This window comes from Chiloscyllium plagiosum, unplaced genomic scaffold (genome assembly GCF_037043375.1).
Source record: "Chiloscyllium plagiosum isolate Xiang-an unplaced genomic scaffold, Cpla_swu_hap1 HiC_scaffold_10, whole genome shotgun sequence".
NCBI classification, from domain to species: Eukaryota; Metazoa; Chordata; class Chondrichthyes; order Orectolobiformes; family Hemiscylliidae; genus Chiloscyllium; species Chiloscyllium plagiosum.
In genome coordinates this window covers 101,796,358-102,040,150 of record NW_028270148.1, presented here as the reverse complement: position 1 = coordinate 102,040,150, position 243,793 = coordinate 101,796,358, and the positions used below count along the sequence as shown (strand labels likewise).

At 42.6% G+C, this 243,793-nt stretch overlaps 2 protein-coding genes and 2 long non-coding RNA genes across 14 annotated transcripts in view; 2 read left to right on the top strand and 2 right to left on the bottom strand.

Moving 5' to 3' along the window:
* Nucleotides 1–409: 409 nt before the first annotated feature.
* rin2b (Ras and Rab interactor 2b) lies at nt 410–164,995 on the bottom strand. 10 transcript variants are annotated; one of them, XM_043696521.2, is made up of 15 exons: nt 164,885–164,995; nt 89,518–89,573; nt 78,867–78,989; nt 78,490–78,532; nt 71,053–71,139; nt 57,279–57,373; nt 46,570–46,762; nt 37,035–37,146; nt 23,398–23,470; nt 20,887–20,978; nt 19,462–20,478; nt 11,352–11,657; nt 8,139–8,270; nt 4,108–4,274; nt 410–3,164 (listed from the first exon to the last, which is right to left on the bottom strand). In XM_043696521.2, exons 5-15 carry the CDS (start codon nt 71,092–71,094, stop codon nt 2,829–2,831), a joined length of 2,565 nt encoding a protein of 854 aa, XP_043552456.2. In that variant the 5' UTR covers nt 71,095–71,139; nt 78,490–78,532; nt 78,867–78,989; nt 89,518–89,573; nt 164,885–164,995; the 3' UTR covers nt 410–2,828. The 10 variants fall into 10 exon arrangements, with proteins under 10 accessions (XP_043552456.2, XP_043552455.2, XP_087847735.1 ...); XM_043696520.2 differs by lacking the exon at nt 78,490–78,532; XM_087991609.1 differs by lacking the exon at nt 78,867–78,989.
* On the top strand, nt 30,579–57,269 carry LOC122553053 (uncharacterized). The gene is made up of 3 exons (XR_006312604.2): nt 30,579–30,767; nt 43,822–43,927; nt 57,027–57,269. It is a non-coding gene; the product is annotated as an uncharacterized LOC122553053 (long non-coding RNA).
* Nucleotides 103,307–128,953, top strand: LOC148149043 (uncharacterized). Of its 2 annotated transcripts, none has more exons than XR_015758516.1 (3): nt 103,307–103,398; nt 127,170–127,372; nt 128,022–128,953. It is a non-coding gene; the product is annotated as an uncharacterized LOC148149043 (long non-coding RNA). The 2 variants fall into 2 exon arrangements; XR_015758517.1 differs by lacking the exon at nt 103,307–103,398 and adding an exon at nt 106,083–106,165.
* Nucleotides 164,996–230,136: 65,141 nt separating the features above from the next.
* Nucleotides 230,137–243,793, bottom strand: part of LOC122553050 (sodium/potassium/calcium exchanger 3) — a 392,739-nt gene continuing 379,082 nt past the window's right edge. Inside the window, exons 15-17 of the mRNA XM_087991604.1 lie at nt 240,231–240,343; nt 235,522–235,587; nt 230,137–231,974 (exon numbers count right to left, since the gene is read on the bottom strand). Of these exons, the coding sequence (XP_087847730.1) occupies nt 231,825–231,974; nt 235,522–235,587; nt 240,231–240,343 (329 nt within the window). The 3' untranslated portion in view covers nt 230,137–231,824. The remainder of the gene's footprint in view (nt 231,975–235,521; nt 235,588–240,230; nt 240,344–243,793) is intronic.

The window sequence follows — 243,793 nt, the reverse complement described above, 5'->3', positions numbered from 1 at the left end:
AAGGGATAAGTCATCCTGACCCACATTTAATGGGTTTGGTGGGGGCACGGCTGACCCGCTGTCTCTCCAAGCAGAGGCTGTGCTTGCTGTGTGGGCCAACGTGCAGGGGCAATCGATCAGAAACGGGTGGCACTGAGGGATGATGGTTCTCAAAATCACAGTGGCAAAGGATCCTTTGGACTGCAAAGATCTCCAATGTGGGCCACTTTATTTTAAAGTACGTGTTTTGCTCACTTCCTCCCTGCACATAACCCACTCCACTCAAAGGATCTACACTTCAGGCAAGTCCTCCTACTCATTATTTGATAAAGTCCTGACATCTCAGTTGTTACAGACTTGCACCTGCTCCTGATTTTCCTGCTGCCACCACTGGTACTAGAATTTAGCCCTGGGCTTGTCTGGAACAGGCTGGACAATTTACTTCAGAGACTCTGCTCCTGTTGAATGCCCCAGCAGAGAGGACTTTGAAAACTGCTCTGCGTTCCGATTCAAGTGTCAGAACAGTGCCTGTGTCGCGCCAGTGTGAAGACTTTCAATTCCCATTCACCATCCTCAATGCTACTCCAGTGAGACCATCAGCGTAATTGCAATCTGTTCGCAGTTTTGTGCAATTGAGCCACTGCCTTAAAATCATGTAATTGTTGGAGCCGGAGTGCCCAGTGAGGGAGAGCAGCCCAATCCTGGACTGGATTCCAACACAAATCTCAGCGGGTTAAAAAGCACTGCTCCGACAACAAAGACCTGAAAAGCTGGAGTGCTTCCGTGGCATTTCAGAAAATATTCATGCAAAACCATCAAAGGACAGCTTGCCAAAGTGGGCCCTCAAAATTACAGATGCAAAATGCAAGGAGTGACAGAGATGCTATGTTCCACAGGGCATCAAGTGGATTAGTTACAAGGTAATCTCACTGTAATAAAAGCTAGCATGGAATGTTTAAGTGACAATTGAGTGCAGTGAAGATACAGTAATGTAAACACAACGTTGTAGCAACTAAACACAAACACAGTAAAAAAAAAATCAATATTTCTTTCCAAGCCTGCTCACCATCTGACAGCTCAATTGAGAATGGGTGGTTGGATTTAATTGATGATGAAATGGTGACTAAACCAAGAATTATACGGTCAGGTTTACCTTCAATACGACCAGGCCACTCCACATTCGCCCTTGCTATAATCCAATGTCTCTTCATTTCCCTTTACTACTGCTTGCTGTCTCTCCCTCTCTTTCAACTTTCCATTGCCCACTTTTAACTATAACACTAGAGCTCTTTCCTGCACTGGGAGGCCAGAACAATAACTTTTATTTGGTCCTCAATAAGGGGAGGGACAGATAATTCTCAGAAGTGCAAAACTCATTATGTTGAGTATTCAGCTTCATTGAACAAGTTCTCCCCACTCAGACACTGTGCACGCTGGATACAGAGCACAATTCTAGTTCAACAACATTCCTTAACTCCCACTATTTCACCATTTCCTACACCACTGGATCTCTTCAAACTATTTCACAAAATTGTAGAATTTCACAGGAGGGATGAGGTCATTCAGCCTGCACTAGCCCTTTTAAAGAGCTACCCAATTGGTCCCATTCCTCTCCTATTTGTCCTGTAAAATCTTTCCAGTTTCCTTGTCATCCAGTTTCTGTTGGATCTCTTTGCTTCACTCGATTAACCAGTTGATTCCAGATCAGAACAACTTGCTGAGTAATTTCTTGTGCCTTCATGTTGCCTCGGTGTCCTCTCACCAAGTTTAACTGTGGGGCCTGTTTACTAAACCGCTCTGCCTCTCGATGTGCTCTCTTCTCATCAGCCCTTTGCGTTCTCGAGCACCTCCCATCAATTTCCCCCTTTAACCTTTCCTGCTTGAAAAAGAATGATTGCAGTGTCTCTAGTCCCTTCACAAAGTTAAACTCCCACATCCCTTGTAACCTTCCAGCAAATGTCTTTCACGCTCTCTTGGAGGCCGGGCCATCCTTATTAATAGGTGGTGCCTAGAACTGGCCGCATTATTTGCGTATGAAAAGATTGTGTGGGTTTGGACACTGATGAATATGCCTACACAGTCCACATCACTGAATATTTGACTCGGAGGTGTTGCATCTCATTTGGAGCTGACTAAAAGGGCACAGATGGTGCTGCTGACCAGGAAACATTGCAGCAGTATATTACACAACAGTACAACGGCGGTGTTGTAAATGATTCGGACAAACAATTTCATTTATCAAGCAAATACCTGATGCTCAAAATAAAAAATAATTGATCAACATAGTGTGTGAATAATTAAAAAAAACCTAAAAAAAAAATCCAACACTTGTTTCAATTATATGCCCAGATGTTTACAAGAATAATCATTTCTGGCTTAAAAAAATAACTTTTAAAAAAAAATTTCAGTTAACCAGCAACTGCTACCAAATTAATGTCTCTGGGATCCACAGAAACACAGTCTTCCTATAAACATAAAACCATTTATGCAGCCTGCGCCCAAACTGATTTTATTCCCACTGTTTTAGTCTTTTAAGAGTAGGATGCAAATCATCCAGCTACTGTGACAGTTCTCACTGATGCATTGCATCTGACTGGACTTTGTCACGCACAGAGTGAATATCTGTTGCAATACAATGCAAAACCCCAATAACCAGCTGTGCCTTGGGCAAGGTGTTACACATACACACACATACCCAGCTCCAAGCGCATCAGCAATGGTTTACCTATGAAGGTTTACTGGGTTGTAAGAATACACATCCCTGGCATGCTATAAAAGTTAATTAAAATAAAGCTGAAACAACGTCCAAGATGCCCGACGATAGCAAAGGAGGGAATAGGCCTCATCATTTAAGATGTGACGCTGCATTCTTCCGAAGCCGCATTGCTGTGCTCAAGGGCATTGCTGGGAAGGTCATTGTGAAGGCGCTTGTAGACAAAGTAAAACATCTGGGACTGAGGCCTACTATGCAACTCTGCCTTGATTTTCTGCGGGAAGGTATCAGGAGCCAACTGCTGCCAGGTGTCATTAATAAGGAGGAAGAGGCTGTAGTTCTCAGTGTCCTGAACTTGGAATTTGGCAGCACAGAGGTCACACAGCTCCTCTGTTGTCGTAAATGGTCTTACCAGTAAGGTCTTGGCTGTGCAGCCACTTGTCGTGTTGTTGAAGGCCACGCGCAGGTAGTTCTGTACAGATCGGGATAAAAGGAGAAAAGAAAGGGAGTCGTTATTGAATGGCACTTTGTAGGTATAAGGTTGCAGCTTATCGAAAACTATATTTGATTGCTTATAAACCACTTTGGATTTGATTGTAGCTACAAACTTCACAAGTGAAACACTCTATTAGCAAATACCTTGAAGCATGAAAAGACTGCTGTACAGGTTACCTGGTAGTCATCCGTATTGAGAATTGTCCCACTTCCACATCCAAATCCTTTGTGTCCAGTTAAACTATTTGATAACAAGTAGGTGGACTATAGTAATCCAAGTTCCATTGGATCATTGAATCCACAAGGACTATTCCATAAGGTATATGTTTTCAGCTTCTTTAAATAGTATAGCTAGGAGATCTATTAACATGCTCAATCTATACCATAGCGTTCCATTTAACATTTATGAATTCACTAAATGTTAAAGGCTGCTCTTCCCAAATTTCAATACATGGAGTTGGGTGTGCAGTGTTGGAAAAGACTGGAGAACATCAATGTGTGATAAAACAATGTAAACTGGAATAAATCACATGAGACATACACATGGTAAGTCATCTCAGTAAAATGACAGGGTGTTATGGAGTACTTGGAGAAAGTGAGGACTGCAGATGCTGGATCAGAGTTGAGAGTGTGATACCGGAAAAGCACAGCCGGTCAGGCAGCATCCGAGGAGCAGGAAAATCGACATTTCAGGCATAAACCCTTGATCAGGAAGGGTTTCCAGATGAAGGGTTTTTATGCCTGAAATGTCGATTCTCCTGCTCCTCAGATGCTGCCTGACCGGCTGTGCCTTTCCAGCACCACTCTCTGTTCTGGAATACTTGTTTCTTTCAAAACTAAAAGAACTTTGTGCTATGGATTTAATTTGTAAAATGCACTCCAATCAATATCCATCATGCATTTTGCCCAAAGTGACGTACTTGGAAGTCTTCAACTGAAGGAGCTGTTCTGCTGTCTGCGGTCCTTCTCTTGTGCCACTGGTTTAGAGTATTCCTGGTTTGTGAGCTCAATAACTTGGCCGCCTGGTCCTCTTGGAAATTCTTTATTAGTGAGAGGGCTCCATAGACACTGGTCAGATAATAGCCACCTAGACAGAGCAAAGCAACAGGAGGATTTATATGAACAGGATCTAGGCGATGGCTAGGGTTTAGGTATGGCCAGCAGCCAATATACAACCAACAACTTGCACCCCAAAGAGCACTGTCAAACAAAGCTAGTCATTGAGTCAATTAATGCAATACTATAACAGATGACAGAGTTTGATCAAAGCTTTTAGATGCTAAGCATAAATATAAATTTCAAATCTTGTTGAATTTCCTTTTGAGTATAATGGCACATTTGGTGTACAGGAACCTCTGCTTAAAAATGACCAGCTATCATCATTTTCACCTCAGCCATGCTAAAGGTTTTGGGGATGGGGTGGGTGGGTCTGAGTAGAGATGAGGGGCAGTGGTGTGCACTGGAACAAAGGTTCGAAAGCAGCTTTCCTTCTTCAATAACTGTTACCTTACAATTGCAGACGATTTTTTTATCCCTGGGACGTGGGCACCACTGGCAAAGTGGATATTCCTTGCCCTTGGGATGATGGTGGAAAACTATCTTCTTGAACTAACACACTGCATGGGGTTGAGAGTGACTGGACAGTGCTGTTGGGATTTGGGTTTGACCCTGCAGTGTATAAGCACTGGTATAGTTCCAAGTCAGGATGCTACGTGAGTTGAAAGAGGACATACTGGCTGTGGGCAGTCAACCAACTGTTATCCCTGTTTTTCTAAGCAATGAATATCATGGGTGTGCAAGGTGCCTTTGAAAAATCCTGGCAAGCTGCTGCAGTGCATCATGTATGTCACGGTGCAACCGCTGTGGTATTGTACAGTAGCAGTGGAAGGAGTAGATGCTTAAGGTCATATGATAGGGTTTCAAAAAAAGCACGCTGCTTTTCCTTAGTTAGTGACAAACTTCTTGAGTGTTGACAGAGTTGCACAGAACCTGGTAAGCGGGGAGTACTTCGTCAAACTCCTAAATTGTGTCCTATAGATGGTGTGGTCTCCTCTACATCGGGGAGACAGGACATTGCTTGCAGATCGTTTCAGAGAACATCGCTGGGACACCCACACCCACCAACCTCACCGCCCTGTGGCTGAACACTTCAACTCCCCCTCCAGCTCTGTCAAGGCCATGCAGGTCCTGGGCCTCTTCCACTGCCAAATCGTTACCACCTGACGCCTGGAGGAGGAACACCTCATATTCTGCCGTGGGACCCTGCAACCACACGGGATAAATGTGGATTTTAACAGCTTCCTCATTTCCCCTCCCCCCACATTATCCCAGCCCAAGCCTCCAACTCGGCCCCGCCCTCCGGACCCATCCATCACTGCCTCCACTGACCTATCACCTTCTCCCTCACCTTCATCCACCTATCGCTTTCCCAGCTACCTCCCCCCAACCCCATCCATTTACCTCTCAGCACCCCCTTGGCCCACAAGCCTCATTCCTGATGAAGGGCTTATGACCGAAACGTTGATTCTCCTGCTCCTAGGATGCTGCCTGATCTGATGTGTTTTTCCAGCCCCACGCTCTCGACCCTTGTAGGTGATGGACAGATTGTGGGGAATCGAGAGGCAAATTACTCGCTACAGGATTCCCGACCTCCGAGCTGTCCTTGTCGCCTCAGTATTTAGCTGGCTAGTCCAGTTAAGCTTCAGGTCCATGGTGACCCCACAGGATATTGGTGGTGAGGGACTCAACGAGAGTAATGCTGGCAAATGTCAAGGGAAAGTTGTTAGATTATTTGACGCTGGGGTTTGTTAAGAAATGGTTCTTGGATTGATCAATTAAAACAAACTAATTAAAAACAGGCAAAGCTGGCAACTGACAACAAAACAGTCAGCATCCAAAAAGAGAAAAGCCAGGTTTTTTTGGGAAGAAACCAGTAAGACCGGAGACTCCTGATGTGACTTGTTAACTTGCATCCTCCCTCTTTTCAAAGGCTGCTACATTTGCTTGAATTTCTAGGGATCTGATTGGTCGTTCTGCGATTGGCTGCTTGAGACTTCTATTAATGTCAATGATCTAACAATCAATATTCAAACTGTTTCAAAGTGCAATGCATTGTTTCAACTACAATTTAGCCCGTTATATGCAGAGTCTCAGTCATTCCTCTGACCTACTTCATCCACTGATTGGATGTGCTGGCAATATCTTGACAGAGTTTAATGGTTCAGATCATTTCCCAGGTTTCATACATGGGGCTGGATTTAGACCTTACTTCTTTTTTTGGATTACCCATCAGATTTTCAAGTGGAATCCATTTACTGACAAGTTAGAACCATAGCTTGTAATCTGACAAACAGGCTTGGGCTTCTGTAGAGATAGGTAGCATTTTATAGGCAGGCTAACACCATCAGATCCAAATCACCTCACTTCTCAAGTCAGGAAGAGTCACGATTTTATACCTGCGAACTGCATGTACATGAACTTGTCCACAAATAATTTCAAAATTAATTAGTTTGTTTGGAACTTGGCACCAATTCTCATTTACGTGAATTTAACTGGGAAGTAAGATAAATGACAATGTACTGGCGTACAGACAAGAATGGGAAGGAAGGAGAACTCCCTGTATCTAAACAATAAAAATTCCAGTAACCAGACGTATTAAACACAGTGTTCCAATACAAAATCATTCCCAGCAAAATACCAGTTAAGAGCCAGGGATGTATACCAAATATTTCATTGTATTAATTTACTCATTTTGATGTTAATTGTGTTAGTCAATTCACGTGCAAAATAAAATTAGTTTTTCATTTCAACATTTATTCTCGTCAAACCTATTATTGTTTTCAAGTAAATAATAAAACAAGTTTAATGAGATATAAACTGATTTAGCTTGTTTTGGTTTATACAGGACAACGTATTCCTGACTCCACTAAAATATGTCTTCAATAATAACTTCTTCCTACTTTTGTAATTGTGTCCAATTCTGGTCTCCTTCCTATCGGAAAGATGTTGCGAAACTTGAAAGGGTTCAGAAAACATTGACAAGGATGTTGCCAGGGTTGGAGGGCTTGAGCTTTGGGGAGAGGCTGAATAGGTTGGGGCTGTTTTCCCTGGAACATCAAAGGCTGAGGGGTGACCTTATAGAGATTTATAAAATCATGAGGAGCATGATTTTTTTTTTGTAGACTTGTTTTTTTTTCCCCTGGGTGGGGGAGTCCAGAACTTGAGGACATAGGTTTAGGGGGAGAGGAGAAAAGTTTTACAAAGAACCTAAAGGGCAACTTTTTCACACAGAGGGTGGTGAATGTATGGAATAAACTGCCAGAGGAAGTGGTGGAGGCTGGTACAATTACAACATTTAAAAGGCACCTTTATGAGTACATGAATAGGAAAGGTTTAGAGGGAAAATGGGCCAAGTGCTGGCAAATAGGACTAGATTTGTTTAGGATATCGGGTCGGCATGCACAAGTTGGACCGAAGGGTCTGTTTGCGTGCTGTACATCTCTATGAGTCTAATAAACTTCCTTCTCTACACTTTCCATTCCTGATGACCCCCCTGTCATGGCCACCCCTGCTCTGCACAGTTTAAAAATGAAGACAGGAGGAAACCTGTAACGATGGCATCCACTTTTAATAAATGATTAAACAAAAAAGCTGACCTGCTTCAATTCCCCCATTCCCTCGAGAAAGCAGAACAGCTCATTCCAACAGCACCAGAATGGGTCATTCAGGTAACTGCGGAAGCAAACTCTGTCCTACTCCTGGCACAGTGTAGTTGTGCCAATCCACTGTGTGACCCGGGGAGTGGAATAATTCAACCAGTCACCATCAAAATAAACCTTTGTACAGGATTTGCTGCCACTTCATTGAAAGAGGTAGAGTCAAATGAATGAGTCATTGTGAACCATTCAGTTAGCAGTGTTCCAAAAACATGAATAATAACGCTGCTTTGTACCTTCTCCATGCAGTAGTGATGGGTCCAACAATTCCATCATGTATTCAATCTCAATCTCCAACTCTGGCATGTCACACTGGGCTACTATATAGGTCAGCATAGGCAGGAAGTCATCAGCCCCATATAACCTTCCTGTGGGTACAATTCAATAGATTCATTAGAGCCAAGATTTTCATCTACTTCTTGTGATAGCATGCACTGTACTTTCAGGATGAAATCATGATTTCCGCTTGTTATGGGAATATGTTTCTGTTTGTCACCTCAATCACATCGGGGGTGCTCAAAGGTGTGTCAGTGGCACACCAGAGTATTGCTTCAAACTGGGAAATGTTTCTTCACAAAAAGGGACAGCTGGTTAAGTTGGTCAAGCCTTAGTAACAGTTCCTTGTTTGATGTAAAAATGAATTCTCTCCTTTTATGAGCAACAGTGATTAAAAACAAAATGCTAGAGAAACCCAGCAGGCTTGGCAGCATCTGTGGAGAGAGAAACAGAGTTACTGTGAAGTCTAATATGACTTCTTCTTCCTCTTCATCGATGGGTTCCGAAGATGAATCACTGGAACTCTATGCTAACACTGTTTCTCCCTCCACAAATTCTCTCCACTGCTTGGTCTTTATTTCAGATCTCCAGCATCTGCGGTATTTTGATTTTACCTGACTGTAATTGATTCCTGTGCAAATATCAGCAAATGTCCCCACTTCAGACCTTGTGAAGGAATTCAAGGTCATGGTGAGGTAGCTGAAGAAGCAGTTAGGCTTGGGAAACAATGCTGAGGAATTCCTGCAGCAATGCCCTGGGGCTGAGATGTCTGACCTCCAACACCACAGTCATGTGCTAGGTAGGACCTGATCCAATGGAGATTTCCCCCCTCCCCCAATTCCCACTGACTTCAGGTTTGATTGTGCAAATGGAATACCCCAACTATAATAGTTTACATTTGGTGCTAACAGCCTTTACTCAAATCTCCATGTCCTACACGCCAGGAAAACCAGGGATAGAATTTTACATGGAACTATACAATTTGATTGCTAGAACTTAATTATATCAACACCAATAATTTATTGATATAGGAGGTGGTTTCTTACTGAGAGAACTATTCCATCCCATTGTATATATTACAGGTATTTGTCCAATTGCTTGATAGAACCATTTATGAAACCTTACTCTAGCAGCTTCTCAAACCTTAACAACCTGCCACACAGAAAATAAGTGCTCCCTGACTTCTCTTTTCATGCTTTGGATTAGGATCTATCATGGGATTGTGTTATATTTAACCATTATATTTAGTTTAGACTCTGGGTTTGTACTCAATGGACTTTAGAAGGATGAACAAGGGACCTGATTGAAACTGACAGAATACTGAGAGGCTTGGATAGAATGGTCATGGAACAGATGGTTTCACTAGTAGGAGAGACTAGGACGTGAGGACATAGTGAAAGGATGACCCTTTTGAGAAACATCAGCCATGATTGAATGGCAGAGCAGACTCGATGGGCTGAATGGCCTAATTCTGCTCTTCTGTCTTATGACCATAAACTTGAGGAGATTTGCAATGACATTGACAGATAGCAATCGTATGAGGATTTGACAAAAAAGATGTGCTGGAAACACTCAACAGGTCAGGGAGCACTGTATAGAGAAAGAGCATTAGCAGGTGCAATTTAACGTCTCCACCACTTTACCAGTGGAAGGGCCTTCCCGCCATTGTTCTGATTAAGTCCATGGTAGGGAATATGAATGGCCTTGCTGCCCGGTCTGCCAGTGGAAGCCTTTAAGCGTCCACTGCATCCAGGAGGTGGGCCCCTTGGTCCAAGGCCCTCAGTAAGAAGGTGCGCACTGAGATCCAAACCCTGTCCTTACATAAACCTCTGATCTGAGAGAAGGCATGCTGCTGCCCAGTTAAGTGCCTGTTTAGCTCCTGTTACCTCCTGTACAGGTGACCCAATATTTTAGGTCATGGTGGCCTCTGATGAAAGGACATTTCAATGTGAAACCTGAAACTTTGATTCAGTTTCCCTCTGCACAGCTGCTGCCAGGTCTGCTAAGCATTTCCAGCGTGTTTTTTCATGATCACTTCATATTTCCATCATTCATGATATTCTGCTTTTGTTTCGTTGCCACTGGAAACATAGGAAAGTCTGACTGCTGCTATAATAATGATCAATGCTCTAATCCCAGGCCCAACAGCCAGCATACAGTTTGTTAATTCTCCTTCAAATTTTCTGAGGGAAGCAAGAACCACTAATAAACGCGTGCTTTGCTTTGTGTCACTCAGCTCACTTACGGTTTGGGAAATAAAACAATTCTCCATTCACCTCACTAAAGAAAACATTGGAGCTGTGCACGCGAGGGAAATTGAGAGAAGCGCGATGTCCCATTATTAGGACACATCCCTAAATCAGACCCAATAAGATGGACTAGTAATGCTGTCACCCCCCGGAAATACAAAGCTGACCCTGAATTTGTAAGAACTTCATTATACTGCCCTTCTCATATTTGTCTACCTCAACTTGAAGGTCTCTTTACTCTTTGATTTACTTAGCATTTGACCAACATGCCCCCTTCTCATTCTCTCTTCCCAAATGGTATTATATCATTGCTGTCCCTGTCAACTTCTATCTGGCATCAAAATGTCCAAAATTGCCTGCAGCTCTTTGAATAGTAAGTGACATTCCCTATTTTTGTGCGACCTGGTGTTGCACTCCTATAACAAAGTCCTGTGCCTCCCTTGCGACAATTTACTTGGACACCACCCTTGGAAAGTCAACATGCAATATCATTTCCTTCAGAACTCTAAAGAAGTCCTGATAAAGCATCATACTGGGACTCGAAATGTTAATGCTGTTTCTCTCTCCGCAGATGCTGACAGACCTGCTGAGTTTCTAGAGCATTCTCTGAGTTTTCATCAAGCTTCCCAGCGTCCCTTGCAGTATCTCGAGTAAATGCCGAAAGAACTGTGGATGCTGGAAACCACAGACAGGTCTGGCAGCAACTGTGGAGAGGAATCAGAATTAACATATTGGGTTCAATGACCCTTCCTCAGAATCTGCAATATTTTCCCTTTATTGCAGAGTCAAGCTTATTCATTTGGTTAGGCATTACCTGTCTTTCACAATTCTATGCCACTTGTCCTTAATTGACCTTGGCCTAGCATGTTAAAGGCATACATTAACTGATGTTTTAATGCACAGCTTAGTAAAATAATACTGTACCTGAGTTGTTTTCCATAACACTGTAGATAACTTTGCAGACCCTTAGCAATAGACACACCTTCTTCTCAGGAGAGTACGCCTTGTGCATATTATGAAACTTGTGCCTTATTTTATCCAAGGTGACAGTATCGGGGACAGAGGCATCCACTCCTAGTTCCTGAGGCACTTTTTGTTTAACAGAGAGCAGATTCTCTTTCAGCTGCTTCCAGGAGCCGTCGGAGACATGGAATTGTTTCAAAGTTGCGTAAATGTAAGACTTCAGGGGCTTCAGAATGCATTTGTGCATTGCTTTCTCCAAAACAACATCTGGAAAAGATAATGAAAGGAAAGGTTTAAAAAAAAAGTTTCAAAATCAAATGAAGTTCAAGTTTGGGTTGGGAAATAATAGACCACAAAATGTTTCACAGCAAAGGAATCACGTTAACGCATGTCATACATCTGTCCACGTTTATAAACAAAAACAATATTATGAAGAGAAAAAGCAACTGCTATTGATTGTAAACTTTCTACTCTGCAAACTTTTAGGAAAACTTTTCTCCTTTGATAACATGGTGTGAGGACACGAATACTTCCCTTTCATTAACAACCAGGACGTGTGTGCAGAATATTGTCAGAGTTTGAAATTTTATAACATGAACACATAAACATTATTAAAGCCTTAGCTAGTGGATATGAAGTGATTCTAAATGGGGACCTCAGTTCAGTATCACAGTCAACTCGGTGGTTCTGAGTCACAAGGTCAGTTCAAGTCCAATATCCAGACTGACAGTTCAGTAAGTACTGAAGGAGCTCTGAGCTATCAGAGATAGTGACTTTAAGATCAGATGTTAAATGACCTGCCTCCTCAGTTACCTGTAAAAGATCCTATGCTACTGCTGACCTCCTGGTTTCACTGAATCATGGAATCACTGCAGTGTGGAAGCAGGTCATTCGGCCCACTGAGTCCACACAGCCCCTCTGAACAGCATCCAACCCAATCAATTCTATCCCTGTAACCCTGCATTTCCCATGGCTAACCCACCTAGCCTGCACACCCCTGGACACTAGGGGACACAATGTAGCATGGTCAATCCACCTAATCTGCATGCCTTTGGACTGCAGACACAGGGAGGAAACCCATGCAGACACAGGGAGAATGTGTAAACTCCACACAGACAGTTGCCCAAGGGTGGAAGCAAACCCTGACCCTTGGTGCTGTGAGGCAGCAGTGTTAACCACTGAGCCACCAGGCCAATGCTTATCCCTCAAACACTACTTAAATTAGATGGTCTGGTCATTTTCCTACTGCTGTTTGGAATTCCCAGTGTTTAGATTGCTTGTTATTTACAACAGTGATTACTATCATGAAGGATTCTTGGCTGAGGCATGGCAACACTCAATTTAAACTATCACCAGTCCTCTCTCTCTAATGATAGTCCTCAGAGTCTCATAGGATTATAGTGATTTTACCTTTCTTTTCCCTAGGCCACAAAGACTTCATTTGTTGCAGAGGAAGACAGCAGGCTGAGAAGATGTAGCATCACTTTTATTCATGCAAGAAATGTGGACATCACGGGCGAGGTCAATATTTATTGCGAGACCCTGGCCTCTGTTTTCTCTGAACCCCATTTGTTGAGAGGTGAGGTGGTGGTCAGGGCATGTGTTGGTGGTGGGCAGTTGGGCAGTATAGTCGAGTGTGTGTTGCTGGAAAAGCACAGCAGGTCAGGCAGCATCCAAGGAGCAGGAGAATCGACGTTTCATCCTGATGAAGGGCATTGATTCTCCTGCTCCTCGGATGCTGCCTGACCTGCTGTGCTTTTCCAGCAACACACTCTCAACTCTGATCTCCAGCATCTGCAGTCCTCACTTTCTCCTAGTTGGACAGCACAGCTCAACTCAGTCTCACCCCCATCCCCACCCTGCCACATCCCAGGACAGCTCAGGAGATGAGCCATTGAACCATGAGGGTCGAGCGTTGGATGTGGTGTATATGGACTTCAGCAAGGCATTTGATAAGGTTCCCCATGGTAGGCTCGTTCAGAAGGTCAGGAGGAACGGGATACAGGGAAATTTAGCTATCTGGATACAGAATTGGCTGGTTGACAGAAGACAGCGAGTGGTAATGGAAGGAAAGTATTCTGCCTGGAAGTCAGTGCTGAGTGGTGTTGCACAGTTTCTGTTCTTGGGCCTCTACTCTTTGTAATTTTTATTAATGACTTGGATGAGGGGATTGAAGGATGGATCAGCAAGTTTGTAGACGGCACAAAGGTTGGAGGTGTCGTTGACAGTATAGAGAACTGTTGTAGGCTGCAGTGTGACATTGACAGGATGCAGAGATGGGCTGAGAGGTAGCAGATGGAGTCCAATCTGGATAAATGCGAAGAGATGCATTTTGGAAGGTTGAACTTGAAAGTTGAGTACAGGATTAAAGACAGGATTCTTGGCAAAGTGGAGGAACAGCGGGATCTTGGTGTGCAGATACATAGATCCCTTAAAATTGCCACCCAAGTGGACAGGGTTGTTAAGAAAGCATATGGTGTTTTGGCTTTCATTAACAGGGGGATTGAATTTAAGAGCCGTGAGATCTTGTTGCAGCTCTATAAAACTTTGGTTAGACCGCACTTGGAATACTGTGTCCAGTTCTGGTCGCCCTACTATAGGAAAGATGTGGATGCTTTGGAGAGGGTTCGCAGGAGGTTTACCTCACATGAGGATCAATGGTCGGCATAACATCGTGGGCTGAAGGGCCTGTTCTGTGCTGTACTGTTCTATGTTCTATACCCACCTCCTGGGCCCACAGAAGGGCCACTGAGACAAGAAACAAATCCAGGGCAAACGCATCCAGAAAGGCACAGTTACAGGACGGCCTTGGAGAATCTGAGTTGGTTAGTCACTGAGCTAAACGACAGCTACCAAACGGAGAGTCTGAAAGATTTAAAAGGGGCCTGAGGGGTATCCTTTCCACGCAGAGAGTAGCACATGAATGGATGAATGGAACAAGCTGCCCGAGGAAGTGGTAGAGGCAAATACAATTACGACATTTCAAGGACATTTGAACAAGAAAGGTTTAAAGGGATATGGGCCAAGCAAAGGCAAGTGGAATTAATTCAGTTCAGGAAATCTGGTCAGCACGGATGAGTTGGGCCGAAGGATCTGTTTCTGTGCTGGATTACTCTACTGAGCCTGCATCCTTACAGCACTGAGAGACAGCAGTGAGACCTAGATGCCATACTAGCTGCCCAAAGGAAAAGACTGAACAGTTTCCACCTTTGCTATCCTCAGACACTTTGCTATCTGTGGCAGCGCAGCTTACTAACTCAAAGCAACTCTGAACAGTGCCAATTTTGTTGCCATACAGAGAGCTGACATTTCAGCTTTATTGAAGTAATGTTGCAGAGTCATGACTGGAATGCCACGCATGTGAACCATGATATAGAATTATTAATAAACACCAGCAGTTTAAACTAAACGATTGTGACTGCTTTATCAAATTATTGATAGACTATGTAGCTTAGACTGAAAATGAATAGCTTGAAAAGTCATCACACGTTCTTCACAACACAGACACAAATGTATTTAACTCAACTAAATCAATCTATAAAAACTTCAATTCGGAAGTTTTCCTACTCTGCGGTGACAAATAACTTTTAAAAAGGAGCCGGTGCTGTTTGGAACTGAGTGCCATGCATGCAACAACAACTTGCACTTTTATAGCACTTATAATGTAAAGTAACTGCAACCAAAGTGCTTCAGGGAAGAGTCAGACTAAAACCGACAGAGGCCAGAAGGGAGAAGTCAGCACCGATGGGTTCTAAAGAGCTGTCCTAAAGGAGAAGAGTAAGTGAAAAAGTTTAAGAGGGAATCTGGAACTTGGGGCCTAGACTGCTAAAGGTGCAGTCACAACACGGAGAGAAGACGGATGTGAGGGATGGGCAACAAGCCAGTGCTGAAGAAACACAGACTACCCACAGGACTGTTGAAATAACTTCACAGATGCCAGCATCCCTTCACCAAGTAACCCTTTGTTTAAATGTGTGTAGTACATGACACTGACCCAGCTAGCTCAGAGCCGGCTCCCAGAGTGAACAGGACCTCTGATGCTCCTGTTTATATCTGTCAGCCGGAGCTCCCAGATTGGACCAGCTAACAGCCCCAATCAGGGAATTCAATCTATGAGGTCTATCTGTCTGACCTCATTACAACCACTACAATTGTACAGCAAGAAGCAGTCACAGCGATAAAGAGGATGAGGCCATAAGTAGGATTTAAATACAAGAATAGGAGACTGACTGACAGGAAGGTGAGGAAATGTTCTTACATTCATCTGAGTCTCATGTTGGCAGTGATCAAGATTCATCTTTCTCCCTAGTAACTAAAACAGTTCTAACTAAGGCAAATGAAACTTTGCATTAAGACCCTTCTATGAATCTTCAGTGGACGACAAACAAATCTACCCTGACTAGCTGATGTCAGAATTATGGCTCCCTAACCCAAGACTTAGCAGAGCAGTAAAGTTGCGCAGCAGCTTAAAGGTTAACTAGCTTTATTTACTAGGCGAAAGTGAGGATTGCAGATGCTGGAGATTAGAGTCGAGAGCGTGGTGCTGTGCTTTTCCAGCACCACACTCTCGGCTCTAGCTTTATTTACTTGCTAGATCTGGCAGTTCTCGAAGATTATTGAGTAATTCAGTTTTTTAAGTTTCTGCAAAACATCAGAAGAGCCAAAACCAAATGACATCATCACTTGGCTGAAGATCATCTTTCCCTGGTTATTTTTAGAAAGTGAAAACTGCAGTTTGGAATTCATTTCCACTTTTGCTGACTCTTTGTTTAACTTTATCCATATTCTCTCTCGATTCTGCAATGACAACAGAAGGTGCTGAAAGTGCACGGCCAAGTCCAAACATCATTATGCTAAGTACGTTAATTAACAATAAATTTTAAAAGGCTAGAAAAGTTAAGAGCAAATGTTTTAGGCGTGGACCTTTCATCAGAATTAGTTCAGCCAGCTTTAGCTCAGTTGTGTTTATGAGTTGCTCCTTGAAACATTAAAGTGGTTTAACTCATGGGTCAGCTTTTTCTGTTTTCTTTTCAGACTCCTGATTCTTTTCTTCCCCCATGGAACTCTGGGATCTTTCAAAGTTACCTTAGCATCTTAAACGGCGCCATCCTGCAATTTGATACCCAAATGCGAAATAAATTACCGTTCTGATCAGACTGCTTAGTTTCCTGTTCGAAAGATGGCTAAATCTGTCCAGCATATGACAAACTTGCTCAGTCAGCCATTTAGTTTCGTCCAAATCCTTGTGGCTTATTCAAAGTTATTAAAGCAGAGTAGAGTCAAGAGCCAAGAGGTGGGCGTATAAAACAAAGCCTTAAAATGGGAGATTTTAGCAGTTGAACAAAATAAAACAAACTACAGTCAACGTCTGCCTTTCTCCAAACATAAAGAATGCAGATTACTGCTCGATAAGCAATATGAGCCAAGTCATAGATGTTGACAATTTTCCTTCCGCTCGGCCTTTAAACTTTAATTTCTACCTTTGACTGAGGCATTCATTAAGGCTACGATGATTTGTCATAAGGAGCAACTTAAATGCATAATTCTTGCAAACAATTCTTCTTTCAATCTTTCCTCCCTCTATGCAGATAGAGAGGTGGTTTGCCTTTGGCACTTGCCTGCAATATATTTGAAACAACTCACGAGCTGAGATCTGAATTTATGTCCAGTAACTGCAGACCACTCTGTGTTGACCATCCATCACACTGTTCCATTAACATTATCAGTGTGTCTGCACTGGAAGGACTTGGCTCAGTTTGGCAATTTATCGAAACAAAGTGTTATTTACACTTTTGACTGAATAACTTCCTGTTCAGATAGCTCATTGCATAAGATGTTGGTACTTCAAGGGTTGACTGACCATCTATTCATGGCTGATTTTTGTTTTTCAAAAATGAAATCCTATAAAAACACTTATTTCACTTGAACTAATCCTGACTGATGACAAATTATATGAATATTGACTATTTTCCCCACAATGGTGACTGATCTTTGGTTTAAACACAAAAGCGCCCTTTCATTCACATCCTAAGGACTAAAAAAAAACTCTGCATAACCGCACTCAAAGAAAAATGTTGTAATTGTACCAGCATCCACCACTTCCTCTGATAGGTCATTCTATACATGCACCATCCTCTGGGCGAAAAAGTTGTCCCTTACATCCCTTTTATATCTTTCCCCTCTCACCCTAAATCTATGCCTTCTTGTTCTGGACTCCCCAGCCGCAGGGGGCGGCATGGTGGCTCAGTGGTTAGCGCTGCTGCCTCACAGCACCAGGGACCTGGGTTCGATTCTGAACGTTCCTTTATAGTTTTAGAGGTTACTTACACAAAGCTTTCAAATGAGAACCAAATGAACATGAAATGAGAATAGAGGTGTGATACTAAAAAAACCTTTTAACTGTGAAACTTGAAAGGGTTCAGAAAAGATTTACAACGATGTTGCCAGGGTTGGAAGGTTTGAGCTGTAGGGAGAGGCTGGACAGGCTGGGGCTGTTTTCCCTGGAGCATCAGAAGCAGAGGGCTGACTTTATAGAGGTTGATAACATCTTGAGGGGCATGGATAGGATAAATAGAGATGGTTTTAGATGAGATTAGATTTGCTACATTGCGGAAACAGGCCCTTCGGCCCAACAAGTCCACACTGTCCTTCCGAAGAGTAACCCACCCAGACCCATTCCGCTGCTCCCTACTAATGCACCTAACACAATGGGCAATTTAGCATGGCCAATTCACCTGAACTGCACATCTTTGGACTGTGGGAGGAAACCGGAGCACCTAGAGGAAACCCACGCAGTCACAGGGAGAATGTCTGTGTGGAGTTTGCACAGTCACCCAAGGCTGGAATCGAACCTGGGTCCCTGGTGCTGCGAAGCAGCAGTGCTAACCACTGAGCCACCATGCCACCCCCTGGGGTTGGGGAGTCCAGAACTAGAGGGCATAGGTTTAGAGTGAGAGGATAAAGATATAAAAGAGACCTAAGGGACAACATTTTCACCCAGAGGATGGTGCATGTATGGAATGATCTATCAGAGGAAGTGGTGGATACTGGTACAATACAACATTTGAAAGGCATTTGGATGGGTATATAAAAAGGAAGGGTTTAGAGTGATATGGGACAAGTTCTGGCAAATGGGACTAGATGAAGTTACAATATCTGCTCGGCATGGACAAGCTGAACTGAGGGTTCTATTTCTGAGCTGTACATCTCTATGACTTTATGAACATAACTCAGAACATAAATATTGCAGAAACAAGAGTAGACTAACTAATTCTACATGTCTGCCTAATAAGTCTTGCTTTCAAGAATAAATATTTGAGAAATTTTGTTCACAAAGAGGGAAAGACCAGCAATAATTGCATGCTATTTTTGCAGTATTAGGGACACAGGAAATTGAAGTAGGCCATTCAGCCCATCAAGTCCTCTCCACTATTTATTGCAACCATGGCTGTTTGAACATTTCAATGCCACTTACCACAACCCTCTTCACCATCAGAAATCTAGCAGCCTCTACCTTAAATATACTCAAAAGACTGAGCTCCCACAGCCCTGTGGGTGAAAGATTCACCATCCTCTGATTGAAAATATTTCATCTCCCTAGTGTCACATATAAGTGGTTTATGTGAAAAGGTTTTACAACACTGTAGCTGTGAATTCACTATGCCATTGAGCTTGGCTTTCTGAAGCTGAGAGAACTGACTTCCCACTGAGCTGTGACAGGCTAAAGTTATGCAGAGCCATATTTTCCCCCTCAGCAAGTGCCTCTTAAAAACCGCCTGCAGCATTTCAAACTCTCCACACACCAACATTAATGCAGAACACACCTATCAATACCTTTCCCCCCACCTCCTTAAAAGCCAGACTCTGAGACATTCACAAGAGGCACAAAAGGGGAAACTAGCGTTGCCCCTTCACCAACTAAACCTCAGTTTTAAAAAAAAAATCACACAACACCAGGTCAATTCGTGAAACGAAACTCCCGAATGACCCCTCCAGAAGTCGAAGCAACGCGGGCACGGAGGGTGGGGGAAAGAGGGCAAATTTTCCGAGATCATAAGGGAGGGCAGCTCACCTATTTCGTCTTCTGGGATGAGGGATTCTATTGGCGGGTCCAGCTCCGAGCTCTGGAGCAGGTAGCTTTTAACCTGGGTCATGAACTGGCGGACGGTGAGGAGCATGTCGGTGCTGGAGACGTGGCAGTCTTTGTTCTCCTTGAAGAAGCTGATGTAGTCCTGGATCAGGCAGCCGAAGTAGGTGCGCTTGTCCTGGGACATCTCGGCGATCCTCTTGACCATTCTCTTCTCGGGGGTCATGAACGAGCTGAAGACGCCGCTCACTTTCTGGATGTGGGTCTTGACGATCCTGGGGAAGACGAAGGAAGGGTGCCTCTTCTTCCTGGGGGTGCATGGGGGCGGCAGCACCTCCTGGTCGCTGTCCGCCTCGGAGTCCTCTTCCTCCTCCTCCAGGCTGCTGTTGGTGTCCCCCTCCAGGCTGGAAGGGCAGTCCCGTTTCACCTCCATGCTGCTGGAGTCGGACTCGGTGGAGGTGGTGGACATGCTGAGGTCGCTGAGCCGCTGCCGGCCCTGGCCTGCCGCCTCCTCCGGCCCGGGAGCTGCTGGTTTCGGGGCTGCAGCCTTGTCCACCGCCTCAGCAGCGCCGGCTTGTTTCTTGATGCGGGGCGGCGGGATGGGAGCCGCTTTGGCCCCGGGCTGTTTGCAAGGGCCCCCCCTTCCCTCCCGGTCGGCGGCCGGACCCGGGCTCTGGTCCATACTCGCGGGCAGCCGAGGAGGGGGAGGCCGAGCCGGGGCGGAGTAGGGCCGGCCCGTCTCTCTGGATTTGGGAGCCTGCCCTTGGAGGCTGCCGTTAATGTCTTTGCTGTGCACCTCCAGGAACAGCGGGTTTATAAAGCACAGAGCACCATTGGTCTGGCTGCACTCCAGCTCTGAAGGCGTCCGTGTTTGAATGGAATGCACTCCATTTAAATGCGGGGTCTGCTTCGTTTCTGTGCTCGGGCTGCCTGCGTTGAGAGGACTCGTAGGAGGTGCAGAACTCTTGCCTGCTCTCTTGTACACAGGAGAACTCCAGAACTCTGAAACAAAAGAATGCCATAAAGTTGAAAACAGATGGACTTTAGTTTCCATCTCGCGTGCATCATAACAGAGCAGTTAACCCTGTAAAGGGCAGGCAGATCACTATTTCATTTAAAAGACTGTTTTAGGAATAGGAACTAAATTCCAGAGACAAACTATAAAATTGGATGAGAGTTGTGATGTGGAGGTGCTGGTGTCGTGTGATTTTTTGACTTGGATCAAAGAGTTTTACCTTATACAAATCACCAGCAGCGAATGCAAGCCAAGCTGATTTGATTCAGAGTAGGAAACGGGCAAAGTCCAAAAAGTGTGACAAAAGACAGTTTGATCACTAATGGGCGAGTATTTTAGATGAAAACACGGTCCTGTGCTTCAAGGTGAATCCAGTAGACCTGAAGTGTACTCACCTAGACCCAGGAATGCAATTGCTTCCAGCTCAGTCTCAGTCTTGGCAGCTGTGATTCCATGAGGCAACTTTAAAGGGAAAGGCAGCACATCCCTTTTGAGAGAGGGGGAAAAAAGACAGAATTTAATGAAACAATATTGAATCTATATGAGTAAGCCAGTCAAGGAGAAGGGAATATTTTGGGTGCAGAAAACTTGGAAAGTCCCCAAGAAAGATTTGTGATGTAATGATTAGGTAGAGCGACAAAAGAAATTCTCTCATAATAATACTTCTGCATTCCTTTATACTCCAACATAGAGTTACGAGGCAGAGTCCACCTCAACAAAGTCTAAAATATTGACTTGCCAACTTGAATTAAATTGGTGAATGAATGGGGGTTGAAAGAATTATTGCAATTGGCCATTCATACCACATACCACTAAATTAATAATGTTGCCATCCTGGATTTACCTAATGACCAGGCTGTTAGGAAGGGCAAGTCCCAAATGCCTGTGGCAGACTGGCCAGTGTGCCAACACACTACTCAGCTGCAAAATTAAGTTATTGACGAGTCACACTACACTTTGTAAACTGTGCAGGGAATGGAGACAGAGAACATAAGAAATAGGAGCACACGCAAGCCATGCAGCTTCTCAAGTCTGCCTTGCTCATTCAACAAGACCATGGCTCATTAACTCATGTGTGCCAGCTCAGCACTGCTGTCAAATCGCTGATATTTCCAAAGTCTATCAACCTACTCTAAGTACTTTCAGTGATCTAGCCTCCAGAACTCCCTGGGACACAGATTTAAGTGTTGATGTCATGCCATCAGTGATGCTCTTGATTGGCAGACCCAGTTCTCAGTAAGATCAGACTCTCATAGATCTAGTAAAATTCATATTTATTCACTTCACCTGACAGTACGTGACCTGGGTAATGGCATCCCACAGCTGACGAACAGTATGTCAACAGACACATATCTGTGTCAATATTTTCAAAACCCCTTTCTGCTGTGAAGATGTTGTAAGTAAAGTCACCAATTACCAATAAGCTAGAAGGTAATACAGTTCCTTCCCTTGCACGCTATGTGGCTTTATTCTTTTGTAGGCAGATATGTGGATGACCAGCCAAGTCTGAGCTGAAAGACAGTCCTTCATCTGGCTGAACAGTAGCATGTTTCAGTAAATGAATGGTTCAGTTGCCTTCTGTTCCTAAAGTTTCATTGCAATACAAGGGCCTCAGTATTAATACCCTGATGATACATGGGAAGGGGTTAAAACTCAAAACAGAGCAGGAAGCTGTCTCAATCCTCCTGTGTGTGCCTGCTGCAGTTTTTATAGTGGTGTGTTTCCAGAGGTCAAGAAGATTGCCCTGCCATGAAGGAGAGAGTCTCTTCATCAGTAGCTCCACGTTGGGCCCGCAATTGCAATTGGAAATAATGATTGCATTTCCCAGGGATTGGGAAACCTGACCGTGAAAGGGTGGTGTGGGCTGTCAAGTCCTCAAGGCAAGTATCTTTAGTACCCCTCCACTGAGGGGCAGGACTCCTCACCACCAAACTGTCCAAAGTTTTGACTGGCAATCCTCCCTCCTCACCTTGACTGCCAGGATGGACTCCAAATGCTCCTCACTACAGCCTCCCACTGCTGGTTTCCAACAGTTGACCCAGATGTTCACTTAGCCAGTTGCAAGGCAGGAAATAAGAGAGAAAAAAAGAAGTTCTGCCATTAAATTCAGCAGAACCTCGGTGTCTCTGATCTCACTGGGTTTCTTGGCAAAACAAAAAAAAATTGGTAAACCTAGGAGTTCAGAACTTAAGTTTGCTGTTGATAAAATGAATTGCAATTTTTACTTCAGTAAAGATATATTTCTGCCTATCTCCTCCTCAAAGACATTGGATTGAAAGTCTGCCCTTTCTGCATACCTTAGAGTATGAGTACCGTCTCCCACATTGATGCTTGACTGTAGCAAAACAGGATTTGCAACAACGAAAGTCTAACCTCTACTGAGCAATTGTCACCTGAAGTACAGGCCTAGCATTTCAGCACTGGCTAACCTGCTGTGGATTTAGTTTTTATTTTTTATTTTCATGTTTTGGATCAATAGCAACCTTGCTGAATAACAAGCAGCTTTTTGTGAGGCAGCAGCAAGGAAGTTGTTTCAAGTTGAGTCACGACCAGAATCATTAGCATAGCTGCAGGATCTAATTATACACCAGGTGTTCAGTGAAAAAGAAACAGCGTGCTTTATGAGAATTAGTATTCCCGACACCGTCCGCTCCTCCCTCCACAAACTCTAACTCACGCTGGGGAATGTGATTGAAAAATATTCTCTATGCAGAATCACCCAACTAGTTAATCAAGTGTTTCCTGTATTGACTCAACAGGAAATGGTCTAGGATAACAGAAAAAAGGTGCATGGGTGTGAGTCCTCAAGTGGATGTGGGAGCAAACACACTAAAAGAAACCTCTTCGAACCTCTAACAATAGGGCATGCCTGCAGATTGGCATTTAGATTTGTTCACTCCTCTCACCTGCTGATACAGTAGAAAGCGATGAGCCTGAACAAATCTGCGAAACTCAAGCAGGATCCTTCAAGCGAGAAAGCTGCGCAAGAAACAGAAAATTAGTAAGCAGGTAACTTATTACAAAGGAGAAACAGCATTATGAGAAAAGCCATCAAACAGCATATGGGATTCTGTTAAAGCTGTGCAGTAAATTAACCAAAGTATCATGACAGTCTCCCTATTAATAAAAAAAATGCAATATGTCTGTTCCGAGACAGCATACAGCAGACATGATTCCTCTCTCTAAACTGAAACAGCTGTGCTGATCCGCTAAGCATGCAAAAATGAACTTGGCCTATACTTGCTGCAACCAAGAGGGTTGTGAATCTATGGAATTCCCTACCCAGGGAAGTAGTTGATGCTACTTTAGTAAATGTTTTTAAAGCTAAGATAGTTTTTTTTTTGAACAATAAAGGAATTAAGGGATACGGTGAGAGGGCGGGTAAGCGGAGCTGAGGCCGTGGAAAGATCAGCCATGATTTTATTGAATGGCGGAGCAGGCTCGAATGGCTTACTCCTAAGTCCTTATGTTCTTGTAAGAGTTTGTGAGAATGTCTACCTTTCTGAATAGCATTAAACCAAGAAAACAAGTTATTTAAGGCAGTATTTACAGGCTTTATAGGAACACAAGCCATTTTCATTACTGTCCCTGGGTTTAATTGCTCAGCCATCTTGAAAATCTAACATGATTCCCTTCATCATGAGCAATTGAGCCACCCACTTGGTAAATATAAGGTTAGTCTGCTAACAGTCTTTTAACAAACCACACACGTTGCCAATATTGACATTCTTTTTTGGTGAGTGTCATTACTTGAAAGTTACACAAAGCTGTGTTCCAACATCAGCAAACAAACTGGGAACAGCCATAAATGCAGTGAAATTTAAGGTTTGTAGCCACCTCGCTTTGGAAAAGACTTTAGGGGAAACGGGAATTTTCCTGATCACTGTTGCGAACAATTCAGACAGACAATTCTTGTTTGCATTGTTTCTGCAAATACAACATTCCTGCTGATGCGCTGGCAACCAAGCCCTGCTGGCTCTCCTGTTCGTCAGGACGTGCTGCTTCCTTGTCACGTGTTAACGTTGTAGCTTCAGGGGCCAACAAAAATTGCCTAGAAATTCTTGGGTCATAGAACATAGAAAAATACAGCGCAGTACAGGCCCTTTGGCCCTCGATGTTGCGCCGATCCAAGCCCACCTAACCTACACTAGCCCACTATCCTCCATATGCCTATCCAATGCCCGTTTAAGTGCCCATAAAGAGGGAGAGTCCACCACTGCTACTGGCAGGGCATTCCATGAACTCACGACTCGCTGAGTAAAGAATCTACACCTAACATCTGTCCTATACCTACCACCCCTTAACTTAAAGCTATGCCCCCTCGTAATAGCTGACTCCATACGTGGAAAAAGGTTCTCATGGTCAACCCTATCTAAACCCCTAATCATCTTGTACACCTCTATCAAGTCACCCCTAAACCTTCTTTTCTCCAATGAAAACAGCCCCAAGTGCCTCAGCCTTTCCTCATACGATCTTCCTACCATACCAGGCAACATCCTGGTAAACCTCCTCTGCACCCGTTCCAGTACCTCCACATCCTTCCTATAGTATGGCGACCAAAACTGCACACAATACTCCAGATGCGGCCGCACCAGAGTCTTATACAACTGCAAGATGACCTCAGGGCTCCGGAACTCAATTCCTCTACCAATAAAAGCCAGTACACCATATGCCTTCATTACCGCACTATTTACCTGGGTGGCAACTTTCAGAGATCTGTGTACATGGACACCAAGATCCCTCTGCTCATCCACACTACCAAGTATCCGACCATTAGCCCAGTACCCCATCTTTTTGTTACTCTTACCAAAGTGAATCACCTCACACTTAGCTACATTGAACTCCATTTGCCACCTTTCTGCCCAGCTCTGCAACTTATCTATATCCCGCTGTAACCTGACACATCCTTCCTCACTGTCAACAACTCCACCGACTTTCGTATCATCCGCAAACTTGCTCACCCTAACTTCTAGCCCCTCCTCCAGGTCATTTATAAAAATGACAAACAGCAACGGTCCCAAAACACCGGAACACCGCTAGTAACTGCACTCTAAGATGAACCTTTACCATCAACTACTACCCTCTGTCTTCTTCCAGCCAGCCAATTCCTAATCCAAACCTCCAACTCACCCTCAATGCCATACCTCCATATTTTTTGCAGTAGCCTACCATGGGGAACCTTATCAAACGCCTTACTAAAATTCATATACACCACATCTACCGCTTTACCCTCGTCTACCTCCTTAGTCGCCTTCTCAAAGAATTCAATAAGGTTTGTGAGGCACGACCTGCCCTTCACAAAACTATGCTGACTATCCTTGATCACATTATTCCTATCCAGATGTTCATAAATCCTATCCCTTACAATTCTCTCTAAGACTTTGCCCACAACAGAAGTGAGACTCACCGGCCTATAGTTACTAGGGTTATCCCTACTCCCCTTTTTGAACAAGGGAACCACATTTGCTATGCTTCAGTCTTCTGGCACTATTCCTGTAGACAAAGAGGACATAAAAATCAAGGCCAATGGCTCTGCAATCTCCTGCCTTGCTTCCCAGAGAATCCTAGGATAAATGCTATCAGGCCCAGGGGACTTATCTATTTTCACCCTTTCCAGAATTTCCAACACCTCCTCCCTACATACCTCAAAGCCGTCCATTCTAATTAATTGTGACTCAATATTCACATCGGGTCCTCAGAGAGCAAGTCAGGAAAAGAAAGAGAAAAATACAAACTGATGGCGGCAGGAATGAAGGGAAGGCAATCCAAACTGAGGGAGGGAGAGAATCTCAAACTGGAGAGGGAACATCAGTGATAGACAGAAAATTACAAAATTGGGGGAATGACAGAATTAAAAAAACACAGATTGGAACAAAGAAGGGGTGAGCAAGCAAACTGCAAGGATGGAAGGAAACAAATTGCAGCGAGGGGTAGTTCCTGTAAGCCTGAGAAAGACCTGGAGATTAATTTCAGTACTTAATTCTTTGAGAATAGGCTCTCACCTCCATGAAGCTGACATGAGATGGTTTGACCTACTGGATATGCCACTATCAGACTGTGATAGTTCTAGTAGCTCCCATAGCAAGGGCAAGATGTAGGTCATGTAAGACTGAACAGTTCAATGAGCTTTAGATACAGCACCCAATATCTCCATATACGCATTATAATTTTGGACTTGTATAGGATCAAGCTAAGCAAGATATGATGAGCATAAGTCCCTCAGTATGTCATGCTGCAAGAGAATGAAGCTCAAAAGGTGGAGACAGAGTTATACAAACCCTTGAGGCACCTGTCACGTAGCCATGATGACATCATGAGCATGTCTCTTAATGGTATATCACACTTCTGCTGCGAGATATAACACAACAATCTCCTTTTTTCAAGGAGTATGGACTATCGACTGGTGAGTCTGACATCAATGGTGGGCAAGCTATTGGAGGGGATCCTGAGAGACAGGATTTTCGTGCATTTGAAGAAGCAAGGACTGATTAGGGATATATTTTTTTGAGGATGTAACCAAAAGAAATTGATGAAGGCAGAGCAGTAAACATTGTTGACATGGGCATTAGTAAAGCTTTTGACAAGGTTCCGCATGGTAGACTGATCAGTAAGGTTAGATCACATGGAATTCAAAGAGCTTGCTAATTAGATTAAAAATTGGCTTGATGGTAGGAGACAGACGGTGGTGACGGAGGGTTGTTTTTTGGACCAGAGGCCTGTGACCAGTGGTGTTCCGCAAGGATCGGTGCTGGGTCCATTGTTGTTTGCCTTTAAATAAATTATTTGGATGAGAATTTAGAAGGCATGTTACTAAGTTTGTGGATTACACAAAAGTTGACGGTATAGTGGACAGAGAAGGATACCTAAGATTACAAAGAGCTCTTGAACAATTGGGCCAATGGGCTGATGAGTGGCAATGGAGGTTAAACTGGATAAATGCAAGGTATTGCATTTTAGTAAAATGAACAAGGGTGGGATTTATACATTCAACATAGGGCTCTGGGTAGTCTTGTGGAACAGACACACCTAGGAGTTCAGGTATAAAGTTCTTTGAAATTTGTGTCACAGATAGACAGTGTGCTTAAGAGGTGTTTAGCACGCTTGGCGTCATTTCTTAGACCATTGAGTATAGGAGTTGAGACTTCATGTTGAAGCTGTATAGGACATTGGTGAGGCCACTTTTGGAGTACTGTGTACAGGTCTCCTTGCTATAGAAAGAATATTATTAAGTTGGAGAAGATTCAGAAAAGATTTACCAGATGTTCCTGTAACTGGAATTTATAAGGAGAAACTGTGACATTTATCACTGGAGCATAGGAGGTTGAGAGGCGACCTTACAGAAGTTTATAAAATCATGAGGGGCATGGATAAGGTGAATACAGAAGGTCTTTTCTGTTGAGTGGGGGAGTTCAAAACTTGGGCCATATTTTTAATGTGAAAGGAAAAAGATTTAAAATGGACCTGAGGGGCAACTTCTTCCACACAGAGGGTGGTTTGTACATGTAATAAACTATGAAAGGAAGGGTGCAGGTAGTGTTCAAGCATTTAAAAGCCATTTGAACTTGAAAGGTTTAGGGGGATATGGGGAAAATGCGGGCAAGTTGGACTAGCTGAGACTGGGGAACTTGGTCAGGGACGAGTCAGACTGAAGGGTCTTTTTCCGTGCTGTGACTCAATGACTCTACGTGAAATCCCAAAGAGCTATACATCACTGTGCATAGGCAACAAGTGCCAATTTAATCATTATTCGGACATATAAAAACAGATAACAAGATTAATTCATTCAAATTTCAATATTACATTTTGGAGGTTTGACGCCATATCTCAATCTAGTGAATATATGCCCAGATGGAGAAATGTGTATGTAGTTCTCAGTTATTCTTCCTGAAAATGTCTTGCTGTCATTCATAAAATCATCATTGTTGGGCTCTTAAAGAGGTTTTATTAAGTGCAAGACTGTTTCTTTAAAGGATGTAATGGCAGATTATGACCACTAGGGGTATGTTTTCACCAAATAAGGGATACTGGCATCACACTGCCTCTGGCACTGAATTAAAGGACACAAAATGGCAGAGCCAACCGACCACTGTACAAAGGTAAGGAGCTCTAGGTTGGAAAATCAATTTTTAGTTTGAACGGGAAGGCACTGTAGTTAAGCCAACAGTGACTGTCAATGTTAATTTTAAGATTGTAAGAAGCTGTTTAGCCAACAATTTTACTCCCAAACCCACAAAAAGCCTTTTGACGCAGCATCTTATCTTTTATGTTGCAGCAGGCTGAAACATTGTTTCTTTTTGCGAAAGCAATACGGGTTTTACAGATTGAAAGCTCTTGAACTTGAAGTTGACAGCGCAGGTCTGCCTTTTGCTTATTCGGGTGATGTTCCATAATCATGTAAATTTATTGTGGGTAGGCATCTTATGACCCAGGGATGTCTAACCTTCAAATGAGACTCTCTTCTAAGCATTTACTGGTGTTTTATATAGTGCTGTAGCCACGATGTGAGGTGGCATGAAATACTGATGGCGCAGCCACTGTCACACTATTCAGTAGCTCCTGTAACTTAAGGATGAGATGTGGGTCACATAGTACTGAACGGTTCAATTAGCTTTTGTTAGAGTGCCTGGTATCTACACATGTACATTACAATCACAGGCATCTGTGTGTCTGGGTTCAAGTCAAGCAACTTGCGTGTACTGGAGCACAATTCCTTTAGTAAGTCATGCAAGAGGACATAATTCAGTAAGATGGGGGCTGTAAGCTTAAAATCATTAGGTCAACTTCCATGAAATTAACCATAATATGGTTAAGATGCTTAAAGGCACATATCGGCTGTGAGTCTTAACACAACATTCTCCTTTTTCCGAAGAAATGAAATCCCAAACAGGTATACATCATTGTACATAGGCACACAATGTCAATTGAACTGTTTTTTCAGACGTGTAAAACACTAAAGCAGCTGAGCATCAGTATTGGGATGTTAGAACCAATGTATTAAATTAGGTATGATTTAAAATATTTTTACTTATTATTTTTATCACACATGCGCTGAATTGTCATCATAAAATGGTGCAAAGAGATGTACAGCATGGAAACAGTCCCTTTGGTTCAATTTGTCCATGCCGACCAGATATCCCAACCCAATCTTGTCCCGCCTGCTAGCACCCGGTCCATATCCCTCTAAATCTTTACTATTCTTATATCCAACCAGATGCCTTTTAAATGTTGCAATTGTACCAGCCTTCACCACTTCCTCTGGTGGCTCATTCCATACATGTAGCATCCTCTGCGTGAAAAAGGTGCCCCTTAGGTCTCTTTCATATCTTTCCCCTCTCACCCTAAACCTATGCCCTCTAGATCTGGACTCCTCCCCCCCACCCCCACCCCAGTGAAGAGACTTTGTCTATTTATCATATCCTTGCCCCTCATGACTTTATAATCCTCTATAAGGTCAGCCCTCAGCCTCCGATGCTCCAGGGAAAACAGCCCTTGCCTATTCAATCTCTCCCCATAACTCAAATCCTTCAACCCTGGCAACATCCTTTTAAATTTTTTCTGAATCCTTTCAAGTTTCACAACATCCTTCTGATAGGAAGGAGATCAGAATTGCACACAGTATTCCAAACGTGGCCTAATCAATGTCCTGTACAGCCGCAACATGACCTCCCAACTCCTGTACTCAATACTCTGGCCAATAAAGGGAAGCATGCCAAATGCCTTCTTCACTATCCTATCTACCAGTGACTCCACTTTCAAGGAGCTATGAAGCTGCACTCCAAGGTTCCTTTGTTCAGCAGCACTCCCTAGGACTTTACCATTAAGTGTATAAGTCCTGCTATGATTTGCTTTCCCAAAATGCAGCACCTCACATTTATCTAAATTAAACTACACCTGCCACTTCTTAGCCCATTGGCCCATCTGGTCAAGATCCCATTGTAATCTGAGGTAACCTTCTTCACTGTCAACGACACCTCCAATTTTGGTGTCATCTGCAAACTTATTAACTTACTAACTATACTTCTTATGCTCACATCCAAATCATTTACCGAATACCAATTATCCGAAAATTGGATTATCCAAAGGAGATCTAGAGGTCCCGACAGAAACATTAAATCATAGAAGTGTGTCCGACACTGATCGCATCTTTTGTTTACAGTGATTAAAAGTGCTGCCAAGAACAGTCCTGGACTGATGGGACAGCAGGCACCATCTATAAATGACTGACCTCCCACACTCTCTCCCTCTCTTTCCACACTTTGCTTGGAGTTCTACACAGGTGTGTATCCTAAACCCCCTCCTTCCCCAGAACGTTGTCCTGTACTGGGTAAAGGTGGAACCTGTCAAAAAGTTGCAGTAAAAAGTTGCGTGAGTGCGCTATTTGGAGACTCACCCCCTAAAAGGCAGTAGCAGCAGCAACAGTCTTGTTGTTGGTGTCGAGTCTGGCTGCCCCGGAGAGGGGGCGGGTCACACTGGGGGCCGCATGGGGGGTGGGGGGGTGGTGTTTGATGGGGTTAGGGTTGGTGGGGTGGATGGGGTGCAGGGGCTCGTGCGCGGTGATGCTGCCTTATCTCCTGAACAGGGAGCAGACTTTACAGAAAACTCCGAGCCCCAGAGGAAAGGCACTGAATCAATTAAAGGAATATTCAGTGATCTGAACAAAATAGTGCCCACCCATCTCGCTCAGATAATCGAGGCTCCTCTGTTTATAAATGACGAAAAGTAGTGGACCCTGCACTGATTCTTGTGGCACTCCACTGGTCACAGGCCTCCAGTCTGAAAAACAACCCTCCACCACAACCCTCTGTCTTCTACCTTTGAGCCAGTTCTGTATCCACACGGTTACTTCTCCCTGTATTCCATGAGATCTAACCTTGCTAACCAGTCTCCCATGGGGAACCTTGTCGAACGCCTTACTGAAGTCCATGTAGATCACATCTACTGCTCTGCCCTCATCAATCCTCTTTGTTACTTCTTCAAAGAACTCAATCAAGTTTGTGAGACATGATTTCCCATGCACAAAGCCATATTGACTATCCCTAATCAGTCCTTGCCTTTCCTGTACATCCTGTCCCTCAGGATTCCCTCCAACAACTTGCCAACCACCGACATCAGGCTCACTGGTCTATAGTTCCCTGGATTGTCCTTACCACCCTTCTTAAACAGTGGCACTACGTCAGCCAACCTCCAGTCTTCCAGCATCTCACCTGTGACTATCGATGATACAAATCTCTCAACAAGGGGCCCAGAAATCACTTCCCTAGCTTCCCACAGAGTTCTCAGGTACACCTGATCATTATCCACTTTTTTTGTGTTTCAAGACATTCAGCACTTCCTCCTCTGTAATATGGACAATTTTTCTAGATATCACTATTTCCCTACATTCTATATCTTCCATGTCCTTTTCCACAGTAAACACTGATGCAAAATACTCATTTAGAATCTCCCCCATCTGCTGCGGCTCCTCACGAAGGCCATCTTGCTGATCTTTGAGGGGCCCCATTCTCTTTCTCGTTACCCTTTTGTCCTCAATGTATTTGTAAAAACCCTTTGGATTCTCCTTAACTCTATTTTCCAATGCTATCTCATGTCTCCTTTTTGCCCTCCTGATTTCCCTCTTAAATATACTCCTACTGCCTTTATATTCTTCTAAGGAGTCATATGATCTATCTTGTCTATACCTGACATATACTTCCTTCTTTTTCTTAACCAAACCCTCCATTTCTTTAGTCATCCAGCATTCCCTATATCTACCAGCCTTTCCTTTCCCCCTAAGAGGAACATATTGTCTCTGGACCCTGGTTATCTCATTTTTGAAGGTTTCCCATTTTCCAGCCATCCCTTTACCTGCGAACATCTGCCCCCAATCAGCTTTTGAAAGTTCTTGCCTAATACCGTCAAAGTTAGCCTTCCTCCAATTTAGAACTTCAACTTTTAGATCTGGTCTATCCTTTTCCACCACGATTTTAAAACTAATAGAATTATAGTCGCTGGCCCAAAAATACTCCCCCACTGATGCTTCAGTCACCAGCCCTGCCTTATTTCCCAATAGTAGGTCAAGTTTTGCACCTTCTCTAGTAGGTACATCCACACACTGAATCAGAAAATTTTCCTGTACACACACACAACAAATTCCTCTCCACCTAAGCCCGTAACACTATGGCAGTCCTAGTCTATGTTTGGAAAGTTAAAATCCCCTACCATGACCACTCTATCATTCTTAAGGATAACTGAGATCTCCTTACAAACTTGTTCCTCAATTTCCATCTGACTATTATGGAGTCTATAATACAATCCCAATAAGGTGATCATCCCTTTCTTAGTTCTCAGTTCAAGCCAAGTAACTTCCCTGGATGTATTTCTGGGAATATCCTCCCACGATACAGCTGTAATGCTATCCCTTATCAAAAACGCAAGTCCCCCCTCCTCTCTTGCCTCCTTTTCTGCCCTTCCTGGAGCATTAAGCTGCCAATTCTGTCCATCCCTGAGCCACATTTCTGTAATTGTCATGATATCCCAGTCCCATGTTCCTAACCATGTCCTGAGTTCATCTGCCCTCCCTGTTAGGCCTCTTGCATTGAAATAAATGCAGTTTAATTCATCAATCCTATCTTGTTCGCTGCTTTGTCCCTGCCAGCCTGACTGTTTGACTTGCTTCTTTTCTCAACTGTCTCAGATCGATCTCTTTCCTCACTATCTCCCTGGATCCCACCCATCCACCTTAATAGTTTAAATCCTCACAAGCAGTTCTAGCAAATCTCCCTGCCAGTATATTAGTCCCCTTCCAATTCAGGTGCAATTCGTCCTTCTTGTACAGGTCACTTCTACCCCAGAAGAGATTCCAATGATCCAAAAATGTGAATTCTTCTCCCATACACCAGCTCCTCAACCATGCATTCATCTACTCTATCCTCCTATTCTTACCCTCACTAGCTCGTAGCACCGGGAGTAATCCAGATATGACTACTCTCAAGGATCTCTCTTTTTAATTCCTGCCTAACTCTATATTCTCTCTTCAGAATGACATCCTTTTCCCTTCCTATGTCATTGGTTCCAATGTGGACAATGACCTCCAGCTGGGCCCCCTCCCCTTGAGAACATTCTGCACCCTCTCTAAGACATCCTTGATCCTGGCACCAGGGAGGCAATACACTATTCTGATTTTTCATTGCTGGCCACAGAAATGTCTGTCTGTCCCTTGGACAAGAGAGTCTCCTAACACAATTGATGTTTTGGAACCCGGCGTACCCCTCATTGCATTAGAGCCAGTCTCAATACCAGAAACTTGGCTGTTCGTGCTATGTCCCCCTGAGAATCCATCACCCCTTACATTTTCCAGAACAGCATACTTGTTTGAAATGTGGATAGCCACAGAAGACTCCTGCCAACACTCTTACCTTTCCTGGAGCTAACACATCTACGTGACTGTATCTGCAACTTTTCTCCCTTCCTATAACTGCCATCCATCACATCCCCTTGCTCTTGTAAATTCCTCATTGCCTCTAATTGTCTCTCCAACCGATCCATTCGATCTGATAGGATTTGCAACCAATGGCATTTATTGCAGATATAATCCTCAGTAACCGGTAATCTTTTCCTAAACTCCCACATCCAACAAGAGCATATCACTCTACTAAAGGCCATTTTTGCTTCTTTCAATCTACAGACCCAGAAAATAGCACTGTCTTATTCCTCTGCAAAATACTGCTCCAGGCTGGCTTAATACTTATGGCTTATTTAAGTAATTTTAATCAAGAGACATATCTCAATAAAACATATAATCAAGAAAGAACCCACTCTACTCATTAGTGCAGGCTTACTGTAAGACCACACTTAAAAATACTCACTTATCTGTTTCTGTGCTGTGACAGTTGTAAATTACTGAAATTAATGATGGATTTATTTAATTGCTGCAGATTCCTTGCGATTGATAATGGGAGAAGCATCACAGATGTATTTTTTATTTACATTGCTTGTCCATACAGCTGTCTGTTCTACTAATTACGTCTGTTCATCATACTATTAAACAGACAAATGGTTTGTTCAGGTTGAGATATGGAAACACCCACATCTGGTAAGTGTAATAACATTTGCAAACAGTGGACAAATAAAATGCAAGCAATTGCCTGATAAACATGAGCAGTGATAGATGATTGGATGCCACATGACTAAGTTTCCTGGACGTTGTCAATAAACACAAATTACTCGATAAAATTCACTCTTGAGATGATGTGTAGCTTTTACTGATAAAGGCCGCATTTATGGATCGTCGCTGGTTGCCCTGAGTGGTGATTGTGGTGAGCTTTCTTCATGAGTTGCTGCAATCCCTGTGTGGAAAACACCCTTATAATCCTATCAGAAAGGGAGTTCTTGAATTCTGACCCAGCAATCAAGAAGGAACTGTGGTATGTTTCTATGTCAGCAGGGTATGTTACTTGGAAGATCACAAACTGAAAGATCATCTCCATATGTCACATGGCATTATCCTTTTGAACAATAGGAGGAGATACCATAAAAAAAACCTTAATATATGGCCAAATACCTTTCCGGCTTGTGTTACATTTCACTGGGATAGTGTGCTAGAAATAAGGCCCCACTGTTCCCAGAGTCAACCCAAAAGCTAAAGATTTTAAAAAGTACACAAAATTCCTCAATTTACATATATTTCAGAACCAGAAAGCATAGATCAGGTTTCTGAACTGAACAAGAATTACAATTAGCAAGAATTACTGTCTATTACAAGGAAACAATTGTGACCCATCGGCATTTAACTCTAATAACCAAAACTCTAATGCCCTTCTGCACTTCACATTAGATAAAACTCAGGCATGAAATGAAAAGGGTGTTAAGGGTGGAAGGAAAGCAGGGACAGCAATTCTTTTGTCTCTGTCCACAAGTTCAGCTGAGATGGATCCTGTGTTGATCATGTTCTTCCTTCTCCAGGGTCTGATTTTCAAGATGCATAGAGAGGCTGGTTCGCTTATAAAAAGGTCTCTGACTCAAAGTAAAAGTCACAGCTTACATCATTTACTGGAGGAAAGATAAACTGGTTTTCTTCAGGCTTAGAGATAATTTTACTGCAGAGAACACAGAGACAGACAGAGAGCTCCTGAGCTGGTGGTAGTCAATCTTGTACAAAGCCACAAGCTGTTAAACTGAGAACCAGATTGTTGTTGGTGAACAGAAGACCATTGCCATCAATAATTGTTCACTAGTCCATAGACCAATCTGCTAATTGTACCAACCAAAACTCCATTTGTACACAACACTTCAGTTCCAGTTTTCCTGCAACTACACTTTAACCAGCTTTCGAACAAGAAGCTGTGTAAATCCTTTTACAATGAGTGTCAGACGATGCAGCAATCCCCCAGCCACTCCTTGGTCATTAAAACAGCACTTTTCTCTTTCCAGTCCCCTGATAAAAGTATGGAAGAATGAAAAGGCACAGTCTTTACACTGGGAACATGTAGAGCTTAACCTGATTGAGCAAGCCACCAACTCATCCACAGTCAGGAAACTAAAATGGCATTCTCCAGATATCCTGATCTTTCTTCTCCTGTTGCTCTTAAATCTGTATTACAATATTAGACAGATCGATTGTGAAGCATCTGGTTGCTGGGGCAACATGGAGCCACTTCAGGGATGAGATAGTGTGGGATAGATAAGCCTCCATTTAGGAAACTGATAACAAAATGATGAGTTTACACCAAACAGGAGAGGACAGACAGGATGATTTCTTTCTTGCTTGAAGGGAGAAGGCTGAGCAATAATCTAATGGAAATCTTAAAAGTTATGAAAGGATTTGATAAAACAGACACAGAGTTCATCTACCTGTGAGAGCGAGCTGCATCAGAAGTCATAAACAGAATAGTCACCAAGAAAGCCAAAAGGGAATTGGACTCTTCAGTTCTATGTGACCGATGTCTCATCCTTTATGTTACAGGAGCAGATCCATCAGTATTTCATGCCACTTCACAGCACCATATAAAGCACCAGTAAATGTTGTCCCTGCTTTCCTTCCATTCTTAACACCCCTTTTTTGCCCCAATGCCTGTGTTTTATGTAAAGAGAAGTGTATAAGAGGACTGGGTTTTAATTAGTACAGTCATATGCTGATGGCTCATGATTGTAGCAATTTACCTGTAATAGATAGCAATTCTTGTTAATAAGACCACGGTGATAGAGTGGAATTCACTATATCAAGGACTAACTCAGAAAAATAGTAAAGGTACATTAAAGTGGGATCTAGATTAAACATATCAGGGACGCTGATTATGCTGATAGAATTAGATGAGGAAAGACTAAAAGAGGTTGGAGTGGAGCATTATAAGCCGATATCAATTGGTTGGAGTAATGTCCTGTTTCTGTGTTGCACATTCTTGATAGAAAATCAAATATTTTAACAATGAAAGATGATTACATTTCCAAAAAGCCACAATACAGAAAAAGAACATTTTCACAGTACTTCACGTGCATCTTTTGATGACAATATCTTACATTTTGACCATACTTTCAAAGATATTAGAATAAATTGGAGTGTACTTACTATACTGGCTCTCCTTTATTGGAAAATCTTGAACAAAGCGAGACCCTGACTCAGGCAAACGCATTGATATAATTTTCTTCTGTGTCCTGCATGATCTCCGGACGAGGAAGATCTGTTATTATAAAAAGGCACTGTGTGAGGTTGAACATAATACAATGTGAGGATCAGGAATAGACCATTCAGCCCTTCACACCTGCTCCTCCATTTACTTCTAGCTACCCCGACAAGAGTTTGTTGACCTTATCAAGCCCTTTCAAAGTTATTTATATTTCAATGTTTCACCCTTATTCTTCAAAATTCCAGATAATGTTGGCCCAATTAACACAGTCTCTCATCAGTACGTCAGCCTGGGAATCAATATGACAAACCATTATTCTACCTCCTTCATTGCAATTAAATAAGGCGAACAAACTGCATTCAGTACTCCAGTTGTGTGATCTCACCAACACTCTGTACAATTGTAGCAAGATTCATTTATTCTTGTTCTCCATTCCTTTGCAACAAAGGTTAGTATCCCTGTACTTTTATTATTGCCTGTTATACCTGAGTGCTATTTTCATGTTGCTTGATAAAAAAAAGTACAGTGAGGTACCTCTGCACATCAACAATTACACATTCACACCTCAAAAATAATCTCCTTCTCAAAAATAACAGAAGTGACCTAAAATTGTAAGTCCTGACCCAAAACATAGCTATTTCCTGGGGATGGGGGGTGAAGTCAGACTGTGGTTTATGCACGTGCCTTTTAAAGAGGCAGCTATCCATTCAAATACAGGTATCCCCCGCTTTTCAAAAGTTCACTTTAGGCCACAACTTTTATGAAAGACCTACATTAGTACCTGTTTTCACTAATGGAAAGAAATCCGAAGAGGATGTTCACTTTTATGAGAAAAGGTGAAATTTTTCCCATATAAATTAATGCTTCTTCGCTTTATGCCATTTCAGCTTATGAAAGGTTTCATCAGAACACTCTACTTTCAGATGGGGGTTGGGGAGGGGTATACCTGTAGTTAGCTTCCTCCAATGAAGTGTGATATACATTCTGGTACAGTGGAATCTACAGTGTGTACATTAGATGTGTTAAGAGCAGGTCTGAACTTTGTGGATTCATTTGGATAGACAAGGTAATCCTTTGAAAGAGGTAAGATGCCCCTGTGAGTGTGATCCTGGGAGACCACGTTTTGGGGGGGCAGAGGTGGGGGGGTATCACGTGTCCCTGGTGTGGTGGTCGGGAAGGTACCACTATGAAAAAGTGGTCAGATACCCTTGATGGGCATGAGAGAGGGGTATGTGTATGGGTGAGGAATTAGGAGGGAGACTGCATGGATGGGGAGGACGGGGGAGATGCCAGGTATCAGGCATCTTTTGGATTTGTGACTTGTGGAGAAGACTGGGCACAAAACCTTTGGAACTGTAAAGATGTCAGAGTCAAACTCACAAAGACCACAAGAAGTGTCAAACTTGTCAAGGAGTGTCAAACCATGTTTTATTTGAATGAATGAGTGCGCTTTTCTCAATGGAGAGAGAGTGTTGTTTCTAATACAGACCCTTATTTCCTTTGTGCTTAGGTGCTAAGTGAGTTGACATAATAGGCAAAGGAGGGGTAGGAAGGGTAAAGCTATGGATTTTTAATAGATGGGTTAAGAGAGGGTTTGTGGGGGTAAGGGATAAGAGCTGAGGAATGTTTTATATTTTATTCTTTTATGCCAGATTTTGGACACAGCACTAGGGACTGATGGTAGACTTCTCAGTGCACCTTGGCATTTGGTAGCTTGCTCCAATTGGTATTCCTGAGTGGCCTATCCCAACTCCAATCCATCCCACAACACCTGGATGAAAGTGAGCAATGCAGCTGGCCACTTTTAAAGGTCAAGTTCACAGAGCTGGGAATCCTCCTGCCTCTGCATGCACCCAAACTGGGAACAAAAGTCAGGACCTTTATTATTTCTTACTCCAAAAGTGAATTAGTTCATAGTTCCCATATTATACTACATTTATCATCATGTAGCCCAAGCAATTAACTTGTCCGTACAACCACGTTGCATTCTCCGCATTCCAAAGCTAGCTTTGCATTGTCAGCAAACATAGATTCAATATTGTCTATCACTGTGTTCAAGTCATGAGTATAGATTCCAAGTACCCAATATGCAAGCACTGATCATTGCAGTAATGCATCAGTCACAGCCTGTCAAGCAGAAAATGTCCCGTATATCCCTACTGTTTTCTTCCTGTTAAATATCCAATCATTATGAATATCAGTGTATTACCCTGAACTCAATGAGCACCCATTGTACATATTAACCTTTTGTGTGGCACCTTATCAAATGTCTTTCAGAAATAACAGTATACCACATCTCCTTTTATCTACTCAACAGTTGCATCCGCAAAAGCCCTAACAAAATTTGTCAAACATGATCTCTCGTTCATAGAACCACACTGTCTTTGTTCAGATTACGATTGTCTAAGTCTCTTGCTTTTCTTTAATAATAGATTCCAATATTTTCCCCAAAACTGTTGTCAGACTAATTGGCCTGTAATTGCTAGCTTCCTCACAATTCCTCTTCAGATTAGCACTATGACATTTCAGTCATATTCTAGTCTGCTGTGACCGTTCTAGAACTGAGGACACTTGGGGAAATCATAGCCAGCACAACCACTCTCTCTACAACCATCTCTTTTCGAACTGTAGGATGTTGGCCATCGGGTCCTGGAGATTTGTCAGAGTTCAGTTCCTTGTGTATTTGCAAAATTTTTTCTCTACAAATATCAATTACCTTGATTTCTTTACTATGATTAGCCCCTAGAGTTATCCTCTTATTTTTGGTATGTCGAACTGCTTTCATAGGTTCAAAAACAACTAAACAACTCACTTTAGATCTGTCAGCCTAACACTGGTAATAGCTAGGCTTCTGACAGCTGTAAAACACGATATAATTTAACCACCTACAAAAGCAAAGTTTAATTTTGGACAACCAGCAAAACTTTATAAAAGGCCAAAATTTGTACAATCTTAACAGTCCTCTGAGGGGATAACAAACTTTCTTCGTGACAGAGTTTAGAGCAGGTCACGTGTTTTGGATTTTTAAAAAGCACCAGGCAGGTTGGAGAACAAGGAGCCGGTTCATAACATTAAGGTGCATGATGTTGACAGGTATGTGACAGTGTGGATAGAAAACAGATGAGCGGGCAATGGATGCTTGGCAGCCCTATAAACAAGGCTAGCCTCAGGGGTCAATGTTCACATTACCTCTCTTCTCAGTATATAGGCATAAAAGTGACCTACACTCTGATATACAGGACACAGCATCACAACTGTTAAAATACAACAGGCAGTGAGATCATTCATTGAAGGGTCGGGCAAATAGTTATTGGACGAAATTTAATGCAGCTAGTTATAAGACAAACTAACAACAACAAATAGGAGAAAGTGAGAACTGCAGATGCTGGAGATCAGAGCTGAAAAATGTGTTGCTGGAAAAGCGCAGCCCTTCAGGAAGAAGGGCTTATGCCTGAAACGTCGATTCTCCTGCTCCTTGGATGCTGCCTGACCTGCTGCGCTTTTCCAGCAACACATTTTTCAGCTAAAAACAAGAAATGCTGGTGATCACAGTGGGTCAGACAGCATGCTAACGTTTGAAGTCTAGATGACTCTTCCTCAGAGATCCTACTGTGTACAAGATGTGGGGGGGGGGGGGGGGGAATCACCAAATTGCTAAAGTTTCAAAAGATCAGGCAGAATTAAGGATTCAGAAATTGATATATCCATTTGCCTTCTCATTTCTAAAAAGAGGCTGGATTAAAACCTATTTTTTTGGGGGGCAGGGATCTGAGAAACTAAGACTCTTCACTAGAACAGAGAGGTCATTTGCTCGAAACTACGAGTAGCTTTTATAAGATAAACATTAAGGAAAAAAACTTAGTGGTTGGTGACGTAGTACTTGGAAGGCAACAACTAAGATCAGCATCAAATGAACAAATAGAAAGAGTTTTAAGTAGACCATACTCGGGATATTTAAAGCCTGCTAGAAACAATAATCACTTTAAAAATGAAGTTTGAGGAAGGATTAGATAAGGCTGACTGGACAAAGGCTTGTGAAGGAATGGCAGAGTGGATTCGTCACTCAAGGGAACAAATGCACCACGTAGTGAACTAAATTGGGCCCATTAATGCTTTAAAATTTCATGATTCCATAAATCAAAAGATGTGACAATATTTATATTGCTATCCAAGTTCTGCCACTTAGAGTCTTCTCACCTTTTACTTGACTCCTAGAATAATGATCCCATGTTATATGCACTCCAAGTTAGCTGAGCAATAATGACTTATGACCTGATGTTGCCATGCATTGTATGGGGTGTTTGGATCCAGTTGATGTTTACCAACAAACATGAGCAGAAAAACACAAGTAACAAGATGATGGCAGTCCATGTTGACATATTCAGTTTGGTGGAAAGCTCCAGGTTAACTATTAATAGTGTTAAGTGTTGTAATTGGATCCATTTGATAAAGAATTTAGAAATGGCAAGACTATGAAGTATAATGTTTCCAATTTAAAAAATTGTATGTGCTGCCCGTAAGTTTTCCAAAACAAAGTCTCTCATTCATGTCCGCAACAAGCTATATTGACCCATGGTCTTCCATCCCCCTGCCATTGAAAATTCTTATTCTCTTCTTCAAATTTCTTAATGGTTTTTCCCTTCCTTATTTCTCTAACTTCTACCAGTTCCGAAACTCTTCTTGAACTCAAAGTTCCTCTGTCCTCCATTTCCAAGGCCACAAACACACCTTCCAGGTGAAACATCAATTTTCTTGTACACCCTTCAATTTAGTCTAGTGCACCTGCTGCTCACAATGCGGTCTCTTCTTCAGTGGCAAGATAGAATGCAGAGTGGGTGATCACTTAGTGGAACAATGTCAAAAATCACACAACATTGGGTTATAGTCCAACAAGTTTATTTGAAAGCACAAACTTTTGGAGCCCCTGCTACTTCCTCAGGCGCCCCCCTGCCTGTAAGAATGACCCTGATCTTACAGTCGCTTTCCATTCCAATACACCATCTTGCTCTCGTGCTAAATTTCTGTTTGAGGTTTGCTGAATGGCTCCAGTGAAACCCAATGAAAGCAGGAGGAAAAGCATGCAATTAGGTACTTTATAGCCTTCATGACTCAACATTGCATTCAAACAACTTCAGACCATAAACAAAGTCCTCGATTTTGGTTACCCCCAACTCAAGTGTCATGTTTTTTCTCAACAGAGGCCTACTTTCTGCTATTAACATCTATTCTGCATCTAGATTTCTCCTCAACTACCATTAGTACTCCTTTTCCCTTTTACTCTGGCACCCCTTGCTAGCTGTTCCATTTGCTCTTCCTCCCCCTTTGTCAACATAATTAAAAAACACCTTTCATAGCCCCCCTTCAATTTTGAAGAAGTGACGTTTTGAAATGAAATGTTGACTTTGTTTCTCATTTCACTGACACTGCCAGATGACTCGGTTTCTAAAGCACTTTATTTTTATTTCAGGTCTCCAGCATATCCAGAACTGTGTTTTTTTTTCCCAAGTTCTAAACTTCCTTGATTTATGAACTTTGTACTCACATTCTTTTTTAGATTAGATTACTTACAGTGTGGAAACAGACCCTTCGGCCCAAGTCCACACCGACCTGCCGAAGGGCAACACACCCAGACCCATTCCCCTACATTTATCCCTTCACCTAACACTACGGGCCATGGCCAATTCACCTAACCTGCACATTTTTGGACTGTGGGAGGAAACCGGAGCACCTGGAGGAAAGCCACGCAGACACGGGGAGAATGTGCAAACTCCACACAGAGAGTCACCTGAGGCGGGAATTGAACCCGGGTCTCTGGCACTGTGAGGCAGCAGTGCTAACCACTGTGCCACCGTGCCGCCCATGTCTTTCACTGAATGATTAATATAAACAGGTTGCACACCCTGCTTTACCTGTTTACCGTGGGTGGCATGGTGGCACAGCGGTTAGTACTGCTGCCTCACAGCGCCAGAGACCCAGGTTCAATTCCGACCCCAGGTGACTCTCTGTGTGGAGTTTGCACATTCTCCCCGTGTCTGCGTGGGTTTCCTCCGGGTGCTCCGGTTTCCTCCCACAAACCAAAAATGTGCAGGTTAGGTGAATTGGCCATGCTAAATTGCCCGTAGTGTTAGGTGAAGGGGTAAATGTAGGGGAATGGGTCTGGGTGGTTTCCGCTTTGGCGGGGCGGTGTGGACTTGTTGGGTCGAAGGGCCTGTTTCCACACTGTAAGTAATCTAATCTAATCTAATCTAAAGAATAGACCGGATTTATCACTCTCCAGTCATATTTCTTGAAGAAAACAATTAGATTGGACGACTTCCAATTGTATTGATTTTTGCCACCTTTCAGAGGGAAGAATATCCTACATTCATTTTCTTCAATTTCTTTCCAGATCATCATCACCTATTTATCTGTTGTCATCCTTTATTACTTCGTACTATCTTTAGTCATTGACTTGAACTCCTGTGGTTATCATCTGCTATGATTTTATTGATGCTCTTCATTATGGTTATATCACTGTCCCCTCTTTGTTTTGTTGACACCAAGTTTAAAGCAGTTAAAGTGAATACATTTTAAATTAACAAAAGAAAGTTTGGAAAAAACCTTACTTCTTAAAAAGTAACTTCATAAAGAAATCCAAGAACAAGTGACTTGCATATATTACACCATAGTTAAATACCAATTTGCCACAATGAAAAAGCAGACACAACTCTTTCTTTCTTTTAATTACAGATGTGAAATTTCAGATTAACCACAAGAACTTGATGACACATTTCTGCAACATTTGAACAAAGAGATTTGATATTCCACGGCCAGATTTTGCAAGGAAATACCAAAGGTAATTTCTATGAGCTAAACATGTAACAGCACTCTTGAGTATTTATCTGAAAAGTGATTCAGCAATTTATAAAAAATAATTTTACGAAGCGAGGTGGCTCATCTCCTGATCCTCATTCCCCTGCTATGCTCGCACCTCATCTCAAAACTGCAACAAAGTCAACTAACATATTTAACATGGTTTAAAAAAAACACAAGGCACTATACAAATGTAAAAGTGTACAGTGACCTCAGTAGAAATAGGTTAAAGGCTATGGTTATGAGAGGTACTCTTCAGATGCTTTCCAAAGCAGAGAGGAGGAGAGGGTCTTCAGGAAGACAATACAAGACAGCAACTGCAGGTGGACCAGGGAATACAGACGGTCAAAATTTAAGAAGAAATGTGAACGTGTCAATAAGGACAAGGATTACAATGGAATTATTTGAAGGATGGAGAGTTCATAAAAGCTGCCAAGGACAGAATGAATGATGACTAATTGTCACTTGTATTTTACAGTGAATAATACAGTAAAATACAGTGAAAAACTTCCCCTGTCGCCACAATCCTGTCCCATTTTGAATAGTTTAAAGGATGAAAAGATAGAACTGAAAGAGAGTCTATCTTCATTTCACCACCTCTGCCATGTACCTATGGCCTGAGCCAGCTCACAACAACAATAGGATGTAGATGCACTAAAGTCAGAAAGACAGGACACTATCAGGGATACAGTACTGCAATTATATTTGCCAAAGGGATGTCCACAACAGTTCTGACCAGGAATGTATTAGCACAGTGCATAGGCAGAAACCAGTGATTGGAGCGGTAAACACAAAGTTGTACAGCAATGGGAATATGAGGGGAAAGGGAGATTACAGGGTGGAGACTGTGGGAGCCAATGGAGTTTACAGTTGGGCACCACTGGGAAAGAACAGTAATATTTTTATTGGCTTCTAGGGAGAAGGTGGCCAATTTCGAATAGATGAACAAAACATGAGGAAAAGGTGGCCACTGGGAATGCCAACCTGCATTAGACTAAAGAGAATGCTTATCGGATATATAAGAGATTGGGTCTTGTTGAATGTTGATTTTTTTTTACTTAAAATGAATTTCTATTCACTACCACAGCTACAAGACAAAGGTTAAGCTTACAGAGATTAAGCACACAAATCAATTCTCAGCATCTTATTTTAACACTATGTTCCCAACTAAACTCAAAGTTGAAGGTCAGTCACACTTCTGAAATAACTCCACAGAGGTCAGTATCACATCACCTACTTTCCCTTTATTTACACATGGAGTGTTCTTGACACTGATCCAGCTCCCTCTGAGCCAGCTCTCAGAATGAACAGGATATCTGACACTCCTGTTCTTAATCTGTCAGCCAGGGCCCCCTGATTGAACCCGATTAACAGCCCCAATCAGGGAACTCATATTCTACGAGATCTCCGAGTTGACCACATTACAATCATAGGAGGACAGGCAAAATCCGAGGACAGGCAAAATCCGAGGACAGGCAAAATCGACGTTTCGGGCAAAAGCCCAGCACCTCTGATCCAGAATCTGGTTTCCAGCATCTGCAGTCATTGTTTTTACCACATTACAATCATTACAACTTCAAAGATCCTTAATTTTTTTTAACTAAATTTAAATTGAATTCTGTTTGAAAAGTAGCATACTGGTGACACATATTTTCGATTGGAAGTTGGATATTTGAGCAGCAGTACTTTTCCCCCCGAGGAAATCTTTGAACTAAACAAACATTCAGGTGTAGTAGGAACAAATTACTGCAGATATTGGAATCTGTACTGAAGACAACAAATGCTGGAGGAGGTCATAGTGGGTCAGACAGCATCTATGGAGAGTGAGGAAGCTAACATTTCGAGCCTAGATGACGTTTCATCAGAGCTGAAGTAAAGTGTGGAGGGGACAGCATTTATACTATGGTGTGGGGGTGTTGGGCGCAGTGGGTGTAGGGTGCTGGTGGAGAAAGGATATTGATAGTTCAGTTTAAGTGATCAGAATGTGAGAATGGCTGAACAATGGTGTGTCTCCTGCCGGACTTCAAAGGATAGTAAGTGGGATGGGGGGAGGGGAGGACATAATAACAAGCTGAAAGTAAGGGAAGAAGTGTTCATAATCTCAGCACAAACTGGAGGAACAACATCTCATCTTCGGACTAGGCACTTTACAGCCTTGTGGATATAATATGGAGTTCAACACCTTTAAACTGTGAACATGTTGCCCTTTCTTTCAGCTTGTTATCATTTCCTTTCTCCCCTCCTCCCCATCCCACTGACTGTCCTTTCAGAACTGGCAGGAGACACCTCATTATTCTGCCATTCTCACCATCCGATCACTTAAGCCGCACTATCAACATCTTTTCTCCACCGGCACCCAACACCCAGCGCCCCCCCCCCCACCCCCCACCCCCCCCCCCCAAACTATAGCATAAATGCTGTTCCCCACTCCTTAAACTTTACTTTAGCTCTGATGAAGAGTCACTTATACTGGAAAAGCTGGCCTGTTCCCTCTCCATGGATCTTACCCTCTGTGATCTCCAGCATTTGTCATCTTCAATCAGGTGTAGGATAATGCATGTCGTTTCACAATTGTAATAGATATGTAACCTATTGTTGAAAAAAAGAGTCAGGTTAACAACTTACCCCAGCATCCTCGGGCTGCAGAATACGCAGAGCATCCTCATCACTCAGACTGAGATGTAGCCAGACTGGATGGGTGTGTAGAAGCCGATCGAAGATGCTGAGGTTACATAAGAAGCTTTCATAGCCAGAATCCCTCATCCAGCACTTAGCAGCTTCTTCTTTCTGATAGTCATAATCCATATCCCCATGTGCTCTGCTCAACAAGATGCAAATAATGAGTAACCTTTAGGCAAGTAGAGCACTTTATCTTCACCATCATTTTATAAATATCTTCCATCAGCAGACCACCTTCAGAGGATGCAGCCACACAACCTGATTGTACATGGTGGAGGATGAGACAGCCTGAAACAGAAGAAGAGTTGTTTCTCCATAACCTTACAGATTGGCATAAAAGCCAATATCCCCAGTGAATTTCATAAATATTTATGTTCAAAATAACCCTCATACATTGTACTTGGTAGTAGTGAAACCTATACTTGATTTAACACAATGCAATTTTGGATCCAGTGAAACCAAGGCTAAACTCTAGGACATGGTGGGAGTTAAGGGTGAATAATTTTTAAATATCATAATTATTAATAATCTACTCATAAATGTTCAGCATATTTTTAGACTATGGGAAAATGAGGGAGGAGATTAGTGTATTAAATCTTGACCCACAGGATTGCCAGCAAGTCAACCTTTTGGATCAAGGTTGAATATTCAATTTTATTTAAATGAATTCCTGGTGAGTATTCTGTTCATAAGCAGCCAAAGGACTGAAAATTAGAAATAACCAGGTACCACAGTTTTGAGGGACAAGGAATCTGCTGACTGCTGTTTCTTGCACATTACTTTTAAAATGCAATTAGATTTTCTAATCTACCAGATCACAGGTTCCTGATGCAGGTCTGTATGCAGCACATAAGGAAAACATACTGAACATCTTGATCGGCAGGAGAATTGAGAACTATTCCGAGTTAAGTTAGCATGCAGCCTGCCATATACAATGAAGGAGCAACAAATTCCCATTGCTGTCAATTAACTGGTGTCTATACAGGATGGTGACGAAGATCCATAATTGAGTTCGTGTGTCCCTGAACTAAAGACAGGAAAAAAATCAATTAGAACTTATACTCCTAGATGCTGTTCTTTAAACAAAAATAACAAAAAGAAATTAAACCCATAACTATCAAGACTAGGTTTGAATGTGAAAGACCTGGAGGCCTAATAAATTCCCAAGTACCGTTTCCCTGGTGATTGTAATTTTCTTGAGTTCCACCTTACTTTCTCTTTCTGAGATGTAATTTGTATCCACTGTAGTTAAGAATGATGCAAAATATGAGTTTATTCATCTGCTACCTCCATTACGAATTGCCCAGACACATTTTCTACGTGATCAATGCTTACTTTGTTAATTCTCTAAGTATGAGTAGGAACTTTTCTTGTCTGTCTTTATAACTTTCACTTGTACTCTAATTTTTCTCCTTTTTAGAAGTCATTCTTTGCTGATTTTCAAATACTGTTCAATTTTAATGACATTTTCTATTCATTTGTGAGACTTGGGCATTACTGGCTGGCCATTTATAATTGCCCCTTGAGAAGGTGGTGGTGAGCTGCCTTCTGGAATCGCTGCAGCCCACTTGCTGTGGGTTGACCCACAATGCCGGTAGGGAGGGAATTCCAGGATTTTGACCCAACGACTGTGAAGGAACGGCGGAATACTTCCAACATCAGGATGGTGAGTGGCTTGGAGGGGAACTTGCAGGTGGTGGTGTTCCCAAGTACCTGCTGCTCTTGTCCTTCGAGGTGGAAGTGGTCGTGGGTTTGGAAAGTGCTGTCTAAGGATCTTTGGTGAATTTCTGCAGTGCATCTTGTAGATGTACACACTGCTGCCACTGAGTACCAGGGGTGGAGGGACTGAATGTTTATGGATGTGGTGCCAATCAAGTGGGCTGCTTTGTCCTGGATGTTGTCAAGCTTCTTGAGTGCTGTTGGAGCTGCACCCATCCAGGCAAGTGGGGAGTTTTCCACCACACTCCTGACTTGTGCCTTGTAGATGGCGGACAGGCTTTGGGGTATAAGGAAGTGAGTTACTCAGTGCAGTATCCCTAGTCTCTGACCTGCTATTGTAGCTGCTGTATTTTTGTGGTGAGTCCAGTTGAGTTTCTGGTCAATGGCAACACCAAGGATGTTGATAGTGGGGGATTCAGTGATGGTAACACCATTGAATGTCTAGGGGTGGTGGTTACAGTGCCTCTCATTGGTGATGGTCATTGTCTGGCATTTGTGTGGTGCAAATGTTACTTGCCACTTGTCAGCCCACGTCTAGATATTGTCCAGATTTTGTTGCATTTGAGCACGGACTGCTTCAGTATCTGAGGAGTCGCGAGTGATGCTGAACATTGTGCATTCATTGGCAAACGTCCCCACTTCTGACTTTATGACAGAGGGAAGGTCATTAATGAAGCAGCTGAAGATTGTTGGGCCTAGGACACTACTCTGAGGGACTCTTGCAGAGATGTCCTGGAGCTGAGAAGACTGACCCTCCACAACCACAACCATCTTCCTTTGTGCCAGGTATGACTCTAACCAGCGGAGTGTTTCCCCCTGATACCCATTGAATCCCGTTTTGCCAGGGCTCCTTGATGCCACACTCAGTCAAATGCGGCCTTGATGTCAAGGGCTGTCACTCTCCCCTCACATGGAATTCAGCTGTTTTGTCAATGTTTGAACCAAGGCTGTAATGAGGTCAGGAGCTGAGTTAACCTGGCAAAATCCAAACTGGGTGTCACTGAGCAGGTGCTGCTCGATAACACTGTTGATGACACCTTCCATCACTTTACTGATGGTCGGGAGTTGACTGATTGGGTGCTTAGTGGCTAGGTTGGATTTGTCCTGCTTTGTGTGTACAGGACATACCTGGGCAATTTTCCACATTGCTGGATAGATGCTTGGCAAGGGGAGCGATAAGTTCTGGAGCACAAGGTTTCAGTACTATTGCTGGAATGTTATCAAGGCTCATTACCTTTGCAGTATCCAGTGCCTCCAGCCGTTTCTTGATATCACTTGGACTGAATTGAATTGGATGGAGACTGGTATCTGTAATACCATTGGAAGAGCCCGAGACAAATCATCTACACGACACTTCTGACTGAAGATTGTTGCGAATGCATCAGCCTTATCTTTTACACTGATGTGCTGGGCTCCTCCATTATTGAAGATGGGGATACTTGCGGAGCTTCCTCCTCCAGTGAGTTGTTTAATTGTCTGCTAACATTCACGACCGCAGAGCTTAGATCCGATCCGTTAGTTGTGGGATTGCTTAGATCTGTCTATCACTTGCTGTTTATGCCATTTGGTACGCAAGTAGTCCTGTTTGGTAACTTCACCAGATTGGCACCTCATTTTTAGGTATGCTTGATGCTGCTCCTGGCATGCCCTCCTGTATTCTCCATTGAACCTGGGTTGATTCCTTGACTGGGTGGTAATGGTTGCATGGGGGATATGCTGGGCCATGAGGTTGCAGATTGTGCAGGAGTACAGTTTTGTTGCCACTGATGGCTGACAGCGCCTCACGGATGCCCAGTCTTGAGCTGCTGGATTAGTTCATTTAGCACGGTGATAGTGCCACTGAACAAGATGGAGGTTATTCCCAATGTGAAGGCAGAACTTAGTCTCCACAAAGACAGTGCGGTGGTCACATTTACCGATACGGTCGTGGACAGACGCTTCTGCAGCCGGCAGATTCGGAAGGATGAGTTAAAGTATGTTTTTTTCCTCTTGTTGGTTCCTTCATCACTTTCTGCAGACCCAGTCAAGCCGTTATCTCCTTTAGGACCCGTCCAGCTCAATCAGTAATGCTGTTGCTGAGTCACTCTTGGAGGTGAACATTGAAATACCCCACCCAGAGTACATTTTTCACCCTCAGTGCTTCCTCCAAGGTGGAGTACTGATTCATCATGGAGGAGTACTGATTCATCAGCTGAAGGAGGACAGTATGTGATAACCAGTAAGAGGTTTCCTTACCCATGTTTAACCTGAAGCCATGAGACTTCCTGGGGTCTGGAATCAATGTCAAGGACTCCCAGGGCAACTCCTTCCCGACCATATACCACTGTGCTGCCACCTCTGCTGGATTTGTCCTATCAGTGGGATGATAGTGGTGATGTCTGGGGTGTTATCTGTCAGGTACGATTCTGTAAGAATGACTATGTCAGGCTATTGTTTGACTAGTCTGTGAGACAGCTCTCTCAATTTCTGCACTAGCCCCCAGATGTTGGTAAGGAGGATTTTGCCTGGTCAACAGAGCAATTTCGTGTTTTTGCCATTGTCTTTTCTTGATCCAAGTTCGATGCCAGGTGGTCCGTACGAATTCATTTCTTTGTTGCGACTTTCTAGCGATTGATACAACTGAGTGGTCTGCTAGGCCATTTCAGAGGGCAGCTGAGAGGCAACCATATTACTGTGGGTCTGGACATACATGTAGGCCAGACCAGGTAAGGATTGCAGATTTCCTTCCTATAAGGACATTAGTGAACTAGATCGGTTTTTCTGACAATTGACAATGGTTTCATGGTCATCAATCGACTCTCAATTCCAGATTTTTTTTATTGAATTCAAATTCCACCATCTGCCATAACAGGATTCGAACCCGGTCCCCAGAACATTATTCTGGGTTTCTGGATTAATAGTCGAGTGATAATACCACCAGGCCACTGCCTCCCCACATCTTTACATAATTAAATTGTTTCTCTTAATACTATTTTTGTTAACTACAATAGTTCTCTTGGAAATGTTCTCTCTCATTGAAATGCATTTATTCCATGCAGTCTGAAATATCTCTTAAATCTCTACCACCGTGTCCCTATTGCCTTGTTCCTTACTCTAAATTATCAGTTTACTTTTGCTGGTTTTGCTTTCATACCAAAATATTTACCCTTATCTAGGTTAATGATATTGGTTTCAAACCCATTCTTTTCACACTCAAACTGTATATGAGATCAAGCAAATGATGATCACTGCTTCCCAGGGCGTCTTCACTATGTGGTCATTAATTAATCCTATCAAGACCATGTCTACAGTGGAACCTTGATGATCCGAATATCAAATATCAGAATTTCGGATTATCCAAATAAGGTCTCAAGGTCCTATAAAAACATTGCATCAAAGAGGTAAGTGGATTCGGATTACCTGTACTGAAGAACATGTGAAAACACTGCCTAAGACAAAGAAACCCAAACACCTCAAGCAACAGCAATTCTGGATATTTTTAATGTAAGGGTTAGTTACACAGCTCTTTGTAAAAGTGAGTGCTTTATTCCCGTCACTTTACCGGGCCATTCATGGAAAAAATGGCAAAGAAAGTAAACACATGCGCGAGGCAGTGCTTCTGTCTTTCTATCGCGACATTGAGTTAATTGGAAACTGACAAATGCTCTTGAGATTGTAAAGCGGTCCGTGACCTTGTTTTAATGCTGGGATTTCATATATTTATGTGATGGTAAGGGTTTAGTCCTTCTCAGTTTAACTTGCAGAGTGCAAAGATTAGTTTGTTTAAATAGCAGACTCATCAAAATTATAGATTTAAACAAACTCTCTGATAGAGCAGTGTTAGATCAGTATGGCTTCATTTATTTAAAGTCAAATTGATTATCCAAATAATCAATTATCCAAATGAAACACTGCCTGCCCATCTCATTCGGATAATCGAAGTTCTTCTGTATAGCTTGTTCTTTAGTTGTTGCTAAAACATATGTTCTAAGGAAATAAATCAGTCTATGTGATTAAAGTCCCACATGATAATCACCACAACCTTCTCTCTAGCTCCCATCATTTCTTCCTTTAAGCTCCACTGTACCTTATGGTTATTGTTAGGCAGCATGTACACCACTCCTGCAAGTTACTTCTTGCCTTTATCATTTGTAATCTCTAGTCAAACTGTTTCTACATCCTGCTCTCCTGAATTTAAACCATCCTTCTCTGTGTGATAATTTTAATCAACAGAGCCACTATTCCACATTTGCCTTGCTACCAGTCTTTCCTAATTGTCCTGTATCCATCAATATACAAATCTAGTCCATGTCATGCTGCAGCCACGACCCTCTAAGTTGGTGGTAGCTTGATGGTAACAAATACCAGGTGGTTTATGAACTTCCGTCGCAGGACAAGTTGTTTGTTTCTTTGGCGAGTGAAATTTTTCTTTCATCAATAAGGCTAGAATGAGTGCATATCCTGTATTACTGATCGTGCCAATTAATACAAAGCTATTTAGTCATACTGTTTTTACCGATGTTGTAAAAGGTCTAAATCAACAACTGGTTAAATGTGCCCAAGTAATGCCTTGTGGTGAGAGGCCACTCTACATGGCTGCATCACTTACACATTTCGATTTCATATGAAGAGAAGGTGAAGCATTCAGGTTCATTGTAACTAGGAATTTCCCTTGAACAGGAAAGAGATTTTGGGTGAAATTCACTGGGGTGAATATTTTCATACAAATGGTATAAAAATGTTCTTCCTTGTTTGTTTGCATTTCTGTTTAACAGTAGGGAAAACACTTGAACTTAATAGCTTCATTGCAATGGCTTTCCATTGGTTGTGAGCTGTCCACATGTTGCAACTGATAAAAGGTTTCAACTTCATGGAAGTAAAAGCCATTGAAATATAGCACCAAGGCTTTTACCATTTAAATCATTTAGTGCCTTATTTCAAGGCATTAAATATTCAATGACTGAATTTGTTATGCAAGTTTCTTCTATTACTCAATTACTTTTGAGGTGCACTGACTTGAAAGTGCAACAGCAATACTATGGCAGGAATGTCCCAGAAACAGCATTGAGATGAATAACTTGTTTTTTCTGGGGTTTGTTAAATGAAGAAGCAATGTTAGCTGACAGACCTTAGGAGATATTTATTTCAACACTCATCCAAAATTCGAGTACAATCAGGCAGAAGTGAAAATTACCATCTTTTCCAAGGAACTGCATTTTTTATAAAGCAATCCTCTGTATTGCATCATTTCAATTATGTCTGGCATTTTAATTGCTCTGAAAGCAGAGCAGAAAATAACTGGTTAAAAGAAAAAAAAATTGCATTTATATTTTACGGTGGGAGCCAGAGGCATAGTGGGTACGTTACTGGACTAGTAATCCAGAATCCCAGGTTAATTCTATGGGGATACTATGGCAGATGGTGAGATTGGAATTTTTTAAAAAATTGAAATTTAAAAGCTGGTTTAATGGCAAACATGTAATGATTGTCGATTGTTATAAAAACCCATCTGCTTCACTAATGTCCTTTGGAGAAGGAAATCCGGCATCCTTTCCCTTCTGGTCTACATTTGACTCCAGACTCTCAGTAATGTAGTTGACTCTGAACAGCTCTCTGAAATGGCCCTAACAAGCCAATCAGAGCAAGGGCCAATTAGGAATTAGCAATAAATGCCAATCCAGCCAGCAACACCCACATCCCACGATCAAATAATCCCCAGCAGAAACAGCAGAGATTTTGTTGACTTTTCAATATTTCAAAGCTGGCCTGTGCTGGGAGTGCTCACACCAAAAGGGACAAACACACAACCTTCTCATCACATTACAAAAGGCCGATGTGGCCTCCTCTATATTGGGGAGACAGGCCACCTACTTGCGAAACGTTTCAGAGAACACCTCTGGGACACCCGGACCAACCAACCCAACCAACCTGTGGCTCAACACTTCAACTCCCCCTCCCACTCCACCAAGGATATGCAGGTCTTTGGACTCCTCCATCGCCAGACCACAACACGACGGTTGGAGGAAGAGCGCCTCATCTTCCGCCTGGGAACCCTCCAACCACAAGGGATGAACTCAGATTTCTCCAGTTTCCTCATCTCCCCTCCCCCCACCTTGTCTCAGTCAAATCCCTCGAACTCAGCATCGCCTTCCTAACCTGCAATCTTCTTCCTGACCTCTCCATTCCTGAAGAAGGGTTTATGCCTGAAACGTCGATTCTCCTGCTCCTTGGATGCTGCCTGACCTGCTGCGCTTTTCCAGCAACACATTTTCAGCTCTGATCTTCAGCATCTGCAGTCCTCAGTTTCTCCTCTACTTTTGGACTCTTGACGAAAGACCTTGGCTATTCACCTTGTCCATGACCCTCATGATTTTATAAATTTCTATAAAGATACAGCTCAGCCTCTGCCTTTCCAGGGAAAATAGCCCCAGTCTGTTCAGCTTCTCCCTATAGCTCAAACCCTCCAACCCTGGCAACATCTTTGTAACTCTTTTCTGAAGCTTCCCAAGTTTCACAACATTCTTACTATAGCAGGGAGACCAGAATTGAATGCAATATTCCAAAAGTGGTCTAACCAATGTCCTGTACAGGTGCAACATGACCTGCCAACACCTATACTCAATGTACTAACCAATAAAGGCAAGCATACCAAATGCCTTCTTCACTAACCTGTCTACCTGCGACTTCACTTTCAAGGCGCTACGAACTTCCACTTCAACATTTCTTTGTTCAGCAACACTCCCCAGGATCTGTTAACTGTGTATAAGTACCGCCCTGATTTGCCCTACCAAAATGTAGTGCCCCATATTTATCTAGATTAAACTCCATCTCCACTCCTCAGCCAATCAGCCCATCTGATCAAGCTCCTGGTGTACTCTGAGGTAACCTTCTTTGCCATCCACTACACCACCAATTTTGGTGTCATCTGCAAGCTTACATATATGTCCTGTGTTCACATCCAAATCATTTATGTAAAGGGACAAAAAGCAATGGAAGCAGCACTAATCCTTGCAGCACATCACTGGTCACAGGCTTCCAGTCCAAAAAGCAACCCTCCACCACTACCTTCTACCTTCAAGCCAATGGCGATATTATACTACGTCATATTCCTACTGAATGGGATATCATTTTGATAAAACAATTGATCCATTCCTAGAGTTCTTGCAATTCAAATCCCTCTGTAGTCACTACTTTCAATCCATAGCTCTTTGGTCCATTTTGATCACTGAAAGCAACAATCTTTGATGAATTTTGAATCCAGCAAGTTACTGCTTAATTTGTCATTTTTAAATGAAGCTGCTCTCTGACTTCAAATGTTGTTCCTTTCGACGTTTTGTTTTAATACATGTAACAAGTTATGATCTGGGAGTAAGAGTAATTGGATTGCTTACTCTAGGCAGAATCTTCTATCTGTGTGCTGTGGGCTCGTGCCAGAACTATTTCTGGTCTCAGCCCTGCTCCAACTGTTGGGATTCCTGTCGGTGAGCTCTACCCCATGATGAGCAATTAAGAGGCTGCCTTTTGGGTTTGCAGGAGAAAGTGAGGTCTGCAGATGCTGGAGATCAGAGCTGAAAATGTGTTGCTGGAAAAGCGCAGCAGGTCAGGCAGCATCCAGGGAACAGGAGAATCGACGTTTCAGGCATAAGCCCGAATTCCTGAAGAAGGGCTTATGCCCGAAACGTCGATTCTCCTGTTCCCTGGATGCTGCCTGACCTGCTGCGCTTTTCCAGCAACACATTTTGGGTTTGCAGTCCACTGAAAGAGATTGCAGACCTTATCAGAACTCTCAAACACCAGGCACTGTCCCTGTTAGAGGCAGAGCAGGAGGGCAGCTTCATAGAAGCCAGAGGAAGTGATGGAGGCTGGTACCATTACATTTAAAAGGCATCTGGAATGGGTATATAAAATAGGAAGGGTTAGAGGGATATGAGCCAAGTGCTGGCAAATGGGACTAAATTAGGTTAGGATATCTGTTTGGCATGGACGAGTTGGATTGAAGGGTCTGTTTCGTGCTGTACATCTCTATGACTCTAAATACAACCTCCAAAAAAAAAAGCTTTCAATTGAATGTAATAAATGGTGAATCCCTCTTCCCGGCATAGTCGGCAGCAGCAGTCACTCATGGCTGCAGCTCCCCCTGGGTGGAGGTAGTGCAGGAGACCGAGCAAGTCCAAGGGTCTGTCTGCCATCAGCGCTTTTTCCAGTCAGTTCACTAACAGGCCTTTAATTATCCAGACTGTGTGGTTAGCCTCTGTCAGGGATGATTGCCCAGAGGTACAACTACATCAGCTCAGTGGCCTGATGTCAACTTCTGTGGAATCCTTCAAGTTTCTACCTTTAAGTGCGCCCCTGCAGGACTAGAAAAAGGCAGCCCTTAAACAGCCAGCATGGGAACAAAGGGCCTAATGGTCTCTTCTGTGCAATCATACCACTGAATGATCCTATGACTTATTAAAAAATAAGCCATCCTTAAATTGAGCGAGATGGCTGAGAAACGCAGACAAAAACAAGAGCCAACATGATACATACTTTATTATGAAGATATTGGTGTCAATTGGCCACTAAAACAGTACAATAAAGCAATCCAAAGCTTCTATGATTGAGAAATACCTGATAAAGATCCCAGTCAGAGATAATGACACATGCAACGTTAGTAATAGAAAAGAAAATTTAACATGCAGTTCATGACTTTTTTATTTTTCCAGAGAGCGAGAAACTTGACCAACTTGAACAGGATGCTATTCAAGAAAAACAAACTGAGAAGTTCTAACTGTGTAAGAACCCCCTTGAAAGGAGGAATGCCAGCACAGAAAGGCATCTGGAGACTCAGCAGAAAAAGGGTCTCTGAATATGCAGCCCACAATCCTACCTAACTTGAAAGGCTGAGTTGCCTACATCTGCAGAAAGAACCATGTGGTCACGAAGGAAAAGATTTACAGGAACAAAAAAAAACTTACCTCAACCACTGGGCATACTGAGAATCTTCATCCAAGTCAGGAATTGAATGACCCATCTTCAGTTCTCCAATCTCTAAGGCAAGTGTGTCAATTAACTGTGATGAGCAGACAAAGTGTAGTGTTAGACAGTGGAAAAGACAAGCTAACTAGGCTGCAAGAACTTGAAATCATTAAGAACACAAAGTATCTAAGTTATGTTTTATCCTATACTACTGCAGCCATGAATGCTCCCATTAAAGGCAAATACTTTGGGATATGCACTGTTCTTATTTCAAGCTGTAGAATGACAGATACCCACATCTGACGCGGCTTCTGAATAATATTTGACCGCAGTAAAAATCAAAGAACAAATAGAAAGTGCACAGCTTAACTTTGTACTCACTTTCAAACTTCACCTGTGTCTACATTAAAAACCAAGTATCCTGCCAATTCCTGCTACAATAAAAACATTCAGTATGTCCCTTTGAAGGCATTCCTATTTCATGAGTATTACTGCAGGTTTTGGTAAAAAGAACCAGTTGTATAAACAGTAAAGTTTCCACTCTTCAGGTGCAATTTTCTTCAGTTGGCAAAAATAGATTAAGCCACTAGAAACACAAATCCAACTCTACCCAAAAACAGGCAGGGCTTTAAGTTTTGGCATACCCACAATTACCCATTAAGTAATGGATTTGACTCGAGTTCTCTGGCCAAAGACAGGTCTGACTCACAGCACTACGATCTCCACAACGGGTAATGTAAGGAGACAATTCCCAAATCCAGCTCAGCCGGGATGGGGACAGAATGCTATCTTGTTAACACCAATCTGACCCACAACGGTCACCCAGGCAACTGGATTAAGCAACCTGGACAGATCCGGCACAGGTGCCAACAGTACGGTAGTATCACGTCAGAAAGCATCCTCAATGTGGACTCCACACTCCATAAAGTCTCATGGCATCAGCTCAAACAAGTAAACCTGCGAGTAATTCCCATACACTACATCGCTCCGCAACCCCTAATAAAAATCTTAGACAACAAACCTGTACTCCTCCAGGCTGAACACCACTTGGAGGTAGCACTGAGGCGACAAGGGGGCAGAATGCACTTTGGGTGAGGACCAGCTGCTAGACTGAATACGGGGCAGGTGATGGATGAGGGAATCAAGAGGGAAAAACATTGACCTTACCCATCACCTTACCAATGTACCTCTCTCAGAAGTATCTATCCAGGACAGTATCAGTAGGAGTGACCACACAGTGGAGATGGAATTCCCATCTTCTCTTTGAGGATACACCCCAAGATGCTGTGCGGCATTATCACTTTGCGAAATGGGATAGACTCAGAAAAGATCTAGCAACTCAAGACTGGGTATCCATGAGACACTGAGGGAGCATCGACAGCAGAAGTGGACTTCAACGCAAACAGTACCTTCATGGTCTACCATATCCCCGAATGCACCATTACTGTCAATCCAGGGGATGAGTGTCAATCCAATGGAGAGTGCAGAAGGGCATGCCAGGAGCAGCATCAGGCACACCTGAATATCAGGGTCAACCTGATAAAGCTTTAACACAGGATTTATTGTATTTTGTAAGGACTCCTTACTCCATACTATTTTTAGATATACTTCAGCAAGTTCGCCTCACGTCACCTTCTATCAAAGTTGAGAAGCTAAGTTTTCTCCAGAATATTCTCATTGCTAGTGTCAGTCCTTGCTCAGTTGGCAGGTTGTGGCTTCAAGTCTCACTTCAGGACCTGAGCACAAAATCTAGGCTGATACTTTGGTGTGGAATGAAGGGAGTGCAGAAATGTGAGAGGTGCCACTTTTCAAATGAAACATTAACCAGGAACCCAGTCTGCCCTCTAAGGCAGACGTAAAGATTAAATGGCAATATTTCAAAGAGGAGCAGTGGAGATATCCCAGTGTTCTGGCTTATATTTATCCTTCAAACTCTATCTGCTCATCGTCACATGTCTACTACAACATTGCACTAGCAACTAAACTTCAAATCCTCTGCATTGTCTCTAAAGTGCCTTGGGATATCCTCTGAGGTCATGGAAGTGTTAAATAAATGAAAATTTTTTGTTGCTAAAACTTACTTCAATATTAAACAGTCTTATGTGGACTACTGGATTAGATTATTCCCTCATGCTTTGATGAACATGGGATACAAACTGCAAGGTGCATTCTAAATCAGTACTCAATACTGTTTAACATAAGTTTTTTGACCCATGCTTACAGCTTGACTACAATGTTCAGCATTTGATTGCTTTATTGATTGTTGTTTCACAGCAATTTTGGTTGTCACCAGCTCACAAGGAGTTTACACGCATTGACCACGTGCAGACTAAAGATAAGCTCCACCTATACTATGACTGCAGTAATGGTGCTTTCTGTAAAAAAAGAATGTTCCACTTTGCTTTAGTATCAAGTCAGGTCCTGAACTCCAAACTTATATTTCAACTTTAGCATTGATTCAAAGCTGCTTTTCACGAGAAACAACATTTTTGTGATGGCCTAAAGACTTGAATCGTTTCTGTATTCACACATGGAAATTATTTTATAAATGGACCGCACTGTTGTTTGTGGGATAGTTCCCTTTTGTTCTGTGGTTCTATGCCCACAATCATGGGATGGGATTCAAAAGAAACTTGTTGAGAAGAAAAGTCAAGAATAATCTCGAGGCTTGGACTTCTTTATAGCATTTTTTTATTACACGCAGACCCAGATATTCCGATGGCCAGATAGACTTTGGAGCAGTGTTGACTGGACTTGCATATTAGGACCATGTAGAAGTCAAGATCGAGCAGAGTTTATAGAAATGGCATTGGAAATTGAAGATTTCAATGGCCAAGTCCCCTGTGTCAGCAACCCTCTGAAATAATTCTTTAAAAGGTGCAGAATTTGGAGGGTTTCTCTTCGGTTTATGGTGTAGTGACTAGAATGAGGGCCAGGTGGATCTCATTGACTATGAGATCTTTGATTGGCCCAGGTTAACCCAATCAGGGAGCCCTGGCTGACAGACATAAACAGGAGATTCAAGACAATCTCCTCATTCTCGGGAAGGACTCGAAACTGGCTGGTCAGAGCACGTGTACTAGGCACATGTAAATAAAGGGTGACTTAGTGACAGGATACTGGCCGCTGTGTAATTATTTCAGAGGCGACATGAGTGGGATGGATGCTGCCTCAACACCGACACCACCTAAACAAGAGGAGGGAAATCTCCCTAGATGCTCTGGGCAGATGGTATGGTCCAGTACATGCTGCCCGTGACTGTGGCAGAGCTGGAAGAACCAGGCCTGGGGTGAAAATGTCACAGGATAGGCTAGCAGAGAAAGAGCAGGCCTACATCCAGGGATATTGGGGGGTGGGGGGGGGGGAGGTTAGTGGGAGGAAGAGGACAAGGTTTGAGATGTAGCCATTGGAACAAGGGCCAGATGGATCTTATTGACTATGAGATCCTTGACTGGGGCTGTTAACCTGGGCCAATCAGGGAGCCCTGGCTGAAAGATATAAACAGGACATTTAGAGAGTCTCCTCACTCAAGTGACCAACTCTGAGCTAATTTGTCAGAGCCAATGTACTGGGCACATGTAAATAAAGAGTGACTTCGTGATGGGATTCACACCTCTGTGAAGTTTTTTCCATAGTTCCCCAGGAAACCTTAGACAATTAAAAACTTAGTCCAACTCCTGGATTAATATGTATTAAACTAACCCTATGGACTCAACAGACTCTCTCTCCCAAGTAGACTTCCCCTGAACCTTTATATCCCTTGGACCCTGACAACCACTCCATCTTCCCCATCCCAACCAGAACAACATTTCCCTGGTACCCTGGCCCTACAAGTAGCTTACTAACTTATCCTTTCACAGTAGCTGCACAGTTTAATGTCACAACACGGTGCACTGACTGTCAAAAAGACGACATGGTTCGACATCACCTTGTTATCCTGCACTATAAGAGAAATATTTGGGTTCAGGTACAATCTTCCTGCCTCAAGGAACCAGGATTGAAATTCCTGGCTATGAACATAGACATCAGCACTCGTGGGGAAATGAAATAGGAGCAAACTAGTAATCTGATTATGCCCGTCACTGCTTGCAAGACCTGGGCCATAAAGACTAAATACGGGATTCAATTCAGGAGAAAACTGCTTCTAAGCTCACAGTTACATTACTGAATATCTATCTCGTAAAATCTACCAGGTATTGCTAGTCAGTCTACTCCACGCGCTTCTCTGTATGTTTGCCTCTCTAACATTCACATGGTTAGACATCAACCAACAAAGCCACTCACCATCTTTCTCCCTCCAACCACACTGTGCTCTTGATAGCCATCCTGGAGCATCATAATGAGGTTGCTCCAGACACCTAAAAGCCTTTTCAGAACAGTTTCTAGCACAGAATAATAGTTCTTATTTGCCTTCGTACCCCAATGTATTTGTATCCAATTAAATCGCATTTGCAACATTTCCGTTGATAAGGTATCACATAAAAGCAATTTGTTTTGCTTTTTTATAATTGTTAATGGTACACAAAAAAAATCAAAATAATTGATAGGTAGTGGGAATAATGGCGAATACTCCTTACTGTTTTGAGCAGTAAATCAGATTGCAAGTTCCAGCATTGGCACCTGCACAGTTAAACACACAAATCTGTAATGTCTGGCAAACTCCACACCTCTAGAGTATAATAATTCTCTTAGTGTAATAATTCTTGCTGATAAGACATACATTGACATCCATGCAATGTGAAAAATGGAATCTTTGTCCACAAAATCCACTCTAAAGATGGCAGAGTTGGTACAATCAGCAGAGATTAATTTTTGTTTTAAAAGCAACAGCTTGTCATTAATTAGCACCTTTAATGGTGAGAAAAAACATCTTAGTGTGTATCGCATGTGCATTATGGAACAAAATTCAACTCTGAACCAAAGCCACCAGTCAATGAATATTGCAGGTAAGCAATTCATGCAATACTGAAGGTTCACAAATCACATTTTTCATAATTTAATTTGTGATACGTATATTAAAAAAAAGTTCAGCTTTTTTTGAAAAAAGATTTTATATTTTCTTTAACTGGTTCTCTTAACCTCATCTGTTTCTTTTCTCCCCAATATTTATTTTACTTTTCGCGCACAATTCCAATCTAATTTATACTTCCCGCTTTCTGTTTTCAAGATTAAACACAGCACTTGGATTTTTCCAGATACTTCCAGCATGAAAATGTTTTTGCTGTAGACAAGATGTGGTTCCTGATCTTCGGATGCTGCCTGAACTGCTGTGCTTTTCCAGCACCATTCTAATCTAGACTCTGGTTTCCAGCATCTGCAGTCATTGTTTTTACCTTTTATATAACAATGTCTATAACAGAAGAAACTATCTTAGCGAAGGAACTGAACTGTTTTCTAGGAACAGTTGCTGGAAAGTTGTGTAAGCATCTGATTTATAGGTAAATTGCCTGCTGCTGATTATTAAAGATGATACATGGTACTTAAATTGGTAGCACTTCAATAACACACTCTGCAGAGGTGAGTTTATGCCTGAAACATCAACTCTCCTGCTCCTTGGATGCTGCCTGACCTGCTGTGCGTTTCTAGTGCCACACTTTCAACTCTGCAAAGTTGGTACAAGCACTACTGGCTCAGAGCTAAGCAAGTGACAGTTTAAAATACGATGTTTGCGACCCTGAGCAAGGATTCAGCTTTCACTGTTGGCCAGGAGGTTTGAAGTGAATTCTTAAAAGGTGTTGGGAGATATTTTGGAACATTTTGACAACATTCCATGAACAGATATTCTGAAAATTCTCTGAGGGCATCATCTTACAAGACACATTATAGAAGACACCAGGAGAAATGGTGACCTTGGTCATGGGTGACCGGTCAGGGGGTCTGTCCACCTTTGGCCTTCGCAAGGAATGGGAGGAAGACGTGGAGCCGGGCAGAGCGGGAGCAACAGTTGCAGGAATGACTCCCTTAGAGGGTACCATACAGGAATCAGATGCCAGGTGAGAGCAAGTTTCTGATCAAAACACACAAATATTTGTGGGCAGAGGAAAGGACAGTGTTTACTAGTTCCATCCAGCACTGAATGCCTCTGAAACAGGTGAATCCCAATGTCCCAGTGAAATGTCACCCTGCTACTATTCAGAGACTTCCAACCTCTTGGTGTGACAGAACTCGGAAAGATACTTGGGGAGCGAATCAGATAACCACCAGTAACCTCTTGCACTGAATGATTAACAAAAAGTATTTTTAATACAAACTCTATCAACATTAAATTAAAACACACAGGACTGGATGAGAGTAAAATTACTTTATTCGGTCTGAATCACATAAGAACAGCAAATGATAAATCTGCCCTTTTCCTTCTGAGATTCATAATCACTTGGGAAATTTTATGAGCGAGGTTTCATGTTGAAAAGATCACAATTCCATATAAACCTATGGGGACAGATCCTTGATGGCTGCAGGACAGGTAGCTGAGATGGTTAAGGAGGCGATTGGGATACTTCGCTTGATTAGGCAAGGCACTGAATACAACAGTAAGGAGGTTGTGATGGAGCTGCATATAGTGTTAGTTAGCCCACACCTGGAGTACTGTCTGCAGTTCTGTGGTTAGACTATAGGAAAGGTAGTGACTGGACAAGGGAGGGTGCAGAGGAGATTCACCAGGGTGTTGACTTGCCTGGAGTGATTCAACTATGAAAAGAGACTAAATAGGCTGGCTCAAATATAGAGAATGCTGGAGAAACTCAGTCGTTCTGACAACAACTTTGGAGAGAGAGAGAGAGAGAGAGAGAAACAGAGCTACTGGTGCGAGTCCAGTATGATTTCTTCAGAATGGGATAGGCTGAGGTCGTTGCCCTTAGAGCAGAGTAGTATGACAGGGGAAGCTGTTGTAAGTGTAACAAAGTTCTGAAGGGCATCGACAGGATAGAAAGGGAAAATCTATCCCTCTAATAGAGGGCTCAACAACCAGGTATACAGTTTCAAGGCAAGGAGCAGGGGTTCAGAGGAATTTTGAGAAAGGATTGTTTTTCCAGATGGTTATGGGTATCTGGAACTCTCTACCTACAAAAACGGCAGGGGAGGCTTAAAAACCTCAACACATTGAAGAACTATACTGTATACAGTAACACTTGAAATGTCACAGCACACCAGGGTCTGGGCCACATTCAGGAAAATGGGGATTAGAATAGATGGATGTTTGATGACTAGTACAGACATGATGGGCCAAAGGGCTTCCTTCTGTGTTGCAAAAACTCTGACTCTCTCTGACACTATGAAATAACTTTACTTAAAAAAAAAACAGAGATATGTCAAATACAGGTCATTATTTTTAAACCTCGAGTCTCCTGTAAATAGAAAAAAACTACTCAGCAAGCCTGGCTTCTGTGACACTGCCCAGACTATAAACAGTACTCCTACAATCATTAAAGTAGCAACATGTTGTTCCACTGTAAGGAGATAAAGACAGATGTTCCAATTTGCATCGGCTAGACTTCCCACAGACTTCCTAAAACACTAAACTTCAGTAACCACAGAATGACATTCCACAGAATTTAGATACTGAAAATGTGCTCTTTTGCTGCATCAGCACTCTATTATCTTTGTTTATGTTCTATACAACAGAACAGATTTACCAAATACAATTTGGACTATGTGCTGCTTTTTAAACAAAAATCAGCGACAGCCCACACCAGGATCTCAAGCTTCTTTACCAGAACGTCTTATATATGGCATCATACATGACCTCAGGATGTACTGCAGTATGTACGTCAATGAAATGTCTGACTTCCCTTAGCAAATCCGGAGATGCTACATGTCCAGCACTTTAACTCTCAGAATGATAGTGATGCCCCCTGGGAACAAGGGGGAAAGTCTCCACTTAGATATGTTTTATATTTTTTTTATTTAGAAATAGTTTTTTACTGTATTGTTGTGGGTGTATTAAAGAGGGTTTATTTTTGTAAATCTTACATGTTCCATGCCCGGGATGCTCTGGATGGGGTTCCCCCTCCCGAGGGGTCTCGGATTGGCCCAGAGGATTATGGTTGATCAATCGGTTAAGTGGTGCACCTGGAATGTCAAAGGGAGTAATTCGCCACTTAAAAGGAAGAAAATATTATCAAATCTTAAGAAGGAAAGAGTTGATATAGCTCTCCTACAGGAGACGCATCTGTCAGATAAAGAACACTTGAAATTACGACAGGGCGGATTTGATCAGGCCTTTTTTTCTTCTTTTAGCTCAAAAAGCAGGGGAGTTGTTATTCTTGTTCGGAAGAATTTCCCTTTCAAAATCCTAAAGCAGATAAAAGACGAATCTGGACGATATATCTTGATTAAAGCTCTCATAAATGGAGAGGAATATGGGATTTTAAATTTGTACTGCCCCCCGGCACACCCCTTTAAATTTATAACGGAAGCCTTCTCAAAATTGATGGCTTTTGATGCCCGTCATATAATTATAGGGGGAGACTTTAATTGTATTATGGATCCGGAAATAGACAGGATTCCCAAGAGTACTGCAGGAGTATCTCCCAGATCTAGACAATTGATGGATCTGAACAAAGAATTAGGATTAGTAGATGTATGGAGATGTCTTCATCCACAGGGTAGAGATTTTTCTTTCTACTCTAATCCACATAAATGTCATACCAGAATTGATATGTTTTTTGCCCCCTCAATTTTTTTAAACTCCATATCATCCTGTAAAATAGGTAATATAGCAATTTCTGACCACGCTGCTGTATATATGGAAACTAAGGCGAAGAACAGTGGGACATCCCCTCGGCATTGGCGTATGGACCCCTTCTTAATGAAAGATAGTAAATTTGTAAAGTACTTCTCTCAAGAATTTAAAACTTTTTTAGAAATTAATTCAGGTACAGCTAGCAACCCGTCAATGATGTGGGAGACCATCAAAGCTTACACGCGAGGCTTGATCATCTCCTACTCAGCGACCCAGAAGAAATTAAAAGGAGAACAACAGCGTTTGCTTGAAACCCGCTTAAAAGCGGCTGAAACAGCATACATTGATAGACCCTCTATTATTAAATTGCAAAGGATTACAGCTCTTAGGACAGCTCTAAATACTACACTTACTCAAACGGCTAAGAGGGAAATATTATTTGCAAAGCAAAGATTATATGAATATGGCGACAAACCGGGTAGATACTTAGCATTTCTTGCAAAGAAAAAAAAGGCCCCTCAGACTATTATGTCTATCAAGGAAAGTACGGGTATTTTGACTCATGATCATAAAAAGATTAATGCGACCTTTAGAAAATTCTATTCTGAGTTATATAAATCACAGGATTGTGAAGATAGGGCGAAGAGGATGCAGTCATTTTTTAAAAATTTGACTTTTCCAGACCTAACTCCGGAACAAGTATCGGTCCTAAATGCTCCTCTTACACCCCAAGAAATAGTTGATGCAATTAGGCACCTTCAAAATGGTAAGACGCCGGGCCCAGATGGCTTTCAAGCTGAATTCTATAAAGAATTTACAGAAATACTGGTTGGTCCACTTATGGACATGTATAACTATGCATATAGTCAGGGCTGTCTCCCGCCTTCGCTGAAAGAGGCAAATATCTCTCTTATCCTCAAAAAAGGAAAGGACCCAGAAGATTGTACATCATACAGACCAATATCCTTGCTAAATGTAGATTTTAAAATCCTCTCTAAAACATTAGCACTGAGATTAGAAAGGATACTGCCACATATTATAAAGGAGGATCAGACGGGGTTTATTAAGGGCCGTAGATCATCCAATAATGTTAGAAGGGCTCTGAATATGATTCAAGCTTGTCATCAGGGAAAGATACCAGGAGTAGTGGTTTCATTAGACGCGGAAAAGGCATTTGATAGGGTCGAATGGTCATATTTGTTTTACACGTTGGAGAGGTTTGGTGTTGGACAGGTGTTTACCAAATGGATCTCAACATTGTATAGTGATCCCAAAGCAGTTGTGGTTACCAATGGATTAGGCTCGGATAGCTTCAGTGTGGGTAGGGGCTGCCGTCAGGGATGTCCCCTCTCACCATTGTTATTCACGCTAATAATCGAACCACTAGCAGAAGCTATACGAGCTGATCCTAATATAGTGGCCCCAAGGATTGGTACAGGTAAACATAAAATTACCCTTTATGCAGATGATGTTCTTCTATTCCTCAGTAACCCTTTGATGTCCATACCCCGCTTAATTCAAGTTATTAATACATTTAGTGCATTCTCAGGCTATAAAATTAATTTTTCAAAATCGGAGGCTATGCCAATGGGTGGCCTTGCTGTGATACCCCGCTTAGCGGACGGTTCCCTTTTTCCCTTTCGCTGGTCCCTGGAGGGTTTCTTATATTTAGGCATTTTTATTACTCCAGTATTTGGTCAGTTGTATAAGACTAATTTTGTGAATTTATTGGAAAGGATAAGGCAGGACCTCCAGCGATGGGGAGACCTGCCAATTTCCTGGCTGGGTAGAATAGCATTAATCAAAATGAATATCCTGCCCCGTCTCCTATATCCTATGAGAATGCTTCCGGTGATGCTGCCGAGGACAGCTTTATGTAAATTATACGGCTGGCTGAGTTCCTTTATCTGGAACCATAGGCGGCCCCTCATTAAGCTGAAGAAGCTACAGCTTCCACAGGCAAGGGGTGGATTGGACTTCCCAGATTTTAGGAAATATCAATTAAGTTCCCTATTAAGTTATATAGCTGATTGGGTCTTGTCTGATCCACAATCAATCTGGTTGGACATCGAGGCTTCTCAAGTAAAATACCCACTTATTAACCTTTTATTCTCAGACAAGAGGAAAATCATTACAGATCACTGTAAAAACCCTATAATACTGAATACAATCAAGGCTTGGAATATAATGCGGCAAAATGAGGGTAATTCACATAAAACATCCCCCTATGCACCGATAGTGGGAGCATGGGGATTCCAACCGGGGTTAACAGATGCCACTTTTAAACTCTGGAGAGCCAGGGGTATCTCATGTCTCGGGGATTTATTTAAAGATGGGGTCCTGATGTCTTTCGGACAGCTGCGTCAGAAATTCGGATTACCCAATGGAGACCTCTTTCGATACTTCCAAATTCGAGATTTTATACAGAAGAAGACTACGTTATTAGATAGTCTTTATAAATCCGATAGAGAATGTAGTGTCCTACGACCAGTGGGGGTATCTTCCGTCAGTAATATTTATCATTTGCTACATGATGAAGTATCGGGAGATATGGATAATCTGCTTAAAACATGGGATCAGGATCTGGGACTAGAAATCTCCACAGAAACGTGGAATGATATCTGGGAAAATGCTAGAAGAATTACTATTTGTAACAGAACCCAGGCTATCCAGCTGAAGATACTTCATAGGGCCCATATAGCACCGGTTCGATTGGCAAAATTTAAGGCAGGAGCATCTCCAATGTGTCCTAAATGCAAAATAGAGGTGGGCACTCTTGTACATTGCTTATGGACCTGTCATAAGATCCGTGGATATTGGACTAAAGTAGCAAGTACCCTGACAGAAATTTTAGGAACGGAAATAAAAGTGGACCCCGTATCTCTCCTATTGGGTTTTTCGAACTTTCCCTCCCTGGACACGTACGGGAAGAGACTATTTTCTATTCTTTCTTTCTGTGCAAGGAAAAATATTTTGATGAACTGGATGGCGGAGGGCCCCCCTGGACTTTCAAATTGGCACAGACTAATTATGGAATGTATTCCCCTTGACTTCCTTACAAACATGGTGCACCGAAAGACCGAATTATTTTATAAAATATGGCAGCCCTTTTTGAATTACATAAATACAGATATTTCGGCTATCCTAACAAGGGCTTTTATTTAATTGAGACTACAGACCTGGCTGGTCCGCGGCCCCTCGGGGGAGGAATCCCGCACGAATACGGGTTGTATCATATCTGATGTTAACACATCCCGAGCATGTAAGAGACTTAAATATACACCCTGGTTAGTTGTAGTTTAGATTAGTAGATAGTTGAGTTTTGTCTGTTTGTTCTTTTTTGTTGTTTTTTTTTCCGGGTTTTTTTTTGTTGTTTTGTTTTTTTTTGTCAAATTTTGGCTATTGTATATTTGAGCTAATTGTATATCAATGTTTATATCTGAGAGTTTTGTTTATTTTTGTAAACTTGTAAAAATGTTAAATTTCTAATAAAAATATCTATAAAAAAAAACTCTCAGAATGATAAACTCACCTGAAATGCAGTAGAACAACATTGAAGTTCTATCCCTTTCACCTCATTCAAAGTTAAATTTGACAAGGCAAGATTGACCTGTATCTTAACTCCATCCAACCACAATCCTTAATTCATTATCTAACAGAAATCTGCCAGTTTTTCCAAGTGACCCAGTCAGGAGCCATCTCTTTTAAGGGGATACGGCCACAGAGAATTCCAGATTTCTGCTATCCTTTGTGAACAGAAGTGCTTCCCGACATCAACGCTGAGTGACCAAGCTCTAATTTTAACTTTATGCCCTTTATTCTGGACTTTCCCACCACAGGAAATAGCTTCTCCCCATCTTTGATTCCACCCCTTTAATCATCTGAAACATCCCTTAAATCTTCTATACTGAAAAGGATATAACCCAGTCATGTAAGCTGCCCTTATAAGTTAACCATTCATCATTCTGATGAATATGCGTTACACCACCTCTAAGGCCAAGATATCCTGCCCGTGGCACAGTGTCCAGAAATAAATGCAATATTATGGGGGCTAATCATAGATCTGTACAACTGTAAAGTATCTTCAATCCCTTTGGATTGCAGGCTTCTTGAGATAAGAGCCAAATCTTCCATTGGCCTTTTTATTTCAAGAACACTCCACTAACTGCAGTAATTTCTGTACTTCGGGGTCCCAAAGTGCTTCAACTCATTCGCAGTCCTAGCTTCTCACAATTTACAAAATGATCTGCTCTCTCTTCCTCAGGGGTTTCCCCCACAACAGAGTCTATCTGTCACAGTGTCTCTCACTGAACTTAATCAATCGCTGTGCATTTCCAACTTCATAATCTCATCCGTGCTATTTGCTGTGCTGCCCGTGTCGGTTTCTTCATCCAAGTCAATTCTAAATGCTGTGAAAAGCCATGGAGCTCACAACAATCCCTAGTTACTAGGCACATCCTGCTAATTTGAGGAAGAACCAATTCCTTATCCATGTCAATAGGCGACTGCAAAGCTGCAAGTTCTCATTTTGGTTAAGCCACGTATAAGAGCCTTATAAAATATATTCTGTCAGTTTGCACGATTAACATCCTTCTGTGCTAAATTGGTTTCTTCCTCAAAAAAAAAATCACACTAGCTTTATGGTTGCTGACCTTTTACAAATTCATGCTGGCTTACCAGATCAGCTCATATTTGTATGCCAAGTCACTGTCATTAACAGCAGGTTACTTGAAACAAGACATCGAGATAGCTATAACAGAAGGCTGCTTGTTAATTGTTCAAATTTTTCTTATCCCAGAAACTTTTACATCGGAGTTTTTGACTGCCTCGACCGAGCTGTCCATAGGAAAAAGGAAACATACCCAGGGCGGGATCATTTCCTCATCTCTCAAGCATGTTTCCTGGCAAAGGACTAAAAAATACTGTAGAAGTGAAGTGTCTGAGTTCACCCATCCAAATAAAAAGGGGAGGGTTCAGAGTGGAGACAAGGGGTGCGGTAAAGAAAGAGAATGAGCTTAAAGCAACTAAATAAAAAAAGGATACTTTTAAAAACATTGCCTTTATGAAAAGTTGCTCCCTCAAAATTGCAATACCTTAAAAAAACTCCCTCGTTGCAGCTCAACTGGGCCTGACATTCTCAGTAGATATCTGGGATGGCTTCAGAGTTCAGCCAGACAGACCTAAAACCAAAAAAACATTTAATGGTTATTCCATGTGAAAGGAAATTCTGATGCTCACATACAAAAAAAAAGAAACCCACTAGGAACCGATATTTTGCCAACATCTATGACAGCAACAACACCTTCTTATTAATTCCATATCGGCAAAGTGATCCCAAAACAGAGTTGATCACGCAACACCGGAGTTCAGAAATACTTTACCTTCAAATATCGTCTTCACTTTCAACAAATAGAAGCAGTATAAAACTCATTAAAAAGACACAATTGTGCTGTAACTTAAGTTCTCCATGAGCACATTATGGGACTGAAGGTAATTTGAGGTCAAGAGAGACATGCAGCTGCTAGCGTTTAATTTTTGATTTGGAATACAAGCTTGTTAATTCTCTTTTCTTTCCAGTAGAGTCATAGAGATGTACAGCATGGAAACAGACCCTTCGGTCCAACCCGTCCATGCCAACCAGATATCCCAACCCAATCTAGTCCCATCTGCCAGCATCCGGCCCATATCCCTCCAAACCCTTCCTATTCATATACCCATCCAAATGCCTCTTAAATGTTGCAATTGTACCAGCCTCTACTACTTCCCCTGGCAGGTCATTCCATACCCATACCACGCCGTGTGAAAAAGCTGCCCCTTAGGTCGCTTTTATATCTTTCCCCTCTCACTCTAAACCTATGCCCTCTAGTTCTGCACTCCCCGACCCCAGGGAAAAGACTTTGCCTATTTACCCTATCCATGCCCCTCATAATTTTGTAAGCCTCTATAAGCCTATATATAAAGCCTCAGCCTCACAGCCTCAGCCTGTTCAGCCTCTCCCTATAGCTCAAATCCTCCAACCCTGACAACATCCTTGTAAATCTTTTCTGAATCCTTTCAAGTTTCACAACATCTTTCCGATAGGAAGGAGACCAGAATTGCACGCAATATTCCAACAGTGGCCTAACCAATGTCCTGTACAACCGCAACATGACCTCCCAACTCCTGTACTCAATACTCAAGTAACATATCCCCCTCCTTTTTTTTGCTCTAGCACAGAATCATGATGGTGCAAAAGCAAAGAAAGATGTCTTTAAGTTGCTAGCTGTTCTAACAAACTACAAACTGTTCAGCTGCAAATTGAACTTTACAACCCATTTCCCAGCTTTGAAAACCAAGCAACTTATTTGTAAGGGAAGCCATGACCAAAAGTTTCTAATGGAGGATGTTGTTTCAATAAAGTAACATCTTGAGAAAACAAAACTGCACTGGAAGCTACAAGTCGCTAAACCTTAATTTGCCACAAATTGAAGAATAGACAGACCACTAGCATCCACATGCACCTTTTTTTTTAAAAAAAAGTGAGTCAGAGATAGTTTCAGTTAACCATAAGCCCTTAATATGTAGGATCAAGTGTCGCCCATTCAGCTCATTGAATCTGCTCCACCATTCAATGAGATTATGGCTGATCTGATAAATGCAAACTCCACTTTCCTGCCTTTTCACCACAATCTTTGATTCCCTTCTGATTAAACACTTGTTGATCTCAGCTTTGAATAACATAAATGACCCAGCCCCTCTACACTTCTGCAGTAAAGAATTTGATAGATTCACAACTAGAGGGCATAGTTTTAGGGTGAAAGAGGAAAGATATAAGACAGACCTAAGGGGCAACTTTTTCACACAGAGGGTGGTACGTGTATGGAATGAACTGCCAGAGGAAGTGGTGGAAGCTGATACAACTGCAACATTTAAAAGGCATTTGGATGGGTATATGAATAGGAAGGGTTTGGAGGGATATGGGCCGGGTGCTGGCAGGTGGGACTAGATTGGGTTGGGATATCTGATCGGCATGGACAGGTTGGACCGAAGGGTCTGTTTCCGTGCTTTACATCTCTATGACTCTATGAGAGAAGAAATCCCTCCTCATTTCTGTCCCATTGATGTCTTTAAATGTTTGCAATTTACAAGAGTCCTGCTTTCAGAGGTGAGAAAATATAACTGTACTTTGAAATAACAAGGGCATTTCCACATATCAAAGAGAAGTCCATTCACCATCCGGAAAAGAGACAGTTTGAAATGCTCTCTGCAGTTCCCAGTATGCTGTCCAAGAGCATTTTTCATTTACAACTGACCACTGACGTGATTTGGTTTTTCTATATGGTATCCTATGCAACATATAGTAAAAAGAGTTGGGTTTATATTGATATAGATATCTGAAAGTTTATTAATACCTAACAATGTTCACTGGCATGACACCTCAGACTTATACATCTAACTTTGGTTATGAACTTGCTTAAATTAATATTAAATTATACACACAGTTGACTGACTAATTGCTAACTGAATGAATAAAGACCCCTTAAACTACAGCATATTATGATGCCATCTAGCTTTCTTAAAGCTATAGTGCATTTCTGAAATGTGTGCAATAATTTATCAGTCCCTTGATACCAAGGGCATCTTGCTTCCACTCTGATTTGATGGGTTCAGAGATGGCTCAGAAGTCCAATGCATTATCTTCAGATGCGGCTACGCATAGCATAGGTCCTGTTTGAAGGAGCAGGAAGATAAAGGAACTTGGAGATTTGTGACCCCTTTTCATTGCCTCAAATTCACCTCTGGATGATCGTGATCTGGTGTGCTTAGTGCCTTCCTGAATTAACATTCTCCATTTTGGTCAATCACGAATCAGGGACTCCCTCAAGCTGACAAAGATATATGATCACTTCAAGGATGCTTTGAGGACATATCAAAGTCATTTCTGCTGTCCCCTGGGGAACAGTTGAGCTGGGGCAGGGACCTCATCAAAGCAGTCAGTACTCATCGGAGACAACACACTTGTGAATTTCTTATCTAGGACTCTGACTTCAACTTGATATCCCTCAACTCTATTACCCAGATCAGTTTCACAATTAAGCCTCCAAGTCTGCAAAGTTGAAAAAGCCATTTGACAGTTATTCAAAAAAATAAACAAGATCTCTGGAGCAGGTGGAATCCCTGCTGGAATCTGAAAAATGGCAAAGATACACTCCTGACACAGCTGCACAACTTCATATCCCTCACCCAGGAAAAGGAGTGTCAGTGGGAGGTGTTGCTGATATTGTGATCACATCTACATTAAGAAGGGAGATAAACCTGATCACCGTCACTTCAGAAAAATCCCTGTTGTTTGCCAGAGGGAAGATCTTTGCAAGGAAACATCCACATTGACTCCGCCAAGTAGCTGCAGAGTGCCTTCTAGAGTTGCAGTGCGAATTTGCTTAATGAGACACACCTACAGACATGATCTTTTCTGTGTAGTTAATTCAAGAAAACTGAAAAGAATGGCATCAATGCCAGTATATGACATATACCAACTTCAGAAAAGCCTCCAATTCTATAGCACTACATTTTATATCACCATGCCCAGTATCTGTTCCAGATAAGCTCCAAGAGTATCTCACTTTGATGTATTATGCATCACATAGCCTCTCCAAAACAATTTCATGATCCATTTCTGCTACTGCAGAAGCGTCAGACAATGGCTGTCATTACATTAATAACTATGTCGCTCCTCTGCATATCTGCAGCTTGCACTAACATGCAGACTGGAAACATTTGCCACAAAGTCAGAAGAGGAATCAGACAGTGCATTTGCCACTGATTTAGATAGCTAATACTGACATATCTCTGCAAAGTATCATTCCAAGTACTCTTTCCAAGTATTGTTCCTACATTCATTAAGCTCAAACTGTCATCCAGTATCTCACACAATCAGTTATTTTTATATGAAGTGACAGGACTGTATTTAAGGACTCAGGATTACAAACAAAAACAAGCTAAATACGTATGGAATTTTACAAAACTTGAGTTGCCAATCATGGGCGTTTAAACAAATATACCCCCAATTAGTATATTCTATCAATCTTTGCAGATACAAAGATAAAAATCAGTGCTTACAGACATATGGCAATTCTTTTACGTTTTTTCTGTACATAATCACGCAGCTCCTACAAAAAGGAATCACTGGCTCAGTGGGCTGTTTTGGCCTCGTTGATTTGCTGTCAGTGCAGAAACTGACTGTCCTGAGAACTTGGCTGAAGCAGCTACCCTGCTGATGCGCGCAGAAATCTCAGCACTGCAGAAAGGTGTGACAGTTTTTAACATTTGGTCACTCACTTGGTATACAGCAACTGGCTTTCCTGAATGTTGTTTCGGCAGCACATGCAACAAGTTGATTACGGGTGTCAGGCTATGACAAAACACTGGAGAAATGTGGGCTTTCACACTGGGAAATGTGATGCCTGGGAAGTGATCTCGCTGACTGGTGGAGTAGACTCAATGGATCGAATAGTCGTCTTCTGCTGCTTCGTTCTTATGGTGGCTTCAGAGAGGTGTGAGATACAGTAAACGTCATGGGATATGTTATTCTGGAATACCCCTTTAAAATAATTAGTGGGAGTAGAACAAAGGGTAATAGGTTGAATCTTCAGGTATACCGCCATAAGATATAGGTACAGAAATAGACCATGTGGCCCAGTGAGATCACTCCACCATTAAATGAGATCATGGCTGATCTGATAATTCTCAACAGCAATTTCCCGTCTAATCCTGTAATCTTTGATTCTCTTCCTCATTAGAAATCTGTCCATGTCAGCATTGAACATACCTAACAGGCTTTATGTCTCGATAAATTCATGATGGATGATCTAAATTGGGATAAATGGCCTTCCTCATCCATTGCAAAATGGTATGATTATATACTTATGCTGTGACCATGTCTTTTCAATACTGAACAATGATTTTGCAAGATAATGTACTAACTAAATAATGACACTAGAACCATGAGGCAAAGATGATAAACATTACATCCCTTGGGGTTAACTAATTACTCCATAGAATTTTGGCAAAAGACCTTTGTTTACATCATACACATGGTAGGAAAAACATTTAATTTGCAAAACATTTAGGTCAGAGATCTTTACTAATAATGACGGTAATTGATACTGGAATATATAAACAGATATATCACAGCTGTTATGGCTCAGTAGGAATTTTACATTCCGCTAGTAATTCCATCAGTGATAGAAATAATTTGGAATTTTTAAACTTACAAAGTTTCCCAAGAAGTTTGAAACTTGGTCTGTGCTAGGAAATTAGTTTGACATCTGTCCTTTAAACCTAATTTTAGGCAAGTTCAGATTTGGAACAAAATAAATTGCCCAATGAAGTTACTTAAAGTACACGTAGTTCTTGCCAAGAGTTGGAGAGAAGAAATAAGGGGCTATATCAAGAGCAGACCAAACAGGCAAGCAATCCTGTGGAACAACCACCAGCAACATTCCTGCCGTTTTATCGCCCCATATGCCAACAGTCAACCAAACAAAGTAACAATTATGTATGAAACACAGATTTTCCTTCTTAGAACTCTGCAATGGAGCTAAAACTTGGATGCCTTTGCTAAACTCCGTCCAACTCGTTTTTTCTCATTAAGTGAGCAGTTAGGGTAGTCATGCTACCTGATATACCAAACCAAATGGAGACAAAGACTTAGAAATTAAACCTTCCTGTGCCTGTGTTATAGGTATTAAGTGTACATTTAAGGCTCCAATTTCTTGAGCACCAGGTACTCATTTTACACTGAACGTACACCGCCCACACTCTTGGGCATTTTGTAGGGCAGCCATGGCACATGCCTTAAGCATGTTTCAAGGTTCGTAATGCAAGTGGGTGTTCTAAGTGCATGTCAATGGAGTCCCTGTCCTGTGTGTTAACGTCACCCCGTTATTTCCCTTTCCGTTCACCTGCCAATGTTTGTTCATGGAGATGTGGGATCATTGTTTAGGTCACCATTTATTTTCCATCCATAACTGTTTAGATATCAACAATGAATTAACCACATATTACGATTCCAGCATCACGTGTAGACCAGGTAAGGATTGTGGATTTCATTCCCTAAAGGACATCAGTGAAGCAGTTGGGTTTTTACAAAGATCAACAGTGGCTACATGATTGTCATTAGGCTAGCACTTTATTCCAGATTTTTATTGAAGTAAAATTTCACCACCTACCACAGTGGGATTTGAACCCATGTTACAGATTGCTAGCCAGGGGTTCTGAATTACTGGTCCAGTGGCATTACCAGTACGACCACCATCTCCAATTCTTGGGAGTGGAAGATTCTTTTCACTGTATCAATAAACTTGCTTCAAAGCTGCTTTTTACATCCAAGATTCCTAGGTCTACGTAATCAGTGTGTGCACTAGAACTGATAGCATCTTGAAAACTGCCTCCCTGTGGGCAGGTTCAGGCTGCGGTTCTGTCTGGTATACATGGCCCTTCTGGGGGGACACGGGGTAGGGGGACAGCTACCTTCTCCAAAAGCTCGGGGATCCACTGTGGATCCAGCCAGGGCTTGTTCAGGATGTGGATCATGGACCCAGCTTGAAACCTGTGGAAACCCAGCTTTCACCTTCTGCCCGCGGCAGTTCTAATCCGGTCTCGGATTTGCAATCTCAAACACAGCTCATGCTGGATATGGTATTTCTCTGTACATGTCACACGCAGACCCTAGATCAGAATTAGTGGCGATACTTCCTTTTGGTTGAAAAGTCTACTGAGACCCATGGCATAGCTCCTCTGTGTTCCCTCTTCAAATCCCACTTGGAATCAGGATGATCAGAGCCCTTCAGGAGAGGAGGGATTTAAGCAACAGCCAAAAGACATCCAAATGCATCAGAAAAAGTGACTCATATTGAAAACTGTGTGGCTGCAATACACCTCAGAAATTCAAAATCCTAAAATAAATTATATAAGTGAAATTAAACAGACAAGTCCTTGTAGGATTCAATGTAGCTTGCATATTTACAGCAGGTTACTTTCTGAATGACCCATTGGACTATTCAAAACATGGAAACGGGTCATAGCTGGGCATGTTTCCAATATTGGTTTATTGAAGTTCAAAATGCTTGTGCTCAGATCAAGTTATTGCCAATCTAGCTGGTGTAAGAATCTCACCAACTTTATGCTCGGCGATTTTCAGAGAAACACATGACAAGAATTTGACAGTTTCCCACAGGAACATCCGGATACAAATGGGCGATGGTTTTCCTAATTTCAACATTTCACTGCATGTCAACAGGAAATGGAACCAAATGGCTGGCCAGGACACTGAAAAACTGGGCTTGTGCCCATTAAGACACCCAGAACAAATACCCATCAAAGGGCTGGACTAAATCGGCACACTTTTAAAAAAGGCATGACACACTCTGTACATTCCAATCTAAACAGCTTTGGATTGCAATTAAAAGCCTTAATTCACATCAAAATGCCAGTCTTCAGCAGACCAATCTTACTGGTTCTTATGAAGCTTAATCATGTTGCTCACTTGCCTGGTTCCACCCTAAAAAACTTGCATTTTCTTTGGCTTGATCTCTGCAAAGAAATGGCCGTCGTTATGCAGGACTCTGACAAAGTTTATAACAATGGATCAAACAAAATGCTTCTAATCTAACCAGGAAGGATAAAGAAACAAGGTGTGTCCAACCAATCTGGATCAGCAAAGAATAATTATGTCTAAGTAAATACCTTCAGAATGAACAATTGACCTTTCACTTAAGCAAATTTAAGGATACATTAATTTTTTTCTTTGCTGAAGGATTTTAAACGTCGGCATTGTAAATTAAACACATTCTATTTCAGACAGCTAAACCAATTACAAACCCCAATTTTAACTATAAAACAGAGAGCTAAGGATACTGTGCATTACCTGTGGAAAGAAAACAGTGTGAACATTGCGAGTCCAATGAGCCTTCCTCAGAATGGCATATCTGGTAGAGATGTAGCACTGAATTGAACGCTAAAATAAAACTAAACTGCGGATGCTGGAGATCTGAAACAAACAAAAACCAGGGGAAGGGTCAGTGAACTCGACATGCTAACTCTGTTTTATCTACCAAGATGCTGCTAGACCTGCTGAGTTTCTCCAGCAATTTCTGTTTTTGCCTGTTTCACAATTTTAACTTTTGCCTTACCAACACTGAAAGCACCTTGAATTATCCTTTGACTTCCACAGTACGCCGTTGTTTAATTATTCATGGGATGTGAGTGTTGCTGACTATGCCACCATTTATTACCAATCCCTAATCGTTCAGAGGGCAATTAAGAATCAAACCGCATTGCTTTGGGTTGAAACTCGCATGTAGCTCAGATTATCCTCGAAACAAGACATTCAGGAACAAGTTGGGTTTTACAACAATTGATAATGGTTTGGCGGTTATCATTAGAGTTTTAAAGGGAAATTTTTTTATTGGATTCAATTTTTACCATCTGCCATGTCCCCGGGACATTAGTGTGAGCTACTGGGTTACTAATCCAGTGATATTACCACTACACCACCACTTCCCCCAGTCTGCAACAATTTATCGGACTTAGGCTGTTCTTGAATAAAAACCCGAAAGAACTGCAGATGCTGTAAATCAGAACCAAAAACAGAAATTCCTGGAAAAGCTCAGGAGAGCTGGCAGCATCTGTGAAGAGAAATCAGAGTTAACAGGAAGGGTCACTCGACTTGAAACGTTGACTCTGATTTCTCTCCAGTGATGCTGCCAGATCTGCTGAGCTTTTCCAGCAATTTCTGTTCTGTTTCTGATTTACTGCACCCGCAGTTCTTTTGATTTTTGCTTAAATATCCATACCCGTTGCACTAGGATTAACTGCGAATTAGTGCACAGTTTACATTGAAGGTAGCCATTTTAGCTGTAAAGGTTTCTCACTTGTGCTTTCAAGCTCAAACACAGCTCTGACCTTGTCCTGTCTAAGTGTCTAGTACTTTACCACACAGATAACAATTCAAAGCTCAGCTATTGCTTCGCGTCTCAGCATGCAATTGCCATGACGTTTCTTCAGAGGGACGAATACTGTTATAAGAAACCATCTACGCAAAAATAAAAGGTACAACTGGTGCAGAAATATGCAACAATACAAAGATTGATGGTAAATACGTGCAAAGTACACAACAGTTATTTCCTGGAACTGCAAATCAACAAATCATCACTAAGCCCTGACAAGTATTGTTGGCGTAAGACACTGCTCACAGTCATTTCTGGGAACCCATTGTTTGCTCAAAAAGGTTACATGCTGAACAAAACATTTGCTAATTAATAAGCAGGGAAGCAGATTATATAGGTGAATCATAAAAAAAGTTGCCAGGTGAGTTGCACTTATAAAGAGAGATCAATTATCTCCACCTGATCCAAGTATTGCCGGCAAGCTCAAAGCAAATTATGAGCTTCACACGAACCCATGCCTTTTTGTGAAATATTAAGTAGAGAATTTGTCATGTTTCAATTACAACTGTTTCATTACAAAGTAAAGATCACCAATATCACTCTGTTGCTTTATGTACTGCACGTAAACAATAAAGGTTTTAGAGAAACAAAATCACAAACTTAGAAAATTATATATAGGGCGGCACGGTGGCACAGTGGTTAGCACTGCTGCCTCACAGTGCCAGAGACCCAGGTTCAATTCCCGCCTCAGGTGACTGACTGTGTGGAGTTTGCATATTCTCCCCGTGTCTGCGTGGGTTTTCTCCGGGTGCTCCGGTTTCCTCCCACAATCCAAAAAGTGTGCAGGTCAGGTGAATTGGCCATGCTAAATTGCCTGTAGTGTTAGGTGTAGGGGAATGGGTTGCGGGTCGGTGTGGACTTGTTGGGCCGAAGGGCCTGTTTCCACACTGTAAGTAATCTAATCTAATCAAAAAATGGTAGTCATGATTTGGAAGTGCTGGAGTTGGACTGGGACGTACAAAGTTAAAAATCACACAACGTCCATGTAATAGTCCAACAGGCTTACTTGGAAGCACTAGCTTTCAGAGCATTGCTGCTTCATCAGGTGGCGCAGCGCTCCAAAATTTAGTGCTTCCAAATAAACCTGTTGGACCATTACCTGGTGTTGTGAGATTTTTAAACTTAGAAAATGGCTTAATTCTACATTTGCCTCTGGAGTGCTGACTTAATTTATAAAAGTTTTCAGCAAATTAGTTCTGCTTTTTTCCCTAATGTTTTCTCTTTCATTCATGATCAGACTGCCATATTCATTATTTGAATTTTTATTTCAATCTCATATTTCATATTACATACTCCTTTTCTGTTAGGAAATACTAAATTCCATTACATTTCATGAAACGTTTGTGCAATAGGCTGGAATGGCACCCATTATAAGACAATAGACACTAGACAATAGGTGCAGGAGTAGGCCATTCAGCCCTTCGAGCCCGCACCGCCATTCAACATGATCATGGCTGATCATTCCTAATCAGTATCCTGTTCCTGCCTTATCTCCATAACCCTTGATTCCACTATCTTTGAGAGCTCTATCCAACTCTTTCTTAAATGAATCCAGAGACTGGGCCTCCACTGCCCTCTGGTGCAGAGCATTCCACACAGCCACCACTCTCTGGGTGAAGAAGTTTCTCCTCATCTCTGTCCTAAATGGTCTACCCCGTATTTTTAAGCTGTGTTCTCTTGTCCGGCACTCACCCATCAGCGGAAACATGTTTCCTGCCTCCAGAGTGTCCAATCCTTTCATAATCTTATATGTCTCAATCAGATCCCCTCTCAGTCTTCTAAACTCAAGGGTATACAAGCCCAGTCGCTTCAGTCTTTCAGTGTAACGTAATCCTGCCATTCCAGGAATTGACCTTGTGAACCTACGCTGCACTCCCTCAATAGCCAGAATGTCTTTCCTAAAATTTAGAGACCAGAACTGCACGCAGTACTCCAGGTATGGTCTCACCAGGGCCCTGTATAGCTGCAGAAGCACCTCTTTGCTTCTATACTCAATTCCTCTTGTTATGAAGGCCAGCATGCTATTAGCCTTCTTCACTACCTGCTGTACCTGCATGCTTGCCTTCATTGACTGGTGTACAAGAACACCCAGATCTCTCTGTACTGCCCCTTTACCTAAATTGATTCCATTGAGGTAGTAATCTGCCTTCCTGTTCTTGCCACCAAAGTGGATAACCATACATTTATCCACACTAAACTGCATCTGCCATACATCTGCCCACTCACCTAACTTGTCCAGGTCACCCTGTAATCTCCTAACATCCTCATCACATTTCACCCTGCCACCCAGCTTTGTATCATCAGCAAATTTGCTAATGTTATTGCTGATACCATCTTCTATATCATTAACATATATTGTAAAAAACTGCGGTCCCGGCACTGATCCCTGCGGTACCCCACTGGTCACTGCCTGCCATTCCAAAATGGAGCCGTTTATCACTACCCTTTGTTTCCTATCAGCCAACCAATTTTCAATCCAATCTAGTACTTTGCCCCCACTACCATGCGCCTTAATTTTACTCACTAACCTCCTGTGTGGGACTTTATCAAAAGCTTTCTGAAAGTCCAGGTACACTACATCTACTGGATCTCCCTCGTCCATCTTCAGAGTTACATCCTCAAAAAATTCAAGAAGATTAGTCAAGCATGATTTCCCCTTCATAAATCCATGCTGACCCTGTCCTATCTTGTTACTACTATCCAGATGTGCCGTAATTTCATCCTTTATAATAGACTCCAGCATCTTTCCCACCACTGAGGTCAGACTAACTGGTCTATAATTTCCTGCTTTCTCTCGCCCACCTTTCTTAAAAAGTGGTACAACATTAGCCAACCTCCAATCCTCAGGAACCAACCCCGAATCTATCGAACTCTGGAAAATAATCACCAACACATCCACGATTTCCCGAGCCACCTCCTTCAGTACCCTGGGATACAGACCAGCAGGCCCCAGAGATTTATCAAACTTCAGACCTAACAGTCTCTCCAACACCAAATCCTGGCAAATATAAATTCCCTTAAGTTCAGGTCCTTCAGCCACTGTTACCTCAGGGAGATTGCTTCGGTCTTCCCCAGTGAACACAGATTTGAAGTACCCATTTAATTCCTCTGCCATTTCTTTGTTCCCCGTAATATATTCCCCTGTTTCTGTTTTCAAGGGCCCAATTTTAGTCCTAACCATTTTTTTGCCTTGCACATACCTAAAAAAGCTTTTACTATCCTCCTTTATATTATTGGCCAATTTACCTTCGTACCTCATTTTTTCCTCTGCGTATTTCCTTCTTAGTAATCCTCTGTTGTTCTTTAAAAGCTTCCCAGTCCTCAGTTTTCCCACTTATCTTTGCTATGTTATACTTTTTCTCTTTTAACTTTATATGTTTCTTAACTTCCCTCGTCAGCCACGGCTGCCCATGCCTCCTCCTGGGATCTTTCTTCCTTTTAGGAATGAACTGATCCTGCAACTTCTGCATTATACACAGAAATATCTGCCATTGTTCCTTCACGGTCATCCCTGCTAAGGTATTAAAGTGGTCTCTGATCAGCTGCAAGCCAGGTTCAGCTTCATAATGGTGTGTTTTCAGTAAATGTCTAGAACTCCTAAAATTGACATTCTTAGCAGCAATATTTGACAATTTCCCAAGAACAAACGCCTTGCTGGATAGTCATCTATCCCCTTGCTGGAAACTGCTATGGTATACCATCAGTCAGGATCATCCTGTTTCAGCGTGAAATATTACAGGAGATTTGCAAATGAACTGAGATATTAGCAGTGTCTGAGAGGCTCAATCCTTTGGAAAGCACTATTAAGTACTAGCTGTACAAGAAGTCTTCTCAAAGTTACAGGAAAACACTCTAAAACAGCGCCCGAGAGCACTTCCAGACTGTGTTAGGGTAGACAGCTGGAAGTTCAAACAATAAATCAAAATCCCAACAAAAAGGATACAATTAATCATGGTGCGTAGAAAGCCAATTTTCACTCATTCTCAACTCTTTGGAGTAATAGGTTAGCAAAGCTATAAAAGTATTTCTCAAATCAAGGGAAATAAGCACATTTTAGATTGCTGCTACATAGTTGTTTTTACAATATGAAAGGCAGCCTGATCTAGAGACTGACAATGTAACCATTACTGGAATTTGTCCCAAGCTTCTCTTCAGTCTCAAGTTCATTAACTTTAAGACACATCGAATTATCAATGCTCATCTTTGTTTCGATTCTAATTTAACTAAAAGATTGATATTGCTTAATATTTCCAGGAACGTAACAGGACGTCATTAATTCTTTTAAGAAGTTTGAAGATCTTAAAGTTTGAATGAGCTTTTCGTACCCAACTCCTGGACCTTCGGGTGAAGAGCAATGAGAAGTAAGCTCAGTTAAATAAACCAGATTGTAAGGAGATCTGACAAAGTTGACACTGAGTGGAGGTTGCTCGCCCTGATTGGGAAATATAAAACATCAGGAGACAATCTTAATCATTTAGGCCAAGTACGAGGAGAAATTTCTTTACTCAAAATGTTGTGGAACTCCCTATTTTAGAAATTATGATGCTCCATTATTGAGTACCTTTAGAGATGGACACTTTTATTTTGATCTTTAGGGAATCAACGGAAGTGAAGCAATTAAGGCAGGCAGATGATCAGCTTTGTTCGATCTTCATGTGGTCTGCCGCAGCTTGCATTTCCTATTGTTTTTTTGTAATACCTTTTTCAGTTTCATCTTCAGAATCAGGTTCGAAGGTTCCTGTTTTGTCCGGTAGGAAGTAATTTAGGAACTTTATCCTGTTGAGCACATCATTCAGACTCTTACAATGACATCTGATGCCACACTGAAATCATTCCTACTAAGGCCACTTCAGAACAACTTAAATGGAGTGCTGGGCCAGTGGCTCCATGACATTCATTCATGTCACACAGGTAGGAAATATCAATATAATGGCTCTTTATCCATTTCTTTCTCTTCGTTCTCCTTGCATCTAGGAAATTAGGTAAAACAATCTATTAAACTACCTTGCTACCTAGTAAATAGCCACTGTAATACAAGCCGTTGATAAGGCCACCTTTGGGGTACTGCATACAATTCTGGTCACCCTACTACAGGAAGCATGTTATTAAACTGGAAAGGGTGCAAAAATGATTTACAAGAACGTTATTGAGACTGGAAGGTTTGAGTTTTAAGGAGAGGCTGGATAGGCTTTGACCTTTTTTCCCTGGAGCGGAGATGGTTGTGGGGTGACCTTATAGAGATTTATAAAATCACAAGGGGCACAGATAACGTGAATAGCCAAGGCCTTTATCCCAGGATAGGGTGGTCTAAAACTACCATGGATTTACAGTGAGTGGGGAAAACATTTAAAAGGGATCAGAGGGGCAACCTTTTCACATGAATGGTGCACATGTGAAATGAGCTGCCAGAGGAAGTGGTAGAGGCGGGTATAATTCCAACAGTTAAAAGACATTTGGACAGGTACATGGATAGGAAAGGCTTAGAGTCCAAATGCAGGCAAATGGGACTAGTTTAGTAAAACTGGTCGGCATGGATGAGTTGTTTTGGGAAGTTAGGGAGGAAATTGCAGGGACCCTAGCAGAAATATTTGCATCATTTATAAACCCAGGTGAAGTACCAGAGGAGTGGAGGGTGGCTAATGTTGTGCCATGGTTTAAGTAAGGCTGTAAGAAGCCTGGAAACTATAGACCTGTGAGTCTGACATTGGTGGTGGGTAGATTGTTGGAGATGATTTTATATGCATTTGGAGAGGCAAGGATAGTTTAGAGATAGTCAGCATAGTTCTGTGCAAATAAAATAGTGTCTCACATACTTGAATATTTTTAATGAAGTAAACAAAAAGATTGATGAGGGCAGAGCAGTTGATGTTGTTTACTTTGACTTTAGTAAAGCCTTTGACAAGGTTCCACATGGGAGAGTAATTAGTAAAAGTAGATCACACGGGATTCAGGGTGAACTTGCCAATTAGACACAAAATTGGCTTTATGGTAGGAGACAGAGGGTGGTGGTGGAGGGTTGTGTTTCAGACTGACCAGTGGTGTTCCACAGGGATTGGTGCTGTGTCCACTTTTCCATGTCCTTTATATAAGTGATTTGGGTGAGAATAAACGAGGCATGATTAATAAATTTGCGGATGACACCAATATTGGTGGTATAGTGGACAGTGAAGAAGGTTGTCGGAGATTAGAGTCATAGAGATGTACAGCATGGAAACAGACCCTTCGGTCCAACCTGTCCATGTCGACCAGATATCCCAACCTAATCTAGTCCCATCTGTCAGCATCCGGCCCATATCCCTCCAAACCCTTCTTATTCATATACCCATCCAAATGCTCTTAAATGTTGCAATTGTACCAGCCTCCACCACTTCCTCTGGCAGCTCATTCCATACACGTACCACACTCTGCATGATGAAGTTGCTCCTTAGGTCTCTTTCATATCTTTCCCTTCTCACCTAAACCTATGCCCTCGTGTTCTGGACTCCCCACCCTAGGGAAAAGACTTTGTCTATTTATCCTATCCATACCCCTCAATTTTGTAAACCTCTATAAAGTTTATAGATACCTCTTCAGCCTCCGACGCTCAAGGGAAAACAACTTGAAACTGACTTCGGCATTGCTTTATAATAGACAAAGCAAACTAAACTCATGAAAATATGTATTTTCATATGGTTTCATAAGATGAGGCTAGGCAATCCACAGAACTGCCCACTGCTGCAATGACACGGACTCCCACGCAACCCTCCCAACCTCCAACACAACCAGAATCACAAGACCATTACATTAGATCTTGATCAATTGGGTCAATGGGCTGAGGAGTGGCAGATCGAGTTTTAGATAAATGAGAGGCATTGCATTTTGAGAATACAAACAAGGACAGGACTCACAATTAGGTAATGTTGTAGAACAGAGACACCTAGGGGTTCAGGTACATAGTTCTTTGAAGGCAGCATGGTTAAGAAAGCATTACCTTTATTTCTCGGATCTTTGAATAAAAGAGTTGGAACATCATGCTGAGGTTGTACTGGATATTGATGAGGCCTGTTATGGAATACTGTGTCCAGTTCTAGTTGCACTGTTATAGGAAGGATATCACTGGATTCAGAAAAGATTTACCAGGATGTTGCCAAGAATAGAATTTGAGATATAAAAATAGACTGGAAAGACTGGGACTTTTTTCACTGGAATGGAGGAGGTTAAGGCATGACCTTATTATGGTTTATAAAATCATGAGGAGCATAGGTAGGGTGAATGACAAGGGTCTTTCCCCTAGGGTGGGGGAGCTCAAAACTAGGGGGCATATTTTTAAGGTGAAAGAAGAAGGATTTTAAAATGTCATAAAGGACTATTTTTTCTTTACAAAGTGATTCGTGAGTGGAATGAACTGCCAGAGAAAGTGGTGGGTGCAGGTACAGTTGCAAAGTTGAAAAGATATTTCGATAAGTTCATGAATAGGAAAGGTTTGGAGGGATATGACTGGCAGGTGGGTCTACTTTGGTTTGCAATTCTGGTTGGTGGGGACTGGTTGAATTGAAGTGTCTGTTTCCGCGCTGTATGACTCTATAATTGACCAAAGCAAACCTCTTCAGCTTGTTGCTACCATGGAGGAAAATAATATTGAACTAGATATTCATTTACTTCCTTTTTACTAATGAAATCAGTTGTTACAAATAGAGTCACATTCACCGTTGCATCTGATACAAATGTAGCAGCAAACATTCAAAATAACAAGCATTCAATAACTTTATTCCTTATTGAGAAAGTTAATCCTGTGCTCAATTAAAAAAAAACACATTGTGACATTGAAACAGTATACTATTCCCTGAGAAAGTTGGCAATAGTTTTTTTGCATCTTTATCATCCACTCTCTATTTTTACACGTACCAGAAGCCTTGCCTCGTTGCGGTTTGCCCTAACATTCATAAAGCTAAAGTTTTGTATAAGATGCCAAAAGGAACCATGACAAATTTCTAGGATAGTAATTTATACATATCTTATATCTTTTTGGTCGTACCTATCTGGTATTAAAGTCGAGAGATTGAGTTATTTGTTTATAACTAAGAAACTGGCATGGGAATAAAAGGAGACAAACTTGAGAAGATGTAATTTTCAACTCACATCCAATAGCTCAATTTAAGTGCACACCCATAACACTTGGAATGGTTTAAATGTGTCACGGATTTTGCAGACTCACGTACCAGGCCTACAGCATTTTTGATTTGAAGAACACAAAACAAAACAGTGGCAGTATCACACAGAATGTATGAACCAAATTCACTTATTACGAAATATGGCAATGTTTCCAGCTGACAGTAAAAACAGCTGGATATTGAGCCAGACATGATGGTTAACTTTTGCTATTTGCAACTACACCCATGTTTTTCAAAAGCCATGCACTAAACTGAGAAGAATTATGCAAGCTGTGTATTAACCTATAACGAAAAGCAACCAGTTCTCTGCACCACATTCGTTCTACCGAGAAAAATAATGTTTCAACTAGTCTCCTGCAAGGGTTCTCACATCAAGATCTATAGCTTAGAAATTACTTGGTACACCAAACACCAAAATACTTAATTTGCTCATGCCACAACTTTCTGATCACCGCTTTAATGAAGGCATTAACTTGTTTTAAAAAGGGTCAAGAAAAGTGTGGTGCTGGAAAAGCACAGCAGGTCAGGAAGCATCCGAGGAGCAGGAGGATCAACATTTTGGGCAGAGGCCCTTCATCAGCAATAAGCCCACATTCCTGATGAAGGGCTTATGCCCGAAACATCAACTCTCCTGCTCCTCAGATGATGCCTGACCGACTGTGCTTTTCCAGCGCCATACTTTTTGACCCTGATCTCCAGCATCTGCAATCCTCACTTTCTTCTAGTTGTTTAAAAAGGATCTTCTCATATTCTTAAATTAACCGTCAAGTGCCTCCTTTAACACTGTCAAATCTACGCTTATATCACTAAGTGCTGAAGCAGCAATATCATATCATAAACTAATAATGCTTTAATGCAAATGACTACATAATAAAGCTGATTTACCTGCAGGTGCTGTATTCATTGGCCAGTGCAGATGCACTACATAGGTCTGTGTGTTTCTCACACCTGATCAACATTTGTGCTATTCCAGTCCAATGGTGCCAATGGACAAAGTCAGAAGTCACATGACACCAGGTTATAGCCCAAAAGATTCATTTTAAATCATGAGGGAGCAAAGCTCCGAAAGCTTGTCAGGTCATCTGATGAGGGAGCAGTGCTCTGAAAGCTTGCGATTTCAATTAAACCTTTTGGACTATAACCTGGTGTCACATAACTTCTGAGCTAGTCCAGTTCTAATGCAAGTTAACAGCTCAATCTTTTTTTACATTTTATTTACAGCATTGAAACAGGCCATTTTATCTAATAGGTCTCTGCTGGTGTTTATGCTCTACATGAGCTTGCTTTCATCTTTCTCTGCATGTATTCAACAATTAGGAAGTTGTTATTTTAACATTGAGGGGCTCTGAATGTGCAGCAACTTGTGTGTTCGTGTTGTAGGACTTCAATAAGATGTAAACCAGCAGAAAATTGCACTTACCCGTATTTACGTTTCATCCACTGTGGACAGCTACACCATTAGGAGTCACGGTGTCACTAAGATTTAAAAAAATAAGAAAATGATTAGAAATGAACAAAAATTAAAAAGAAATCCTCAAGACAGATTAGCTAATAGTCAAAGCATTCACTATAACTCATTTTGACATTTTTCATAAGATATTAAATGTGGAGAAATTAAATTGTAGTTCATTGTTTGCCATATGAGAACAGACAGTCAAATTCAAAATGCAGATAGCATTTTACCTTTGGGTACCCATTATCCTGGGTGACACTAAAATGCTGGACAAAACTTAAAAAGTAGTCCCAATCAGCACTTTGAATATATCTAGCAAAATCTTATTCAATTAGTGCTTTACTAAGCTTGCAAAGTACTCCAATACTAAAATAACTTATTCCTTACATAATGTTGCATTCACTCTAACCTTTAACTCTATATCTCAATAAATTCCCAGTTGAATCTCAGCCTCAATCCATACAGTACAATAAGTATTGATGATACTGAAGGTATTCCTGATGAAGGGCTTTTGCCCGAAATGTCGATTTTACTGCTCCTCGGATGCTGCCTGAACTGCTGTGCTTTTCCAGCACCACTCTAATCTAAACTCTGGTTTCCAGCATCTGCAGTCATTGTTTTTACCTCGATACTGAAGCCGTTAATTACATCAATGGTTACTCCACCCTACAACCATTGGTGTGGCACTTTCGAAAACAATGTGAATGTGCCAGTTAAGTTCAGACATTACAAGGTTTATAATAATCAGAGGAATTAGAACAGGTAATAACAGCTTAAGTATCATCAGACTCTAGGAATAACTCTACAGTGAAAATACTAACTTCCATTTAGTGACTTTTATATCATAAAACATTACAAGACATATGACAAACCGTTAAAAGGGGTTCAACAGCCACAACTTACTTTGGTTTACATTATTACAATCATAGTTCCAGCAAGTTCAATGTAATCCTTCGGATACTTGTGTCTACTTGCAGTACCACATCATGATCAAGCCAAACTCAAAATTAATTTGTATAATAATATATAAAGTATTTCATTACTGACCATTATAGTAAATATGAAAGAATTTTTAAAAAGTTACTGCAACATTTCTGGTAAAGCCTGGCGAAAAAAGGAGGAAACCTTGCATATGCAATTAATAAACTGCTTTGAATGTTTAGTCAGCCTTCCGTTGATCAGAGTTAATGTAAATCAACCTCTTATGAATAACAGCGAAACAAAATACTAACAGTGGACTGATTAGCAGAGCCAACGGTCTAAACACACTTACCTAAAGAAGCCCTGGATAATGTTTTAAACACGATACAAGAAGTGCAACACAAACAGCATTCTGCACCATGCAGAGACTGTTGCAGAAACAGAGTAAAGGGCGTCCTTTTTCCTGTGGGCTGCTGTCCAGGTTCTCACAGCAAGCCTCTCAGCTGGGTCAGCCAATAGGACGAAAATTACTTCTGCAGGAATCACTCGTAATGAGGTAATTTAAAAGGAAAGTTGGGTCCCCTATCAAACAACTTTCCTTTGCCAATGCACTTCTGTTTGGGATCCAAGTGTTATTTATTTCCAGGCTACTAGTTAATAGCTCACTTGAGAATTCTAGCACTACAGAAATAGGTTCCACAACATGCTTATCCAGTCCCTTCCAGACATATATATTTAACCATGCTTACTATCCTATTTGACAAAATTGTCAAGGTGACCCAGTGCTCTAGGCTGTAATTGCCACAAAGCAGGTGAGCAGGTTCAAGTCGTCCATCTGATTTACTTTTACTCCTACTTTTACACCTGCTTTTACAATAGTCATGGTGGGATCAGAGGAATGTTGGTGCAGACTACTGAGCCACAGAGAAGATGATGGAACCTAAGCTTCATCCCAATGGTCGAACAGGTTCAGAATTTCAATAATGGCTCTTGGTTCAGTACAGGAAAGAAACCGAGATGTAAAAAGCAAAAGAAACATTTGGCCTTTTATTCTCACAGCGGTACCAAATGGCTGGCTCTTGGAAACTCGGTAAACCTCTGGGAACCAGACATTCTCATTTCTTGTCTAAAGCCACCAAGTGGTCATGGCAGAACATCAAAAAATTAATGCAAAAGCCCAAAAGGAACAATTTTCACTTTAGAGTCAATGCGCTTTCAAGTGGCAGATGCAGTTTAATTTAGATAAATGCGAGGTGCTGCATTTTGGGAAAGCAAATCTTAGCGCAATTTATACACTTAACGGTATGAACAAAGAGACCTTGGAGTGCAGGTTCATAGCTCTTGAAAGTAGAGTTTCAGATAGATAAAATAGTGAAGGTGGTGTTTGGTATGCTTTCCTTTATTGGTCAGAGTATCGAGTACAGGAATTGGGAGGTCATGTTGCAGATGTACAGGACATTGGGTAGGCCACTTTTGGAATGCTGCGTGCAATTCTGGTCTCCCTCCTATCAGAAGGATGTTGTGAAATTTGAAAGGGTTCAGAAAAGATTTACAAGGATGTTGCCAGGGTTGGAGGGTTTGAGCAAAAGAGAGAGGCTGAACAGGCTGGGGCTGTTTTCTCTAGAGCATCGGAGGCTGAGGGGTGCCTTTACAGAGGTTTATAAAATCATGAGGGGCATGGATGGGATAAATAGACAAAGTCTTTTCCCTGGGGTGGGGTAGTCCAAAACTAGAGGGCATAGGTTTAGGGTGAGAGGGGAAAGATATGAGAGACCTAAGGGGCAATGTTTTCATGCAGAGGGTGGTGCATGTGTGGAATAGGCCGCCAGAGGAAGTGGTGGAGGCTGGTACAATTTCAACATTTAAAAGGCGTTTGGATGGGTATATGTATAGGAAGACTTTGGAGGGATATGGGTTGGGTGCTGGCAGTGGGACTAGATTGGATTGGGATATCTGGTCGAGTTGGACTGAAGGGTCTATTTCCATGCTGTACATCTCTATGACTATGACTCTGAAGAGAGGTTCAACAATCTACTGAAATTAATGACATTACCTCACCCTAACTGGTGTTACCTTTGGACATAATATAAGACGAGATGAATGTCAAATACAAACGTCAAATGGACCTAGAATAACTCTCAAAAGGATGCGGATTTGACATTTATTTTCCCAAGTCACCTTTGAGTGACAATCCATTTTTAAAATGATAAAAACACCTTGTCTGAAGGAAACCTCCATTCCCACATATAGGATGCTGCCTGGATTACAATTATGAGCTACAATAAGTGGCTAGAAAAATTCGGGTTGTTTTCTCCAGTGGTGGAGGCTGAGGGGAAACCAAATAGATGTCTATAATAAATTATGAGATGCACAGGTTGGGTTGATGGTCAGAATCTTTTTCCCAGCCTTGAAACATCTAATAATAGGGGGCATGCATTTAAGGTGAGGGGGCAAAGTTCAAAGACGACATGAAGGACAAGTCTTTTTTTACGCAGAGTGTAATAGGAGTCTGGACTGCACTGCCAGGGGTGGTGGTGGAGGCAGATACAATAAGGGTGCTTAAGAGACTTTTAAATAAGCACATGAATATGCAAGCGATGGAGGGTTATGGACCTGGGGTGGTTAGAAGGGATTAGTTTAATTTTGCATCATGGTTGGCATGACATCGTGGGCCGAATGGCCTGTTCCTGTACTTTACTGTTCTATGTTCTATATGGTCCTGGGCAGACCAGTGGTTGAGAAAATTGCCCACTTATCATTACTCTCTCACCTCTGTATCAGAGGGTTATGGATTCAGGTACCACTCCAAGACTTGTACGCAATAGTCAAGGCTGACACTCTAGTCAGACTGTCATAGGCTTTTCAGGTAAGATATTCAAAGTGGCTGCCTGCTCATGGAGATGGAAGAGATGCTAAGACAACACTTCAAAGAGGGAATGAACCCCAGATGTCCTGAACAATATTTATCCCTCAAATCCACACCACACTTTACTGTTTGCAGGAACTTGTTGAGCTCTCACTGGTTGCTGCACTTCCTATACTGTAACAGTGACCACATTCAGAAAGTACTTACTTGGCTGTGTAATGCTCTGCGATGTCTGATGGTTGAGAAAAGCATAATATAAAAATGCAAATTTCTTAGATAGACTGAAAGTTCTCTCTCTTCCCAACTCTTTCATGCAGTAGGAAATCCAAACTGGAAATAATTTTCCCAGTACGTAGGAGTGGAAAGTTGGATGAACCGTGCAATCTGACACTTCTTCAGAAGCGTAGCAATTATACATGAAATTGGAAAGGGGAATGGCAAACTGAAAGAAAAAAGTCACGCAAACCAACGCGCAGCTTTGATGTTGAGTCTGTGTAAAGTGATTTCTGCAAACGCAGTGGTTAGGACACTGCGATTGGCCTCAGTGTCCCTATACAAGAGCAGGTTGTGTGGTGGGGGTGCGGCAGGTGTTGCACAATTCAAAAACACTCCAGATCAGGGCTTTGAATACATCCAGTGCGATCTAGTTAAAATACTTTACTCAGCTTGCAAACTACTCCAATATTAATTCATTACATACACAAAGTCATACTCACCCTAACTTCTAATATCACATCTCAATAAATGACCTGTTGGATCTCTGCTTCAGTTTATCATAGAATCCCTACAGTTTGCAAACTGGCCATTCAGCTTATCGAGTCCACACTGCTCCTCTAACAGCTTATGCCAGAAACATTGACTCTCCTGCTCCTCGGATGCTGCCTGACCTGCTGCGCTTTTCCAGCAACACACTTTTCGACTCTGATCTCCAGCGTCTGCAGTCCTCACTTTCCCCTCCAAATAGCCACCCATCCAGACCCAGCCCCCACCCTATCCTTGTAGCCCTTCATTTCCCATGGTTAATCCACCTAGTCTGGACATCCCTGGAGACTGTGGGTAATTTAGCATGGCCAATCCATGTAACCTGCATACCTTTGGACTGAGAGAGGAAGCCAGTGCACCCAGAGGAAACCTATGCAGGCATGGGGAGACTGCACGTAGTCGCTAGAGGCTGGAATCGAACCAGGGTCCCTAGTGCTGTGAGACAGCAGTGCTAATCACTAAGCCACCATACCGGCTCACAAAGAGGCCATTCAGCCCATTGAGTCTACATTGACTGAAACAACTGCACAGTGGCCACAGTCCTGTCACCAAGTCTCTCTTTATTAAATTATGCACTGTACACTGGCTGTGGCCAGCCGCTTAGAGTCAGTCCCCTGAATTGAGGGGATTCTAAATCCCCTGTTAATTTTTTTTGGTTTACACTTGTTTTTCTTTTTATTAAATCACCCCACACTACCTCCTGACAGCAGTAGTGCTTACTTTTCCCCAGCACCCATCCCCTGTTAATATTGGTCATCCAGGGGATCCTGATTGGCCCAGGTTAACAAACCTAATCAAGGATCTTGTAGTCAACAAGATCTACCTGGTTCTAATCACTACACCACCCTCCGAAGAAATCTTACCCAAACCCTATCCCTGTAACCCTGCATTTCCTAAGACTATGTCACTAGCCTGCATATCCCTGGACACTATGGGCAACATAGCATGGCCAATCCACCTAACTTGCACATCTTCGGACTGTGGGAGGGAACTAGAGCATCTGGAAGAAACAGATGCCGACAGGGGGAGAATATGCATACTCCATGCAGATAGTGACCTGAAGCTGGAATCAAACTCAGGTCCCTGGTACTGTGAGGTAGCAGTGCTAACCACTGAGTAACCGTGTCGCCAGATTATCCAAATACCAATTATTCGAAAATCGGATTATCCGAAGATCCAGAGGTCCCAACAGAAACATTACATCAAAGATGTGTTTTCAACAGTGATCGCGTCTTTTGTTTACAGTGATTAAACAGGCACCGTCTCCAAATAACTGACCACCTGCCCTCCCTCTCTCTTCTCACACTTTCCCTGGAGTTCTACAGAGGGGTGTACCCTAAAACCCTGTCCCTAGATAATCTCTCCAACATTTTCCTGTACAGGACATAGGTGGAACCTGTCAAAAAGTTGTAGTAAATAAGGTGTGTGTGTATTTGGACACTTACCACACAAAGGCAGCAGCAGCAATCTTGTTGTTTGTGTACAGGCAGGAGAGGGGGTGGGGACAGTGCTGGACGGGGATGGGGGAGCAGGCGGGGGAGCGGTGTTGAGGGGTCGGGGGGGGCGGTGTTGGATGGGGTTCTGGTGCAGGCGGGGGCTCGCGCGCTTTGTGCTGGGAGGCGGGGCACGGGTTTGTTGGGCAGAGGGCGGTGTCTCGCACGCTGCTGCTATTCTCCTGAACAGGGAGCAGACTTTTAAAAGCTCCGAGCCCCAGAGGAAAGGCATTTAATCGATTAACCAAATAATCAATTATCCGGACCAAATAATGCCCGCCCAGCTCGTTCGGATAATCGAGGTTTCCCTGTATAAACAATACTGATGATACTAAAGCTATTAATTATGTGAATGGTTCCTCCAACTTTCATTCATTGGTGTGGCACTTAACGAACACAATGAGTAGCATGCCAATTAATTTTAGGATTTAATGAGGTTTACAGTAATCGAAGGAATTAAAACAGGTAATACTAGTTTAATCAACAATGGTTCTGACTAACTCTATAACGAGAACACCAATTTGCATTTGTCTTTTGCATGGTAAAATGTCACAAGATATTTTAGAAGACGTGACAAGCCATTAGAGGGGATCAAAAGATACAACTTAAAATTGCTTTACATCATCGTAACCATAGTTCCAGCAAGTTCAACCTACTCCTCAGGATACTTGTATCTCCTTGCAGTACCAAATCTTATTCCAATCAAACTTCTGAACAAATAGTGAGCAGGGTTCTGATTCCCAACTACTATCCAGCATTCCCTGCTGGCAATGAAAGCTTGGGCATCACGTGGCACTTCCCTTGTGATGTTTCCAAATAAACCACCTACAGTATTCATTGTCATAGGTTACTATGAATGAATAATTATCATTTTCGTTAAAGGTACAAGCTGGCACCTAACATCCATAGAATCATAACATACTGAAAGAACTGACATTTTCAAACAAAGGAGAAGAGAAAGCTGACAACAAAAATAGTCATTTATACAGGACGTCTCTCTTTAATATTCCTTTCGCCAAATGTTAAAGCCATGCCTGGAAAAGCAATAATTGAGAACCACAAAAAAAGTCCAAGTCATCAAAAACACTCAGATTACACACTCTTCAATATTGTAGAGAGGCCCCTCGATTGTCCAGCATTTGATTATCCAAATATTGGATTATCCGCTAAGATCGCAAGGTCCTGATGCTCGGCTAAACTATGTTATCCGGCATTCGATTATCCGGAATTCGATTATTCGAACGAAATACTGCCTGCCCATGTCCTTTGGATAATCAAGGTTCCTCTGTATTAAAGTGGGTAATTTGAATACCTTTGTAATTCGTGAAAGGATATGCCCCCAAGTTATCCGAATAACAAATTACTTGATGTCTTAATAGTTCCACATTTCTTTGATTGAGATATTACTTGCTATTGAATAAATACTACCCATCTCAAACGTGTAGGATTAAAAAACACGTGTGTGCAAGGAGAAGCAGACAGTTCTGGATCTCTCTCCTTCGAGATCTTGGTGCTTTTTGCTTTAACTAATTTGTCTATTAATTACAGCTGTCTGAGATAAGTGAGTAGTAAGATCATGAATGCTGTAGTAACTTTTCAGATAGTACAGAATTATCATAAAAAGGGTAACAAACAAAGCCCAAAACTTAAAAGTGTAGTACATCAACTTTGAACATTCCTTCCCTTCACTTTTACTACGCTGGGAGATAACATATAGGCTGGCCTTAAGCTGGTTTTTGAACATCTGGGCATTTGTGTGCAAGGGAATCTCAAGTCAATCTTTTGAGCACTGAGTATTCCTTCCCGTATTCAGGGTAAGGAAATTCCTCCACGTAAATATTCACAGAAGCCTACTTCAACCTCAGAAACATTGCCCATCTTAGCTCATCTGCTACCGAAACCCTTATTCATGCCATTGTTACCTATGAGTTTGACTATTACCGTGCACTCCAGGAATGTTCCATACCCTATATAAACTAGTGATCTTTCAAAATTCTGCTCACAACTCACACCAAGTCCCAGTTACACAGAATCCTGTGCTCCTAGACCTACATTCACTCTCAGTTAAGCAACGCCTTAAAATTCTCATCTGTATTTGCAAATCCCACCATGGCCTTGCCTGTTCCCTTTTCTAGTGTCTTCTGTTGTACAAGGTCTGAAAGGGTTAATATTGAGGAGTGCCTTCAGCAGCTCCTACAATGATGTCATGTGGGGTACTGGGCAGAACAGCCTGGGGCTTTGAAAGAGTAAGGCCTAATATTCAGGTCCTTCAACAATGTCTATCATATCAATTCTCATCATCATGAATCATAACCCCAGATCACCTTTGGACATATTGAATATTTTAATGCCAACATGTTTTTTGAAAGGACGCATGGCCAAGGTGACTGTGGATGTAAATTCAGTGACTATCAGGACAGTCACATCCTGGAATGTCACACCTGATGAGGTGCTAAGAAATCTTCAAAGGCATGGGCTTAAAGGGAGAAAAGTACTAAAAAGTAAACAGTAATTTTCTGGGTGTTATCTCAGACTGGGGACATGATGAGAGAAAAAAAGACAGCAGTCTGAGTGAGAGACATTTTATGTCCTCCTCTTTCACGAGTACACTAGAACATGGATTAAAAGCTAGTTCAATTTTGTCTACGTTCCCTAGTGGAAGAAGGCACGCTAGTGAGCTAAGGGGCTCATGTGTGGCATTAGGTTGAAGTACTCATGCATAGCAAGTCTAGTTTTGTGAAAGTTACAGAGGACAAACTGGTTACCCCTGCATTGCAGTCAAAGAACTATCTTGCTCTGAGTCCTAGAAGGCAGCTAGCCAATCAAATGAAAATAGGACAAAAGCATTTCAAGTAACTGCAAAGCCAAGGATCTCAACACCAACTGTTTAACCAGCAACGTTCTTTTATCTACTCTTCAAGAATAACCCAGAGACTGACTCGGTTTTTACCCCATTTTTTTGGAATCACACCTCATTTCTAACCTGTGTGGATATGTTGCATCATTACTTTCTCTCATGTTTAGCAACTAATAAACTCACTCGAAATACAACTGAAGTCAGGTCCTTCACACCCGCCCTAACAAATCCATTGTAGAATTTTACTTTCCTCTTTCAGGTTTGTCTTGCTCCTTTTCAACAGAAAAGATCCCAGCCTGCTGAAGCTTTGCCAATTGTTGGTTCCTTTTAATACTGGCAACTGTGAATCTTTTCCACACTTTCTCTCAGCTTCCGCTGTACAATTTTTCCAGGGCTTTGGACAGTCTTTCACAAAAACTGGAGTGGTCGCGAGAGGAGCCACACAGCCTCTTCATTCGGCCTGTTCAGGAGTTAGTTAATGGCTTGGGACAAAATATGATTCCTGATGAAGGGCTTTTGTCCGAAATGTCGATTTTCTTGCTCCTCGGATGCTGCCTGTCCTGCTATGCTTTTCCAGCACCACTCTAATCTTGATTCTAATCTGTAGTACTCACTTCTGCCTACAAAACATGAGAAGTCTTTTCTTAGATCACTTTTAAAAGCTTCCAATAAAGACCCAGCGCACTCCTTACAACAAAGTCACCTTCACTGTTTTATAGAAGGGAAACTGCATTTGCCTAAAACTCAGTCCATTACGTACTGTCCTCAACTCAGATTGAAAGGAGAAGTTAATAACCAACTGCAGATAATTGATCTGGACTTCAAATACAGTAGTGCATAAAATGTACAGAAGCTGATTACCTAGAGAGGTAGTTAAAAATGTGAATAATCCAATCAAGGTATCCAAAGTTATGAGGAGCTTTAATAGGACAAATAGAAAGAGGTTTCCCCTTAGTAGAGGGATTGATAAGTAGATTTAAGGTAAAGGGGCAGGCATTTTAGAGGCAATTTAAGGAAGAACTTCTTTCACCCAGAGAGTGGTGAGTATCTGGAATTTACTGTCTGAAAGAAGGGCAGAGGTGGGAACCCTCAAGATATTTAAGAACTAGCGAGATGAACACTTGAAATGTCACAGCATAAAAGGTTATAGGTCAAGTGCAGGAAAATATGATTAGAATGATTGGGTGTTTGATGACTGGTGCAGACATGGTGGTCCAAAGACTGTAATTCTCTACAATTAATGTCTTTCAATTAAAACCAACCATCTTTTACACAAAATGAGCAGATACAGTAACTATTACGCAAGACAGACGTGTCGGCCTTTTCCAAGGACCTCTGCAAAGATGACGACAACACTCCATTATTCTGTAATTGAATGAAGAGAGACTGGGTGTGGTTCTCTGTTGCCTTTCAACTTCATCTTTGATGTCTCAGAGGTTTAAAAGGCTGTTGTGTTTCTTGATTATTTGAGTTGATGTTGCTATCATGGTTACTTCCTTTTTAATGACTTTAACTGAGCTCCATCTTTCCATTCATGTCACACAGAACAAAGAAAGAACAAAGAACATTACAGCACAGGAACAGGCCCTTCAGCCCTCCAAGCCTGTGCCGATCCATATCCTCTATCTAAACCTGCCGCCTATTTTCTAAGGATCTGTATCTTTTTGCTCCCCACCAATTCATGTATCTGTCTAGATACATCTTAAATGACGCTATTGTTCCTGCCCCTACCAGTTCTGCTGGCAACACGTTCTAGGCACCCACCACCCTCCGCGTGAAGAACTTTCCATGCATATCTCCCCTAAACCTTTCCCCTCTCACTTTAAATTTGTGACCCCTAGTAATCGAGTCCTCCACTCTGAGGAAAAAAAAAGTTTCTTGCTATCCACCCTGTCTATACCTCATGATTTTGTAGGCTTCAATCAGATCCCCCCTCTACCTCTCCTTTCCAATGAAAATAATGCTAAACTTCTCAATGTCTCCTCATAGCTAGCACCCTCCATACCAGGCAACAACCTGGTGTACCTCCTCTGCACCCTCTCCAAAGCATCCACATCTTTTTGGTAATGTAGCGACCAGAACTGTACGCAGTATTCCAAATGTGGCCGAACCAAAGTTTTATACAACTCTAACATGACTTGCCAACTCTTTCCCCATCCGATGAAGGAAAGCATGCCATACGCCTTCTTGACCACTCTACTGAGCTGCATTGCCAACTTCAGGGAACAATGGACCTGAACACCCAGATCTCTCTGTACATCAGTTTTCCCCAGGACTTTTCCATTTACTGTATAGTTCGCTCTTGAATTGCATCTTCCAAAATGCATCACCTCGCATTTGTTGGATTGAACTCCATCTGCCATTTCTCTGCCTAACTCACCATTCTGCTGTATTCTCTGGCAGTCCCCTTCACTATCTGCTACTCCACCAATCTTAGTGTTATCTGCAAACTTACTAATGTGGCAACCTACACCTTCGTCCAAATCATTTATGTATATCACAAACAACAGTGGTCCCGCGTGGATCCCTGTGGAACATCACTGGTCACAGGTCTCCATTTTGAGAAGCTCCCTTCCACTACTACACATTTATTGATTTGTAACAGCAACTCTACAGTAACATGTTTTTGTTGTTTTATGTGACTCTATTTCTCTCCCTTGTTGTGTAATTTAGATCCAAAATACCCTGCAAGAGAGGATGGTCCTAATTATAAATTTTACACTAAATGCAAAGTTCCTTTAAATTTTCTCTTCCTTTGAGAAATCTGAATGTTAACAGTTGCCCTACAAAATATTAATGCTGTACCACTCCCAGTATTGCTTGTGACATCTTTACTCACTTGCCATCAACTATTCCGAAACCCTTGACACCAGTATCCTGAATGCCCTCTGTGTTGCCTACTCACTTGCTTGGGCACCTTCTCACCGACATCAAGATCAGCATCTGTCCCACTTTCATCTCCCTTAGTACCTGCATCTCTTTCAATCCAGTAGCAAAGCAGCCTACAATTGAAAGAAAGACTAGGGAAGAGAGAGTCTTGACCATTGGAGGGTTTCATGACATTCAGATTCTCTTCCTTTATGTGGACTTCCACTGCTTTGGGCACCTGAGTGCCCATGCCCAATAGGTTGCTTTTGACTTACTGTGCCAGGACCCCTGAGAGAAGGCCAGCTCCCTTGACTGGACGCTGACAACCATGATGAACTTCCTAACTTTGTGTCTCTGCTAAACAGCAGGGAAAGACAGAAGTAATAGGAGACTGGTATCTCTGGCTGAGGGAGCAAAGTACACAAGAGGGAAGGCAGGAATGTTGAGAGATTCAAGGTGGACTCAGGGTGAGTGAGTGCTGCAGCAGTGAGCCAATAGCCTGCAGATGAAGCTCTGGTCCAGTCATGGTGTGTGTGTGTGTGTGTGTCCCTGAGCACACGGTATCCTTGCTGCAGTATTGCAATAAGAGTTGCCGGTGCGACCAGAGGTGCAGTACTGATGTGCGGAAGCATACTATAATCACAACAGGAATGTGCCACATTGGTTCAGAGAGGCTGACACGTGTTGGATGCCAGTGTCCAAGGAGGCTGAATGCCTAGGATGTTGCTGCTTGATCTCCACCATGGAGATCCTTTGGAGCAAGCAGCGAGCGGAGGTATCCAGATGGTTGAAGGAGCAGTGCTCTGAAAACTCGTCCTTCCAAATAAACCTGTTGGACTATAACCTGGTGTTGTGTGATTTTTAACTTTGTCTGCACCAGTCCAACACTAGCACCTCCACATCATGGTATCCAACATGGAGGTTCTTTGGAACAAGCAGCAAGTGGAGCTCACCAGGTACTCGCTCTGACTTCCACGTTGAGAATCCTTGACACCTAGATAGGTCAGTGCATTTGGAAAAATGAGAAGCTGAATATTAATGAACTGCCTTAATAAAGAATGCAACCAGCAATAATCTCCTTAATTTGCAACTCGCCACTGCTTAGCAAGAAACTTGCTTCACTGCTCAGCAAATGCATATTTTTTCTTTGGCCAGCTAGCTCAGAGTCAGTTCCCTGAACTGAGGAAATTCTAAATCCCCTTGTTATTTTATTTTCCCCCCACACTACCGCCCAACTCCAGTAGTGCTTATATTTTAGCCTATGCATAATAGATGCAGTGAGGTGCTCTGGGCATTGAGACAGGCCTCATTGGATTTCTCACCTGATTATGCCACAAATCTCACCACTGACCACATCACTCAGGTCCCTATTAACATTCTGCTGAGAATCTTCGATGAGTGAGCCAGTCCTCAATCCATTTTAATCCTCAATAACATTGGCCTTTCTAATATTGAATCGCCTTAAACCTTATCGAACACCATTTGGAAATCCAAATACATTTCATCCACTGGTTCCTCCTTATCTATCCTGCTTGTTATGGCCTCAAAGAATTCTAATAAATGTATCAGGGATGATTTCTCCTTCATGAAGCCATGCCGATCCAATTGGTTATACTATGTAGTTCCAACTGTTTTCTATTACATCCTTTATACGACACTCTAACATTTCAAAGGAAGATCAGAAATATAAATAGGCTGGCGGAATTTTTTTTAAAAAGATGCACTTTCTGAAAAAAGACAGTAGAGAATTTGTGGAACAGCAGTAAGTGAACGTCACGGAGCTGAGTGGGACAGTTAACCTCTAGCAGCTCATGACTCACTGTGCATCATTGAATGATTGATTCACCACAAGGAAGGAGATGAACAATAGCTGACCATTTCCTGAACTATTTATACAGCTGGCTCACTGCTCACAAAACCAAACATACCTTGAATTGAGGGGATGTGAACTTGTTGAAAAGCATTTGCACCTGAGAGAAAAAAAGACAACGACAGTGGAGCTTGCTGCATTGTTATTAATCACAAGCAGCAGTACATCAAGGATGTGAAATACATAACAGATCTCCAAAGCGCTGTTCATGGTGAGTGACAGAATATGTTCTAACATACAAAGTATATTATTGAGATATTGATGAACGTACGAGTTAGCACAATTGCATATTTTAGAGTATGTTTGGTTCAAATTACTTGCTTATGTCCACATAGATGGAAAAAAGTGCTCCAATGGTATCTCAGTTATATGGTTAACTATTTACTGAACTTGATGTGCTCTACAAACAATAATGAGCTGAATAATCAGATATCTAGATTCGAAAGTGCAGGTGGAGGAGAACAGGCCAAATTTGTACTCTTAGCTTGTATCATGGAATTACTAACACCCCGCTAAGCCACTGCAACAGGCCAACAGGTTTCTCTAAGATTTTCTCTGCAGGTGACATAGGTCCAAAAACAACAGTCCGTCAGCAGACCATCAAAGTGTCAAGCAATTTCAGGAGCTCGAGGTTCAGGGTAGGATTGCAAGATCAGAATAGTGGAGACCTCATGTTAGGGTGTAGGTGATACTGATATTGCATCATGCCTTGTCCATTCCTAAAGTCAATTATATAATATGGCACCAAAGTTTCAAGGTAATGTGGGGTTGAAGTCATGTAAGCCAGATTAGGGAGGGGTGGTAGGTTACTCTCTGAAGGGCACCGGTGAACCAGCTAATGATAAGTCGCAAACATGGTTAATTTTCAAATGCCAGTCTACAATCTGTCAGACTAATTGGATTCCATTTCCCAACATGCCATAGTACGTTCTCTGGGTCATCAGCCAAATGGAAGTGATAAGTATGATAAAGGTTGAGGTGAAAGCAAGATAGAGTCACAGAGATGTCACAGCATGGAAGCAGACTCTTCAGTCCAACCCGCCCATGCCGACCAGATAACCCAACCCAATCTAGTCCCACCTGCCAGCACCCAGCCCATATCCCTCCAAACCCATCCTATTCATATACCCATCCAAATGCCTTTTAAATATTGCACCACTTCCTCTGGCAACTCATTCCATACACATACCACCCTGTGTGAAAAAGTTGCCCCTTAGGTCCCTTTTATATCTTTCCCCTCTCACCCTAAACCTATGCCCTCTAGTTCTGGACTCTCCTGTCCCAGGGAAAACACTTTGTCTATTTATCCTATCCATGCCCCTCATAATTTTGTAAACCTCTATAAAGTCACCCCTCAGCCTCCAACACTCCAGGGAAAACAGCCCCAGCCTGTTCAGCTTCTCCCTATAGCTCAAACCTATAAGCCTGACAACATCCTTATAAATCTTTTCTGAACCCTTTCAAGTTTTACAACATCTTTCCAAGGAGACCAGAATTGCATGCAATATTCCAACATTGTCCGAACCAATGTCCTATACAGTCGCAACATGATCTCCCAACTCCTGTACTCAATACTCTGACCATTAAAGGAAAGCATACCAAACACCTTCTTCACTATCCTGTCTACCTGCGACTCCACTTACAAGGAGCTATGAACCGGCACTCCAAGGTCTCTTTGTTCAGCAAAATTCCCTAGGACCTGCTAAGATTTGCTTTCCAAAAATGCAGCACCTCACATTTATCTGAATTAAACTTCATCTGCCACTTCTCAGCCCATTGGACCATCTGATCAAGATCCTGTTGTAATCTGAGGTAACCTTCTTTGCTGGCCACTACACCTCCAATTTTGGTGTCATCTGCAAACTTACTAACTATACCTTTTACGCTCACATCCAAATCATTTATATAAATGAGAAAAAGTAGTGGACCCAGCACCGATCCCTGTGGCACTCCACTGGTCACAGGCCTCCAGTCTGAAAAACAACCCTCCACCACGACCCTCTGTCTTCTACCTTTGAGCCAGTTTTGTATCCAAATAGTTAATTCTCCCTGTATTCCATGAGATCTAACCTTGCTCACCAGTCTCCCATGGGGAACCTTGTCGAGCGCCTTACTGAAGTCCATATAGATCACATCTATTGCTCTGCCCTCATCAATCCTCTTTGTTACTTCTTCAAAAAACTCAATCAAGTTCGTGAAACATGATTTCCCACGCACAAAGATGGGAGAAATGGTTGCACCATGGGATAAGGCTGGAAAGCTCGGCACACCAGTGCGGATTGTCCTGGTCGGGCTGCATTGGTGAAGGACAGAGGCAGGCAAGTGGATGGTCTTAATTTTCAACACAGTCAAGTTAGACTTCAATATATTTACATCAAATTCACTTTTACCGGTAGTGGATGGAAATGTTTCTTTACATGGCAAATTTTCTAAAATTAAACACTGAAGTTTACGTGTGAAGCAATTTACCAATAAAATGCATCATGTACAAGCTTTGTATTTTTATGATCATACCTGACATTGAACCCCGGATTTAATCCAGTTTGTGTGTTAAAACTGATAAAGCATGAATCACACATTTCCACATTCTGCTCTTGTGCCGTAATCCACATACCACTTTCCTAGCGTGGCATTTCATTTCAACAGTGACAATGTTCCTCTATGTTGTGAAACTAATCAAACAGGAGTTGGTATTTATTTCTGATCTGAAGTTTATTTAGCAGGTAAAAAAATCCAAGTTTTCTGATATCCAATGTGTAGTTTTATTGCATGGACAGAGGAACATAATAGTTTGTGGACAGCTTCATTAATTTTTTAACCTAAAACCAAAACACAGCATTCAGAAAAGTGACCTTTAAAGTAGCATTGTGTATTGTTCACGTCTTCTTCATTAGTCTTTTCCAGGCTTAAACCTCGGGAAATAAACCAGTGTTCTGCTGGGAATTGTTCTCTATTCTACCATGTCCCACATTTCTCGTGTAAGTGTTTTTAATCAAATGATTTAGGCAGATTATTACATATAGGTAGGAGAGACTAAAACCTGAGGGCACACCCTTAGAGTAAAGGGGAGACCTTTTAGAAGGGAGGTAAGGAGAAATGTCTTCAGCCAGAGAGTGGTGAATCTATGGAATTCATTGTCACTGAAGGCTGTGGAGGCCAGGTCATTGAGGATATTTAAGACTGAGATGGATAGGTTCTTAAGTATCAAGGGTTACAGGGAGAAAGTGGGAGAATAGGTTTGAGAAACGTATCAGCCATGATTGAATGGTGCAGTAGACTTGCTAGGCTGAATGGCCTAATTTCAGCTTCTATATTTTATGGTCGAGGTTAAACTTGAACCTGGACCTTTCAGCCCAGAGATTGGTTCGCTAATACGGAGCCTTTAATAGGTTATGACACACTGACAGGACAGGTAGGACTTGAACCCTGATCTTCTGTAAAAAAGTAGGGACACTATCATTGTACCACAAGACCCTTCTCATCACCATTACTAGTATAGTTGAAACAACATCCTCTGTCATCTCTGCACAGCTCTTATTTTCGACCAGGTCTGCTACATCCAAACATCATGTAATTACCAATAAAAGGCAGACATTGATTCATCAGGTGAGACAAAACATGAGAACAGAAAGAAATAGGAGCTGGAGTGTACTGTACAAACTCTCGAGCCAGTCTCCTCTCTCCTCCTCCTCCTCCTCCTCCCCCACCCACTCCCTCCCCACCCCACATCAATAAAATCCTGGATAACCTGGTCTTGATTTCAACTCTACTATCCTGCCATTTCCCATAATCCTTCACAACAGTTCAGGTTTATAAAACCATGAGAGGTATCGATAAGGTGAATGGCAGGTGTCTTTTCCCTAGGGTTCGGAATTTCAAGACTACAGGGCATATTTTTAAGATGAGAGGAGAAAGCTTTAAAAAGGACGTGAGGGGCAACTTCTTTTTTTACACAGAGAATGGTTCGTGTGTGAAATGAACTTCCAAAGGAAGTGATGGATGCAGGTACAGTTACAATGTTTAAAAGACATTTGGATACATACATGAACAGGAAAGGTTCAGAGGGATTTGGCCAAGCAGAGGCAGGTGGGACTAGTTTACCCTGGGAACATGGTCGATATGGACTGGGTGGTCTGGAGAGTCTGTTTCCATGATGTATGACTCTCAGTGCCATTCTAGGACTCGAGTGTGTATCCTGGATTCTCCACATAGCTTTTGTTTTGTAGCCATGTTCAATATTCCTTTACCAATGCACACTGCTCTGCACTTTCTCATGTAGAAATTAATCTTCCAATCCTTAGCCAAATAACTTATTTCACTCAAGCTCTGTCTCGTGACCTCTCTGACTACAATCAATCAACATTAAATTATTTTGTTACTATTTTCTCAGGATTACGGTTTCTTTAATAGATGATGCTATCCCTTAATGTAGTCTTAACTCTGTCGTTTTCAGGGGCAGCAGTTTTGACTGAGCATTCCTTTCTCTCTCTCATACTCTCCCCTCAAGCCACCATCAACTCCCACCCCCATCCAAATCAAACAACTCACCGGCACAAACACACACAACATGGCAGAGGTAACGTGGTCTAGTAAGACATGGCAATAGGCTTTCTGTCCCATGAGAGAGAGAGAGAGAGCGAGAGACAGAGAGCGTGAGTGTGAGCGAGAGAGAGGGAGCAAAAGAGCGAGAGAGTGTAAGAGAGAGAGAGAGAGAGGCTACTAGTGGTGGTTTAACCTGAGGGACACTGTGCCTCAGGTAAGGTGAGAGGTTGAGAAGGAGAGTCCTTCATGATAACCTCAGCTGTACAGGAATTGAACCCATTCTGTTGGCACCACACTGCATCACAAACCAGCTATCCAACCAACTGAGCTAACTAACCCCTGCGCTGCATGTAAATAATGATTATTTACCCGAGAGAGAGATACCTATGGTCCTTTGTGGAGTATGATGAATTATCTGCTAGATCAAAGGAGGTTAAAGTTAAACATAAGCAGAAAAAATCTTCACTGTCCTCTCTGACCTAATGAAGGAGAGATGAGGCAGATATCCAGATATAACACTATCAGTTAACTCCTCCACTTTAAACTGTAGGGCTTATGGATAAATAACATTTCATCAAGCAAGGCAATGGAATATAATTATAGCAGCTAAGGCCTGCTATCTGCTTGGGTAGTGACTGAACTTTCCCAGCCAAGATCCCTCTTGATTGGCAGCTAGGAAAGAAATGAGTAGGGTTAGGAATTTATAAAACTTCAATTCAAGACTTCTTAAATTATAGAATGGACTGGGCCAAACAAAACACAGCAAATTGGACCGATTTCTTTCAGATTGAGAGCCCTAAAAAAGCATGAAAAGTTATCAACTTTGACAGAAATACTTGTTTTTGTTGGAACTGTTCATTTTTAACAAAAATGACACTCTTGAAAACCAGCAATCTAAAACTAAACAATGCATCCCGAATGACTCAGTTACCACGGTAACCAACATTCCCCAGCATTTGCACCGAGCTTGTTTATTTCAAGGCAGAATACCAGATTTCAATGAAATTCTCACAAAGAAGAAGTATCTTAGAAATATTTAAAACTTGTTGGACTTATTTTAGATTTAAACCAGCTCAGTGCATTTACACATTAGAATATATTTGTAAATGGCACCAAGGCATTAAGTAAGAAAAAAATCAACTTTTGGCAGAGATAAAAATGAGATAAAATCTCAACACATTCTCTTTTGATTTGAGAATTTGTAAATAAAAATGAACAAGACAGAGATAGGGCAGCAAACAGGAAGTACATTTGCTAGGTCAAGGCTCTTTATGGCATTATAATTCAATACAACTCTTGCCAGTAAAAGATCACTTTTCACATTGACTAAATATTCTTCGTTCCAGTCCCTTTATTCACACGGAAAGGAAAACTATTCTTTCCATTTGAAGACTGCAAGCCAGTGCAAGTTCATAAGTACTGTAGATGTAGACTCCTAAAGTATTAATTTCAGTGCTGTGGAAGTGATCTAAAATTAGCGCCATCCAGTGTACAACACAAGTAATGTGTGAGTTTTGTATACTATGACTTATACTCCCTACAATTAAATCTGACGCAATTGTCAAAGTTCAATATATTTCTGAATTACACCAGATCCTACAGGAAGAGAAACAGATTCTCTCACCTGGTGGCATTGACTAAGAGTTTAATACTGGCTCTTCAATCATTTCCTCCTGAAAGCTCACAGTTCTTTGAAAGTGGAGTTGCAGGTAGGCAGGATAGTGAGGAAGGCATCTAGTACACGTGCTGTCATTGGTCAGTACATTGAGTATAGGAGTTGGGAGAAAGTGAGGACTGCAGATGTTGGAGATCAGCGTGGAAGAGCGTGGCACTAGAAAAACACAGCCGATCAGGCGGCTTCGGAGGAGCAGGAGAATCGACGTTTTGAACGTAAGTACTTCATCAGTTGGGAGGTCATGCTGCAGCTGTACAGGTCATTGGTTAGACCACTTTTGGAACACTGCATTGAATTCTGTACACCCAGCTATTGGACAGATGCTATAAAAGGGTTGAGTAAAGATTTGCAAAGGAGATTGCTCAGGGTTGGAGGGTTTGAACTATAGGGAGAGGCTGAATATACTGGAGCTGTTTTCTCTGGAGCATCAGAGTATGAGGGGTGACCTTATAGAGATTTATAAAATCATGAGGGGCATACATAGGGTGAATAGCCAAGGTATTTGTCCCAGGTACGGGAGTCGAGAGCACAGATTTAAGGTGAGAGGGGAAAGATTTAAAAGGGACCTAAGGGGCAACTTTTTCAAACAGCGTGTGTGGAATGAGCTGCCAGAGGAAGTGGTGGAGGCTGGTACAATTACAACATTTAAAAGGCATCTGGATGGATACATGAATAGGAAGGGTTTAGAAGGGCAAATGCTGGCAAATAAGGTTAGATTAGTTTAGAATATCTGGTCAGCATGGACGAGTTGGACTGAAGGGGTCTGTTTCTGTGCTGTATGACTCTGACAGAAAGATGGCCCATCACTCTAATACTTTACCTGAAAGATAGGATTTCCGACAGTGCTGCATTCCCTCAGTACCGCACTCATGCTTCATCTAAGACTGAACTGGAGCCTCAATATATCACGAATGTGCTACTATTGGGACAAGTCACATTATGGAAAGAATACAGGAAAGATTTACCATAACGATGCAAGGATGAGAAGACAGTTATACAGAAAGGTGTGGAAATCTGGGCTATTTTTGCACTAGAACAAAAGAGATTAAGGCAGTGATTGAAAAGAGCTTTTCAAAGCTATGAAACTGTTTTGACTAGAAAAATACTGGAACATTATTTCCACTAATGATAAAAATCAATAAAAAAGGAAACATGGACAAATAATTATAAATGCAGGAGCAAAAGTTGAAACTTTAAAATTTTTTTCCTAATATCTAAAAACTTATATACCTTGGACATTAATTTCAGAAATCTACCACTTATTTACCTTGTTGTATTCTTGATAATATGATTTCTCCCACTACATATTAAGTTAAGAAAGGTAGCTCTCATTGTGTTTATAAGCGTAATATTTAAAAGCACACAAAATCACAGATGAATACTGCACTTGCTCACTGCATTTTGTTTTTCTGAGGTGGAGGTTCTGGTGTTGGACTGGGGTGGATATAGTTAAAAATCACACAACACCAGGTTATAGTCCAACAGGTTTATTTGGAAGCACTAGCTTTTGGACTATAACCTGGTGTTGTGTGATTTTTAACTTCTTTTTCCTGAAATGTTTAATGGCAAGATTAGATAAGTTAGTATTCATTTCTGCATAATTACAATTTCCCATGTTGGGCAGAGTTCCAGGGGGAAGAGTTACTTCGGCATTTCCACCGTTTCTAGACTGTCCACCATATGGCTTATGGAGAGATGGCAAGAGAATTGGCTTGAGAAATATGACAGCCACGATCGAATGGCAGAGCAGGCTCAAAGGGCCGAATGGTCCCATTCTGCTCTTGCATCTCACGGGCCAACTCAGAATTGGTTGCAATTGACAAAGCACATGATGGTCAGCAGTGCTGTTCTTGTGAACAAGGTCAAAAAGCATGGAGCTGGAACAGCAAAGCAGGTCAGGCCGCATATGAGCAGCAGGACAATTGACATTTTGGGTATAAGCCCTTGATCATTCTTGCAGTCCTCACTTTCTCTCTTGTTTTTGTGAACAAGTCTATTTGAGTAGAGGCTTCTCAATCTGTCTTTGGTTTGGGGAAGACACTATTCACATTTCCAGGCCCTTCACATCAGCATCTGGATTCAACAGTGGGTGGTAAATAAGACTGGTACAGAGCCCGAGAAGGATATAAATCATGAGCCACATCCCAATTCATGAAGATTTGAGAAACCCACCACCAAACCAGAGGGACATCCTGGGAAATGGCAGTCAGTGTCCCTGCAGCCAAGTGGTGTGCATGCAGCTGAAAGAACCAACACCCCATCACTAACTGAACTGCATAGGCACCTGCCAACCAACTCTCCCAGACACAGCAGACAAATGTTCAACCGAATTTACACAGGCCAGAGATTACACCTTCTCCATTAAGTGGAAGATGAGACACGACCCAAGGCAGCACTTGTGGCTGTGTATCCCAGTCCCTATCACATGAAACTGCCTGCTGATATTTACTGCTGGAAGTACCTCATGTCTACACTCAACATTGCAAGAGGCTTTGTAATGGATAACTAAACTACACACCTCATTATTTGCTGCTCCCTTTATACAAAAAAGTAGCATTTGTAGCTGTCCTAAGTTACTGGCAGGATACCTACTTAATAAATCCCTTGAACTATAACCTGTTGTCATGTGTTTTTTTTTAACCTTGTCCAAGTGTGTTCAATCCGTTTACATGAGTTGTATGACCCTATCATCTTTTCCTTATAAATTCTGTGTCAAAGATCTTCCTCTCTCACTAACACCTGATGAAGGAGCAGCGGTCCAAAAGCTAGTATTTTCAAATAAACCCGTTGGACTATAACCTGGTGATTTTTTTGACCTTGTCCAACATTGGCACCTGTACATTCAGGTAGGGGAATTCCAGGATTTAAATGCAAGTTTTAATGTATCGACAATGAATGAATGCCGACATACACCCAGTCAGGATGTACATGGAGGAGTCAAAAACACCCTTGATGGAGGAACTCAGCAGATCGGGCAGCATCTGTGGAGTGAAAACAAAATAATGTTTCGAGTCCAGTGACCCTTCTTCTGAACGGATAGTAGTAGTAAGGAGAAGGTGGTATATATGCTGAAGACATCGGGAGGAAGAGAGGAGCTAATGGTAAAGTGGAGATGAGAAAGAGAGACAACAGTTAGGCAGACAAAGGGATAGTTGATAGAATGCCAGGGAAGGAGAAAAGCTGATAACGGGGACAACGAGGAGGTGAAAATAGGTTGGCTTTGCTGAAAGCAGCCCAGTTCATGACAGGGCCTGAGGTGTAGGGGTAGGTAAAAGGACATAGAAGGTGTTTGGGTTTTCCTCTACGCAAAATGCAGACTGAGTGACCGCTCTGCAGAACACCTACATTCCGTCCACAGACTCTGAGCTTCCAGTTGCCTGCCATTTCAACACATCACCATGTTCCCTTGGCAACATCTCTGTCTCAGGCCCGCTGCAGTTCCTGATGAGGCCCTGTTCAAGCTGGGAGAACAGCATATCATTATTTTGCTTGGGGGCCCTTACAGTCTTCGGGACACTATATCGAGTTTGATAACTTTGGAATCCAAACACCCTCCACCTTCTGATTTCCAGCCTCTGCCATTCTTGGTAGTATTTTATGTAAAAGGAGGAGAACTTTGTGCTGATGCTGATCCCATCCACGTTTGTCATCTTCTAGATGGATGGGTGTTTCATAGTGACTCCTCAAGAAGCCACAGGGAATGGCCACAGTACATCCTGCAATGGACTGCTCCCTCCCACACAATGCACTGGGATTCCGTACTCAGTGTCACCACCAAATTAAGTCTACAATGCTCTCATCTCCTTCATCAGTCAGTAATATATTTGGAAAAAGGTTGAAACAGTTCACTAGCAAATAGAACTTGTCACAACCCGTTAATACCAGAACATTCTTTCTCCGCCGACCTTCCTGTTATCACAATTCTCCTACTTCCCAAACCATACAAGAAGGTTAATTCCAATCCCACGTGCTATTATTTCTGCTAATCTCTACAGGAAACCACTCTTACTAAACAGGAGCTCTCTTATTCACCATACTAGCTGAAAAGAAATTCAACTGGATGATGGACTGGCCTGCACGCAAATTGGGTTGGCTCACAGAGCTATTGGCAAAAACAATAAATGGCTGGTCTGGTCTGGTCTGGTCTGGGATTCCTTCAGGCAGCCTCGGTGGCTGTATTCATCGGCATCGGTCTGGCTCTCATTACAGCAGCCAAGATCAGACTGGTGCTGGAAAAGCACAGCAGGTCAGGCAGCATCCCAGGAGCAGGAAAATCGATGTTTCGGGCAAAAACCCTTCATCAGGACGAAATGTCGATTTTCCTACTCCTCGGATGCTGCCTGACCTGCTGTGCTTTTCCAGCACCACTCTAATCTAGACTCTGATTTCCAGCATCTGCAGTCCTCACTTTTACCTAGTTGATTTTCTCCTTACAGCAGCTTCAGTCGGTCTGTGACTCCATGCAGCACTTTCTTTGGCAATCGTGGTGGGTCCAGTATTCTAACCAGGAGGGGGGGGTCATGCTTTTGAGCCAGAGCCATGAAATGGACTAAGGGGACTTGTCTTAAATTCTCTAATTTTTTCCCCCCCTTTCAGTATATTATGGTGGAAGGACTGTTATTCTAAACTTTTTAATCTCTTTATTTTTCTAATTTATTTTCTATGATTTTGTACTTTTGAAGGTCTGTAATGCTGAACTTCTTAATTCTTTTTTTTTCTTAAAAATCTGTACTCCAGAATCTGGACCGAGGTACCTTTGTCCCTAAGATGGCGCCATAAGTGGTGACTTGTAAACTCTGAGTACATGTGACAATAAAGCTAATTCTAATTTCAATGACTACAGACCAGAAACAAGAGAATCTTTACTCCCCTCACACTTGGAATTAACAAACCTGATGGACATTTTGCAGCATAGGTTTGACTGCCTCATACTGAACAGTGCAAAATCAAAACCTTAGCTCTCTGTGGAGTAGCACCCCACTCTGCTTCAGAGTAAAGTCAGCATTGACACCAGTGGGTCAGTGCAGTGACAAGTCAGGATTAAACTCCGCACAAACTCACCTTAAAAAAGGTTATTATTAAAGATTTTTAAAAGCTACAACAAAGCTATGATATAAGTTAAACTGGACCAGCAGATAGTAACTAAGTAAGATCAGAAGAATTGGTCCATCTTAGTACTGTTGATCCTAAAAAAGGTGAAAGAACATTTCTGCAAAAGCAAAAATGATGACTGGAACACCACTGCAATACACGTCCATACCATCCAATCCATGTATTTATTACGAGGCATGGCAGTCATGCCAATCCACATTGCATAGTGTACAGAGGACTGTAGTTCAGCTGAGAAGTGTTCAAACTGCAAAACTGTGCAGATACATTACAATATAGTACTATATAATAATTTGCATTTACATGGCATCTTTAGCAAAGAAACAGTTTTCTCAAGGTCCTACACAGAGGTACTAAGCTTGTTGCTAAGCCAAAAACGACATCAAGAGGGCTAACTGACAGCTTGACTAAAGAGAAAGATCTGTCTTCAAGGAGAAACATGCAGATGCAGAGGAGTTAAAAGAAGGCACAGAAGGAAGGGAAGAACTCAAAACAGTTGTAATTATGAAAGAAAAAGTACTGGGAAATCTACAAGGAGAAAAAATTTGACAATTCTGTGAGACCCAGTGGCCTGCATCTTAGGGTCTTAAAAAGATTTACAACAAAGGTACAGGTTCAGTAAGCTTTGCACAGTCAGGAAGGAGAGATCACATCCAAAGTGAGACCCAGCCCGAGTGGGTGTGTAGCTCAAGGAATTTGGAGCCAGCGTGGGAATTCAGTGCAGAGGGGAAGAGCTGCTTTCTTTTGGCTCATAGTTTATGAAGTGTTTTTTAAAAAACAAGATTAAAGCCCAGGATCAGGGGCTCAGTGCAAAAGTGTTCCATCACAAGTATACAGTAAGTTCATTGGTTGGTGATACCTATGTTACAGGTTTCTTTCAGATTGAAGGTAAATAGGAGAAATATTTAGAAATTACAAACTAAAAGGCTGACAGGAATTTTTTAAAAATCAAATTAAGAATTAAGCTATTAAAAGAGAGATGCCAGGCCAGTAGGCATGTTGTAACAATGGGATGTGGGAGCTGGTGGACCCAATCATAGTTCAAAGTGACCACATCCATAGCAAGTGCTGGTTGTTGAGGAACTCTGACTCAGAGTTGATGAGCTGGACTCTGAGTTTTGAACACTGCGACACATCAGGGAGTGGGTGCTGTGTTTCAGGAGGCAGTTATACTCCTTACATTACCTCCAATTCGGTCAGTTGTCAGGGACAGGAAGGTGGGACTATGAGCGAGACAGGTAGAGCTGAAGGAGCCTCAGCCCTGGAGCTTGTCAAACAGGTTTGAGATTCTCACTCCCTGTGTGGATGAGCGCAGGGCTGTAGGGACGATGAGCAAACTGACCATAGGACCATGGTAAAAAGACCCATTCAAGGGGTGGAGGGGGAAAAAATGAGAAATGTAATTGTCATCAGGGATAGCATAGTCAGGGAATACACATGATCCTGGCCACAGAGAACAAAGAATCTCAAATACTGTGTTGCCTACCAGGTTCAGGAAATCTCATCTGGGCTGCAGAGGAACTTGGAATGGGAGAGGAAGATTCAGTTGCTGAGGTCCATGCAGGTATCAATGATATTGATACTAAATTGCCCGTAGTGTTAGGTAAGGGGTAAATGTAGGGGTATGGGTGTGTTGCGCTTCGGCGGGGCGGTGTGGACTTGTTGGGCCGAAGGGCCTGTTTCCACACTGTAAGTAATTTAATTTAATCATATAGATAGAAACAGGTTTTGCTGAAGGAATATGAGCTACTAGGGTTTAAATTAAAAAGCAGAATCAAATGGATTATCATGTGAACCAAGAGCAAATTGGCAAAGGGTCAACAAGATTAAGACCATGAGACCATAAGACATAGGAACAGAAATTAAGGCCATTCACCTCAACGAGTCTGTCCACCCTTCAGTCATGGCTAAGTTTCTCAACCCAATTCTCCTGCTGTCTCCTCATAGCCCTTGATATCAAGAACCTAAGTCTGTCTTAAGTGTACTCAGTGACCTGACCTCCACAGCCTTCTGTGGTAATGAATTCAAAAGGTTCACCACTCTCTTGCCAAAGATGAGGTAAACTTTGGCTCAAAGATTGGTTTGGGAGAAACAGGTTTGAAATCATACAACACTGGCATCAGTGCTGCAGACGGAGGGAGCTGTTCTGATGGGATGTGCTCCACCTGAATCACAAGAGTATGGTAAGTGTCAAGAATGTAACTGATAGAATTATTGTGTCAGATTTATACAGCATGGAAACAGACCCTTCTGTCGAACTCATGCTGACCAGATCTCCTGAACTAATCCAGAGCCATTTGCCAGCTTTTGGCCCCTATCCCTCTACATCCTTCCTATTCATATACCCACCTCCATCATTTCCAATGGCAACTCATCCATACATGGGTCACCCTCTACATGAAAAACGCTACCCCTCAGATCCCTTTTCAATCTTTCCCCTCTCACCTTAAACCAATGCCCTCTAGTTTTGGACTCCCCTACCCTGGGACAAAGACCTTGACTATTTACCCTATCCATGCCCTTCACGATTGTAGAAATCTCTAGAAGGTCACCTCTCAGCTTCTGATGCACAAGGGGGGGAAAAGAGCCCAGCCTATTCAGCCTCCCTGTAGCTCAAACCCTCCAATCCTGGCAACATCCTTGTAAATCTTTCTTACACCCTTTCAAATTTAACAACATCTTTTCTATAGTAGGGTGACCAGAATTTAACCTAGTATTCTAAAAGTGACCGAACCAATGTCCTGTACAGCCCCATCATGACCTCCCAACTCCTACACTCAATGCACTGACCAATAAAGGCAAGTGTGCCAAACACCTTCTTCACCACCCTGTCTACCTGCAACTCCACTTTCAACAAACTATGCACCTGCACCCCTAGGTCCCTTTGTTTGGCAACACTCCTCAGGGCCTACCACTAACTGTACAAGTCCTGCCCTGACTTACCTTATCAAAATGTAACAATCACATTTATCTATGGTAAACTCTATCTGTACTCCTCAGCCTATTTGCCCATGTGGTCAAGGTCTTGGTATACTCAGATAATCATCTTCATTGTCCATTATACCATCAATTTTGGTGTCACCTGCACACTTAGTAATCATACCTTCAGGTACAGATTGTACTAGAGTCATAGAGATGTACAGCACAAAACAGACCCCTCAGTCCAACTCATCCATGCCGACCAAATATCCCAACCCAATCTAGTCCTACCTGCCAGCACCTAGCCCATATCCCTCCAAACCCTTCCTATTCATATACCCATCCAGATGCCTTTTAAATGTTGCATTTGAACAAGCCTCCACCACTTCCTCTGACAGCTCATTCCACACACATACTACCATCTGCGTGAAAAAGTTGCCCCTTATCTATTTATTCGATCCATTCCCCTCATGATTTTATAAACCTCTATAAGGTCACCCCTCAACCTCCGACGCTCCAGGGAAAACAGCCCCAGCCTGTTCAACCTCTCCCAATAGCTCAAATCCTCCAACCCTGGCAATATCCTTGTAAATTTTTTCTGAAACCTTGCAAGTTTCACAATGTCTTTTCGATAGGAAGGAGACCAGAACTGCATGCAATATTCCAACTGTGGCCTAACTAATGTCCTGTACAGCCACAACATGATCTCCCAACTCCTGTACTCAATACTCTGACCAATAAAGGAAAGCATACCAAACACCTTCTTCACTGCAACTCCACTTTTAAGGAGCAATGAACCTGCACTCCTAGGTGTCTTTGTTCAGCAACACTCCCAAGGATCTTACCATTAGGTGTATAAGTCCTGCTAAGATTTGCTTTCCCAAAATGCAATTTGAAAGTACCTGATCTTTAAGACTAAGTAGGATCTTGTAGATCAGTGAAAATGTCATCAACTCTGGGCTGAATGGTCCGGGTTCAAGTCCTACCTTTCCTGGAGAGAGAGAGGGCAAGAACGAGCAAAAATATAAATGAGTATACTTTTGAATGCCATGTGTCAGACAATGATCATCTCCAACAAGAAAGGATCCTTTTACCTGTCAATGGCATTCAGCAGTATCCATGGTTTATAAGTTTTCAAATTAATAAACCACAACAAGCAGAGTCCCAAAGGGACTGGCGCTAAACATCAATTGTTTATGATCTATCTTCATGATTTGAAGAAAGATTTGCTTTTGTCAAACTTGATGATGACACAGAGATACGTAAAAATACTAATTGTGAGGACAATACAAAGACGGTTCTCTGGGCAAATTCCTAGGATGAAGGAGGTGTGTTAAGAAAGGAGAAGCAGTTTGGGGTCATGCTCATTGCCATTTAGAAAATAAAAAGGTTATCTCATTGACTTACATTTAAAATTGTGAGGGATCTCAAAAGGATATAAGCTTGAGAAGGTTTTTTCCCCATGTGGGGGAACCTCGAAACAGGAGGAAGAATACACCTCAAAATTATGGGTCTCCCTTTTAAGATAGAGATGATGCAAAGACTGCACCTTTATAATTTGCTGTATTTTTGATTGTGGACTGAAATGGTGGAAGGAATGTTTTAAAACCAAGGATGGAAGTGATTGCTGCACTTCTGAAAATTAAGTTACCTGACACTCACTGCGAGTGTGGTTTACACAGCTGTTGGTTCAAGCAGTGGGGAAAGTCTAGCTACTGACCAGCTAGAGCCTGGGGGTTATATACAATGGGAGATTTGGCCAGCAGCAAGTGGCTGATTGATCTGTAAAATGGTGACCAGTTATGCCTACCAAAGGCCTCCCCCCACTTGTTAACAACTGTAACCTGCTCCCACATGAACAGCTTGTGCATGTGAACGTTTGAGGTAGAAGTCATCAGACCTCTGGTAAGAAATGAGCTGTTGCTCCCCTGCAATAGAAAGTATCTCAAACTTTAAACAATTTATTTCCCCATATCAGTTTCGGTAAGCTGTAATGTTTAACTCATAAGCCAAAGACTTTTATAAGCGTGAACCAGTCACTCTGTGCCTCTTGCAAACAAATAAAAGTACTTGGAGAAGGAAGACTGAGAAGCAGTGTTCTCATCAGCAAAATGGTCATCTCATCAACAGAAAAGGCACATCAGAGGTGGTGTATCAAATACCTGCCAAGGGTTCAGCCAAAATACAAAAGCTCTTCAAGAACAGCCAACTTGGGGAATTCCCTTGATCCATCCTCGTTCATCTTTGTACAAATATGCTTTCTTTTGTCCACTGTGTTTCTGATGGGGCCTGTCCAGGCAGGTGTGATTCATCTCGTTTTGCCTTTGATTATACAAAGTAGCTGAATTTCATGCCCACAAACCACATATAAGCAATTATGTTTGAACAGCTGTGGCAGACAAAAGAGAAAAAAAACAAAAAGGTGTAAATCCCAAGGCAGCATAAATAGATAAGGGAAATCAGACAGACAGTCAGATGAGCCTCCCAGACCAACAGCACTCCACTGATCCACTGAAAAGTGGGAACACATCAAAATGTTGTGGTTCTGTTCGCCGAGCTGGAAGTTTTTGTTGCAAACGTTTCGTCCCCTGGCTAGGCGACATCATCAGTGCTTGGGAGCCTCCTGCGAAACGCTTCTTTGATGTTTCTTTGATGCCTCTAGGAAGCATGGCATTCATCCACAAACTCCATCAACAAACACATCGACCTGGACCCAATATACCAACCACTACAGCGGACAGCTGAAACTGACAACCGGAAGCGGCAGGGACAGACCACTATAAACACCGGAGGAAACATCAAAGAAGCGCTTCGCAGGAGGCTCCCAAGCACTGATGATGTCGCCTAGCCAGGGGACGAAACGTTTGCAACAAAAACTTCCAGCTCGGCGAACAGAACCACAGCAACGAGCACCCGAGCTACAAATCTTCTCACAAACTTTGAACACATCAAAATGTCAGCATGTGCACCTGCAGCCATTCCAAAGTGCGTATTCTTTTGTACATAAGATATGGGCACTCAGTGTTTACTGACCATCTCAAGAACCCCGACAGAAGGTTGCCTTCTTGAACTGCTGCAGTATCTGTGGTGAAAGAGCTCCCAGAAATAAGGAATTCCAGGATTTTGTCTCAGTGATGGAGGAGGAGGAGTGGCAGGGTATTTCCAAGTCAGGATGGTGTTTGAGTTGAAGGGAAACTTGCATGTGATGCTAAAGCCTTTGTCCTTGGTGAAAGGTGTTGTGAGATGGGAAGTACAGTCAAAGGGGCCTTGGAAAGCTGTTGCCTGTACATGTTATGCTAGTGGAGGAGTGAATAAACAGAGGTATAGTTGAAGCAAGATGCTTTGTGTTGGACAATGTCAAGCTCCCATCGTTTTCTTGGAGTTACACTCCTCCAGGCAAGAAGAAGGATTCCGTCACCTGACTGACATGTGCCTGGTCTCTAGGCAGTGAGCAGGCAAGTTACCTTCTGCACAATTCCCAGCTTCTGTAGCCACATTATTTCATCAGCAAGTTCAATGCAGTTACTGGTCAAAAATCCATTCAACAATGGATACAGCTGACTGCCATTGACCAGTTAAACAGATTCTTTCTTGTTGGCGACGATCATTGTCTGACACATGGCATTCAAAAGTATACCATTTAATGGTTTGATTTCCTTTTGTTGGAGATGCCCATTGCTTACCAGTTGTGTGGAGGGATCATGTTACTTGCTACTTATTATCCCATGCCTGAATGTTGCCCAGGTTTTGCAGGACATAGTGCATAGCTTGGTTCAATATCCAAGGGGTCTGCAGCAAACATCATCACTTCTGATGTTCTGATTAACAGAAGGTCACTGATGAGACAGCGAAGAGAGCTGGCTGCAGACCCTGATCTTTGACCTCCACCCCCAGCTGACAATTATCCTAAGAATGGGAATAGGAAGAAACAAAAACCGACCTCCTGCCTTAAATTGGAATAGGACCTCTGCATTGTTGGGCTTGACACAGTCTCCAGTGGTTTTCTCTCTCCCCTGTACCCTTTCTGCCCTTCCTGTAAATACTGGGGCATGGGTGGGCTTAATCATCATCAATGCCATGGATTATGCTATATTTTCATGCACAAGTTCGAACAAGACCTCTTTGCTGCACAGAACCTCCAACCTGCACTATACACCAGATATACTGACGACATTTTCTTCCTCTGGACCCATGACGAGGAGTCACTGAAACATCCACACAGTGATATCAATAAGTTTCATCCCACCATCAAGTTCACCACGGACTACTCTTTAGTATTGGTCTCATTCTTGGGCACATGCATCTCCATCAGGTTCAGGCACCTCAGTACTTCACTGTACCGTAAACCCAAGGAGAACCTTGCAATGCTACACTTCTCTAGCTTCCACCCTAAACATATTAAAACAGCCATCCCCTACGGACAACGCATACACTGGATCTGTTCAGATGAGGAGGAACACGACAGACACCTGAAGGTTCAGAAGAACACCCTCTTAAGAACAGGATATGATGCTCAACTCATCGATCGCCAGTTCTAACATGCCACAGTGAGAAACCGTAATGACCTCCTCAGGAGACAGACTACCAACAGGGATACTACTAATAGGGTACCCTTCGTTGACCAGTACTTCCCGGGAGCGGAGAAGCTGTGCCATGTTTTTCGTGGCCTATAACACATTGTCGATGAGGATGAGCATCTCGCCAAGACCTTCCCTATGCCTCCACTTCTCACCTTTAAACAACTGCCAAATCTTAAACAGACCATTGTTCGCAGCAAACAGCCCAGCCTTCAGGGCAACATCTACCACAACATCATACAACCCTGCCATAACAAACACAACAAATGTGTCAGAGCATCGACATGGATACCGCCATTACACATGGGGACACCTCCCACCATGTATACAGCAGGTATTCATGTGACTTGGCCAACAGTGTAGGTGTCTATCTCATACACTGCAGGCAAGGATGCCCCGGGGCATGGTACACTGGGGAAGCCAAGCAGACGCTACAACAAATGGATGAATGAAAAACGTGCAACAATCGCCAGACAGGGATGTTCCCTCTCAGTCAGGCAACACAGCAGCAGTCAGGGACATTCGGCCTCGGATCTTCGGGTGGCCGTCCTCTTAGGCGGACTTCGGGATACGCAACAATGCAGAGTGGCCGAGCAGAGGCTGATAGCCAAGTTTGATACCCAAAAGGATGGCGTCAACTGGGACCTGAGGTTCATGTCACACTACAGGTGACCCCACTACACTATACACTCTCACACACTCAAGCAGACCCTCTCTCATACACATACTCTCTCTCAGACACACACATACACTCCTCACACTCACACCCACGCAAACACCCTCCCACAGGCTTATATTCAGTCACACTCACATGCACATACACTCCCCCCCCCTCTCTCCCTCCCTCACATGCATGCACACACACATCAGTCCATGGGGTGAACTTGCATTTGCATATGCATTCTATTTTGCTCAAAACGCACACAATCTGCAGGCAGTCAATCCATGTGACATTTTATAAATTCCAACTTTGGAAATAAAATCAGTCTGACGCAAGGTTGGAATACATATAGACTCCCTCACACCTTTAATGCATTGTCTGAGCTGAGATGTCATTTTTTAAAATATAAAACCTTTAATTATCTCAGGAATGTGACTTGAAAGAAGTTCTGGTATTTTAATATAAATGAATCGAAACTTGCAACCCATTCTAAAAGATGGGAGACTTGATAGCAATTTAGGTTTGTTCAATATATCATGTCAGTTGTATGACACTATGATCTTGTGCTATAAATTCTGTGTCCTATGATCCTGCCCCACTAGCTACCTGATGAAGGAGCAGTGCTCCAAAAGATAGTGCTTCCAAATAAAACTGTTGGACTATAACCTGGTGTTGTGTGATTTTTAAACTTTGTCCACTCCAGTCCAACGCCGGCACCTCCTCATCATGGATTATACTGTACAGTGTCTGCAAACCCAAGTGCAAAAATATCATTCCAATTGGTAGCTCTTTCACTTCGGAGTCACACAATTCTGGGTTCAAGCTCCATTCTGCAATGCATGCCCAGAAAGCAAGGCTGATAGTTCAGCACAGTACTAAGGGAGTGCCACATTGCCAGGGGTTGCTGTTTTTCCCAAATGAGAGGACATGTACTGAGATCATGTCAAATGGATGTGAAAGTTCCCCTTTTTTGTGGAACAGCAAGAGAGTTATCTCAGTGTCCAGATCAATATCTATCATTACAGAATAGTAGCTAAAGGGCACATGCTTTGAGTAAATTGGCTGTAACTTTCTGGATATTACAACAGTGGCTGAAAAGTGCTTGAAGCGATTTTCTTTTAATTAAGCAATTCAGTCTTAACATGAAATTGTGGAAAAGTAAATATTTAAGTTATTAATGTTGATATCAAAAAATGTGCAGTTTGTATCGAGTGAAAAACCTGGTTTCTAAAATCAACCTCTGGCTCCAATACCTCAGATAGAACGACAATACAGTGGAACCTCTATTATCTGGTATTCAATTATCTGAATTTCAGATTATCAGGCACGATTGCAAGATCCCGATGTTGGGCTGAACTATGTTAACCAGCATTCGATTATCCGGCATTTGATTAACCGAACAAAATACTCCCTGCCTGTGAGCTTCACATAAATCGAGGTTCCTTTAAAGAACCTCAAAGATCTAGACAGAAGGCCATTTGGTCCACACCGGTCAACAAAGACCTGACCACACAAATCCCATTCTCCAGCTTCTGGCCTGGAATCTTGGAGACTACAGCAATACAAGTGAACATTTAATTACCGTTTAAATGTTACAAGAGTTTCTCACTCATCCACCCCTTTAAGCAGTCAGTTCCAGACTCTCGCCACTCTCCGAGTAAATAAATTCTCAACTCTCCTGCACCTCTTACCTGTACTGTCTGGTCATTGACCCTTCTATTAGTGGAAAAGATACCTCTGTATGCCACTCACCATCTTATGCATCTCTATTAGGTCCCTTTTCAACTCCTGCTGCTCCAAGGAAAGCAACCCCATCCTATCCAATCTTTCCTCATAGTGGAGACCCTTCAGCTGGAAAATGTCTTCCTCACCCCTCTCTCGTGCAGTCACTGATATCTGGTATCTTTTGCACCCAAGATGATGCCGCACTGTACTTTTCACTGTACTCCTGTACTTGAATGTACATGACAATAAATTCTAAATCTTAAGTCTTAGAATGTGGTGACCACAATTACATGCAGTACCCCAGCATAACAGGCCTAACCATCATGCTACACAGTTACAGCATAACCTCCCCACTCTTGTATTCTAACCCCTGCGTAATAATAACTATCCCATTTGTCTTCTCAACCACCTTATCCACCTCTCAGCTACCCTCAGGAATCTATGAATACGTACATCAGGCTCCCTCTGATCTTCAGTACTTTCCAGGATTAGGTCACACAGAGTGTAATCTCTTGGCTTGTTACCCCTCCCCAAGTTCCTTACCTTGCACCTTTCCGGATTGAATTCCATTTGCCGCTGCTTAGTCCACTTGATCCTCCTACAGTTTACAGTTACCGTCATCATTAATCACCCAATTGAGTTTTGTCACAAACCTCTTGATCACCTCCCCAACCTGATTTCATACAAATTGGTCATCCAGGTAGACAGAGATACAGTACATGCACTTGATTTATGAAAATATCTTTTATTCTTAGCAGAGGCCAGTCTTGATTCAGTGTCTTAACATCAAGTCAGAAGATCATGTGTTCAGATCTCTATTCTAAGACTTGCACATATAATCCACACTTTCATTTTAGTAGAGACTGAAGTAGGAACACAGTCTTTTGAATGATTTGTCAATTAGTTCAGGCCTCATTTGCCTTCCTAAGGTAGAATAAAAGATCCGATATCATTACTTGAAGAAGAACACTGGAGTTTTTAAAAACGGTATTCTGGTTAATATTTATCCTTCAACCTGGTGATGGTTGCTGTTTTATGGGACTTTACTGTGGACAAATCTGATGCTGCTTTCCCAAACGAGACTCAAGGTAGTACTTAATGGTCCTTCAGTCAGTCAGTCAGCATAAAAAAGGTCATTTATCAACACAGGTTGTTTCCTTATCCCTGACAAACTACAGACTGACACCCAAACACAGTATCACCAAGAGACGTTACAATACAATTCATGTTTGTAACATGTTGAAGTACAACATTATTACATGAACAATGTCAAGGGAGTAGGTCCAGTATGTTAATATGAGCTTTCTTGATTTAAAAAAAACCTCTCTTTCCATGAAAATAAAAAAGGGCTGAAGTTCTGTAAAATGCTGTTTTCAAATGTGCCTGTTGTAACCGTATATACACTTGCAAGAGTCAGTTAGTTTGGATGGCTGGTTTGCAATACAGAATGATGCCAACATTCAAGTCCCACACTCGTTAAGATCACCATTAAGGACTCTCCTTCTCAACCTCTCCCCTCACCTGAGGTGTGATGACTTCAGATTAAATCATCACCGGTTGTCTCCCTAATGAAGGGGCAGTCTGGTCTGGCAAGACTATGGCAATTTTATACTCTAAGCTTATACACTCATATTATTAAAAAACCAGTAAGTTTAAAAAAAGGTTTTTAGCTCATTTAAATTATAGAGACAGAGACTTACACAAACATGTTCTGCATTACTGCATATGAACTTTGCATTTATAACATGCATCTCATGATGGCAGGACATTGCAAAGAGATTTATAACCATCAAAGCTAATTTTGAAGTGTAGTCACTGTGTATTCTATGTAGCAATTGCAGCAGCCAATTAGCATAGATTTGATCCCACAAAGAGATAATGAGGTATAGATACTGGCCAAAACAAGGATTCCTCAGTTCTTCTTATGTGTGGTGCCATAGGATCTTTTACATGCACTGGAAAGGACAGATGGCTTAACTGATTATCTGAAAAATAACTCCTTCAACAATACAGCGCTCCCTCAAAGACTTGCACAACAGTCAGCCTGCAGATTGAGATCAGGTCTATTCTGCAAGACTTGAACTCAACCTTTTGATTCAGTGGTGAATGTAAAACAAGACATCTCGAAATAGCATTGAGTGATTCTTCCTTCTCAAGCTGGAAGGAAACTCAAATAGGTGGTGCACAGCAATGAAAGCTGGGCATATTCCTCTTAAACAAAAATGTAGCAGGTGAGGCAGGCAGGGGGACCCGGGGATAACTTTCAAGGAGTCTTGATTCCTGCAATTTAGGTTAGATTAGATTAGATGCCCTACAGTATGGAAACAGGCCCTTTGGCCCAACAAGTCCACACCGACTGTCTGAATAGTAACCCACCCCAGACCCATTCCCCTACCCCCTATATTTATTCCTGACTAACCCACCTAATGTTATGGCCAATTCACCTGACCAGCACATCTTTGGACTGTGGGAAGAAACCCATGCAGACACGGGGAGAATGTGCAAACTCCACACAGTCACCCAAGGTGGGAATTGAACCTGGGTCCCTGGTGCTAACCACTGAGCCACCGTGCTACCCAGTTATGAGGTTCTTGCAAGCTGTGTGGAGGAGAGTGGGGACTACAGAGCAGTTGAGTGGACTCACCACAGTACTGTGGTACAGGGGAGGAACTAAAAACATAGTTGTGACAGGGGACAATACAATTAGGGATTGGATGCTGTCCTCTGCAGCCGTGAGTGCAAGTTCTAAAGGCTGTGTTGTGTGCCTGGAGCAGGGCTTCAGGAAATCTCCTCAGGGCTGGAGAGGAAGCGGAGGGATCCAGTTGTCGTCATCCATCTTGGTGCCAATGACACTGATGAGCCTGGAAAGGGGGCCCTGCTGAAAGATGGTGAACAGTTGGAAGCTCAATTACAAATCAAGTCCTCCAAGACAATAACCGCAGAATTACTACCTGAGCCATCGGCAAACTGACTCAAGGTAAGGAAATATGTTAAACACATGGCTCAGAGATTGCTGAGGGTGGAATGGATTTCAGTTTGTGAGGCAATGGCAGCAGAACTTGGAGTAGCAGGGACCTGTTTCAGTGGGAGGGACTTTGTTTGTACTGTGCAGGGACCAGTGTCCTGGCAAATCAAATAACAAGGGCCAGGGGAAGGCTTCAGATTGGACTGAAAGATGGCAAGGTTTGGGAGAGGAGACACATACTCTGAAAAAGCAAAAACAGGATACGACAGCATTACGGGGCAGCTATTTGGTTAGGTACGCAGAGTGAGACAGCAAGTGAGAGAGGTCTCTCCAAATTGTCCACATGTAAAAGAAAAACAGTAACATTTAAGGCCAAAGGGGGTTAAATTGGTTTCAACAACATACAATTAACGGCTTTCAGTTCAACGCACACAATATTTGTAACAAAGTTAAATAAATGACCTCGGTCTGCTGCAAAATGCATTGTCGTAAGAAGTTGTACATTTCAAATCCACAATTTCAGAGTGGTAGAAGCATTTCTGCTATTTTCCAGATCTGTAATTTCAGATTTACAACATCTGCAAGAAGCATTTGGGTTCTTGGTTTTCTTCCTTATAATACAAATGTCATTCATTAAAGATGTTTTCTTTTTCTTTTTCAGCAAGAGGAGTTTCCCCTGCAGAAATATCAGTTGCCTCCAAACCGATCGCTGATTCGTGTAGTGTCCTGGCACGGGAGATTTGAAACCAGGCTGTTCAAAGAATAGAAGCCAGCCAAGAACTCCCCTGTGAGACACTAGCTCTATTTTAGCCTGAGAAAGTTTCATTTTCTGGAGAGGCTTTTGGACACCATACAAACTGTAATCCAAAACCAACACAGGCAACCGGGAACACTGCTGTAAGACGCGAAACAATGACCTCACAGAGGAATGCTGGCCACTGTTAAAAAGACTTACTAAACAAAAGGAGAGAAAACCAAAGTAACGACAAGAGTTTAATTTATGAGCGAGACTTCCTTGTATTTTGCCCTTGTTCTGCAGGTTACTTAACACTGCACGCTATCTCTGACTGAAAAGGGACAGATGGGTGGGTCATTGGAATGCAGCACCAGTATCTGATTGTGGCCTCTCAGTTCTGTGGAGGCATGTTCAAACAGCTATCAGTGGCATTGCCTGTATCAAAGATAGAACTCCCAGTCCCAAAATAAGAACTCCTCTCCCTAGTGCTGGCTTTTGCAACCCTTTGCATCAGCACTCTGAATTTCCTGTCACAGACCCATGAGAATCTTCAGGGGGAGAATAAAAAACTTAGCATGCGGCCCAAGTTTAGATAAAGATGCAACTTTGAAATTGCTCAGAACAAAGTACAGGCATTGTTACAAATAAAGCGCATTGCCGAACACCAAAGTGTTTACTGTTATTTTGACAAAGAAGATAATTAGACCCCAAACTTGATTATTTCAGATGCTTCACTGTTTTTGGAGATGTACCTCGGTAATGTCTTGCAGGTTGTTAGTGGAATTGGCCACGGTCAGGATCTGAAATTCTTTGGATTCACTGGAGTGGAGGCAGGGAGGAGGAGGAGGAGGGAATAAGACTGCAGGTTAGGGTGGATTAACTATGCTAAATTGCTCATAGTGACTAGGGATGTGCAGGTTAGGGTGGATTAACTATGCTAAATTGCTCATAGTGACTAGGGATGTGCAGGTTAGGGTGGATTGACTATGCTAAATTGCTCATAGTGACTAGGGATGTGCAGGTTAGGGTGGATTGACTATGCTAAATTGCTCATAGTGACTAGGGATGTGCAGGTTAGGGTGGATTGACTGTGCTAAATTGCTCATCGTGATGAGGGATGTGCAGGTTAGGGTGGATTGACTAAGCTAAATTGCTCATAGTGATTAGGGATGTGCAGGTTAGGGTGGATTAGCCATGGGAAATGCAGGGTTACAGGGATAGGGTAGGGGAGTGGATCTGGGTGGGATACTCTTCAGAGGGGTGGTGTGGTCTCAATGGGTCTAATGGCCTACTTTCCTAATGTAGAGAATCTACTATTCTATTCTTCTTGGGAGTGGGGATGGAGAGGAGGTTGGAGTATTGACTTGCATCAGTAATATCAGCAAATTCTGGGCAGAAGTCAGGTGAACCAGTGGAAAACAGGGAATTTCAAATAATCAGTGAGATACACCTAAAATTCATTTATACTGGTGTATTCCATCACCCTTTATGTTGCTTCAAGATTCAATGTGCCCAGGTCAAGCCTTGTGCAAAATGTGGCCATGCTCCCAGGCCAAAAGTCAGTCCAGGAACGGAACATTCAAGTGTATTTAACATTTTGAAAAGGTAAGAGGAAAAGCAAAAGAGGGGAAGTAACTAATAAAGACTGAGATCATTAAAGTAGTGAGAAAGGATCTGCACTCAGAAGATCAAAACGTAGAATTAGTTTGATTGAGGAGGTCGTGTTGCAGCTGTACAGGACATTGGTTAGGCCACTGTTGGAATATTGCGTGCAATTCTGGTCTCCTTCCTATCAGAAAGATGTTGTGCAACTTGAAAGGGCTCAGAAAAGATTTGCAAGGACGTTGCCCGAGTTGGAGGATTTGAGCTAGAGGGAGAGGTTGAATAAGCCTGAGCTGTTTTCCCTGGAGCATCGGAGGCTGAGGGGTGACCTCATAGAGGTTTATAAAATCATGCGGGGCATGGATAGAATAAATAGACAAAGTCTTTTCCCTGGGGTGGGGGAGTCCAAAACTAGAGGGCATAGGTTTACGGTGAGGGGGGAAAGATATAAGAGAGCAACTTTTTCACGCAGAGGGTGGTACATAACTCTATAAGAAACAGTGAGAGAAATAATTTGCTGGTGGGCATAGTTTATCAGCTGTCAAGCTGCCAGGCAGGGTATAAATCAAGAAATAACAGTAACTTGTATGTAAAATTACTGCAATTTTAAATCTTCATGGACAAATTGGAAAAAGCAATCTTGGGTTTTAAGTGCATACAGTGCACTTGGGGCTATTTCACAGAAAAATGCACTGTGGAACCAATGAGAGAACAGGCAATTCTGGATCTCCTAATGAGATGTGATTAATAAATGATCTCAGGGTGAAGGGTACTCTGAGGAAGATTGATCAGAACAGATTGAATTTTATACGCAATTTGTGAGCAAGAAAACTGTCACGTAAACATTCATAATAGGAATTACAAAAGGTACAAAGACAGAGTTGGCTAAAGTCAACTGAGAAATAGGTGTCTGTGCTCCCAAGTATCTGCTGCTTTTGTCCTGAGTGGGTAAACATCATGTGCTGTTGAAGAGACAGTTGCTCCGATATTTCTTTCATATGGTACACACTGTAGTGCATCAGTGGTGGAGGCAGTGATTACTTACAATTGGACTCTTTTGTCCTAGATGGTGTCTGGACTTGTCAAGGAAAAGAGTCAGTGCTCCATCATAGCTCTGACTTGTGCCTTGTAGATGTGGGGAGTCAGGACTGGTTTATTGATGTCTCACATTTGTGATAACATGAATGAAGTTTTAAAGGAAACTTGAATCGAAACCTAACCAGCTTAATTTCAAGTGTGTAATTTCCTGTCTATGGTCAGTGTCAAACCCCACAATTTATGGGCTCCACTATATGTTCGTTCTGAACTTTTACCATTTGCAGTTTCCTTTTGAGAAAGAAAATTGACAATATGTTGACAATGGGCTCATTGCAGCTCAGTCCACATTCAACAAAAGCAGAGTCTTAAACACACACCTTAATGCACATAACTCATTCCAAGAAGACATTCTGATCTACCCTTGACCTTTCATAAATTACGAAAAAACATATAATGCTGAATTACACAATCTTGAGGGTTAAAATTAATCTTTCAATAACGGAGGTCCTCTCTCATAAAAACGATACTCTGACGAATTGAAAATCCAACCAATGCCTTCACATCTTCAGGAGATGCTACTCATCTGACAGTTATGTTTGCTCACTTACAAAGTGACCTCTTGGGGAGGTTTTGTTGATTTGATTGAAGATTTCCTTAAATCAGGAGTGAGGAAAATAAACATACACCGTCAGCACAATCGTTCCTTATTCTGATTGTGCATCACTTTGACTCATTAAATGTTGCACAAAGTAAAAAGCCACCATTATCAGAATTTACTTTGCCTAAGGGAAGCTGTCAGCCACACACCCCACTTGCTGACTAAGCTCAGCTGTGCCTCTGGCAGAGGCCAACAGCACAGAACTCAAATAACAAACATTTGTTGTGCTCATGGTCCAAATGAAGAGGCAATGATCTTCTGAGCTGCAAACAGAGAGCCGGCAGCAAAATCTGAGGAAATTTCTGAGCAGCAGTCACTGGACCTGAAACGTTAACTCTGATTTCTTAGAGCTGAGCTTTTCAAGCCATTTCCGTTTTTGTCGCTTCCTTTATGGTAGGACTTCCTCAACTGCCGGTTGCAAGCCAGCCAAAAATTTGAGGGTCGCAACCTCGGAAGGTCAGATCCAAGACAGCTGTTTGGCCTCTTCAAAACGCTCACTTGGTTTGAATCGGGAGGATGTGGGACCAATCAACTGCCGACTGAGACCTGATTCCTGCCTTGTGTTTATCCTGCCCTTTCTTTAATCAGCTGCACCAAGAGGATAGTGGAGGAAGGAAGGAAGGAGATGAGGCTGATGGTGAACAGAGGGAGGGAGAGAGGAGGATGAGCGGAAGGGTGGCATATAAATAGGCTATTGGAGTTGAGATAGGACTAGTTGGTGAACAGAAGGGGAGGGGAGTTTATGCTCTTCTCTGCTGCTATGGCCTTCTCTCTCACACATATACAGATTGACACACACAAACACAAATTTCAATGGGACTCATTCTAAACCTGAGGCATGAAAAATGGGTCACAACAGAAGTGGTTTGGGAAACACTGCATTATCACATTCCGAACTATTCACCAAAGATCTGCAGACAGCACCTTCCAAACTCACGACCACTTCCAGCTAGAAGGATAAGGGCAACAGATACATGGGAACACCACCACCTTCAAGTTCCCCTCCAAGCCACTCACTATCTTGAGTTGGAAACATATCACGATTCCTTCACTGTTGCTGGGTCAAAATGGAGGAATTCCCTCCATAATGGCACTGTGCGTCAACCCACAGCAGGTGGACTGCAGCGGTTCAAGAAGACAGCTCACCACCACCGTCTCTAAGGATGGGCAATAAATGCTGGGCGGCCAGTGACACGCACATCTGACAAACGAATAATTTCTTATTAAAACTAAGAGGTTTTTCAGTCACACAGCAAGCTTTTGAGTTTGGAGATCATCCTCACTTAGCTGTGGTTCTGCCAGGAGTGGGAGAGGTTTGAAGATTCTGAGCACAAAACCATATATCCACAGGCTCGTTGTGACTAATGCCAAGGGAGTTCCATCTATTATGTCAATAATGAATTATTGAAACCACCTTGCTGAAAAATCAAGAGCATAATCCAATGCATTCAGCACGTGGATATGAAACACTTGCGCTTTGAACATGTGGAGATTTCCACAAGTAGATTAGTGATAATACTTTAACACAATACCATATACATTTTGCTGACACAGCATCTGCAGGGTGCCTGAAATAGTATCTGAAATTTTACAAAGTGAGTTGAAGGAGTGTAATCACTAGAAGAAAAATCTGTTCAAAGAGGTTTGTAAGACACCTTCTTTCTCTAACCACTGAAGAGTTGTTAATTATCTGTAAGACCATCATAGGCAATTGAATGGCGGAACAGGCTCAAAGGGCCAGATGGCCTACTCCTGCTCCTAGTTGTTGCATTCTAAAAGGGAAATACACAAAATAAAGTACAAAGGAAAAGCTATTAAAAATAACTATAACTGCAAGGGAACTAAAATGACTTGAAAACATGACTCTGCAGAAAAAGGAGAAGTTGAGAAGGAAAGACCAAATGTGAACGTAACGGAACTCCCGAAATAACAGGAGTGGAAATTATGATTGAAACAAAATTTTGCTGAGTCCAAATGCTTGTGTTCCTTGCATCCTTTTAAAATTAGGTTAGTAAAACGCTTGCGTATTTTAACACAATAAAGAAACAAAGTAGCACGGGCCCACCAGTCTGCTCCTTTCTTCATCATTCTTCATTATTAGAGTCCCTGCAGTGTGGAAGCAGGTCATTCAACCCATTGAGTCCAGTTAGAAGGGTCAGCATGAAGTTCTCCAAAGACTCCATTTTGCATGGTCAAAACTACACCCAATACTAGAAAAGAACCTTGACTAGTGTGGTATTTCAACTGACACTGGATACTCAAGGGATACATTAGGTAATTAACTTGTTCAAACAGCCACATATTGACTTAATCTGTGTTTGATTCCACTCCTGTCATTTTGCTTTTACAGATTTCCCAAAAGACATCAACAGTCAGATTAGAAATCTTTTTTTAAAAAACACACAGACAAATGAAAAGTATTCATTTTTCATGAAGGTTGTTGTTTTAAGCTTTAGGATTTTGGAAAGAATAGGTTTTGTATGTCAGTTGCTAAAAGTTTTGCATTCCACAAGTGTCCAAATTTGATCCCTGCCTTTAGCTGGTTTCAGTTGCCACAGTAGTGTGGTTGGGGCTGGGTTAAGATGGAGGATACAATGAGTCAAAGGCCCCGATCCAATCAGGAAACTCTTGGTCCCAATCCACTGCTCCGAACCTTACTCAGCAGCCCCTGTTCAAGATGAAACTATGTAGTGATCTGGTGAGGTGATTCAATATTGCTGGATCCAGCTCTTGAGACACTTGCGGAGAGAACAGCCGCAAGAGGAGTCCAGAAAGTAAACAGCATCTGCCATCCTTCCAGCTGATAAAGAGGATAGAAATGCAAACAATTCATTCCAGATGGGGCCACGTTCATGTGGGACACCTGCGCCAATAGCTGAAGAGGACAGTCTTTGAGAAGCTACAAGTGTCATTGTGGGTGCTGGTTTGTCAGCACTGACATTTGCTCCCAGCCAGTGTAGACACTAATCATTGGAGGTGATGGGTGACAGCTCATAGGAGGTGCTGCCATTTCTCTCTGTTGTTTGCTAGTGACTCCCTGCTGCAACAAAGTCTATGGCCTTTAAAGCACTCCTGTAAGCAAAGCTTTAGGCACCCTTCAAATTGTCTGGTTACACCTCCGTTATCACACAGCTATTCCATGGGCTTGTGATGGCCTTCCCTCTTGCAGATCAGAAAGTTTAATTCTCTATGACAAACTTCAGCCTTTCAGAGGGCAGCTGAGTCCCTGATTGACCTCCCAAGTTACATCCACAATGAGCCGCAGACAGTGAGAATGAAATTTTTGAGCTTCTTGATAGCAGTAAGTTGTCCATATTTCATAGCCATAGAAAGAATGCGAGAGCCTATATACCATCAGCGTGGTCCCAAGGATCAGTCCAATGCTGCCCCTCATGTTGATCGTGAGTTGGCCAAAAAGATGATCACTGCCTTCCCTGCAAGGGCATTACGTTCAGCAACAAGATACAAGCTTGTCACCTGAGGTAACAGAATTTTCTGAGTACTCATCCCGGTAGCAGGCTTACGACGTTCGAAGACCGAAAGAAAGGCTGGCAGGAAAAGGGAATGGGCTGTAAGAGGGGCAAGGAAGAGATTATAGTTGAGGCTGAAAAAGTTAAAAAAGAAACTACAGGAAATATGTTGCAATTACAATGTTCACTGATGTAAGGGTTTTGTCAGTTTTCTTTCCTCCCTTGCCCATTTCATCCGGATTGTTGAGAGGACAAGTCACCACAAACACTGTTCTATAGTCACCAACACCAACTTCTTTGTCTTCTTTGATCTTTATAGTTTACAAAAGGCACAGCTGAAGCTCCACTTTGAAAATCCCAATGCTACATTCTGAGTGATCAAACAGACTGCTAAATTTTAGCAGCCTGCAGTTCAATGAGAAACATCAAAAGAAAAAGCAATGAGTGCCGAGGAAAAAAGTAGAGCAGAAATCCAAGCTGTGCTCGACTGAACAGAATGCAAACTGTCCAAACACACATTTCATTTAGGACTTTTACTCCCAGCAAAGACTTTGATCCTATTTGTCAGAAAAGAAAGTAACTTGTGTCCTCCTGTTATAGTGGATGGACATGTGGAGGCAAGACAGGCAAGGCACTGTCATATCCAGAACTGATCTCCAGGTGAGGCCGTAGTCTACATTATGATAGTGGAACAGCTCAAATTGCGAGCCAGGGAAGACATGGTGAGCAAATAGACTGAGTGAAAATCTAACCTGCAAATTCAAGGGGCAAATGGACATTTGAGGTATAAAGCCATAGAGTATTAGAGGTGTATAGCATGGAAACAAACCCTTCGGTCCAATTCATCCATGCCTACCAGATAGCCTTAAATAATCTACTCCCACTTGCCAGCATTTGGCCCGTATCCCTCTAAACCCTTCCTATTCTTTATACCCATCCAGATACCTTTTAATTGTAATCGTAGCAGCCTCCACCACTTCCTCTGGCAGCTCATCCCACACACGCAGCACCCTCTATGCATTAATAAAACCAAAGAAAAACACACTACATGTGCACGAAGGCTTTAGAAAGGTTACAGCACTAACTCCTTGGACTACCATGAAACCTCCGGGGCATCTTTATTATTTTTGTTTGGTACAATTTGAGCTGGTCATCAAAACATATTGCATGATTTACAAGCCAGAGTATACCTTTTGAGCCAAAGTGCAGGGAATGATCAGAGGATATTGGTTTCCCAGACACCACGCTGTTTCCATTATTCATCTTCAGTCCTTTTTCTGGAATAGCTGCCTGTTTGAAATGTGACTCGTGATTACCTGTATTTTTTGTGTGTGTGGAGTCGTGGTTAGATTATGACACAATACACAGAAAATAAGTGGACGTGTAGGCCATTCAGCCCATCGTTTCTGCCATTCAACATAATCATAGATGACTCTCTATCTCAATGCCATGCTCCTCTCTCCTTATTCTCTTTGCCTCTCGGAATCTATTTCTTTCTTAAATATACTCAGGGACTCAGCCCCCCCATATCCGTCTGGGATAGATAATTCCAAATGTTCGCCACCCTCTGAATGGCAAAAACAAATTCTCTTCATCTCAGTCTGAAGTGACCTACTCTGTATCCAGAGACCGTCACTCCTTGGTTCAAAAATGTGGGTGGCAGAGTTGGGGGGGAATGGGGTACGTGTCCAGAGAAAACCTCACCCCTGAATCCGATCTGTCTGGCTCTGTCAGAATTTTTATACATTTCAAAGGGATCCCCTCATTCTTTGTAACTCTGATGAATACAGGTCCACTTGACCAACTCTCTCATCATACAGATAATCCTACCATCACAGAAATTAGTCTGGTGAATCTTAACAAATACATAAGACATAGCTGTTATTACATTAGCTATTCGAGGGAAGTAGGGGGGCTGGTGTGGGCCCACTCAAAGCAGAGAAAATTCATCGGAATTCATCATGAATGGCTTTGACAGAGGGAATAAGAAGAAACAGCTCAGTGTCAGAGTTGTCATTAGTCAGAAGAGACACATTTAAGTTGGTTGTTACAAGAACCAAAGGCAACACCAGGAATTTTCTTTTGCTACAAGCTCTGATGGTCTGGGATATATTCCCTGAGAAAGTAGAGGAAGTAAATTTCAAACAAAAACTTGAAAGGAAAATAATTACAAAATTACAGGAAAAGCGCAGAGGAGTGGGAATAATTGGAGTGTTCTACCAAAGAGCTGACACTGATGCATGATGGACCATCTGTGAGGTTTTAGTCTAGGACTCTTTGGGTAGAGATTTTTTTTAACCATTTTCTCAAAATACCAGAACACCACTCCGTAGAAACAACAACTTTTACTTTTACTTTGAGTGGAATGAAACACCTGAAGGCCCGAAATTAGGTAGGACCTTGAGCTATGCAATGAGATATTACAGATGAAGGGCTTATGCTCGAAACATCGATTCTCCTGCTCTTCGGATGCTGCCTGACCTGCTGTACTTTTCCAGCACCACACTCTCGACTCTGATCTCCAGCATCTGCAGTCCTCACATTCTCCCAATAAGATATTACGTCAAATGACCAAAGGTTTGGTCAAAGATGCAGGGTTTAAGGTTTTAAAGGTAGAGAGGCAGAGTGACATAGGGAGGGAATTCCAGAGCTTATGGGTCAAGTGGTGGAGCAATTATCCCTGGGAACACGCAAGACGCCAGGATTGCAGGAGTGCACATAAGCTGTGGGGCTGACCGAGATGAGAGACACAGGGATAGGCAAGGCAGTAGAGGAATTTGAAAACAACTCTTTAAAATAATTGGTCAACCAGAGGTAAAGCTGATTAGCAAGCAGAGGGCGAATGTGTGAATGGGTCTTGCTACAAGACGCAGGCAGCAGAGTTTTGGACGATCCCAGATTTCAAGGGGATAGATTGTGGGGTATCAGCTGTGAGTGTGTTGGAATAGCAGAGTCCAGAGGCAGCAAAGAAATGATTGAGGGATTTAGCACCCGACAAGTCGAAGCAGCATCAAAATTCAGGGCGATGTCGCGGAGATCAGCGACCTTAGTGATGCTCTGAATAGGAGACTGGAATGTCTTCTTGGGGTCAAGTGTGACATCAAACTTTCAATCAAACTGGCTTAACCTGACTGCTGCCAGAGCTACAGATAATAGGGAGTGGCTAGGATATTTTGCATTCATAACAGCTGTTTCTCAGACACCAACGCACGTTATATTCTAGTGGTCTGATAGCACCTGCGATATCAATGCTGAATTTTTGTCAATGACACTGCGCCGAATTCTATTGTGATTTGAGCTCAATAATACAAAAGCACAGTCATATGGTTCCTCTCTTTGGCTCAATAGGGTAATCAATATGGGCAACAAAAGCTCAAATTTAAAAGAAAGAATACAGAAAGAATACCCCAGTTTAGGAGAGACCTTGATGCTCCAGAGTGACATTCAGGGTGTATGCACCAAGGTGAAGGATGAATCACATTGAAAATTATATAGGTACTGCCAATCACTGACTGCTGGAAGTATGCAGAACAGTCAGACAGTGACTTTAATCAGGATATCTTGCTTTGGCAGTTGAGATTTGGAGCTCAGCTGACAAGGGAGTGAAAGAATGAGCACAAACAGGATAAGTGAAGATTGCAACCAGATCAGCCTCAACATTATGAAATGGGGAGGCAGAGTGAAATGGCTTGCTCCTAATTTATACATGTGCATGTACCTCTTAAGTGTAGGAAAGATCCTGAGCCAGCATGTATTTAAATTGATTATCAAGAACTTACAGGTTAATTGGTGATTGATTACCTTGCTGGTTGATTCTACAAGTGTTTGCTGCTTTTTGTAGTGTAGTTGCTTCAAGGGAAAGGGTGGTGCGGTCACTGCTGAAGGGTTTTTCTTTGCTGATTTCAAGATTTCAGAGAGTAGAAATGCTGTTCTCATTGAAATGTGCATGCTGCAGCTGTGATAGTAACCTCAGCATGGGACAAAGATAACCTGGCTCCTCTCAGACTGGGGCTGGCATGTTCACTGCAGCTCTCTATCCAAAGGACATTAACTGATTTACATTCTCTCGTGTCAGACCAGTAAACAGACATACTCACTATCGGTGTAACGCTCTAGTGAGGCTGCAACTACAGCATCCTGACCAGAATGATTCCATAAATGAATTAGTTTCACTGCAAGGTTTGGTTACAGATGTTGCAGTGATTCTTGTAGCAAATGAGCTCTGACAGAAGTATTAGATTAATGACAGGTTTAGTAAGATAGACAAAGAAACATTGATTTCATTAGCTGATGGAACAATGACTGCAGGACACAGACTTGAGGCTCTGGGAAAAAGTTAGAGGCGGTTGCAATGAAGAGGTTTCCTTACCTAGCAAGTGGGAGTGACCTGGAACTAGTTGCTTTGGAGGGAATTGGGACACAAAATAACAATTTCAAAAGAAAAAACGTGATGGCCACTTGGGGAAAATAAACTTGCAGGGCTACAGGGATAAAGCAGGGAAATGGATTGCTCTACAGAGAGCTGGCATGGAGTCAACGTGCCAAATGGCCTCCTATTGGGCTGGAATAAATCTATATTGGTGTATAGTGCTGTCAGTCATGATCCAATTCCTGCCACTCAGTAAGATCGAGGCTGATCTCATTTCAACCTTAACTCTATACTCCTTCAAATCCCCGATAATCTTCCATCCCTTTGGTAATCCAGAAAGTATTTCCACCTTAAAAATGTTTAAAGGTTCTGCATCCACTTCCTTTTGAAGAAGGAAATGCCAAAGACTCTCAACCTTCACAGAAAAAAGCTTCATCTCAGTTTAAAAACAAGGGTCTGCACATTTAAAACCATCACCACTAATTCTAGATTCCCCCAAAAGAAACTTCCTTTCAACATCCACTCGGTCAACTCCCCTCAGGAAATTAATTCACATTCGACTCTTCTAAGTTTTTGAGGATATATGCCTAGCCTTTCCTCATAAGACAATCTGCTCATTTAGGTTTTAGCTCAATAAACCTCTGAACTGCCTCGAAAGCATTAACATTTTCCTGTAATTATGGTGACCAGTGCTGTTCACAGTACTCCTGATATGATCTCAATGTCCTGTATAACCGAAGCATAACATTCCTACTTGCACACTTAATTCCCCTCACAATAAAAATATAACATTCTAATGGCTTTACTGATTACTTGCTGTACTTGCACATTTACCTTCTGAGATGCACGCACGAGAACAACGCAGATCTCTCTGCATCTCAGAGCTTTTGGTCGAAACTAGGTTCAGACAGGTTATAGAGGAACAAATTACTGCAAATGCTGGAGTCTGTACTGAAATCAAAAAAACGTCAGAGATCACAGCGGGTCAGGCAGCATCCGTGGAGAAAGAGCAAGCTAATGGTTCAAGTCCAGATGACTCTTCAGAGTTGACATCACTCCATGTCAGCTATGATGAAGAGTCATCTAGACTGGAAATGTTAGCTTGCTCTCTCCCCACGGATGCTGCCTGACCAGCGGTGATCTCCAGCAGTTTTCTTTTGGTTCAGACTGGCATTCTCTGTAGTTCTGTGACCAGCTGGCTCGAGCTTGGCACCATCTATATGGGTGCCTGCCACATTCTCATCGTCACCGGCTTCTCACCAGAAGCACCAGTCATCCAATTTCAAGGTCTGAGAAAGATTTCTAAAGATATGAGGTGAATGGAGGAAGGGGGATGTAGTAGAAACAGAGGAATTGTCAAGCATGCGCAGGCGCACGCAAAGGCTGTTTTATCTTTAGTGTTAAAGACAGTTGCGTATGAAAGATATTTGACTGCAGTTACTTAGGGAAGGGCAAGAAAGAAATTCACCCTATTTTTCTAGGTGTTGTTAGGTAAAAGTAGAATGATAAATGGGAAATCCTTCCCAAACCCAAATAGAGGGCAATGTTTGGGTTAGGGGCATGACTTCTGGAAGTGAGAGGCTAGGACTGTTAAAAAAAAAATGACATTTAAAGTTGAATCAAACTTTATCAGTGAAACAGCTTCAATATGAAAGTAGTGTCACAGGTAGACAGGATGGTGAAGAATACGTTTGATATGCTTTCCTTTATTGGTCAGAGCACGGAGTTCAGGAGTTGGAAGGTCATGTTGCGGCTGTACAGGACATTGATTAGGCCACTTTTGGAATACTGCATGCAATTCTGGTCTCCTCACTATCGGAAGGATGTTATGAAACTTGAAAGGGTTCAGAAAAGATTTATAATGATGTTGCCAGGGTTGGAGGATTTGAGCTATAGGGAGAGGCTGAATAGGCTGAGGCTGTTTTCCCTAGAGCGTCGGAAGCTGAGGGGTGACATTATAGAGGTTTATAAAATCATGAGGGGTATGTATAGGGTAAATAGACAAGGTCTTTTCCCTGGGGTCGGGGAGTCCAGAACTAGAGAGCACAGGTTTAGGGTGAGAGAGGAAAGATATAAAAGGGACCTAATGGGCAACTTTTTCACGCAGAGGGTGGTGCATGTATGGAATGAGCTGCCAGAGGAAGTGGTTGAGGCTAGCATTCAAAAGGCATCTGGAGGAGTGTATGAATAGGAAGGGTTGAGAAGGATGTGGGCCAAGTGCTGGCAAATGGGACTAGATTAGGTTAGTATATCTGGTTCACATGGACGAGTTGGACCAAAGGGTCTGTTTCCATGTCTGTCTACGACCCTATTTAATGGTGAGCACAATTCAAGAAAAAGAATCACACCACTCATGGCTGCCTGAAATCAATACTTATCACAAGTTAGAGTTTCAAATCCGACCTATTGATATTACTAGAGCTGAGTGAGGTCTCCATGTATACGAGACAGTTTCAAGTATTGGGGCTAGGTAGGCTGGGTCAAACTGCCCTGGAGCTCCCAGTTAAGGCAGCACATTCAGGTCAGTAACAATGATTATTGCTAAAAGGAAAGTTAACAATATCATGTGCAGGGAACTTCCCCGTAGCACAAATGAATTATTTCATTACTTCCTCCATGTACTAAAACATTAACTGTTTTCATACAGTTTTGATTTTTCTAGACCATAAGTATTAAAATGATTTGGAGAGGGGCAAGAGGGAAGGGAGACTTTTGGAGCATGATTGGCAAGGGAAAGGAGATGGACATCATATATCTGCGAGCCAGTAAACTGTGCCATTACAAACTGCACGCATGATAGCTCTTTTGTATCTTAGCAAGAAATTTCGATAGCAACTGCACTGTGAGGATTTGGGGTACACCATTTAGATAGAGATGAGGAGACATTTCGCGTGGTGAGCCTATGGAAATCATTACAACAGCAAGTAGTTGATGCCCAAATATTGGATGTATTCAAGAGGCGGCTACATATAGCATTTGGGGCATATGGAATCAAAGGTTATGGGGAGAAAGCAGGATTAGGCTATTAAGTTGGACAATCAGCCATGACAGTGATGAATGGCAGAGCTGGCTAAAAGGGCTGAACGGCCTCCTCCTGCTCCTATCTTCTACGTTTCTATGTCTGCTCTATTTTTTAAAAGTTACAAAATTCCTCACTATCAAACCAGCAGACAAGGGAGGCGCGGTAGTAGTTTGGCGCACCGACCTCTACACCGCTGAGGCCAAACGCCAGCTCGCAGATACCTCCTCCTACTGCCCCCTTGACCATGACCCCACCCCCAACCACCAAACCATCATCTCCCAGACCATCCATAACCTCATCACCTCGGGGGATCTCCCATCCACCGCATCCAACCTCATAGTCCCACAATCCCGCACCGCCCGTTTCTACCTCCTGCCCAACATCCACAAACCTGACTGCCCCGGCCGACCCATTGTCTCCGCCTGCTCCTGCCCCACCGAACTCATCTCCGCATACCTTGACACCGTCCTGTCCCCCTTAGTCCAAGAACTCCCCACCTACGTTCGGGACACCACCCATGCCCTCCACCTGCTCCATGATTTTCGCTTCCCCGGTCCCCAACGCCTTATTTTCACCATGGGCATCCAGTCCCTGTACACCTCCATCCCCCATCACGAAGGACTCAAAGCCCTCCGCTTCTTTCTTTCCCGCCGTACCGACCAGTACCCTTCCACAGACACCCTCCTTCGACTGACTGAACTGGTCCTCACCCTGAACAACTTCTCTTTCCAATCCTCCCACTTCCTCCAAACGAAAGGAGTAGCCATGGGCACCCGCATGGGCCCCAGCTATGTCTGCCTCTTCGTAGGATATGTGGAACAATCCATCTTCCGCAACTACACTGGCCCCACCCCCCACCTTTTCCTCCGCTACATCGATGACTGTATCGGCGCCGCCTCATGCTCCCACGAGGAGGTTGAACAGTTCATCCACTTCACCAACACCTTCCACCCCGACCTCAAATTCACCTGGACAGTCTCAGATTCCTCCCTCCCCTTCCTCGACCTTTCTATTTCTATCTCAGGCGACCGAATCAACACGGACATCTACTACAAACCAACCGACTCCCACAGCTACCTGGACTACACCTCCTCCCATCCTGCCCCCTGTAAAAACGCCATCCCATTCTCCCAATTCCTTCGACTCCGCCGCATCTGCTCCCAGGAGGACCAGTTCCAAAAACGCACATCCCAGATGGCCTCCTTCTTCAAGGACCGCAATTTCCCCCCCGACGTGGTCGACGATGCCCTCCACCGCATCTCTTCCACTTCCCGATCCTCCGCCCTTGAACCCCGCCCCTCCAACCGCCACCAGGACAGAACCCCACTGGTCCTCACCTATCACCCCACTAACCTCTATGTACAGCGCATCATCCGCCGCCATTTCCGCCACCTCCAAACGGACCCCACCACCAAGGATATATTTCCCTCCCCTCCCCTATCAGCATTCCGTAAAGACCACTCCCTCCGTGACTCCCTCGTCAGATCCACACCCCCCACCAACCCAACCTCCACTCCCGGCACCTTCCCCTGCAACCGCAGGAGGTGCAAGACTTGCGCCCACACCTCCCCCCTCACCTCCCTCCAAGGCCTCAAAGGAAACTTACATATCCGCCACAGATTCACCTGTACCTCCACACATATCATCTATTGCATCCTTTGCACCCGATGTGGCCTCCTCTATATTGGGGAGACAGGCCGCCTACTTGCGGAGCGTTTCAGAGAACACCTCTGGGACACCCGGACCAACCAACCCAACCACCCTGTAGCTCAACATTTCAATTCCCCCTCCCACTCCACCAAGGATATGCAGGTCTTTGGACTCCTCCATCGTCAGACCACAGCGAAACGACGGTTGGAGGAAGAACGCCTCATCTTCCGGCTAGGAACCCTCCAACCACAAGGGATGAACTCGGATTTCACCAGTTTCCTCATTTCCCCTCCCCCCAGCCTGTCTCAGTCAAATCCATCAAATTCAGCACCGCCTTCCTAACCTGCAATCTTCTTCCCGACCTCTCCACCCCCACCCCAGTCTGACCTATCACCCTCACCTTGACCTCTTTCCACCTATCACATTTCCGACGCCCCTCCCCCAAGTCCCTCCTCCCTATCTTTTATCTTAGCCTGCTGGACCAACTTTCCTCATTCCTGAAGAAGGGCTAATGCCCGAAACGTCGATTCTCCTGTTCCCTAGATGCTGCCTGACCTGCTGCGCTTTTCCAGCAACACATTTCCATCTCTGATCTCCAGCATCTGCAGACCTCACTTTCTGCTTAACTGGAGAACAGGTAAGATCAGGTAAGAATGCTGATCACTCAAGATGGCTAAACAGTGAAGCTAGCAATAGTTTGACAGAGATCTTTAATTGTGATAATGTTAATTCAAAATAAATATACTCTTGCAAGGTGCAAAGTGAACAAAGAATAGTCTGTGGATAGTTAAGTGATTAAAAGTAAACCGAAACTTGAAAGGAATGTGCAGGATTGTGAAATAAGTTGTGCGATTTTTAAGTTTGTCCACCCCAGTCCAACAGCGGCACCTCCAAATTGTGTAATAAAGTAACATTAAAGAGACTCTAAGAGTCCATAAATGAGGAGGAATTCAGAGAGTAGGAATGTGGAGACAGAGATTACATGGCCAAAAAAATTACAGATACTTAGAAACTAGAAGAATAATTAAAAGAATTACATTATTATGGGTGAAGAAAGAAGCCCAACAACGGAGCTGAATTAATCATAGAATCCCTGCAGTGTGGAAGCAGTCCATTTGGCCCATCGAGTCCACACCGACCCTCTGAAGAGCAGCCCACTCAGTGCCATGCCCTGTAACTCTACCTTTGCCATGGCTAATCCACCTAGCCTGCACATCTGTGAACACTTTGGGCAATTTGACATGGCCAATCCACCTCACCTGCACATCTTTAGACTCTGGGAGGAAACTGGAGCACCCAGAGGAAACCCAGGCAGACAAGAGGAGAACATGCAAACTCCACACAGACAGTTGCCAGAGGGTGGAATCAAACCCAGGTCCCTGGCACTTTGAGGCAGTAGTGCTAACCACTAAGCCACCATATCACCCTAAATGATTGTTATTTATATGAACGTACCAATGTGGAGCAGGAGTAGACCATTCAGCCCATCGAGCCTGTTCCAACATTTGATGAGATTGTGACCAATCCAATTGTGGCCTCAATTCTTATTTCTTGTCGATCCCCATTTCCTTGGGCTCCCTTTTCAATCAAGAATCCATCTAACCCAGTCCAATAAATATCCAACAACACTGCCTTCACTGCTCTCTGGGGAAGTCAATTCCATAGGCTAAAAACTCTGATAAAAAATACCTCATCTCTGTGATAAATGGAAAATGCCTATTAATGGACTGAGCCCCAATTTCAGTCACTCCCACAAGGGGCAAATTCCTCTCAGAATCCACTGTGTCAAGTCCCCTCAGAATCTAATATATTTCAATAAAATCACCATCTTCCTTCTAAACTTCAATAGAGAGAGGTCCAGTCTTTCCTCATAGAATAATACCTTCAAACCAAGTTGAGTGAACCTTATTTGAATTGCTTTTAATGCTATTCTATGCTTCTTAAATAAGGAGATCACAGTATTCCAAATGTGGCCTCACTCTCTATACTCTCTACTTTCATAATCCACCTTCCTTGCAACATCACATTTGCCTTATATGCTACGTTTTGTGATTCCTGTACCAAGAGACCCAGATCTACCTGTACCCCAGAGCTTTGCATTTTTGCTACATTTGAATAATATATCACTTTTCAATTCTTCCTGCCAAGGTGGAAAAGTTCACATTTTCCCACATTATGCTCTATTTTTGCCCAATCACTCAAAACCATTCATAAACTGTCAGTGTCACAACTTACTTTCCAGCCTCTCTGGGCATCTTTGGCATATTTCACAACCATACACTCAGTCCCTTCTTTCAAGTCATTTATACAGATTGTAATTAGTTATAGCTCCAGCACCAATCCCTACACAGTCCTCCACTGGTTATAGATTGCCAACACAAAAATGACCTATTTGTCTCTTCTCTCTGCTGGCCAATCTATTCCCTATCCATGCTAATATATTACCCCTACACCATCTGCTTTCACGAATGATGCTGTAAGTGAGAAGGAGAGTGTAATTTGAGAAACAGAAGAAACAATGTGGAAATGTAGTTGTAAAATTTAAAGAGAATAAATCACTGAAACTGGATGTTATACATCCAAGGGTGTTAAAATAAATCAGAGATCCCATCCAAAATGGGAAATGACACTGAAGGAAAGAAAGACAAATATGTTAAACATCAATCAAATGCAATGGGTTGATTTAAGATAGCCAGAACAGGTTTGTTAAAGGCAGATTTTGTTTGAAACATCCAAACTTTCTTTTTAAGAGGGATAACTGTGTAAACTGAATATTATAGATAAAAGATTTTCAGGAAATGTTACATACAAAAAGGTCGCTCCTGAAGACTTGCTAGAGCTATTGAGGCTATTGAGGTAATTAGCATGTGTGGAAAGTTTGGTAATTGGGGGTGTGGAAGGGAATTTGAGTTACATGTAACCAGGCATTAACAGTGAATTTATTTTTAGTTTTGGTATGTTTTATAAATGATTTGAATGTGAATATAGGAGGTATGGTTACCAAGTTTGCAGATGACACCAAAACAGGTGGTGTAGTTGACAGTGAAGAAAGTTCTCTCAGAGTACAACAGGACTTTGATCAGATGAATCAATGGGCCAAGGAATGACAGATGAAGTCTAACTTAGATAAATGTCACGTGTTGCATTTTGGGAAGGAAAACCAGGGCAAGACTTAAACACTTAACTAGGTCCTGGGGAGTGTTCATTCGAGAGTGTGGTGCTGGAAAAGCACAGCAGGTCAGGCAGCTTCCGAGAAGTAGGAGAATCGACATGTTGGGCAAAACCCCTTCGTCAGGAATTTTGGGAGTGTCTGGGGAGTGTTGCCAAACAGAGACATTGGGTGCAGGTGCACAGTTCCTTGCAGGTGGTGTCACAGCTAGACAGAGTGGTGAAGGCAGCGTTTAGCATGCTTGCCTTCATTGATCACAACATTTGGTATAGGAATTGGGATGTCATGATGCAACTATACAAGACATTGATAAGGCAACCTTTAGAATACTGCATACAATTCTGGTTGCCTTTCTGTAGAGAGATGTTGTTAAACTTGAGAGGATGCAGGAAAGTGTTACAAGGATGTTGCCAGGACTGGAGGTTTGAGCTGTAGGGAGAGGCTGAGTAGGCTGGGGCTTTTTGTCCCTGGAGTGTCAGAAACTGAGGGGTGATCTAATAGAGTTTTATAAAATCATAGGCATGGATAGACTGAATTACCAAGGTCTGTTTCCTAATCTGGAGGAGTCCAGGTTTAAGGTGAGAGAGGAAAGATGTAAAAAGGACCTGAGAAGTACATTTTTCAGGCAGAGAGTAGTGCATGTATGGAATGAGCTACCAAAGGAAATGGTACAATTATAACATTTTAAAAGGTATCTGGGTGGGTACATGAATAGAAAGGGCTTAAGAGTGATATGGGCCAAATGCTAGCAAATGGGACTAGGTCGGATTGGAATGTTTGGTCAGCGTGCATGAGTTGGACAGAGGGGTCGGTTTCTATGCTATATGATTCTATGATCTTCTATTAGGGGGTACAATCTCAAAATTTACTAATCACCCCAAAACAGGACATTTAATAAGCAGCTGGAAGCATTACAAAAGACCTCAAGATAACAGATAGATAGGAGAAGCAATGCAAGATGCTAGACAATGCGTTTTAGAAGACAAACAAGGAACTAGAGTGAACATTCAAATGGAAAGGCAAAAGGTATGGACAAACATATTTATATTCATATATATAGTTTGCTGAAAATGAAAGCAAAAAGATTAAACTATAAACGTTGCAAAATAAACAATGGACTATCTTTCATAAATGCAATTGAGTACAGTGTGCCAGTAGGTCAATGAATGAGTATAGAATGTGAATGAGTTGGAGAGAACTGGAACTATTGGGACTATTTCCACTGAAGAGGAGAAAGTTGGATGGAATTATATCGACGTTAACAAATTATCAAGACTTTGGAAAAAAGAGAGAAAGGGCACATTATTTCCAATGGTTAGGTACTCAGTGATGTGTGTGTGTCTGTGTGTGGTGCAATCAATGTCGAAAGTGTGGCGCTGGAAAAGCAAAGCAGGTCAGGCAGCATCTGAGGAGCAGGAGAATCGACGTTTCGCGCATAAGCCCTTCATCAGGTATGAAATCCCAATTCCTATACCAAAGGTTGTCACCAATGAAGGCAAGCATGCCAAACGCCGCCTTCACCACCTTGTATACCTGTGACTCCACTTGCAAGGAACTGTGCTGCTGGACCCCAGGTCTGTTTGGCAACACGCCCCAGACACTCCCAAAATTCCTGATGAAGGGCTTATGCCCAAAGCATTGATTCTCCTGCTCCTCGGATGCTGCCTGACCTGCTGTGCTTTTCCAGCACCACACTCACGACTCTGATCTCCAGCATCTGCAGTCCTCACTTTCTACTGTGGTGCAATCAATATCAAATTGCCAAAGATGAGAAGAGGGATTAGGTGAAACTTTTTTTGTGCAATTCGTTGTTGGGGAATATATTTTGTCTAGGGGAATGGTTGAGGGCAGAGACAGAGACAATCACATCTTGGGAAGACTAAATAAATATTTCAAGCAGTGAAAGTCTCAAGCCCACTGATAAGTGGTCTCAAGACAGTGAAATTAGCTTTGTTGCTTCCTATATCTCCGCCAGATTTTCTCCAATGAATTAAATTGTCATCTTTTTGCTTGAAACATCTCTTAAGCTTATGACAAACCCTTTGGGAATTATTGATCAGGAAATCCAATTTCAGCTTAACACTTGCAACAAGGGCATAATGACATCTCTAAAAGGCTACAAAGTGCAGCTGTCATTGTTTTACGTAATTAACAACGTATGAAATTGTAACGGATGGAAGAAATAAAACACTCTATACCTGTAAAAGTAACTAGCTGTAATTTGAGAAGTCCAAACTGCCTGCAAGTATTATTAATTAACTGACAGAAATTACAAAGTTCTTTAGTATCAGGGCAAAGTCCGAGGTAGTCTGTCGTACTTCACTCTTTTCTGTCACCAAATACACATATAATTGAAATACACATATAATTGCACCCTGCATCAGTATGTAGCACTCCCACTATCGAAATATGAGAAGCTCCAGAATCCGTGAGATTCAAACTCACTTAGGTTTTTTTGGATTAGATTAGATTCCCTACAGTGTGGAAACAGGTCTTTTGGCCCAACCAGTCCACACCGCCCCTCCGAAGAATAACCCACCCAGACCAATTTCCATCACACTGATGCACCTAACACTATGGGCAATTTAGCATGGCAAATTCACCTGACCCTCACATCTTTGGACTGTGGGAGGAAACCGGAGCACCCGGAGGAAACCCACGCAGACACCGGGAGAATGTGCAAACTCCACACAGACAGTTTCCCCAAGGCTGGAATCGAACCTGGGACCCTGGTGCTGTGAGGCAGTAGTACTAACCACTGAGCAACCGTGCCACCCTTCTCTCATAATTTCACCTATCTGACATTTCTGGATTACCTTGTAGTCAGCTACTTGAGAGATTCTGACTGCATATAAAACCTTGGGTCACTCGACCCAAAATGTTAACTCTGATCTTTCTCCACAGATGCCACCAGGTAGGCTGAACCTTTCCAGCAGTTTCTATTTTTGTTTCTAAAACCTAAACATCCCCAGGTATAACAGTTATTAACTGCTTCTAGGCAAACAAAGTGCCAGAATGGTTGGGAGTCGACCAGTGTTATGAATACACTTCTCTCGATTTAAAATTATTGTGATTAGAAAATAATACATTCTAACTCTATAAAAATGTTAATTCTATGAATTAATTGAAAGGCAGCAAATTGTTGTTAAACTTGGCATGCATTTTATGCTCAAAGTGAAGAGGAGTGGCAGGGAACAGAACACTTCATTTCAGGATTTAAGATGATGACTTGCAAATTATAGGATTAGCAAACAAAGTGTGGTTGTTAATAACAGAAAGTCTTAGCTCTGTACTTTGACTCAGATTTCATCTATAAGATTATAACTGATCGATCCATGGCCTCAAATCCACTTTGTTGCCAGTTCCTCATACTCCTCAATATTCCAAAATAAACTATCTACCTTCTCATAGAATCCCTATAATATGGAAACAGGTCCTTCAGCCCAACAAATCTCCACTGACCCTCCGAAGAGTATCCCACCCAAACGCTGACCCTATTACTCTACATTTACCCCTGACTAACACACCTAACCTACATATCCCTGAACACTATGGGCAATTTAGCCTGGCCAACTCACCTAACCTGCACATCTTTGGATTGTAGGGGGGAAACCGGAGCACCCAGAGGAAACCCACACAGACACGGGGAGGGTGTGCAAACTTCACACAGACAGTCGTCCAAGGGTGGGATCGAACCTGGGACCCTGGCACTGTGCAGCAGCAGTGCTAACCACTGAGCCACCGTGCCGCTCTTTAAGTACTTAAGGTCAGGTGAATTGGCCATGCTGAATTGTCCGTAGTGTTAGGTAAGGGGTAAATGTAGGGGTATGGGTGGGTTGCGCTTCGGCGGGTTGGTGTGGACTTGTTGGGCCGAAGGGCCTGTTTCCACACTGTAATCTAATCTAATCTACTTTCTGTGATCCAGCCACAACTCTCTGGTGTTGCAAATTCCAGATATGCACTGATCTCTGGGAAAAGAAGTTCCTTCACATCTCAGTTTTAAATGAGCATTCTCTCATTCTGTGAATATGTCCCCTATTTTGAGACGGCCAACTACTGCAAAGTTAAAAATCACACAACCCTTGGTTATAGTCCAACAGGTTTATTTGGAAGTACTAGCTTTCAGATCACGGCTCCTTCGTCAGGTAGCTGGTATCACGTGATTTTTAACTTTGTCCATCCCAGTCCAATACCAGCACCTCCATATCATAACTACAGCAAACATCTCCTCAACATCTAGCCTGTCAAGCCCCTCAGAACTTTGTACGTTTCATCAGATCACCACTCGTTCTTCTAAACTCGAACAAACCTATTTAGTAGTTTGTGATAAGACAATCCTTTCATCCCTGGGATCACCCTCTAATGCAATATACTTTTTCTAAAATACAGTGACTGAAACTATACACAGTTCTCCAGGTATGGCCTCACTAACACTCTGTACTGTTGTAACAAGACTTCTCTGTCTTTCAATTCCAATTTGAGGTGGCTCAGTGGTTAAGCACTGCTGCCTCACAGTACCAGGGTCCCAGATTCGATTCCAGCCTTGGGTGACTGTCTGTGTGGAGTTTGCACATTCTCCCCATATCTGCGTGGGTTTCCTCCGGGTGCTCTGGTTTCCTCCCACAGTCCAAAGATGTGCAGGTTAGGTGAATTAGCCATAGTAAATTGCCCATAGTGTTAGGTGCATTAGTCAGGGGTAAATGTAGGAGAATGGGTCTGAGTGGGTTGATCTTCAGAGGGCCGGTGTGGACTTGTTAGGCCGAAGGGCCTGTTTCCACACTGTAGGGAATCTAATCAATCCCCTGGCAATAAAAGCCAAGATTCTACTTGTTGGACCTGAGTACTAGAACAAAGACCAAAGAACAATACAGCACAGGATCAGGCCCTTCGGCCCTCCAAGCCTGCATTGCCACATTTTGCTCTTCCACGCTAAACCTTCACTTACAGGGTCTGTACCCCTCTATTCCCTTCCCATTCATGTATTCATCTCGGTGCTTCTGGAATGCTGCTATTGTGTCTACTTCCGCCACCTCCTCTGGCAGCGCATTTCAGACACTCACCACCTTTTGTGTGAAAGACCTGCCTTGCACATCTCCTTTAAAACTTGCCCCATGCACCTTGAACCTGTGTCCCCTAGTAATTGACCCCTCCAGTCTGGTAAAAAGGCTCATACTTCTACTCTATCCAGGTCATTCACAATCCTTATAAACCTCTATCAGGTCACCCCTCAACCTTCTGCGCTTCAGTTTAAACAAACCCAGTCTATCCAACCTTTCTTCATAGCTAATATCCCCCCATACCATGCAACATCCTGGTAAACCTTTTCTGTAAGCGCTCCAAAGTATCCACATCATCCTTCTGGTAGTGTGGTGACCAGAACTGTATTCCAAATGTGGTCTAACTAAAGTTCTATAAAGCTGCAGCATAACTTGTCTATTCTTATACTCAATGCCCCTTCCAATGAAGGTAAGCATTCCATAGGCCTTTTTTTACAAACTACCTTAGTACACCTGCACACCCAGATCCCTCTGCACATCAACATTCCTCAGGGTTCTGCCATTCACTGTATAATTTCCAGCTGTACCCGATCTTCCATTGAGCATCACCTCACATTTGTCCAGATTAAACTCCATCTGCCATTTTCCTCCCCATGTCTCCAACCGATCTACATCCGATCCTCCTCACTATATGCAACCCCACCAATCTTTGTATCACCCATAAATTTACTAATTAGGCCAGCTACATTTTCCTCCAAATCATTTATGCAGATCACGAACAGCAGAGGTCCCAGCATCAATCCCAGTGGAACACTACTAGTCAGAACCCTCCATTCTGAAAAACATCCCTCCACTGCTACCCTCTGTCTCCAGTAACTAAGCCAGTTCTGTATCCACCTTGTCAGCTCACCCCTGGTACTATGTGATGTCACTTTCTGTACCAGTCTGCCATAAGAGTTCACTGGAGTCCATGTAGACATCATCAAACGTTTCTCCCTCATTCATCTTTATTACCTTCTCAAAAATCTTGATCAAGTTAGTAAGACACTACCTCACCTGTACAAAACCATGCTGTCTATCACTAATAAGTCCATTTATGTCTAAATGCTAACTTTGTATTTTGTGCACAAGAACACCCGGATTGCTGAGTGCTGCACTTTTTATGAGTCTCTCTCCACTTAAGTAACAGTCTGCCTTTTGATTCTTCCTTCCAAAGTGCATGACCTCACACTTTCCTGTATTAAACTCCATCTGTGTAGGTCTTTTTGCCACTCACTCAAGCTGTGTCCCTTTGCAGACTCCTTATGTCCTCTTACAAGATGTGCTTCCATCTCTTTTTGTATCAGTAAATTTTGATACATTACATTCTTCACCAACAACCCACCCCCACCTCTAAGGCATGAATATCGTGGGTAAACAATAGGATTGATCCTTGTGATACTCTGTTAGTTATACCTTTCCAACTTGGAAAAGATTCATTAATCCCAACTGTTAACCAAGCCTCAATCCGTGCTGGCCCAATATTGCAAGCTCCTATCTTGTGCATTAAATCTTTGTTTTTTTAAAAAATGGAGCACCTTATTGAATGTGTTCTAGAAATTCAAATAGACACATCTACCAGTTTCCATTATCAATTCTACTTATTATATCCTCAAAAGGATTGTGAAAAAATTCGTTAAACAATGATTTCGCTTTCATCAAACCATGTTGATGCTTTTTGATTAGATTTATGCTTTCCTTTTTTAAATAATGGACCTGCGCATTTTTATCATCAGCAGATGTCAAGCTAACTGACCTACTGTATCTTGCTTTGAGTCTCCTTCCCTTCTTGACCAGGGGCATCACGTGAACATTTTTCTGATCCACTGGAACGCTCTCAGAATGTTCTGGAATTTGTTGGTCGAAGCTTCCGCTATCTCCGCAGCCTCTTCCTTTAAAACCCTGCGATGCAGGCCTTTAGATGCTGGCGGCCTACCTGCCTTCAGTTCCATTCGTTTGTCCCTTGTGATAGAGACTCTTATGAGACCTGTCCTCCCATTAGCACCTTGCTTATCTGATATCTTTGTGATGTTTACAGTTTCCTCCTATGTGAAATCCAATGCAAAATACTGGTTTAAATTATCTGCCATTACCTTGCTCCGCATTATCAAATGCCCAGACGCATCCTCCAATGGTCTCCACTCGCTTTAGCGATTCTCTTTCTTTTTATAGAGACTTGTAGAAGCTCCTGTGCTTGTTTTATATTTCTTACCAATTTACTTCCATCATCAACGTTCTCCCTTTTCAGACATAGCCTGCCAAATCCTAAAGGGTTCTTAAATATTGAATGCAAGACTTATTTTCTCATTGGTCTCAGTTAACACAGATAGACAATTATTTCTGCAGAATAGTGAAACAGAACAGGATGATGACATGGTTAGATTACTTAGTGTCGAAACAGGCCCTTCGGCCCAACAAGTCCACACCGACCCTCCGAAGAGCAACTCACCCAGACCCATTCCCCTACATTTACCCTTTCACCTAACACTACGGGCAATTTAGCATGGCCATTTCACCTAACCTGCACATTTTTTGGACTGTGGGAGGAAACCCGAGCACCCGGAGGAACCCCAAGCAGACACGGAGAGAATGTGCAAACTCCACACAGACAGTTGCCTGAGGCTGGAAGTGAACCAGGATCTCTGGCGCTGTGAGGCAGCAGTGCTAACCACTGTGCCACCCACAAGATTTTGCAAAAGTGTTAACTTCCATAAGGAAAACACAATCTAATCCATCAGATGGATGAAATAAAAATGCTTTGAAAATGGGTAACTGATTCAGAAGCCACAAAATTAGAAAATTATATACAATGAATTTTGATGGCACAGTTTCATGTGAACAAATATGACAAGTGTAATATCCAAAGCTCCAGGCTCAGGCCTTTGGCCATTTTCAGTGCGTCAGCCAAGGTTCGGGGGGTTTTTCCTTTGGCAGGTTATTTTACCCGAAGCAGGAATACTTATGCCATCCTAGGTGTGAAGCAGCAACAGGGTGTAGATAATGTGGTATTGAAGAGCCCAACGGATAGTTATTACAGCCGGCTATTGTATACAATTTTTGCATTCACAGACGCACATACCTGGGCTAGTATAAGGTTATTCAGTTCCAGCAAAAAAGCATGCTTGGGGTTGTTTATCTTGCTTCAAGTGATCTGGAGTCTGAGACCTTTATACCCTCAGATTACATGCTGTGATGGTGGTGATGTCATGAACTTGTTTCTTAAAAGGCATAACGAATACTGACTGAGGTACATAACCCAACAGGTAGCATTGTCAACTCACTCACAAAGCTTGGAGTTCAAATCCCACTTTGGAATCCAAAGCTGATATGCCAGTGAAGTACCAATGGAAATGCTGCACTTTTGGAGGTGCAGTCTTTAAAGGTGAGACGTTGAATCCCAGCTCCCTCAGCAGGTGAACGCCTAAGATCCCATATTACTATTTCTAAAAAACACAGCAAAGAGATATTCCCACGGTCCTGGCTAATGTTCATCCTTCATGCAGCATCACAAGACCACTTTTAAAAGTACTTATATCAGCTGTCAAAATGTCCATTGGTCTCAAAAGTGACGTACATCTGCATGTCTTTTTTCTTTATTAATTGATGGTCTTGCTGTGGGAGTAAAATAAAGCAGCTCAGATTACAGAGCAGGGTGACACTTTGGATCAAACACTGGCAAGTACCACTACAGTTTATGGCAGCAATGTCAAGTGTAATTGGTGTGGCTGGTTGTAAAGTAGCAGTTGGAGAAATTGATACTAATTCTGTCAGGAGGATTACAAACTGAGTTTTTCAATCAGCTTTCACAACATAACAGACTATTCAATAGATTTAATGACAGTAAGAAGATGTTTTAAACTCAGAGCAGTGAATCACGAACAACATGAATATGACTAAAATTATATAATCATGCATAGATTTTGCCCAAAATCAATAGTTGGAAGTCTTGATAAAGCAAACCTCCCACAACTTGTGTCTGTACCTACAATAATTTTATTTCAGATCAGTAGTAAATCAATCATGTCTAAATGTTTGCTACAGTCCTTTTAGGGAGGTGATAACGCATCTTAACATCACTAATATGTAATCAGAACGTCATAGCCATTATTCATTAGCGAATGAGACATTCTAATCTTGATGAACACAGGTTCTATAACTGAAAGTACTGATTATCAAAGTAAAACTAAAGGTCACTTCTGTGAAAGACAGTGACTTTAACAAACAGAGAGAAGGAAAGAAGAAATAGGGGAAAAAAGAAACAAGCTGGAAATGTGTTGCTGGAAAAGCGCAGCAGGTCAGGCAGCATCCAGGGAACAGGAGAATCGACGTTTCGGGCATAAGCCCTTCTTCAGGAATGAGGAAAGTTTGTCCAGCAGGCTAAGATAAAAGGTAGGGAGGAGGGACTTGGGGGGGGCGTCGGAAATGTGATAGGTGGAAAGAGGTCAAGGTGAGGATGATAGGTCAGACTGGGGTGGGGGCGGAGAGGTCGGGAAGAAGATTGCAGGTTAGGAAGGCGGTGCTGAATTTGATGGATTTGACTGAGACAGGGTGGGGGGAGGGGAAATGAGGAAACTGGTGAAATCCGAGTTCATCCCTTGTGGTTGGAGGGAAAAAGAAACAAACCAATCAGTCCAACCTACCCATGTAACGCAACCCATCCATTCCAGGTGTCAATCTAGTAAATGTGCTCTGACTGCGCCCAATGCCAATCCTTAAAAATACACACCAAAGCTGCCTAACGGATCAAAGTTAAATGAACATAGTTGGTGGTGGGATTTATAGATAGGATGAACAAGTCATTGGAAAGAAATGCAGATAATTGAACTTTTGAGGAGAGTTAGGTGGAAGACTGATAATGGAAGCTCGGAGTTTAGAGGTTAGAGTTGTTTGGTGCAATAATATCCATGGAACACAAGGCTACCTAAAAACAGGGAGAAGACAGAAACAGTATGACATTACAAGTCAGTTGCATTTAAAGCTTAAAGCATTTCTAATGTACAAATAATCATTTTCAAATGCTTTTGCTTGTAATGAATCCTTATAAATGAGTGAAAATGACAATATTTTCTTACCTTGTGTCGTGTGAAACTTTGCAAAGTAATTTCCGCAGGCAATCCTGTATTATTTTGTTGTGTGTTTTTTTCCTGCAACCACGTCCTTAAGAAATCCATTCCTCATCCTCTCTTTTACTCAGCCATTACAATCGTGTGATTATATTCTTTATCCCCAGGGGAATTACAGGAAAATTATAGCATGTGCAAGTATTATCTTTTATGCAATACGAAACAGTGCGTAGGCAGACATTAGCAATATTCAATAACGCTGACAAGAAGAGACTATGACAGGCTCAAAGTCCATGTACGCACCCTAGTTATCCATCTCTACCATCCACAATGCCAACAGCAACACTTCACAGCAGGTTCACACTGTAATCTCCTCCTGTGGAGCTTAAACATCAAAAGTCAATTCTCAAGGGCTGTGAGATGGTGTCTGTACGTAGTTCAAATTTCAGAGCCTTACAGAGGAGCATTTTTAAACTAGCATTTAATCCATTGAAAAGCTGAGTAAATTAGTGGACAGAAATCAAACTAAGCCCTTGCTCTCAATTTACCATATTAGAATACACACAGCTCACTGTGTTACCACACAAAATATTAAAATCAATCAAAGTTGCATATTGCTTAATTCATTACCAGTTTAAAAACCAAATTGTTTCAGGTTTTGTTCTTTGAGTGAACAAAAGGACAGAAGCCAATGAGAAAAAAAATTTGGGAACACTCTGGATCATTTTAGTGCTTGGCGCAAGATGTCTTGTTTAGCACCATGCATAAGCACACCATGATAACTAACACATCACACTATAAAAATGGAACCAAATAAACAAAGAATAAAAATAAGTTGGAGCAAACAAATGAAAAAAAAATGAACAGAAACACAGTATATGGAATTTTATGGTAAACAAAAGAAGCAGAAGAGATAAGAGCCTCAAAACGAGAAAAACACACATCATCGAAACTAGGCATTTCGAAATTGAAAATCTCCTTCTGGTATTCTAAAATAACTCCCAACAACGAAAAGTATCATTTTGCGCAGCCATATCTTCTGTCCCCAGAAGATGTTTATTTTGTGCCATAAGAATCAGATTGCACAATATCAAGCCTCTGATAGTGTGGGTGGTGAGAACTTTCGAAGGCAGGGATAAGACTGAGAGGTTTTCTTTAATATCAACTAACATATTTACAATATTATGGATGGAACATAATAGAGATCTCAAAGCTTCATGGCAAAGTCCCAAAGTTCACATGAACAAAACAGCCAGAATATTTGCAGCAGGAGGAGATTAAGATCAGATTGACATAAAGAGAGATGGAGCAAGAGATGAAAGTCTGCTGCCAGAATAACTAGAGATGGGTCACACAAGTGCTTGAAGCACTGCGTAATCAAACAAGACCTTAAAGATTTTGGAGTAAGGTCCTACTGTAGCTTTTCATCATTAAAAAGTGGTTGCAGTCCACAAAATGGCATAATATATCCTGTTATTCCTAGACTGATAAAGTAGTTTTGGGATAACGCATGTTTTGGCAGTGCGATTTGGATACGACGTCGCTGAAGAATTAGGGCACGGGATTTTGGAGAATATTTACCTCAGTCGGCAATAGTGTAATTCTAGTGGGGATCAGTTCATGCACTTTGTCTGCGCACACGCACGTCGAAATTTCCACGCTGTTCTGGGCATGTGTCGACGTTCTTGCCATTCTGCGCACACTCTAGTGTCAGCACATGCATAACGTTTGTTCCAGTTTTTGTACCATTCTGCGTACGCGCCAATGTCAGCTGCCAACACAGCAGCTTTCTGTGAGAGGTATTGCAGCAAACATCTTTTTACATCTTTATAAATGTACTGTGTTAAATTTACTTTTGTTTTGTTAATCAGTATGATTTCAACTTTCATTCAGGATGTGCGATACTTTGCATTAGACTTTTGGGTGATTTTTGAGCGATAATGAGTGATGTTTGTTGCTGGTCTGCCCCAGCCTCACTTTTCCCATAGACCCCATTATTTCTATTAAGCGATTTTTTTGCTGGAACGCAACTACGGCATTATTGGAGAACCACCTGTATTCCAGGAGCTTCCAATTTCCAACAGTGTTGGAAAGAGGCGTGTGGGAGGCTCTCTTGTTGCTTGTATTCAACAGGACATAAAATTCATAAAGGATCCCCCAACAACACGTTCTAAACTCATGATCACTGTCAACTAGATGGATAAAGTCTGCTCGTCGGATGCTGCCTGAATTGCTGTGCTCTTCCAGCACCACTGATCCAGAATCTGGTTTCCAGCATCTGCAGTCATTGTTTTTACCTACCAGATACATGGGAACACCAACCCCCTGTAAATTCCTCTCCAAGCTACTCATCATCCGGACTTTAGCAACATATCACCGTTCCTTCAGTCTCACTGGGTCAAAATTCTGAAACTCCCTTCCCTTACACTATTGTGGGCGTACCCATGACAAACAGACTGCAGCGATTCAAGAAGGCAGCTCACCACCACATTCTCTAGGGAAGTCAGGGATTGGCAGTAAATGCTGGCTCAGCCCACAGCCCTTCAATGAATTAAAACAAAACCATTGTAGTGCACTCTGAAGCAAGGGTAAAATGCATTGTGTTTTGGTCTTACTAACATTCTGCTCACAAGTTTTAATTCAGGAAAGGATTGGCAAGGAGATCTTCACTTTCTACATTAATCAAAAGGTCCAGCACTGCTTATGATTAGATTGTACTCATTGGATAAGTACAAAAATATTTTGTGGTCTCTTGCCACAGCCATGAATGTTAATTTTCGACAGTTTATTTTTGCTCTCTTGGATCAGGTAGTTAGAGTCCCGATGAAGGGCTTGTGCCCGAAATGTCAATTCTCCTGCTCCGCAAATACTGCCTGACCTGCTGTGCTTTTCCAGCACCCCACTCTTGACTCTGATCTCCAGCATCTGCAGTCCTCACCTGCTCCCAGTTAGAGATCTCACCCAAAAGTCATTTTCTTCATTGGGCCCACTCTCCTCATTAGTCTGAGTGGGTCACAGATATTAGGTTATTTTCTCACAACTGATAACTCTTTCTTGCACATTGGTCTTCTTCATCAGGTAATAAAGATCTCCAACCACCATGCAAGGTAGTTTTTAGTTTGCAAGTGTTGGTTCCCTTATAACAGGGTGTGTATTACAATCACCCTTGGCTCCTATCAAGCTCTGGTGGCTTCCCCTACCTTGATAAAAGGTACCATTTCTTAATCTTCCCCTACACGGTCTCAACCGTCTTGATGGTTCTTGAACACTTCCTTACTATTATTTCCTTTACCTTGTCTGTCAAATGTCGCCCATCTCTATTTTCAGTATGAAGCTAAAGCCGCACCTAATTGCTTGATCTCGATGTTAATCTATCCCATTGAATAAGATTTTAAACACTTCATAAATGTCATTTAGTGCTCCAAGCCTCAGAAACAACTGATCACTTAACTTTCTTTCAATGGCACTATCACACATAACCATTTGTTTCAGTTTCAAAAACCACTGAGTAACTTGTGGGTGAAGCAAGACCTACTCCAATACCTGCAGCTTCCACCAGATCTTTACTCCAGGACATTAAATAATCCTCAAAATTAGACTTTTCTCATGATATTTTGTGCTCATCAACGTGAGCAATTTTAATGCTGGGAACTCAGTAAAGGTACAACACTTCTGCACTGTTTTGGAGGCATCAAGGTGTACAGGACAGAAACAGACCCTTTGATCCAACTTGTCGAGGTCGACTAAGTATCCTAAATGAATATCCTCCCATTTGCCAGCATTTCGCCCATATCCCTCTAAAACCTTCCTATTCATGTGCCCATCCAGATGCCTTTTAAATGTTGCAATTCGACTAGCCTCCACCATTTCCATTGGCAGCTCATTCCATCCATGCACCACCTTCTGCGTGAAAGTTTTGCACCTTTGGTCAATTTTAAATCTTTCCCCTCTCACCCTAAATCCTCTATATTTGGAATCCCCTACCCTGGGGATAAAAGACCTTGCCTGTTCACCTCATCCATGCCCCTCATAATCTTATAAACCTCTATTAGGTCACCCCTCAACCTCTGACAATCCAGAGAAAATAGCCTCAGCCTATTCTGCGTCTCCCTATTGCTAAAACCCTCCAACCCCGGCAACATCCTGGTAAATCTATACTGCACGCTTTCAAGTTTAGCAAAATCTTTCCCATAACAAGGAGACCACAATTGAGCGGGTCTGGTTAATCAGAAATCCAGAAAGTTCTCCCCTCAAGTCAGCATCATGACACATTTGCAAGTCTGAAACCAACCAAACTGCAGCTCCACCGAGTGAGATGCTCAGTCCCCAGAAGAACTGGGTTGTTATTGTAGAAAGTCACTTCATGTGCAACCGTCCCAACTCACCTCAGGCAAACAGCTCAAGCCTCTAAATCAAAAGTGGAACAATGAATAAAGGCAATTCTGATACACTTAGATGGTAAGATGAATTCAGCACTGAGAACCTACAGTTGAAGGTTACCTCGACCTCGACAAATAATTTTTCAGTGCTCCTACAAGACAGCAGAGGGTATTTGTGGTATTATAGTTTTGGATGCCGGACTTGCATGTAATATTCTCTCAATTGTTCATTTGCATTGAGCCATGGTATACTTCACAGTCATTCCTAATATTAATAAAATAGTCGGCCTGGAGCCACAAAACGTCCCCTAGATTGAGGACTAGCAGGATATGTACTACCTGTAGTAAGAATGGATGAGTCATACATTTGATTGGCTTCCAACTATCCTTTTAAGGTGACCAAAGTTTTAAAGAATGGCTTAAGTCAGCAGGAAAGAGAGTCTTGCCCATGGGTATGCTTAAAATGCAGGAGGATGGATTGCCGTTCCTTCTCTGGATTTATTACAAAATGTGTACTCAGCCAGGATCAAACAAGAACCACACACACCTAAATAATCCATCTTTTAATGTTTGAGAAGTATATGGTTTTCCACAGCTGTGTTTCTACAATAGTCCAGCGACAATCAACACACAACTGTAAGGTATAGCAAAAGGTGGATGAACCTACCTGGCTCACTCTTGCACGCTTACTACCTGTTGCCTGACTTCAAGGTTCCTGCTTGCTGTAACAAGAGCCTATTTTATTGTACTGAGTAGCAGAGTAGGCTCAACAGGATGCCATGCTCTACTGCTGCTCCAGCCTTGTGTTCCTGCGTTGAAACCATTCAGACTGTATGCAACAGACACTGTTTGATATGAATTGTGAATATTTATTGTAATTGTAACTGTAGTGACTGTAAGCACTATATTGAAAGAAACTAAATGACGATGACAAATTTGAAATGTTACATAAATCTTAGAAATCTTAAGTATTTAAAAACAAGATTGGCAGTTTATATGCGATGTGGCAAGGGATGAAAAAAAACACTAGAAAAACCGCTAGAGATGGTGGCGTAGTGTTAACGTCACTGAACCAGAAGCACATTCTTCTGGGGATTTGAGTTCAAATGCCACCACGGCAGATTATGAAATTTACATTCAACAATAATATGAAGTAAAAGGTTAGCCTAATGGTAACAAAACATCAATCTTGCTCACCAATTCTCTTGAGGGAAGGAAATCTCCAGGCCTCCGGCAACGTGGTTAACTCTGGTCATTTAGGAATGGGCAATAAATGCTGGCCTAGCCAGTGACATTGTCATCCCATAAATGAATAAATAAAAACATTGGGAGGGGGTCCAGAGTCAACAGTACAAAAAAAATTGAAATGAACTACTACAGCACATCGAAAGGAATGAAGATTTTTAAAAGATGAATTTGAACATCCGGTACTGAAATAGATACTTAGAAATAGGGAAACTCTCCAAGGTGAAACCACCAAATTTTGAACAATGCTGGACCTCAGATGTAATGCCAAAATATTTAAGGGAAATATTTTTGCTAGAAACTACTACCTGCATTTCCATTCCATTGTCCAAAGATGTCGCATACTGTTAATTAGCAGGCAAATTCTCAGATTTCAGCCATAGCAATCACTATAATCTAAGGCTGAAAATTTAGACTATGAAGAAATGCAAAACATACAGCTGCAGACATTTATTACATAGTAACTCCTAACCTTTGCAATCCAGAAAGTCGTAGAACATTACACCACAGTACAGGCCATTCAGCCCTCCATGTTGCACCAACTTGTGAAACCAATCTAAAACCCATTTTACCTACACTATTCCATTATGACTCTTTATTATTTTAGGCTGCACGGTGGCACAGTGGTTAGCACTGCTGCCTCACAGCACCAGGACCCGGATTCAATTCCCGCTTCGGGTGACTGTCTGTGTGGAGTTTGCACATTCTCCCCATGTCTGCGTGGGTTTCCTCCAGGTGCTCTGGTTTCCTCCCACAGTCCAAAGATGTGCAGGTCAGGTGAATTGGCCATGCTAAATTGCCGAGTGTTAGGTGAAGGGGTAAATGTAGGCGTATGGGTCTGGGTGAGTTGCTCTTCGGAGGGTCGGTGTGGACTTGTTGGGCCGAAGGGCCTGTTTCCACATAGTAAATAATCTAATTATCAGCCATGTTTATCCACCATTTAAATGGGCATCATGATGTGAACAAGCTGAACACAATAGACTTCTCAGGAATCTGAGCTATTATATGTTAGTTCATTTGGTTTCATCCATTTCTCATTAAATTATCCCTGACAGTTATGCTTATTATTCCACAACAGAAGTGCAAAAGGCATTTTAAGAAGTCAGCAGTGGCACATTTAAGAGTTAATAAAGTGCCTTCGATTCCAGGAATTTACATAATAGATTTTACATAGGCTCTGTCTAGTTCCTGCTGTCTGAGAGCTGATAGCTCTCTGCCTTTGTCTGTATTGCCAGTTAAATCTAAGTCTTTGTGTCTTTATCAGAGACAAAGCTTTAACTCTTTCCGGGAAGTTTAATCTTTGTAAAACAGCACTGAAGAGCACAACAGAAACAAAGCAACAAATGCAGAAGGAACTAAAGATATATCAGCCTCAGTAACACAAGATAACAAAGGCACCACAGTGGCATTGAGAGCAGTCGTAATACATTGCACCCTGGCAGTTATAAACAAGTGGCCAAATATATGTAGGAAGAGGTACGCATGAAATGAGCTTAGAAGTGAGAAATGAATGAACAGCAACAAGCAGATTGCTGTTGGATTATTAGATAATATCAGCATTCTACACAGGTTAATCCAGGTTACTTTTTCACAAGAATTAATTTCAGCTGTACTGCACACACCAGAAGGCTTTAAAAAGGCATCCCATGAGAAATCAGTACTGTCAACACCACCATCCTTCGATCAAAGCCTTTCAAACAAACGCATATCTCTTCCCCCCCCCCCCCCAACACAGACTGAAGCAGTGAGCCTTCCCCACAGGACCACCCTCCCCCAGTACATTCAGAGTTCCTTGCCTGACAAGGTTACGTGGTTCTGACCATCCATGAAGGCTGGTCACCAGGGCAAACACGTTGAGGCAGAGAGAATAACACAAGAAAATGAAACACTTCTGTGAGAGAGTGGGGGCCGAAAGCAGACCAGAACTCGGTCAAACAGCTGCTCACTCACATCAGGGCATCAAAAACAAAAGACAGCCGCAGCAAGCCAAAACAACAACAAAAAAAAGAACCTTCTCCCTTTTCGACCAAATACACAGGCAGCTCTGCTTTCAGCTCCCCCCAGCACCTCGGTCAGTCAGCACTCACCTGCGTCCCCAGAGGGAGGGGGCTTCACTACTTCCCAGCTCCCAGCACAAAGTGACAGCTGCCCTGAGTGAGAGAGAGAGAGAGGGGGAAGAGACAGAGAGCAATGTGGTTCCAGCTTCGCTCACTCCGCTCTCTGACCAGCTCATCCCACTGCGCAAGCGCTCCGGCACCCACAACAACTCAAAGAGACAGAGAAAGCCAAACAAAAGTTGAAAGAAAAACAGAGGACTGCTGGAGAAACTCTTCAGACTCAGAGTGGACACGAAACTTTAACTCTCTCTCTCTCTCTCTCTCTTTGCACAGATCTGCTGATTTCTCTTTGCTTTTGTTTCAGGTTTCCAGCAGTACTTTACCTTCTTTAAGCAAAAAAAAAGTTAAACTTTTGCCCAAACTTTGGGAGACCACGTGGGCCCCTGTTTTGAGTGTGTGTGAGATGGGGTGGTGGGACGGAGAGATTATCCTGGCGCCGACTGTTTGTAAACATTGGGATTCCAAAGAAACTATGGGCAACATTTGTTTCTGACTCCCTGGTGAAATAATCAACTCTCTGCACAGCTTTTCTTTGCCTCAGCCTGGTGAATAAATTGTCCCCCCCATCATAAATAAAACAGCAGTATGTCCATTCAGAGAAAATCTGGGAAATGTTTCACTTGAAGAAAGGAAGTGTTTGAACAAAATTTGAATATTTGAGTCGATGGCGAAAAGCTGATAGAATTTTTGTTATTTAGCCCCTTTGTGATAGTTGACATTAGTTGGAGGAATGTATGACATTCTTGAGCTTCTTGGGTTTTAGTTTGGAGGAGAATGTGCCTTAGTAATAGTAAAATTGAAATCTACCTGAGAATAAGGTCATAGAGTCATAGAAATGTACAGCATGGAAACAGACCCTTCAGTCCAACTCGTGTGCACTGACCAGATTTTCTGAATTAATCTAGTCCCATTTGCCAGCATTTTGCTCATATCCCTCTATACCCTTCCTATTCATATACCCATCCAGATGCCTTTTAAATGTTTTAATTCTACCAGCCTTCAATACATCCTCTGGCAGTTCATTCCATGCACGCACCACCCTCTGCATGAAAAAGCTGCCCCTTACGTCCCTTTTAAATCTTTCCCCTCTCATTTTAAACCTATTCCCTCTAGTTCTGGACTCCCCCACCCCAGAGAAAGACCTTTTCTGTTTACCCTGTCCATGCCCCTCATGATTTTATAATTTGGAGTGGCAGGTGTTGGACTGGGGTGTACAAAGTTAAAAATCACACAACACCAGGTTATAGTCCAACAGGTTTAATTGGAAGCAGGAGCTTTCAGAGTGCTGCTCCTTCACAACCACTTGATGTTGTGTGATTTTTAACCATGATTTTATAAACCTCTATAAAGTCACCACTCAGCCTCTGAAGCTCCACAAATGCAGAACCAGGTACGTTAATTTTGCTTGTTCACACTTTGGTGTGCAGATCAGAGTGGGGAATTGTTTTTTTTAGAAAAGTCTTTCTGCTTATTTCTCATAGGTACTTTCCCTAAAAGTTGCTAAAAATGCATCACAGAATTCTAAGTTGACATTACGTGAGATGTGATACAGTTCTATTTTGGTGCATTATTTTATGTCAGAGGTTCAATATAATGGCAAGTCTTTTGTGTTCTAATGCACTAAAGCATCTTTAAGTGAGTACTATGTGCATGAGAGAAGTGTTTGGCAAACACTTTATGCTTGAAAAGAAGTTTGTTTTTGTTAAAGTTGACATCTCAGTATAATGAGGAGATACCCCGTGGATAAGTATACCATGTGGTGTAGTAATAGAGTTGTGCAGATTCCATTTTAACCCCTTACAGCCCTGCTAAGCATCACTCATCATCGGCATAACTCATTTAGAGAGGGAATGAAGGCATAATAAGCAGGTCATTTCCAATCCAATATGTCACTATCAAAATTGCACACAAGTTAATATACTGATCACAAGTGTTGAATATTTATTTTATTAAATTACAAGGAAAGTGGTGTAAATACTGATTGTCCCTTTCCGTAGGACACATCTGCAGCCTTACAGAATGATAAGCAAGCTCAGGCAGGAGAAAGTACACTGACAAATTACCAGACAGCCTCTGAGTTGATAGTACAGTTTGAATTACTGCGTTAGTAGAGGAGATTTTTTATATATAAAAGAGACATCTGGAGGGAACATTTGAGGAGAAAGGCCATAATTTTTGTCATTAATTAAATAAATATGAAACAGAATATCTTAGAAGTGAAAATGTAGTGTCAATGCAATTTGTATCATCATATTGTTGTTTATTAACGTCTGGCAAAAGGATGACCAAATACTCCTTAATATGGAGGCTGTACACCTTTAGCATTTTTCTTGGTCTTTAAGATGATTCATGTGGTTTTATTGCATGTGTGACTGAATGCTTTCCCGGATATGCCCACACATCTGGGCAGTCACAGGAACACAGACATTGAAAGCATGTACACCCACTCAATCCACAGAAATGAACTGGGAATTTACCTGCATGCCTTTGCGTTTCATAAACACCACAAAATAATTGATCTAAATGGTCTTTTGGAGGATGTGCTTGATCATAATGTGGAGTAATTACTTCCACGATTTTCCCTGTGCTTTAACGTTAAACAATTTCTTATCTAACAAAGAATGGAAACGTGAATATTCCTGGAAAGAAGGGCATGTTGTCATAGTTTTTCACGTGTACTCATCAGGACCAATGCAAGAATGCCAGATTTCAAATGATGCAACTGATATCACTGGAGAAAAGGGTGCTGATTGGTTGGCAAGTCAACTCTTATTGGCCAAGGCTTTCCCATGGAGAAAGTAGCAGGGAATTAAAGGCTCCCCAGGCTTCTGGGTAATTCAAAAAAACATTCAAAGCTTGAACACCTTTTAGGTTGTAGAGAACAGAGCTATGCAAGAGAAGGTAAATGTACCACAAAAGTCATTAGACAACTATAATTTCACTTAACTGAGAAGAATTGTGGAGATTGAATAACCAATTAAAAAACACTGTGAAATGGAGTGGAAGGTCACATGTTTATGTCCACAGTTGCTCAAAACCACATTCTTGCCATAATTTTTTACTTTATTCTTTCGCAGGATTACTCATAGCTCGTAAGTTACTAATTCAATGCCTCTGTATGTGTAAACCATAAGTTAAGGGGTCAAACAATATAATTTGAAAGATCTGGAAGTTGTCACACTTGACCTGAGCTGTATTTCCCAAACACAATAAGCATGCTACTGCAGAAGATCTTATGTTTTGCATGTAAAAGTTAAATGAAAGCCCACAGCTGTAAATCACTGTTGCTAGTCCCAAGCTGTGCAGCTAGCAAATAAATACTGAATTAAATATTTACACTTGGTTATTGACTGTTTCAGTAAGTTTGCACACTTTCATTTCTGGGATCTTTCATCTGAGCATACAAAAATGTCAGCTAGGGAAAAGAAAACAAACAAGTTCATCTGTAATACTCCAGTCACAATGAACAGCCATTACTATATAAACACGAAAGAACTGCCGATGCTGTAAATGAGAAACAAAAACAGCACAGTGGCTCAGTGGCTAGCACTGCTGCCTCACAGTACCAGTGTTTTATTCCAGCCTTAGGCCAGTGTCTATGTGGAGTTTGCACATTCTCCCTGTGTCTGCGTGGGTTTCCTCCGGGTGCTCCGGTTTCCTCCCACAGTCCAAAGATGTGTAGGTCAGGTGAATTGGCCATGCTAAATTGACCATAGTGTTTAGGGATGTGTAGGTTAGGTGCATTAGTCAGGAGAAATGTAAAGTAATAGGGGAGGGGATTGGGTCTTAGAGGGTTACTCTTCGGAGGGGCGGTGTGGACTTGCTGGGCCTAATGGCCTGTTTCCACACTGTAGTGATTTTAATGAATTGCTGGAAAAGCTCAGCAGGTCTGTCAACATCTATAAAGAGAAATCAGAGTTAGCATTTTGGATCGGGTCACTCTTCCTCAGACTCATCAACTCTGATTTCTCTTCACAGATGCTGCTAAACCTGCTGAGCTTTTCTAGAAATTTCTGTTTTTGCTACTATATAGACACTCTCTGTCCACTCAGAACCATGTAGTCTGTTAGGAGAGGAGAGAAAATAAATTAAAATCCAGGGTAATTAAGGGGGAAACGTTAATTCCTTGAAACAATTTAAACTAGTCCAGAAAACCACATTAACTTATGCCACAAGATGCCAGCTTCTTAAATTAATTAATCATTCCACAGCCAATTCTCCAATGAAGGAATTCTGTAATTTAGCAATTTGTTCCACGAGCAGAACAATCTCATGGAAAAGAAGAGCCTTCTACATTCAGCCATTATCAATCTGCCCCTAACTCATAACCCCTGACAACGTTTCTTTCTTCTGTCAGTATCCAATGATACTTTTAGAAATGGGTTTTAATTAAATGTGATGTTACAGCAAAAGAAAAACTGTAACATTTCAGCTTTGGTACTCTGTGTTTGGAGAAATGCAATTGTACCCTGCATGTACTGGCTGGCTTGCTGGAGTTATCCAATCTCCCCCATTGCCATATGTGTTTGTGTGTGTCATAAGCATAGAGCCATAGAGTCATGCAGCACAGAAACAGACCCTTCGGCCCAACTAGTCCATGCCGAACATAATCCCAAACTAAACTAGTGCCACCTGCCTGCCCCTGGCCCATATCCCTGCAAACCTTTGCTATGCACGTACTGAAGAAGGGCTTATGCCCAAAATGTCAATTCTCCTGCTTCTCGAATGCTGCCTGGCCTGCTGTGTTTTTCCAACACCACATTTTTCAACTATGCACGTACTTATCCAAATGTCTTTTAAATGTTGTAATTGTACCACATCCACCACTTCCTCAGGAAGTTCATTCCGCATGAAGACCATCCTCTGTGTAAAAGAATTGCCCCTCATGTCTTTTTTAAATCTCTCTCTGTCATCTTAAAAATGTGTCCGCTCCCCCCCCCCCCCAACCAAGTCTTCAAGTCCCACATCCTATGGAAAAGACACCTATCATTAACCCTATCTCTACCCCTCATGATTTTATAAACCTCCATAAGGTCACCTCTCAACCATTTGCACTCCAGTGAAAAAAGTTCCAACCTATCCAACCTTTCTTTATAATTCAAACTTTCCATACCTGCCAACTGTGGTCTGTGCCAAACATTAAGCACACAACATTTGTAGCATGGAGTTACAGTGATGCAGCTTAACGTGTGTGAATTCTCTAAGCTACACGAGAGCCAGCTGAAAGAAATAGCAAAGAAGTAATAAAAATCCACTAGTCTACAACTTTGAATCATTGGCTGAATTAAAGTAACTTAACACCATTGCGCTATGGAAATTACAGTAGATGTGAGGCAGAATTTAATCTATTTCCCACTCTCAGAGCGCAAGTAAGAATCATAACCCTATTATCAGTACTGGGAATAGAATGTGACAATCTATAGTTCCAGCTGAGTTGCTAATAGGGAGAAGACTCAGCAACAGGTTAAATCTGATCTTCCCGGACCTGCGAGGGAGGGTGGAATGGTATCAGGAATGCCAAAGCTGGACACAAGACTCTGCTAAGTGAGAGGGACAGTTTACTTCAGAGGATGAAATTTGAAATGGGCCAAATGCAGGCAAGTAGGACTAGCTTAGTTTGGGAAACATGATCAGCATGGATGAGTTGGACTGAATGAGTCTGTTACCATGCTGTATGACTTTCTGACTCCATATTGCAGCCTATTTTCACTTAGAATCAGAATAGCAGAATAGTTGGAGAGATTTTGAAAACTTTGAGGACACACCTTGAATCCAGTATTAATGTTAGTTTGGAATAGAATGTGTAGAATTTCAAAGCTAAAGGAAAAAGGAAGATTAATGATCAGTATGTGACTGCACTGGTACATCTGGAGTTTGGACAACTGAAAGATAATCTCATTAGGGTTGGATTGTCTTAATCTTGCAAGAGATCTTGCAGTGAGACCACATTTGCTGAGCATCAAGAAACCATCTCTCAAGAAAGCTATTGATGTGTGCGAAAGCTGTAAGATTGACAATCACCATTCTAGCATATTAATGGTAGACCAGACAAGTCATAGTCAAGAGACTTTCCAAGCTTAATGAGAATAATATATTAGAAAAAGGGGAAAAAGATATTTGGAGAAGAGCCAGCAGAAAGATCAAGACTGGGGGGACAGAATGTAAATATTGAAGAAGACTTCCCAAGAAAAAGAAAGCATGTCCAGCTGAGGACAAATAATTCTCTAATTGTAAGAAGCTGAATCACAGTGCATTTAAATTGAGCTAGAAAGAAGCAAGTCAAGGGATAAAGATGGCTGCCGGAGAGATGATGCCATATTAAAGCAACAGGTTGGCATCATCAGGTCCAAAGATGGCTTGTGATTGTTAGAATGTTGACAACAGAAGGAGAACAGCAAGCAAATTGCTAGACCAATGTTGATGCTCTGAGCAACCCCATGAGTTTCATGGATCTGTATGAAGTGGCTCAAGATGGTGGCCAAAAGCTGAAGTCCTCTAAAGTAAGGTTGAGACTAAATGACAGAGCAACATCCATCACACAGAAAAAACTAAACTGATCCCAACACTCACCCATGGAGGTATGTTTGCTGGGGGGTGAGCCATAGTGCAGAAGGCGATCATCATTGTTCACCATTACTCTTCACTTTCCACCCCTTAGCCAGTTTCATATTCACCCAGCTACTGCCCCTTTACAATCTTGTGAACAAATCTAATATGTTGCACTTTATGAAATGTCATTTGGAATCCCAGATACATGATATCAATCATAATAAGATCATGAGAAATTAGGAATAGATATGGTCCAGGACCTGTACCACTATTCATTGCTGAACATGGTCTCAGAGCCACTTTCTTGACTGTTGCCAATAACCCATGACTCCTTTGTCAAACAAAACTCTGTCTACCTCAGCCTTCACTAGATTCAATAATGCCCACTTTGACTGCTCTCTGTAGAAGAGAATTCAAAGACTAATGACCCTCCCAAGAGAAGACATTTCTCCTCCCCTCCATCTTAGAGGAAGTAACCCCCACGTCTGGATTTCCTGAACAGAAAACATACTTTCAGTATCCACATTGTCAAACATGATTTGTGCTTGATAAATCCGGGTTTGGAGGGATATGAGCCGGGTGCTGGCAGATGGAACTAGATCGGGTTGGGATATCTGGTTGGCATGGACCGGTTAGACCGAAGGGTCTGTTTCCATGCTATACATCTCTATGACTCTATGACTATGTTTCTTTCATTAACCAAAAGAGCAATTCAATTTGACCTAGGTTATACACAATTTTCCCACCATGAGCAGTTAACTAACTGGCCTAAAGTTCTTGGATCCCTCCCTGACTATGTTTTGGGGCAGCACAGTGGCTCAGTGGTTAGCACTGCTGCCTCACAGTGCCAGGGACCCGGGTTTGATTCCAGCTTCTGGCGACTGTCTGTGTGGAGTTTGCACATTCTTCCAGTGTCTGTGTGGGTTTCCCCCGAGTGCTCTGGTTTCCTTCCACAATCTAAAGATGTGCAGGTTAGGTGAATTGACCATGCGAAATTGCACATAGTGTTCAGGGATGTGTAGTTTAGGTGCATTAGTCAAGGGTAAATGTAGGATAGTAAGGTAGGGAACGGGTCTGAGTGTGTTACTCTTCGGAGGGTTGGTGTGTACTTGTTGGGCCAGAGGACCTGTTTCCACACTGTAGGGATTCTATGGAAGTTAAATTTTATGGATCAAGAATCTATCTATCTCAATCTTAAATATGCACAAGGACTCTGCCTCTGTTGCAAAACACTCTAAAGACTGACAACCCTCTGAGGGAAGAAATTCCTTCTTATTAGAGTCATAAATTGGTGCCCCTTTATTCTGAGACTGTGTGCTCTAGACTCTCCCATCAGGGGAAACATCTTCTCGGCATTTACTCCTTTAAGAATCCTATAAGTTTCAATAACATCACTTCTTATTCTTCTAAACTTCAGTGAGTGGCATCCCAACCTGTTTAGCCTTTGCTCATAAGACAATCACTCCATACCATGGAGCATCCTCGTTAACATTCTCAGAAATGCGAAACAGTGGCACCGTGGTTAGCACTGCTGCCTCACAGCGCCAGGGACCCAGGTTCAATTCCCGCCTCGGACAACTGTCTGTGTGGAGTTTGCACATTCTCCCCGTGTCTGCGTGGGTTTCCTCCGCGTGCTCCGGTTTACTCCCACAGTCCAAAAGATGTGCAGGTTAGGTGAATTGGCCATGCTAAATTGTCCGTAGTGTTAGGTGTAGGGGAATGAGTCTGGGTGGGTTGCTCTTCGGATGGTCAGTGTGGACTTGTTGGGCTGAAGGGCCTGTTTCCACACTGTAGGGAATCTAATCTAATCTAAAAAAAATGCCTCCAGGAATATAATATCCTTTCCTAAATAAGGGAGCCAAACCTACTCCCAGCACTACAGATGTGGTCTCACCAGCACTTTGTACTGTTGCAGTAAGACCTCCCTTCTCCTTTACTCCAGCCCCTGTGAAATAAGAGGCAATTTTCCATTAGCCTTCCTAATTGCCTGCTGGATAGTGGGTGTTAAGGAGAATCCACTTATCTCAGCAACTGCTTCTTCAGCTGAAGTAAGTGTAAAGCTTGGACTATTCAGCCGAGACATATGCTGTGCTTTGTGGGTCATTACAACATTGACTGCTGAACAAATTCAAGAAGATTATAAAGATGTTTTTCTAGGTCTTGAATGTCTTCCTAGTGGATGGGACTGTAAGACCAATGCAGCATCTACTGAGGAGAGTTCCAGCTGCCCTCAACTCCAGACTAGAAGCTAAGATGGAAGAACTGGAAAATAAGGGAGTAATCAAGAAAGTGACTACCTCCACAAACTGGATTAGCAGCATGGTAGCAGTGAAAATAACACTGGAAAATCAAGAGCACATCCAGATCCAAAGGATCTCAATGAAGATTTGAAGTGATCTCACTACTCCATGTCAATATTGAAGATATTTTGCTGCAACATGGAGGGTCTGTGCTACCCTTGAAGTGAAGGATAGTTCCTAGCATATGAAGTGGGATAAAGCAACAGTTTTCTAACTACATTCTGAAAGTCATGTGGAGATACAAATGATTGTGCACGCCATTTGATGTTTCCACTACTCCAAAAAGTGAATCCATATGGAGAACACAAGATAATTTGAGATCTTCCCAAAATGGAAGCTACTGTAGATAATCTTTTAGTCTAGGGATATAGAACCCTCCCCCTCAATACCAAAGGTTTCAAACTTTCTGAGGTTTCCTATATGAATCTGCGTCGGCCCACTTCACTGCCCACACCACAGCCTGCACCAAGTGTATGAGGTAGGCATGCCAGGTGTGGTAGTGTGATGCCCCTCCATCCTCCAGAAACCAGGTTGATGTTTGCTGTCAACTCCCACATCTTTCCATGTCACCGCTTTCTCTACCGCACTCTGCCATATCCCCCCTTGAAGAAGGGCTTATGCCCGAAACGTCGATTCTCCTGTTCCCTGGATGCTGCCTGACCTGCTGCGCTTTTCCAGCAACACATTTCCAGCCCATATCCCCCCTTCACTATTGTAAACTGAAATCAACACAGTCCCATTCTATCAGTAGACAGAGACAACTGGTGGTGCATTTGGACATAGAGTCACTATCCCTCATGTGAGGGGTGAAGTTGAGAATGCAGGACCTTCACAGTAACCTCAGCCAGTGCAGAAATTGATCCCGTGTTGTCAGAATCTCACCCCTCCCCCAACACCCTCCCCCTGGTCTAATGGCTGCTGACAGGATTCTCAGGTTTCGGTCCTCACTGTGTGAAGCAAGACAAGCCAGAAGTACAATGAACCTTTAAGCTCTGGCTGAGGGGTTGATGTGCAAAAAAGGCAAAGCAGGGACTCAGCGAGCAGCCCTGAGCTGCAGCACGGCCTAATCCATGGCCCTTCCCTGTATCCAAAGTGTCAAAGTGTCCTCACAACAGCATTCCAGAGACGGTTGCCGGGACATGCCCAATTGCATCACCAAAGGGCAGAAGTGTGCTGTAAGAGAATCAGAGATGGGCCATGATGTTGCAAAAAGGCTGGCGTGTGTCTGTTGCCACATCCACAGATGTGTAGTGCATGTTGCCAATGCTCTGGATTGTGCCCCATGATGTAGGTGCTGGGCATTCAAGATGGCGGTTTGGAGGAGCAAGCAGAGAGCTGGAGTCACCAAGGTGCCAGCTTGAGTTTCCCATCAGGAATTCTCAGCATCTACTCTCTCTGCAGTAGATGGTGAAGTAGGTACTTGCACTTTAATTAGGTTCTAATGAGCAATAATCACCTTTAATAGGCTTCTCACCACACACTAATGAGAACCTTGCCTTGACATCCAGATGGTAATTGGAAAATGCAACTTGCTGCTCCAAACTTTGACAAAAGTCTGGCTGAATGTCTCAGGCGAGATGATGGGGATGAGGGGGGATTTTATAGAAACACATAAAATTATGAAGGGAGTAGATAAGATTGAAGTAGGGAGCTTGTTTCCACTGGCGGGTGAAACTAGAATGAGGGTGCTTAGCCTGAAAATAAGAGGGAGCAGATTTCGGACTGAGTTGAAGAGGAACTTCTTCACTGAGGTTGTGAATCTGTGGAATTCCCTGCCCAGAGAAGCAGTTGAGGCCACCTTATCGAATGTTTCTAAGCTAAATCTAGGTGGATTTTTGAACAATAAGGATCATGGTGAGCGAGTGGGTAAAGTGGAGCTGAGTCCACAAAAAGATCAGCCATGATCTTATTGAATGGTGGAGCAGGTTCGATGGGACAGATGGCCCACTCCTGCTCCTAGTCCTTAGGTTCTCACTGCCATAGCCTGTGTAGTTCATGGCCCTATAAGATCTTGACCATTGTTTAGTTACAGAATGATCATTTTTTTGTGACCGTGTATATTGTGTTATTCGTAATTCCAAATTATAGTGGAGGCATTTTGTTTATACATATGCAAGGGGTATGTTTGGAGAAATTTGATTGTACCTTTACTGTGCTGGCCAGAATGCAAAGGCCACGTAGCATCTACTCCTGTGATCAGTGCCTTTTGTGTGTAGCCATTACACACACATCATTTGTAACATTTCTTACTTAGAAGGACCATAAGGATAACTGCTGTGAGAGATGGAAATACTACACGTCTGAGGTTAAAGAGAACACATGTTTTTGGGGCAGTGTTGCACACACTTCATTCTGCATCTTGCCAATTATGCAATCCCTGTGGAATCAATAAAGCATAACAAGGAAATTTGAACATCCAGTTAATATCTAACCCGATGACCTGTTGAGATTGCATATTTTGAATTGTTTGTTGTAAGAAACTGACTAAAACCAGAATTGACAAAACGCTGTTTGTGTAGGCATTTCATATTTCACTTGCAAACAGGGACATTTAAAAGAAACCACTAACAGATATATATCACCCAGTCAGAGTCATAGAGATGTACAGCACAGAGTGTACTTTGGTCCAACTCACCCATGCCGACCAGATATCCCAACCAAATCGAGTCCCGTTTGCCAGCACAGGGCCCATATCCCTCTAAACCCTTCCTATTCATACACTCATCCAGATGCCTTTTAAATGCTGTAATTGTACCAGCCTCCACCACTTCCTTTGGTAGCTCATTCCATACATGTACTACCCTCTGTGTGAAAAGGTTGCCCCATAAGTCTCTTTCATACCTTTCCCCCCCTCACCCTAAACCTATGTCCTCTAGTTCTGGACTCCTCCAACCCAGTGAAAAGACCTTGTCTGTTTATCCTATCCATGCCTTCATGATTTTATAAACCTCTATAAGGTCACCCCCTCAACCTCTGATGCTCCAGGGAAAACAGCCCCAGCCTATTCAGCCTCTCCCTATAGTTCAAATCCTCCAATCCTGGCAACATCCTTGTAAATCTTTTCTGAACTCTTTTAAGTTTCACAACATCCTTCAGATAGGAAGGAGACCAGAATTGCACGCAGTATTCCAATAGTGGCCTAACCAATGTCCTGTACAGCTGCAACATGACATCTCAACTCCTGTACTCAATACTCTGACCAATAAAGGAAAGCATACCAAACACCTTCTTCACTATCCTATCTACCTGCGACTCCACTTTCAAGGAACAATGAACCTGCACTCCAAGGTCTATTTGTTCAGCAACACACCCCAGGACTTTACCATTAATTGTATAAGCCCTGCTAAGATTTGCTTTCCAAAATGCAGCACCTCACCTTTATCTAAATTAAACATCATCTGCCATTCCTCAGCCCATTGGCCAATCTGGTCAAGATCCTGTTGTACTCTGAGATAACCCTCTTCACTGTCCACTACACCTCCAACTTTGGTGTCATCTGCAAACTTACTAACTATACCTCTTATGCTCGCATCCAAATCATTCATATAAATGACAAAAAGTAGTGGACCTAGCATCGATCCTAGTGGCACACCACTGGTCACAGGCCTCCAGTCTGAAAAACAACTCTCCACCACCACCCTCTGTCTTCTACATTTGAGCCTATTCTGTATCCAAATGACTAGTTCTCCTTGTATTCCATGAGATCGAACCTTGCTAACCAGTGTCCCATGGGGAACCTTGTCGAACGCCTTACTCAGGTCCATATAGATCACATCTGCCCTCATCAATCCTCCTTGTTACTTCTTCAAAAAATTTAATCAAGTTGGTGAGATATGATTTCCCACGCACAAAGCCATGCTGACTATCCTAACCAGTCCTTGCCTTTCCAAATACATGTAAATCCTGTCCCTCAGGATTCCCTCCAATAACTTGCCACCACTGAGGTTAGGCTCACTGGTCTATAGTTCCCTGGCTTTTCCTTACCTCCTTTCTTAAACAGTGACACCACGTTAGCAAACCTCCAGTCTTCCAACAACTCACCTCACCTGTGACTATTGATGATATGAATATCTCAGCAAGTGGCCCAGCAAACACTTCCCTAGCTTCCCACACCTGATGAGGTCCTGGGGATTTATCTACATTTATGCATTTCAAGACATCCAGCACTTCCTCCTCTGTAATATGGACATTGTCAAGATGTCACCATCTATTTCCACACATTCTATATCTTCCAATCCTCTTCCACAGTAAATACTGATGCAAAATACTTGTTTAGTATCTCCCCCATCTCCTGTGGGTCCACACAAAGGCCGCCTTGCCGATCTCTGAGGAGCCCTATTCTCTTCCTGGTCACCCTTTTGTCCTTACTGTATTTGTAGAATCCCTTTGGATTCTCTTTAACCTTATTTGCCAAAGCTATCTCCTGTCCCCTTTTTGCCCTCCTGATTTCCCTCTTAAGTCTACTCCTACTGCCTTTATACTCTTCTGAGGATTCATTCGATCCCTCCTGTCTATACCTGACATATGCTTCCTTCTTTTTCTGCACCAAAACCTCAATTTCTCAAGTTATCTAGCAATTCCTACACCTGCCAACCTTTCCTTTCATCCTAACAGGAATATACTGTCTCTGGACTCTGTCCTTTTAGGGAGACATTCAATTCTTTCCAACATGGTCCAAAATAATTCTTAGCTGTTGAAGGTTAAACATCTATATTTCTGTTTCTAGCCCAGAAAATTTAACTCCTGAATTGCCTTTCACAGTACAAGGTTTTCTTGAGATTTCTCTCAGCAGCTAAAGCTAGGCAAATCTCCCAGTCTCATTTTTTTCTCCTCATAAATTTATCCTTTCCAATGTCCCATCTGCACTCTGGCACAGTGAACCTTAGAAATGTTTAGCCTTGAGCTGCTCTCTCTATTTCCCTCTGGGACCCAGTCAGACCAAAATGTCTGTGATGTTTAGAAAAGCCTATAACCTAATAACATAATGGCTTCTTCTTTGCCCTTCCTATCTCAAAACACTAACCATAGAAATGTGAATTAAATGGGTCTTGTATCCAGGTAGAGATGTTAGTTTGCTATATTCAAGAGCCCAACTCTCCTTCATTTTGGATATTTGAAAGCATAACTGATTCTAACATGATATTTTCAACACTTTTTTCTGGGACTTTGGAGACTCTCAGTCAATCCCTAGGCCACTGCTTTTATCTCTCATGAAAAAACCATTCACCTTCTTCCCAGTGAAACAATCTGGGCCCCTTTAATCTCCAAGAATCAAACCAGGTAGGCTTTTCTCAGATAGACTTCAGAACAGATCACCTGAACCCCGCATTTTACCTTAAATTAAGGACACCGGCTCAAAACATAACAATCTTAAACCTCACAATTGGGCAGCATGGTTGCTCAGTGGTTAGCACTGCTGCCTCACAGCACCTGAGCTCCAAGTTTGATTCCAGCTTTGGGTGACTTCTGTGTAGACTTTGCACATTCTCTCCGTGTCTGTGTGCGTTTACTCCAGGTGCTCCAGTTTCTTCCCACAATCCAAAGATGTGCAGGTCATTGGACTGGCCATGCCAAATTGCCCATAGTGTCCAGGGATGTGCAGGTGAGGTGGGTTAGCCATGGAAAATGCAGGGGTAGGGTAGGGTAGGGAAATGGGTCTGGGTGGGATGCTCTTCAGAAGGTTGATGTGGACGCGCTGGGTTGAATAGCGTTCTTCCACACTGGAGGAATTTTACAAATTACGCCACTGCACGCAGCAGGATTTCACCTGAGGGTACAATATCCATTGGTATTGGAGGGATGCTGCTAAAAGCCTTATTTTTATTTTGGCAGTCCTTGTGGTGAAGAGCTGGTGTCCCTATTCCTGAACCGAGAGACCTGGATTAAAGTCCCATCTGCTGCAGAGGTGTGTACCAACATCTCTGAACAGGTTGATTAGGAAAATGGGTTAAATAAAAATAGAAAAATTAGAGGCAGTCCTGTCTTGGAGAGGGTGCAGAGGTGACATAAAGTCTAATTCAATGCAAATATATTAAACGTTCTGTAAATCAAATACAGAAACTGTAACATGTTAAATCATCTGACCTGTCTGTCAAACATGAACAGAGAAGAAAAGAAAGACTTCAACTTTGATGGTCACAGGATACTCCCAAAACTTTTTACAGCCAACAAGTTACTTCCCATTTTTATTCATTAAAACTATCTATAAGTACATGCAAAGTTCCTAAATCACATCTGTACTGAAATAAAAAAACAAAGAAAACATTGGAACTCTGATATTTCTCAGAGCTTCTCCACAGTTGCAAAAGAAAGCCTTCCTATAGGAAAAACATTATACAGGAAACAATTTAGCTTCATTTTGAGGCACTGAGAGAGCCTGTCAATTGAACAAACCCTTGTTATAGTTTGGCAGAAAGACCTCTTTCCCCACTGCGCCTTGGCAGCAGCTAGCCCAAGCTTTAGTGCATCCTTCAGCACGTAGTCCTGAACCTTGGAATGTGCCTATCTGCAACACCAGGTCGAGGTCAACTCTTTACACTGGAATACCAGCATGTTTCGGGCAGACCAAAGGGTGTCTTTCACCAAGTTGATGGTCCTCCGTGCTGATGGTGAGAAGAGAACTGCCCGTCAGGTCCTTTGTGCACAATGTCCTTGAAGCAGGACTGTACTGGTGAAGAGACTATCCTTCTGGAATGCACCTTTGCAAAGAATGTCTGAAGAGAGATACAATAGTTTTTATTGAGGTTTGTAACACAGACTCTCTATAGCTACTCCCTAGGACTCACACCAAGCCATTGAATTCCCACGCAATATCATGTAGAAAGCCAATTGCACTCTATAAGACTCTACAAATAGTAGTGTGATAATGACAAGGTAACCTGCCTTAGTGAGGCAGGCTGAAGCATAAATAATGATCAGGTCATTGGAAAAAACGTCCCTGTTCTTCTTTGAAGTAGGCCTGTGGAATATTATGTAATAAGTAACAGCTAAGTAAGTTGAACTGTTGAAACTAAAACCTGAAGATACAGAATTATGAAAATCAGGGATTATTTGCAAGTCTGCATTACCATGCATTACATATGAGGGAAATTCGAATGTTGTATTCAAAAGATCTGCAAATGAAGAAGCTGAAAACAAGGTTTTATATTTTATAGTTGTGAGGTTTTGATTCTGTTGATAAATAAACTCATTCCTCTCTTTCTGTTTTAAGTTATTTGTAAAATCAAACCAAAAGTCAATGGAGAAAATTAAGTCTTTGGGTATTAAGCTATCACACAAACTGGTTTTTGTCTCCAACAATTCCCTGACACAGGAATGCTTATGTTATCTCTTTTAACATAACAAATTGAACATGGATATCATGGTTGGAGAAAGTGAGGACTGTAGATGCTAGAGATCAGAGTGGAGAGTGTGGTGCTGGAAAAGTGCAGCCGGTCAGGCAGCATCCGAGGAGCAGGAGAGTCGACGTTTCGAGCATAAGCTCTTCACTAGGAATGAGGCATTCCTAATGAAAATCTTATGCTCAAAATGTCGACTCTCCTGCTTCTCGGATGCTGCCTGACTGGCTGTGCTTTTCCAGCACCACACTTTTCAACACGGATATCATGGTATTTAAGGGACCGACAGATATTTATTGCGGTTAACTATTAAATACAGAAATTACATTTCTCAGATGCATATTGTCTGGCTTGTATTAAGAAATTCAGTTGCATTAGAGCTGCATGTTTTCAGTCATGTGTCAGACATAAAGTGTTCTTCCAGTTAAGATGGAGCATGTGACTTTTATACCCTCTGGTCATGTGCTATGATATGATATGATGTCATGAGCATGTCTTTTAAAAGTATACTGACCATGAGATGTAACACCACATATATAGTTCCTCATGGATTTGCATAATAAAATAACATGACAACAATAGATATTTTCTAACCAACCTGTTGAGACATGTTATTACACACCTCCAGAGTGGGTGGGACTTGTACTCAGGTCTCCAGGCTTAAAGTTGGGACACTGCCACTGCACCACTAGAGCCCTAGAATGTAATAAACTCACTGCTGAAACCCAGGATTGAATCAGGGACCTTTAGTCTAATGCTATCCCAATCCACTATTTCAATCCCTGTGATAGCCATACACTTTATACTCATAGAATCCCTACATTGTGGACACAGGCCATTTGGTGCAACAAGTCCACACTGACTCTCCGTAGAGCATCCAACCCAGACCCACTCCCCATCCCTGTAACCCCACATCCACCTTGGACAACCCTACCCATCATTGGGGACTATTGGCAATTTAGCATGACCAGTCAATCGTTAGGCAGCGGGTGGAAACTGGAGGACCTGGAGGAAACCCATGCAGACAGTTGCCGGAGAGTGGAATCGAACCTGGGTCTCTAGTGCTGTGAGGCAGCAGTGCTAACCACTGAGCTACTCTGCCACCTCGTAGAGAAATAATTTTATGTTAGCTGTAGCCCTGCTGGTAACATTTAGTTTCTGATTTAGAAGGTTGTAGATTGTAATCAGACTCCAGAGAATTGATCACGAAAGTCTAGGCTGATAGTCCAGTTCAATACAGAAGGAACAATGCACTGTTGGAGATAACGTCTTTTGAATGAGACATTAAATTGATGTTCTGCCATCACTGTCAGGCAGATGTAAAAGATCCCGAAGAAGTGGATGGAGGTCCTGATCGCCTGAGCCATATTTATTTCCCCTAACCCTCATTAGGTTAAATTGATATCCTCATCCTACTGTTTGTCAGTGCTTGATACATCACGCAGTATAGTTGCATTGTAGCTGTAATGATTAGATTAGATTACATTACAGTGTGGAAACAGGCCCTTCGGCCCAACAAGTCCACACCAACCCGCCGAAGCGCAACCCACCCATACATTTACCCCTTACCTAACACTACGGGCAATTTAGCATGGCCAAATCACCTTACCTGCACATCTTTGGACTGTGGGAGGAAACCGGAGCACCCGGAGGAAACCCACGCAGACACGGGGAGAACGTGCAAACTCCACACAGTCAGTCGCCTGAGTCGGGAATTGAACCCGGGTCTCTGGTGCTGTGAGGCAGCAGTGCTAACCACTGTGCCACCGTGCCACCCACGGTGCTTCGAAAATAATGAATTTGCTGTAAAATGCATTTGGAACATCCTGAGATTTTGCAAAATGTTATATAAATGCATTATTTTTTTAAAATGCAAGGACATCACCGTCACAGACAAAAGTTGGCAATATCTCCATCATGTGAGAATATTTGTTGAGTCGCCAAAAAATCTTGTTACTTGCATGCGAAGGCGATCGTCCGTTTGAGGGTTTTCTGGCTCCCATTGTGAGAAAATGAAGTCTGTGCATCGTGATTTGTAAGTGACCTAGCATTAACAATGTAAATGCAGGAAGCAACAGAGGAAACTTCATTGCCCATCCATAATTTGAGCTTCATGATGACCAAGTTTAAAAAAGGTTTGACTAGTCTCTCCTCACCAGCAGCCTGAGTCTAGCTGTTATTATGAGTACTCTGTATGTGTTTCCAGAAAAATAAAATCTGTGTTTGATTAGAAATCAATCCGTGCGCTTGTGTTCTTTCGAGGGTTGGTTTAGGACAAGGTATCAGGATATTCACTGCACATCTGGTGCAACTATATCTAACCAGGGAGTTGTTTTCTTGTACTTATGCTGCCCTCTTGCATTGCTGCAAGAAAGTCTTTTGCATCGTATTGATATCACACTGATGTACTAGGTCACTTCAAAACTCTGTCAAGTTTACATTAGTTCAGTACTTTGCAAACTGACGCTCTAACAAAGATGGCACCTTTCCCAGTTTTTCTGCTGGATCTCTCGAAATTCTGAATGAATGAAAGCAACTAACTACTACAACAATTTGTATTTAATCAATGCATTTATTGTGATAAATATCCGAAGGTGTTTCACAGATGTATTACAAACAGAGTTTGACAAGGCACCACCTAGGGAGATGCTAGAGCAGTTGACTAAAGGTTTGGCCAAACAAATAGCTTTCAAGGTGCAACTTAAGTACTCAAGTGAAGTGAAAAGATAAGAGTTTTATGGAGGAAATAATAGATGTTGGAGTCTCAACAGCTAAAGAAAACTCCACGAATGGTGGAACGATGAAAGTTGCGGATGCTCAAGGGGCCAGAATTAGATGAGCTCAGACGTCTTTGAGGAACTGTGTTTTGTAACTATCAGTTTCACTGTTAGTTGCAGACTATTACATAGTACACTTACTCAGTTAGAACTGATTGAGCTGGTCGGGTCCTAAAGGACATAACTGCTACAAAGGGACTGTGGCATGTGGTGAAGGAACCAACAAGGGAAAAAAACACCCCTGACCTCAAACTTACCAATTTGGTTGCACAGATGCATATGTCCATGACAGTATCGGTAAGATTGACCTCAGCACAGTCCTTGGGGAGAGGAAGTCCTGCCTTCACATTGAGAATAACCTCCATTGTGTTGTGTGGCACTATCACCGTGCTAAACGCGACAGACTTCAAACAGGTCTGGGCATCCATGAAGCACTGTGAGCCATCAGCAACGTCAGAATCCTGCTCTGACATGATCTGCAATCCCATTGCCTGGTAGATACCCCATTCTATAATTACCGTCAAGCTAAGGAATCAACCCTAGTTCAATGAAGAATGCAGGTGGGCAAGTATGAAGCAGCACCAGGCACACTGAAAAATGAGGTGTTAACCTGGTGAAGCTACTAAATAAGACTACTTGCTTGCTGAACATCATAAGCAGGAAGTGACACACACAGCTCAGCAATTCCACAACCAATGTATCAGATCTAGGCTCTTTAGCCTTACTCTAGCCTACCAAATTGCCTTGATCCTTTACAATTCGCCTACCAGTGCAACAGGTCCACAGCAGATGCCATCTCCCTGGCCCCACATTCATCCCTGGAACATCTGGATAACAAGGATACCTACATCAGGCTCCTACTTATTGATTACGACTCCGCCTTCAACACCATAATTGCAAACAAACTCATCCCTAAACTCCGAGACCTAGGTCCCGGCTCCCTCCTCTGTAACTGGATGCTCGACTTCCTGACCCATAGACTGCAATCAATAAGAATAGGTGACAGCCTCTCCTCTACAATAATCCTGAACACTAATGCCCCACAAGGCTGCGTATTTAGTGCCCTACAATACTCCTTATACACTCACGACTGTGTGGCCAAATTCCAACCCAACCCCATTTACAAGTTTGCTGATGACACCATCGTTGTAGGTCAAATCTCAAATAATGATGGGACAGAATACAGGAAAGAGATTGAGCTCTTAGTGGCATGATGTAAAGACAACAGTCTCTCCATCAACATCAGGAGCTGGTCATTGACTTCAGGAAGTGATGTGGAGGGCACACCCCTGTCTACATCAACGGTGCTGAGGTGGAGATGGTCGAAAGTGTCAAGTTCCTGGGAGTGATAGTCACCAACAATCTGTCCTGGTCTACCCGCATTGATGTGATGATCAAGAAAGCACAGCAATGTTTTTACTTCCTCAGGAGGCTAAGGAACTTCAGCATGTCTATAAAGACTCTTACCAATTTTTATAGATGCACCATAGAAAGCATCTTATCTGGTTGCATCACAGCATGATTTGCAACTGCTCTGCCCAATACTACAAGAGAATACAGAGAGTCATGAACATAGCCCAATCCATTACACAAACTGAACCTGCACTCCAAGGTCTCTTTGTTCAGCAATACTCCCTAGGACCTTACCATTAAGTGTATAAATCCTGCTTTGATTTGCTTTTCCAAAATGCAGCACCTCACATTTATCTAAACTAAACTCCATCTGCCACTCCTCGGCCCACTGACCCATCTTCTTTGCTGTCCACTATACCTCCAATTTTCGTGTCATCTGCAAACTATACTTCCTATGTTCACATCCAAATCATTTATATAAATGTCAAAGCTGTAGATCCAGCACCGATCCTCATGGCACTCCACTGCTCACAGGCCTCCAGTCTGAAAAACAACCCTCCACCAACACCCTCTGTCTTCTACCCACAAGCCAGTTCTATATCCAAATGATTAGTTCTCCCTGTATTCCATGAGATCTAACCTTGCTAACCAGTCTCCCATGGGGAACCTTGTTAAGTGCCTTACTGAAGTCCATATAGATCATGTCCATCACTCTGCCCTCACCAATCCTCTTTGTTACTTCTTCAAAAAACTCAATCAAGTTCATGAGACGTGATTTCCTGTGCACAAAGCCATGCTGACTATCCCTAACCAGTCCTTGCCTTTCCAAATACATATACATCCTGTCTCTCAAGATTCCCTCCAACAACTTGCCCACCACTGATGTCAGGCTCACTGATCTATAGTTCCCTGACTTTTCCTTACCTTCTTTTTTAAACAGTGGCACCACGTTAGGCAACCTCCAGTCTTCCGACACCTCACCTGTGACTATCGATGATACAAATATCTCAGCAAGAGGCCCAGCAATAACTTCTCTAGCTTCCCACAGAGTTCTAGGGTTACACTTGATCAGGAGATTTATCCACTTTTATGCGTTTCAAGACATCCAGCACCTCCTCCTCTGTAATATGGACATTTGTCAAGATGTCATCATCTATTTCCCCACATTCCATATCTTCCATGTCCTTCTCCACAGTAAACACTGATGAAAAATACTCGTTTAGTATCTTCCCCTATTTCCTACAGTTCCACACATAGGCTGCCTTGCTGATCTTTGAGGGCCCTATTCTCTCCCTAGTTACCCTTTTGTCCTTAATGTAGTCATAGAATCCTTTTGGATTCTCCTTAACCCTATTTTCCAAAGCTATCTCATGCCCCCCTTTTACCCTCCTGATTTCCCTTTTAAGTATGCTCCTATTGTCTTTAGTTTCATCTAAGGATTCAGTTGATCTATCTTGTCTATACCTGACGTATGCTTCCTTCTTTTTCTTAATCAAAAGCTCAATTTCTAAAGTCATCCAGCATTTCCTACACCTGCCAGCCTTGTCTTTCCCCCTGAGAGGAACATACTGTCTCTGGACCCTGGTTATCTCATTTTTGAAGGTTTCCCATTTTCCAGTCGTCCCTTTACCTGCGAACATCTGCCCCCAATCAACTTTTGAAAGTTCTGGCCTAATACTGTCAAAATTGGTCTTCCTCCAGTTTAGAATTTTAACTTTTAGATCTGGTCTATTGTTTTCATCATTATTTTAAAATTAATAGAACTATGATTGTTGGCCCCAAAGTGCTCCCCTGTGACACCTCAGTTATCTGCTCTACACCTTCTCCGGTAGATACATCCACATGCTGAATCAGAAAGCTTTCTTGTAAACACTTAACAAATTCCTCTCCATCTAAACCCTTAACAGGATCGCAGTCCCAGTCTATGTTTGGAAAGTTAAAATCCCCCGTTATACCAACCCTACTATTCTTACAGATAACTGAAATCTCCTTACAAATTTGTTTCTTAATTTCCCGCCAACTATTGGGGGGTTCTATGAGACAATTCCAATAAGGTGATCATCCCTTTCTTATTTCTCAGTTCCACACAAATAACTTCCCAGGAATATCCTCCCTAATTAGAGCCATAATGCTATCCCTTATCAAAAACGCCACTCCCTCTCCTCTTTTGCCCCTCATCTATCCTTCCTGTAGCATTTATATCCTGGAACATTAAGTTGCTCGTCCTGTCCATCCCTGAGCCACATTTCTGGAATTGCTATGATATTCCAGTCCCATGTACCTACCCATGCCCTGAGTTCATCTGCCTCCCCTGTTAGGCCTCTAGTTTATCAGTCCTACCTGTTCTCTGCTTTGTTCCTGCCTGCCCTGACTGTTTGACTCGCTCCTTTTTCCCAACTGTACCAGTCTCAGATTGATCTCTTTCCTCACTATCTCCCTGGGTCCCACCCACACCCCACACCCACCACATCACCCATCCCACCTTAACAGTTTAAATCCTCCTGAGCAGCACTAGCATATCTCCTTGCCAGTATATTAGTGCTCTTCCAATTCAGGTGCAATCCGTTCTTCTTGTACAGGTTACTTCTACCCCAGAGGAGATTCCAATGATCCAAAAATGTGATACCTTCTCCCCTGCACCAGCTCCTCAGCCTCACATTCATCTGCTCTGTGTTATATTCCGTAACACACATTAGCTCGCCTCTTTCACCTGAAGTGCCTCAGAAGAAATCCATTCTCTTCTTCAGGCAGCAAAGGTGAGGTGATGACATCCGCCCATGTCCATCTCAGATTCCGATGGGTTCCGGAATAATCTGAAAAGCTGTGGAGGATCCGGCACCGTTTGTAGCTTTTGTATGATCCACATGTTTGTTCCAAACCATCGCACCAACCTAAACTTTGACATGTCACTGGACCTGACCTTGCATTGACCATGTCTCTTACATCAAACTCTGTCCCCTGAAGTAAACTGTCTCTCACTTAGCGGAGTATTGTGTCTGGCACTGGTGATTCAGATGCCATTTCATTCCCCACCTCAGGCCCGGAAAGATCAGATTTAACCCGGTGTGGAGCTTTCTCCCCATTAACAACTCTGCTGGAGCTATCCCTGTAGTTGCACAAGGGATGGTCTTATAATCATATAGGACCGGGACAGTTTGGTCTCGGGTAAAGCCGTGGGCTGTTTTGTAAGCCTGTCTTCAATATTTGGACTGCTCTTTCTGCCAGACCATTGGATGATGGATGATATACAGTTGTTTTGAAATGTTGAATACCATCGAATTTCCTGCTGGTAAATGATGGCCCGTTATCTGTGACCAACGCTTTGGGAGTCTGTCTTTTGCAAAAGATGTGCTGTTTTCCTATCACTATTTAGCAAATGAGCTCTATGCATATTTTAAGTGGGCATCCATATTGACCAAGAACATTGACCCCATGAAAGGACCTGCAAAGTTGACATGTAACTGAGTCCAGAGTTTACCCGGCCATTCCCAGGAATGTGAGGGAGCTGCGGATGGTATTTTCAGTCCTCATTGGCACTCTGGGCACTGCCCCACCAATTCAGCTATGTTTGCATCTAATCCTGGCCACCAGACATAACTTCTCACCAACATCTTCATCTTGGAAACCCCTGGTGGCGACTTTTGCTCAGAACAATTGCTCATTACAGGAAGGATGTGGATGCCTTAGAGACGGTGCAGAGGAGATTTACCGGGATGCTGCACGGATTGGAGGGCTTGTCTTATGAAGAGAGGTTGAGTGAGCTAGGGCTTTTCACACTGGAGAAAAGGAGGAAGAGAGGTGATTGATTGAGGTGTACAAGGTAATGAGAGGCATGGATAGAATAGAGCCAGAGACTTTTCCCCAGGGCACAAATGGCTGTCACTAGGGGTCATAATTTTAAAGTAATTGGAGAAAGGTATAGGGGAGATGTCAGAGGTAGGTTCTTTATGCAGAGAGTGGTGGGTGAATGGAATGCACTGCTTGCGGTGGTAATAGAGTCAGAGACACGTCAGTAAATTAAGGGGTGTGTAGGTTAGGTTAATCTTAGATTAAGATAAATGCTTGGCACAACGTTGTGGGCCAAAGGGCCTGTACCATGTTCTAACTGCAATTGCAAGTGCGCATGGCTTGTGTCCAGTTCCATGAAGGGAAGCCTCCCTGCCAGCTTTGCATATCAATCCTTTATGTGATGGAATTGGTACTTATCCAGCTGCGAAAAGCAGTTTCTCATTTGTTTAAAATCCCCACAAAGGTGAACGCACCCGCTGGGCCTACATAATCAGTACGACCGGTGCTGCCCATTCTGCAAACTGGACTGGTTTGGTGACTCCTTCCCTTTCCAGCCTCCTGATTTTCACCTCAGCTTTTACCCATGAGGCAAATGGCATTGGATGGGCCTCGAAGAATCATGGAATTGTTTCCTGGTCGACTTGCAAGATGGCCTTGGCTCCTTTGATTGTCCCTGGACCTTCCTGAAAATCTTCCCCGGTATTTGTTCAGGACTTCACTCAGTCAGCCATTTTCTAATTGATAAATGGTGAGCCAATCAAGGTGAATCTTTTTTTTACCCAATTTCACCTCATCAAGCTGGAGCCCAAGCCTTTTACTACAATCAGTGGGAACTGAACCAGTTGTTCTCATAAGAGACCAGAACCAAAGTTGGACCCTTAATCTGTAAAGGTTTCCCAGTATAGGTTCTCAGTCTAGTTCAGTTGTTCTCGCACAAACTTAAGGGTTAGAATCCAGAGTGAATTTTGTTAAAGACTGGTTCTGCAATCACTGAAACAGTCGCGCCGGTTTTGACCTCCATTAGAACCGGGAGACCATTTAACCAGAGGTTTACTTTGATTGCTTCTGTTTTGGATGTTGCTAAGCAATTTAACTGTTCCAGATGGAAGTGGTGTTTTCAGAGTGTGCACTCTCCTGGATACCGGCCTATGAGTTATCACTCAGTGCGACTCCTTTGCTGTCATGAGTCTGCATTCTGGCAGTAACTACAATGGCTTGTCAGCTCGGATCCTGAAGAAACTTTTAACTGTTTGGCTGAGGCTTGGCTTTGTTTTGGGGATTTGCTGTGGGCTGACCTAGAGTCTCTCAGTTCAGGATATGGCCTGAACGAGGCTATGCAATTGCCTTTGCTCAAGTGGTGTCTGCCAAGCTCAGTCAGACTGGTGAGGTTGTCCACTTCCATCAGAATACTCTGTAACTCATCTGCTCCACTTGCTGCATTTTCCAATGATAAAGCCAGTTGTAGTGTCTGTTTGAAGTTCATTTGGGCTTCAGCTCGTAGATGCTTTTGCATGGTTACATCATTAATCCCACATACCAACCGGTCTCTCAGCATCTCATTAAGGGTTAAGCCAAAGTCACATGCCTCTGTCTGTTTGGAGAAAGTGAGGACTGCAGATGCTGGAGATCTGAGCTGAAAATGTATTGCTGGAAAAGCGCAGCAGGTTAGGCAGCATCCAAGGAGCAGGAGAATCGACTTTTCGGGCATGACCTGAAGAAGGGCTCATGCCCGAAACGTCGATTCTCCTGCTCCTTGGATGCTGCCTGACCTGCTGCGCTTTTCCAGCAACACATTTTCAGCTCTGTCTCTGTCTATTGTCTTAACTGAGTCAAAATTCTCGATATAGATTGCCCTAGTTCTGAAGTAAAACCGATAAGGTCTCAGAATTAGAGGAGGCTTGAGTTTGTCGTATTCCTGAACCAACTTCGCCAACTCTTGAAAGGTTTTAGAATCTGGTGCCTCAAGGAACATTAGGTCAGGGAATGAAAAAGCTCTGGGTCCACAGGCTGTCGGGAGAATTACTCGCTGCTTTTCATCTGCCCCAATGTTATTTACCCAGAAATAATAATGCATTCTTTCCACATACAGGGCTCAGTCTTTGATGGCAGGATCGAACTAGTCAAGCTTCCCAAATAACGGCATGATGTCAGAAATGCTTACCCCAACTCAAAGGCTACTGTTGCAAGGGAATTTCTTCAGGAGCCTGCTATTATCTCGTTGCCACTGAAATAAATCCTGGTATCCCATCACCAAGCCACCCTTTATTTACATCTAGAGAGTCCTTGACACTGATCCAGTTCCCTCAGAGCCATCTCCTGGAGTGTCAGAATGTCTGACCCTCCTGTTTTTGTCTGTCAAACAGGGCTCCCTGACCGGACCCGGTTAACAGCCCTAATCAGGGAACTCATCCACCTGACCAACCTCTTTACATTCACTACATCTCCCACCCCCGTTATACTCTCTCCCACCCTCTTCTGTTAGGCAGAAGATATAAAAGCTTGAATACATATAAAAACAGATTCAAGAACAGCTTCTTCCTCATTGTCATCAGAATTTCCAAGAGGCCTCTCAAATATTAATGTTGATCTCACTCTCTCTCTCTCTCTCTGCACCTTCTCTCTAGCTATAACAATGTATTCTGCACTCTGTTCTGCTATCCTGATGCACTTTGTATGGTAAGGTCTGCCAGTGTAGCACACAAAACATTTTCTCATTACAGGTCACAACAATAAATCAAACTCAAACTCAGTCCTGTCACGGTCAGTCATGAATGGTGGTGGGCACTGAAACAACTCACTGGTGGAGCAGGCTACCATCAATGATGGAAGAGCCCAACATATCAGTGCAAAAGGTAAGGCTAAGCATTTGCAATAATCTTCAGCTGGAAATGTCAAATGAATGATCCATCTTGCCTTGTACCAGTTGTCCTGAGCATTACAAAAACTAGTCTTCAGCTAATCTGGTTCACTCCAACTGCTAACAAGAAATGGTTGGAAACACTGGACACTGCAAAGGCTGTGGACGCTAATGATATTTCAGAATTAATACTGGAGACTTGTGCTCTAGAACTTGTTTCTGTCTTAGCTGTGCTGATCTAGTACAGCTACAACACTGGCATCTACCTGACAATTTGGAAAATTACCCAGTATGTCCTGTACCCAAAAGCAGGACAAATCCAACCCAGCCAATTACTGCCCCCTCAGTATACCCTTGGTCATTAGTGATGAAAGGTGCCATCAACAGTGCTACCAAGCAGCACCTGCTCAGCAATAACCTGCTAAGTGATGCCCAGTGTGGGTTCCACCCGGGCCATTCAGTTCCTGACCTGTTTCAAACATGAACAAAAGAGCTGAAATCCAGAGGGGAGTGAGAGTGACAGCCGTGAACATCAAGGCTGCATTTGACCGAGTGTGGCATCAAGGAGCCCAACCAGAATTGGAGTCAACGAGAATGGGGAGAAAGCTCTCCATTGGGTAGAGCTATACCTGGCACATAGGAAGATGGTTGTGGTTGTTGGAGGTCAGTCATCTCAGCTCCAGGACATCTCTGCAGGAATTCCTCAGAGTAGTGGACCTTCCTTCCATCATGAAGTCAGAAATTGTGCAATCATCTTCTAACATCACTATGTTCAGCACCATTCACAGCTCCTCAGATACTGAAGCAGCCCATGTCCACATGCAGCAAGATCTGGACAATATCCAGGCTTGGGCTGAAAAATGACAAGTAATACTCATGCCACAAAATGCCAAGAAATGACCATCTCCAATAAGGTACAATCCACGTACCATCCCTTGACAGTCAATGGCGTTATCATCACTGAATCCCCCACTATCAGCATCCTGGGGGTTCCTATTGTTTAGAAACTCAACTGGACTTGCCATATAAATATGATGGTTACAAGAGCAGGCCAGAGGCTGGAATACTGCAGTGAATAACTCACCTCCTGAGTTTCCAAAGTCTGTCCAGCATCCACAAATCAGGAGTGTGATGGAATACTCCCCACTTGCCTGGATGGGTGGAGCTCCAACAACACTCAAGAAACTTGACACTATCCAGGATGAAGCAGCTGATTGATTGGCACCACAAACATCCATTTGCTCCATTACCTATGGTCAGTAGCAGCAGTGTGTACTATCTCCAAGATGCACTGCAGATATTCACCAAAGGTTCATAGACAGCAATCTCCAAACCCATGAACCCTTCCATTGAGAAGAATAAGAAAGCGTATACATTACCCTCAAGTTCCCTCCAACCGCTCACCTTCCTGATTTGGAAATATATCACTGTTCCTTGATGGATGTTGGGTCGAAATCCTGGCCTTCTTCCCCAACACCATTGTGGGTCTACTTACAGCACAAGGACTGTAGCAGTTCAAGAAGGCAGCTCACCCCCACCTTCTCAAGATCAACCAGAGACAGGCAATAAATGCTGGCCTAGCCAGTAACGCCCACATCCCATGAGTGAATTTGTAAAAATTTGGTTAGCTTCTCTATCTGTGACTCAAAGCTGACATGAACAAACAATATGGCCCTATGCTTTTGACTTACCTTTCCCGAAAAGGTGTATCAGTGTCATTCTGCCCCCAACATTTTACCAAGGTAGCATCCCTCCACTGTGTAACATGACTTTATCTTTGCTTCATCTCATGCCCTTTTAATATTGGAATGTGCCCCTCTGTGCTTTAATTATATCAAGGCTGAACTTCTTGACATGCTCTCTCCAGGTCTCTCAATTCATCCCAATGCCAATTTGTCCACAACGCTACAGCCTGGATCTTATCGCTCACTGGGCCTTGCTCACCCAACGCTGACAGTTCATGATCACCTGTTTCTCAATGCACTCATTCAAAATCCATCTATCTCACTGAATTGTTATGGCACATAAGGAGGCCATTCGGCCCATAGTGCCTGTGCCTGTTTATATATTCCTCAAAACACCACCGCAATGTATTTTATTCTTGCTGTAAGTCTCCGCTTGTGTTGCAAGGTTTTCTGACCCTTGACTCCTTGCCCACCACCAAACTGTGCCCCCCAAACAGCTTTCCTAAGACATAGTGGTAGTCCATGTCTCTACCCTCTGGAACATCCTCCTGAAACCTCTTAACCAATGCAATCCCCTCCCCATCAAAACTGGATACAAGCTCAATTTCCAGCATCGACCTTCCTAACCAAGAATATGCACAGTGGCCTAGGTTGTCTAAGCATAATGCTCATGGAAGTCCATGAAAATGAATCATGATTGGAAACTCTAGGTATTTGTAAATCCATCAACTTAAACTTTTTTCCACCTAATATTCCACCTATCAATACCAGATCATTGAGGGTAACAGGACAGGTAGAGAGAGCAGCTAATGTAAGATTCAGTGTCCTTGACTTTATTAACAGGGGCATAGAGAACAAGAGCAAGGGGGTGATGTTAAACTTGTACTGAACACTTGTTAGACCTCAGCTGGAGTCTTGCCTGCAGTTTGTGGAAGCCATATTGTAGGAAAGATGCAAACCTGTTGGAGAGGGCGCAGAAGTAATTTAAGAGAATGGCTCAAGGTAAGAAAATCTTCAGCTGTGAGGACAGATTTTAAACTGTTTCCTTGGATAGAAGGATCCAGAGAGAAGATTTGATTGAAATTTCAAAAATCGCGAGTGGGCTGGACTGAGTAGGTCGGGAGACGTTGCTCCTGCTTGCAAAAGTTTCAAGAACAAGGGAGCTTAGGTTTAAAAGTGATGTGAGAGAAGCCTTTTTCACAAGGGAAGTAGTTCCATTATGGAATGCATTGCCTGGAAAATGTGGTGGAGGTGGGTTCAACTGCGGCATTTGGTTTTGTTTTCGACAGTAATTGTCTGGAGGGATACAGGGAACAGGCAGCAAATTGGTGCCAGATAATAGAGACAGTATAGGCACAATGGGCACCTTCAGCACTGTAATAATTCCGTGACTCTGTAGTTGTGTTCAACCAACCAGTTCAGAGGTGCTATCATACACCCTCGGAGCAGGTAGGGACTTGCACCTGGGCCCTCTAACTCAGAGACGGGGACATTACAACTGAATCACACAAGACTCCTTGTGTACACAGCTGCATACCAACCCAAATGAAAGTCAACTTACAGAATGACCACAACCTGTAGTTATTCAAACACTCGATTATTCTTCGCAATATCAAATATTTAACATAAAGATGATTTTTCACTCAATGTTGGGCAAATGAATCATTTTTAGACTGTGCCAGCCTAACAGCTGGATGTAAAACTGACCATTTAGCATGTTTATGTTATAGATTAGAACAAAAAGCTTTGAAGTTGGCTCTCTGTGTTGTTTCATCAGCTGTTCGTGGTAAGTAGAAACAGATGTTAGTCCTGGGACCATAACCCACTGACATAGAAATGTTATTTATTTTTCACAATCGTCAGTCGAAGGGCCAATTCATGTCAGCAATCATCCTGCCACCCCTAACACAGAGGTCACATTCAGTTCAAAGCACTAGGAATGGAATTTGATCAATAATACTTTTTTTTTGACCTGTGCTTCCCATTGTGCCTGATTAACAGTAATTCATAAACTTGACAAGGCTTATCGTTCCTGCAGAAAAGTAATGGAAGGTGCAGGAAAAAACATTGAAAATGAATATAAGGAAAATCAACTGTGCTGCTGGATACATGCTGCATCTCACTGGCACCTCACTGGGTGGAATTTAGTATTGCCAAATGGGCATCTTACCTAGAGAGCTGGCAAGAGCTCTACATCGCCTCCCTCAGGAAAGATGTGCTATACACAGCTGATTGGCACTAAATGCATTGGCCTTCCTCAGGATCAAGGCACTTGAGGATAGAGGTCCCGCCTGCTGAGAGCTGCCAATCAATCAAGAGGGTGGAAGTTCCTGTTTCCTTGGTAGTGCCATGCCAGATCCTTTGAACAAAGACTCAGGGTTTTTGAACAAGGCATTGAACCCATCTCCCCAGCTCTGACAGGACTTTGGACCTCCTGCTTGGTGAGTCCACCGCCCAACACTCGGTCAATACCAGTGGTGCTGGGATGGGCCCCTTAAGTGGGCATTAATCATGATCGTCAATTGGCAGCCAGTCATCCATGAGCCATTCCTGAGGGGGACATTAGTATGACAAATGCATAAAGGTAGAAGAGTCCATACCAGCCTCTTCTGCTTGACTTAATGCATCTCTAGTCACTAAACTTATCACATCCCATCTGTACGTTGGGTGTCACAGTTCCATCTAACCATCGCATCTTCAACTCCGGTTTTTCACACTGCTTGCCTGACTTTCAGTACTGGATGAAGCGAAAATGTCCACATTTATCCCAATCCCTCAACTTATATACTGACAAAACTCTCATGTATGTCATTATAACCTCCAGGTACCTTTTAAACCTTCTAGATGTTACTATTCCAAATCACCTCTAGCTGCTTTTCCATCTTCTAACTTTCATATAGTTGGCTCATTCAAAATTCTACTGTCCATGTCCTACACACACCGAGACCTGTTCACCACTATCAAGAGCTCCTCCGTTACATTGGGAACCAGTCCAACAATATTCTGATCCTTGTTTACAAAACTCCTACGTGACCTTGACAGTTGACCTTGACTCATGAAGTCTCATGGCATCAGATCAAACATGGTCAAGGAAACCTTCAGCTGATTACCATCTTCAACCTGGCATGGCTCAAAAGAGCTGACCTTGCAGAGATGAAGTGACAATGATATCAAGACAGCGTTTGACTGACAACATCAAGGAGGCCTAGCAAAACAGGAGTTAATGGGAATCAGGGAGAAAACTCTCTGCTGGTTGGAATAAAACTTGGCACACATGGAGATGGTTAATTATGCTTGTTGGAGACCAATCATTTCAGTCCCAGTTCATCACTGCAAGCATTCCTCAGAGTTGTGTCCTCAGCCCAATTATCTTCAGTTGCTCCATCAATGACCCTCCCTCCATGAAGAGGTCAGAGAGGGGGATGTTCTCTGAAGATGGTACAATGTTCAGCATCATGCATATCTCCTCAGGTACTGAAGCAGCTTGTGTTCATATGCGCAAAACCCAGAAATGATCAGACTTAGGCTGATGTAAGGTGTGAATGGTACTTACCACTCAAACAAAGGAGAATCTGACTATCACTACATGTCACTGAGCCCCTGGCAGAACTGAATGTCCCACTATCAACAATCTGGCGAGGTTACCATTGATCAGAAATTGAACTGAGTGAGTCATGTAAATACTGTGGCTACAGGAGCATGTCAAATGCTAAGAACTCTTTTGCAAATAACTCACTTCCTGACTGTCCATTATCTGTCCATCATCTGCAAGGCACAAGTCAGGAGCATAATGGAATACTCTTCACTTGCCTGCAGGGGTGCAGCCCCAACAATACTCGATCTCAGCACCATTCAAAATAAAGCACTCTGTAGCTCATCCATCACATTCCATATGCACACCCCTCACTACAGATACACAGTGACAGTAGTACCACTTCCAAGGTACACTGCGGCATCTCACTAAGGCTCCTCCAATGGCCACTTCTCAACCCATGACTGCTAGCACATATAAGGACAAGGGCAGATGATACATGGGAACACCGCCATTTCCAAGTTTATCTCCAAGCCACCCACCATCTTGACTCAGAAGTATATCACTGTTCCTTTAGTGTCACTGGGTCAAAATGCTGGAACCCCCTCCCTAACAGCACTGTGGGTGTACCTACACCTCACGGACCATGGCAGGGCAGGAAGGTAGCTTATCACCGCCTCCTCAAGGGCAATTAAGGATGAACAATAAATGTGTGCTTAGCCACCAATACCAAATCCCATGTGTGAATAATCTAAATAAAACTCCCCATCTCTGTAACCTCTTCCAGTCATTAAACTCAGAGAGCTTTGTACTCCTCCATCTCTGGCTTCTTGTACATCTGGTATTATTTGTTCCAACACAGCCAAGGCTTTAAGCCTCCAAATTCCCTCCCTAAATACATCTATTTCTCCATCCTCCTTTAAGACAATCCTATTATCCAGCTGTGTCTACTACCATAACATCACATGACTTTGTTCCTGCCTCACCTCACCATATTTCACCTGAGTTGAAACCCTCAGCCGTCCCTTTGTCACCTCTGTTCTAAGGCCGTATTCTCATTTTCCACCCTCCACAAATGTATCAACATCCTCTCTTGCACTGAATCCCGTTCATCTTTCATTTCTGTGTTCACTGCCCAAAACTGGCTCCCGGTTAAACAATGTCTCAATCCCAAAGTTCTCAACTACGTTTCAGAATCCCTCCATGGTCTTGTCCTTGCCTCCCTCTGTAACCTCCTTACAATGCTTGGAGTTATCCGTATTCTTCCAATTCCTGATTCTCTTGAGCTATTGCCCTATCATTGACAGCTATGTGTCCACCTGTTTATGTCCTAAGGTCTGGAATTCCCCCTTTAAACTCTGGAATTCCCCAACTAAACTCTGGAATTCCATGATTGAATCACTTTGTCTCCCTCTTCCCTTCTTTCCTCCTTGAAATTATTCCTTAAAAATCTAACTCTTTCCTGTCTTCTATTTCCTCACGTGACTCAGTATCAAATTTAGTCTGACTGCCCACCTGTGAAGCACTGGGAGCATTTTCCCACATTAAATGGCTATATCAACTCATAGAGTTGTTGTCACAGAAGGTGTGGAATTCTATCACTAAAATCCTGCGCTTGAACTGTTGGGGGGATAGAAAAGGCAGAAAAAAACAGCCCTTTTCCTAACACTGATATTATTCATTGAGGTGAGATATTTGCTTTCACTAGCGTAGTAAATCTATTTTTTCTTTGACCTCAAGCACTTCTGTTCTGCAAGAGGATAAACACTTTCACACATGCGCAACCAAATGGAATTAAGATTGTGGAAAAATTGACACCAGTATGAAAAGTTGCTATGTCAATACTTTGGTCTCCAACCAGCTGGCTTGTCAGAAATGATCAGTAATGAAATCGTGCAGTGAATTCCTGCAGGGTTTCTGGCTATCAAATGATCTTCAGAACAAATCATGCTTGGATGCTTAAAGTTGCTAATTTCACAGCTCAAATGTAATATTTTCAATCCCCCTATAACTCTACCAAGGAACAAAATATCATTGTCTCATCCAGGCTGGGCTGAGATCAAATTTGAAATAAAAACAGAAAACGCTTCTAAGTATTTGGCAACAGCTGGGCAGTGAGAAACAGTTAACGTTTCAGGTCAATGACAGAGAGTTGATCCTCCAGGGCTAAAGACAATGCTAATGGGGGGGCAAGCAAAAAAATGGGCAAGGCTTTCCATTCTTTTTTTACGTACAACAAATATTTCTGAAAGGAGACTAGGGATAAGGTGTCGGGTATGTAGGTTACTGGGTGGGTAGGATACCAGGGTGAGGGTGGGTGGCACGGTGGTGCTGTGGTTAGCACTGCTACCTCACAGCGCCAGGGTCCCAGGTTCAATTTCCACTTTGGGCAACTGACTGTGTAGAGTTTGAATGTTCTCCCTGTATCTGCATGGGTTTGCTCCAGTTTCCTCCCACAGTCCAATGACGTGCAGGTTGGGGTGAATTGGCCATGGGGAATGCTGCACTGCAGGGATAGAGGAGTGGCTGGGGTGGGAAGCTCTTAGGAGGGTCGGTGCTGACCTGATGGGCTGAATGGCCTTTTTCTGTACTGTAGGGATTTTATGACTCTGAGCAGGACTTTTTCAGATGTGCAGAGCTGTAAATCCATTCTGACAGGTTCATAGTGGTATTGAATGATGGGAGAAGGTAAGGCAGATCCCTTTCTCACAGCTATACTAGAAAAGACAAGCATCAAAGGCAGCTGCTGTCAAAGGATAAGAACTTAGGTGCGAGGCTACAATGCTGAGGAGGATGCTAGATGGGTAGGGAAGTGCCAAGTAGGTCACATACCATTTGGGTATGGTGCCAAGTAGGTGCATGTGAGGTGTTAGGTATGTAGGTTACTGGGTGGGTCAGGTGCCAGGGTGAAGGGGCTTGAGAAGCGATGGAGTGTTTAGGTTAGGTCAGGGTGGGAGGGAGATATTGGAGGCTGGGGGAGACTTAGGTCAGGTTGCAGGGGGAGTGGGATTGGCTGATTTCATGGCAGGGCAAGAGAGGTCACATCCAGGGTTGTGTCCCAGCTGAGGGAGTGGAGACATTGGGTACTGTGTCAGTGCTGTGAGTAAGCTGGGGCTCAGTTGAATCGCTAGTCGGAACTAGACTAGGAATTTAATAGTCTCACTTTTCCTGAGTAAATATTTGCTTTGCTTTAGTGGCACCCTCTGATTTAAATGGATAACTTTAAAGAGTTACAGGTGAAAGGGAATGGTTTCAATTTCCTGGGTAATTCCCATAGCGTCTATTACCATTGGGATTGCATCTAGTCCCCATACACGACCCCATCTACTGTACATTGACTGTGACTATCTGGTCACTGGAAAACCTGAGCTAAAGAAACAGATGATGACCCCTTCTATCCTTCCATCTCTCCAGGTTTCCACCTACCATAGACCTTCCTTTGCCCATATCTACCTCCATCTCTTGCTCAAATCCTGTCCTGTCTCTAACTTATCCCCATTCTCAGGAAGGATTGTGAAATGTGCTTTCTCTCTCTCTCTCTCTTCCTCCACAGATGCTGCCTGACCTGCTGAGTATTCCCAGCAGCTTTCTGTTTTTTTTATTTCCAGCACCTGCAGTATTCGGCTTCTCAGACAGCGGTTTGTGGTTCGCAAACAGCCAAGAATTTCCAGTGTGTCGAGACAATCTCACAGCAAAGGGTATGGGTGGCTCAGTGGTTAGCACTGCTACCTCATAGTTACAGGGACCCGGGTTTGATTCCACCCTTGGGTGACTGTTCTGTGTAGAGTTTGCACGTTCTGCCCATGTCTGTGTGGGTTTCCTCCCACTGTCCAAAACTGTGCAGGTTAGGTGGATTGGCCATGCTAAATTGTGCAGATTTGGTTAGGTAGCCTGGGGAAATGCAGGAATGGAATGAGTCTGGTCGGGATGCTCTTCAGAGGGTCAGAGTGGACTCAAAGGGCTGAATGGTCTGCTTCCACACTGTAGGGATTCTATGATTGCTGTGACCACCCTGTTCTCCTCCTCCAACCGTGGCAGCAGCTGGTATAAGCATCATGGTGTCTCTGTGTTACTAGGATGTGACTGTGTGCTGGTGGTTTTGTTGCTTTCTGAATGGATTTGGCCTTTATGAGGGCCAGCTGCAGTTAGGTTTAATTAATGCTCAGACTTTGTGCAGAAATGGTTGAAAAACTCATGTGTCGCTATTAATAACAACACTGCCCCCTCAAGCAAAATGCTGATTGAATACAATAAAGCTGGAAAGGGCACTTGTGGTGCTCTGATAGAGTCCCAACCTGGAGACACAGGTTCAAGTCTTACCTGTTCCAGGAATGTGTTGTATCTGAACAGGTGAATTTAAACAAATTCTGAGAACCAAGCTGTAGGATTGAATGAATTCAGAATCAAAATGTTAAAGGGGATTTCGTGCCAACATTCAGGATAGTAACTTGCACTGTGAAGGCAATTACTTCTGGGAATATTTCATTCAATGTTTCTTCTGAACGGGTCCCTTGCACACAAAAGTAATTTATTTCACATAGATCCTGGAATGAAAGGCCGCAGATGGTGAGGAAACTTCCTTCTCTGAAAACAAAGCCTGTGCTGAGAACTTTGATTCCTCATATGAAGTTATCATTATCAGTTCACAGGCACAATGTTCCCGTCTGACTTGCTGCGGTGTTGCATACACGGGGCCTTCTGAATCCTGCTGATGAATGCTGTGGTCTGAGCCACAGAGAACAAAGAATCCTCAGTGATGATTCATCTCGCTACTTAACATCGCTGTGGATAATATCCAGACGACTGTGAATCTTCCCGGCACAGCCCGACACCAGGGTAATAGATCACATCAAGAAAATATCCTGAAGACTACTAACAATAATCCAGGGATTACTGCATTTTTATCCCTTTGCTTTCGAAGGAATTAAGAATAAAAACCGCTATGCAACGAATTGTGCTGTCACTGAAAAAAAAAGTGACTAAAAATGGAATTAATAGTTAATACTGAGGTAGCCTGTTATTATTACTGAAACCACATGCTCAAGTTATCTCAGGTATGTATCTCCTTCTTAAGCTTTGTCGAATGACTTTCACAGACATCTGTATTCCTTCCTTTCCTGCCTTTTCAGTACTTCCTCTGTCTTCTGCTTTCCTCAAGACATTGCTGGGAAACCTGAATAGGGCATTGACCAGCAGGCTATTTGACTGCAGCATCACAGCCCAGTCAAATAGCCTGCCCTGGTCTTGCTTTGGGATTTCAGAAAGGCTGACAAGACACACCTCTTCCAGGGTTGTCCTGCTTGGCATCCAGTGGAGTAATTGAATGCCAATCCATAGGTGGAATCCTGACTGAGCTGCTCTCTCTAATCCAGGGCAATATGGCAATGGCTTGGGGGTTCTCCGTGCTGTGACCAGCTGGGAATGGGCATGTTGGCATACTGGGATCTTTCTGTGCTTGTCCTATGTGTGCAGGCACACGTACTACATGATTTTGAAAAATAATTAAACCAAGACAAAGCTCTTTTCAACGTGCGAAAGGTAATTAGTTAAAGTAAGGCATGATACCCTTCCTCTTTGGCACGGTTAGCCAGGGGTGGGCGTCACATTTAATCAAACAGGAGGAAGATGGGTAACATCCTGGTGCTTTCTTGCCATTGTCCCAATTCAGTTGGGACCTTCTACCTCAGCCTCAACAGCGGGGGTTCTCAAATGGGCAATTAATGACCCAATAAGATCCCTTATCCTCCTATTGTTGGTTATTACCCAGTGATGGGTACCTGCAATGAGGCAATTGGTTTAGCTCAGTTGGCTGGATTGTTGGTTTGGAGAGTAGTATGGGTTCAATTCCCATCACCGGTTTGAGGTTACGATGAAGGATTCTCCTTCTCACCCTCTTCCATCCCTGAAGGTCTGGTGGCCCTCAGGTGAAATCACCACCAGTCACTTCTCCCTGATGAGAGAGCAGCCCCTGTGGTCTGGTCAGACTATGACAACACAATAACGACTTGCAATGCGGGTTAGTGAAGTCAAAGGTAACTGAGGGCATGTTTGCTGGTGAGTTTTTTTTTGGGAGTGAGGGGGCACCCTTTGTTCCGAGGGGCTCAGTGCCAGTTTGAAAGATGCGGTATGAGGAAAGTGGGAGGGGCAAGGGGGTGAGAGTAGGGTCACTGCGAGCCGCTTCCCCATCTGGAGCCCGCTGGTGACCTTTCCGCAGCCCTCACCCTGACATCCCGTTCCACAATCCCTCAATTGTGCTTGAATCCATGGTAATGATAGGTCTCAGGTGGGTGTGCCATAGGTAGCTGCCCTAAACAGTGAGGATCTGTCAGCATCTTGATGGGCAGAACATCTACCTTCAGAGTCCGTAATCCCAGGCAAAACCTGCCACTGCTCATTTTAGTCCTGATTGCCACTCTAGCGGTTGGTGGGCATCATCCCTGTCCCCTCCACTAAATACAGTCAATGTTTTCTTCCACCACACCCTTATTGATATCCTTCCGCTGAAAACAAAGGAGTAATGAGAGGACGGCTGTGAACATGCACACTACTTTGTATTATTGCCCTCTCGCACTTCCATTGTTCTCAATGGGCAGACTGTCTTGGCACATCTCTCACACTCGCTGATTCACAAAGGGAGACTGCTTTCATAAAAAAATAAACGCTGTTGTCAAACCGTGACTCATCCACACAGAGTTTTTTTCTTTAAATATTGGCCAGTGGGACTTTGAGCAGATGAAAGAATAGTCAAGCCATTGTGTATAACAGGAGGCAAAATTCCACAGGCTGCCATTGTAACTTAACTCTGTCTTAAGACCATAAGACCATACAAGACAGGAGCAGAATTAGGCCGTTTGGCCCATCAAGTGCTCCACCATTCGGTCATGATTAATCTGTTTCTCAACCTCTTTCTCTTGCCTTTGTCCTGTAACCTTTGACCACCTTACCAATCAAGAGTCTGTCAAACTCTGTCTTAAATACACCCAGTGACTTGGCCTCCACAGCCCTCTGTGGCAATGAGTTCCTCAGATGAACCACCTTCTGGCTGAAGAAATTCCTCCTCATCTCAGTTCTAAAGGATCATTCCTTCACTCTGAGGCTGTGTCCTAGGGTCCTAGTTTCCCTTACTAATGGAAACTTCTTCTCCATGTCCGCTTTATCCAGGACTCTCAGCATTCTGTAAGTTTCAATCAGATCCCCCCATCTTTCTAAACTCCATCGAGAATATATCCAGAGTCCTCAACCCTTCTTGATATGACAAACCCTTCATCCCTGGGATAGAACTTAGAACATAGAATAAGACAGTGCAGGACAGGCCCTTCGGCGCTTGATGTTGCGTTGGCTTGTGAACTAATCTAAGGCCATCCTCCTACACTATCCTATCATTCTTGTAAACCTCTTCTCGACCCCCTCCAAGGCCAGCACATGCTTCCTTAAAAATGGAGTCAAAAACTGCCCACCATGTTCCTAACGCAATCTGACCAGAGCTTTGTAAAGCCTCAGCAGTACATCTCTGCTCTTGTATTCTAGCCTTCATTTACATTGCATTTGTCTTCCTAACTGCCAACTGAACCTGCATGTTAACATTAAGAGAATCCTAAACTAGAACTCCTTTTGTGCTTTAGATTTCCAAAGCCTTTCCCTGTTTAGAAAATAGGCTATGCCTCTATTCTTCTGATCAAAATGCAGAACCCCACACTTTTCCACTTTGTATTCCATCTGCCACTTCTTTGCCCACTCTCCCAGCCTGTCCAGGTCCTTCTGCAACCTCCCCACTTTCTCAACACTACCTGCCCCTCCAACTATCTTTTTGTGTCATCTGAAAACTTAGCAACAATGCCTTCAGTTCCTTTGTCCAAATCGTTAATGTATAACGTACGTAGTTGTCCCAACACACATCCGTTCTGATCTCCACTAGTCACCAGCTGCCATCCTGAAAAAAACTTGTTCATCACTACTCTCTGCCAGTCAGCCAATCCATACCAGTACCTTGTCCTTAACACCATTTACCAGCCTCCTGTGCGGCTTTCATTTACCAGCCTCCTGTGCAGCACCTTGATAAAGGCTTACTGGATATCCAAGTAGATCATATCCACTGGATCTCTTTTAACTAACCATACTAATTAACTCCTCAAAGAATTCCAATGGATTTGTCAGGCATGGTCTCCCCTTAATGAGCCATGTTCGACCAAGCACTACCAAGTACTCTGCAATCTCACCTTTAATAATGGACTTTAAAATCTTAGTCATGACCGAGGTCAGGCTAACCAGCCTATAATTTCCTGCCTTGTGCCTCTTTCCCTTCTTAACCTGAAATGTTACATTAGCCATTTTCCGAGCCTCTTGAAACCTCCCTGACTCTAGTAATTCCTTAAAGATCACCACTAGTACCTCTACAATCCCCTCAGCTATCTGCTTCTGGGGTGTAGTCCATCTGCTCCAAGTGGTTTATCCATCTTCAGACCTTTCAGCTTCCCTAGCACCTTCTCCTTAGTGATGGCCGTGACACTCACCTCTGGCCCCTGACTCTCTTGATGTTCTGGTGCGTTGCTGGTGTGTTCCACAGTGAAGACTGATGCAAAATACTTATTCAATTCTTCCACCATTTCTTTGTGCCCCATTACTGCTTCTTAAAACGATCATCCAATTCTTTTCATAAAAAAATGTAAAAGATTTTCAGATAAAGGGATCATCAGGACAATTGGGCATCTCTCAAACACCTTGTGGCCTCAACCATCTAGAAACTGAGAGCACCAGCACCTTCTCGTTCCCCTGCAAGTCATATACCATCCTGAGTTGGACATGTATTGCCATTGCCATGCAAATACTGGGTCAAAATCCTGGGTCATCTTCTCTAATATGGATTTCTCTTTTACCACATGAACGGGAGTAGTTATAGAAAGTGGCTCACAACAATTATAGATCCCTGATGGGTTATGGCTTTGCCAGTATCAGCCACATATTCCAGGAATCAAGAAAGATTTTCGTACCTTTCTCAGTTGGATTCATGATTTGTGTTAATTTTGAGTGTTTCCTTAAGCCAGACTATTTTGCATTAGGTTGCAATAAATAACAATTTATCTCCTATTAGAGAGATAAGACTTAACAGGCTTAGTAAACATCGATCATCATCTTAAATCCAAGATTACAATCAAAAGCTTAAAAGCCTTATACAACCGGCATGAATTTCAACACAATAAAGTTACCAAATCAGACTGGCAGATGTATCTTCTATTAGTTTTTTCTTCATTAAACTGTTGTGTTTTTATCACTTGGTTGTGACATTTAAATGACACCTCTCTCTCCTGACACATTTTTATTGCTGATTTGAAATATCCTCACCCTGTATCTTTTCTTCTGGAGTTCTTTTCAATTAGTTGGAACTTTGAAATCACATTCCTGATTATGCACAAGACAAGGAGCTAATCCATGATGAGTCAAAGTGATCTGACAGAGCTTAATGTTATATGAACATAGAAAAGAACAGGAACAGACCATTCAGCCTCTCGAGTCAGTTCCATCACTCATTGAGATTGTGGCTGATCTGTGGCCTAACTCCATATACTTGCCTTTGACCCAAATCTCTTAATACCTTTGCTTACCAAACAAAATCTGTCTCAGATTTAAAACTAACAACTGATCTAGCAAGGAATGCACTGCCAGCAGTGGTAGTAAAATCAGATGCATTAGGGATATTTAAGAGACTCTTGGATAGGCACATGAAAGTTAGTACAATGAAAGGTACGTAGATTAATCTGATCTTAGAGTAGGATAGAAGGCCGGCACAACATCGAGGGCCGAATGGTCTGTACTGTATTGGACTGTTTAACTGTTGTTTGTGGAAGAGAGTTTGAAACATATCCCATCCTTTGTATGTAGAAGTATTTCCTTATATATCTCCCCGAATGGTCTGTCATTAATTCTCAGACTTCTTAATTCTCAGAATCCCCAACTAGTGGAAATAGTTTATTTTATCTGCCCCACCTTTTTCTATTAAAATGTTGCTGACTTCAACCAGATTACCCCTTAACTGTAAATTTTGGAGAAAAAAGTCCTAATTTGTATAATCTCTCCTCATAACTTAACTCCTGAAGTCCGGTATCATTCTTGTAAACTAATATTGTACACCCTCCAAGGCCAATATATCCTTCTTAAAGTATGGTGCCCAGATATGCTTAAAATACTGTACTCCAAGTGTGGTCTAGCCAGGGTTTTGTATCACTGAAGCATAACTTCTGTATCCTTATACTCCAGTCCTCTGGACATAAAGATCAGCATTCTATTGTCTTTGTTGATTACTTTCTGTACCTGTATGTGGCATTTTAAAGATCTATGCACCTGAACTCCCAGATCTCCTTGAACATCCACTGTATTTAACTATATACCATCTAGAAAGTATCCTGATCCATGCTTTATTGGTCCAAAGTGGATACCTCACCCTTGCTTACATTGAACTCCATCTGCCGCAGTTTTGCCCATTCACCTAGTCTATCCACATCCCTTTGTAATTTTATGCTATTATCTACACTGTCTACAATGACACTGAATTTCGTATCATCAGCAAAATTGGGTATGTGACTAAGTGAAAGAGGTGCTAACACAGATCCTTGTGGGACACCACTGGTCACATCCAATCCAATATCCCCACTTTCTGTTGCTCGCCTCTCAGCCAATTTCCCAGCCATGTCAATAATTTGTCCTCAATTCCGTGTCGAGAAGATTCAGATAAATGTAGGGAGCTTATCCCACCCTGTCATCTAGTACTCTCCACACTTCAAATTTAAGGAAAGAGATTGAGAGTGTCTCACCTGTTGTAAGAGAATTCCTGATGAAGGGCTTTTGCCCGAAACATCGATTTCGCTGCTCCTTGGATGCTGCCTGAACTGCTGTGCTCTTCCAGCACCACTAATCCAGAACATAGGAGGACTGTGTTAACCAATTCATCCAATGACACAGAAAGTGAGATAACATTTTGTTCTTGATGAATTTGGTGGCTTACTGAATTGAATGAAAAGGCATGCAGGACTGAGCATGGAACTTCATCGGATCATTCAGACTATGCTCTGTGGCACTGATGTTACACCAAGTATTAGTTCAATAAGGTTCACTGTTTGCTTAGAAGTGAATCAAATTTGACACAAATAAAAGCCAACCTCACCTGGAGAGACCACAGGAGGGAAACTATGAGATGCAATGTTTGGTGTGGCAGAGTGTTTCCAGAGTGTTGGCAAGACAGAGAGTACAATTTGGTACAACAAACTAGAAAGATACAGTTTTGTGCATTCAAGGGTTTATATATTGGTAAATCAAAAACATGCTGTTTGATATGCTTTGTAGTTTCTTATATGTTAGCCCATATAACATATACTACAGAGTTCATCTGATTTCAAAAGCTTCTGATTTCAAATAAACCTATTGGATTATAACCTGGTGTCGTGTAACTTCTGACTTCATATACCACAGAGAGTTGGGTTCTTGTTGAAGCATATATCTGGAAGTTTATTTACAACACTAACAATATGCTGGACTACAATATCACAGACTTACACACACAGGTTATTTTCTTCTTAATCATTCACAGGATCAGGATATCACTATGGACTTATTGCGCTTCCCAGAAGGCAGTTAAGAGTCAACCACATTGCTGTGGGTATGGAGTCACATGTGGGCCCGACTAGGTAAGGATGGCAGTTTCCTTTCCTAAAGGACATTAGTGAACCAGATGGGTTTTTCCAACAATCAATTCATAATCATCATTGGACTCTCAATCCCAGATTTTTATTTGAATTCAAATTCCATCATCTGCCGTGGTGGGTTTTGAACCCAGGTCACCACTTAGGTCTCTGGGTTAACAATCCAGCAATAATACCATTAGGCCATTACCTCTCAACTGTTGTCACTGTACATTGCATACACACAGGTGACTGAAGACTCTATATTGATTCCAATACACAGAGAAAGAAACGACTGAAGGCGGGTACTTTCATATTGGAGCATCACATCATGTGGTCAAGTAACTATCTTAAAGGTATCTGTTTGGTCTAGAACCTAAGCAATAGGACAATACTCCCTATGATTTTCGTTCTCTTAGTTTTAATTGATGAAGCATAATGGGTGATTGATGTTCATTCCCCAATCTCAGTTTCTGTCAGGTGAGTCTGAAGTGTGGGATACTGAAGCTGCTCAACAGTCGGTCACTACTTGAGGCACGCTGATCTGAGATCATTTCCCACTCTACTGGGTACTTGAAACAGGAATGATCCATTCATTGGCGAATTGACAAGTGCAAAATTCATTTTCAGCTTGGCAGATGGTGCCAGTGGATGGTGGGCAAATGAGTCACAATGTGAATCTTACGATTTGAATTTCCAACCTCCTCACTAAATAAAATACAAAGCCTTGGGCAAGATAAAGTTCCAATCTTGGAATCATGTGGTTTAGTGGTGGGTTAAGTCTGCACGCGAGCTCAAATCCGTCAGTCGCATGACTGCAGGTCAGCTGTGACAGATGCATCTTGGATCCCTACTGTCTGACCAGGATGGTGGTTACAAAACAACACTGGAGCAAGTTTCTGTGCGTTTTGCCCATGTCAGGTTTTAGCTGATTTTCAGCCTTAGGCTGAGTCAGCAGTGGGTCCCTTCACTAAAACTGTGGCTGGTTCATTACACAACTTCCTCCTTGACATCTGGCTTTCCTACATTGTTTCCTCTATCTGTGAACTAGACAGCTAGTTTTAGAACCCTTTGTAATGGGCCATGATTTCCCCTTTTACATCATTTGAGCCACGAGGTTGTTTAGCCATTGTACTGTAATCTCTGCAGGTTAGAGTTAACTCTAACTCCTTCTCTTCCAGGATGGTATGGTGTGAAAATACTTAACTCCCCTCAGTTTTAACGAATGAAGTATTTAAGTATCAGATTTGATTCAACAATCCATGTGCGCAGGTTTTTCGTCATAGAGTAAAAATATGGAAGCAGGCCATTTGGCCCAACACACCCACCCAGACCCACTCCCCTACACTATTACTCTACATATACCCTGGACTAATGCATCTAACCTACACATCCCTGAACACCATGGGTAATTTAGCATGGTCCATTCACCTAACCTGCACATCTTTGGATTGTGGGAGGAAACTGGAACACCCAGTGGAAGCCCACACAGACACGGGGAGAGTGTGCAAACTCCACACAGACAGTCACCCGAGGCTGGAATTAAAACCAGTCCCTGGTGCTGTGAGGCAGCAGTGCTAACCACCGAGCCACCATGCCGCCCATACACTTATTTTACACTTCTAAATCTTGTTGGTGTCTAACTCTGCAAATCTTATTCTTTCAATGTTGATATGAAATTAAAATAAACACACAGGTCTGAATGTTCAGCCAGATGGAACGCCTGTCTGTCTGAGGTGTGGGGTGAGTATGGAAGTAGATTTTAATGTGAAAATCTATAGTTGCAAAAGTGATGCTGTCTTCAAATTTTGTGATTTGTTTCAAGTAGGATGTCTGAATCACAAGATGCATATTATAGACTTGGTAGGAAAAAAAATTAAGATTCCAATGTTCTTTTAATATGTATATTACCCTTTTGGAAAAACAAGGTATCCTTTTGGATGTGGCCCTAGAATACCTTTGGGAGTGGTCAAGTGTTTGTTGGGATTGTTACAAGTAAACATGAATGTGCGTACAAAGTTCACAAACTCATTAGGACTGTCAAGCTCATTAGAATTGTCGAGACAACTGTCAAGGTAGCCATCAAGGGAGGAGAAATATCAAGAAAGCGGTCAAAGAGAGCATTTAAAACTCTTACCCTTTAAATATTTGAAAAAAAAATGGTCTGCAGTGCTTAATTATTCAATATGTTCTATTTTCTCTCTGTCTGTTGACACAAGCCTGAGGGCATTATGGGATTAGTACTGCGTGTCTGATTTCACAACCTTTCAATATCACAGCAGGTGCCTGTCAGTTCACAATCTGATTGACAGGTCCAAATGGCCATGAAGTCAGACTATGAATTTCAATGCTTATTTTTATAAGGAGGTTAGAAGAAATTAAATATAATGATTTCTTTTTTTTTCAATCAATGCGAGTATTGTTCTAAGTTAGTGAATTCACCAATAGATGCTTAAGGACATGATTTAACCTTAGCATAGAATTGAGGTCTGCCCATAATCGATATTAGGTGAGTTGGCAAAGTGGGTGCCAGGATAAAAGATGGTGTGTTTGGGTATGGGTTGGTATTAACTGGCTCTTAGCTGGCATGAGGCTATGCAGGGCTATGGGAAGTAAAGTGTTAAGATTGGAATCATAGAGTCATAGAGATGTACAGCATGGAATCAGACCCTTAGGTCCAACTTGTCCCAACCCAATCTAGTCCCAGCTGCCAGCACCCGGCCAAATCCCTCCAAACCCTTCCTATTCATATACCCATCCAGATGCCTTTTAAATGTTGCAATTGTACCAGCCTCCACCACGTACTCTGGCAGCTCATTCCATACACATACCACCCTCTGCGTGAAAACATTGCCCCTTAGGTCTCTTTTAAATCTTTCCATTCTCACCCTAAACCTATGCCCTCTAGTTCTGGACTCCCCCAACCAGGGAAGAGACTTTGTTTATTTATCGTTTTCCATGCCCTTCATGATTTTATAAACCTCTATAAGAATAGGAACCACAAAAAGGCCATAGAGGTGGACAGTAGAATAATAGGAGTTATAAAGCGTCATGGGGGTAGATAGAGATGCATGGGCTGTATGAGCAGCCATAGGGCTGAGTGGAGACCTGAGAAGACACAGGTTAAAATGGACAGGACTTAAACACAGTGTAGATCTTTGCAGGGGATTGTGTGTGTGTGTGTGTGTGTGTGTGGGGTGGGGCGGGGGGGGGGGGGGGTGCGGCGGGAGAATTTGAGGAACAGAGAGGATGAATCCAGTTTTATCCCCTTAATGAAGTTGCTTTCCAAGTTCTGTTGTAATTCACTGAAATTGTGGTTTACTCTGGTTGTCACATCCTTAACTCGTTTTGCTGGCTCCACAATTGTGTTTCAGAGTTAAAGCCAACAGCTGGCTATGCACGGTGGCTCAGTGGTTAGCACCGCTGTCTCAAAGTACAAAGGGTCCAGATCAATTCCACCATGAGAGGACTGTCTGTATGGAGTTTGCACATTCTCCTCGTGTCTGCGTGGGGTTCCTCTGGGTGCTCCGGTATCCTCCCACAGTCCAGAGATGAGCAGGTTAGGTGAACTGGCTGAGTTAAATTGCCCATAGTGTCCATGGATGTGTATGCTAGAGGGGATTATCCATGGGAACTGCAGGATCCCAGGGACAGGGTAAGGAGAACGGGTCTGGTTGGGATGTTCTTCAGAGTGTCGATGTGGACTCGATGGGGCGAATGGCCTGCTTCCAAACTCTTGGGATTCTATGATTCACTGTCTGACACAAATGCTGACCTGACAATTGGAAGTCTGGGCATGTGAACTGTCCAGGTCACACTGTTCAGTCCATGTTGAATTGTCAGTGAACAGCTACGTGCCTGATGAAGCAGAAAGTGGACATTTCCCTGCAGAACAGTGACAGTAACGTCCTGTGGTGGGAGCAATTAACATCAGAGACCACAAATATCTTCTTTTGCAGCAGCTATGACTCCAGCCACTGGAATGGTTACCGAGTAGTTATTTAGTCGCCTGAGCAATCTGGAGACTTGAGCCAAGGATCTGAGGCTAGAGGTTCAAATCTCTTCCTGGCAGCTGGGAATCTGAAGTCTAGATTAGAGTGGTGCTGGAAAAGCACAGCAGGTCAGGCAGCATCTGAGGAGCAGGAAAATCGACGTTTCGGGCAAAAGTCCTTTGTCAGGGAAACTGAAGTTCACTTTCATGCAGTAAAGATCGAGACTGCAAAGTTAATATCAGCAACGGTGGGAGAGGTGGGCATTGCAGGGCCTGGGTGCATCATCTCTCTCTCTGACTCCACTTTATCTCCCTCTTCTCTTTTCCTTTCCTCACTATATGTGTTGCACTGCTCCTGGTGGGTGGTTCTTTCAATCTTTTGATCGGTAAAATTGACGATTTGGTCGTGGTAAAATAAATGATTAGAAATGGTGACCTCTGTAGTGACTGGCTGCTGTCACAGCTCCTCTGATTCACTAATGTCCTTCAGGGGAATTCATCCACAATTAAGCATCAGGCATTTATGTGATTCCTGATCTGTGGGAATATTGTAAACACTGGATAGGAGCAAGCCACTGAGTTACGGCCAGTTAAGGATGAAAAATGAATGCTGCTGTTTAAAGCCCATATCCTATGAATTACTTAAATAAACTTAAAAATCACATGACACCAGGTTATAGTCCAACAGGTTTAATTGGAAGCACACTAGCTTTCGGAGCGACGCTCCTTCATCAGGTGATCACCTGATGAAGGAGCGTCGCTCCGAAAGCTAGTGTGCTTCCAATTAAACCTGTTGGACTATAACCTGGTGTTGTGTGATTTTTAACTTTGTACACCCCAGTCCAACACCGGCATCTCCGAATCATGTTAAATAAACTTGAGTGATTTCTCATTAATCACCTCGTTATCCTTCACTTTATTCAATCAACCGGCCTTTTGATAGTTAAGAAACTTATTCTAATCTAGCATTCAGTGCTGACATCCACTGATGAATGAGATTTAGAGTCATAGTCATCAAGATGTACAGCACGGAGACAGACCCTTCGGTCCAACTTGTCCATGCCGACAAGATATCCCAACCCAATCTGGACCCATTTGCCAGCGCTTGGCACTTATCCCTCTAAACCCTTCCTATTCATGTACCCATCCAGATGCCTTTTAAATGTTGCAATTGTACCAGCCTCCATCTCTTCTTCTGGCAGCTCATTCCATACACATACCATCCTCTGAGTGAAAAAGTTGCCTCTTAGGTCTCTTTTATATCTTTTCCCTCTCACCCTAAACCTCTGCCCTCTAGTTCTGTTCTCCCCCACCCAAGAAAAAAGACCTTGTCTATTTACCATAACCATACCCCTCGTGATTTTATAAATCTTGATGAGGTCACCCCTCAGCCTCTGACGCTCCAGGGGTAACAGCCCCAGCCGATTCAGCCTTTCCCGGTCACTCAAACTCTCTGATTACGTTTGAAGCAAATGGCTGGAAGCAAGTTTAGCTGGGACCTAGAGCTGAATTTTCCCAGGAGCTAGCATTGGTGAGGCATTTTGGAAAGGTGCATTTTAGGCAGGGCGAGTTCACTGCCTCCCAAGGACCATTCCCAGAGACGATTAATGGGTTTAATGGCAATACTCTTTCCAATCAATAGTGACAGTTTGCACTTATCAATGACAAAAGGTGCTGTTACATTGACAGAAATATACACCGAAAGTGAACCATATAGATGGAAAGGGCAAATGTCTTGCTACCACACTTCAAGGAGAACCTAACCATTTTGATAATGCTGGCCTTGCTGATGATGCTGGAGTCCTGGGCCTCCGCCACTGCCAATTTCTAGCCATCTGACGCTTGGAGGAAGAACACTTCATCTTCCGCCTTGGGACCCTCCATCTACAAAGGATCAACTTGTCGACTTCACCAGTTTCCTCATCTCCCCTTCTCCTATCTTCTTCCAATCCAACTCTCCAACTTGGCACTGCCCTCTTGAATTGACCTACCTGTCCATCTTCTATCCCACCTATCTGCTCCACCCTCCGCTCCGACCTATCACCATCACCCTCCCCACCTTCATCTACCTATCGCATTCCCAGCTACCTTTTCCCCAGCCCCACCTCCTCCCATTTATCTCTCAGCCCCTTGGCCCCCCCACCCCCCCCCGCCACATTTCTGATGAAGGGCTTATGCTTGGAACGCCGATTCCCCTGCTCCTTGGATGCTGCCTGACCGGCTGTGCTTTTCCAGCACCATACTTTTTGACTCTGAACGCCAGCATCTGCAGTCCTCACTTTCTCCTCCCTGATAATCATGTCCCATGGAAGAAGGAGATAAAGGAGGGGGGGAGGTGTTCAAACCAGTTCTGTGGGTGTAGAACGAGCCATGACCAAATTCTGACCGCATTGCACAACATTTCATCTATCGCCAGGATTCCTGCCCTCCCCCCACTCCGTGCCCCGGGCAAAAAGGTCAGCAGTGAAACCAACCCTCCTCCATCAAGCTGTCATCCCTGCTCCGAGAGATACAAGCTGCTCTCTGTTCTTAGTAATGCCATCAGGAATGGTGGCCATTGTCGAGACTGCAACCAGTTGCCAGTGAAGATTGTCGCTGGAGCTGGATGAAGAGGTATGTTGAGGTGGGACCAGGATTGGTTGGTCCTGGTAAGTGGTGGGGGGGGTGCGGGGTTTGGAGTGGGGAGGTGGGGTGGGGAACGAGACTTAGGGGCTAAAGAATACAAGCTCAGAAATGGTGAAGGGAACTCCAGTTGGAGCTAAACCATTTGTTTTGGTGGGGACAGGAGGAAGGGGGGGAATGTTCCTCTGTTGCATCCAAGGGTCTCCCTTTTCCACCAACTCAGGCATGGGACCTCACAGGTTTAGATCTCCGATCTCTACATTAAAAAAAAAATTCTCTGGCCCTTAAGTGGAGATAAAAATCGCAATGGGACTGGTGCAGTTTGGTAGGCATTGGGAAAGACGTCCATGGCATTGTGCCCATTTTCATGCTTCCCTACCATCCTCGTGTGGAACATAAAATTCTGCTCCTTAGGTCAATCAGTGATGATCATGTCCTCCTGATCAAAGCTGAAAACATGCAAAATTCCAGTAACTGCACCTCACAAAATGACTGACTGTCAAACCTAGACCTTATCGCATCTGATGATCTTACAGATAGTTTGACCATCTGCTGTAAAACCAGTCAGGTTTTCATTTTCGCAGAATATGATCAGATTAGATTCCCTACAGTGTGGAAATAGACTCTTTGGCCCAACAAGTCCACACTCTCTCTCTGAAGAGTAACCCACCCAGTCCCATTTCCCTCTGACTAATGCAGCTAACACTGTAGGCAATTTAGCATGGCCAATTCACCTGGCCTGCACAACTTTGGACTGTGGGAGGAAACCGTGCAGACACGGGGAGAATATGCAAACTCCATACAGACAGTTGCCCGAGGCTGGAATCGAACCTGGGACCTGTGAGGCAGCAGTGTTAACCACTGAGCCACTGTGCCACCCCAGACATGTGAAAAACTTATAAGGAACATCATCCTCTACCAGTCATTCCCAATGGAGGCCATATGGCTCCCTTAGGGGCCCTGGCACATTTGAAGGGGGTCACAGGGTATTCAATAATAAATGATTTTCTGTCTATCTGTTTGTGTTGTATCCCTTCTTGAAAGGGGGGGCCCTGGAATCTGAGAAGCGCTCCTCAGGTGACCAAAGAAAAGTTGAGAATCACTGCCTTGGGTATACCCACCACCCAGATCATGTTAAACCCAAAGTTCAGTGGTTATTATCTCCAGAGGAGTTACAACCTCCATTTCCTAAGTGGTATCTGAATCATTAGCAGAAATCAGATTGAAAAGAGTATCTGCATCTCATGACTTATTTGCCACACTGGATGGCAGAGTAGTCATGAATTGCATTTACCAATTCTAACTCACTACTTTTAGCAGTTCAATTTTAGTTGATTGAAGAATCCCACTGGAAAAACTTCTCCATTTTCAATCTTCTTCCTCAGCTTAACACTGAGCACATTCTTGTGTTGTCCTATAGGTCTGTAGTAGCAGCATTGACTATTTTCTTCTTGAGATATCGAACCAGTTTCTTTTATCTTGTAACACACACTTGCACAGAAACATCACCAATTAACTCCCAGATGTCTGTCACATTGGTCTTAAAATGCATTCTTTCCTGTCACTCTCTTTTCTGAACACACTGTACTATTGAATGTTAAAATTCCTTTCCATCATTGTGGTTTTTGTGTTCCTATCAATCTGTAGTTCTGTTCTGTTGCTAAGCCTAGCAACCATGTAAGTGACCACAACTACATTAAAAAAAGACTTAATAAGAAGGCAAGTCAAACGTTTGCTGAAGTTGAAGAACCGCAAGCCGTCTAAACTATTACAAGAGATCCTTTTCTTTGATGAGTAGAACATTTTACCTTCACTAACCATGGAGTTAAATGGCCACCGAAGTGCTTTGATAGCGACGTAGTTGTACAGAACTGGTTTTGAGTCAAAGTGTGTCAGATTGTGCATTTTTGAAACTTTATTCATAAGAGACTAGCAGACAGTAAAGCAACTGTTCCTACTTTCCCTTTAAAGAAGGTAGAGTATACTTAAATCACATGCATCAGTACAGTAGGTATTTCACAAAAGCTTTCGGGACTTGAGTGAGAACAGGGCAAAACATTGCTCTTTGTATTTGGTTAAAAACAAAAATGGAACTGATTTGGCATCACAATGCACTGAAGACCCGAAAGTCTGGCATGAAGCTGGAAGGCGCCAGCTTATCCATGCTGTTACTCACATGCTGTATCCAATATTAGCCAATCTGTCACGGGAATATGCCAAAGATAGTCAAACAAGGAGCAGGGTAAATGGGGAGTCAACTTTCACTAAAGACTAGTATAGAGAGATATTGGCTGCAGGTACCTTCAATCTTTCTTAACTGTGCAAACTATAGGGGGTACAGAATAAAAACCATGGATGGGGACAGTTCTGTAGCACTGCTTCAGTGCAGTGATTCATGAGCTTTTAAATAGCAGGCTACTTTTGATTGAATTCACTGCTAGGAACTGCACAGCATGGAAAACAAGAGTTAATTTATTCTGATAGTTGGCCAAGAAAAATAATAAGAGTTAAATATCTACAAAAGTAACTGTTGTCTTCAAATTTCAACATTCCTCACAAGAAGAACTGGTTTCTTTTTTCAGTGATTTTAAAACCAAGTGCATGAAGCAACCAGTTTCGACATTTTCGGCACAAGCAGAAACTATTACAAGGTTTTAAGAGATTACAAATACATACAGTGCAATAAATTAACAAGAGGCTTTATAGAAGCAGTGCATATAGAGCCAAGTAGAAAAGTACTTGCCAACTTGTAAAACAACTTTGATTCTAAATAATACAATACTGAATCACAAGGGAAAAAAAACTTTATGAAGTTTTTTTCTATGTTCACCTGAAATGCACAATGTCACTGGTTCCAAAACAGGGGATAACGTAATTCATTTTGTACAAACTCCACTTTATCCAAACGGCTGCCTTTTACAGAGCTGACGGGAAAGCTCTCTTTCCTTCCCTACTCCATTAGAACGTATTCATTGTGATTGAAGTGTCGGTTCAGTGCAGTGAGAGGGAGATACAGAGATGCAATGTGCTGTTGTAAACATTCAACAGCTAATATCCAATGATTAAACCAAAAGAAAAGGAATTGAAAAGGGCTGAACAAAATTCATTTGGGTTCAGTCTGGAGTAAGGGATTCATGACTAAACTTTTGATGGCGCTCAGCGTTTGAAGGCAGCAGGACTGGATCTTGACTTTGTACAGAGATAAAAGCAGTGGACAGCAAAATCACTGCTTTGTTTTGCATCCATACGATTTTTATTTCCAAAGTCCGCAAAGAAATCTAAAATGGATTGCAAACTTGCTATCACACAAGATCAAGGGCTACCTGAGAGACTCTCACTTAGTTACAATTTTATTACAATATAATCGAAGCACTGAGTGACCATTTGATTCCCCAGTGAAGTACTGAAAAAATACTTTCATCAATAACAATGCGCCACTACCGCTGAGGCTATCTGGGCCGTGCAAGTGAAAAATAGCTTCCAAACCCCCAGTAAAGGCTTCAGAAGTCATAACGAAAGCATTGGATCTGGGCCTGCTATTTTTGTTTACCATTAAGTCCAGAAACAGATCAGTGTCAATTGGAGACAGTTGACATTACTCATTGAGATCAAATCCTTCAATCATAATGTTATCGCAGACTCATTTGTTAAAAATTGTATAGAGGTGGGGAGTAGGGGATACAATACAGGGTCAGTCACAACACCTTTTTATAAATTGCCATTTTTTGTGAGCTGCAAATTAACGGTGAAAGTTAAATGAATAATTTTTATTTTTATCTTCTTGCAATGTTCCTCTTAAATAAGATGTGAATTTCAAGCATTTTCAGAGGGGTGAGCTGTGTTTAGACCAGTCCAAACTAATTTCCTTCTGAGTCTGATTTCTTTGCTATGAACCTGGTTATTATCTGATCCTTCACAATGTTTTCAACAAGCTAAATTACCCATAGTATTCAAGCATGTGTCGGTTGGTGGCAGTAGTCATGGGAAATGTAGAGTGGTAGGATAGGGGAATGGGTTATTCTTTGGAGGGTCAGTGTGGACTTGTTGGGCCAAATGGCCTGTTTCCATACCGAAGGGGTTCTATGATTCTATGAAGACAATTACCTTCTTCCTGCTGTACAGGCTGTCATTCACCATTATGAAGCAAAACAACATACATAAAGCTTTCTTACAAACCATTTTAAAAGATAAACCTGCTCAGACATCCCAGGTATATCACCACACATGACTTTGGTATGCATGGTTTGTGTTGCTTACTCTCCAGGATTGTCCTGGAGGTTTTGGGGTTTAAAGATTAATCTCCTGTTAAAAAAAAACTTTTTTGTGTTATTTGCGATTAAAGTAAGGGAGACCTGGGAAAAATAAGCTAATTGCAAGGCTGAAGCTCTTGGAAGTGGGAGGTCATGTTGCCATGCGTTGAAAGCCCTGGCTGAGACCTTAAGTGTTCAAATGCAATCGCAAAGATAAAACATCTTGTGATTAATAAAGAAATTGACTGTGGAAGTTTCACCTCAGTGTGAATCAACAATCCCCATTCCTAGTGGTTGAAAGACACTCAGGGAAACCCAGAAGAATTTGATGTATTTGTTGCACTTTGGGGTGGCACGGTGGCTCAGTGGTTAGCACTGTTGCCTCACAGCACCAGGGCCCCAGGTTCAATTCCAGCCTTGGGTGACTGTTTGTGTGGAGTTTGCACATTCTCCCCCGTGTCTGCGTGGGTTTCCTCCCACAGTCCAAAGACGTGCAGGTCAGGTGAATTGGCCATGCTAAATTGCCCATAGTGTTAGGTCAATTAGTCAGAGGGAAATGGGTCTGGGTGGGTTACTCTTTGGAGGGTCGGTGTGGACTGCTTGGGCCGAAGGGCCTGTTTCCACACTGTAGGGAATCTAATTTAATCAAAGCAAGCCCCTAACATAGCGTTCTGGGATCAGCCTCAATCATAAAAGAAGGGCAAGGTTCTAACTACCTGTAATCCATAAGTACAAATGTTGATGACTTATGTTCTTTCCTTCAAGCTCATATAAAGCGGATGGAGGTGTCAGGCAATTCCCCAGTGAGGAGGGCAGATTCACCCACTTCCAAAGCAACTTCAGTGGGTGCCTGATGCAACGGCTTTTCACTCTGTTTCTCTGGGGCTTCTCTTCAATCTTTCACTGCTGTTGTGACGGGAAATTGGGACTGAGTGTCCTGTCTGTGTGCAAAGGCATTAGCCAGCAGGAGAAATAAAAGCGGCTAATGGATATCTGTAGGTGAATCACAAAACAGGTGGACAACGGCATATGCTATGGGGGTAAAGATTGAGCCATACTGATTGTCAGCTGTCCTAACCTACTTACTGAGATACACTAACATGCAGCAGTTATAAATAATGGACAGAACATTTCACAAAATTGCAGCTGCGCATTTCTTTTATTCAACCTTTTGATCTCTAAATAGAAAAATAACACTGTCTCAGATAAAGCAGAATATTTCCTATGCTATGGTGAAAAGGCTTGGTGATATAGTGGATCATGTTTCCATTATGGTGTGATTTAGTTCAAACAGGATTCATTATTACTCTGGAAGTAGACTATGTAATTAACTTTAAATGGGCATGAAGAAAACCAACCAATTTGACAGGTCCCTTTAAAAATTATTTTATTATTGGCATGATAAATGGAAAAGTATCTGGTTGACAAAAATTTGAACCAGATTTATTGGGATATGTCAAATACAAGAACACACAGTGTAATGCAGTCAACTCCAGCTCAACATAAATCTGACCCTCTGTTCTACTGCTAAATCTCATAACATAATCCTTGTGTATTACTATTGTACAAACAATCCCTGCTTATTACTATTGTACAAACTTCTCATCTGAGCAGAAAATGTTTCATTGTTGTCTGCATTATTTTTTACATCCTTCATTCTCACCAAACTGAGGAATGCTAACTTGAGAGAGGAACACAGACTGTAGCATCGAATTACTCCCAGGGCTGAATAGTCCGTGGTCAAGTGCAATGTGAAGCTCCCTTTGCTGGGCTTTGAGACGGTGGCTCAACCCACCACCCGCTCCTCTCAAGGGCAAGGGAGCGAGAGGGGAATGTGAAATGTCTAGATCCCAATATTGAAGACAAGCCTAACCTATTAGAGGGGTTTTCAAATCCATTTCATTTAGGATCACTTTTCTCCTGACAATCTGGGCTGGAGGATAAGACCAGTATTCCTACACATTGCACCACCCAGTCCACTAATTCTACGTTTCTATTTTTAAGAACACTCCACATTTTGAAAACATAAACCACTGCTAAATATCAAGACGAAACAGCGCATCCTCAATATATAATCATGTTAACTTATAATAACAGTGTTTGGCCAGTCTTCCACTTTTGTTTGCAGTCCAATTAGTGGATAGAGGATTAACTCAGCTGCATCGATTGGAATGTTTAAATTCCCAACGGGATTTGCACAATTCCTGATCCAGATAAAATTCTGACCGAAGCAGACAATTTCTTGGCAAACTAGTGACATTTTTGAAGTATTTAACTGCATGGGAACTTGGGGGAAAAGTGCAGGGAAAATTCCTTGTGAAAATCAACACAACATAAATTTTGATCACAATTTACTCCAACAATAGAAGGAAATAACTAGAGCCGTGATTAAAACAGAACTCATCAACCGTCCTAAGAGGTCCAAATTGGAATGCTTTCATATTGGCACTGTGGTCCCTGAAGTGGGACGCATTCCTGTATGATTTTCAAATCATTGTACATGAATGTTCATACTAAGAACATGAACGCATGGTGTACTCTGCTGACATATGTGAAACAGGGTTACTCCTTCCAAAAGACCCATTTCTATTGTTATTAATAAGAATTAAGTTGACATTTTGACACGTGTTGATGCAAGGGAGATACTATTTGACAACTTAGTTATTGATCATCAGGATGATGTTAGCTGGCATATGGAAAAATGCCAGGGCATTCAAAAGGAAGAAATAAAATTGACAATTGCTGGAGAAACTCAGCAGGCCTAGCAGCATCTGTGGACAGAGAAACAGAGTTAATTATTCAAAACTCATATTTTCCATTTACTGACAAAGGAAGAACTTGATTGCAAAAATAAATTGCATTGAATTTAAGCTATTTAACCCGTCATTTCACAGTGACGAATTAATCGAAACAGGGCTATGAGTTGATAATAATTTGCCTAATTAACCTTGGGGGAATAATCCATAAATTAAAACCAGCTTCTTTGTAGGTGATGTTAAGAGAACTTGCCCGGGCAAATAGTGGTAGACATTTGGAATCCTCTTATGGGAATGGCATTCAATGAATTGTTAATTTTCAATCCAACATTGAAGATTTAAGGAATATGGGACAAAGGCTGATATGAGTTAGGTCACAGCTCAATCATGATCTCTATGAATGCTGCAGCAAACATGAGGAACTTTTAACGGCTTACTCCTGCTCTGTCAAATATTAGAACATTTGTAGAGGTTTACAAAATTATGAGGGGCATGGATAGGATAAATAGAAAAAGTCTTTTCCCTGGGGTTGGGGAGTCCAGAACTAGAAGGCATAAGTTTAGGGTGAGAGGGGAAAGATATAAAAGTGACCTAAGGGGCAACTTTTTCACACAGAGGGTGGAATGAGCTGCCAGAGGATGTGATGGAGGCTACATTTGGATGGGTATATGAATAGGAAGGGTTTGGAGGGATATGGGCCAGGTGCTGGCAGGTGTGACTAGATTGGGTTGGGATATCTAGTCAGCATGGACGGGTTGGACTGAAGGGTCTGTTTCCATGCTGTACATCTCTATGACTCTATGAATTAGTAGCAGAAGTAGGCCATTTGGCCCTCAAGACTGCTTGACTATCCCAAATGGCAGAGTTTCTCCCAACTTGAGTTCCCTACCCTTATTCAAGAGAGATTTGATCAGTTAGCTCTATGTTTACTGACGTTTAGAAGAATTGCGGTTGGGGGAGAGGTGGAATCTCAAAAATATGTATTAAATGTAACAGATCCAGACAGGGTAAACCCAGGAAGGATGTTCCTGGTGACCAAGAAATCCAGAACTACGGTTCACAGTTTAAGGCCGTTTAGAACCAAGATGAGGAGAATTTTTTCTCCCAGAGAGTGGTGAGCCTGGGGAATTCACTACCATAGTGGTGGAGGCCAAAACGTTGAATGCTTTCAAGGAGGAGTTGTGAGCAGTTAGGGGATCAAGGGAAGGGAGAGAACAGGGATAATGAATTGAACAATCAGCCATCATGATATTGAATGGCAGAGCAGGCTATTTTTTGCATTTCTATGTCAACTAACAACAATTCACATCTCCAAATGCAAAGGTTGGTCAATCATATCTGCTGCCCTCCAGCACAAAGCTTTGGAGCCAGGAGAGCACATGAGGAAAACTCTGAGGCATTCCAAAGCATCCTGCTCCTCAGGCACGTGGTTTTCTAATGTATGCTCCCACAGGTAAAAAAGATACCATTGGAGGAGGCATTCAGAAAGATTGGCCAAACTGCTGAAATATTAGCTGGGTCTGACAAGGTTTAACTAGGAAACATTGCATCGCTCACACATACTGTCAGAATAATGCAAATAATACCCAGCAGATAAACACCTAGTCCCCCAAAACACCGACTCCCTAATGAAGCAGAGTAGCTGTTCATATAATGTGAGCTTGCTCGCCAAGTATTACTGAGGATGGTGTTGAGGGACACCTATCTCAAGCAGCAGGTTCTGCTATTGCTTGGCTAAGCAGCCATTGTGATTCCAGTGTTGGAAACAGCAGCCTCAGCTTGCACTGCTGCAAGTTGTTTCAATAATTGATCGCAAAACATAAAAAGACATTGATGCAGAGGTTTTTAGTCCCTTCGAGAGCAGGGAATGCTCTATTCCATTGGGGGAGAATACCATAAACATAACAGTACAGCTTTTTTTTCTGCATTCTTGGGATGTGGACAGCACTGGGACTGATTTCTCATTGTATTTGTCCTTGAACTAGGGCTGGTTCAGGGGGCAGCAGTCACCTTGTTGTGGTTTGGAGTCACGTCTAAGTCGAAATGACAGATTTTCTCTCCTTAAGAACATAGGTGCATTTGATTTTTAATAATGATCACGCCATGGTCACCATTACTGAGGCACGCCTTCAATGCCCGACTTTATTAATTGAACTTAAACTTTACAGGCTGCCAAGGCGCGGTTTGGGAACCCTCGTAGTGCAGTGGTAGTGTCCCTGTCCCTGGACTATGATCCCCAGGTTCAAGTCCCACCTGCGCCGGAGGTGTGTAATAGCACCTCTGAACAGGTTGATTTAGCGAAATGGGTTAAATAATGTCTGTGGCGTTATCACTACACCACTATCTTCCCCACCCTAAATGTTAATACCAGATTATCAAATCACCCATTATCTCATTGAATGGCAGAATGGACTGGAGGGGCTGAGTGCCCAACTGCTCTTCCTACATCTTATAGGTTGCCTTACGTTCTACCTAACCCCTTCTGTTGTACTGAGTCTAGGAACAGAGAACAAAAGTGTTTCCTACTCAAACGCCATTCCAACAACAACGATTACCTGAATAAAAGATTATAACAATATTACTCTTTCCACATAAATCTAGACCTACATCCGAAATGGCTGCAAGTTGCTGCAGGATAGCAACTGTCTTCAACTTGAGGGAAGTTAGTAAAAAGCAAAAAGCATTTGAAGTCAGCCAAGAACTGCTTGTATTGAAATAACTGGACCATCATTTCCGACTGCTAAGTTGAGCTGGGAAGTAAATGCTGTGTGAGTTTACCCACTGGGATGCCACACTTTACATCTGCACTGGAGATAGGGGCTGAGCAACAGTGTAGCAGTCTCTTAGTCAAGCAGCGACATGGGAAGCGGAAAGTTACACTCTGAATCAAAGTCGTGTTTTGAGTCATTTTGTGATTACTTCTCACAGGAAGCAGAAAACGCAATGCTGAAGATATTTGATTATCAAGTCGGTTTTCATTTCAAGGCATCTCCACAGTCCTTTCACATTCATTTACCGCCTTTGATCCCTCATGTGTTTCTGCAGAAAGTACAACTAAACGTCGACCTCATCCTTGACGAAACTGAAGAAACCGGAACTGCATGTTTAGCACAGTTGCGGTAATTCTTCTTTCAATGGGTTATGAGAGGCCTCAATGATTATTCTATTCAAACATTTCGTGTTAGGTTCTTAAGACCATAAGACATAGGAGTAGAAGTAGGCCATTCAGCCCATCAATCCGCTCTGCCAATGAGACTGATCTGATCATCCTCAACTCCACTTGCCTGCCCTTTTCACCACAATCCTTCAATCCCTTCCTGATTAAAAATCTGTTGATCTCAACCTTGAATACACTTAGTTAAAAATCATACACCATCAAGTTTAGACTATAGTAGATCCCCTACAGTGTGGAAACAGGCCCTTCAGCCCAACAAGTCCACACTGACCCTCTGAAGAGTAACCCACTCCGACCCATTTCCCTCTGACTAATGCACCTAACATTACGGGCAATTTCGCATGGATTGTGGGAGGAAACCGGAGCACCCGGAGAAAACCCACGCAGACACGGGGAGTATGTGCAAATTCCATACAGAGAGTCGCCCAAGACTGGAATCGAACCTGGGTCCCGGGCGCTGTGAGGCAGCAGTGCTAACCACTGAGCCACCGTGCCGCCCCAAAGAAAGCTGCTCAAGGAGACATTGAGCAGTTATAGTCCAATATGTTTATTTGGAAGTACTGCTCCAAAAGCTAGTGCTTCCAAATAAACCTGCTGGTCTATAACCTGGTGCTGTATGATTTTTAACTTTGCCCACCCCAATCCAACACCAGCACCTCCACATCTTGAACACACTTCACAACCCAGCCTTGACGGCCTTCTGATGTAAAGCTTTCCACCGATTCACTCCCCTCTGAGAGAAGAAATTTCTTCTCATCACCGTCTAAAACGTGTGACGCCTTATTCTGAGATGAGTCTAAGACTCTCCAACAGGGGGAAACAGCCTCTCCCCATCTCCGCTGTCAAGGCCTCGAAGTATGTTTAATGAAGTCGCCTCTCATTCTTCTGATTTCCAATGAGTATTGTCCTAATCCAACCAACCTCTCCTCAGAAGACAGTCCCTTACCCTGGATCAGCCGAGTGAGGTTTCACTAGACTGCCTCCAAGGCCAGTGTATCTTTCCTTAAACAAGTATTCTAGCTGCGGTCTGCCGAATGCCGTACAATTTCTTACAAGCCACTGGAAGCAATTTTGTACCTTCCTGCAAGCTGACAGCTTCCCACTGAACATTTTGAATTGCAATAAGTGATTTTAATAGGGTTCTTTCATCAGGTCAACTTTGAAATCTGACACATTTGTACTATTGAGATATCTGAAAGCAACACTCCTCTTATTAATTTTCACAGCCTGATAAATGCAACTCTAGCAACTGTTAGCACTGCTCCCTCACAGCGCCAGGAACCCAGGTTCAATTCCACCCTCGGGTGACTGTCTGTGTGGAGTTTGCACATTCTCCCCGTATCTGTGTGGCTTTCCTGCGGTTGCTTCGGTTCCCTCCCACAGTTCAAAGATATGCAGACTAGGTGGATTAGCCATGGGAAATGCAGGGTTACAGGGGTAGGGTAGGTGGGTGGATCTGGGTGGGATCCTCTTTGGAGGGTCAGTGTGGACTCAATGGGCCGAATGGACTGCTTTCACACTGTAGGGATTCTATGATATCAATACTGACTATCTAGATTTAGTAATGCTGTGGATAATACAATATTCAATCAAACATCAATTCATTCAGTCCGCTCGCCTTCATGACAGACAGATGCAGAAATTGAATTTATTGTGAAGCAATTTCTGTAACAACTACAGTTGGAAGAGATGCATTTACTATGAAGGACTCTCTTTCTCAACCTCTCCCTTGCCTGGGCTGTGGTGGCCCTTAAGGTTAAACCACCACCAGTTGTCTGACTGATATGGTAGCAGTCCTATGGTCTGGCAAGGCTATGGTGACTCTAGCTTTTTAATGACCATTATCACACCCTTTGGTTTTTCCCCTGAGCACCCTCACCTAGTCCACTCATTGTTTCTCCCTCTTTGTCAACAGCATAAAAACCATCGTATTCCAACCTAAAGAAGAGTCATAGAGTTGTGCAGTATGGAAACAGACCCTTCGGTTCAACTCATCCATGCTGACCTGCTTTTCCAAACTAGTCCCACTTGCTATTGAACTCAAAATGTTTCATCTGTTTCTCTCTTCAGCGATGCTGCCAGAGCTGCTGACTTCCTCCAGAACTTTACTTTTTTAAAATTTCATATCCAGCATCCATCGTATTTTGCTTTTACTATAATCTGCTGCAATTGAACAGACAGGGACATGATGTTGGAGCCATACCGAAAGCAGAAATACTTCCCAAATAAATAGCATCAGTTTGGTGATCCAGAATTCCCCACACCAGTGGAATGCCACTGGGTTTTAAAGCAAAGGCTTTGAAATAAGGGAAACACACCGCCCCCGAAGAAGGGTTACACCCGAAATGTCGACTTCTCCATCTCCTGATGCTGCCTGGCTCGGTGTGTTCTCCCAGTCAGACAGCCAGACTGATTCACCAGTGCTGCTCAAGTCTACCTCCAGAAGGGCAGTTACAAAATGACATACTGGTTCCCAGTAAGTTTTACAAATCTTCGAAACATTAAATGTAAGTCGATGTGCAGAATCTGACTCTTCACTTTACAATCACAGTTGGTAATGTTATGAAAACGCTAATAGCATAGTAGTCACACAGTAATAGCACAAAACTGCTTTGGTATTGTAGGGGAAATGGTACAGTTCTGTTCATAGTTTAAGCTCACAACAAACCTGAAATAATTCCACAGAGGCTGGTATCCCGTCACTGAGTCGCCCTTTATTACACGTGCACTACACACGGACTGTGACCAGCTGGCTCAGAGCCAGTCCCTAGAGGGAGGAGAATCCCTGAGACCCTTGTTTATGTCTGTCAGCCAAGGTTCCCTGATTGGCCCAGGTTAACAACCCCAATCAGGTTGATTCCAGAATTGCTAATAATATATTTTATGGCATAGGCTAAATTTCTTTTTAAAAACATTTTTATGACTTTGGTTTGGTAGTGTTTGGAATGAGATTGGCCAGGTGGATCGCATTGAGTATGAGTTAGAACATGAGAACTGGGAGCAGGAGTAGGCCATCTGACCCCTTGAGCCTGCTCTGCCATTCAATAACATCAGTGGACTCAGCTCCACTTACCTGCCCGCATGACCCTTAACTCCTTGACTGTTCAAAAATCTTCCTTTGCATAAAAACATTTGAGGTAGCCTCAACTGTTTCACTGGACAGGTAATTCCACAGATTCACAACCCTTTGGGTGAAGAAGTTCTTCCTCAACTCAGTCCTAAATCTGCTTCCCCCTATTTTGAGGCTATGCCCCCAGTTCTAGTTTCACCCACCAGGGGAAACAATGTCCCTGCTTCTATCTTATCTATTCCCTTCATAATCTCATGTTTCTATAATATACACCCTCATTCTTCTAAATTCCAATGGATATTGTCCCAGTCTCCTCATGAGCCAATCCTCTCAATTCTGGAATCAATCTAATTGGGGTTGTTAACCTGGGCCTATCAGGGAGCCCTGGCTGACAGACATAAACAAGGGTCTCAACTGCTTGTTCTGTGGGAAAAAAAAATAAACAAGGGTCTCCCTGCACACACACAACATGGGTGCTGTGGAAAAATAAAGCACTACCGCAGTTAGGCAGTAGTGTGGGAAAGGAAACTAAAAGAAAAAAAAGGGTCTCAGGGATTGTCCTCCCTCCCGGGACTGGCTCTGAGCCAACTGGTCAGAGTCCATATACTGTGCACATGTAATAAAGGGCAACTCAGTGGCAGGATACCAGTCTCTGTGGACTTATTTCAGGTTTATTATGGGCTTCAACTCTAAACAGAGCTGCACCATTTCCCTTACAACGCCAAAGCAGTCGTTGCCACTACGGTGTGAATACCGGGCTACCACAATCAGCTGGCCATTCACAGTAGACCAATAGTTTTTCCACATCCAGCCACGTCCTTTTCACATGACGGGATCGTCTCGTTAAACGACTTTCCTCATCGAATCGAACCTTCGGTCGACTCAATGCCAGACGGCCGTAATTCCGAACAACATCTGAGATGAAAATGCTGCAGTTTACACGCCACAGGCACTCTCCAAACACGTCCCATCACAATTCAAAAGGCAATCACACTGTGTTGAGTTATTTTGCAGAAGACTGCCACTGAATATTTACCCTGGCCAGGCATTCGGGGGTGAAATTCTGGTTGAGGTTTCCTGACTGAAGTTGACACACATACATAAAGCAGGAGATGCTATTCTCCAGACGAGTGAAGCTCCATGGAACTAGAAAGCAAACTATTGCAGCAATTAGCAGGTGAATACCATTGATAGTTGAAAATAATTACATAAATTGATAGATGTGTGGTGTATCCAGCCGTTCATTTGTCTACCAAGTCCCCATGTTCAATAGATCTGGCATGCTAGCAACACAGTTTCATTTTAAGTTTTCCTTTTTGTACAGAGATCCTACTTTGGGAGCAGATTGCAGTGGAGTGAGGGTAAAGGGGGAGGTGGGGTGGGGGGAGGGGGGTGGGGAAGTGCAGGGAGGGTCAAGAACGGCTTTTTAAAAAAAAAATCAACTTATTCTTCAAGTTCTGATTTGAGAACTGATGATGGAGTGTGAAGGAAAGACATGAAAACACACAAGTGCTGTAAAGATATTTACTGAAAGCCAGCACAAGGAGAATAGGACTGAGTAATAATGATAACGCAGTCCATGGAGCTGGTGAGTAAATCCACATACATTACTCATGGCAATCTCTGAAACTTAATGGCGAGGAAAAGTCTGAAGTGCTTTAAATTTCTTACGCATTGTATCTCCAGAGCAAAAAGAAAATCATGTTCTTAATGAAAATAGGATTTAACACTGTTCTGTAGCAGTAGGAGTTGGCTTGTAAACTTCGGTGAGGTGAGACACTTTATACAACAATTCACCCCTTTCAGGTCATGACTTGGGGATTCAGTAATCATTTTAAAAACAAAGGAACCAGTTATATTCAGATCGAGACAACTAACTGTAAGCAGTTTGGTTGAGCCATTTCGTAGCAAATTCATCGACAAATTTATTAACTACAGCAATAGTTAAAGACAACAGCCTTCCTCAGCACGGTCATTGCTCTCTGTGTAAGAAGTGGAAAATAAGTGGAATAAGACAGTACACTTAGACTGGGCGGGGGGGGGGGGGGGGGGGGGGGGGGGGCGGGGAGACGGCAGGGGAGGGGGAGGTTCATGCATGCAGGCGTGCACAGAGCTGTCAAGTATCCCTGTAAAAATGTGCCGTGAAACTGCAAAGTGGCCTCCTGTGCTGTTTTATAAATATATAAATTAAACATGCTTTATTCTTAAAACTACCTGTACAGACAAAAACTAGAGTATCTTTGCTTCTTCAGCTGCACCATTTGTACCTTAATCAATATTTCCAAATCTAAAACCGTGCAGCAGGATAAAACTGTGATAATAATTATAATTTCTCATATACTCTACTTTTTCGAAAAGAAAAAAAAAATTCCCAATATATACATTTTTATACCATCAATATACACACATGTACCATTGACTATGCAACTGTTCCAACTACAAAATAAAATAGTTTCGTGCAAATATACCTCCTGGAAAAATCAGTCTCGTCAGGAGGGACTAGTATCTGGATACAAACTGCAGTGACTGTCGAGATTTCAAACTTCACATCTCAGACTTTGCATGAAGGCCATGGCTCAGAGCTAAAATCCCACTTTCCTTTCAGCAGAAGGAATAGCTGATGAGCAGAAAGATAAGGTGACTCTCGTCGATTCTTGGTATTCAAGCTCTCTGTGGGAAGGGCAAAGGCGGGAGGGTGGGGGGCGGGGGGGCGGGGGGGGTGTGCAGGATGGAGATTGAGGATGTGGAGGGAAGAAAGTGAGAGGTAAAATCACAGGGCAATATGACCCCTTGCTTCCAGGTACCTGTACACCTTACTCGCTTCAGTAGCAAAATTACCACTAAATCTCTTTCAGTCCCACTCAACCATCTCAGGACAAAATATCTTTTTTCTGATACAAGTGAGAATATACCAACGTGGCAGGTAAGTCATCCAGCCTTACGTTGATTAGCAGCCAATGAATTCAGATAGTTTGTATGTGTGTGAGTGTGTGTGTGTGTGTGTGTATATGACTCCACATAAATACATTAAAAATACGTTCACATCAATACAGGTGTCTTTTTTTCTCTCAAAAATAAGTTGTGTACCAAGTTCTCAGTAAGAGCAGTTGCAGGCAGCCAACAATAAGCCACGGGCCTTCAGCTCTTTGTATTGCACTGATATCAAGGTGCTTGCTCCCAGGTCATCTTCATTGTCCATCAGTGTTCCCGGCACATGGGGAGGTTCACAAACGTGAAAACGTTAAACTCTGTCATGATGGAGAAGCACAGAAACACGGCGTACAGGAACAGAGACACACACCCAAGTTTCTTATCTAGTTTCCATTTGTTCAAATGAACGCCAATTACCTGCACAGGAAACAACAAAACACATTTTAGAGGTTCTTTTAAAGTGGCACGCGACTGCTGCCTCACAGGGTCAGGGATCCGGGCTCGATTCCACCCCCGGGTGACTGTCTGTGTGGAGTCTGCACATTCTCTCCGTGTCTGCATGGGTTTCCTCTGGGTGCTCTAGTTTCCGCCCACGGTCCGAGGATGTTACAGGTTAGGTGAATTGGCTGTGCTAAATTGCCTGGAGTGTTCAGGGATGTGTAGGTTAGATGCATTAGTCAGGGGTAAAGGAAGAATAATAGGGTAGGGGAATGAGTCTGGGTGGGTCACACTTTGGCGGGTCGGTGTGGACTTTGAGTCATGGAGATGTACAGCATGATCCAACTCATCCATACTGATCCAACCTAATCTAGTCCCATTTGCGAGCACTTGGCCCATACTCTGTAAACCCTTCCTATTCATATACCCATCTGTTGGGCCAAATGGCGTGTTTTCACACTGTAGGGATTCAATGAACACAATCTTCAGTATTTGACATTCCTCTGATTATTTGGTGGTTGTACAATTGAAGGCTCAAAGAATTGGGGCAGATGATGGCCTAGTGGCATCATCACTAGATTGCCAATCTAGAAGCTCAGATGAAGTCCCAGGGAACCGGGTTCGAATCCTGCTACGGCAGATGGGGGAATTTGAATTCAGTAAAAAATTGGGAATGATGACTATGTTGGAAAAACCCATCTGATTCACTAGTGCCCTTTAGGGAAGGAAACTGCCACCCTCACCTGGTTTGGCCTATATGTGACTCTAAGTCCACAGCACTGTGGTTGACTCCTAACCACCCTCTGGGATGGGCAATAAATGCTGACCCAGCTAGTAACATCCTCATCCTGTGAATGAATAATAACGGAACATTAGGAAGAGATTTCACACTTTGATCCTCCTCCATATTCCTTTAGACCATGGCTGATCTACACACCAACTTTATTTTCCCGCCTATTCTCTGACACTCTAACTTAAATCTTGTTGTACTTGAGAGTTTAGCAGGACGCTACACTTGCTGCGGATTAATGAGGCACCTTGTTTTCTGGTTGTTCTGCTCCCCACCTGAAGGTGTGGGGTCCCAATTAATGGGAGGACAATGCTGCAGTCTAGCTTCGTATCATGCTGCCTGTTCATCCTCCACAAGCAGCTTCAGTGGGGGCAAAGGGCAAAGAATATCACAGCTGAACCTAACTGTAAACCCTCAATATGCACATGTTTATGGTCAAGCTTGTGAACACCGATCAGGACCACAGTGCGGAGAGACTTCTTCTCCCGAGCAGCAATGTACAGACTGAAAGAAATTCGTGGATTTGCATATTTATCAATTGAAATCTGGATCTCCACCCTCACTGATTAAACATTTAAGGGTTGTCTTGCATATGTTCAACTCATTCGCATAACCCTTTGACCTTTTCCTTATAAATTCTGTGTCTAGGATCTTCCTCTCTCACTAGCACCTGTTGAGGGAGCAGCACTCCGAAAGGTAGTGTTTTTAAATAAACCCCGTTGGACTATAATCCGGGTGTCATGTGATTTTTGACCCAGACTGGATTGGCTGTAAAGAGCTGCAGTAGCATGTCTGATGATAAGTAACTTGGTTAGCTAGAAGTGTAAATATATTAACAATACACAAATAATTATTGGTTGGTGAGAGGTCCTAAATAACCTAAAATCAGATGAGCAAACTTTTTACAGAAAGTATGAAGGAAAATGCCTGCAATCCTTTAATTTTAGAATGGCAGATTTTAAAATGAGGTACCAAAGAATAAATTTGACCCCAGATGATTTTTTTCTATTCATCTATGGGATGTGGGTCCTCTAGCTAGGCCAGCATTTATTGCCCAGAGACCAGTTAAGAGTCAACCATATTGCTGTGGGTCTGGAGTCACATGTAGGCCAGACCAGGTAAGGATGGCAATTTCCTTCCCTGAAGGACATTACTGAACCAGATGGGTTTTTCCCCTAACTATGGTTTCATGGTCAGCCTTAGACACTCAATTCCAGATTCTTTATTCATTTTAAATTCCACCATCTGCTGTGGCAGGATTTGAACTTGGCTCCCTGAAACATTAGCTGAGTTTCTGGATTAGATTCCCTATAGTATGGAAACAGGCCCTTCAGCTCAACAAGTCCACACCGACCCTCCGGAGAGTAACCCACCCAGACCCATTCCCCTAACTAATGCACCTAACACTATGGGCAATTTAACACAGCCAATTCACCTGGCCTGCAGAGTACCCAGAGGAAACCCACGCAGACACAGGGAGAACATGCAAACTCCACACAGACAGCTGCCCAATGCTGGAATTGAACCCAGGTCCCCAGCACTATGAGGCAGCAGTGCTAACCACTGAGCCACCGTGGCACCCCAAGTCTATTGATAATCTATTGATAGTATCATTAGTCCTTTGGCTGCCCATTGAATTAATTCCCTCCCCATGAATTAATGGTTTTCCTAAACAGCATTTTTGGTAACATGTGATTGCTCAACTGAAGAATGGTTACAGATTTAAGGGCAGCAATATTCATTGAAATAAAAATTAATGCCCGTTAATTTTTCACATTATGGCTGAAAAACCACCTGATTTTAGTTTCAAAGGTTCAAGCATGAAGACAATGAGTTCATAATATTTGATAGCTTTCTAGGTCACTAAATGACCGGGTTTTGGTGGCAGTGAAACATTAGTAGTGTTCTTCCAAAGGATTTATACTTGACGTGGACGTTCTAACAGTTAGACGTGATAAGAGGCCCTGCTGTGTAATTTCCATCCATTTAAAATTCACAATCACACTTACACGCTGCAGGAAGCAACCAAACTTTTGCAGCATAACATTATTAAACTCCTTCACATCATCATAGCGCCACGATGCAAACTGGTACTGGAGCTTTTGTAACAGGCAGATAAACTGCCAGGACACTCAGTACAAGTAAAGAATGGGATTTCTTTTCCTGGTCTTTCTGGCGAGATAACATGCTGTTTTCAAGTCCTTGAGACAGACTTATCTGGAATAAAATGTCTGCTTGCAGACAGAGCCAGGCTAGAAGGCTAATGATGAAGATTGTATCAAGTTAGACCATTAATTTGAATATCTGTGTGGGTGGACTGAATTTAACCCATGTTGGTCATGATTTCAACTCAGATTGGTTGAAACAGAATCTCCATTTAGTTGAAAGCACTTTAAGCTGACTTGAAAGAAGGGAGGAAAGCAGACATTGTGTGAAGAGCAAATAGTGAAACTGATGTTCCTGTAAGAAATAGGGGAAGCTGTAAGTTTTTATAGTGCACAAAAGGGTATGTGGAAAAATAATGCAGGTTTGAGGAAAGAATGTTCTAGCAGATTCAGAATGCACCCTTTGCCTCTTACAGAAAATCAACAAAGCCAGATGTTATGAGGTTTGTAACATACAGCCATGGAGTTATGGTAACAACATTGGATAAACCCCCAAGGATAATTCATCACTGGCTCAGTGATGGCATCAGAATGGCAGTACACAATGGCAATGACTGAGTCCATTACTTACTGTTACGAAAACAGAAGCTAGCAGCAATCCCACCGAATACACAAGGCCCCGGCTGTTCAACGCTAACTACAGAAAGGAAAAGAGAATATTTTATGTCCTTGTTAGAAAAATGCACAGTGTTCGTGTTAGACTACTTTCAAGCTGATTTCTGCCGAGTGGAGCAAGATGTAAATGTTACGGTTTAAGCTCCAGCTCATCAACTAATCTGTCGCTTTCTTTGTTTTCACACTGTCACCTTCTATCGACTCTCATAGACAACGGAACAGCTATTCCAATTCTGGATGTAGGTTTGCCCAACCTGACCTGCAAATCTTCTCAAACCTTGCGAGTTATTCCAATGTCTCAAAGCAATAGATCAGAGAACCAATTGCCCATGATTTTGTAATAAGTGTTCTCTATATTCAAAATATCTTCCAATATGTGACCATCTTGGAAATCTGTGGCAATGACTCATAGTTGCACAGGACCTGGCTTTCCCTGGTTATCAGTACATTCTTCATGTATGAGCTTGGACATCTAGTTTTGGCATGCTACTTCATGTGGGTGTGGGGAGTAATCTCAATGATGCTTGATGTCATTCTGTCCTAAATCCATTGGTAAGGAATATTGCAGTATCAGAAGGATCGCTATCCTTAGAAACCAATACCTACAATTAAGGGCACTCCCAGCCTTGACATTATATAAATCCATTTTTGCTTTATTGTTTCTGACTCTGATAATTAAGGAATGGATATCTCTTTGTCGTGGACATAATGGAATTGCTGGACATCCCATTCTTACAGGGGCCACCTCAATATCGTAACATTCACAGTTATCAGTCTGCATTATATACTACGTCCCTGTAACAATCCAGATGGATATAATGGGCTAATTTTCCAAAGAGTGCTGACCTACTTTGTTTTTAATGTTGAGAAAGAGCTCCCCATTTCTGACAGGAGATTCCAACCAGGGTTCCTTCAGAAATGCGGAGTGTGCTTTAGACCTGACAGATCCTGTGAAGTGCAGGATTGTCAGGGAAAGTCAAGCCAAGTCCCCTTTTTGACGGCATCAATTGATGGATTCTGTGCTTTACATGTCCATCATCACAGATAGCCACTTTGACAGCTCTGGATGTAGGTTTGCTTGCTGAGCTGGAAGGTTTGTTTCCAGACGTTTCGTCACCATACTAGGTAACATCATCAGTAAGCCTCCAGCAAAGCACTGGTGTTATGTCCTGCTTTCTATTTATGTGTTTAGGGAAGCGGGACATAACACCGGTGCTTCACCAGAGACTCTCACTGATGATGTAACCTAGTACGGTGACAGAACATCTGAAAACGAACCTTCCAGCTCAGCGAGCAAACTTATATCCAGAGCCTCAACCAGAGCTACAAATCTTCTCAAAATTCATTAACTTTGACAGCTCTTGGGAAAGGCAAACTGCATAACTATGAGGTTAGGGTGCCAGTTGTATCAGGTGCCAGGACTGTACGGTGCTGGATGGGTAAGGTAAAAGGTAAGTGTGGTGCAAGTTGTCAGGTCTGGTGGAAACAGGAATTAGGTCCAGAGGTGAGAGTGGGTGTAGGGTCCATGGTTGTGGGGCAGGGCTGTATCAGGGTCTGGAGCTTGTAGGGGGTTAATGTGACAGATTCAGGGTCAGTTTAATAGTTACTTCAGGGTTAAGCTGGGTTTTAACTGGTCCAACATTTCTGGGGTGAAAATTTATTTAACTGCAGGGGAACCCTCGAATTGAAATGGATGATTTTGGAAGGTCCTAGGTGCAGGAGAATTGGCCAGAGGATTCTTCGATGTTCTGGACTCTTCCCTTGGAGTCTGCTATGTTGGGTTTTCCTCCATCTAAGCTTCAGAAATGACTAACTGCCTTGGATTTTTCAATGGCCAGTGCTTCCGTACGTTATGAGGAAGGGTTACAGGGCCCGAAATGTTAACGCGAATTTCACTCCACCGATGCTGAGATTTTCCAGCAATTTCTGGTTTTGCTTCAGATTTCCAGCATCCACAATTCTTCTGGTTTTCTTTCTGTCGAGTGCTTAAGCCTGTGTTTGTCTGACGTATCCCTCAATGAGTCTGAAATTCCGGCTATGCGGCAGCTCTTTGAGAGTTCGGTTCACAGCTTTACCGATCTGGCCAAAGACATTCTCAGATGTCTGTGCAGGTGAATTGTTGTTAGTATCCCAGGTGACCTGCCAAATGAACTGGTGCTAATTGGAAAGTCTTAGTTAGTTTCAGTGACCAGCTGGGGTGTCCAGACACTTGTGAAATGATGATATTCTGTGTCTCTGGTTTGGGAGCAGGCAGCGAGGAGAGGAGGAGATGGGAGATTGGGATGGGACCATTCGCTGCCGATGATTAGCCACTGCCCTTAGACCACCGAGGACGCTTAGCCACCACCCATTGGCCACTGAAGACGATTCCGCAAATAAGCAGATTCACTGCCGATGATTAGCCACTGCCCTTTGCCCTTCTTTTAAGCTTGTATTTTTTTTTCCCATTTACCCTCAAGTCTTCAAAATGGAAACAGAAATTATTAGTAATCGTGGAAACAAGAAGTTTTACCACGATGATTTTATATATGTTTTTGATAAACTATCCAAGAGTGATTCGAGTTTTAAGTTTTGGCGATGTGAACAAAGGGGCCGATGTAATGGATGGATCGACACCAAGAGTGGCACTGTGATAGAAACAACAAATGGACACACACATTCTCCTTCCGCAGCAAGTGTCTAAGTTACGAAAGTGAAAACAAGTTTAAAACGTCGTGCAGAAGAATCACAGGAAGTACCTAGTGTTTTTATTAACGAATGTGTAGCTGATGTCCCTCAGTCACTCCTAGCGTCTTTACCGACGACAAGCAGCATGAAGAAAATAATTCGACAAAAAAGGAATGATATTAGTTTAGCGCCACCATTAGTGGGCATCACGGTGGCACTTGTGGGCGGCACGGTGGCACAGTGGTTAGCACTGCTGCCTCACAGTGCCAGAGACCCGGGTTCAATTCCCGCCTCAGGCGACCAACTGTGTGGAGTTTACACATTCTCCCTGTGTCTGCGTTGGTTTCCTCCGGGTGCTCCGGTTTCCTCCCACACTCCGAAAATGTGCAGGTTAGGTGAATTGGCCACGCTAAATTGCCTGTAGTGTTAGGTGCAGGGGTAAATGTAGGGGAATGGGTCTGGGTGGGTGCGCTTCGGCGGGTCGGTGTGGACTTGTTGGGCCGAAGGGCCTGTTTCCACACTGTAAGTAATCTAATCTAATCAAACCCTACTGATCGTCAGCATTTGGTGATTCCAATTAGATACAAAGTATATAAGCCGGATAACGGAGCAGAGGAAAAATAGATGTGGCAGTAGCCGAAGGGCACCTTTGTTTCCCCATGATATGTGGTCGGTCTATGAGACAACAATAAACGATGAAGATCGCACAAATAATCACGCTGAAGCCGCTCATCGGAGAATTGCTTTTGAACTCGGAGCTCACCACCCAATCATATGGAAATTTATTGGAACGTTAATGAAAGTGCAAAAGGGGCGTGATTTATATATGGAACAGCTGATAGCGGGTTACCCACCACAAATAAAGCTAAAAGAAATCGAGACGCAAACGATAGAATAAAAAAAAATTGTTCTTGAATACGGTGAAAGAGATTGTTTGGAATATCTTAGAGGAATAGCGCATAACTATCAAATGAACTAAAAAATTTCATTGTTTAATATTAATGTGAGATTTTACTGCCAATATAAAGATTTTAAAAATATATTTCCTTTTTCTGGTTAAAGTTTGTAACTCATTTTTATATATAAACCAATAAAATGATATTTATTTTACCTCTTTTTTTTATCAGTATGTAGTATGTAGTCGGATAAATAAAGGGGACTGAGAAGTATGAAAGAACAGGTGAGAGGGAAAACAATCAGTACATATATATATTTCCGGTGGCAAATAGTCTCCAGAGGTCAAACAACCACAGTGGAGAAACGCTGGTGGAGAACTGGCAGTGGCTAATCAAAGTTGGCGAATCTGCCGTGGTGAATCATCACCAACCCTGGGAGACTTGTACTGTCTCATTCACCTTTAACTATTCACCTCCAACTGTGCTGCTCTTGTATCCATCAGATGGATTTCCATGGTGCTTCAATTTCCCTCCTTTTTCATCTTCAGTAATCTTTAGTTGTTCGGCATCTAACACTTCTGAATAATCCAAATTGTTCAAGATGGATCAAGAGCAAAAATCATTGGGTGGGGGTTGTCTGGTGCAGTCGCGGACTCTTGGTGGGATTTTAATGTTGAAGGTGTTAATGGAAGGAAAGACACCCACACTGAAAGAAGACCGTGTAGTTTTGCAAAGGTCGAAATGGAAAGAGTCTGTTGGAATATGCAGATCATTGTCAAGATTAGAGTGGTGCTGGAAAAGCACAGCAGGTCAGGCAGCATCCGAGGAGCAAGAAAAACTGACGTTTTGGGCAAAAGCCCTTCATCTGGAGGATCATTGCCAAGGCTGGCTTTAATTGTGTGAACTATTGGATTGAGTTATGAGTTGGGAAGCGGGGAGGACAACACGTTTAGTGCAATGTTAGAGAGTCCAAGAAACAAATACTACATTTTGGGCACTGTGTATCACTTCAGAAAGTTGATAAATAAAGTCAGGCTAAAGAGGTGAAGACTGCAATATGTTTACACTCAATAACCGCGCAGGGGTTCAGCCGAAGACTTACGTATGAGCCGTAATTCACCATAATTGTTTTTATAGTCCAGGGTAGGCCAAGCCCCATCAAGATGTCGAAGACATTGCTTCCTATAGAATTAGATACTGCCATATCTCCCATGCCTGTGAAGATCAGAAGACGTCATTCGTTATCCAACACTCTATTCACTCTTTTGCTGTTACCTCATACTTTTTGGACATGTTGAGTGCTGAACCAGTCAATGATTGGAATATTTCTTTCACTTCCCCTTATTAAGGTCTAACCCATGGACAGAGAACACACACCATCCATTTTTACTCAAAACGTACATTATCTTGTGCAGATCATGGTTTGCTATTGGAGCGAAGCCTCCATCTTGGCTTTGTAAGATTCCGGCTGCCTCCTGTAAGTACACAATATCTCCTGGATTGATGCCTTGTGCAAATCTAACAATTTTGCAGTGATATTACAATTCTAGATCATTATGTGCATTAGGAATAGCAGTCAGCACAGACTCCCAGTATCCTACTCAACACCGTTCCCCAACCCCAGAATAATTGAACATCTCTTGAAATGACCCTCTGCTTCCTTTTCTTTAGCCAGTTAAGGTCTTCTGACTTCAGAGTAAAGAGCAGAGAAGCTTTTGTTTGTCATTTCTGCCATATACAACTAATTCAGTAAAAAACGAGACGGCGTTCCTCCAGGACCAAGGTGCTGCGTGGACAGGACAAACTACACGATCATACACAGGGCAGCATAAAGTGCATAAGAAGTGCAAAACACGCAAGTTACAGTGTAATAATAAGAATGGCAATTAATAGACATTGTTCTAGCAGCAATTTGAAATTGTGCAAAGAATTTCAGATGGGAACAATCCGACCATAAGGTAAGGAGTCTGATGGCTTGGGGGAAGAGACTGTTGCACAGACTGACCATGAGAGACTGAATGCTCCGGTATCTTCTGCCAGATGGCAGAAGGGAGAAGCGTTTGAAAAAGGGGTGTGTGGTGTCTTCCACAATGCTCTTATTAGCCTTTCGGATGCTGCATGTGGTGTAAGTGTCTGTAATGGAGGGGAGAGAGACCCTGATGATCCTCTCAGCTGTCCTCACTATCTTTAATGCTCCATCCTCCAATATCATCCTCTCCGGAACCTCAGTTTCCAGCTCATATCTATGTAACCTGAACCTCCACTGTGTCTATTTGTGTGGAACAGGTTGCTGTTTTAGACATGAATGCACTGCTTTTGATTCCTGTCATTTTTACTTCTCTTAATACCTTGTCTTTTTGGACTCTGCCAGTGCATCAACAAACACAACCACTCTCTACATTCCCCTCCAGAATATCTAATTACTTTGAAAGAAAATTGGTGCCATTGACAAGCTTTTTCTGAACTGTTTTGCTGATGTTGTGAATTGCAGTGAACCTTGCCAACATTAATCCCAATCCCTGCTTTCTGAAAGAATAACTTCGCCCAAAAGCAGCTCTCCTCGCTACCTGAGCCAAGAATCCTTGGCTTTCCTATTTTCCCTTGTCCCCGTCTAAGCTCAGAAGTCACACAACACCAGGTTATCGTCCGACAGGTTTATTTGAAATCACAAGCTTTCAGAGTGCTGCTCCTTCATTGGGTGAAACATTACCAGTCTTCGCTTCTGGACCACCTTTACCGGGTGTGGTAATCAGTTCTCTTTTCTCAGATACTGTCCCCTCCATTTCAAAATCACCATCATGCCCTGCTCCTTCTGAAACGATTCCTGGCTCTTCAGTCATTGCAAACAATTTCCATTTGTGACATCATCTTCAAAGTCCTCGCGTGTTCTCAAAGCAATGCATGTTACTGCTTCCAATTCCATATCATAATTTCTCCAATCATGTTTCCACTTCAGTAAGAGCACTGGTAGAATCCATATCAAAATCACACAAATTCACACATTACGGCCATGAACTTGGAGTAGGTTTCTTCCTCGTCCTTTCTGTAGCCTTCTGCAAAATTGATCCCACCATTCACCTCAGATACATCTTCCTTGCTCTGTAAACCAGTGGGACTGCCTTATCTTTATTCTAATTCTTTTTGTCAGAACGTTGCCTGAACATCTCCAGAGCTGGCCTCTCTTCTCAGCTCTGTACCATTATGTCTCAGTCTGCTGAAGGGTCCATGCTTGGCCCCTTTGACTTCCATCTACTCGAATCCCTGATCCAGACGTAAAGACCGAATTTCCATTGAGACGACCTTTTTCAATATGGCGCACAGATGATGGAAGCAGAAGATCTGGTGGCGACAGAGCTTGCTGCCTGTTTGCTTTTGAGATTTGGCGCCTTATCCGTACATGAATATGTAATGAGCTGAGAAAAGCAAAGACGTGTAAGAGAACTGAACCTGCTCCCTCCTGATTTAAAGCCCCACCCCTGACACACACAGCCTGAAAACCAGGGAAACCCACTCCTTCAAGTCTGCACTGTCATCTGCATTTTTATTCTCCAGCTCATCCATTGTTTCAGGCCGACCCAGGCAATTTGCAACCTATTGGAGCCCCCAAGCGGAACTTTTGACAACATTTCCTCCCCATGATGAAGACCGCATACTTCTACCTTGCACTTACCTAGTCGTCCACTTACCAGGCTCAGCCTGTCTGCTAACGAATACCTCGCCCACATTTTTCTCCTCTAGACTTCCCAATTCCTGGACGTCCTCCAATCTCTGTAGACCTTCGCTGATCTCAGCAAGTCCCATTCATTTATCATCTTTATGCTTACTGACTTATGTTGGCTACTGTTGCACGTTTACAATTCTCACTTCCCCGTCTAAGTACCTCCCAGGCTTTGCCCCTCCCTATGCTCGATCCTTCTCTTGAGGCCAAACAATCTCTGCATCCCTGTAAGTTGGGCGGATTGGGCATTCTTCATGCATTTCATCCCTTCAGCCCATCTCAGTGCTCGACTACGGGAATGTGCAAACTCCACACAGACAGTCGCCCGAGGCTAGAATTGAACCTGGGTCCCTGGTGCTGTGAGGCAGCAGTGCTAACCACTGAGCCACTGTGCCACCCCAAATGACGTTACTCTAGTATTTGAGAAACTTGTTTGGCTTATATTTGAATCTGCCTCTCGGATCTTTTCCCATGTACCTTTGCCAGTGGCAAGATCTTTTTTCTTTTTTTTTCTTTTTCTTAATCTCCTGTTTATATTTCCTTTTCTTTCTTTAAGTTTTCCTTTTATTTTCTTTACCCCTACACTACCGCCTAACTGCGGTAGTGCTTATATTTACCCCAGCACCCATGTTGTGTGTGTGCAAGTGTAAGACACAGTGAGAGACAACAGGTCATAGAGTCATAGAGATGTACAGCATGGAAACAGACCCTTCGGTCCAACCCGTCCATGCCGACCAGATATCCCAACCCAATCTAGTCCCACCTGCCAGCACACGGCCCATATCCCTCCAAACCCTTCCTATTCATATACCCATCCAGATGCCTTTTAAATTTTGCAATTGTACCAGCTTCCACCACTTCCTCTGACAGTTCATTCCATACCCGTACCACCCTCTGTGTGAAAAAGTTGCCCCTTAGGTCTCTTTTATATCTTTCCCCTCTCACCC

Bases quoted from the DNA above. Each gene is read 5' to 3' on its own strand.
- rin2b (XM_043696521.2), bottom strand. From the start codon at position 71,094: ATGTCAGGCCCAGTTGAGCTGCAACGAGGGAGTTTTTTTAAG. The intron at 20,979-23,397 runs GTGAGAGGAGTG...CTCTCTCAAAAG, and splicing joins GCTTTCTACTGTATCAGCAG to GGATGTGCTGCCTTTCCCTT. The intron at 20,479-20,886 runs GTGAGTACACTT...CTTTTGTTTCAG, and splicing joins AATTGCATTCCTGGGTCTAG to AGTTCTGGAGTTCTCCTGTG.